Consider the following 269,662-nt stretch of genomic DNA (forward strand, 5'->3'; position numbering starts at 1 on the left):
GAATGAGCAAAGCTGAAATTTCCTCCAAAAAAAACACACCAGGGATGTAGGGGAAAATTGTTTTCCAAACTAGACACAAGAGCTCTGGGGTAAGAAATATCCCACAACAGAGAACAGAGCTCAGATAGGAGACATGTCCTCCAACACTACACAATAAGGAGTCCCAGGAGCAGAAATACTCACCCCCATAGAAACAGTTCAAAGAGTAGCAATAATAAATGACCACCTCCCCACCCCCCACCTTAGACTATATCCCAGGAGAGAGGAGTGGAGAATGACTCCTCACCCCTGCTTTCCCACCTAAATGTCGAGATATTTCCGGTTTGTGGGCTGTCCTTGCATGGTCCAGGGCATTTTCCACTTTTTGAGTTAAAATTCTGTCCAGAAGGCCAGAGAGAAGTCTTCAGGATACTCAGTACAGGCTTGGGATGCATGAGGTCAAGAACGTTCCCTGGCACCACAGGGTCTCCTGATCACAAAGGCTGGAGCAAATAGAGATCCCAACAAACCCCAAACCTCTCAGGTATGTACACAGGCCATGAGGGTCAATGAAGCAGTACGTGGAAGGATCTCAGTGCTTAGAGGAAACACTAATTCAGAGCATCCGATTTTCAAAACGGCACTTGGCTACAACCATCTACCCCTCCTTGTCCGAGGGAAAACGAGGCAACACTCAAACCTTCGGTTCATGGGCTACAGACCAAGCAAAATCTGAGCCGAGAGCTCCCCCTCCTCCAGTGCACTCTTTCTATTCTGGGAAAGGAAGCCCTGAAAAGGATGGAGGCTGGAACAGTCAGCAACTAAGTTCTAGGCACTACCTGGGACAGTTTAGGGGATCATGAATTGGTGGCAGAGGAGAGAGAGGGGAGAGGGCTGAATCAGTCTCCCTGACAGCCACTGTCCTGTTTCCAAGATTGTTTCTACAAATGGATGCATCCCAGCCTGTGTGGGTGTGTGGCATTGGGTGGGGCGGGTCCTGCCAGGGAACGGCTCATGCTTCTTGATGAAGCATGAGCTGTCCTGTGGGGGTCTCACCATGGATCAGAACCTGACATGACATGCCCATGCCATGGGGCCTATTCCGTGTACACCCACTCTGCAGTGCCCACTGGGAAGAGCCCCTACCTTGCCCCCAATGCTTCCTGGGGGCCAGGCCCCTTAGTGGCCATATCATGCCTCAGGAAAAGAACCTCCAAACCTCCAGGTATTTCCCAAACGTCTCAAGGACTGGATGGACTTTCTCTGCCCAGAGCCTCACCCCAGTGTGGAACCCTTCACTGCCCACAGGGTCCCCAGACAGCACAAGCCCACAGTGACCCTGTGCCCCACCATCAGAGATGGATTTGATTCTCAGACCAGCGAAAGTGAGAGGGGGAGATGTCAGAGCTACAGGAGACAGCTGCAGACCACTGGGGCCTGAATGTGCTCAGGGCAGGGAGAACAGGGGCACTCTGGGGTGCCATAGTGGGCACGGGCAATATGAGGGAGTTGGGGTTCCTTTCAGGCTGCAAGACTCGTGAGGGCAGCGTGGCCAGGCTGAGTGGCCCTAGTTGGGAGTGTGTGTATTGAGAGGGATTTCCAGAACAGGCCGGGAGCAACATGAGAGAAGCGTCCAGCATCCCCAAGGCCATGTCTGGTGTCCAGCTCCCAGTAGGATGGACTGACTCTCAGAGAAAGGGGCAGAGCTGGGATAGGGAGGTTCTGTGGGGTCATTAAGAGCCCTCCAGGGCTCAGAAAGGGAAGTCTCTGTGCAACATGGGGAACTGGTCAGGGACTGACTGGGTCTGCGGGCTCAAAAGCCCCACAAAGTGGCTGCTGTGTGTCTGGGAAGAAGCAGAGACAGAACAGAGAAAACGTGGACACCGGATAAGGTGGGAGCAAGAACTCTGCGGGTTTCAGGAGAGGCGAGGGGCAGGGCAGGGGGCAGGGGCTCCAAGGAGAGAAAGGAGAGGGGCCTGGGGAGTGAGGGGCGGTGGGGACAGCCACCAGGACAGCCCCTCTGCCAGGCTCGCTGGGCTCCCACAGCAGCAGCCAGGCCAGACCTAGGGGTGCTCAGGGGCGAATCCTGGCAGCTGCACCCCATCCTGGGCAGATGGGGACGTGGTCTCTGGGAATGAGAACGTCGTGGACTGAGCTACGGGAGACCGAAAAGGTCAGTGCTCCTGGCCCACCGTGGGGCCCACAGAGTTCCAAGCCACCATCCTCGGTAGGGGGCAGTGCCCGTGGGTCCGGCTGGGGGTGGGGAGGCCCGTCAGGCCCACCAGGGCAGAGGCTGGTGCAGCCTTCACTGTGAGGTTACCCCTGGAGCTCTAGATTTCTCCCTGGCCAATGGGGTTGCAGCCCCGAGGCCACGCCCCCTTCCCTGCCTATAAAAAAGCTCGTGGCCCTGACCCTCGGGGCACCATTTCTCAAGGATGCTTGAGGGAGAAGTGGCCCCATCACACCTTTGCCTTTGACCCTTCGAGGGGTCATCTAGGGGTCACCTCCAGATGGTGACCCTTCTACGGGTCATCTATGGGTCACCTCTAGGGGTCATCTCTAGGGGAACGTTGGAAATTGGCAGAGCGCAACGGACGGTAAGAAAAGGCCCTGCGTTGGTCCTACACTGGTCAGTGTATGGCCCCGAGGGCACAGGATCAAGCCCGGGCCCATTTCCAGCAAGTCTTCCGGCAGTTTTGTCCCCAGCAGCCTCTGTCCTCGTCAGGGTCTCCCGGGACTCTGGGATGGGAGTCCCCAGAGAGCCCCTCTCCAGGATCTGTCCGTTCCTGTCCCCAGAATAGGACCTCCTGGGCTCCTGCTGTCCAAAGACCTGAGTGGCTGGACACTGGTCCACCCAGCTCAGGAAACAATGGGGGTGGGAGTTCAGGGCAGCACTGAGGAGCTAGGGAGTCAAAGCAGGGTCCCCGACTCCCAGACCCCTCATCACAGACCCTCCTGGCAGTGGGTCTAACTGTGCGAAAACACCCCTCCCCTCTTGTGTGGGACAGAAAGAGCTGAAAGAACAGAATTTTAAAACATCAAGTGTATCTTATAAAGGCGGAAGATTGCTTGGCAGAGCGTCATCCTATAGGGGAGAGTGATTTGGTCTGGTGCACAGCACCAGGAGCTTGAAGCCTGTGATGTCTGAGGAGGGCAAGGCGGGGAGGAGTGACTTCAAGTGTTGAGGGAGGGGCCCTGTGAATGGGGCACTGTGACAGGGGAGACAGGCTGGGAGCAGGAGCTGGGCGAGTCTCCCCGTCCCTCCGCACCTGTGTCCTGCTCTGCGGGCAGCCAGAGGAGATGGGGTCAGCTGTCCACTCCCCAGAATGATACGACCATGAAAATGCAGAGAGCTCTAGGGCCGGGACATAGAACGCTTGTTTCTAGTTGTCCCTCGTGTCCCTGCCAGCACTGCCAGGAGGGCTCCAGTGGGTCCAAAGCAGGAAAGAATCTACTTAGCAAGGGGCCCGGAGCAGCAGATGGCGGTGAGAAATGAGCAGCCCCCGAGATGAGCAGGAGGAACCAAGAGTCGGGGCTGTGGACCATGAAGTTTGGGTGCGGTTGAAGTTCTGGGGTCCTTGACTGTCTGCGTCCTCTCAGGTTTACCGGCCTCTGGGTGCCCCTGAAACAGCCACATCGTTGACAACATTTCCAAGGACAGGTGGAGGCAGGAGGTTCCAGGAACAACGGGTGAACCCAGAGAACAACTGCGGATGCGAGTGGGGGCTGAGGGGACTGAGCTGGGGTGAGAGAAGCGGGCACAGCGCCGCCTTTAGACTGAGGGCTGTGGGGTGGCCAGCCGGGAGCCCGGCCAGGCTCGAGTTGTGTCTCTGTAACAGTGGAAGGGGTCTGGGTAACATTCCCCAGTCTTGGAGCTGAGCGAGTCTCCTATCATCTCCAATTATCACCTATCATTCCAACTTGTCTTCACTGTGAGCCCACGAAAATTTGCCGAACACGAAGAGTTTTGAGAGAGGGGGCAGGGGTTTGCTGGCCATCAGCTCCCCTCCACCCTGGGGTATTCTTGGGGCATAACAATTCAGTCTTCTGGGTTGTGACTTTCCTGCTCTGTGAAATGGGCTGGTGAGACCCCCTGTGAGGCCAAGAGCCTGCCTTGGGTGATGGCAGGAAGGACAGGTCAGAATGCCCTGAGGGCTGTGGTGGCACTGACTGGCCCACACTACACAGAGGGGTCTGGAGTTGGCAGTTGCCAGGTAGGAGTCAGGGTCCGAGGCAGAGGAAGACCTAACTCCTAGGCTCTGGGACAAAGACCCCATGGGGGCCTGTGGCTGAGGGTCTGAGCCCTGCATCTCCTGGCTGGCAAGTAGTCGTCCCTGCTGCCTGTCCTCACAGACACTGTCCTACCTCCCACAGATGCCGGTGCACGACGAAAAGGTGCAGTGCCAGTGGCTTCCCGGGGGAATTTTCTGCTGGTACCTGGAAATGCACATAGCTGCCGACAAGAGCACCTGGATGCCCGCTGTCACCTGGGCTCCAAGGAGGAGCAGCTGAACCAGCGGATGCTGCGGCAGAAGCAGCCCATAGACCAGCTGCTGCAGGTGCCACCAAGGCAGCAGGCCCTGCTGGAGGCCGCCATCAGGGAGCTGAGGGAGACCAGGTGAGAGAGGGGCCACGGGCTCTGGGGCAGGAAGGCCCTAGACCTGCCTCCTCAGCTAGTGCCTTCACCCCAGGTGCTCTTCTGTGGGACTCAGCAGCAGAAACAGCAGCTGCAGAACCTGGTAAAGTGGAAAGTAGTCCCGGAAAAGGGTCAGTGACAGGGAGAAGCCCCTGTGGGTCAGAGGGCGGGGCTACTGGGGAGGGGAGCCAGGCGGCCCCACCCCCAGCCCCCCACCTCCCCTGCTTGGCTGAGACCCTTATGCTGCCCCACATCCCATCCACTCCAAAGGGATTGGCGTGGAGACGAACAACACACAGGTGCTCCTGGACACAAAACGTGAGGAGCTGGAGGCCACGGAGAAGGAGGACGCGCAGGGGGCCAGGCAGGAGGAGTGCCAGAGTCCAGGAGCTGGAGGAGTCAGTCAAGTCCCAGGGGGCAGGGACCATGGCCTGTGTGAGATCCAGAGACGCTCCTGTTGCTGTCCTTAAGGAAGAGGAGTCCACCCACATCGGACCCACGTCCTGTAACGACCCGCCAAAAATCCAGAAAACGCAGCTCGTCAGCAAGAACTGCACTGGCAGCCTGACACCCAGCTAACACCTCGATTTTACTGCACCGACGCATGCTGCCGCTCTCACCCAATTGATCTAGCCCAGACCCGTCCTTCCCACGCCACCCGAGTTCTGCCTTCCGCCTTGGCCCTTTGCTCTTCTCCCTCCACTAGAACCAGGGATATCCCTCACTGCAAGACCAGGGATCAGGGCAAAGCCACAACTATTCTCCATCTCAAGAAACGGGAGATCAGGGGGACAGTAAAGTCTCCATCCACTAGACCCCGAGATATGGGGTAAGAAATGTCCCCACCCCAAGGCACCCCAGGGATCAGGGGGCACAGTTTCCCCCTCCACTAGACCCCAGGAAATGGGGGTGCCAGAGATGCCCCCCCCACTAGACGCCAGGGAACGGGGGGGCCAGAGATTCCCTCCCCCACTAGAGGGAAAGGATCAAAGGGGGGCCAGAGATGCCCCCCAGCACTAGACGCCAGGGATGGGGGGGGGCAGAGATTCCCCCCCCATTAGAGCGCAAGGATCAAGGGGGGGCCAGAGATGCCCCCCCCACTAGACGCCAGGGATCGGGGGGGCCAGAGATTCCCCCCCCACTAGAAGGCAAGGATCAAGGGGGGGCCAGAGATCCCCCCAAGCACTAGAAGCCAGGGATCGGGTGGGGGGGGCAGAGATTCTGCCCCCACTAGAGGGCAAGGATCAAGGGGGGGCCAGAGATGCCCCCCACCACTAGACGCCAGGGATCGGGGGAGGCCAGAGATTCCCCCCCCCACTAGAGGGCAAGGATCAAGGGGGGGCCAGATATGCCCCCCCACTAGATTCCAGGGATCGGGGGGGGGCCAGAGATTCCACCCCCACTAGAGGGCAAGGATCAAGGGGGGCCCAGAGATGCCCCCCCACCACTAGACTCCAGGGATGGGGGGCAGAGATTTCCCCCCCCCTCTAGAGGGCAAGGATCAAGGGGGGGCCAGAGATGCCCCCCCCACTAGACGCCAGGGATCTGGGGGACCAGAGATTCCCCCCCCACTAGAGGGCAAGGATCAAGGGGGGGCATATATGCCCCCCCATCACTAGACGCCAGGGATCGGGGGAGGCAGAGATTCCCCCCCCCCACTAGAGGGCAAGGATCAAGGGGGGCCAGAGATGCCCCCCCACCACTAGACACCAGGGATCGGGGGGCCAGTGATGCCCCCCCCCACTAGACGCCAGGGATGGGGGGGCCAGTGATGCCTCCCCACCACTAGACACCAGGGATCGTGGGGGCCAGAGTTGCCCCCCATCCACTAGACGCCAGGGGTGGGGGGGCCAGTGATGCCTCCCCACCACTAGACACCAGGGATCGGGGGGTCCAGAGATGCCCCCCCACCACTAGACGCCAGGGATGGGGGGGCAAGTGATGCCTCCCCACCACTAGACGCCAGGGATCGGGGGGGCCAGAGAAGCCTCCCCACCACTAGAGCTATTGATCGAGGGGGGCCAGACATGCCCCCCACCTCTAGACGCCATTGATCAGGGGGGCAGATATGCCCCCCACCACTAGACGCCAGGGATCAGTGGGGCCAGAGATGCTCCCCCAATCACTAGACGCCAGGGATGGGGGAGCAGAGATGCCTCCCCCTACCAGTAGACGCCATTGATCGAGGGGGGGCCAGAGATGCCCCCCACCACAAGACGCCAGGATCGGGGGGTGCCGATGTGTCCCCTTACACTAGACCCCAGGTATTAGAGGGGCCGAGATGTCCCCCTCCACAAGGTCAGAGGGATCAGGATGGCAGTTATATCCCGCCAGCACTAGCAAACAATGATTTGGAGGTCAGAAGTTACAACTCAGCTCTCCCCTCCCCATTGTGGGGTCCTGTTTCTGCGCATGACAGCCCTGAAGCTTGGCCGCTGGTACCATCCAGTGACCGGATTCTACACACTCTTTGGGGCTGTTTGGGGACTTTGTATTGCTGGCTGAGAAGAGGGGAAGGAGGAAGGCGGGCTTTATCCCTGACTGCCACTGTCTGATTTTCACGATTGTTACAATAAATGGATCTATCCCAGGCCTGTGTGGGTGTGTGTGTCACTGGGTGGGGCAGGTCTGGCCAGTAGTTGACAATTGCTTCTAGATTGTGGGAAGCCTTGGCCATGTCACCATGCCAAGACGCTTCACCTGCCTGCCCCTGTGTGAAGCCTGTCAATGACCCCAGGAGAGTCCAGCCCAAGGGTTGAAGGTCTCAATCACGGATGCGTCCCCAGGAGGGAGGGCAGGATGCAGCACCCAGAGCCCTGCCTTCCACTGCAGCACCTCCGTGGCCTCCCCTGCCCCTGGAGCCTGTTTCCCCATTCCCCTCTGCAGTGCACCAGGGACAGACCCCACTTTGCCCCCTAGTGGCCACATCAGGTTTCTCAGGATGAGAACTTGAAAGTGCTCCTGCAGCAGGTGGGTCCAAGGTGCTGTCCCCTCAGCCAGGGTCCCTCTCCATGGCACCTGCCCTGGCAGGAAGACAGTGTGTTATCAGTGGAGCAGGATGGGGCCGTGGATGAAACATGTTTCTAGTGTCCCCGAGTCTGTACAGAGCTGATCCAGGAGAATAGCGCCCCACTTCTGTGTGGACCATCAGGTTCCCTAATACAAGTCCCACTGCCACCATCACAGCACGGTCAGACCCCATGAAATAGAGAACCAGACCCTGACTCCGCTTTGTTCCTGCACGCCTGGACCTGGTGGGACAGCCTTGGCTGAGTGACACTCTACTGGTGACAAGAATTGTGTCCAGATCCATGTGTCAGACCAGATGGCAAAGCCTCAGAAGGAAGAGCCATCCTGTTCCAGTCATTTCCAGGAATTTGGTCAGCCATGCCCCTTCCTGCCAGTCACATTTCTACTGGGAGTCACACTCCTGGTAAGGCAGCCCAGGGCAGGCACAGGCAGCTCCTGGTTTACCCCTCGGTGCCCAGTTCATAGCCCTGCCCCTCTACCTGCACCATGGGCCTGGGGTCGCCCATTCACTCTCACGGTTCTGCACACCTCACACATGTCCTGCACACCCTCTCGCAGCCTCTATGGGGCTCTGGGCTTAGCTCCCCGTGTCCTGCCTCTGGGTCCCTGGGCTCTGGAAACACCAAGTCAGGTTTGCCTTGAGGTTTGGGGAGCTGAGAGACTGTGGGGATCAGAGGCTCTCCCCTATCCACCCTTGCCGGTGGGGAGAGCTGTTCTCCCATTGAACGACTGTCTTCGGAGTTTTTCCTCTTAGAATCTGACAGAGTCTCACCCAGACACAGGTGGCACCCAAGAGTTTGCCAGAAGCATCCCAGTGTATTCCACGTGTGCAGGCTCTATCCAGCTACCCCCAAACGGGCATTAGCAGGTCAGAGCATAATTATGTAGGTTGTTAACAGGCTACCTCGATTCTGCAGTAACAACTTTCATCTAACAAACAGTGGTGCCTACTGCTCTCAGGTGCTCCCACAGTAGTGACTCCAGTTTCTAAGCTCCATTGTTTGAGCGTTCCCGTGAGCCTCTTCCATTCCTGCTCGGGCAAACTGCTCTCACTCTCTTCCTCGGTGAGAGATTTGGGAACCCCGTCCGGGTCATACAGAGGGACAGAGACATATAAATAAAGTTAAGGAAATAGGAGTAGCTTGCTGGGGGCGCTCCCGGGTGGACCCTCCGAACCTCAGGTGAGGCAATGGTACACCCGCCCCCTGGGTTAGATGAAGGGGCCTTTGGAGTTGTCTTGGTCTGCTCCGAGTCATCTCTTCGTGGGTCAATGGTAAGGATCCTGGAATGAAGCTGGTGGCTTCCTGTCACCAGGTGGGCGATACGTCTTGTCTTCCTCACCTGGAACAAGGTGATCTCTGACTCCAGGAATGTTGCTGTCCACTCAGCCGGTTGCCATTTGGTTCTGGTCACCATTTTGTCAGAGCAAACCTCACATTTGATTCTTGTCAAATTCGGTGATTCCTGACTCATCCATCTTCTCCACCTCCTGGAGTGGGTCTCTCAGAGGTCCTGCCTAGTTTTTTGCTTCTGCCTTTTGTTGCCTGCTTGGTTCCCTCCCCTTAGGCTTGGCAGACAGAATCATGGGCTACAGACCAAGCAAAAGTCTGAGCCGAGAGCTCCCCCTCCTCCAGTGCACTTTTTCTATTCTGGGAAAGGAAGTCCTGAAAAGGATGGAGGCTGGAACAGTCAGCAACTAAGTTCTAGGCACTACCTGGGACGGTTTAGGGGATCATGAATTGGTGGCAGAGGAGAGAGAGGGTAGAGGGCTGAATCAGTCTCCCTGACAGCCACTGTCCTGTTTCCAAGATTGTTTCTACAAATGGATGCATCCCAGCCTGTGTGGGTGTGTGGCATTGGGTGGGGCGGGTCCTGCCAGGGAACGGCTCATGCTTCTTGATGAAGCATGAGCTGTCCTGTGGGGGTCTCACCATGGATCAGAACCTGACATGACATGCCCATGGTGCCTGTTGCGTCTACACCCCCGCTGCAGTGTCCACCAGGAAGAGCCCCAACCTTGCCTCCAATGCTTCGTGGGTGCCAGGCCCCCTAGTGGCCAGATCATGCCTCAGGTAAAGGACCTGCAAACCTCCAGGTATTTCCCAAACCTCTCAAGGACTGGATGGAATTTCTCTGCCCAGAGCCTCACCCCAGTGTGGAACCCTTCACTGCCCACAGGCTCCCCAGACAGCACAAGCCCACAGTGACCCTGTGACCCTCCATCAGAGATGGATTTGATTCTCAGCCAGACATACGTGTTCCCGAACCTCCTCTCCCCACAAGGCTGCCCCGTGGTGTCCACCAGTGTCCCTAGCATTCCTGTGCCCCAGCCCCAAGCCTCGCATGAGTCAAACGTGTCTGTGAGGAGACTTGGGGCGTGGGAGGAGGGGATGAGTGGAGGGGACATGAGTTTTTGGTATGCAGGAACGGGCGACGGCCGGAGGGAGCGGCCACCCCAGACAGGTGTTCTCCACACAGGGCTTTTTCCAGGTGGTTCTGGAAGGAGGGCAGGGAGGGTGCCAGGCAGAGGAGGAGAGAGCTGAGTAGAAGCTGGGCAGTGGGGTTGAAGTGGGAGTGGACAGAGGTGAAACCTGCTCAGCCTGAGGATGGCACCGTCTTCCTGTCTTTGGAGCCTGCCTAGGTTTTGGGTAGCAAAACTGTGAACGTTGCTGCCCAGCTTAAATACACAACCTCAGAGCAGGGAGAGAGCTCAGGGTCAGGGGACCTTGTGAAAAGACCCAAGTGCCTCCCTGGACACTGCCTGCCCCCTGGGCACCATCAAGTTTGGCTCTGGAGGATCCCATCCCGACCCAGGGATGGCCCTGAAGCATTGGATCTGAGCCAGGTTCATCATTGGGCCATCTGGCCCTGGAGGCCATGTCAACAGTACGACTTCGTGGGTGACCCAGCCTGCCCTTACCAGAGTGACTTCATGCTTTTTGGGTGTCGTTGTACAACCTTTCTTGGGAGCTACCGAGGCTTCCAGGAGGCTCCAGGGCAAAGCATTTCTAGAAGATGCGACCAAATTCTATGGCAGGTCTCAACCATGACTGACGTTCCCTTCAGAGGTCCTTCGAAGCACCGTGCCAGGCCTGGGATGCCCCGGTGCAGGGTGTTCCCCGTCCCTGAGGCTGTGTTGCTTCTGCAGGTGCAGAGAGCAGAAGTACAATTATGAAAGTCTGCCAACGACGTCCGTGATCATCGCGTTTTATAACGAAGCTTGGTCAACCCTAATTCGCAACGTTTACAGTGTCCTTGAGACGTCCCCAGACATCCTGCTGGAGGAGGTCATCCTGGTGGATGACTACAGCGATAGAGGTGCCCGGCCTCCCCTCTTCCCTCCCCTGGCCTCCCCTCCCCCCACCCGCCCTCCCTTGACCCCCATCCTCCCCTCCCCTGCTCTTGCCTCTGAGCTCTGTCTGATTCTCGCTGTGGACGGGTTCTGATTGAAGGCTGTGCTGGCCTGTTCTCTGCGAGGCTCTAGATAACAGTGATTTACAGGAGATAACAGGGAACGTCTCCGTGCAGTTGGGGTATGGCTGTAGAGGGCAGGTGTGGGAGCAGGTGTGGGGGACAGGTGTGGGGGATAGGTATGGGCTATAGGCATGGGGGAACAGGTGTAGAGGGCAGGTGTTGGGGGGTGGGTGTGAGAGAGAGGTCTTGGGGACAGAGGTGGGGGAGAGGTGTTGGGGGCCAACTGTGAGGGAGGGTGTGAGGGCAGGTGTGGAGGCAGGTGTGGGGGCCAGGGGTGGGGACAGGGGTGAACACTCGCCTTCTTTGGGGTGCTGTGCTCCCTGGGATGCCCCAGCCTTGCCCCTCCCCTCTCTCTCTCACTCCCACCTGTACTGAAGGGTGTCCAGGGGACTTGGGCAGCACCTAGTAGGGGGTCTCACCTCCCACCCTGCAGAAGAACAGTCACCTGGCCACACCTGGCTGCAGGGGACGCTTAGGACTGTAGTCTCGCTTGTTTGTTCTGGGGGCCGCTGGGCGGTTCTCCGGGCTTGCTCCTGGCACTGTGCTCAGGGCTCACTCCTGGTGTGCTCAGAGGACCAGGTGGGGCATTGGGATCACACATCTTAACCTGGGGGACTGATGTCTTTGGGGTGGTGGCCATGTACTCGGCTGGAAATCGTGGAGAGAGTATTCGGGGTCATTCAGCGTTGCCCATGACAGAGTGCAGGGCAGGTGAGCGTGAGGCGATGCCGATAGAGCCAGCTGGGCACCAAGTCCTGACAGTCCTGAGACCTGGGCGTCTGGGTCCAAGGGGGGCACGTGGGAACGTTGCTGGTGGTTCTAGAGTTCTCCATCCCAGCCTTCCCTTGCCCAGGCAGGGCGGGAGTGAGCCGGCTGCCCCATTCTCCTGCCCAGAGCACCTGAAGGAGCGCCTGGAAGCCCACCTGCCCAAGGTGCACCTCATCCGCGCCACCAAGAGGGAGGGCCTGGTGCGCGCCCGGTTACTCAGGGCTTCGGGGGCCAAGGGCGACATCCTCACCTTCCTGGACTGCCACTGCGAGTGCCACGAGGGCTGGCTGGAGCCGCTGCTGCAGAGGTGCGTGGGCGGTGCCCAGTGGGAACACGGGAGACCCAGCTCCGTGGGCCTCGGGCTCGGCCTGGGTGCCCCGTCCCCCAGTCTCAGGCCACGGCTCCATCCCTGGTCACATGATCAGGGACCCTGGTCTGGGAGCCTTCGAGGGCATCAGGCGCTGCTGTACCCACGGCTTACTGGTGCAGGGGAGTTGCTTTTACTGCCGCTGGTCAGGTGCCTGAGTGCTGCCATGGGCAGAGAGGCCAAGAACAGGATGGTGTGGATCTTATCAAATCACAGCCCTAGGCAGCACATTTTGGTCGTCTTTCCTTCATGCTGGGCTGACTTTCCCAGGTCATCCAGTACCTGTGTTGCCTGGGGCTCCTCAAGTCTGAAGGGACCCACAGAAATGGTGATTCACAGTAATTTCTCTTATGTATTTATTTATTATTTATTTTTTGCTTTTTTGGGTCGCACCCGGCAATGCACAGGGAGTCACTCCTGGCTCATGCACTCAGGAATTATTCCTGGTGGTGCTCAGGGTATTATATGGGATTCTTGGAATCAAACCCGGGTCAGCCGCGTGGAAGGCAAATGCCCTACCCACTGTGTTATGGCTCCAGCCCCTGCATTTTATTTTGGGGGGGGGGGATTTGTGTGTGTGAAGGGGCTTACCCGTGAGTGCTCAGGGCTTACTCTTGGCTCTGCTCAGGGATCACTCCTGGTGGTGTTCAGGGGACCACATGGGGTGCCGGGGATTGAACCAGGGCAGCCACCTGTCGGGCAGGCACCTTCCCTGGGGTCCTGTGTCTCTGGCCCCCACCTTCCTTAGCGTCAATAGGAAACCATGAGCAGAATCATGGACAGGAAGCAGATGGCCCTCGCCTGGGTTATTTTTTATCTTCTTACCCCTGTAGTCTTAAACTATGCTTTTAAGTATCATTGTTTGAAAGGGTTTTAAATGCAGGGGGGAGGGGAACCACTCCAGGCTGCCCTTCCCTCAGACCCACCTTACTCCCTCCACTTCCTCCCTCCTGATGCTGCATCACTATTGTCAGCTACCCCCAGATTCCTCCGGGTGGGCTGTGCCCCCATGTGGCGTGGACAAGGATGCGGGGGGAGGGGTTCAGGGTCTGCGCAGCTGGCCTCTGGAGCACACGCACCCACTGTCTCCTCTCCCAGGCGTGGGTGTCCATCATCTGGCCCCCAGCCTCACCCTGCTGCTCTCTGCCCTCCCCATCTCTGTCCTCACCCACTCTGGCTCCCTTCATGGCTTCTTTCTCTTCCCCAGCTTCAAAGAGGGTCCCGGCAGCTGGACTCCCAGGGGCCCAGGCCAGTGCCAGGGGCTGAGAGCAGAGCCATCATCGTGTCTCGCTCTCCCTCTGAATCCCAGGCTGGAGGGTGGCATTGGGGACCGATGCCATGCAGGGTCCAGAAGCAGGGGACCTGAGGGCACACACTGGCCCTGAGTGGAGTGGGATCGAGCACGGCTTGGATGGGGGGGCTGTTCCTGGTCACCCCGGTCCTGGCCACATCTGGGTGGTGTGCGTATGTGTGCGTGTGTGTGCGTGTGTGTGTGTGTGTGTGTGTGTGTGTGTGTGGTCACTGCAGGATCGGGGAGGAGGAGACGGCGGTGGTGTGCCCCGTGATCGACGTTATTGACTGGAACACTTTTGAGTACCTGGGCAACTCCGGAGAGCCTCAGATCGGTGGCTTTGACTGGCGGCTGGTGTTCACGTGGCATGTGGTCCCTGAGCGGGAGCGGAAGCGGATGCGGTCCCCCATCGTTGTCATCAGGTCAGGACTGGCTGGGAGCGTAACACCCCCCCCCCAACAACTGCAGCAGACGCCCGGGGGGAGGGCAGGGATGCTTCGCTGGGGCCCCACCTGGTTTTGTTCTAAAGCATCTGCTGATTATTTTTTTACTCTACACCCACCCCGCTCTAAGTGTGGGGTTCATATTCATTGGCCTATTTTGTTTATTTAAAAACAAAGGTGAGGGGGCTGGAGAGAGAGTTCAGTGGGTAGGGCGCTTGCCTTGCAGGAGTTTGCCCTGGGTTCGATCCCCCAGGCACCCTGTTATGGTTTCCCGAGCACCGCCAGGAGTGATTCCTGAGTGCAGAGCCAGAAGTTGCCCCCGAGCATTGCCGGGTGTGGTCCCAAAGCCAAAGCCAAAACAAGATAAATAAAAATAGGGTGAAGTATGTATCCTAAAATGTACTGCTCTGACCGTTCTTAAATATATAACTTGGGAGACTCAAGCGCGCTTTTCCCTCGACCTCGCAGAATCTCTCCGACCGTCAGGCGGTGTGTGTCAACCCCAGCCCCTAACGGCTCCATGGCCTCTAACACACCCCCACAAAAACTTTCCCCCTTCCAGACGCCTCACGTGAATGAGGCCACCACGCTTTGTCCCTTCGCGTTTGCCTTCTTGCCGGTCCCGAGATGTTTGCCTTGGGAACCCATAATTCTGCCTTGTGTCAACGTGGCCGGTTTTGTTGGCCCCTTCACCTCCGGTGGGTGTGTCCGCCTTCCAGGAGTTGTGTGCCATGCACCCGGGAGGACTGATATCACAGGTGCCCTGCCCCCTGGACTAGTGCCAGTCTCCAGGGCCCGAGGTGGCTGGCTGCCACTTCCGGCTGTCCAAGTGGGCGTGGGGTTCTGGGTCAGGTGGCGACTCCATGGTGACGACTCTGAGCACTTAGTGGCAGGCCTCTGTGGGACTGAAGCCAGTTAGGGGATGGGTGAGGGCGCAGGGTGAGGGCGGCCGAGAGCCAGCGTTGGTCAGTGGGTGAGCCTGGGTCTGAGCCCGGCTGGTCGCGTTCTGTTTCATTTGTTTGGCTTAGTTTTCGGGCCACACTTGCTGAGGCTCGGGGTTACTCCTGGCTCTGCACTCAGGAATTACTCCTGGTGCCTCGTGGTGAGGGAGCTGGTGGGCACAGGATGGGGTGCAGGGACCAGGCATGTGTTAGGAGGCTCTGCAGACTTCCCCGTCAGAAATGCGGGCGCAGGAGAAGACGGAGGCTGAGACTGGGGGGTGGGGGGACCTCAGGGGCGGTGGGGGGATTTGGAGAAGCTGATTGACATCTGGGAAAAAGGACGGATTGAGGGTGGCACCCGGATTGCTGGAGTGGCCACTGGGGGGCCACTGGCATTGCCGCTCACACAGCAGATTTAGAGACTGAGGCAGAGGAGGAGGGATCATGTGTCAGGTCACAGATGCAGCCTGTGATGTCCAGACATACTCCCTCCCCCCCAACTCCCTCCTCCAGTGCACACATATGAAGACATTTGCACAAACCCACACACATGCACACATGCAGCAGCTTCATGGTCAGTTGCCTGCCCCTCCCACAGTCTCATCTCAGTTTTTTTTAAATGTAGGAGTACTGCTATTTATTCAGCCACTGATTAGCTGATTGAATTGTGCATGAACTCCACACATCATCTCAGCTTTCTTGCATGTTTCAGTCACCATGTTCCCTAATCTTATACCCTAAAGCCATGTGAATGTGCTCTCATGCTGGCACCCCTCCCTCCCTCCCTTTTCCCTCCTTCCCTCCCCCACTCCTTCCTTCCTCCCTCCCTCCCTTCCTTCCTTCCCTCCCTCCCTCCCTCACTCCCTCCCTTTCTTCTTTCCCTCCCTCCCTCTTTCCTTCCTTCCTTCCTTCCTTCCTTCCTTCCTTCCTTCCTTCCTTCCTTCCTTCCTCTGTCTCTCTCTCCCTCCCTCTCTCTCTCCCTCCCTCCTTCTCTCCCTCCCTCCTTCTCTCCCTCCCTTTTCTCTCTCTTCTCTCCCTTCCTTGGTCTTCCCTCCCTCCTGTTCTTCCATCCCCCACCAAGGAGTCCCACTGACCTTTCCCGTGTACTCTGAGCCTGCAGTGCTGGGAGGGCCCCCCAGTGCCACCACAGGGACCCGGCTGCCACCAGTTTCCCACACCCACATCTGCACTCTGGGGTGCTTCCCTTCCAACTTTCGACCTGAGCCACCTCTGGGGGCCGGGGAAGATGCCATGCCTGCTCAGTGGGGTTGGGGGAATCGAGGGCTTCAGGGAAATGTGCTAGAATCATCTTTCATGGCCTCCAGCAGACCCTAGCTGCATCTGTGAGTGCCTGGGCTCTGCTGTGAGACCACCACCAACGCCCACCCCGCCACCCTCCCAGCCATGTGCTCTCTCCGCCCTCTCTCCGGGTCCATCTGCAGCTGCCGGGGTCCTCTCATGCTTAGACTTTGCCCATGCTGAGGCCTTCCCAGCACCGTTCATTCCTCTATACTGGACACGCCCCGGGCCTGTACCCTCTCCGCCCTGGAAACAGCTGTCCCTGCCCTTGACCCCTCGAGAGCACATGCATCACACGCAGTTCTGTGATTATTTGGAGGGGTCTGGGAGCTTCCCCAGCTAGGACTCCCAGCAGAGCCCCCCCACCACCAGTGCTCCCAGACTGATGAAGGCAGATCAGGCCTGGGTAAGGGTTCCTGCGGCTGGCACTGAGACGCAGGTGTTGCAACTCTTCCAGGTCCCCGACAATGGCTGGTGGGCTGTTTGCTGTGAGTAAGAAATATTTTCAGTATCTGGGGTCTTATGATACAGGAATGGAAGTTTGGGGCGGAGAAAACCTCGAATTCTCCTTTCGGGTAAGTGTTCTAGTCTCCCCTTGTGCGTGTTTAGCCTCTCCTGTCGCTCTCTTGTGGCTCTGTGTCTGTCTCTGTCTCTTTCTGTAGCCGTGCATGGCTGTCTGTCTGTCTGTCTGTCTGTCTCTCTCTCTCTCTCTCTCTCTCTCTCTCTCTCTCTCTCTCTCTCTCTCTCTCTCTCTCTCCCCATGCCTCTGTCTCTCTGGATTTCATGAAAACCTGTTGGGCTTTCCCCCGCCTTGGCCTTTTGTCCAGTGTCCTGAGAGTGGACACGTGGACAGCCTATATATGTGCTTCTCTCATCTGACCTTCTCACAGAACGTGCTTTTAACTAGAAAAGCAGGAGGCAGGGAAGGAACCTCCTAGGTCCCCTGATTCTTTTCTTTCCCTCTGCTGCCCTTGGTCGAGGTTGGCCCCAGACACAGCATCCTGCCTCCTGGTCCACCTTTGGTCGCCAGGCTTGCTGAGCTCTTTAGGAAGTCGCCTCTGTATGTAGATAGCAGGGTGACATTCAGAGTTTGACACCGAGAAGAATTCTCGGGAGAGCTTGTTAAAGGGGTCAGGTTCAGTGGCTGGACGTGCAGGCCGGAGCAAGAGTCACATTCTAAACGAGTGAACCCCCTGAGGCCGCCCTCTGCCCTCAGAATCCCCGAGTGACAGTTCTGTGAGAACCCCCGCCATTTCCGTGGGATTCCCAATGAACTTGTGTCTGGCATATTACATTTCAAGACCATATGCCATTGGTCGTGCTTTTTGATGATGTTAAAATTTTCTGTTTAATTTTTTTTTTTTTGGCTTTTTGGGTCACACCCTGCGATGTTCAGGAGTTCCTCCTGTCTCTGTGCTCAGAAATTACTCCTGGCAGTGCTTGGGGGACCATATGGGATGCTGGGAATCAAACTTGGGTCAGCCGCGTGCAAGGCAAACGCCCTACCCACTGTGCTATCGCTCCAGCCCCTCTGTTTAATTTTTGTGAGAAATTTTTTCATCTTTTCTGCTTGCTTGTTTTGTTTTGGGGCCACACACAGTGGGGCTCAGGGGATACACCGGGCTCTACCCTCAGAGATGACTCCTGTCTGCTCGAGGGACCCTATGGGATGTCGGGGATTGAACCTGGGTTGGCCCCATGCCAGGCAGTATGCTCTACTCGCTGTACTAGTGTTCTGGCCCCTGGAATTTTTTTTTAAGTAACAGAACATCCCAGCTTTGCATAAAGAGTGAACCAAATAGAAATTTTATCTTCCACGCAGGGCTTTCCTTCTCCCATCGTAAGGTACTGTCCTTTTGGGTCTTATTTTTCAAAAAAAATTTTCTTTTTGAATTTGGTTGAAACCCAAACTCAGGGCTCACTCCTGGCGGTGCTCAGGGGACCGTGGGAGCTGCCAGAAACTGAACCTGGGTCAGGTACATGCAAGGCAGGTGCCCAACCCCATTGTACTGTGTCTCCAGCCCTTCAGCTGCTTTTCTGGATGGTTCATCCTGGGGGCCAGTGGTGGGGTGTGGTGGTTCACACCCCTCTGCCCTTGCATGAGTCTACCTCGTTGGGTTTTGAGGTGTGCTTTTAATGGTCTTTCTGCCTCTCCTCCAGGTGCCAGGCTGCTCTTCCTGTGTCTGGCAGTTCCTCTTTCTCCCTTCCCAACTTCTCTCCTTCCTAGCTGCTTTCCTCTCTTCTCTGGCTAGGAGATCAGGTAATCCGCCCGTGTGGACTGTCACCCACCCACGAGCTCCTGGCCGGGCCAATCTGGGCCCTGTGAGCCCCACGCATGAACAAACAGTGCATGGGCTTGTGGTCTTGGTTCTGGTGGCTAGACCTTGGGCCGCTCCCTTGTTCTTTGGCTGCGCTCTGGAGCCCGTGTGTGCATGGGGGTGGGTGAGGCAGGGATGGGCGGTGGGGTGAGAAGTGGGGTGGAGGGGGCCGCCTGTTTCATGCCCTGGAGGGTGCGGTCTCGGCAGTGTCTCTTTGGGTGATGCTTGGTGCCCGGCCTCTGTACTCAAGGGACAGCCGTGCCGATGGACCCGCTCCCCTCACCCAGCCACTCCTCTGCCCTGAAGATCTGGCAGTGCGGCGGGACCCTGGAAACGCACCCCTGCTCACACGTCGGCCACGTCTTCCCCAAGCAAGCTCCCTACTCACGCAAAAAGGCTCTGGCCAACAGTGTCCGCGCTGCCGAAGTGTGGCTGGATGAGTTCAAGGAGCTCTTCTACCACCGCAACCCCCACGCACGCCTGGTGAGCTCCTCCCACCCGCCCCATCTGCCTTCACCCCTGCAGGCCTCCTCAGAACCAACCCCCCCTTCCTCCTCCATCCTCCCTCTACCCTCCGTGCCCGCACATCCACTTCCGGAGGGAGAAGCTGCGGTGGGCCTTGGTGAGGCCAGTGGGGGACTACTTGATTCCTCCATGGTTGTGATGACCCTCTGCTGATGTCTCTTGATGCCCACCCGGCCTTGAGAATCACAGCCAGCAGCTCATGCTGCCCACCCCAGGTTGGGGTACCCTGAGCTTGTTCCTTCTAGGAAAATCAGGGCTGGGTTTCAGCTACCTCCAGCCACTGCATGTTCTTCAGATCGTGGGTATTTCTGTCGTGGAGGGGAGGTCAGGCCCCATGCCATGGTCGCCAGGGCCTCTTCCTGGCTCTGCACTCAGGGATCATGCCTGGTGATTTTTTTTCTGGGAACCAAATGAGGTAGCAGGGACCAGGGCAGGGTGGCTACCTGCCAGGCAAGCGCCCTGCCCTTTGCACGAGCTCTCTGGTTCCTGTTTACTTATGACCCCCACCTGGAGGTGCTTGGGTTCTACCCTTGACTCAGTGCTGGGGGTTCCCTGCCGTGCCGGGACTCGGACCTGGGCCTCCTGTATGTGCTCTTGACCATTGAGCTATCTCTTCAACACAGAGTATGTATGTGTGTGTGAGTGTGTGTGTGTGTGTGTGTGTGTGTGTGTGTGTGTGGTGCCGGGGATGGGTCATGCATATGTGCGCTATCTCATCTCATCCCAGCCCCGTCTCTTGGCTTTGCATGCGTGTCTACCTCAGCCAGCCTTCCTCAATCTGTCCCATTGAAGAAGTGCTGTGTGTCCAGGGATGCCCACAGGGCTGGGGTTTGGGGCTCCCATCATGTCCTAGGCGCTTCATGACCATCGAGGTGCACTGGGTCTCCCCAGGCTGGAGCTGGGCAACGGGGAACCCTGTGTGTGTGTGTGTGTGTGTGTGTGTGTGTGTGTGTGTGGTACCCAGGCTGCTACAGCTCTCTCCCTGGGCACCCACCCACACCTGCACAGCTGGGGCTTGGGGGCATCATCACATCCCAGGACTGGGGTGGGGTGGGGTGGATTGGGGGGCAGTGGAGGACCTTCAGGCTGACCGCATGGACCCCCCTCAGGAGTCCTTTGGCGACGTGACCGAGAGGCGGCAGCTCCGTGAGAAGCTCAAGTGTAAGGACTTCAGGTGGTTCCTGGAGAACGTGTATCCTGAGCTGCACGTGCCCGAGGACCGGCCCGGCTGCTTCAGGATGGTGAGAGGGCTGCGCCCGGGGGTGCTGCCAGCAGGGTCCCCACGCCCTGCATGGGGCAGGTCCTCGGTGGGGTCCCTTGGGCTCCCCAGCCCCGGCCCTCTCCCCGGCTCTTCCCCTCCCCCGGCTGGCTTTGGCTCTCAGCTCGCTCACGTGGGAGCATGTGAACGAGAGTCAGGTTCTGCCTGTGATTTTGTGCATGAGGAGACTGAGGCTTGCCTGGACTCTCCACACCACCTCTACCCATCACATCACTTCACACCCGAGTCTCAGTGTCTGGGCCAGGTAGTCATTCCCACCGCAGGGGTCCTTGGGGACCAGTGGGGGGGTACAGGAGGATGGGGCAGGAAAAGGAGAGTCACTTCTGTTGTTCACCAAAAGAAAGAGAAAAGAAATCTTTGGGGGGGGGGGCAGAGAGATAGTCCCGGGGTTAAGTTTAAGCTTTGCCCTCTGTGTGGCCAACCCTAGTTTGATCCCCGGTGCCAGACGTGGTCCCCTGAACACCGTCAGGAGTGGCCGTTGAGTACCTCGAAGTATGGCCTAAACACCCGTTCCGCTCCCCCCCAAACCCCTGCACACAAATGGGAAGTATTTGGGCTGTGGGGGTTGGGGTTGGGCTTCACCCGGTGGTGCTCAGTGGTGACTCATGATGGTGCTGGCATCAGACTGGGGCTTGGTTGCCTGCCTGGCAAGTGCCCTCACCCCCCAGACCCTCTCCGGCCCCAGTGCCATTCACTCTGGAGAGAAATCACGCCAAGGTAGAGACTCCCCTCTCCTGGGCTGCACGGCTGGGCGACGCTGCTTCCCCCATTCTGGAAGCCCTTTGGTCAGCACCCAGCGGGCTCTGAACACGTTTGAATCCTTGGCCACTGTGAAGTGTCCAGGTCTCCCGAGGTGCCGAGAGGATCAGGAGGCCGTCGTGGGCTGCCTGCCCCAGGGAGTGTGTCACTCTTGCTCGCCCTGCCTTTGTCTCCTGCATCCCCACCCCACCCCGTCCCACTGCATTTCTCTTTTGTCCAAGCGCAGCCCTGGAGGGGATGATGGGGCATGATGCTCTCCAGGCCTTTGCATGTGACCAAACTGGGCACTATCCCCAGCACCCCATAGGATTCCCCACCAAGCACCACCAGGTGTGATCTCTGAGCACAGAGCCAGAAGTAAGCCCTGAGCATTGCTAGATGTGATACTCCCCTCCTTCAATCCCCCCCAAAAAATCCAAAATGAATAAATTAAGGAAGCTCTTATTTATTTGTTTACTTTTGGTTTGGGGGCCATGCCTGGCGGTGCTCAGGGATTTACTCCTGGCTCTGTGCTCAGGGATCACTCTTGGCGGTGCTCAGGAGGTCCTGTGGGTTGCTGGGGTTTGTCCATGTGCAAGGCCAGCCATCTGACCTTCTGTACTATCGCTCAGGTCCCAGAAGCTCTTACTTTTGGGCCTGGCTCTTGTGCCGGGCCCTCCTCACTCGCTGTTTCTCCTCCCGCAGCATCCTGGGTTGACTCAGTTGTGTGTAAACCTGAACTGGAAACTCCCGTTATGTTTCTTGGTAGCTCCAGAATAAAGGATTGCAAGGACTCTGCTTTGACTATAATCCTCCTGATGAAAACCAGATTGTGGGGCACCAGGTCATTTTGTACACCTGTCATGGCCTGGGCCAGAACCAGGTAGGTGACGCTTCTCTCTGGAAAAAGGCAGCAGGGGCCCCTGGGTTCAAGGTCTTGGGAGCCTCTTAAAGAGGAAAATTGGGGAAGATCTATGTGTGTTGTTGTTTTTTAATTTTAATATTTTTTTTTGTTGAATCACTGTGGTATTCAGTTACAGGGCTTTCATGATTGAGTTTCAGTCATACAATGATCAGACACCCATCCCTCCACCAGTGCTCATTTTCCACCACCAATGTTCCCAGTGTCCCTCCTGCCACCCCCATCCCCTGCCTCTACGGCAGACAATTTCTTTCTTACTCTCCCTCTACTTTTGGGCATTATGGTTTGCAATACAGATACTGAGAGGCCATTATGTTTGGTCCTTTATCTACTTTCAGCACCTCTATGTGTGTTTTTTAAAAAGTGAATATTTGACCTCTTCAATTTATAAAGGTAATAGAGACTCATTGTAAAATATTTGAGAACTAGAAAGTGAAGCAAGTGTGCCCGAGAGGACCTGGAGAAACCGCCTTAGGATGAAGGTGAGTTTCTTGTCCCTCTTTCCTCTATGCACAGACTCTGGATTCTGTGTTTTAACTTAAACACTTAATCACTTAACTTCCCGTTAGTCGTCGATTTGCTCGAGCGGGCGCCAGTAACGTCTCCATTTGTCCCTGTCGCGTGCTAGTGTAGCCCAATGGCATCTGTTCGCTCCGGGAACATGAAGGGCTTCAAACCGATTGTTCATGATCTTGACGAAGAAGTCTGACCATCTGGTAGGTGGGCGGCCACGCGGTCTTTTGACATCCTGTGGAATCCAGTCGGTAACAGCTCTAGTCCAGTGGTCGTCTTTAAACCTCATTACGTGACCAGCCCATCTGATTTTTGACACCTTGGCAAATGAGACAGTGTCCCTGATTCTTGATCGTCGACGGATGTCGGAACTCCGGATTCTTTCTCTCATTTGAGTGAAACGTGATATTCCAAGCATAGCTCTTTCTATTCTTCTTTGGGAGACCTGAATAGAGTTCTCATCCTGTTTGCGTAGGGCCCAGGTCTCTGAGGCATATGTTAATGCAGGAAGAACAGTGGAATCAAAGAGGTGTGCCCGGAGCTGGAGGTTCTTCATCCTCTTAGCTATTTCTTCGACGTTCTTGAAGGCGTTCCAAGCCGCTCTCTTCCTCCTGCGCAGCTCGGGTGCCAGGTCATTTGTCATGTTGATCTCTCGACCTAGGTACACATAGCTGTTGCATTCGGAGATGGTTGTTCCATTGAGAGCGATTAGGGCATCAGGTACGAGGCTGTTTCTCATAAACATTGTCTTCGTAAGATTCAGCTGTAGTCCTACCTTTCCACACTCACGGTCAAAGTCAGCCAGCACTTGTGCTGCTTGGCTGATGTTTGGTGTTACTAAAACAATGTCATCAGCAAAGCGGAGGTGGTGTAGTTGCCGACCATCTATCTTCACTCCCATTCCTTCCCATTCCAGTCGTCGCATGATGTTCTCGAGGGTGGCACTGAAGAGTTTCGGTGAAATGGTATCACCCTGCTGCACCCCTCTCTTGACATCAACGATCACTTCTTTGTAGAATGGTGAGATCCTGGTAGTGAATCCGCAATACAGCTCATGGAGGATCCTGATGTATTGGGCTTGAATGCCCTGATTGGCTAGGGCTTCAATGACTGCTTCCGTCTCAACAGAATCAAAGGTCTTCTTTAAATCAATGAACGTTAAACAAAGCGGCATCTTGAGCTCCCGAGAAACCTCAATGAGCTTGGTTATCGTGTGGATATGGTCGATGGTGCTGAATCCTTTGCGGAACCCGGCTTACTCGCATGGTTGTCCTTCATCTAGTGTTCTGCCAATCCTATTTAGGATGACTCGAGTGAACAACTTGTAGATGACAGACAATAGGCAGATCGGGCGATAGTTGCCAATGTCATGGATGTCTCCCTTCTTGAACAGTAGTACGGTCCTGCTGGTTTTCCATTGGGACGGAACCTTGCATTCAGACAGGTAGCGAGTGAAGAGCCGAGCCAGTGTATTGATGAGTACTGACGGCAGGTTTTTCAGGTGTTCAGGTCTGACCTTGTCTGGGCCAGGTGCTGTTTGTTTCTTTACCGACGAAATGGTGTGTCGGATTTCAGAAGGGAGAACATTGGGAACGACATATCCATCCTGTAGAATTTGGTATGTTGGCAAGTGGACATGGCTGTCGAAGAGATTTGAGTAGAAGTCATAGATAATCTTCTCCATTGCCGTTTTGGAGGATGTGATGGATCCATCAGGACATTGGAGGGCAGTCATCTTGGTCTTGTAGTTGGCGAAGGACAGGCGGGCGTTATGAATACTTTTCCCGGCTTCTGCCGCATCTCCCAGTACTTCTGCTCTTTTCTCTTTGAGGTCTTCCTTGATTGCATCTCTGCACTGCTTTGGGAGCTTGGACGTTAGCTTGCGGTTGCCTGAGGCACGCACCAAACCACGCTGGCGAATTAGCTCAAGAGTTTTTGAAGATAGGTGATTTTTTGTGGCTATCTCTCTCTTGGCGTTCCTCGCACATTCATGGAGGTGCTGAACCAGTCGATCGTATTCCTCGTCAATGTTGTCAACAATGGCATCTTCCCATGTTGCCGCAATAGTACCAAAGAGTTCCCAGTTGGTGGTCATTCTGGGAGTTCTCTTTTTGAACTTTGCAGCCCTTTCTCCCCGCTCTGTGAAGTAGAATTTTGCACGAAGGAGACGGTGGTCCAATCCCGTTCGAAATTTTGGGACAACAGCGACATCAGTCAGGCAAAACCGTCGATTGAATATGATGTGGTCTATTTCGTTGTGGAATCGTCCACCGGGAGACTCCCATGTCCATCGTTTAGATTCTGCCTTCTGGAACTGTGAGTTACCATGAATGGTCTTGGTCGACATGATGAACTCAGACAGTCTCTCACCCTGTTCGTTCCATTCTAGGCCATGGGTCCCAATGTGAAGTTCTTCAGCTGATCTTCTCGGTCCTATCTTGGCATTAAAATCACCCACAATGATCCTGTAGAAGGTGTGGTCTTCTTTATAGAACTTCTCTAGCTCCATGTAGAACTTCTCGATTTCTCTTTCATCATAATGAGATGTTGGTGCATAGACAACAAAGATAGAAACTGCAGGCAGTGAGCCACATCATTCAAATGTAAACGTCCAATTCTGGTTGTTAGGCATTCGAATGAATCAATGCTCTTGGCCAAGTTTGTGTTGACAAGTTAAAATTAGTTTTAACTAATTGTCATCATTGTATGTTTATGGTTTATATTTGATTGTTTCCTCTTGCATGATCCATGCATGCTCAGATGTCTTTTTTGGGAATATTGTGCCTTTTGACCTCTTGGTGGTTCACATCATGTAGTTCTTTTTTTGTTTTTATTTTTGTTTTTGAGTCATACCTGGGGTTACTCAGGGGTTACTCCTGGCTCTGTACTCAGGAATCACTCCTGGCAGTGCTCAGGGGACCATATGGGATGCCAGGGATTGAACTCAGGTCAGCAAGGCTAACACCATCTCCACTGTATTATCCCTCTGGCCCTGCACCATGTAATTCTGGAGGGGTGAGATGAACTGATTCTCTGCCTGCAAAGGTAATACAGACTCATTGTAGCTCACGGTCACGGTCCTCCCGTTGTTCATCGATTTGCTCAAGCGGGCCCAGTAACGTCTCCATTGGAGAATTTATTGTTACTGTGTTTGGCATATGGAATACATCACGGGCAGCTTGCCAGGCTCTCCCGTGCAGGCAAGACATTGTAGAACATCTGGGAAATAGAAAATGAAGCAAGCAGTGCCCGATAGGACTCAGAGAAACCCGTTTGTGCAGTTATGACTAACTGTGCACCAATACCTACAGTTAGAGGAAGAAAAAGGAAAACCCTGCAGATCTGGGTCGGCTCAGGAGGGCACCTACTTGGCCGGAGAAGCTGGATTCCAGCACCCTGTCTCCCTGTGTGACCCATGCCTGCCCTCTCCCTGGCAGTGCAATTCCTGCCTCCAAAGGACATTTTAGTGATTCTACAGCGCCATTGCTTTGGATCAAACTCCCTCAAGTTTGCCGGGAAGAGGCAGAAAAGCCCAGAGAAGAGAAAGGGCAGCTCAGGCCTCAGAGTTGCCCACTCAGCTACTGAGACCGTCCATTTTCTGGCCAGCTCAAGGGTAGGGACAGCGTGGGGTCTCAAACACCCAGGGAAGAAGCAGAGCATGAGAAGGGGGCCTTGGGGAACTCTGGCCATACACTCACAGACCCTCAAGACTGGACACTCAGGCTCTCTGCCTGGCCTCTGTGCTCTGATCCTGCCTGGTGTCCGTCCATTCCTCCATGGCCGACAGTAACCGTTGCCCACGGACGGCTCCTTTGCAGTTCTTCGAGTATACATCCCGGAAGGAGATCCGCTACAACACCCACCAGCCCGAGGGGTGCTTGGCGGTGGAGGCGGGCGGGGAGAGCCTGGTCATGGAGCTCTGCCAGGACCCGGTCCCCAAGAACCACTACTTCCTCCTGCGCTAGGTGAGTGGGCAGTGTCATCTGTGCTGTCAATCTTGGGGCTGAAGTAGACCCCGGGAGTCTCAGGGAGGAGCAGGCCCCAGGCATGCTGTGATAAGGGACATGCTGGGAATGGGGGTGGGGTGGGATGGGGAACTGTTGGCGCCTTTGTCTTGCAGGATCCCTAATGCTTGGCCTTTCTTCTCTTGTTCACTTGGAGTTGCTGGGGGCTGGGCGGGGCTTGGGACCGGCCTGGGGGCTGCTGCTGCTGCTGCTTGAATGTGGTCTCCTTAAAGCAGATGTGAGGGCAGATCCTGCGGGGGGAGGGTTGGGGTGGTGGGGAAACTGTTTTACTTCTGTAAACCTCACCCCCATTTTCCCCAGCTCTGGAATCAGGGGGAGCGGAAGGGGAGATGGTCACAGGGGTCACCAAAGCACACACCCAGCCCTGGATTTATCCCACGTGGCCCCTCCTGAACTTCACCATTTACAGCCCTGGAGGTCCCAAGCATCACTGGGATGGCCCTGGTGGCCCCCAGCACCAGTGAGAACATACGTCTGACTTTTATGTTCGTGTGTAGACGTGAGGATGGCACTGTATGTACATGGTGTGTGTATGCATGTGTATAGATGTGTGGATTGTACTGTATGTGCATGTGTAAAAGTGTGCATTTTTATGTGTGTGCACGTGTATGTAAAAGTGAAGATGGACTATGTGTATGCATGTATGTGTGCACACTTTTGTTCACATATGTGTAGAAATAAGGGTAGTACTTTGTGTGAGCACCAGGCCTGGCTTCTTAAACTGTAGATCAAGACTACACACGGGGTTTGCATAACTTAAAAGATACTTGTTTTACTTTAAATTTATTTATGACGTAGGGGTCTGGAGCGATAGCACAGCAGGTAGGGTGTTTGCCTTTCAGGCGGCCAACCCAGGTTCAATTCCCAGCATCCCATATGGTCCATCGAGCACTGCCAGGAGTAATTCCTAAGTGCAGAGCCAGGAGTAACCCCTGTGCATCGCTGGATGTGACCCAAAAAGAAAGAAAAAATCAAATAAATTTATTTATGATTTATCAAATAAATATTTGTATCCTTATTTTACATACCTCAAAATCAGGGGCCACGGAAAAAATTTCCTAACAAAAAGAGGTTGCTAATGGGAAACTTTAAGAAGCTCATAGAGAGAGAGAGAGAGAGAGAGAGAGAGACAGAGAGACAGAGACAGAGAGACAGAGAGAGAGAGAGAAAGAGTGGGAGAGGAAGAAGGAGGAGAAAGAGAAACTTTATTATACATAATAGAGATTGAATAATAACAGTAAAACCTGAAAAATTGCCAGAAACAAGGACTAATAAGTTACTGTAGCATCAGACAGTAGAAGTCAGAGCAACTGAGTGGTAGGCATGTCTTGGGGAAGTTTAGGAAATCATAAATTGGTGGCAGAGGAGAGAGAGGAGGAGGACTGGGCCACTCTCCCTGACAACCACCATCCTGTTACCACGACTATTTCAATAAGTGGATCCATCATAGTCTGTGTGGGTGTGTGCCATTGGGCGGGGCGGGTCCTCCCAGGAATGGCTCGTGCTTCTGGATGATGAGGAATCCGTGCCATGGGGTCTCACCATGTCCAGAGCCTGTCACTGCCCACCCATGGTGCCTATCCCATCTATACCCCCTCTGCAGTGCCCCCCAGGAAGAGCCCCCCACCTTGCCCCAATGCTATGTGAGTTCCCACCCCTAGTGGCCAGTCGATGTTTCAGGATAAGGACCTACAAACCTCCAGGTATTTTCTAAGCCTCTCAAGGACTGGATGGACCTTTTCTGCCCAGAGCCTCACCCCAGTGTGGAACCTTTCACTGCCCACAAGCTCCCCAGACAGCACAAGCCCACAGTGACCCTGTGCCCCACCATCAGAGATGGATTTGATTTTCAGCCCAGCGAATGTGAGATGTCAGAGCTACAGGAGACAGCCGCAGACCACTGGGGCCTGAATGTGCTCAGGGAAGGGAGGACAGGGGCACTCGGGGGTGCCATAGTGGGCACGGGCGATATGGGGGAGTTGGGGTTCCTTTCAGGCTGCAGGACTCGTGAGGGCAGCGTGGCCAGGCTGAGTGGCCCTAGTTGGGAGTGTGTGTATTGAGAGGGATTTCCAGAACAGGCTGGGAGCAACATGAGAGAAGCGTCCAGCTTCCCCAAGGCCAAGTCTGGTGTCCAGCTCCCAATAGGATGGACTGAGTCTCAGAGAAAGGGGCAGAGCTGGGATGGGGAGATTCTGTGGGGTCATTAAGAGTCCTCCAGGGCTCAGAAAGGGAAGTCTCTGTGCAACACGGGGAACTGGTCAGGGACTGACTGGGTCTGGGGGCTCAAAGGCCCCACAAACTGGCTGTGGCAGTCTGGGAGGAAGCAGAGACAGAAGGACAGAGCGAACGTGGACAACGGATATGGCGGGAGCAAGAACTCTGCGGGCCTGAGGAGAGGAGAGGGGAAGGGCAGGGAGGGCAGGGGCTCCAAAGACAGAAAGGAGAGGGGCCTGGGGAGGGAGGGGCGGTGAGGACAGCAACCAGGACAGCCCCTCTGCCAGGCTCGCTGGGCTCCCACAGCAGCAGCCAGGCCAGACCTAGGGGTGCTCAGGGGCTAATCCTGGCAGCTGCAGCTCAGCTTGGGCACGGGGGGACGTGATCTCTTGGAATGAGAAAGTTGTGGACTGAGCTATGGGAGACCGAAAGGGTCAGTGCTCCTGGCCCACCATGGGGCCCACAGAGTTCCAAGCCACCATCGTCGGTAGGGGGCAGTGCCCGAGGGTCCGGGTGGGGGTGGGGAGGCCCGTCAGGCCCACCAGGGCAGAGGCTGGTGCAGCCTTCATCCTGAGGTTGCCCCGGGAGCTCTAGGTTTCCCCCTGGCCAATGGGGTTGCAGCCCCGAGGCCACGCCCCCATCCCTACCTATAAAAAAAGCTCGTGGCCCCGCCCCTCGGGGCACCCTCTCTCAAGGATGCTTGAGAGGGAAGTGGCCCCAACACACCTTCCCCCTGTTGACCCTTCGAGGGGTCATCTAGGGGGTCACTTCCAGATGGTGACCCTTCTACGGGTCATCTACGGGTCACCTCTAGGGGTCATCTCTAGGGGATCTTTGGAAATTGGCAGAGCACAATGGACGGTAAGAAAAGGCCCTGCGTTGGCCCTGCACTGGTCACTGTATGGCCCCAAGGCCACAGGATCAAGCCCGGGCCCATTTCCAGCAAGTCTTCCGGCAGTTTTGTCCCCAGCAGCCTCTGTCCTCGTCAGGGTCTCCCGGGACTCTGGGATGGGAGTCCCCAGAGAGCCCCTCTCCAGGACCTGTCCGTTCCTGTCCCCAGAATAGCACCTCCTGGGCTTCTGCTGTCCAAAGACCTGGGTGGCTGAACACTGGCTCCCCAGCTCAGGAAACAATGGGGGTGGGAGCTCAGGGGAATGCTGAGGAGCTGCCTCAGTGGCGCTGGGGAGTCAAAGTAGGGTCCCCGGGTGCGCAGACCCCTCACCACAGACCCTCCTGCCAAAAACCTCTTACCATGCGACCACACCCTTCCCGTCTAATTTAGGACAGAAAGAGATGGAAGAACAGAATTTTAAAACATCAGATATATCTTGTAAAGGCGGAGAGTCACATGGCAGCGCCTCATCCGTTAGGGGTGAATGATTTGGGCTGGTGCTTGGCACCAGGAGTTTGAAGCCTGTGATGTCTGAGGAGGGCAAGGCAGGGAGGAATCACTCAGAGTGTCCCGAGGCCACGGCCACATCCCTGTCTATAGAAAAGGCTCCTGGCAGGCCCCTCGTGACACCCTCTCTCAAGGAGGCTTAAGGGAGAAGTGGCCCCAATGCACCTTCCGCATGTTGACCCTTTCCCTAGGGGATCATTGGAAATCGGCAGAGCATGAAAAGATGGTAATAAAAAGTGCTAGGTCGGTGCTAACCCGCAAGCCCAGGGCCATGCGCTGGTTCTGCACTGGTCAGTGTGTGGCCAGGAGGCCCAGGATAAAGCCCCCGGCCATTTCCAGCCAAGTTTTCAGGCATTCTTGTCCTCCAGCAACTTCTGCCCTCGCCAGGGTCTCTCGGGACTCTGGGATGGGAGTCCCCAGAGACCCTCTCTCCAGGCCCAGTTTCCTCCTGCCACCAGAATAGGATCTCCTGGGTTCCCACTGATCAAAGAACTGGGTGGCTGTACACTGGCCCACCCAGCTCAGGAAATGATGGGGGTGGGATCTCAGGGCAGCACTGAGGAACTGGGGAGTCAAAGCAGGGTCCCCGACTCCCAGACCCCTCATCACAGTCCCTCCTACCAGTGGGTCTAACTGTGCGAAAACACCCCTTCCCTCTTGTTTGGGACAGAAAGAGCTGAAAGAACAGAATTTTAAAACATCAAGTGTATCTTATAAAGACGGAGGATTGCTTGGCAGAGCGTCATCCTTTAGGGGAGAGTGATTTGGGCTGGTGCACAGCACCAGGAGCTTGAAGCCTGTGATGTCTGAGGAGGGCAAGGCGGGGAGGAGTGACTTCGAGTGTTGAGGGAGGGGCCCTGTGAATGGGGCACTGTGACAGGGGAGACAGGCTGGGAGCAGGAGCTGGGCGAGTCTCCCCGTCCCTCCGCACCTGTGTCCTGCTCTGCGGGCAGCCAGAGGAAATGGGGTCAGCTGTCCACTCCCCAGAATGTTACGACCATGAAAATGCAGAGAGCTCTAGGGCCGGGACATAGAACGCTTGTTTCTAGTTGTCCCTCGTGTCCCTGCCAGCACTGCCAGGAGGGCTCCAGTGGGTCCAAAGCAGGAAATAATCTACTTAGCAAGGGGTCCGAAGCAGCAGTTGGCGGTGAGAAATGAGCAGCCCCCGAGATGAGCAGGAGGAACCAAGAGTCGGGGCTGTGGACCATGAAGTTTGGGTGGGGTTGAAGGTCTGGGGTCCTTGACTGTCTGCTTCCTCTCAGGTTTACCGGCCTCTGGGTGCCCCCGAAACAGTCACATCGTTGACAACATTTCCAAGGACAGGTGGAGGCAGGAGGTTCCAGGAAGAACGGGTGAACCCGGAGAACAACTGCGGATGTGAGTGGGGGCCGAGGGTGAGAGAAGCGGGCGCAGCACCGCCTGGAGTCTGAGGGCTGAGGGGTGGCCGGCCGGGAGCCCGGCCAGGATTGAGTTGTGTCTCAGCAACAGTGGAAGGGGTCTGGGTAACATTTCCCAGTCTTGGAGCTGGGCGAGTCTCCTATCATCTCCAATTATCACCTATCATTCCAACATGTCTTCACTGCGAGCCGACGAAAAGTTGCTGTACACCAAGAGTTTTGTGAGAGGGTGCAGGATTTGCTGGCCATCAGCTCCCCTCCACCCTAGGGTATTTTTGGGGCATAACACTTCAGCCTTCTGGGCTGTGACTTTCCTGGTCTGTGAAATGGGCTGGTGAGACCCCCTGTGAGGCCAAGAGCCTGCCTTGGGTGATGGGAGGAAGGACAGGTGAGAATGCCCTAACTGAGGGCTGTGGTGGCACTGACTGGCCCACACTACACAGAGGGGTCTGGAGTTGGCAGTTGCCAGGTAGGAATCAGGGTCCGAGGCAGAGGGAGACCCAACTCCTACGCTCTGGGACAAAGCACCCATGGGAGCCTGTGGGTGAGGGTCCGAGCCCTGCATCTCCCGGCTGGGATCTAGTCGGCCCTCCTGCCTGTCCTCACAGACACTGTCCTACCTCCCCCAGATGCCAGGGCAGGACGAATAGGTGCAGTGCCAGTGGCTTCCCTGGGGCCGATCTGCTGGTACCTGGACATGCACATAGCTGCCGACAAGAGCACCTGGATGCCCGCAGTCACCTGGGCTCCAAGGAGGAGCAGCTGTACCAGCGTATGCTGCGGCAGAAGCAGCCCATAGACCAGCTGCTGCAGGTGCCACCAAGGCAGCAGGCCCTGCTGGAGGCCGCCATCAGGGAGCTGAGGGAGACCAGGTGAGAGAGGGGCCACGGGCTCTGGGGCAGGAAGGCCCTAGACCTGCCTCCTCACCTAGTGCCTTCACCCCAGGTGCTCTTCTGTGGGACTCAGCAGCAGAAACAGCAGCTGCAGAACCTGGTGAAAGGGAAAGGAGACCCGGAAAAGGGTGACAGGGAGAAGCCCCTGTGGGTCAGAGGGCGGGGCTACTGGAGAGGGGAGCCAGGCGGCCCCACCCCCAGCCCCCCACCTCCCTTGCTTGGCTGAGACCCTAATGCTGCCCCACATCCCATCCACTCCAAAGGGATTGGCGTGGAGACAAACAACACACAGGTGCTCCTGGACACAAAACGTGAGGAGCTGGAGGCCACAGAGAAGGAGGAGGCGCAGGGGGCCAGGCAGGAGGAGTGCCAGAGTCCAGGAGCTGGAGGAGACAGTCCAGTCCCAGGGGGCAGGGACCATGACCTGTGTGAGATCCAGAGACGCTCCTGTTGCTGTCCTTAAGGAAGAGGAGTCCACCGACATCGGACCCAGGTACCGTAATGACCCGCCTAAAATCCAGAAAACGCAGCTGGTCAGCAAGAGCCCCACTGGCAGCCTGACACCCCGCTGATACCTCGATTTTACTGCACCCTGCCTCTCTCACCCAATTGATCTCGCCCAGCCCTGTCCTCCCCACACCACCCGAGTTCTGCCTTCTTCCTCTGCCCTTTGCTCTTCTCCCTCCACTACAACCAGGGATATCCCTCCCTGCAAGACCAGGGATCAGGGCAAAGGCACAACTATTCTCCATCTCAAGAGACAGGATATCAGGGGGACAGTAAAATCTCCTTCCACTAGACCCAGAGATGTCGGGGAAAAAATATCCCCACCCCTGGGCCCCCCAGGGATCAGGGGGCACAGTTTCCCCTCCACTAGACCCCGGGAGCAGGGGGACAGAAATGTCTCACCCCCTAGACCCCAGGGATCGGGGGCTAGAGATGTCCCCCCCACTAGACGCCAGGGATCAGGGGGGCCAGAGACGCCCCCTCACTAGACACCAGGGATGGGGGGCCAGAGATGTCTCCCCCAAAACTGGACGCCAGGGAACGGGGGGGCCAGAGATGTCCCCCCACCACTGGACGCCAGGGATCGGGGGGGCCAGAGAGGTCCCCCCACCACTGGACGCCAGGGATCGGGGGCGCAGAGAGGCACCCCCAGCACGGGACGCCAGGGATCGGGGTGGGGGCCAGAAAGGCCCCCACCAAACTGGACGCCAGGGATCAGGGGGACCAGAGAGAGAGATCCCCCCCCCCCCACTCTACGCCAGGGATCTGGGGGAGCCAGAGAGAGAGGCCCCCACACTGGACGCCAGGGATCTGGGGGGCCAGAGAGAGAGGCACCCCCACCACTGGACGCCAGGGATCGGGGGGGCAGAGAGAGAGGCACCCCCACCACTGGACGCCAGGGATCGGGGGGGTGCCATTAAGAGAGGCCCCCCACCACTGGATGCCAGGGATTGGGGGACGCCAGAGAGAGGACCCCCCCACCACTGGACGCCAGGGATTGGGAGTATACAGATAGAGACTCCCCCCCAATGGACGCCAGTGATCGGGGGGGCAGAGAGAGGCCCCCCCACCACTGGACGCCAGGGATCGGGGGAGCCAGAGAGAGAGGCACCCCCACCACTGGACGCCAGGGATCGGGGGGAGCCAGAGAGAGAGGCCCCCCCACCACTGGACGCCAGGGATCGGGGGGTGCCATTAAGAGAGGGCCCCCCCACCACTGGACGCCAGAGATCGGGGGACGCCAGAGAGAGGACCCCCCACCACTGGACGCCAGGGATTGGGAGGAGACAGATAGAGACTCCCCCCCACGACCACTGGACGCCAGGGATGGGGGCGCAGAGAGAGAGGCCCCCCCCACTGGACGCCAGGGATCGGGGGAGCAGAGAGAGAGGTCCCCCCACTGGGCGCCAGGGATCGGGGGGCCAGAGAGAGAGGCCCCCCACCACTGGACGCCAGGGATCGGAGGGGCCAGAGAGAGAGGCCCCCCCACCAGTGGACGCCTGAGATCGGGGGGGGGCCACAGAGAGAGGCCCCCCCACGAGTGGACGCCAGGGATTGTGGGGGCCAGAGAGAGAGGCCCCCCCACCACTGGACGCCAGGGATAGGGGGGTGCCATTAAGAGAGCCCCCCCCCACTGGACACCAGGGATCGGGGGAGGCCAGAGAGAGGCCCCCCACCACTGGAAACCAGGGATCGGGGGGGCCGAGATGTCCCCCCCACAAGGCCCCAGGGACTGGAAGGGCCGAGATGTCCCCCTCCAAACTAGGCCCCAGGAAACAGTGGGGAAGAAATGTCCCCCTCCACAAGATCCGAGGGATCAGGATGGCAGATATATCCCCCCAGCACTAGCAAACAATGATTTGGAGGTCAGAAGTCACAACTCAGCTCTCCCCTCCCCATTGTGGGGTCCTGTTTCTGCGCATGACAGCCCTGAAGCTTGGCCGCTGGTACCATACAGTGACCGGATTCTACACACTCTTTGGGGCTGTTTGGGGACTTTGTACTGCTGGCTGAGAAGAGGGGAAGGAGGAAGGCGGGCTTTCTCCCTGACTGCCACTGTCTGATTTTCACGATTGTTGCAATAAATGGATCTATCCCAGGCCTGTGTGGGTGTGTGTGTCACTGGGCGGGGCAGGTCTGGCCAGTAGTTGACAATTGCTTCTAGATTGTGGGAAGCCTCGGCCATGTCACCATGCCAAGACGCTTCACCTGCCTGCCCCTGTGTGAAGCCTGTCAATGACCCCAGGAGAGTCCACCCCAAGGGTTGAAGGTCTCAATCACGGATGCGTCCCCAGGAGGGAGGGCAGGATGCAGCACCCAGAGCCCTGCCTTCCACTGCAGCACCTCCATGGCCTCCCCTGCCCCTGGTGCCTGTTCCCCCATTCCCCTCTGCAGTGGCACCAGGGACAGACCCCACTTTGCCCCCTAGTGGCCACATCAGGTTTCTCAGGATGAGGACTTGAAAGTGCTCCTGCAGCAGGTGGGTCCAAGGTGCTGTCCCCTCAGCCAGGCTCCCCTGGAATGGCACCCACCCCAGCAGGAAGACAGTGTGTTATCAGTGGAGCAGGATGGGGCCGTGAATGGAACATGTTTCTAGTATCCCCGAGTCTGTACGGAGCTGATCCCTGATAATAGGGACCCACTTCTTTGTGGACCATCAGATTCCCTAATACAAGTCCCACTGCCAACATCACAGCACGGTCAGACCCCATGTAATAGAGAACCAGGCCCTGACTCCTCTTTGCTCCTGCACACCTGGACCTGTTGGGACAGCCTTGGCTGAGTGACACTCTACTGGTGACAAGAAGTGTGTCCAGATTCATGTATCAGACCAGATGGCAAAGCCTCAGAAGGCAGAGCCATCCTGTTCCAGTAATTTCCAGGAAATTGGTCAGCCATGCTCTTTCCTGCCTATCACATTCCTATTTGGATGGGAACCAGGGATCGGGGAGGCACCAGGGATCAGCCTGGTAGGGCTGTTCAGGGCAGGCACAGGCAGGTCCCGGTTTACCCCTCGGTGCCCAGTTCATAGCCCTTCCCCTCTAACTGCACCATGGGCCTGGGGCCGCCCGTTCACTCTCATGGATCTTCACACCTCACACATATCCTGCACACCCTCTCGAAGCTTCTACTGGGGCTCTGGGCTTAGTTCTCTGTGTCCTGCCTCTGGGCCCCTGGGCTCTGGAAACACCAAGTCCAGGTTTTCCTAGAGGTTTGGGGAGATGGGAGACTGTGGGGATCAGGGGCTTGAGCCCTCTCACCCCTTGCCAGTGGTGAGAGCTCTTCTCCCATTGAACGACTGTCTTTGGAGTTTTTCCTTTTAGGATCATACAGAGTCTCACCAAGACAGGTGGCACCCAAGAATTTGCTGGAAGCATCCTAGTGTATTCCATGTGTGCAGGCTCTACCCAGCTATCCCCCAAACGGGCAGTAGCAGGTCACAGCATAATTATGTAGGTTGTTTACAGGCTACCTTGATTCTGCGGTAACAACTTTCATCTAACATGCAGTGGTGCCTAGTGCTCTCAGGTGCTCCCACAGTAGTGATTCCCGTTTCTACGCTCAGTGTTCGAGCGTTCCTGTGAGCTCCTTCCATCCCTGCTCGGGTAACCTGCTTTCCCTTAGTCTCTTGCTCGGTGAGAGATTTGGGAACCCCATCCGGGTCAGACAGAAGGACAGAGATATATAAATAAAGTTAAGGAAATAGGAGTAGCTTACTGGGGGCGCTCCCGGGCGGACTCTCCGAACCTCAGGTGAGGCAATGGTACACCCGCGCCCTGGGTTAGACTAAGGGGGCTATGAAGTTGTCTTGGTCTGGTCCTAGTCATCTGTTCGTGGGTCAATGTTAAGGAACATGGAATGAAGCCTGGTGGCTTCCTGTCACCAAGTGGGCATTAAGTCTTGTCTTCCTCACCTGGGAGAAGGTGATCTCTGACTCCAGGAATGTTGCTGTCCACTCAGCCGGTTGCCATTTGGTTCTGGTCACCATTTTGTCAGAGCAAACCTCACATTTGATTCTTGTCAAATTTGGTGATTCCTGACTCATCCATCTTCTCCACCTCCTAGAGCGGGTCTCTCAGAGGTCCTGCCTAGTTTTTCGCTTCTGCCTCTTGTTGCCTCCTTGGTTCCCTCCCCTTAGGCTTGGCAGACAGAATCATTTGCGAGCCCCCCTTAGCTCACCCCGCTGCGGCTGATCCTGACAAACTATCACCTGCAGGTTAATCTTCTGGCGATGCTCAGTGATGAGTTTGTCTGGGATTGTTTCCCATTTCTCTCCTGACTCTGAGAGATGTCCATTCTACAGTGAGGCCCTCAGGAGTGGCCAAACCTGACCACGGCTGGGCCTGACCAGCCTCCAGCTCCCTGGCCCTTCTCGAGTTCATTCTTTCAACTGGCTCAAAGCCCCCTCCCCCTCCTGACTGGTTTGAGTAGAGCAGTGTTCAGTCATTGAAGAAAACACCTTTTCCTCCCTACTGGACACTGAGCAGGCCCAGGGCCCATTGATTGAAAAGACAACTGCAGCCAGGGAGTCAGTTTGGTTCTGGACCCTTACTGCCCATGGCATTCTGGACCTTAAGGAGTTTTTCCACCTGGGTTGCTACTTGAGTTAGAGACCCTCTGCCTGTTCCCAGTCACCACAGCCCCCATCTGGCCTCTGGGGCACACAGAGTAGTGAGGAGACCAGAATCAGCCGTGGGGGTGGGGTGATGTGTTTTCACCTCTGGGCTGCTCAGGTAAATGAGCAAAGCACAGTTAGCAGGTATATCCCCCCTGGTCCCCCCCCCCCCCACCCTCGTCAGGATCCCACCATCCAGGGTATATTCTCAATGACACCATACTCATCAAGGGTCACTGTCAATCAAGATGAAACTAGCGCCCAGGTCAGCACTTCCTGATCACCTTTGTCAGGATTCCTGCCCTGCATCCCGCCACCCACCCAGACTCTGTCTCCTTCCCCTGCCTGGTCTCTGTGGGCACCTGCAGAGTTTGCATCTGCTTTGGCAGCCTCAGGCAATCCATGGTGTTTGCTCAGTGCACCAGAGAGTCGACCCTGCGGGCTCAGCACAACTCCCCATTTCTATTATTGTTAGTATTTGTGACCAAAGAGACCAGGGCTAGTCTAGGTACTGGCAGCAGTGCCGTTGGGGCAGACCCTCAGTGCCCGAGCGTTTCCTGCCCTGCTCACACCCAGCATGCCTCCAGCTCTCCCTGCCAGAAGACCCACGGTTCAACAGTTGGACACGGTAACAAGTTGCCGATGCAGATGTTTCTGTTTCCTCACCTCTTTAAGTTAAACGTTTACAGCAATGGTGAAATTTGCTTCTCATCAATGTTGCCTGTCATCTTGCGTAAGCTCAGTAAGAGAATTACAGATTCCTTTAATCTGTCGCTTCAAATTTAACTCAACGTAAAGTCAGGCATGAAAGGTCAGATCTGTTGGCTTTTCCTGGCCCATGTCATCTGCTCCTACTCCCCAGACTCCAGTCCTGGGGCCAGTTTTATTTTGCCTATCCCAGACCCAAGGGGTCCTTGACCATTCTTTTGGCCAGAGACTGTCCCATGCTGTACTCTGGACCATATCACATGTTGGATCTTCGGCCTTCCCTTGTCCAAATAAGGGTCACCTGGCGCCTGTCCGAGGTCCATCCAAGGCCCTCCACGCGATGCACATTTGAGAATGTTTGAATCATGGACAATCACTGGGAAACTGAAGCTTTAGTAAGACGAATGTCCAGGATGAGATCAGGACCCACCTGTGATTCCTGCATCAAGCATCAAGCAGTGTCCGTGCAAGGGTCTCTTTGCCAGGAGCCCAAGAGCATACCAAGGCCATCAAGGAGAGAAAAACTAACATTTCCCTGATAGTCTGGTCTGGGAAATAACGCCCTTCGTTCTACATAGTTTCACACCAGAAAATTCCCAACATCCTCACTGAGCCGCATGCCGAAAACCAAAGGAAACTTATGGGCTTTACCTGGAATTTGGGAGTCAACATCCTAGACCAAACAATGCCCTCAACCCCACATTAAAAGATCAATTCCAGAGTCAGTTTGGCGGGGACCCCACATTGTAGATGCAAGAGAGAAATTGTCACAGGCTAGGAAACAGCAGAGACCCGAGGAGGCCCGTGTTGGATCCTCACACTCCGCACTACGCTGACAGGCAGCTCCTGGGACACGGCCAGGGCAAGGCTGACTTCTCAGTGGGATACCAAGCAGGTCCCCTCTTCTGCCAACACTCTCTGGGACCCCTGTGTCTTCCTGAGTGTGGTGAGTCTAGGGCATGATACCTGCCGCTGTGAGAGCCGTGGGGTTCAGGGACCTTGCAAAAGGGTCCGTTCCTGGGGCAGGTGAGGGGGCACGTGGAGGGCTTCATCCTTCCAGTCCTCACCCAACACTAGCCCACAGTTGGAAATTTTGTGCCTGAGCCCCGAAGGTCACATGGTATTTCCCCAGGGCTAGGAAATACATGTCATCTTGCACTTCCTGAAAGTCACGGGGTAGGTGGAAGGCTCCTCTTAGGGCAGAAAGGTGGCAGGGTGAGGGGGGTGCTGGACATGTGCCAGCCCTGACGTCCGGCAGCTAAGAAAAAGTAGCGGCCCTTGAGCACAGTTCCGGACCTCCCAAAGAACACCTGACCCCCACTCTGTTCTTCCAAGACTGTGGTGAGCCACCCTGGAGATACACGTATAATACTATGAGTATTTTACCTGTCATGTCATGTCACGGTTACCCAGGCCGGGCTATTGTGAAGATGAGAATCCAGGCCAGTTTAGTGAGCCCAGGTGGCCTGAGGACTTCATCCTCTGTAGGAGTGTCCTGGCAGGCAGGTGTCCATCCCATTCCGATCTGGGGTAGGGAGACCTCCCGGACTTCAGGACTTGTCTGGACACTGAGAGCAGGGCCCAGGGTGTGGTCAGTCATTGCAGATCTGCAGATCCCTGGTTGTCCATAGCAGAGACATTTCCAGTTCTCCCTTGGCCAACGTGCCTGAAACAACAATTTTATTTTTTGGCCAAATTTGAAATCCTTGAATGTTAAAAGTAGGTAAAGGGATATTCCTGATACCCTTTCAGTATCTATATTGTAAACCACAAAAAGGAAGACAGAGAGAGAGACAGAGAGAGAAGGCAGAGACAGAGACAGACAAAGACAGGAACAAACAGAGAGAAAGATAGATAATAAAAACATCTTCCAAAAAGGCTGAACTGAATATCTGGAAAAAACCCAAGTGCCTGAGAACGGATGACTGGTTAAAAAACTTTGGTATATCTACACAATGGAATACAATGCAGCTGTTAGAAAGGATGAATTCATGAAATTTGCATACAAGTGATACTACATGGAAAGTACCATGCTAAGTGAAATGAGTCAGAGGGACAGACATAGAAAGACTGCATTCATCTGTAGAATATCAAGTAACAAAATAGGAGACTAACACCCAAGAATAGTCACGATAAGTACCAGGAGGTTTGCTCCATGGCTTGGAGGCCAGCCACACATGGTGGGGGAAAAGGCAGCTCAGCTAGGGAAGGGAGCACCAAGTAAAGGGTATTGGGAAGATCCTCCCAGGATGGGAGATGCATGCTGGAAATAAACTATAGACCAAACTTGATTGCCACTCAATGCCTCTTTTGCAAACTTCAGCACCCAAAAGGAGAGAGAGAACAAAAGGGAATGCCCTGCCACAGAGGCAGGGTGAGATGAGGGGAAGGGGGTTGGGAAGGATACTGGGATCCGTGGTGGTGGAGAATGGGCACTGGTGGAGGGATGGGTACTCGATCATTGTATAACTGAAATCCAAACACAAAAATTTGTAAGTCTATAACTGTACCTTATGGTGTTTCACTAATAAATTTTTTTTAAAAAAGGCTGGCCTAGGTGGAGAGGTGGAGGTTGTTGGGAGGGAAACTGGAAACATTGGAGGTGGGAAATGTACACTGGTGGAGGGATGGGTGAACAACGATGACTGAAGCCTAATCATGAACAGCTTTGTAAGGGTCTATCTTACATCGATTCAATAAAAAATTTTTAAGAGTAGAATGGATTATATTTGGATTTATAGAATTAGACGTGTAGTACATTTTCTGAGGTAAAATCTAGAGCTCAGCTGAGTCGCTGCGATCATTATAGAATTGGGGAAGTGTGATGCTGAACTTGACTTTAGAGACATTCCATGATGAGTAGATCAGTGGTTCCAATGTGTCCTGCTTTGAGCACCATTCAACATGTCATTACTTAATTTCTTTTTTAAAAATAATTATTTCATTTACTTTAAGGGGAAACTCTATATGGGCACTTATAAATGGCAAACAAATTATATTTGCATTAGATATGGAAGTGGGACTTCAGTCTATCTGACTTCAATCTCTGGCGTCCCATAGAGGCCCTTGAGCATGGCTGGGAATGATCCCTGCTGTGGTTCCAAAACCAAAGAAGCAAACAAACAAGGAAATGTAATATATCAAAAGCTAGAACAGGTGGTGAGGTGTCTGCTTTGCATACTTCTATCCTGGGCTGATTCCTGGCACCTCGTATGGATCCTTGAGCACCATTAGGGGTGATCCCTGAGCACAGGACAGGAGACAGGGTCCCCAGTCAAGGGAGGTCTCATCTCTTAGGCCCCTGGAGCAAGACCATGGGGGCCTGTGCAGGGCACAGATTGCCCAGGCGCTGCCAGCCTTGGGCCTGGGAGTCGGTGCTTGACCTCCACATCCCTGGACCCAGAGCAGGATGCCCTGGCTGCCTGTCCTCACTCCCAGCCTTGTGCCCACAGGTGGGACTGCAGGACAAACAGGTGAGTGTCTGCGGCAGCAACAAGACTGGGATCTCGGCCTCCCGCAGTAGGACGTGGCCTCTGACCAGTGTCGGTCTCTGAGAATAAGCAGGAGGAGGAGCAGGTGCTACTGCAGAGTCAGCTCCGGATCAGCTGCAAGGGGAGTGAATCAGGACAAGGTGGATATGGAGAAATGACAGAAGGTGCCGGGGGAGACCCACTGTGAGGGTAGGAGCCCGCCTGGGTTGGTGGGAGGAAGGACAGGCCAGGACGCCAGCCACTATAATATATCAAAGTCTAGAAAAGGCTAGAGGGGTTGTGGGGGTGTGGATTGGCCCTCACTGAACAGAGAGGGTCCTAGTAGCAGGGAGGCTGCGGGGTCGAGGTATAGGGAGGCCCCCTCTCTTAGGTCTTGGGAGAAAGACCCCCAGCGGAATGTGCAGGGGACAGGTAACCCCATGTGCTGTTTTCCTTGGGCCTGTGTGTGTGTGTCTGGGCCCTGAATGTTGTGGTGGGATCTGGACAGCCTTCGACCCTGTCTCATGACAGAGATGTGCATGCAAGACGAGAAGGTGCAGTGCCTGCAGCCTGGAATGCTTCTGCTGGTACCAAAAGCAGCACACAGCTGCAACCCCACACCTGAATGGCCCACTCACATGGGCTCCAAGGTTGAGCAGGTGCTGAGGCACAAGGAGCTCATGGACCAGCTGCAGCAGGTGCTAACAAGGCAGCAGGCCCTGCTGGAGGCCACCTTCAGGGAGCTGAGGGAAACCCAGGTGAGGGGATGGGCAGGGGCTCAGGGACAGGAAGGCGCATCAGGCCCTAGACCTGCCTACTCACCTGGTGCCTTCATCTTTAGGGGATCCTCAGTCCTGAAATCAGGAGCAACTGAGCCCCAGGCCTTGCTGGAATCCCAAGGGTACCCTGAAGAGGGTGAGTGGTGGGGTCGGTCTCCAGGAGGGAGAAGTGCCTGTTGGGGATCTGGAGGTGGGGCTATAGGGAGGTGGAGCCAGGCGGGACCCCTGAGATGCATCCAACTTCCTTGCTTGGCTGAGACCCTGGAGTGCCCCACAGTCAATCCAGTGTCGAAGAACACGGAGTTGGAGGTGAACATAGTGGAGGTTTGTGAGACCATGACCTCTATGGAACTCGAGGTGATGGTCATGAAGGACAGGCTGGTGGTGTGTGAGAAGACTAAGCATCTGGATGACTAAGGTCTGAGATTAAGGTCTGGGTCCAGTCCCGGGGAGCGGGATCATGGATTGTGTGAAGAACCCAGAGAGGCCCTCCTGTTCCTCTCTGTGAGGAACAGGAGGCCGCAGACCTCAGATCCGGGTCCTGTAATGACCTGCCCCCAAATAACCAGAATCCAGTTCGTCCGCTCGAGTTCAGCTGGCAAGCTTGTTCACCATTAATCCACTTTTTCTACCCTGATGATGTACTCTGTGTTCTTCAATTCCAAGTAATCTAGCCCTGATCCAGTTCTTCCCACCCTCCTCCTTCCTCCCTCCTCCCCACTCTTCCACTTTCCCTCAGCACTAGACCCTAGGGATCAAGGGGGCAGAAAGGTCCCCCAACACTAGACCGCAGGGATCAGTGGGACAAAAATGTCTCCTACCTCTAGGCACCAGGGATGTTGGGAGCAGAAATTTAAACTGGGCCACACTCAAACTTCAGTCATGATAGCTCCAAAAGCCAAACAAGGGCTTGAGGTGGGAGCTCTCCCTCCCCAGTACACAGTCCCGTTTCTCCATATGGCATCCCTGAAGCTAATGGGGGCTGGAAACATCAGGGCAACCAGTTCTAGACACTCTTTGGGGGCTGGTTGGGCACTAATGAATTGAGGAGAAGAGAGAGGAAGGAGGCATGCTGGGTCACTCTCTGACAGTCACTGTCCTATTTCCAAGCTTGTTTCAATAAATGGATCCATCCCAGGCCGTGTGGGTATGTGTCTCGGGCGAGGTGTGTCCTGCCAGCAGTTGGCAGTTGCTTCTAGATTGTGGGTGGCCCTTGCCATGGGATTCACCATGTCTAGAGCCTGTCATCTGCATGCCCCTGAGTACAATGTCAATGACCCCAGGAGAGTACCTCTAAGATTTGGAGTGGTAACATTCAAAATACTGTGGTGGGAAGGTACGATGGTGGTGGAATTGGTGTTTGCATATTAAATGTAATAAATTATTGTAAACAACTTTATAAAAACAAAATAAAAATTTGCAAAAAAGTCAGCAAAATATAAAGCATGAAAAGAGAACAGAAAAATCAAAGATACACCAATGTAAAACTTTTATTTAAAAAAAAAAGCAGTGGCATCTAAGCTACTAAGATAGCCCACAGAATGGGAAAAATTATTTACCCAATACCTAGCTGATGAAAGGCTAATATCCAAGTTATATAGCACATTGGTAGAACTTTACCAAAAAAATATCTCCCAACCCCATCAAACAAATGCAGAGAGGAATAATGAACAGAAACTTCCTCCAAGAAGAAATTCAAGGGCTGGAGCGATAGTACAGTGGTAGGTTGTTGCTTTGCACGTGGCTGATCTGGGTTTGATCCCCGCCATCCTACGGGCTACACCCGCCTTGGAACCCCAAGTGTTCTGTGAGAACCAGAAGGCAGTGTCCTTCCTAAAGACACCCCATGCACACCCCATCCTCCCTTTCACCTAGAGGTGGAAATCACACCCAGATCCAAGACAGACCTGAGCCAACAACCCGTCAAAGACAAATTGTGTTGGCAGAAGATCAGACAGACTGTGATGCCCGTGAGGTAAGGAGGCTGCAGACACCCATCCCAAGGCACAAAGTGACCTGCCTGAAAGTGATGTGTTCCCCCCAAGAGTCAGAAATGGTTCAACAGAATTCTTACTCACCTGTAATTCCGTCTTTTACCTACCCTGTCAAAATCATATTCATTTACCCCAACCTTGTCTTTCTTCCCTCTTCCTTCCCGCCCTTCTCCTCTCCCCCTCCTCCTTCCTGCCCCCTCCCTTCTCCCCTCTTCTGCCCCTTCCCATTGAGGAATGGGGCTATGGGACTATGAGGCTATGCGGCTACACAAAGCAATTGCAGACGTGCCCCCATGGCAGGGATGCTGCGTACTAGGAGTGGCGAGATGACCCAAACAGAACAACATTGAGACTCGTACTCTGCAATTAAAGAAGTGACACAGTCTCCAAGGAAGCTCAGCTAGAGAAGAGGGCACCAAATCAAGGGTGCTGGGAGGATCCTCCCAGGGTGGGAGAAGCATGCTGAAAGTAGACTATAGACCAAACATGACTACCACTCAGTGCCTCTCTTGCAAACCACAGCACCCAAAAGGAGAGAGAGAACAAGGGGGAATCCTCTGCCACAGAGGTAGGGTGGGAAAGGAGGGGGAAGGGAGGTGGGAGGGATGCTGGGACCCGTGGTGGTGGAGGATGGGCGCTGGTGGAGGATGGGTACTTGATCATTGTGTGACTGAAACCCAAGTAAAAAATTTATAAGTCTACAACTGTACCTCATGATGTTTCATTAATAAAAAAAATAATAAAATTCTTGAATAAAAAAATAGTTACACAGCCTCCAACACATCCATATGTGCAGGAACAAACTCAAACATTAAATAAAGAACCAGTAAAAAATCCAAAGAAATTCAATTTTTAATATGAAAATTAAGAGATCATGGGGTCTCACCATGTTTCGCGCTTGTCTCTATCCCTCCCAGAGCGCACCCCTCCCCCCCAGCCTTTCCAGAGGGATTCACGGCTTCTTTATTATGATCTTGACCCAGATGCCACTCAGGTTGGAAACTGTTCCGGAACTGTTCAGTGGTTCTGAGCAAGAGATGTAATCCACTGCTTCTTGCAAGTCAGAGGATGGGGTCCCATCAGATAGGCAGAAAGACTAGGGAATTAATCTAGAGTTGCAAAAGTTAGATGTGGGTTTTCACATCATAATCCCAGGGACTGTGCCATCTGGGCAATTGGTAGACACTGGGGCCCTTTGTTAGTCATCAGTGTCACCCCTGAATGGGGACCTGGAGGTAGGTAGATTGTTTACCTCTGTGGCACAGCGAGAGATCAGAGCCCCCTGCCTCAGCGACAGGTATGCCCAGACCTCTGCCAATGGCCCTAACCTGGGTCAGGGCCCCTAGAACCTGGTGCCCTTTCTCAAGCACTAAGAGGATCAACCTCTGTGCCTCTGGAGTCCTACTGCTGATTTGAAAGGGTTTTTTTGGGTTATTTTTCTTTTTTTCACTTCTGAATGCTCATTCTTCCAGGAGGTCTGGTGCCCAGCCTCAACCAAGAGCTGGAGCAGTGCCTCTGAGGCTCTCTTTCAGTCCTCTTGGGCTTCTGACACTAAGACCTTATCATCTACAGAGTGCAGGATGGTCTATTCCAGGGCTCCAACGAGGATTTTCTTAAGTCCAGAGCCAGGGTCATCCTGAAGAAGGTGGCCGAGTTTTTGAATCCTTGGGCAATGGGTCCACAGTAACTGAGGTTTCCTCCTGTCTCTGGATCCTTTGGCCCAAACGCAAACAGGGTCTGCTTCCTGGAACAATTTGCAAAGGGGGAAACACATCTTTTGAGGTTCAGGCCGGTCAATCATTGGGCACTAGAGGAAAACAGACTCAAAAGAGTGGAAGGGCTGGGTACCACAAGGTGACCAGCAGGAGCGACCACACTGACTCGGCGCAGGTCATGACTTCTCAACTGAGGCCAATGGGTTGCTCCCAGATGAGCTGCATCCCACCACTATTCCTGCCTCCCAGACCTGCGCAGTATCTTTCCCTATCCCTAGCCAACCCTCACGAGTTTCCTGACATTGAGGCTGTCTCTGGAGGCTCACTCCTAGCATGAGTTTACCAGCAGAGGGGCATGATACTGCCATTAGAGGGCGCCTGGAGAGGGTGTTTTCCAAAGGGGGAATACACAGTGTCAAGGTGGACATTTATTTGCTCTTCTAGCTCTGTCGGGAGATCGAACGCCAATAAGATACTAAAGTGGGGAACAGGGAGAGCCTTGTTTTCCATATGGAACCCCCAGCATCTGCTGAGACCATGGATTCTCAGGCCCAGCAAAAGCCGGGAAGGGCTGCACCTCCGATACCTTCATCGAGCTCTGCTTCCTATGTTGCCCTGTCTTGAGGTCATGGGGCGACCGTTTCCACGAGGCTCTTCTTGGGAGTGTAGGTACCAAGTTACCCTGCCTTCCCTGCCTGCCTGGGGACTCCCTGTGACTCTGTCAGACTGTCCTAGTGGTCCTGGTGTCAGTAGACATTTCTGGAAGCTACCCAACATTTAATGTCTGCCACTCCCATTCACAGAGGGTCACAGCTTGTCTGGTGTCATATTGGCACTTTGTTCTCTCCTGCAGCATGTCATGGCCCTCTGGGGCAATGATCTGGGGCCTGCCTTCTGCCCCTCCGCATCCTCCACCCCTGACTCCTGCTCCTGCTCTGGCTCCCCTCTTTCTCCCTGCCCCTTGTCTGCCCTGCCAGTTCTCACCTCCTCTAGACCAAGGGCACACTGGAGGTGCTGGGGTCTGGCCTTAACCACTCCCCTTAGGTAGTGCTGTCTCCACTGGACGAGTGGCAGTGCCACCCAGCTGCCCTGATCTCTGCCAACTCCTCCTGGGCACCAGGTGCCACTGCTTGGGTGTTGCTCTTTTTCCTTTTGGTCTTGTCTTGCTTTCTCCCCTGCTTGGTAGTGAGTTTTGTTGTTTCACAAATGAGAATTGCAGCAGTAATATGACTTTGAGTTTTCAACGACTATGAACTCATACGAACTTTGCCAAAATTTCTGCCTCAAGCTAACTAAAAACCAAGCAGCAGGGACGGGAGTGATAGCACAGTGAGTAGGGTGTTTGCCTTGCACACGGCTGACCTGGATTTGATTCCCAGAATCCCATATGGTTCCCTAAGCACCACCAGGAGTAATTCCTGAGTGCATGAGCCAGGAGTAACCCCTGTGCATCGCTGGGTGTGACCCATAAAGGAAAAAAAGGCACATTTTGGAATGTGGGAGAACATGAGGAGATAATAGTGCTAATGTTATGAACAGCTCCAAAGTCTGAACACCGCACAAGGCAAGAGATCAGTTTTACAGCAGATCTGATGGGCGACGGGGTATTAGCAAGCAGCTGACAGGAGAGTATGGAACAAGAAATGACCAAGGTTTCTTGGTGCAGAGAAGGATCTGGAGCAAATCAATAATGTAGGAAAATTCGGGGGATTTTCCCAGGTTTCTATGTTGAACAGTGTGACAGACCACCGCTGGGCCATCCCGGGTGATTTCAGTGCCTGTCTCATCTCTCCCAGACCCTGTGCCTCATTGCAGATCCTGCTCCCCAGGGTAGCCTGTCTGAAATTATCCTGCGAGAAATGTGGGTAGAGGTGCACTCTCCTCTACAGCAGGGCTCAGGAGATCCTAGTATCAGGACTTGAACAGGGCTGGGCTGCATCAAGGCAAGCACCTTAAACCCTGCAATATCCCTGGGGCCCATTCTTGAAAAGTCTGAAAGTGCTCGGGAGTGGAAGCCTCGGGTTCCACGGGGCTGTCTCCCTGGGCACGGTGCCGTACAGAAGGGGAAGTGAGGCATCTTTAAGGGAGCCCAACTCTACAGGAAGGAGATTTAGGTGGGAAGCAGCTGAAAAAAAAATACCGCTTGGAGCAGGGCATTAGTCCAGCAGATAAAATGATCGTCTTGCACACTGCTGACTTTGGATCAATGGGCCCCCCTAGTTCCACTAGGTATGGTCCCTGAGCTAAGTCAGGGGTAAAGCCTGAGCATGTCTGGGTGTGGTACTAACACCCAAAGAAAAGTGCTGCAAGCAGACAGGGCCGGCCTTTTCCCAGTGCCCTAAGGAAGGATTGCTCAAATTCTTAGAGGCCATAAGAGGGATTTCCCTGTTAGGTGGTAGGGGTGAGGGAGGGGAAGGAGGTGACAGCACTGGGTCTCCAGTCGTGACTCTGCCTGAGCAGTGACAGTCCACTTGGACAGTCCATAGTGGCCTGACTCAGGGCAGCACTTGGCTGCTGCTTTGACAGAAAAGTGTCCTGAAAATGTGTGTCAGGGTCCTCAGGAGGAAGAAGCCCCCAGTGGGGGTCAAGAGGCAGGACACTCTGGGGGCAGAACCAGGCAGACCCTGCTCCCGAGCCCTCCACCTCCCTTGGTTGGCTGAGAGCCTGGGGCTGCCCCGCAGTCTATCCAGTTTCAGTCAATCCAAGGGCACTGAAGTGGAGGCGAACACAGTGGAGATCATAAAGCCTGAGGAGCTGGAGGTGGTAACAGTCAAGAAGGACAAGCTGGCGGTGTGGGGAAGACCATGCATCTGGAGGCAGAAATGTCCCCCAACACTGGGCAATGGGGATGTGGGGGGCAGAAATGTCCCCTAGTAATAGAGACTAGTGGTCTGGGAGGCAAAAACAGGCCCCAAGCAGTAGGCACCAGTGACATGGGGTGCAGAGGTTTCCCCTAACAATAGACAGCAGGGTTCCGAGGACAGAAATGTTCACAATTACTCGACACCAGGAATGAGCAAATCTGAAATTTCCTCCAAAAAAAAACACACCAGGGATGTTGGGGAAAATTGTTTTCCAAACTAGACACAAGAGCTCTGGGGTAAGAAATATCCCACAACAGAGAACAGAGCTCAGATAGGAGACATGTCCTCCAACACTACACAATAAGGAGTCCCAGGAGCAGAAATACTCACCCCCATAGAAATAGTTCAAAGAGTAGCAATAATAAATGACCACCTCCCCACCCCCCACCTTAGACTATATCCCAGGAGAGAGGAGTGGAGAATGCCTCTCACCCCTGCTTTCCCACCTAAATGTTGAGATATTTCCGGTTTGTGGGTTGTCCTTGCATGGTCCAGGGCATTTTCCACTTTTTGAGTAAAAATTCTGTCCAGAAGGGCAGAGAGAAGTCTCAGGAGACTCAGTACAGGCTTGGGATGCATGAGGTCAAGAACGTTCCCTGGCGCGACAGGGTCTCCTGATCACAAAGGCTGGATCAAATAGAGATCCCCACAAACCCCAAACCTCTCAGGTATGTACACAGGGCATGAGGGTCAATGAAGCAGTACTTGGAAGGATCTCAGTGCTTAGAGGAAACACTCATTCAGAGCATCCGATTTTCAAAACGGCACTTGGCTACAACCATTTACCCGTCCTGGCCCAGGGAAAACGAGGCAACACTCAAACCTTCGGTTCATGGGCTACAGACCAAGCAAAAGTCTGAGCCAAGAGCTCCCCCTCCTCCAGTGCACTGTTTCTATTCTGGAAAAGGAAGTCCTGAAAAGGATGGAGGCTGCAACAATCAGCAACTGAGTTCTAGGCACTACCTGGGACAATTTCAGGGATCATGAATTGGTGGCAGAGGAGAGAGAGGGGAGAGGGCTGAATCAGTCTCCCTGACAGCCACTGTCCTGTTTCCAAGATTGTTTCTACAAATGGATGCATCCCAGCCTGTGTGGGTGTGTGGCATTGGGTGGGTGGGACCTGCCAGGGAACGGCTCATGCTTCTTGATGAAGCATGAGCTGTCCTGTGGGGGTCTCCCCATGGATCAGAACCTGACATGATATGCCCATGCCCATGGTGCCTGTTCCGTCTACATCTCCTCTGTAGTGCCCACCGGGAAGAGCCCCCAACTTGCCCCCAATGCTTCGTGGGTGCCAGGCCCCCTAGTGGCCAGATCATGTCTCAGGTAAAGGACCTGCAAACCTCCTGGTATTTCCCAAACCTCTCAAGGACTGGATGGACTTTCTCTGCCCAGAGCCTCACCCCAGTGTGGAACCCTTCACTGCCCACAGGCTCCCCAGACAGCACAAGCCCACAGTGACCCTGTGCCCCACCATCAGAGATAAATTTGATTCTCAGCCCAGCGAAAGTGAGAGGGGGAGATGTCAGAGCTACAGGAGACAGCCGCAGACCACTGGGGCCTGAATGTGCTCAGGGCAGGGAGGACAGGTGCATTCGTGGATGCCATAGTGGGCACGGGCGATATGGGGGATTTGGGGTTGCTTTCAGGCTGCAGTACTCGTGAGGGCAGCGTGGCCAGGCTGAGTGGCCCTAGTTGGGAGTGTGTGTATTGAGAGGGTTTTCCAGAGCAGGCCTGGATCAACACCAGAGAAGCATCAAGGTTCCCCAAGGCCAAGTCTGGTGTCCAGCTCCCAGTAGCATAGACTGAATCTCAGAGAAAGGGGCAGAGCTGGGGTGGAGAGGTTCTATGGGGTCATTAAGAGCCCTCCAGGACTCAGAAAGAGAAGTCCTGAGCAACAGGGGGAATTGGTCAGGGACTGACTGGGTCTGGGGGCTCATGGTCCCAGAAACTGGCTGCTGCCAGTCTGGGAGGAAGCAGTGAGAGGACAGGGAGAACGTGGACACAGGATAAGGTGGGAGCAAGAACTCTTCGGGCTTCAGGAGAGGAGAGGGGCAGGGCAGGGGGCAGGGGCTCCAAGGAGATAAAGGAGAGGGGCTGGAGTGAGGGGCAGTTGGGACAGCGACCAGGACAGCCCCTCTGCCAGGCTCGCTGGGCTCCCACAGCAGCAGCCAGGCCAGACCTAGGGGTGCTCAGGGGCGAATCCTGGCAGCTGCAGCCCAGCCTGGGCATGGGGGGACGTGATCTCTGGGAATGAGAAAGTCGTGGACTGAGCTACGGGAGACCGAAAGGGTCAGTGCTCCTGGCCTACCGTGGGGCCCACAGAGTTCCAAGCCACCATCGTCGGTAGGGGGCAGTGCCCGGGTGGGGGTGGGGAGGCCCGTCAGGCCCACCAGGGCAGAGGCTGGTGCAGCCTTCATTGTGAGGTTAACCCTGGGAGCTCTAGATTTCTCCCTGGCCAATGGGGTTGCAGCCCCGAGGCCACGCCCCCTTCCCTGCCTATAAAAAAAGCTCGTGGCCCCGCCCCTCGGGGACCCTCTCTCAAGGATGCTTGAGGGAGAAGTGGCCCCATCACACCTTCCCCCTGTTGACCCTTCGAGGGGTCATCTAGAGGTCACCTCCAGATGGTGACCCTTCCACGGGTCATCTACGGGTCACCTCTGGTGTCATCTCTAGAAGATCCTTGGAAATTCGCAGAGCGCAACAGACGGTAAGAAAAGGCCCTGCGTTGGCTCTGCACTGGTCAGTGTATGGCTCCGAGGCCACAGGATCAAGCCCGGGCCCATTTCCAGCAAGACTTCCGGCAGTTTTCTCCCCAGCAGCCTCTGTCCTCGTCCGGGTCTCCCGGGACTCTGGGATGGGAGTCCCCAGAGAGCCCCTCTCCAGGACCTGTCCGTTCCTGTCCCCAGAATAGGACCTCCTGGGCTCCTGCTGTCCAAAGACCTGGGTGGCTGGACACTGGCTCCCCAGCTCAGGAAACAATGGGGGTGGGAGCTCAGGGAAATGCTGAGGAGCTGCCTCAGTGGCGCTGGGGAGTCAAAGCAGGGTCCCCGGGTGCGCAGACCCCTCACCGCAGACCCTCCTGCCAAAAACCTCTTACCGTGCCACCACACCCTTCCCGTCTAATTTAAGACAGAAAGAGATGGAAGAACAGAATTTTAAAACATCAGATATATCTTGTAAAGGCGGAGAGTCACATGGCAGCGCGTCATCCGTTAGGGGTGAATGATTTGGGCTGGTGCTTGGCACCAGGAGTTTGAAGCCTGTGATGTCTGAGGAGGGCAAGGCAGGGAGGAATCACCCAGAGTGTCCTGAGGCCACGGCCACATCCCTGCCTATAGAAATGCTCGTGGCCCCATCCCTCGGGATACCCTCTCTCAAGGAGGCTTAAGGGAGAAGTGGCCCCAATGCAACTTCTGCATGTTGACCCTTTCCCTAGGGGATCATTGGAAATTGGCAGAGCATGAAAAGATGGGAAGAAAAAGTGCTAGGTCGGTGCTAACCCGCCAACACTGGGCCATGCGCTGGTTCTGCACTGGTCAGTGTGTGGCCAGGAGGCCCAGGATAAAGCCTCCGCCCATTGAAAGCCACGTTTTCAGGCAGTCTTGTCCTCCAGCAACTTCTGTCCTCGCCAGGGTCTCCCGGGACTCTGGGATGGGAGTCCCCAGAGACCCTCTCTCCAGGCCCTGTTTCCTCCTGCCACCAGAATAGGATCGCCTGGGCTCCCGCTGACCAAAGACCTGGGTGGCTGGACACTGGCCCACCCAACTCAGGAAACAATGTGGGTGGGAGCTCAGGGCATCACTGAGGAACTGGGGAGTCAAAGCAGGGTCCCTGACTCCCAGAAACCTCACCACAGACCCTCCTGGCAGTGGGTTTAACTGTGCAAAAACACGCTTCCCCTCTTGTTTGGGACAGAAAGAGCTGAATGAACAGAATTTTAAAACATCAAGTGTATCTGATAAAGGCAGAAGTTTGCAATTTAGAGCGTCATCCTTAAGGGTTGAGTGATTTGGGCTGGTGCACAGCACCAGGAGCTTGAAGTCTGTGATGTCCGAGGAGGGCAAGTTGGGGAGGACTGACTTCGAGTTTCCAGGGAGGGGTCCTGTGAATGGGGCATTGTGACACGGGAGACCGGCTGGGAGCAGGAGCTGGGCGAGTCTCCCTGTCCCTCCACACCTGTGTCCTGCTCTGCGGGCAGCCAGAGGAAATGGGGTCAGCTGTCCACTCCCCAGAATGTTACGACCCTGAAAATGCAGAGAGCTCTAGGGCCGGGACATACAACGCTTGTTTCTAGTTGTCCCTCGTGTCCCTGCCAGCACTGCCAGGAGGGCTCCAGTGGGTCCAATGCAGGAAAGAATCTACTTAGTAAGGTGCCCGGAGCAGCAGATGGCGGTGAGAAATGAGCAGCCCCCGAGATGAGCAGGAGGAACCAAGAGTCGGGGCTGTGGACCATGAAGTTTGGGTGGGGTTGAAGGTCTGGGGTCCTTGACTGTCTGCTTCCTCTCAGGTTTACCGGCCTCTGGGTGCCCCCGAAACAGCCACATCGTTGAAAACATTTCGAAGGACAGGTGGAGGCAGGAGGTTCCAGGAACAACGGGTGAACCCGGAGAACAACTGCGGATGCGAGTGGGGGCCGATAGGACTGAGCTGGGGTGAGAGAAGCGGGCGCAGCGTCGCCTGGAGTCGGAGGGCTGTAGGGTGGCCGGCCGGGAGCCCGGCCAGGATTGAGTTGTGTCTCAGCAACAGTGGAAGGGGTCTGGGTAACATTTCCCAGTCTTGGAGCTGGGCGAGTCTCCTATCATCTCCAATTATCACCTATCATTCCAACATGTCTTCACTGCGAGCCGACGAAAAGTTGCTGTACACCAAGAGTTTTGTGAGAGGGTGCAGGATTTGCTGGCCATCAGCTCCCCTCCACCCTAGGGTACTTTTGGGGCATAACACTTCAGCCTTCTGGGCTGTGACTTTCCTGGTCTGTGAAATGGGCTGGTGAGACCCCCTGTGAGGCCAAGAGCCTGCTTTGGGTGATGGGAGGAAGGACAGGTCAGAATGCCCTGAGGGCTGTGGTGGCACTGACTGGCCCACACTACACAGAGGGGTCTGGAGTTGACAGTTGCCAGGTAGGAGTCAGGGTCCGAGGCAGAGGGAGACCCAACTCCTAGGCTCTGGGACAAAGACGCCATGGGGGCCTGTGGCTGAGGGTCTGAGCCCTGCATCTCCTGGCTGGGATGTAGTCGGTCCTCCTGCCTGTCGTCACAGACACTGTCCTACCTCCCACAGATGCCAGGGCAGGACGAAAAGGTGCAGTGCCAGTGGCCTCCCTGGGGCCGATCTGCTGGTACCTGGAAATGCACATAGCTGCCGACAAGAGCACCTGGATGCCCGCTGTCACCTGGGCTCCAAGGAGGAGCAGCTGAACCAGCGGATGCTGCGGCAGAAGCAGCCCATAGACCAGCTGCTGCAGGTGCCACCAAGCAGCAGGCCCTGCTGGAGGCCGCCATCAGGGAGCTGAGGGAGACCAGGTGAGAGAGGGGCCACGGGCTCTGGGGCAGGAAGGCCCTAGACCTGCCTCCTCACCTAGTGCCTTCACCCCAGGTGCTCTTCTGTGGGACTCAGCAGCAGAAACAGCAGCTGCAGAACCTGGTAAAGTGAAAAGGAGTCCCGGAAAAGGGTGAGTGACAGGGAGAAGCCCCTGTGGGTCAGAGGGCGGGGCTACTGGGGAGGGGAGCCAGGCGGCCCCACCCCCAGCCCCCCACCTCCCCTGCTTGGCTGAGACCCTTATGCTGCCCCACATCCCATCCACTCCAAAGGGATTGGCGTGGAGACGAACAACACACAGGTGCTCCTGGACACAAAACGTGAGGAGCTGGAGGCCACAGACAAGGAGGAGGCACAGGAGGCCAGGCAGGAGGAGTGCCAGAGTCCAGGAGCTGGAGGAGTCAGTCAAGTCCCAGGGGGCAGGGACCATGGCCTGTGTGAGATCCAGAGACGCTCCTGTTGCTGTCCTTAAGGAAGAGGAGTCCACCGTCATCGGACCCAGGTCCCGTAATGACCCGCCGAAAATCCAGAAAACGCAGCTGGTCAGCAAGAGCTCCACTGGCAGCCTGACACCCAGCTGACACCTCGATTTTACTGCACCGACGCACCCTGCCGCTCTCACCCAATTGATCTAGCCCAGCCCCGTCCTCCCCACGCCACCCGAGTTCTGCCTTCTTCCTCTGCCCTTTGCTCTTCTCCCTCCACTAGAACCATGGATATCCCTCACTGCAAGACCAGGGATCAGGGCAAAGCCACAACTATTCTCCATCTCAAGAAACGGGAAATCAGGGGGACAGTAAAGTCTCCATCCACTAGACCCCGAGATGTGGGGTAAGAAATGTCCCCACCCCTAGACACCCCAGGGATCAGGGGGCACAGTTTCCCCCTCCAATAGACCCCAGGAAATGGGGGTGCCAGAGATGCCCCCCCACTAGACGCCAGGATTCGGGGGGGGCACAGATGCCTCCCCACCACTAGACGCCAGGGATCGGGGGGGGCAGAGATTCCCCCCCACTAGAGGGCAAGGATTAAGGGGGGGCAGAGATGCTCCCCCCACTAGACGCCAGGGATCGGGGGGGCCAGAGATTCCCCCCCCACTAGATGGGAAGGATCAAGGGGGGGCCAGAAATTCCCTCCCACTAGATGGGAAGGATCAAGGGGGGGCCAGAGATTCCCCCCCCACTAGATGGGAAGGATCAAGGGGGGGGCCAGAGATTCCCCCCCCCACTAGAGGGCAAGGATCAAGGGGGGGCCAGAGATTCCCCCCCCACTAGATGGCAAGGATTAAGGGGGGAGAGATGCTCCCCCCACTAGACGCCAGGCATCAAGGGGGGGGCCAGAGATTCCCCCCCCACTAGAGGGCAAGGATTAAGGGGGGGGGTGAGATGCCCCCCCCACTAGATGCCAGGGATCAGGGGGGGCCAGAGATTCCCCCCCACTAGATGCCAGGGATCAAGGGGGGGCCAGAGATTCCCCCCCCACTAGAGGGCAAGGATCAAGGGGGGGCCAGAGATTCCCCCCCCACTAGATGGCAAGGATTAACGGGGGGGCAGAGATTCCCCCCCTCTAGATGGCAAGGGTTAACGGGGGGGCAGAGATGCCCCCCAACCACTACACGCCAGGGATCAGGGGGGGGGGGCCAAAGATTCCCCCCCCACTAGAGGGCAAGGATCAAGGGGGGGCCAGAGATGCCCCCCCACCACTAGACGGCAGGGATTGGGGGGGGCCAGAGATTCCCCCCCCACTAGATGGCAAGGATTAACAGGGGGGCAGAGATGTGCCCCCCACTACACGCCAGGGATCAGGGGGGGCCAGAGATTCCCCCCCACTAGAGGGCACGGATCAAGGGGGGGCCAGAGATGCCCCCCCACTAGACGCCAGGGATTGGGGGGGACCAGTGATTCCCCCCCCACTAGATGGCAAGGATTAACGGGGGGGCAGAGATGCCCCCCCACCACTAGTCGCCAGGGATGGGGGGGCCATATATGCCCCCCCACTAGACGCCAGGGATGGGGGGGCCAGAGATGCCCCCCCAACCTCTAGACGCCAGTTATTGGGGTGGCCAGAGATACCCCCTCACCACGAGACGCCAGGGATCGGGGGGCCAGAGATGCCCCCCCACCAATAGAAGCCATGGATTGGGGGGGCCAGAGATGCCCCCCAATTACTAGACGCCAGGGATGGGGGGGCCAGAAATGCCCCCCCCACCGCTTGACGCGATTGATGGGGAGGCCAGTGATGCCCTCCCCACCACTAGACGCCAGGGATCGGGGTGCCGAGATGTCCCCCTTCGCAAGGTCCGAGGGATCAGAGGGGCCGAGATGTCCCCCTCCACAAGGTCTGAGGGATCGGAGGGAAGAAATGTCCCCCTCCACAAGGTCCAAGGGATCAGGATGGCAGATATATCCCCCCAGCACTAGCAAACAATGATTTGGAGGTCAGAAGTTACAACTCAGCTCTCCCCTCCCCATTGTGGGGTCCTGTTTCTGCGCAGGACAGCCCTGAAGCTTGGCCGCTGGTACCATACAGTCACCGGATTCTACACACTCTTTGGGGCTGTTTGGGGACTTTGTATTGCTGGCTGAGAAGAGGGAAGGAGGAAGGCGGGCTTTCTCCCTGACCGCCACTGTCTGATTTTCACGATTGTTGCAATAAATGGATCTATCCCAGGCCTGTGTGGGTGTGTGTGTCACTGGGCGGGGCAGGTCTGGCCAGTAGTTGACAATTGCTCCTAGATTGTGGGAAGCCTCGGCCATGTCACCATGCCAAGACGCGTCCCCTGCCTGCCCCTGTGTGAAGCCTGTCAATGACCCCAGGAGAGTCCACCCCAAGGGTTGAAGGTCTCAATCACGGATGCGTCCCCAGGAGGGAGGGCAGGATGCAGCACCCAGAGCCCTGCCTTCCACGGCAGCACCTCCATGGCCTCCCCTGCCCCTGGTGCCTGTTTCCCCATTCCCCTCTGCAGTGCACCAGGGACAGACCCCACATTGCCCCCTAGTGGCCACATCAGGTTTCTCAGGATGAGCACTTGAAAGTGCTCCTGCAGCAGGTGGGTCCAAGGTGCTGTCCCCTCAGCCAGGCTCCCCCTGGATGGCACCCACCCTAGCAGGAAGACAGTGTGTTATCAGTGGAGCAGGATGGGGCCGTGGATGGAACATGTTTCTAGTGTCCCCGAGTCTGTACGGAGCTGATCCCTGATAATAGCGCCCCACTTCTTTGTGGACCATCAGATTCCCTAATACAAGTACCACTGCCACCATCACAGCACGGTCAGACCCCATGTAATAGAGAACCAGGCCCCGACTCCTCTTTGCTCCTGCACACCTGGACCTGTTGGGACAGCCTTGGCTGAGTGACACTCTACTGGTGACAAAAAGTGTGTCCAGATTCATGTATCAGACCAGATGGCAAAGCCTCAGAAGGAAGAGCCATCCTGTTCCAGTCATTTCCAGGAATTTGGTCAGCCATGCCCCTTCCTGCCTGTCATATTCCTACTTGGATGGGAACCAGGGATCAGGGAGGCACCAGGGATCAGCCTGGTAGGGCTGTTCAGGGCAGGCACAGGCTGGTCCCGGTTTACCCCTCGGTGCCCAGTTCATAGCCCTTCCCCTCTAACTGCACCATGGGTCTGGGGCCGCCCGTTCACTCTCATGGATCTTCACACCTCACACATATCCTGCACACCCTCTCGAAGCTTCTACTGGGGCTCTGGGCTTAGTTCTCTGTGTCCTGCCTCTGGGCCCCTGGGCTCTGGAAACACCAAGTCCAGGTTTGCCTTGAGGTTTGGGGAGCTGGGAGACTGTGGGAATCAGCGGCTTGAGCCCTCTCACCCCTTGCCGGTGAAGAGAGCTGTTCTCCCATTGAACGACTGTCTTTGGAGTTTTTCCTTTTAGGATCATACAGAGTCTCACCAAGACAGGTGGCACCCAAGAATTTGCTGGAAGCATCCTAGTGTATTCCATGTGTGCAGGCTCTACCCAGCTATCCCCCAAAGGGGCAGTAGCAGGCCACAGCATGATTATGTAGGTTGTTTACAGGCTACCTTGATTCTGCGGTAACAACTTTCATCTAACATGCAGTGGTGCCTAGTGCTCTCAGGTGCTCCCACAGTGGTGACTCCAGTTTCTACGCTCAATGTTCGAGCGTTCCCGTGAGCCCCTTCCATCCTACTCGGGTAACCTGCTCTCCCTTAGTCTCTTGCTCGGTGAGAGATTTGGGAACCCCATCTGGGTCAGACAGAGGGACAGAGGCATATAAATAAAGTTAAGGAAATAGGAGTAGCTTACTGGGGGCTCCCGGGCGGAGTCTCCGAACCTCAGGTGAGGCAATGGTACACCTGCGCCCTGGGTTAGACTCAGGGGGCTTTTAAGTTGTCTTGGTCTGGTCCTAGTCATCTGTTCGTGGGTCAATGGTAAGGAACCTGGAATGAAGCCTGGTGGCTTCCTGTCACCAAGTGGGCATTAAGTCTTGTCTTCCTCACCTGGGACAAGGTGATCTCTGACTCCAGGAATGTTGCTGTCCACTCAGCCGGTTCCCATTTTGTTCTGGTCACCATTTTGTCAGAGCAAACCTCACATTTGATTCTTGTCAAATTCGGTGATTCCTGACTCATCCATCTTCTCCACCTCCTAGAGTGGGTCTCTCAGAGGTCCTGCCTAGTTTTTCGCTTCTGCCTCTTGCTTCCTCCTTGGTTCCCTCCCTTAGGCTTGGCAGACAGAGTCATTTGCGAGTCCCTTAGCTCACCCCGCTGCGGCTGATCCTGACAAACTAGCACCGGCAGTTTAATCTTCTGGCGATGCTTAGTGATGAGTGACTCTATGGGATTGTTTCTCATTTCTGGCCTGACTCTGAGAGATGTCCATTCTACAGTGAGGACCTCAGGAGTGGCCAAACCTGACCACGGCTGGGCCTGACCAGCCTCCAGCTCCCTGGCCTTTCTCGAGTTCATTCTTTCAACTGGCTCAAAGCCCCCTCCCCCTCCTGACTGGTTTGAGTAGAGTAGCGTTCAGTCCTCATTGGAGAAAACACCTTTTCCTCCCTGCTAGGCACTGAGCAGTCCCAGGGCCCATTAATTGAAGAGACAACTGCTGCCAGGGAGTCTGTTTGGTTCTGGACCCTTACTGCCCATGGCATTCTGGACCTGTAAGGTGTTTTTCTACCTGGGTGGCCAGTTGAGTCAGAGACCCTCTTCCTGTTCCCAATCACCACAGCCCCCATCTGGCCTCTGGGGCACACAGAGCAGTGAGGAGACCAGAATCAGCCCTGGGGATGGGGTGATGTTTTTTCACCTCTGGGCTGCTCAGGCAAAGGAGCAGAGCACAGTTAGCAGGCACATCCCACCCCCTGCCCCCTCACCCCTGTCATGATCCTACCATCCAGGGTATATTCTCAATGACTCCATGCTCATCAAGGGTCAACTGTCAATCAAGATGAAACTAGCACCCTGGTCTGCACTTGCTGGTGACCTTTGTCCGGATTCCTGCCCCGCACCCCGCCTCCCCACCCAGACTCTGTCTCCTTCCCCTGTCTGGTCTCTACAGGCACCTGCAGAGTTTGCATCTGCTTTGGCAGCCTCAGGCAATCCATGGTGTTAGCTTAGTGCACCAGAGAGTCGACCCTGGGGGCTCAGCACAACTCCCCATTTCTATTACTGTTAGTATTTGTGACCAAGGAGACCAGGGCTAGTCTAGGTGCTGGCAGCAGTGCCGTTGGGGCAGATCCTCAGTGCCCGAGCGTTTCTTGCCCTGCTCACACCCAGTCTGCCTCCAGCTCTCCCTGCCAGAAGACCCACGGTTCTACACTTGGACACGGTAACAAGTTGCTGATGCAGATGTTTCTGTTTCCTCACCTCTTTAAGTTAAACGTTTACAGCAATGGTGAAATTTGCTTCTCATCAATGTTGCCTGTCATCTTGCATAAGCTCAGTAAGAGAATTACAGATTCCTTCAATCTGCTGCTTCAAATTTAGTTCAATGTAAAGTCAGGCATGAAAGGTCAGATCTGTTGGCTTTTCCTGGCCCATGTCATCTGCTCCTACTCCCCAGACTCCAAATCTGGGGCCAGTTTTATTTTGTCTATCCCAGACTCAAGGGTTCCTTGACAATTCTTTTGGCCAGAGACTGTCCCATGCTGTACTCTGGACCATATCACATGTGGGACCTTAGGCCTTCCCTTGTCCAAATCAGGGTCACCTGGCGCCTGTCTGAGGTCCAACCAAGGCCCTCCACATGATGCACATTTGAGAATGTTTGAATCAAGGACAATCACTGGGAAACTGAAGCTTTAGTAAGATGAATGTCCAGGATGAGATCAAGACCCACCTGTGACTGCATCAAGCATCAAGCAGTGTCTGTGTGGGGGTCTCTTTGCCAGGAGCCCAAGAGAATACCAAGGCCATCAAGGAGAGAAAAACTAACATTTCACTGGTAGTCTGGTCTGGGAAATGACGCCCTTCTGCCTACATAGTTTCACACCAGAAAATTCCCAACATCCTCACTGAACCACATGCCAAATACCAAAGGAAACATATGGGCTTTACCTGGAACTTGGGAGTCCACATCCTAGACCAATCAATGCCCTCAACCCCACATAAAAATTCCAGAGTCATTTTGGCGGGGACCCCACATTGTAGATGCAAGAGAGAAATAGTCACAGGCTAGGAAACAGCAGAGACCCGATGAGGCCCGCATGGGATCCTCACACTCCGCACTGCATTTACAGGCAGCTCCTGGGACACGGCCAGGGCAAGGCTGACTGCTCAGTGGGATACCAAGCAGGTCCCCTCTTCTGCCAACCCTCTCTGGGACCCCTGTGTCTTCCTGAGTGTGGTGAGTCTAGGGCATGATACCTGCCGCTGTGAGAGCCGTGGGGTTCAGGGACCTTGCAAAAGGGTCCGTTCCTGGGGCGGGGAGGGGGCACTTGGAGGGCTTCTTCCTTCCAGTCCTTACCCAACACTAGCCCACAGTTGGAAATTTGGTGCCTGAGCCCACAGCGTCACAAGGTACTTCCCCAGAGACTAGGAAATATATGTCATCTTGCACTTCCTGAAAGTCACGGGGTAAGTGGAAGGCTCCTCTTAGGGCATAAAGGTGGCAGGGTGAGGGGCGTGCTGGACATGTGCCAGCTCTGACCTCCGGCAGCTTAGAAATGTAGTGGCCCTTGAGCGCAGTTCCTCACCTCCCAAAGAACACCAGACCCCCACTCTGTTCTTCCAAGACTGTGGTGAGCCACCCAGGAGACACACATATAATACTATGAGTATTTTACCTGTCATGTCATGTCACGGTTACCCAGGCCTGGCCGTTCTGAAGATGAGAAACCAGACCAGCTTAGTGTTCCCAGGTGGCCTCGGACCTTCATCTTCTGTAGGAGTGTCCTGGCAGGCAGTTGTCCATCCCATCCCTATCTGGGGTTGGGAGACCTCCTGGTCTTCAGGATTTGTCTGGACCCTGAGAGCAGGGGCCAGGCTGTGGTCAGTCATTGCAGATCTGCAGATCCCTGCTTGTCCATAGCAGAGACCATTTCCAGTTCTCCCTTTGGCCAACGTCCTGAAACAACAATTCTATTTTTTGTCCAAATTTGAAATCCTTGAGTGTTAAAAGTAGGTAAAGGGATATTCCTGATACCCTTTCAGTATCTATATTGTAAACCACAAAAAGGGAGACAAAGAGAGAAAGACAGAGACAGAGAAAAAGAGAGAGAGAGAAAAGGCAGAGACAGGGACAGACAGAGACAGAAACAAACAGAGAGAAAGAGAGATAATAAAAACATCTTCCAAAAAGGCTGACCTGAATATCTGGAAAAAACCCAAGTGCCTGAGAACGGATGACTGGTTAAATGTCACGTCCGGCACTGCGGGGCCGAGCCAAGGTGGGCCGTCAGGGTGAAATCAGCACTCGAGTCACACAGGGTTCCGTCTTTCAGGAGATGGCATGAATGCGTGCGTTTATTCAGAGCACAGGTACAGACTTAAGTATGTTTCCACAACCCACCCAAAAGAAAGGAAAGGGGATGGGACGTGGGAAAGTGGATGGGACGATGAATAGAGCCATGCACCGTTGGTCAGTCACAGTGGGCAGAGCCATGCACCGTTGGTCAGCCACCTGGTGACCCTTTCGACCTAACGCTACCGGTCGAAGCGGCCTGCTTTGTTGCAGTTTTGACATATCCATAGAGACTGCTGTTCCTCGTACATCATTTACAAATCATTTACGAGGGTGCATTTTCCCCAAACTGAAACGTCATGTACTGGGAAGCTGCCCAGCTTTGTCCCCCAAACTGAAACCTCCTATACTGGGAAGTTGCCCAGCTTTGAGCAGGACAAAGGGGGAATGAAAAATCAAGCATTCTTTTACTTGGTCAGTAGGCAACATCTCACCCCTTTTTCCAATTATGGCACGCCCGGACCCCTGTCTTAGGTCGTCCGTCGTCCCGCCGTGGTACCCGTCATTGGGGAGAATGCTTTAGCCCCTGTCTTAGGTGTGCGCGGCGGTGACAGAGGTTGCCCGTCATTGGGTATCCTGGGCAAGGGCATACTTCCTTAACCACGAGGAGGCACAGGGGAGGATTGATGATATTTCTACCAAACCAGGCAGGACCCAGTGTGGCTTGACCAGAATGGAGCATGGCTCAGAAAAGAGGGGCAGGGGTAGGGTAGAGGGGTGATGGGGATGTCTTCGTTCAGTGATCGGGGGGGTTCTGTACAGGTCCGGTCCGCACTCCTTCTCCTCCTGCGTTTTCCGGTACCGGCTACGGGATCAGGTCACTGCAACAGATAAAGGAAGAGGCTTCCCAGGCCCATTAGAAATACCTTTCTGAATAGGGCTGCTCTTTGCTAGTTTCTCTCAGTTGCATAAAGTGAATTTGAGTGATTTGCCGATCAACCCTGCCAATCTGGTCTCTGACAAATGAGACAAGTCGACTCAGGATGCAGGGCCCAAATGTAAGCATCAGTAATAGTATGATCAGAGGGCCTGCTATAGTAGATATCAGGGTGGTGAACCAGGGGGATTGATTAAACCATGATTCAAACCACCCTTCCTGAGCCTCTCTCTCCTTCTTACGCCGTTCCAGGTCTTCTCTCAGCTTAGCCATGGAATCTCGACTACCCCCGTGTGGTCGGCGTAAAAGCAGCACTCTTCTCCCAGCGCTGCACACAGCCCTCCATTTTTAAGGAAGAGCAAGTCGAGCCCCCTCCTACTTTGCAAGACTACTTCCGACAGGGAGGTCAAGGACTTTTCAAGATGGCTAATAGATTTTTCTATTCGGTCCAGGTCCTCATCAATAGCTGCTCTTAGAGAAGATAGACCAGAATGTTGGGTTACCAGAGCAGCAATGCCAGTGCCGGCACCTGCCAGGCCTATGCCAGAGTGGCGATGGTTAGTGCGGATATGGGTTCCCTGCGGTTCCTACGCAGGACATCAGGGTAATTGGACCAATAGTCAAGGAGTACCTCAGCAGGGTGGTATATAATTTTTGGGACAACAATAACCATAAGACAAAATTCTTGGGAGGCATTAAATACTGAGCCTGCCAAGTGGGGAGTTAATCCTGAACGTGAACAGGCCCACCAAGCTCCCATTTTTGGTGAGATCCAGGCGGAGTTACTCCATCCCGGGGACTCCACATTCTGTGCACACAACTCCTTCTTGTTTTGAGGGACTGTACCTACACATGTCCCTTGACCGCTAATTTGGGTCATGGTTAGTCCCTGGGGGTGGGCCTTCCACTCTCCTGGGGCTCTGTAATTAACATTGTATGAGGCGTTAATACCCATAGCCTCATAAAACGGTGGCGTGGGGCTTCAGTCAGGTTTGGGGCAGTAGCATTCAGAGTCTGATATGTGGCTTCGATAAGACTCCTGAGGGGGTTAATGATTGGGCCAAAACTGGGTTTTGGGATGGATAGGCCGGCTGTAACAGGAGGTGGTGTCGTCTTAGGGCCAGCCATGGTAGTAATGGTGGGCTTAAGAGGGGGTTTTGGAGCCTCAAGTGCCTGGTTAGGGCCTAGCGGAATCTGCTGCACGGGTTCGATTTTTAAGAGGATCTGCAGGATAACCCCATGCCATGGCCTGCTATACCACATAAGTCCCCAATTCAGGCGGTTGACCCATCGGGTCTCAAACCTTCCCTTATCAGTGAAGGAGATTTTGACCAGAAGCATTTGGGGGTGGTATTGTACAGAATATGAGCCATATCTCAGTGGCACCAGGTCGTGGTCAACCGACCACTTCCAATAGCCATCATTAGAATCTACGCAAGACCAACCAGCTGGCAGAATAGTAAGATTCAGGGCCACCGCAGGTTCTCCTCCATTGGCCTGTCCGGAACCCGGGGCAGGTGAAAAAGCCATTGCGTCTCATTTAGGCTCTGGCCGGGGGCCTTTCAAAACCATCCTGAAAGGGGTAGGCGTCTTCCAGGGAAAAATATAAGTCAGGGAAGCACTGATTAAGGGGTGCTGCCAAACCAGGCAGGACCCAGTGTGGCTTGACCAGAATGGAGCATGGCTCAGAAAAGAGGGGCACTTGTGGTACTCCAAACCTCATAGTCCTCTCCACTCCTTATGACCCAGGTCTGCTTGAATGGTTGGTGTCGATTGGCATGAGTTTTGGTAGGGTCCTTCATTAATAATATAGCGAGGGTCCAGGCCACAAGCGTCGTTGTGGTCATTTTGTTCCTGTGGAAAAAAGAGAAGGAATTTCGTCTCAGGGCTAAGTACCCTGGAGGTGAGTTTCATTATTTTTCCCAGCTGTGGGGGACAAATGATCGGGGGGCTCGTGTATTGGCCTGACCAGGCATTCCGGCACCCAAATGGGTTTTTCTGTATTAGTTGGATATACACAGACTGCGCCTCTGACTCTGGCAAGGATTGCTGCCGTTGGTTGCCAGGTTCCTGAGGACAGATCCTTCCATTTCACCATTGCTTTAAGGGGAGCCGGAGTAGCAAAGTGACGTTGGGCTGCACTGCGGCCTGAATCATCGAGGAGCAAAAAATTTAAAATGAATAAGGTTGCGGATAGGAGCGCTTGTGGCCCTTGACAGCCTTGGTAGATCTCACCCTCTTTTGTTTTAGAAATGTAAGTTTTGAGATGTCAGTGCGCTCGCTCTATGATAGCCTGTCCTTGGGGGTTATAGGGAATGCCTGTTGTATGTGTAATATCCCAGGTTTCACAAAAGGAATGAAAAGCGCGGCTTGTATAGGCCAGTCCATTGTCAGTTTTAATTTGCCTGGGATTTCCCATATATGAGAAAGCAGCAGTAAGGTGATCTATAACATGTTTCGTTTTTTCCCCGGCATGTAGTGAGGCAAAAATCATGCCCGAGTGTGTGTCTATCGAGACATGGAGATAATGCCGGTTACCCAATGAGTTAGTGTGGGTCACATCCATTTGCCAAATATCATTTGCTCTCAGTCCTCTAGGATTGACTCCCAGGGATGGGGAATGTATATAAGGAGCTCAAGCGGGACAGACAGTGCTTATGGAGAGAGCCTCAGCTTTGGAACAACCCAAAACGAAGAGACTGGGAATTAAGGTGGAATTTTTTATGTAGCTGTATGGCCTTATCACATTCTAGGGATGTCATTATTAAGCGGGTAGCTTTATCTGCTCGTTCATTGCCTTCTGCAAGGGGTCCCGGGAGGCCAGAGTGTCCTCTAATATGACCCACAAAGAGGGGGTCCTTTCTGGCCCAAATCAACAGTTGCAATGTTTGTAATTGAGATAAAATTTTCGAGCCCTCACCTATGTGGGGTGCTGTTTCTAATCGGGGGAAGATATTAGCAACATACACACTATCAGTGTAAATATTGAGGGGCTCATTAGGGAATGTCTGCGAGGCCAATAATACAGCAGATACTTCTGCAAATTGTGCCGAGGTCTCAGCAAGCTGTATGGCGTGAACATCCTGCCCATCAACCACTAAGGCTCGACCGCTCTTAGAGCCATCAGTGAAGAGGGTCCGTGCACCCGGAAGGGGGGTGGTCTTTATGATTCGAGGGAAGATAATAGGGCAAATCCTGAAGCTTTGCAGGAGTTTATGTTTGGGATATGCCTGTGTAATTTGGCCTTTAAAGGAGCAGACAAAAAGGCACCAGGAATCATCATATTGCATCAGATTATTAATCATGTCTTTGGAATAGGGAACGACCAATATGTCCATATCCTTAGCAAAGAGTGCACACCCTATGGTTCTAGCCTTCCAGAGTAATTGAGAAACTAAGGTGGGATAGGGAATCACCGTTCAGGTGGGGGAAGCTGAGAGGTGGACCCAGTATAATGGACCAATCTGCCAGAAAACTCCAGTTGGGGCAAACTCTGAAGCAAGCACTATAAATTGTAGTGGTAGATTGTAATCAATATGGTGTATTTGCATTTCTTCTAAGGCATGTTCTGCTTTTCTAAGAGCCAATTGTGCCTCTGGGGTCAATTGACAAGGTGAGGAGGGGTCAGAATCCCCCTTCAATAGTTCAAAAAGAGGTTTGAGCTCTTCCGTGGGCAGGGAGAAGGATGGTCGGAGCCATTGGAGTTCTCCCAAAAACTGTTGCCACTTGTGTAGAGTCTTTAAATGAGACGTGGCAAACTATATTTTTTGAGGCACTATTCCCACCTTGCTAATGGTGTATTCTAAATATCTGTATGGGTGGGAGAGCTGTACCTTGTCCGGGGAGATTACAAGGCCTGCTGATTCCAGGGCGACCCGGACATGATCATAGAGTTGAAGTAACAGGTCTTTGGTGGGGCAGGCGGCTAAGATGCCATCCATATAATGAATCAAAAGTGCACTGGGGAAACGAGCCCGGACTGGCGCTAAAACCGCTGCAACATATACCTGACACATAGTGGGACTATTAGTCATGCCCTGGGGAAGGACTACCCATTGCTAGCGCTGATAGGGCTCCTGAAAATTGGGGGAAGGTAGAGAGAAGGCAAATCTTTGACAATCTTTAGGAGCTAATGGAATATCGAAAAAACAATCTTTAAGATCTATCACTAACAATTACCAGGACTTTGGTATAGCGGAGGGATGGGGGAGCCCTGGCTGCAGGGCCCCCATTGGATGCATGGTGGCATTGACTGCTCTGAGATCTTGCAATAATCTCCACCCGCCTGTCCTTTTCCTTATAACAAAGATTGGGGCATTCCAGGGAGATGTGGATGGGGTAATGTGCCCCTTTTCTAATTGCTCGGGCACTAGGGCATGTGCGGCCTGTAATTTCTCTTTAGGTAGGGGCCACTGCTCCACCCAGACTGGATCATCTGATTTCCAGGTAAATGGGGTGGGAGGCCGCTCGACAGTGGCCCCGATTAAAAAGGGCTAGTTTCTTCCAGTTCCTCAATGGGCATTAAAGTCACGGGATTTTCCTGCCCGGAGGATGGGCAGTCACTAGTGATATGGGCTATGGTCTTAAAGGAGACTGGCGATATCTGCGAATGACTGGGTGATGTAACCAGAACCGTGCCCATAGCTGAGAGTATATCTTGTCCCCAAAGATTGGTGGGGAGGTCTGGGACAATATAAGGCTGGAACTGGCCCTTATGGCCCTCGGCGTCCTCCCAGGTCAATACTTGGGCGCTACGGCTGGGTCGGACTTGGCCAAGTCCTTGCAAAACGGCTGTAGCCATTGTGGCAGGCCAGTTGGCAGGCCAATATTTACTGGATATGACTGAGACATCCGCCCCAGTATCTAATAGCCCAGAGAATTCCTTTGAGTTGATTCTTAGCGCATAGCGTGGTCGGGAAGCCATATGGGCAATCCAAAATATTTGGGCTGGATTATCTGAGCAGTCTCCGTTTGTCTGACCCTGGACCGAGAACGTCGAGTTGGGGCCTTGCCACGTCGGGAGGAGGAGCAGGCGTGCAATCAGCTGTCCCTTTTCTATCGTCACAATGCCACGGGGGGAATCTGCCAAGACATGAATTTGTCCTATGTAGCTCTCTGTGATAGATCCTGGGTATATCTGCAATCCTTGCAGGAGAGCCTTTTCTGACCCTAGAATGAGGCCGGGCGGTAGGGGGCCATAGACCCCCGTCTCCAAACTTTCAATTCCCATAGGTGGTGTTAGTACCGCCCGGACAGAGGCATAAAGGTCTAGACCTGAGCTGGGAATTGAGGAGCCCCTGACAGAGGGAGGGAAGCTATCTGGAGCGGGCTGATACTTTGACCGGATGTCTGATAGGCCTCCTGCCTGAAGGTTTGCAGGGCCCGAGGCAGGCCCCTCCCGCCGTTTCCCTGCGGCAGTGGATTGCCTAAACTATTCGGTCGGGAGCGACACTCAGCTGCCCAGTGATTGCCTCTCTTGCATCTGGGACATAGCCCGGGTGATCCCCCCTTCTTCCTCAAGGGGTTGTTGGGACATTCCTTTTTGAAATGGCCTGGCTGTCCGCATTGATAGCAGCCTTGCTTTTGTTTTTGTGGGGAATCCCTGAAAGCCCGGAAACCTGGGAAGTTGCCCAGCTTTGAGCAGGACAAAGGGGGAATGAAAAATCAAGCATTCTTTTACTTCGTCAGTAGGCAACAGTTAAAGAAACTTTGGTACATCTACACAATGGAATACTAAGCAGCTGTTAGAAAGGATGAATTCATGAAATTTACATACAAGTGGTACTACATGGAAAGTACCATGCTAAGTGAAATGAGTCGGAAAGAGAGGGACAGACATAGAAAGACTGCATTCATCTGTAGAATATAAAGTAACAAAATAGGAGACTAACACCCAAGAATAGTCTCGATAAGTACCAGGAGGTTTGCTCCATGGCTTGGAGGTCAGCCACACATGCTGGGGGAAAAGGCAGCTCAGATAGGGAAGGGTGCACCAAGTAAAGGGTGTTGGGAGGGTCCTGCCTGGATGGGAGAAGCATGCTGAAAGTAGACTATAGACCAAACATGAATGCCACTCAATGCCTCTTTTGCAAATCACAGCACCCAAAAGGAGAGAGAGAACAAAAGGGAATGCCCTGCCACAGAGCCAGAGTGGGATGGGGGGAATGGGGGTTGGGAAGGATACTGGGATCCGTGGTGGTGGAGAAATGGCACTAGTGGAGGGATCGGTCTCGATCATTGTATAACTGAAATCCAAACACAAAAATTTGTAAGTCTATAACTGTACCTTATGGTGTTTCACTAATAAAAATTTTTTAAAAAAGGCTGGCCTGGGTGGAGAGGTGGGTGGGCGGGTGTTGGGAGGGAAACTGGAAACATTGGAGGTGGGAAATGTACACTGGTGGAGGGATGGGTGAACAATGATGACTGAAGCCTAATCATGAACAGCTTTGTAAGGGTCTATCTCAGATCCATTCAATGAAAAAAAAGTTTAATAGGAGAATGGCTTATATTTGGATTTATAGAATTAGATGTGTAGTACATTTTCTGAGGTAAAGTCCAGAGCTCAGCTGAGGCGCAGGGATCGTTATAGAATTGGGGAGATGTGATGCTAGACTTGAGTTTGGAAAGAGTCCATGACAGGTAGATCAGTGGTTCAAATGTGTCCTGCTTTGAGCACCATTCAACATGTCATTACTTAATTTCTTTTTTAAAAATGATTATTTCATTGACTTTAAGGGGAAACTCTGTATGGGCATTTATAAATGGCAAACAAATTTCATTTGCATTAGATATGGAAGTGGGAAAATGCTGCAGGGAACCTGCAGAGGCCTCTCAGGGTACAGAGATTGGGGTGGGGGACAGGTCCAAGGGAACTTCCCTAGTGGCAGTTTGTGATTGAAAGGTACAGGCAGTTACTGGCCATTAGAAGTTAGGGGGAGTGGTCAGCTCTTTCAGCTCACATTCTGTTTTGAACACGTCCTCCCTTCACATCTTACTGTGTAAGTTTCTTTCAAGAAAACTATCTTGCAGGATTGGAAAGGTAGTCCAGAGGGTAGGGCATTTGCCTTGTGGACAGCCAATTCAGATGTGACCCCGGGCACCGCATATGATCCCGAAGCCCCACCAGGAGTCGTCCCTGAGTACAGAGCCAGGAGTGAGGCCTGAGCAACACTGGGTATGTCCCTCCATAAATGTCCAAGTACAGCAAAAAGAGGAGAGGGAAGCGTGGGACGGGCGGTTCTGATTGCAGTGGGACTCACTGGAGCATTTGGGAATTTCACACGCCCCATTGTAAACTGGTATTCCTTTTGGGATGCAATATAGCAAAATCAATGGAAAGTTAAAATTTGTATTTTGACAAAGATCAAAGAGGTTGGGAGATAGTAGAGCGGGAAGGGCACTTGGGCTATCTGACTTCAATCTGTGCATCCCATAGAGTCCTTTGAGCATGGCTGGGACTGATCCCTGCTGTGGTTCCAAAACCAAAGAAGCAAACAAACAAGGAAATGTAATATATCAAAAGCTAGAACAGGTGGTAAGGTGTCTGCTTTGCATAATTCTATCCTGGATTGATTCCTGGCACCTCCTATGGAACCTTGAGCACCATTAGGGGTGATCCCTGAGCATAGGACAGGAGACAGGGTCCCCAGTCAAGGGAGGTCTCATCTCTTAGGCCGCTGGAGCAAGACCATGGGGGCCTGTGCAGGGGACAGATTGCCCAGGCGCTGCCAGCCTTGGGCCTGGGAGTCGGTGCTTGACCTCCACATCCCTCGACCCAGAGCAGGATGCCCTGGCTGCCTGTCCTCACTCCCAGCCTTGTGCCCACAGGTGGGACTGCAGGAAAAACAGGTGAGTGTCTGCGGCAGCAACAGGACTGGGATCTCGGCTTCCTGCAGTAGGACGTGGCCTCTGACCAGTGTCGGTCTCTCAGAATGAGCAGGAGGAGGAGCAGGTGCTACTGCAGAGTCAGCTCCGGATCAGCTGCAAGGGGAGTGAATCAGGACAAGGTGGATATGGAGAAATGACAGAAGGGGCCGGGGGAGACCCACTGTGAGGGTAGGAGCCCGCCTGCGGTGGTGGGAGGAAGGACAGGCCAGGACGACACCCACTATAATATAACAAAATCTAAAACAGGCTAGAGGGGTTGTGGGTGTGTGGACTGGCCCTCACTACACACGGAGGGTCCTAGTAGCGGGGAAGCTGCCGGGTCGAGGTAGGGGTGCCTGCAGCCTAGAATGCTTCTGCTGGTACCAAAAGCAGCACACAGCTGCAACCCCACACCTGAATGGCCCACTCACATGGGCTCCAAGGTTGAGCAGGTGCTGAGGCACAAGGAGCTCATGGACCAGCTGCAGCAGGTGCTAACAAGGCAGCAGGCCCTGCTGGAGGCCACCTTCAGGGAGCTGAGGGAAACCCAGGTGAGGGGATGGGCAGGGGCTCAGCGACAGGAAGGCGCATCAGGCCCTAGACCTGCCTACTCACCTGGTGCCTTCATCTTTAGGGGATCCTCAGTCCTGAAATCAGGAGCAACTGAGCCCCAGGCCTTACTGGAATCCCAAGGGTACCCTGAAGAGGGTGAGTAGTGGGGTCGGTCTCCAGGAGGGAGAAGTGCCTGATGGGGATCTGGAGTTGGGGCTATATGGGAGGTGTAGTCAGGCGGGACCCCTGAGATGCCTCCACTTTCCTTGCTTGGCTGAGACCCTGGAGTGCCCCCTAGTCAATCCAGTGTCGAAGAACACGGAGTTGGAGGTGAACATAGTGGAGGTTTGTGAGACCATGACCTCTATGGAACTCGAGGTGATGGTCACGAAGGACAGGCTGGTGGCATGGGAGAAGTCTAAGTATCTGGATGACTAAGGTTTGAGACTAAGGTCTGGTGTCCAGACCTGGGGAGCGGGATGATGGATTGTGTGAAGAACCCAGAGAGACCCTCCTGTTCCTGTCTGTGAGGAACAGGAGGCCGCAGACCTCAGATCTGGATCCTGTAATGACCTGTCCCCAAATAACCAGAATCCAGCTCTTCCGCTCGATTTCAGCTGGCAAGCTTGTTCACCATTAATCCACATTTTCTACCCTGATGATGTACCCTGTGTTCTTCAATTCCAACTAATCTAGCCCTGATCCAGTTCTTCCCACCCTCCTCCTTCCTCCCTCCTCCCCACTCTTCCACTTTCCCTCAGCACTAGACCCTAGGGATAAAGGGGGCAGAAAGGTCCCCCAACACTAGACCGCAGGGATCAGTGGGACAAAAATGTCTCCTACCTCTAGGCACCAGGGATGTTGGGAGCAGAAATTTAAACTGGGCCACACTCCAATCTCAGTCATGATAGCTCCAAAAGCCAAAGAAGGGCTTGAGGTGGGAGCTCTCCCTCCCCAGTACACAGTCCCGTTTCTCCATATGGCAGCCCTGAAGCTAATGGGGGCTGGAAACATCAGAGCAACCAGTTCTAGACACTCTTTGGGGGCTGGTTGGGCACTAATGAATTGAGGAGAAGAGAGAGGAAGGAGGCATGCTGGGTCACTCTCTGACAGTCACTGTCCTATTTCCAAGCTTGTTTCAATAAATGGATCCAACCCAGGCCATGTGGGTATGTGTCTTGGGCGAGGTGTGTCCTGCCAGCAGTTGGCAGTTGCTTCTAGATTGTGGGTGGCCCTTGCCATGAGATTCACCATGTCTAGAGCCTGTCATCTGCATGCCCCTGAGTACGATGTTAATGACCCCAGGAGAGTACCTCTAAGATTTGGAGTGGTAACATTCAAAATATGGTGGTGGGAAGGTACGATGGTGGTGGAATTGGTGTTTGAATATTAAATGTAATAAATTATTGTAAACAACTTTATAAAAACAAAATAAAAATTTGCAAAAATGTCAGCAAAATTTAAAGCATGAAAAGAGAACAGAAAAATCAAAGATACACCAATCTAATACTTTTTTTTAATAAAAAAAAGCAGTGGCGTCTAAGCTATAAAGATAACCCACAGAATGGGGAAAATTATTTACCCAATACCTAGCTGATAAAATGTTAATATCCAAGTTATATAGCACATTGGTAGAACTTTACAAAAAAAAATATCTCCCAACCCCATCAAACAAATGCAGAGAGGAATAATGAACAGAAACTTCCTCCAAGAAGAAATTCAAGGGCTGGAGCGATACTACAGTGGTAGGTTGTTGCTTTGCACGTGGCTGATATGGGTTTGATCCCCGCCATCCTACGGGCTACACCCGCCTTGGAACCCCAAGTGTTCTGTGAGAACCAGAAGGGAGTGTCCTTCCTAAAGACACCCCATGCACACCCCATCCTCCCTCTCACCTAGAGGTGGAAATCACACCCAGATCCAAGACAGACCTGAGCCAACAACCCGTCAAAGACAAATTGTGTTGGCAGAAGATCAGACAGACTGTGATGCCTGTGAGGTAAGGAGGCTGCAGACACCCAGCCCATGGCACAAAGTGACCTGCCTGAAAGTGATGTGTTCCCCCCAGGAGTCAGAAATGGTTCAACAGAATTTTTACTCACCTGTAATTCTGTCATTTACCTACCCTGTCAAAATCATATTCATCTACCCCAACCTTGTCTTTCTTCCCTCTTCCTTCCCGCCCTGCTCCTCTCCCCCTCCTCCTTCCTGCCCCCTCCCTTCTCCCCTCCTCTGCCCCTTCCCATTGAGGAATGGGCTATGGGGCTATGAGGCTATGGGGCTACACAAAGCAATTGCAGACGTGCCCCCATGGCAGGGATGCTGTGTACTAGGAGTGGCGAGTTGACCCAAACAGAACAACATTGAGACTCACTCTGCATGTAAACAAGTTACACAGTCTCCAAGGAAACTCAGCTAGAGAAGAGGGCAACAAATAAAGGGTGTTGGGTGGATCCTCCCAGGGTGGGAAATGCATGCTGAAAGTAGACTATAGACCAAACATGACTACCACTCAGTGCCTCTCTTGCAAACCAGAGCACCCAAATGGAGAGAGAGAGAGAGAAAATGGGGGAATGCACTGCCAAAGAGGCAGGGTGGGAAGGGGGTTGGGGGGTGGGAGGGATGCTGGGACCCGTGGTGGTCGAGGATGGCTGCTGGTAGAGGAATGGGTACTTGATCATTGTGTGACTGAAACCATGGCACAAAAATCTACAATTGCACCTCATGGTGTTTCACTAATAAAAAAATAAAAAGAAAATTCTTGGATTAAAAAAAAAAAGGTACACAGCCTCCAACACATCCATATGTGCAGGAACAAACTCAAAATATAAAATAAAAACCCAATCAAAAAATATATCCAAAGAAATAAATTTCAATTTTTAATATGAAAATTAAGGGATCATGGGATCTAACCATGTTTCACGCTTGTCCGTATCCCTCTGCGAGCGCACCCCCCTCCAGCCTTTCCAGAGGGATTCAGGGCTTCTTTCTTATGGTCTTTACCTGGATGCCACTCAAGTTGGATACTGCTCCTGAACTGTTCAGTGGTTCTGAGCAAAAGATTTCATCCACTGCTTCTTGCAAGTCAGAGGATGGGGTCCCATCGGATTAGCAAAAAGGCTGGGGTCGCGAAAGTTCGAGTGGGTTTTCACATCAAAATCTAGAGTTGCAAAAGTTAGATGTGGGTTATCACATCATAATCCCAGGGACTGTGCCATCTGGGCAATCGGTAGCCACTGGGGCCCTTTGTTAGTCATCAGTTTCACACCTGAATGGGGACCTAGAGGTAGATAGTTTGTTTACCTCTGTGGCACAGCGAGAGATCAGAGCCCCCTGTCTCAGAGACAGGTATGCCCAGAACTATGCCAATGGCCCTACTCTGGGTCAGGGCACCTAGAACCTGATGCCCTTTCACATGCACAAAGAGGATCAACCTGTTAGCCTCTGGAGCCCTACTGCTGATTTCTTTAGGTTATTTGTTTTTCTTTTTCTCACTTCTAAATGCTCATTCTTCCAGGAGGTCTGGTGCCCAGTCTCAACCAAGAGCTGGAGCAGAGCCTCTGAGGCTCTCTTTCAGTCCTCTTAGGCTTCTGACACAAGGACCTTATCATCTACAGACTGCAGGATGGTCCATTCCAGGGCTCCAACGAGGATTTTCTTAAGTCCAGAGCCAGGGTCTTCCTGAAGAAGGTGGCCGAGTTTTTGAATCCTTGGGCAACGGGTCCACAGTGACTGAGGTTTCCTCCTGTCTCTGGATCCTTTGGCCCAAACGCAAACAGGGTCTGCTTCCTGGAACAATTTGCAAAGGAAGAAACACATCTTTTGAGGTTCAGGCCGGTCAATCATTGGGCACTAGAGCAAAACAGACTCAAGAGAGTGGAAGGGCTGGGTACCACAAGGTGACCAGCAGGAGCGACCACACTGACTCGGCGCAGGTCATGACTTCTCAACTGAGGCCAATGGGTTGCTCCCAGTTGAGCTGCATCCCACCACTATTCCTGCCTCCCAGACCTGCGCAGTATCTTTCCCTATCCCTAGCCACACCTCATGGGCTACCAGATATTGCGGCTGTCTTTGGAGGCTCACTCCTAGCATGAGTTTACCAGGAGACGGTCATGATACTGCCATTAGAGGGCGCCTGGAGAGGGTATTTTCCAAAGGGGGAATCCACAGTGTCAAGGTGGACATTTATTTGCGCTTCTAGCTCTGTCAGGAGATCTAATGCCAATAAGATACTAAAGTTGGGAACAGGGAGAACCTTGTTTCCCATGTGGAACCCCCAGAATCTGCTGAGACCATGGATTCTCGGGCCCAGCAAAAGCAGGGAAGGGCTGCACCTCCGATACCTTCATCGAGATCTGCTTCCTATGTTGCCCTGTCTTGGGGGTCATAGGGCGACCGTTTCCACGAGGCTTTTCTTGGGAGTGTAGGTACAAAGATACCCTGCCTTCCCTGCCTTCCTGGAGACTCCCTGTGACTCTGTCAGACTGTCCAAGTGGTCCTGGTGTCGGTAGACATTTCTGGAAGCTACCCAACTTTGAATGTCTGCCACTCCCATTCACAGAGGGTCACAGCTGGTCTGGTGTCATATTGGCACTTTGTTCTCTCCTGCAGCATGTCATGGCTCTCTGGGGCAATGATCTGGGGCCTGCCCTCTGCCCCTCCTCATCCTCCAACCCTGACCCCTGCTCCTGCTCTGGCTCCTTTCTTTCTGCCTGGCCCTTGTCTTCCCTGCCTGTTCTCGCCTCCTCTAGACCAAGGGCACACTAGAGATACTGGGGTCTGGCCTTAACCACTCCACTGGAGTAGAGCTATCTCCACTGTACGAGTGGCAGTGCCACCCAGCTGCCATGCTCTCTGCCAACTCCTCCTGTACCCCTGGTGCCACTGCTTGAGTGTCGCTCTTTTTACTTTTGGTCTTGTCTTGCTGCTTTCTCCCCTGCTTGGTAGTGAGTTTTGTTGTTTCACAAATGAGAATTGCAGCACTAATATAACTTTGAGTTTTCAACGACTATGAACTCATACGAACTTTGCCAAAATTTCTGCCTAAAGCTAACTAAAAACCAAGCAGCAGGGACGGGAGTGATAGCACAGTGAGTAGGGTGTTTGCCTTGCACACGGCTGACCTGGATTTGATTCCCAGAGTCCCATATGGTTCCCTGAGCACCACCAGGAGTAATTCCTGAGTGCATCAGCCAGGAGTAACTCCTGGGCATCGCTGGGTGTGACCCATAAAGGAAAAAAGGGCACATTTTGGAATGAGGGAGAACATGATGAGATAACAGTGCTAATGGAATGAACAGCTCCAAAGTCTGAACACTGCACAAGGCAAGAGATCAGTTTTACAGCAGATCTGATGGGCGACGGGGTATTAGCAAGCAGCTGACAGGAAGTATGGAACAAGAAATAACCAAGCTTTCTGGGTGCAAAGAAGGATCTGGAGCATATCAATAACGTAGGAAAATTTGGGGGATTTTCCAAGCTTTCTAAGTTGAACAGTGTTACAGACCACCTCTGGGACATCTCAGGTGATTTCCGTGCTGTCTCATCTCTCCCAGACCCTGTGCCTCATGGCAGCTCCTGCTCTCCAGGGTAGTCTGTCTGAAGTTAGCTTGCGGGAAATGTGGGCATAGGTCCCCTCTCCTCTTCAGCAGGGCTCAGGAGATCCTAGTAACAGGACTTGAACAGGGTTGGGCCACATCATGGCAAGCACTTTAACCCCAGCAATATCCCTGGGGCCCATTCTTGAAAAGTCTGAAAGTGCTCGGGAGTGGAAGCCTCGGGTTCCACGGGGCTGTCTCCCTGGGCACTGTGCCGTACAGAAGGGGGAGTGAGGCATCTTTAAGGGAGCCCAACTCTACAGGAAGGAGAGTTAGGTTTGGAAGCAGCTGAAAGAAAAGTACTGCTTTGAGCAGGCATTAGTCAAGCAGATAAAGTGATCTTCTTGCACACTGCTGACGTTGGATCAATGGGCCCCTCTAGTTCCACTAGGTATGGTCCCTGAGCTAAGTCAGGAATAAAGCCTGAGCATGTCTGGCTGTGATGCCAACACCCAAAGAAAAGTACTGCAAGCAGACAGGGCCAGCCTTTTCCCAGTGCCCTAAGGACAGATTGCTCAAGTTCTTAGTGGACATAAGAGGGATTTCCCTGTTAGGTGGAGGGGTGAGGGAGGGGAAGGGGGTGACAGTACTGGCCCTCCACTGGTGACTCTGCCTGAGCAGTGACAGTCCACTTGGACAGTCCACAGTGGCCTGACTCAGGCCAGGACTTGGCTGCTGCTTTGACACAAAGGTGTCCTGAAAATGTGAGTGTCAGGGTCCTTAAGAGGGAGAAGCCCCCAATGCGGGTCAGGAGGCAGGATACCCGGGGGGCAGAACCAGGCGGACTCTGCCCCCGAGCCCTCCACCTCCCTTGGTTGGCTGAGAGCCTGGGGCTGCATTTTCAGTCAATCTAAGGGCACTGAAGTGGAGGCGAACACAGTGGAGATCATAAAGCCCGAGGAACTAGAGGTGGTAACAGTCAAGAAGGACAAGCTGGCGGTGTGGGGAAGACTGTGCATCTGGAGGCAGAAATGTCCCCCAACACTGGGCACCGGGGATGTGGGGGGCAGAAATGTCCCCCAATAATAGACACTAGTGGTCTGGGAGGCAAAAACAGGCCCCAAGCAGTAGGCACCAGTGACATGGGGTGCAGAGGTTTCCCCTAACAATAGACAGCAGAGTTCCGAGGACAGAAATGTTCACAATTACTCGACACCAGGAATGAGCAGAGCTGAAATTTCCTCCAAAAAAAACACACCAGGGATGTTGGGGAAAATTGCTTTCCAATACTAGACACACTAGCTCTGGGGGGAGAAATGTCCCACAACAGAGAACAGAGCTCAGATAGGAGATATGTTCTCCAACACTACACAATAGGGAGTCCCAGGAGCAGAAATACTCACCCCCATAGAAATAGTCCAAAGAGTAGCAATAAGAAATGACCACCTCCCCACCCCCCAACTTAGACTATATCCCAGGAGAGAGGAGTGGAGAATGCCTGCTCACCCCCGCTTTTCTACCTAAATGTTGAGATATTTCCGGTTTGTGGGCTGTCCTTGCACGGTCCAGGGCATTTTCCACTTTTTGAGTTAAAATTCTGTCCAGAAGGCCAGAAAGAAGTCTCAGGAGACTCAGTACAGGCTTGGGATGCATGAGGTCAAGAACGTTCCCTGGCACCACAGGGTCTCCTGATCACAAAGGCTGGAGCAAATAGAGATCTCGACAAGCCCCAAACCTCTCAGGTATGTACACATGCCATGAAGGTCAATGAAGCAGTACTTGGAAGGATCTCAGTGCTTAGAGGAAACACTGATTCAGAGCATCCGATTTTCAAAACGGCACTTGGCTACAACCATCTACCCGTCCTGGCCCAGGGAAAACGAGGCAACACAAAAACCTTCGGTTCATGGGCTACAGACCAAGCAAAAGTCTGAGCCGAGAGCTCCCCCTCCTCCAGTGCACTTTTTCTATTCTGGGAAAGGAAGTCCTGAAAAGGATGGAGGCTGGAACAGTCAGCAACTGAGTTCTAGGCACTGCCTGAGACAGTTTCGGGGATCATGAATTGGTGGCAGAGGAGAGAGAGGGGAGAGGGCTGAATCAGTCTCCCTGACAGCCACTGTCCTGTTTCCAAGATTGTTTCTACAAATGGATGCATCCCAGCCTGTGTGGGTGTGTGGCATTGGGTGGGTGGGTTCTGCCAGGGAATGGCTCATGCTTCTTGATGAAGCATGAGCTGTCCTGTGGGGGTCTCCCCATGGATCAGAACCTGACATGACATGCCCATGCCCATGGTGCCTGTTCCGTCTACACCCCCCTGTAGTGCCCACCGGGAAGAGTCCCCACCTTGCCCTCAATGCTTAGTGGGTGCCAGGCCCGAGGGTCCGGGTGGGGGTGGGGAGGCCCGTCAGGCCCACCCTGACAGAAGGTGCCGGGGGAGACCCACTGTGAGGGTAGGAGCCCGCCTGCGGTGGTGGGAGGAAGGACAGGCCAGGACGCCACCCACTATAATGTATCAAAATCTAGAAGAGGCTAGAGGGGTTGTGGGGGTGCGGACTGGCCCTCACTGCACACAGAGGGTCCTAGTAGCGGGGAGGCTGCCGGGTCGAGGTATGGGGAGGCCCCCTCTCTTAGGTCTTGGGAGAAAGACCCCCAGCGGAATGTGCAGGGGACAGGTTACCCCATGTGCTGTTTTCCTTGGCCCTGTGTGTGAATGTCTGGGCCCTGAATGTTGTGGTGGGATCTGGACAGCCTTCGGCCCTGTCTCATGACAGGGATGTGCATGCAAGACCAGAAGGTGCAGTGCCTGCAGCCTGGAATGCTTCTGCTGGTACCAAAAGCAGCACACAGCTGCAACCCCACACCTGAATGACCCCCTCATGTGGGCTTCAAGGTTGAGCAGGTGCTGAAGCACAAGGAGCTCATGGACCAGCTGCAACAGGTACTAACAAGGCAGCAGGCCCTGCTGGAGGCCACCTTCAGGGAGCTGAGGGAAACCCAGGTGAGGGGGTGGCCAGGGGCTCAGGGACAGGAAGGCGCATCCGGCTCTAGACCTGCCTACTCACATGGTGCCTTCATCTTTAGGGGTCCTCAGTCCTGAAATCAGGAGCAACTGAGCCCCAGACCTTGCTGGAATTCCAAGGGTACCCTGAAGAGGGTGAGTGGTGCGGTGGGTCTCCAGTAGGGAGAAGTTCCTGATGGGGATCTGGAGGTGGGGCTATATGGGAGGTGGAGCCAGGCGGGACCCCTGAGATGCCTCCACTTTCCTTGCTTGGCTGAGACCCTGGAGTGCCCCCTAGTCAATCCAGTGTCGAAGAACACGGAGTTGGAGGTGAACATAGTGGAGGTTTGTGAGACCATGACCTCTATGGAACTCGAGGTGATGGTCATGAAGGACAGGCTGGTGGTGTGTGAGAAGACTAAGCATCTGGATGACTAAGATCTGAGACTAAGGTCTGGGGTCCAGACCCGGGGAGCGGGATCATGGATTGTGTGAATAACCCAGAGAGACCCTCCTGTTCCTGTCTGTGAGGAACAGGAGGCCGCAGACCTCAGATCCGGATCCTGTAATGACCTGCCCCCAAAAAACCAGAATCCAGCTCGTCCGCTTGAGTTCAGCTGGCAAGCTTGTTCACCATTAATCCACTTTTTCTACCCTGAGATGTACCCTGTGTTCTTCAATTCCAACTAATCTAGCCCTGATACAGTTCTTCCCACCCTGCTCCTTCCTCCCTCTTCCCCGCTCTTCCACTTTCCCTCAGCACTAGACCCTAGGGATCAAGGGGAAGAAAGGTCCCCCAACACTAGACCGCAGGGATCAGTGGGACAAAAATGTCTCCTACCTCTAGGCACCAGGGATGTTGGGAGCAGAAATTTAAACTGGGCCACACTCCAACCTCAGTCATGATAGCTCCAAAAGCCAAACAAGGGCTTGAGGTGGGAGCTCTCCCTCCCCAGTACACAGTCCCGTTTCTCCATATGGCAGCCCTGAAGCTAATGGGGGCTAGAAACATCAGAGAAACCAGTTCTAGACACTCTTTGGGGGCTGGTTGGGCACTAATGAATTGAGGAGAAGAGAGAGGAAGGAGGCATGCTGGGTCACTCTCTGACAGTCACTGTCCTATTTCCAAGCTTGTTTCAATAAATGGATCCATCCCAGGCCATGTGGGTATGTGTCTTGGGCGAGGTGTGTCCTGCCAGCAGTTGGCAGTTGCTTCTAGATTGTGGGTGGCCCTTGCCATGGGATTCACCATGTCTAGAGCCTGTCATCTGCATGCCCCTGAGTACGATGTCAATGACCCCAGGAGAGTACCTCTAAGATTTGGAGTGGTAACATTCAAAATATGGTGGTGGGAAGGTACGATGGTGGTGGAATTGGTGTTTGAATATTAAATGTAATAAATTATTGTCAACAACGTTATGAAAACAAAATAAAAATTTGCAAAAAATTCAATAAAATGTGAAGCATGAAAAGAGAACAGAAAAATCAAAGATACACCAATCTAATGCGTTTTTTTCCCTAGACGTGTTTTTTTTTATTTTATTTTTTTTTACAGTTGTAGATTTACAATTTTTTGTGCTTTGGTTTCAATTATAAAATGATCAGATACCCATCCCTCCACCAGTGCCCATTTTCCTCCACCATCGATAATATCCATCCCACCCCCATCCCCCCATCCCCCTGTCTCTGTGGCAGGGCAATCCCCTGTGTTCTCTCTCTCCTTTTGGGTGTTGTGGTCTGCAAAAGAGGCATTGAGTGGCAAACATGTTCAGTCCATAGTCTACTTTCAACATGCATCTCCCCTCCTGGGAGGATCCTCCAAACATCCTTTATTTGGTGCTCCCTTCTCTATCTGAACTGCCGTTTCCTCTAGGATACCCGGCTGGCCTCTACGTTATGGAGTAATCCTCCTGGTGCTGATCTCACCTATTCTTGGGTATTAATCTCATACTTTGTTACTTCATATCCCCCAGATGAATGCAATCTTTCTATGTCTATCCCTCTCTTTCTGACTCATTTCACTTAGCATGATACTTTCCATATTGTACCACTTGTATGTAAATTTCATGACTTCATCTTTTCTAACAGCTACATAGTACTCCATAGTGTAGATGTACCAAAGTTTCTTTAACCAGTCATCTGTTCGTGGGCATTCAGGTTTCTTCCAGTTTCTGGCTATTGTAAAGAGTGCTGCAATGAACAAACAAGTGCAGATGTCATTTCGACGATACATTTTTGCCTCTCTGGGATATATTCTCAGGAGTGGTATTGCTGGGTCAAATGGGAGCTCAATTTCTAATTTTTTGAGAATCATCCATACTGTTTTCCAGAAGGGCTGAACCAGTGGACATTCCCACCAACAGTGAAGGAGTGTCCCTTTCTCGCCACATCCACGCCAGCATCAGTTGCTTTTGTTCTTTTGAATGTGGGCCAGTCTCTGAGGTGTGAGATGGTATCTCATTGTGGTTTTGATCTGCATCTCCCTGATGATTAATGATGTAGAGCATTTTCTCATGTGCTTTTTTGCCATTCGGATTTCTTCTTTGAGAAAGTTTCTGTTCATTTCATTGCCCCATTTTTGGATGGGGTTGAATGTTTTCTTCTTGTGGAGTTTAACCAGTATTTTGTATATCCTGGATATCAACCCCTTGTCAGATGTGTATTCGGTGAATATCCTTTCCCATTCTGTAGACTGTCTTTGTATTTGTTTCTTTGGAGGTGCAGAAGCTTCTTACTTTAAGATAGTCCCATTTATCTATCTCTGTTTTCACTTGCTCGGCCAGTGGCGTGGCATCTTTGAAGATACCATTAGCTTCAATGTCATGGAGGGTTTTGCCAACGTTATCTTCAATGCACCTTATGGTTTCTGGTCTGATGTTGAGGTCTTTAATCCATTTTGATCTTACTTTTGTACATAGTGTTAGGCAGAGTTCTGAGCCTACTTTTTTGCATGTTGCCGTCCAGTGATGCCAACACAATTTATTAAACAGGCTTTCCTTACTCCACTTCACATTACTTGCACCTTTATCAAAGATTAGATGATCATATGATTGAGGGGAGATGTCAGTGTATTCAGCCCTCTTCCATTGGTCTGCAGTTCTGCCTTTGTTCCAGTACCATGCTGTTTTAATTATTACTGCTTTGTAGTACAGTTTGAAGTTCGGGAGGTTGATTCCTCCCATTTTATTTTTCCCAAGAATTGCTTTAGCTATTCGTGGGGGCTTATTGTTCCATATAAATTTCAGGAGTGTTTGCTCCATTTCTTTGAAGAATGTCATGGGTATCCTTATAGAGATTGCATTGAATTTATACAATGCTTTCGGTAGTATTGCCATTTTGACAATGTTAAGTCTCCCGACCCATGAGCAGGGGATATCTTTCCATTTCCTCATGTCCTCTTTTATTTCCTGAAGTAGCGTTTTGTAGTTTTCTTTGTACAGGTCCTTTACTTCCTTAGTTAAGCTGATTCCTAGGTACTTGATTTTCTGGGGCACAATTGTGAACGGGATTGTTTTTTTTCATGTTGCTTTCTTCTCTCTCACTGTTTGCGTATAGGAAAGCCATGGACTTTTGGGTATTGATTTTATAACCTGCAACTTTACTATACAGGTCTATTGTTTCTAGGAGTTTTTTGGTGGAGGTTATTGGGTTCTCTAAGTAGAGTATCATATAATCTGCGAATAGTGAGAGCTTGATTTCTTCCTTTCCTATCTGAATGCCCTTAATATCTTTTTCCTGCCTAATCGCTATTGCAAGTACTTCCAGTACTATATTGAACAGCAGTGGAGAGAGTGGGCATCCCTGTCTCGTCCCTGATCTTAGAGGGAAGGCTCTCAGTTTTTCCCCATTGAGGATGATGCTTGCTGTAGGCTTGTGGTAGATGTCTTTAATTATGTTGAGGAAAGTCCCCTCTATACCCATTTTGGCTAGGGTTTTCATCATAAAGCGGTGCTGGATCTTATCAAATGCTTTCTCTGCATCTATTGATATGATCATATGCTTTTTTTTATCTTTTCTTTTGTTGATATGGTGGATTATGTTGATTGATTTCCGAATGTTAAACCATCCTTGCATCCCTGGGATGAATCCTACTTGGTCATGGTGTATGATCTTTTTGATGAGTAGTTGGATTCTATTTGCTAGTAGTTTGTTGAGGATCTTTGCATCTGTGTTCATCAGGGATATCGGCCTGTAATTCTCTTTCTTTGTGGTATCTCTGTCTGCTTTTGGTATCAGTGTGATATCTGCTTCGTAGAAACTGTTCGGAAGTGTTTTTGATATTCCAATTTCGTAGAAAAGCTTAAAGAGCATTGGGAGTAAGTCCTCTTTAAAGCTTTGGAAGAATTCACTAGTGAATCCATCCGGGCCAGGACTTTTGTGCTTGGAGGAGACTTTTTATTACCATTTCAATTTCCTTGACGGTGATAGGTCTGTTCAGGTATTCCAGGTCTTCTTGGTTCAGCCTTGGGAGTCTGTAGGAGTCTAGGAATTTATCCATTTCCTCGAGGTTTTGATGTTCCGTGGCATAAAGCTTCTCAAAGTACTCCCTGAGGATTCTCTGAATTTCTGTGGTTTCTGTTGTAATGACCCCCTTTTCATTTCTGATTCGATTTATTAGGGTTTTCTCTCTCCCTTTCTTTGTGAGTTTTGCTAGAGGCTTATCGATCTTGTTAATTTTCTCAAAGAACCAGCTTTTGGTTTCATTGATCTTTCGGATTGTTTTTTGTGTTTCCATCTCGTTAATCTCTGCTCTGAGTTTTATTATTTCCTTTCTCCTGTTCGGGTTGTGCTCCTTTATTTGGTCCTTCTCCAAGCTCTTAAGCTGTGAGGTTAGGTTACTTATGTGTGCTCGCTCCTCCTTCCTGAGGAATGCTTGTAGAGCTATAAACTTTCCTCTTAACACAGCCTTTGCTGTGTCCCATAAGTTTTGGTAACTCGTGTTCTCATTTTCATTCGTTTCTAGGAATCTTTTGATTTCCTCTTTGATTTCCTGTCTAATCCACTCGTTGTTCAATAGTGCACTGTTTAATTTCCAGGTGTTTGATTTAGTTTTCTGTTTTTGTGTGTGATTTACTTCTAATTTCAGCGCATTATGGTCTGAGAAGATTGTTGATACAATCTCTACCTTCTTAATTTTATGGAGGCATGTTTTGTGGCTCAGCATGTGGTCTATCTTGGAGAATGTTCCATGTACGCTTGAGAAGAATGTGTATTCAGCTTTTTGTGGATGAAGTGTCCTGTATATATCTACTAAGTCCCTTTCTTCCATTGTTTCCCTCAAATGAAGTATGTCCTTGCTAAGCTTGAGTCTGGTTGATCTATCAAGAGGTGACAAAGCAGTTCTAATGCGTTTTTTTTTTTTAAAAAAAAAGCAATGGCGTCTAAGCTACTAAGATAGCCCACAGAATGGGAAAAATTATTTACCCAATACCTAGCTGATGAAAGGCTAATATCCAAGTTATATAGCACATTGGTAGAACTTTAAAAAAAAATATCTCCCAACCCCATCAAACAAATGCAGAGAGGAATAATGAACAGAAACTTCGTCAAAGAAGAAATTCAAGGGCTGGAGCGATAGTACAGTGGTAGGTTGTTGCTTTGCACGTGGCTGATCTGGGTTTGATCCCCGCCATCCTACGGGCTACACCCGCCTTGGAACCCCAAGTGTTCTGTGAGAACCAGAAGGGAGTGTCCTTCCTAAAGACACCCCATGCACACCCCATCCTCCCTTTCACCTAGAGGTGGAAATCACACCCAGATCCAAGACAGACCTGAGCCAACAACCCGTCAAAGACAAATTGTGTTGGCAGAAGATCAGACAGACTGTGATGCCCGTGAGGTAAGGAGGCTGCAGACACCCATCCCAGGGCACGAAGTGACCTGCCTGAAAGTGATGTGTTCCCCCCAGGAGTCAGAAATGTTTAAACAGAATTCTTACTCACCTGTAATTCCATCTTTTACCTACCCTATCAAAATCATATTCATTTACCCCAACCTTCTCTTCCTTCCCGCCCTTCTCCTCTCCCCCTCCTCCTTCCTGCCCCCTCCCTTCTCCCCTCCTCTGCCCCTTACCATTGAGGAATGGGGCTATGGGACTATGAGGCTCTGCGGCTACACAAAGCAATTGCAGACGTGCCCCCATGACAGGGATGCTGCGCACTAGGAGTGGCGAGATAACCCAAACAGAACAACATTGAGACTCGTACTCTGCAAGTAAAGAAGTTACACAGTCTCCAAGGAAGCTCAGGTAGAGAAGAGGGCACCAAATCAAGGGTGCTGGGAGGATCCTCCCAGGGTGGGAGATGCATGCTGAAAGTAGACTATAGACCAAACATGACTACCACTCAGTGCCTCTATTGCAAAGCACAGCACCCAAATGGGGAGAGAGAGAACAAGGGGGAATGCACTGCCAAAGAGGCAGGGTGGGAAAGGGGGTTGGTGGGGTAGGAGGGATGCTGGAACCCGTGGTGGTGCAGGATGGGTGCTGGTAGAGGAATGGGTACTTGATCATTGTGTGACTGAAACCCAAGCACAAAAATTTATAAGTCTACAATTGTACCTCATGGGGTTTCACTAATAAAAAAATAATAAAAAGAAAATTCTTGGATTAAAAAAAAAGGTACACAGCCTCCAACACATCCATATGTGCAGGAGCAAACTCAAAACATAAAATAATAACCCAATTAAAAAATAAATCCAAATAAATAAATTTCAATTTTTAATATGAACAGATACTACACTTGATCTTAGCCAAAAGGCCGAGAAGCTCAGGGGGATGGAGTGATAGCACAGTGGTAGGGCGTTCGCCTTACAAGCGGCCAACATGGCCGACCCGAGTTCAATTCCTCCGCCCCTCTTGGAGAGCCCGACAAGCTACCGAGAGTATTCGATATGCCAAAAATAGTAACAACAAAGTCTCCAATGGAGACGTTACTGGGCCCGCTTGAGCAAATCGACGATCAACGGGAGTGCCTTTACCTTTTACCTTTACCTTTTAATATGAAAATTAAGAGATCGTGGGGTCTCACCATGTTTCGTGCTTGTCCCTATCCCTCGCCGAGCGCACCCGCCCCTACCCAGTCTTTCCAGAGGGATTCAGGGCTTCATTCTTATGGTGTTTATCCGGATGCCACTCAGGTTGGAAACTGCTCCTGAACTGTTCAGTGGTTCTGAGCAAGAGATTTAGTCCACTGCTTCTTGCAAGTCAGAGGATGGGGTCCCATCCGATAAGCAGAAAGGCTGGGGTCGCGAAAGTTAGAGTGGGTTTTCACATCAAAATCTAGAGTCGCAAAACTTAGATGTAGGTTTTCACATCATAATCCCAGGGACTGTGCCATCTGGGCAATTGGTAGCCACTGGGGCCCTTTGTTAGTCGTCACTGTCACCCCTGAATGGGGACCTGGAGGTAGATAGTTTGTTTACCTCTGTGGCACAGCGAGAGATCAGAGGCCCCTGCCTCAGAGACAGGTATGCCCAGACCTCTGCCAATGGCCCTACCCTGGGTCAGGGCACCTAGAGCCTGGTGCCCTTTCTCAGGCACTAAGAGGATCAACCTCTATGCCTCTGGAGCCCTACTGCTGATTTTTTTAGGTTATTTGTTTTTCTTTTTCTCACTTCTAAATGCTCATTCTTCCAGGAGGTCTGGTGCCCAGCCTCAACCAAGAGCTGGAGCAGAGCCTCTGAGGCTCTCTTTCAGTTCTCTTAGGCTTCTGACACTAGGACCTTATCATCTACAGACTGCAGGATGGTCCATTCAAGGGCTCCAACGAGTATTTTCTTAAGTCCAGAGTCAGGGTCTTCCTGAAGAAGGTGGCCGAGTTTTTGAATCCTTGGGCAACGGGTCCACAGTGACTGAGGTTTCCTCCTATCTCTGGATCCTTTGGCCCAAACGCAAACGGGTCTGCTTCCTGGAACAATTTTCAAGGGGAGAAACACATCTTTTGAGGTTCAGGCCGGTCAATCATTGGTCACTGGAGGAAAACAGACTCAAGAGAATGGAAGGGCTGGGTACCACAAGGTGACCAGCAGGAGCGACCACACTGACTCGGCGCAGATCATGACTTCTCAACTGAGGCCAATGGGTTGCTCCCAGTTGAGCTGCATCTCACCACTATTCCTGCCTCTCAGACCTGCGCAGTATCTTTCCCTATCCCTAACCACACCTCACGGGTTACCTGACATTGTGGCTGTCTCTGGAGGCTCACTCCTAGCATGAGTTTACCAGCAGAGGGGCATGATACTGCCTTTAGAGGGCGCCTGGAGAGGGTATTTTCCAAAGGGGGAATATGCAGTGTCAAGGTGGACATTTATTTGCGCTTCTAGCTCTGTCTGGAGATCGAACGCCAATAAGATACTAAAGTGGGGAACAGGGAGAGCCTTGTTTTCCATATGGAACCCCCAGCATCTGCTGAGACCATGGATTCTCAGGCCCAGCAAAAGCCGGGAAGGGCTGCACCTCCGATACCTTCATTGAGCTCTCTTCCTATGTTGCCCTGTCTTGAGGTCATGGGGCGACCGTTTCCACGAGGCTCTTCTTGGGAGTGTAGGTACCAAGTTACCCTGCCTTCCCTGCCTGTCTGGGGACTCCCTGTGACTCTGTCAGACTGTCCAAGTGGTCCTGGTGTCAGTAGACTTTTCTGGAAGCTACCCAACTTTGAATGTCTGCCACTCCCTTTCACAGAGGGTCACAGCTGGTCTGGTGTCATATTGGCACTTTGTTCTCTCCTGCAGCATGTCATGGCCCTCTGGGGCAATGATCTGGGGCCTGCCTTCTGCCCCTCCGCATCCTCCACCCCTGACTCCTGCTCCTGCTCTGGCTCCCCTCTTTCTCCCTGCTCCTTGTCTGCCCTGCCAGTTCTCGCCGCCTCTAGACCAAGGGCACACTGGAGGTGCTGGCGCCTGCCCTTAACCACACGACTGGTGTCGTGTTGTCTCCGCTGGACGAATGGCAGTGCCACCGAGCTGCCATGCTCTCTGCCAACTCCTCCTGTGCACCAGGTGCCACTGCTGGGTGTTGCTCTTTTACCTTTTGGTCTTGTCTTGCTTTCTCCCCTGCTTGGTAGTGAGTTTTGTTGTTTCACAAATGAGAATTGCAGCACTAATATAACTTTGAGTTTTCAACGACTATGAACTCATAGGAACTTTGCCAAAATTTCTGCCTAAAGCTTACTAAAAACCAAGCATCAGGGACTGGAGTGATAGCACAGTGAGTAGGGTGTTTGCCTTGCACACGGCTGACCTGGATTTGATTCCCAGAGTCTCATATGGTTCCCTGAGCACCACCTGGAGTAATTCCTGAGTGCATGAGCCAGGAGTAATCCCTGGGCATCGCTTGGTGTGACCCATAAAAGGAAAAAAAAGCACATTTTGGAATGTGGGAGAACATGATGAGATAACAGTGCTAATGGAATGAACAGCTCCAAAGACTGAACACCGCACAAGGCGAGAGATCAGTTTTACAGCGGATCTGATGGGCGACGGGGTATTAGCAAGCAGCTGACAGGAAGTATGGAACAAGAAATGACCAAGCTTTCTTGGTGCCAAGAAGGATCGGGAGCATATCAATAATGTAGGAATATTTGGGGGATTTTCCCAGGTTTCTAAGTTGAACAGTGTAACAGACCAACTCTGGGACAACTCGGGTGATTTCCGTGCTGTCTGGTCTCTCCCAGACCCTGTGCCTCATGGCAGCTCCTGCTCTCCAGGGTAGCCAGTCTGAAGTTAGCCTGCGGGAAATGTGGGTAGAGGTCCCCTCTCCTCTTCAGCAGGGCTCAGGAGATCCTAGTATCAGGACTTGAACAGGGCTGGGCTGCATCAGGGCAAGCACCTTCACCCCAGCAATATCCCTGGGGCCCATTCTTGAAAAGTCTGAAAGTGCTTGGATTGGAAGCTTCGGGTTCCACGGGGCTGTCTCCCTGGGCACGGTGCCGTACAGAAGGGGGAGTGAGGCATCTTTAAGGGAGCCCAACTCTACAGGAAGGAGATTTAGGTGGGAAGCAGCTGAAAAAAAATACTGCTTGGAGCAGGGCATTAGTCCAGCAGATAAAGTGATCATCTTGCACACTGCTGACGTTGGATCAATGGGCCCCCCTAGTTCTACTAGGAATGGTCCCTGAGCTAAGTCGGGGTAAAGCCTGAGCATGTCTGGGTGTGGTGCTAACACCCAAAGAAAAGTGCTGCAAGCAGACAGGTCCGGCCTTTTCCCAGTGCCCTAAGGAAGGATTGCTCAAATTCTTAGAGGCCATAAGAGGGATTTCCCTGTTAGGTGGAAGGGGTGAGGGAGGGGAAGGGGGTGACAGAAGTGGCTCTCCAGTTGTGACTCTGCCTGAGCAGTGACAGTCCACTTGGACAGTCCACAGTGGCCTGACTCAGGGCAGGACTTGGCTGCTGCTTTGACACAAAAGTGTCCTGAAAATGTGTGTCAGGGTCCTCAGGAGGAAGAAGCCCCCAGTGGGGGTCAAGAGGCAGGACACCTGGGGGCAGAAATAGGCGGACACTGCCCCCGAGCCCTCCAGCTCCCTTGGTTGGCTGAGAGCCTGGGGCTGCCCCTCAGTCTATCCAGTTTCAGTCAATCTAAGGGCACTGAAGTGGAGGCGAACACAGTGGAGATCATAAAGCCTGAGGAGCTGGAGGTGGTAACAGTCAAGAAGGAAAGCTGGCGGTGTGGGGAAGACCGTGCATCTGGAGGCAGAAATGTCCCCCAACACTGGGCACCGGGGATGTGGGGGGCAGAAATGTCCCCTAGTAATAGACACTAGTGGTCTGGGAGGCAAAAACAGGCCCCAAGAAGTAGGCACCAGTGACATGGGGTGCAGAGGTTTCCCCTAACAATAGACAGCAGGGTTCCGAGGACAGAAATGTTCACAATTATTAGGCACCAGGAATGAGCAGAGCTGAAATTTCCTCCAAAAAAAAAAAACACTAGGGATTTTGGGGAAAATTGTTTTCCAAACTAGACACAAGAGCTCTGGGGCAAGAAATATCCCCCAACAGAGAACAGAGCTCAGATAGGAGACATGTCCTCCGGCATTACACAATAAGGAGTCCCAGGAGCAGAAATACTCACCCCCATAGAAATAGTCCAAAGAGTAGCAATTATAAATGACCACCTCCCCACCCCCCACCTTAGACTATATCCCAGGAGAGAGGAGTGTAGTATGCTCCTCACCCCTGCTTTCCCACCTAAATGTTCAGATATTTCCGGTTTGTGGGCTGTCCTTGCATGGTCCAGGGCATTTTCCACTTTTTGAGTTAAAATTCGGTGCAGAAGGCCAGAAAGAAGTCTCAGGAAACTCAGTACAGGCTTGGGATGCATGAGGCTGCAACAGTCAGCAACTGAGTTCTAGGCACTACCTGGGACAGTTTCGGGGATCATGAATTGGTGGCAGAGGAGAGAGAGGGGAGAGGGCTGAATCAGTCTCCCTGACAGCCACTGTCCTTGTTTCCAAGATTGTTTCTACAAATGGATGCATCCCAGCCTGTGTGGGTGGGTGGCATTGGGTGGGTGGGTCCTGCCAGGGAACGGCTCATGCTTCTTGATGAAGCATGAGCTGTCCTGTGGGGGTCTCCCCATGGATCAGAACCTGACATGACATGCCCATGCCCATGGTGCCTGTTCCGTCTACACCCCCTTTGTAGTGCCCACCGGGAAGAGCCCCCACCTTGCCCCCAATGCTTCCTGGGTGCCAGGCCCCCTAGTGGCCAGATCATGTCTCAGGTAAAGGACCTGCAAACCTCCAGGTATTTCCCAAACCTCTCAAGGACTGGATGGACTTTCTCTGCCCAGAGTCTCACCCCAGTGTGGAACCCTTCACTGCCCACAGGCTCCCCAGACAGCACAAGCCCACAGTGAACCTGTGACCCACCATCAGAGATAAATTTGATTCTCAGCCCAGTGAAAGTGGAGGGGGAGATGTCAGAGCTACAGGAGACAGCCGGAGACCACTGGGGCCTGAATGTGCTCAGGGCAGGGAGGACAGGTGCATTCATGGATGCCATAGTGGGCACGGGCGATATGGGGGAGTTGGGGTTCCTTTCAGGCTGCAGGACTCGTGAGGGCAGCGTGGCCAGGCTTAGTGGCCCTAGTTGGGAGTGTGTGTATTGAGAGGGATTTCCAGAGCAGGCCGGGATCAACAGCAGAGAAGCATCAAGGTTCCCCAAGGCCAAGTCTGGTGTCCAGCTGGCAGTAGGATGGACTGAGTCTCAGAGAAAGGGGCAGAGCTGGGGTGGGGAGGTTCTATGGTGTCATTAAGAGCCCTCCAGGACTCAGAAAGGGAAGTCTCTGAGCAACAGGGGGAATTGGTCAGGGACTGACTGGGTCTGGGGGCTCATGGCCCCACAAACTGGCTGCTGCCAGTCTGGGAGGAAGCAGTGAGATTACAGAGAGAACGTGGACACCGGATAAGGCGGGACCAAGAACTCTGCGGACCTGAGGAGAGGATAGAGGAAGGGCAGGGAGGGTAGGGGCTCCAAGGAGAGAAAGGAGAGGGGCCTGGGGAGTGACGGGCCTTGGGGACAGCGACCAGGACAGCCCCTCTGCCAGGCTCGCTGGGCTCCCACAGCAACAGCCAGGCCAGACCTAGGGGTGCTCAGGGGCTAATCCTGGCAGCTGCAGCCCGGCCTGGGCGTGGGGGGACGTGGTCTCTGGGAATGAGAAAGTCGTGGACTGAGCTACGGGAGACCGAAAGGGTCAGTGCTCCTGGCCCACCGTGGGGCCCACAGAGTTCCAAGCCACCATGGTCGGTAGGGGGCAGTGCCCGAGGGTCCGGGTGGGGGTGCGGAGGCCCGTCAGGCCCACCAGGGCAGAGGTGACGAGATGTACCCCCCACCACTAGACGCCAGGGATAGGGGGGGGGCGAGATGTCCCCCTCCACAACGTCCAAGGGATCAGAGGGGCCGAGATGTCCCCCTCCACATGGTCCGAGGGATCGGCGGGAAGAAATGTCCCCCTCCACAATGTCCCAGAGATCAGGATGGCAGATATATCCCCCCAGCACTAGCAAACAATGATTTGGAGGTCAGAAGTCACAACTCAGCTCTCCCCTCCCCATTGTGGGGTCCTGTTTCTGCGCATGACAGCCCTGAAGCTTGGCCCCTGGTACCATACAGTGACTAGATTCTACACACTCTTTGGGGCTGTTTGGGGACTTTGTATTGCTGGCTGAGAAGAGGGGAAGGAGGAAGGCGGGCTTTGTCCCTGACCGCCACTGTCTGATTTTCACGATTGTTGCAATAAATGGATCTATCCCAGGCCTGTGTGGGTGTGTGTGTCACTGGGCGGGGCAGGTCTGGCCAGTAGTTGACAATTGCTTCTAGATCGTGGGAAGCCTTGTCCATGTCACCATAACAAGACGCGTCACCAGCCTGCCCCTGTGTGAAGCCTGTCAATGACCCCAGGAGAGTCCACCCCAAGGGTTGAAGGTCTCAATCACGGATGCGTCCCCAGGAGGGAGGGCAGGATGCAGCACCCAGAGCCCGTGTGTAATCAGTGGAGCAGGATGGGGTTGTGAATGGAACATGTTTCTAGTGTCCCCGAGTCTGTACGGAGCTGATCCCTGATAATAGCGCCCCACTTCTTTGTGGACCATCAGATTCCCTAATACAAGTCCCACTGCCACCATCACAGCACGGTTAGACCCCATGTAATAGAGAACCAGGCCCGACTCCTCTTTGCTCCTGCACACCTGGACCTGTTGGGACAGCCTTGGCTGAGTGACACTCTACTGGTGACAAGAAGTGTGTCCAGATTCATATATCAGACCAGATGGCAAATCCTCAGAAGGCAGAGCCATCCTGTTCCAGTCATTTCCAGGAATTTGGTCAGCCATGTCCCTTCCTGCCTGTCACATTCCTACTTGGATGGGAGCCAGGGATCGGGGAGGCACCAGGGATCAGCCTGGTAGGGCTGTTCAGGGCAGGCACAGGCAGGTCCCGGTTTACCCCTCGGTGCCCAGTTCATAGCCCTTCCCCTCTAACTGCACCATGGGCCTGGGGCTGCCCGTGCACTCTCATGGATCTTCACACCTCACAGGAGCACACCCTCTCGAAGCTTCTACTGGGACTCTGGGCTTAGTTCTCTGTGTCCTGCCTCTGGGCCCCTGGGCTGTGGAAACACCAAGTCCAGGTTTCCCTAGAGGTTTGGGGAGCTGGGAGACTGTGGGGATCAGGGGCTTGAGCCCTCTCACCCCTTGCCAGTGGTGAGAGCTGTTCTCCCATTGAACGACTGTCTTTGGAGTTTTTCCTTTTAGGATCATACAGAGTATCACCAAGACAGGTGGCACCTAAGAATTTGCTGGAAGCATCCTAGTGTATTCCATGTGTGCAGGCTCTACCCAGCTATCCCCCAAACGGGCAGTAGCAGGTCACAGCCTAATTATGTAGGTTGTTTACAGGCTACCTTGATTCTGTGGTAACAACTTTCATCTAACATGCAGTGGTGCCTAGTGCTCTCAGGTGCTCCCACAGCAGTGATTCCCGTTTCTACGCTCATTGTTCGAGCGTTCCTGTGAGCCCCTTCCATCCTTGCTCGGGTAACCTGCTCTCCCTCAGTCTCTTGCTAGGTGAGAGATTTGGGAACCCCATCCGGTTCAGACAGAAGGACAGAGACATATAAATAAAGTTAAGGAAATAGGAGTAGCTTAATGGGGGCGCTCCCGGGGGACTCTCTGAACCTCAGGTGAGGCAGTGGTACACCCGCGCCCTGGTTAGACTAAGGGGGCTATGAAATTGTCTTGGTCTGGTCCTAGTCATCTGTTCGTGGGTCAATGGTAAGGAACCTGGAATAAAGCCTGGTGGCTTGCTGTCACCGGGTGGGCGATAAGTTTTGTCTTCCTCACCTGGAACAAGGTGGTCTCTGACTCCAGGAATGTTGCTGTCCACTCAGCCGGTTGCCATTTGGTTCTGGTCACCATTTTTTCAGAGCAAACCTCACATTTGATTCTTGTCAAATTTGGTGATTCCTGACTCATTCATCTTCTCCACCTCCTAGAGTGGGTTTCTCAGAGGTCCTGCCTAGTTTTTCGCTTCTGCCCTTTCTTGTCTGCTTGGTTCCCTTGCCTGAGGCTTGGCAGACAGAATCATTTGCCAGCCCCCCTTAGCTCAGCCCATTGCGGCTGATCCTGACTAACTAGCACCTGCAGGTTAATCTTCTGGCGATGCTTAGTGATGAGTGACTCTCTGGGATTTTTTCTCATTTCTGGCCTGACTCTGAGAGATGTCCATTCTACAGTGAGGCCCTCAGGAGTGGCCAAACCTGACCACGGCTGGGCCTGACCAGCCTTCAGCTCCCTGGCCCTTCTCGAGTTCATTCTTTCAACTGGCTCAAAGCCCCCTCCCCCTCCTGACTGGTTTGAGTAGAGCAGCGTTCAGTCTTCATTGGAGAAAACACCTTTTCCTCCCTGCTGGGCACTGAGCAGGCCCAGGGCCCATTAATTGAAGAGACAACTGCAGCCAGGGAGTCTGTTTGGTTCTGGACCCTTACTGCCCATGGCATTCTGGACCTGTAAGGTGTTTTTCTACCTGGGTGGCCAGTTGAGTCAGAGACCCTCTTCCTTTTCCCAATCACCACAGCCCCCATCTGGCCTCTGGGGCACACAGAGCAGTGAGGAGACCAGAATCAGCCCTGGGGATGGGGTGATGTTTTTTCACCTCTGGGCTGCTCAGGCAAAGGAGCAGAGCACAGTTAGCAGGCACATCCTCCCCCTGCCCCCTCACCCCTGTCATGGTCCTACCATCCAGGGTATATTCTCAATGACTCCATGCTCATCAAGGGTCAACTGTCAATCAAGATGAAACTAGCACCCTGGTCTGCACTTGCTGGTGACCTTTCTCAGGATTCCTGCCCGCACACCGCCACCCACCCAGACTCTGTCTCCTTCCCCTGTCTGGTCTCTACAGGTACCAGCAGAGTTTGCATCTGCTTTGGCAGCCTCAGGCAATCCATGGTGTTAGCTCAGTGCACCAGAGAGTCGACCCTGGGGGCTCAGCACAACTCCCCATTTCTATTACTGTTAGTATTTGTGACCAAGGAGACCAGGGCTAGTCTAGGTGCTGGCAGCAGTGCCGTTGGGGCAGACCCTCAGTGCCCGAGCGTTTCTTGCCCTGCTCACACCCAGTCTGCCTCCAGCTCTCCCTGCCAGAAGACCCACGGTTCTACACTTGGACATGGTAACAAGTTGCTGATGCAGATGTTTCTGTTTCCTCGCCTCTTTAAGTTAAACATTTACAACAATGGTGAAATTTGCTTCTCATCAATGTTGCCTGTCATCTTGCATAAGCTCAGTAAGAGAATTACAGATTCCTTTAATCTGCCGCTTCAAATTTAGTTCAATGTAAAATCAGGCATGAATGGTCAGATCTGTTGGCTTTTCCTGGCCCATGTCATCTGCTCCTACTCCCCAGACTCCAAATCTGGGGCCAGTTTTATTTTGTCTATCCCAGACTCAAGGGTTCCTTGACAATTCTTTTGGCCAGAGACTGTCCCATGCTGTACTCTGGACCATATCACATGTGGGACCTTAGGCCTTCCCTTGTCCAAATCAGGGTCACCTGGCGCATGTCTGAGGTCCATCCAAGGCCCTCCACGTGATGCACATTTGAGAATGTTTGAATTAAGGACAATCACTGGGAAACTGAAACTTTAGTAAGACGAATATCCAGGATGAGATCAGGACCCACCTGTGACTGCATCAAGCATCAAGCTGTGTCTGTGTGGGGGTCTCTTTGCCAGGAGCCCAAGAGAATACCAAGGCCATCAAGGAGAGAAAAACTAACATTTCACTGGTATTCTGGTCTGGGAAATGATGCTCTTTTGTCTACATAGTTTCACAGTAGAAAATTCCCAACATCCTCACTGAATCACATGCCAAATACCAAAGGAAACATATGGGCTTTACCTGGAACTTGGCAGTCAACATCCTAGACCAATCAATGCCCTCAACCCCACATAAAAATTCCAGAGTCAGTTTGGCGGGGACCCCACATTGTAGATGCAAGAGAGAAATAGTCACAGGCTAGGAAACAGCAGAGACCCGATGAGGCCCGCATGGGATCCTCACACTCCGCACTGCATTGACAGGCAGCTCCTGGGACACGGCCAGGGCAAGGCTGACTGCTCAGTGTGATACCAAGCAGGTCCCCTCTTCTGACAACACTCTCTGGGACCCCTGAGTCTTCCTGAGTGTGATGAGTCTAGGGCATGATACCTGCCGCTGTGAGAGCCGTGGGGTTCAGGGACCTTGCAAAAGGGTCCGTTCCTGGGGTGGGGAGGGGGCACTTGGAGGGCTTCTTCCTTCCAGTCCTCACCCAACACTACCCCACAGTTGGAAATTTTGTGCCTGAGCCCACAGGGTCACAAGGTACTTCCCCATGGGCTAGGAAATACATGTCATCTTGCACTTCCTGAAAGTCACGGGGTAAGTGGAAGTCTCCTCTTAGGGTACAAAGGTGGCAGGGTGAGGGGAGTGCTGGACATGTGCCAGCTCTGACCTCTGGCAGCTTAGAAAATGTAGCGGCCCTTGAGCACAGTTCCTGACCTCAAAAGAACACCAGACCCCCACTCTGTTCTTCTAAGACTGTGGTGAGCCACCCAGGAGACACACATATAATACTATGAGTATTTTACCTGTCATGTCATGTCGTGGTTACCCAGGCCTGGCCATTGTGAAGATGAGAAACCAGGCCAGCTTAGTGTTCCCAGGTGGCCTCGGACCTTCATCTTCTGTAGGAGTGTCCTGGCAGGCAGTTGTCCATCCCATCCCTATCTGGGGTTTGTGAGACCTCCTGGTCTTCAGGATTTGTCTGGACCTTGAGAGCAGGGGCCAGGCTGTGGTCAGTCATTGCAGATCTGCAGATCCCTGGTTGTCCATAGCAGAGACCATTTCCAGTTCTCCCTTTGGCCAACGTGCCTGAAACAACAATTCTATTTTTTGTCCAAATTTGAAATCCTTGAGTGTTAAAAGTAGGTAAAGGGATATTCCTGATACCCTTTCAGTATCTATATTGTAAACCACAAAAAGGGAGACAAAGAGAGAGAGACAGAGACAGAGAAAAGAGAGAGAGAGAAAAGGCAGAGACAGGGACAGACAGAGACAGAAACAAACAGAGAGAAAGAGAGATAATAAAAACATCTTCCAAAAAGGCTGACCTGAATATCTGGAAAAAACCCAAGTGCCTGAGAACGGATGACTGGTTAAATGTCACGTCCGGCGCTGCGGGGCCGAGCCAGGGTGGGCCGTCAGGGTGAAATCAGCACTCGAGTCACACAGGGTTCCATCTTTCAGGAGATGGCATGAATGCGTGCGTTTATTCAGAGCACAGGTACAGACTTAAGTATGTTTCCAAAAGCCACCCAAAAGAAAGGAAAGGGGATGGGACATGGGAAAGTGGATGGGACGATGAATAGAGCCATGCACCGTTGGTCAGTCACAGTGGGCAGAGCCATGCACCGTTGGTCAGCCACCTGGTGACCCTTTCGACCTAACGCTACCGGTCGGAGCGGCCTGCTTTGTTGCAGTTTTGACATATCCATAGAGACTGCTGTTCCTCGTACATCATTTACAAATCATTTACGAGGGTGCATTTTCCCCAAACTGAAACGTCATGTACTGGGAAGCTGCCCAGCTTTGTCCCCCAAACTGAAACCTCCTATACTGGGAAGTTGCCCAGCTTTGAGCAGGACAAAGGGGGAATGAAAAATCAAGCATTCTTTTACTTGGTCAGTAGGCAACATCTCACCCCTTTTTTCCAATTATGGCACGCCAGGACCCCTGTCTTAGGTCGTCCGTCGCCCCGCCGTGCTACCCGTCATTGGGGAGAATGCTTTAGCCCCTGTCTTAGGTGTGCGCGGCGGTGACAGAAGTTGCCCGTCATTGGGTATCCTGGGCAAGGGCATACTTCCTTAACCACGAGGAGGCACAGGGGAGGATTGATGACATTTCTACCAAACCAGGCAGGACCCAGTGTGGCTTGACCAGAATGGAGCATGGCTCAGAAAAGAGGGCCAGGGGTAGGGTAGAGGAGTGATGGGGATCTCTTCGTTCAGTGATCGGGGGGGTTCTGTACAGGTCCGGTCCGCACTCCTTCTCCTCCTGCGTTTTCCGGTACCGGCCACGGGATCAGGTCACTGCAACAGATAAAGGAAGAGGCTTCCCAGGCCCATTAGAAATACCTTTCTGAATAGGGCTGCTCTTTGCTAGTTTCTCTCAGTTGCATAAAGTGAATTTGAGTGATTTGCCGATCAACCCTGCCAATCTGGTCTCTGACAAATGAGACAAGTCGACTCAGGATGCAGGGCCTGAATGTAAGCATCAGTAATAGTATGATCAGAGGGCCTGCTATAGTGGATATCAGGGTGGTGAACCAGGGGGATTGATTAAACCATGACTCAAACCACCCTTCCTGAGCCTCTCTCTCCTTCTTACGCCGTTCCAGGTCTTCTCTCAGCTTAGCCATGGAATCTCGACTATCCCCGTGTGGTCGGCGTAAAAGCAGCACTCTTCTCCCAGCGCTGCACACAGCCCTCCGTTTTTAAGGAAGAGCAAGTCGAGCCCCCTCCTATTTTGCAAGACTACTTCCGACAGGGAGGTCAAGGACTTTTCAAGATGGCTAATAGATTTTTCTATTCGGTCCAGGTCCTCATCAATAGCTGCTCTTAGAGAAGATAGACCAGAATGTTGGGTTACCAGAGCAGCGATGTCAGTGCTGGCACCTGCCAGGCCTATGCCAAACAGAGTGGAGATGGTTAGTGCGGATATGGGTTCCCTGCGGTTCCTACGCATGACATCAGGGGAATTGGACCAATAGTCAAGGAGTACCTCAGCAGGGTGGTATATAATTTTGGGGACAACAATAACCATAAGACAAAATTCTTGGGAGACATTAAATACTGAGCCTGCCAAGTGGGGAGTTAATCCTGAACATGAACAGGCCCACCAAGCTCCCATTTTTGGTGAGATCCAGGCGGAGTTACTCCATCCCGGGGACTCCACACTCTGTGCACACAACTCCTCCTTGTTTTGAGGGACTGTACCTACACATGTCCCTTGACCGCTAATTTGGGTCATGGTTAGTCCAAGGGGGTGGGCCTTCCACTCTCCAGGGGCTCTGTAATTAACATTGTATGAGGCGTTAATACCCATAGCCTCATAAAACGGTGGCGTGGGGCTATAGCACAGCCAGCAGGCTTCAGTCAGGTTTGGGGCAGTAGCAATCAGAGTCTGATATGTGGCTTCGATAAGACTCCTGAGGGGGTTAATGATTGGGCCAAATCTGGGTTTTGGGATGGATAGGCCGGCTGTAACAGGAGATTGTGTCGTCTTAGGTCCAGCCATGGTAGTAATGGTGGGCTTAAGAGGGGGTTTTGGAGCCTCAAGTGCCTGGTTAGGGCCTAGAGGAACCTGCTGCACGGGTTCGATTTTTAAGAGGATCTGCAGGATAACCCCATGCCATGGCCTGCTATACCATATAAGTCCCCAATTCAGGCGGTTGACCCATCAGGTCTCCGACCTTCCCTTATCAGTGAAGGAGATTTTGACCAGAAGCATTTGGGGGTGGTAATGTACAGAATATGAGCCATATCTCAGTGGCACAGCATAAGAAATATTAACCAGGTCGTGGTCAACCGACCATTTCCAATAGCCATCGTTAGAATCTACGCAAGACCAGCTGGCACAATAGTAAGATTCAGGGCCACCGCAAGTTCTCCTCCATTGGCCTTTCCGGAACCCGGGGCAGGTGAAAAAGTCATTGCGTCTCATAGAGGCTCTGGCCCTGGACCTTTCAAAACCATCCTGAAAGGGGTAGGCGTCTTCCAGGGAAAAATATAAGTCAGGGAAGCACTGATTAAGGGGTGCTGCGTCGCAGCTTGTGGTACTCCAAACCTCATGGTCCTCTCCACTCCTTATGACCCAGGTCTGCTTCAATGGTTGGTGTCGATTGGCATGAGTTCGGTAGGGTCCTTCATTAATAATATAGCGAGGGTCCAGGTGACAAGCATTGTTGTGGTCATTTTGTTCCTGTGGAAAAAAGAGAAGGAAATTCGCCTCAGGGCGAGTCACCCTGGAGGTGACTTTCATTATTTTTCCCAGCTGTGGGGGACAAATGATCGGGGGGCTCGTGTATTGGCCTGACCAGGCGTTCCGGCACCCAAATGGGTTTTTCTGTATTAGTTGGATATACACAGACTGCGCCTCTGACCCTGGCAAGGATTGCTGCCGGTGGTTGCCAGGTTCCTGAGGACAGATCCTTCCATTTCACCATTGCTTTAAGGGGAGCCGGAGTAGCAAAGTGACGTTGGGCTGCATTGCGGCCTGAATCATCGAGGAGCAAAAAATTTAAAATGAATAAGGTTGCGGATAGGAGCGCTTGTGGCCCTTGACAGCCTTGGTAGATCTCACCCTCTTTTGTTTTAGAAATGTAAGTTTTGAGATGTCAGTGCGCTCGCTCTAAGATAGGCGGTCCTTGGGGGTTATAGGGAATGCCTGTTGTATGTGTAATATCCCAGGTTTCACAAGAAGGAATGAAAAGCGCGGCTTGTATAGGCCGGTCCATTGTCAGTTTTAATTTGCCTGGGATTTCCCATATATGAGAAAGCAGCAGTAAGGTGATCTATAACATGTTTTGTTTTTTCCCCGGCATGTAGTGAGGCAAAAATCATGCCCGAATGTGTGTCTATCGAGACATGGAGATAATGCCGGTTACCCAATGAGTTAGTGTGGGTCACATCCATTTGCCAAATATCATTTGCTCTCAGTCCTCTAGGATTGACTCCTAGGGACGGGGAATATATATAAGGAGCGCAAGCGGGACAGACAGTGGTTATGGAGAGAGCCTCAGCTTTGGAACAACCCGTATGAAAACGAAGAGACTGGGCATTAAGGTGGAATTTTTTATGTAGCTGCATGGCCTTATCACATTCTAGGGATGTCATTATTAAGCGGGTAGCTTTATCTGCTCGTTCATTGCCTTCTGCAAGGGGTCCCAGGAGGCCAGAGTGTCCTCTAATATGACCCACAAAGAGGGGGTCCTTTCTGGCCCAAATCAACAGTTGCAATGTTTGTAATTGAGATAAAATTTTCGAGCCCTCACCTATGTGGGGTGCTGTTTCTAATCGGGGGAAGATATTAGCAACATACACACTATCAGTGTAAATATTGAGGGGCTCATTATGGAATGTCTGCAAGGCCAATAATACAGCAGTTACTTCTGCAAATTGCGCCGAGGTCTCAGCAAGCTGTATGGCGTGAACATCCTGCCCATCAACCACTATGGCTCGACCGCTCTTAGAGCCATCAGTAAAGAGGGTCCGTGCACCCAGAAGGGGGGTGGTCTTTATGATTCGAGGGAAGATAATAGGGCAAATCCTGAAGCTTTGCAGGAGTTTATGTTTGGGATATGCCTGTGTAATTTGGCCTTTAAAGGAGCAGACAAAAAGGCACCAGGAATCATCATATTGCATCAGATTATTAATCATGTCTTTGGAATAGGGAACGACCAATATGTCCATATCCTTAGCAAAGAGTGCACACCCTGTGGTTCTGGCCTTCCAGAGTAATTGAGAAACTAAGGTGGGATAGGGAATCACCGTTCGGGTGGGGGAAGCTGAGAGGTGGACCCAATATAATGGACCAATCTGCCAGAAAACTCCAGTTGGGGCAAACTCTGAAGCAAGCACTATAAATTGTAGTGGTAGATTGTAATCAATATGGTGTATTTGCATTTCTTCTAAGGCATGCTCTGCTTTTCTAAGAGCCAATTGTGCCTCTGGGGTCAATTGACAAGGCAAGGAGGGGTCAGAATCCCCCTTCAATAGTTCAAAAAGAGGTTTGAGCTCTCCCGTGGGCAGGGAGAAGGATGGTCGGAGCCATTGGAGTTCTCCCAAAAACTGTTGCCACTGGTGTAGAGTCTTTAAATGAGAGGTGGCAAACTGTATTTTTTGAGGCACTATTCCCACCTTGTTTATGGTGTATCCTAAATATCTGTATGGGTGGGAGAGCTGTACCTTGTCCGGGGAGATTACAAGGCCTGCTGATTCCAGGGCGACCCGGACATGATCATAGAGTTGAAGTAACAGGTCTTTGGTGGGGCAGGCGGCTAAGATGTCATCCATATAATGGATCAAAAGTGCATTGGGGAAACGAGCCCGGACTGGCGCTAAAACCGCTGCAACATATATCTGACACATAGTGGGACTATTAGTCATGCCCTGGGGAAGGACTACCCATTGGTAGCGCTGATAGGGTTCCTGAAAATTGGGGGAAGGTAGAGAGAAGGCAAATCTTTGACAATCTTTAGGAGCTAATGGAATATTGAAAAAACAATCTTTAAGATCTATCACTAACAATTGCCAGGATTTTGGTATAGCGGAGGGATGGGGGAGCCCTGGCTGCAGGGCCCCCATTGGATGCATGGTGGCATTGACTGCTCTGAGATCTTGCAATAATCTCCACCCGCCTGTCCTTTTCCTTATAACAAAGATTGGGGTATTCCAGGGAGATGTGGATGGGGTAATGTGCCCCTTTTCTAATTGCTCAGACACTAGGGCATGTGCGGCCTGTAATTTCTCTTTAGGTAGGGGCCACTGCTCCACCCAGACTGGATCATCTGATTTCCAGGTATTTGGGGTGGGAGGCCGCTCGACAGTGGCCCCGATTAAAAAGGGCTAGTTTCTTCCAGCTCCTCAATGGGCATTAAAGTCACGGGATTTTCCTGCCCGGAGGATGGGCAGTCACTAGTGATATGGGCTATGGTCTTAAAGGAGACTGGCATGTCTGCGAGCGACTGGGTGATGTAACCAGAACCGCGCCCATAGCTGAGAGTATATCTCGTCCCCAAAGATTGGTGGGGAGGTCTGGGACAATATAAGGCTGGAACTGGCCCTTATGGCCCTCGGCGTCCTCCCAGATCAATACTTCGGCGCTACTTGGCCAAGTCCTAGCAAAACAGCTGTAGCCATTGTGGCAGGCCAGTTGGCAGGCCAATATTTACTGGATATGACTGAGACATCCGCCCCAGTACCTAATAGACCAGAGAATTCCTTTGAGTTGATTCTTAGCTCATAGCGTGGTCGGGAAGCCATATGGGCAATCCAAAATATTTGGGCTGGATTATCTGAGCAGTCTAAGTTTGTGTGACCCTGGAACGAGAGCGTCGAGGTGGGGCCTTGCCACGTCGGGAGGAGGAGCAGGCGTGCAATCAGCTGTCCCTTTTCTATCGTCACAATGCCACGGGGGGAATCTGCCAAGACATGAATTTGTCCTATGTAGCTCTCTGTGATAGATCCTGGGTATATCTGCAATCCTTGCAGGAGAGCCTTTTCTGACCCTAGAATGAGGCCGGGCGGTAGGGGGCCATAGACCCCCGTCTCCAAACTTTCAATTCCCATAGGTGGTGTTAGTACCGCCCGGACAGAGGCATAAAGGTCTAGACCTGAGCTGGGAATTGAGGAGCCCCTGACAGAGGGAGGGAAGCTCTCGGGAGCGGGCTGATACTTTGACCCGATGTCTGATCGGCCTCCTGCCTGAAGGCTTGCAGGGTCCGAGGCAGGCCCCTCCCGCCGTTTTCCTGCGGCAGTGGATTGCCTAAGTTATCCAGTTGGGAGCGACACTAGGCTGCCCAGTGATTGCCTCTCTTGCATCTGGGACATAGCCCGGGTGATCCCCCCTTCTTCCGCAAGGGGTTGTTGAGACATTCCTTTTTGAAATGGCCTGGCTGTCCGCATTGATAGCAGCCTTGCTTGGGTTTTTGTGGGGAATCCCTGAAAGCCTGGAAACCTGGGAAGTTGCCCAGCTTTGAGCAGGACAAAGGGGGAATGAAAAATCAAGCATTCTTTTACTTGGTCAGTAGGCAACAGTTAAAGAAACTTTGGTACATCTACACAATGGAATACAATGCAGCTGTTAGAAAGGATGAATTCATGAAATTAACATACAAGTGGTACTACATGGAAAGTACCATGCTAAGTGAAATGAGTCGGAAAGAGAGGGACAGACATAGAAAGACTGCATTCATCTGTAGAATATAAAGTAACAAAATAGGAGACTAACACCCAAGAATAGTCGCCATAAGTACCAGGAGGTTTGCTCCATGGCTTGGAGGTCAGCCATACATGCTGGAGGAAAAGGCAGCTCAGATAGGGAAGGGAGCACCAAGTAAAGGATGTTGGAAGGGTCCTGCCTGGATGGGAGAAGCATGCTGAAAGTAGACTATAGACCAAATATGAATGCCACTCAATGCCTCTTTTGCAAACCACAGCACCCAAAAGGAGAGAGAGAACAAAAGGGAATGCCATGCCACAGAGCCAGAGTGGGATGGGGGGAGTGGGTGGTGGGAGGGATATTGGGATCTGTGGTGGTGGAGAATGGACACTGGTGGAGGGATGGGTCTCGATCATTGTATAACTGAAATCCAAACACAAAAATTTGTAAGTCTATAACTGTACCTTATGGTGTTTCACTAATAAAAATTTTTTTAAAAAGGCTGGCCTGGGTGGAGAGGTGGGTGGGCGGGTGATGGGAGGGAAACTGGAAACATTGGAGGTGGGAAATGTACACTGGTGGAGGGATGGGTGAACAATGATGACTGAAGCCTAATCATGAACAGCTTTGTAAGGGTCTATCTCACATCCATTCAATGAAAAAAAAAGTTGAATAGGAGAATGGCTTATATTTGGATTTATAGATTAGATGAGATAAATTTCTGAGGTGAAATCCAGAGCTCAGCTGAGGCACTGGGATCTTTATAGAATTGTGGAAATGTGATGCTGGACTTGAGTTTGGAGACAGTGCATGATAAGTAGATCAGTGGTTCAAATGTGTTCTGCTTTGAGCACCATTCAACATGTCATTATTTAATCTCTTTTGTAAAAATGATTATTTTATTGACTTTAAGGGGAAACTCTGTATGGGCATTTATAAATTGCAAACAAATTTCATTTGCATTAGATGTGGAAGTGGGAAAATGCTGCAGGGGACCTGCAGAGGCCTCTCGGGGTACAGAGATGGGGGTGGGGGACAGGTCCAAGGGACCTTCCCGAGTGGCAGTTTGTGATTGACAGGTACAGGCAGTTACTGGCCTTTAGAAGTTAGGGTGAGTGGTCAGCTCTTTCAGCCCACATGCTCTTTTGAACACGTCCTCCCTTCACATCTTACTGAGTAAGTTTTTTTCAAGAAAACTATCTTGCAGGATTGGAGGGGTGGTCCAGAGGGAAGGGCATTTGCCTTGTGGACCAGACAATTCAGATGTGACCCCGGGCACCGTATATGATCCCTGAAACCCCACCAGGAGTCGTCCCTGAGTACAGAGCCAGGAGTAAGGCCTGGGCAACACTGGGTATGTCCCTCCAAAAACGTCCAAGTATAGCAAAAAGAGAGCGGGGGAGAGTTAGAGGGGTGGTTCTGATTGCAGTGGGACTCGCTGGAGCATTTGGGAATTTCACACGCACCATTGTAAACTGGTATTCCTTTCGGGATGCAGTGTAGAAAAATCAACGGAAACTTAAAATTTTTATTTTGAAAAAGATAAAAGAGGCCGGGAGATAGTAGAGCAGGAAGGGCACTTGGGCTATCTGACTTCAATCTCTGGCGTCCCATAGAGGCCCTTGAGCATGACTGGGAATGATCCCTGCTGTGGTTCCAAAACCAAAGAAGCAAACAAACAAGGAAATGTAATATATCAAAAGCTAGAACAGGTGGTGAGGTGTCTGCTTTGCATACTTCTATCCTGGGCTGATTCCTGGCACCTCGTATGGATCCTTGAGCAGCATTAGGGGTCATCCCTTAGCACAGGATAGGAGACAGGGTCCCCAGTCAAGGGAGGTCTCATCCCTTAGGCCCCTGGAGCAAGACCATGGGGGCCAGTGCAGGGCACAGATTGCCCAGGCGCTGCCAGCCTTGGGCCTGGGAGTCGGTGCTTGACCTCCACATTCCTGGACCCAGAGCAGGATGCCCTGGCTGCCTGTCCTCACTCCCAGCTTTGTGCCCACAGGTGGGACTGCAGGACAAACAGGTGAGTGTCTGCGGCAGCAACAAGACTGGGATCTCGGCCTCCCGCAGTAGGACGTGGCCTCTGACCAGTGTCGGTCTCTGAGAATAAGCAGGAGGAGGAGCAGGTGCTACTGCAGAGTCAGCTCCTGATCAGCTGCAAGGGGAGTGAATCAGGACAAGGTGGATATGGAGAAATGACAGAAGGTGCCGGGGGAGACCCACTATGAGGGTAGGAGCCCGCCTGGGTTAGTGGGAGGAAGGACAGGCCAGGACGCCACACACTATAATATATCAAAATCTAGAAAAGGCTAGAGGGGTTGTGGGCGTGTGGATTGGCCCTCACTGAACAGAGAGGGTCCTAGTAGCAGGGAGGCTGCGGGGTCGAGGTATAGGGAGGCCCCCTCTCTTAGGTCTTGGGAGAAAGACCCCCAGCGGAATGTGCAGGGGACAGGTAACCCCATGTACTGTTTTCCTTGGGCCTGTGTGTGTGTGTCTGGGCCCTGAATGTTGTGGTGGGATCTGGACAGCCTTCGACCCTGTCTCATGACAGAGATGTGCATGCAAGACGAGAAGGTGCAGTGCCTGCAGCCTGGAATGCTTCTGCTGGTACCAAAAGCAGCACACAGCTGCAACCCCACACCTGAATGGCCCACTCACATGGGCTCCAAGGTTGAGCAGGTGCTGAGGCACAAGGAGCTCATGGACCAGCTGCAGCAGGTGCTAACAAGGCAGCAGGCCCTGCTGGAGGCCACCTTCAGGGAGCTGAGGGAAACCCAGGTGAGGGGATGGGCAGGGGCTCAGGGACAGGAAGGCGCATCAGGCCCTAGACCTGCCTACTCACCTGGTGCCTTCATCTTTAGGGGATCCTCAGTCCTGAAATCAGGAGCAACTGAGCCCTAGGCCTTGCTGGAATTCCAAGGGTACCCTGAAGAGGGTGAGCGGTGCGGTGGGTCTCCAGGAGGGAGAAGTTCCTGATGGGGATCTGGAGGTGGGGCTATATGGGAGGTGGAGCCATGCGGGACCCCTGAGATGCCTCCACCTTCCTTGCTTGGCTGAGACCCTGGAGTGCCCCATAGTCAATCCAGTGTCGAAGAACACGGAGTTGGAGGTGAACATAGTGGAGGTTTGTGAGACCATGGTGGACTTCTATGGAAGTCGAGGTGATGGTCATGAAGGACAGGCTGGTGGCGTGTGAGAAGACTAAGGATCTGGATGACTAAGGTCTGAGACTAAGGTCTGGTGTCCAGACCTGGGGAGCGGGATGATGGATTGTGTCAAGAACCCAGAGAGACCCTCCTGTTCCTGTCTGTGAGGAACAGGAGGCCGCAGACCTCAGATCCGGATCCTGTAATGACCTGCCCACAAATAACCAGAATCCAGCTCGTCCGCTTGAGTTCAGCTGGCAAGCTTGTTCACCATTAATCCACTTTTTCTACCCTGATGATGTACTCTGTGTTCTTCAATTCCAACTAATCTAGCCCTGATCCAGTTCTTCCCACCCTCCTCCTTCCTCCCTCCTCCCCACTCTTCCACTTTCCCTCAGCACTAGACCCTAGGGATCAAGGGGCAGAAAGGTCCCCCAACACTAGACCGCAGGGATCAGTGGGACAAAAATGTCTCCTACCTCTAGGCACCAGGGATGTTGGGAGCAGAAATTTAAACTGGGCCACACTCAAACTTCAGTCATGATAGCTCCAAAAGCCAAACAAGGGCTTGAGGTGGGAGCTCTCCCTCCCCAGTACACAGTCCCGTTTCTCCATATGGCAGCCCTGAAGCTAATGGGGGCTGGAAACATCAGAGCAACCAGTTCTAGACACTCTTTGGGGGCTGGTTGGGCACTGATGAATTGAGGAGAAGAGAGAGGAAGGAGGCATGCTGGGTCACTCTCTGACAGTCACTGTCCTATTTCCAAGCTTGTTTCAATAAATGGATCCATCCCAGGCCGTGTGGGTATGTGTCTCGGGCGAGGTGTGTCCTGCCAGCAGTTGGCAGTTGCTTCTAGATTGTGGGTGGCCCTTGCCATGGGATTCACCATGTCTAGAGCCTGTCATCTGCATGCCCCTGAGTACAATGTCAATGACCCCAGGAGAGTACCTCTAAGATTTGGAGTGGTAACATTCAAAATACTGTGGTGGGAAGGTACGATGTTGGTGGAATTGGTGTTTGCATATTAAATGTAATAAATTATTGTAAACAACTTTATAAAAACAAAATAAAAATTTGCAAAAAAGTCAGCAAAATATAAAGCATGAAAAGAGAACAGAAAAATCAAAGATACACCAAAGTAAAACTTTTATTTAAAAAAAAAAAAGCAATGGCATCTAAGCTCCTAAGATAGCCCACAGAATGGGAAAAATTATTTACCCAATACCTAGCTGATGAAAGGCTAATATCCAAGTTATATAGCACATTGGTAGAACTTTACCAAAAAAATATCTCCCAACCCCATCAAACAAATGCAGAGAGGAATAATGAACAGAAACTTCCTCCAAGAAGAAATTCAAGGGCTGGAGCGATAGTACAGTGGTAGGTTGTTGCTTTGCACGTGGCTGATCTGGGTTTGATCCCCGCCATCCTACGGGCTACACCCGCCTTGGAACCCCAAGTGTTCTGTGAGAACCAGAAGGCAGTGTCCTTCCTAAAGACACCCCATGCACACCCCACCCTCCCTTTCACCTAGAGGTGGAAATCACACCCAGATCCAAGAGAGACCTAAGCCAACAACCCGTCAAAGACAAATTGTGTTGGCAGAAGATCAGACAGACTGTGATGCCCGTGAGGTAAGGAGGCTGCAGACACCCATCCCAGGGCACAAAGTGACCTGCCTGAAAGTGTTGTGTTCCCCCCAAGAGTCAGAAATGGTTCAACAGAATTCTTACTCACCTGTAATTCCGTCTTTTACCTACCCTGTCAAAATCATATTCATTTACCCCAACCTTGTCTTTCTTCCCTCTTCCTTCCCGCCCTTCTCCTCTCCCCCTCCTCCTTCCTGCCCCCTCCCTTCTCCCCTCCTCTGCCCCTTCCCATTGAGGAATGGGACTATGGGGCTATGAGGCTATGGGGCTACACAAAGCAATTGCAGACGTGCCCCCATGGCAGGGATGCTGCGTACTAGGAGTGGCGAGATGACCCAAACAGAACAACATTGAGACTCGTACTCTGCAATTAAAGAAGTTACACAGTCTCCAAGGAAGCTCAGCTAGAGAAGAGGGCACCAAATCAAGGGTGCTGGGAGGATCCTCCCAGGGTGGGAGAAGCATGCTGAAAGTAGACTGTAGACCAAACATGACTACCACTCAGTTCCTCTCTTGCAAACCACAGCACCCAAAAGGAGAGAGAGAACAAGGGGGAATCCCCTGCCACAGAGGTAGGTTGGGAAAGGAGGGGGAAGGGAGGTGGGAGGGATGCTGGGACCCGTGGTGGTGGAGGATGGGTACTTGATCATTGTGTGACTGAAACCCAAGCAAAAAATTTATGTCTACAACTGTACCTCATGGTGTTTCACTAATAAAAAAATAATAAAAAAAATTCTTGAATAAAAAAATAGTTACACAGCCTCCAACACATCCATATGTGCAGGAACAAACTCAAACATAAAATAAAGAACCAGTAAAAAATCCAAAGAAATAAATTTCAATTTTTAATATGAAAATTAAGAGATCATGGGGTCTCACCATGTTTCGCGCTTGTCCCTATCCCTCTCGGAGCGCACCCCTCCCCCCCAGCCTTTCCAGAGGGATTCAGGGCTTCTTTATTATGGTCTTTACCCAGATGCCACTCAGGTTGGAAACTGTTCCTGAACTGTTCAGTGGTTCTGAGCAAGAGATGTAATCCACTGCTTCTTGCAAGTCAGAGGATGGGGTCCCATCCGGTAGGCAGAAAGGCTAGGGGATTAATCTAGAGTTGCAAAAGTTAGATGTGGGTTTTCACATCATAATCCCAGGGACTGTGCCATCTGGGCAATTGGTAGCCACTGGGGCCCTTTGTTAGTCATGAGTGTCACCCCTGAATGGGGACCTGGAGGTAGATAGTTTGTTTACCTCTGTGGCACAGCGAGACATCAGAGCCCCCTGCCTCAGAGACAGGTATTCCCAGACCTCTGCCAATGGCCCTACCCTGGGTCAGGGCACCTAGAACCTGGTGCCCTTTCTCAGGCACTAAGAGGATCAACCTCTTTGCCTCTGGGCCCTACTGCTGATTAGAAAGGGTTTTTTGGGGTTATTTTTCTTTTTTTCACTTCTAAATGCTCATTCTTCCAGGAGGTCTGGTGCCCAGCCTCAACCAAGAGCTGGAGCAGTGCCTCTGAGGCTCTCTTTCAGTCCTCTTGGGCTTCTGACACTAAGACCTTATCATCTACAGATTGCAGGATGGTCCATTCCAGGGCCCCAACGAGGATTTTCTTAAGTCCAGAGCTAGGGTCTTCCTGAAGAAGGTGGTCGAGTTTTTGAATCCTTGGGCAATGGGTCCACAGTAACTGAGGTTTCCTCCTGTCTCTGGATCCTTTGGCCCAAACGCAAACAGGGGTCTGCTTCCTGGAACAATTTGCAAAGGGGGAAACACATCTTTTGAGGTTCAGGCCGGTCAATCATTGGGCACTAGAGGAAAACAGACTCATGAGAGTGGAAGGGCTGGGTACCACAAGGTGACCAGCAGGAGCGAACACACTGACTCGGCGCTGGTCATGACTTCTCAACTGAGGCCAATGGGTTGCTCCCAGTTGAGCTGCATCCCACCACTATTCCTGCCTCCCAGACCTGCGCAGTATCTTTCCCTATCCCTAGCCACAACTCATGGGCTACCAGATATTGCGGCTGTCTTTGGAGGCTCACTCCTAGCATGAGTTTACCAGCAGAGGGGCATGATACTGCAATTAGAGAGCGCCTGGAGAGGGTATTTTCCAAAGGGGGAATCCACAGTGTCAAGGTGGACATTTATTTGCTCTTCTAGCTCTGTCGGGAGATCGAACGCCAATAAGATACTAAAGTGGGGAACAGGGAGAGCCTTGTTTTCCATATGGAACCCCCAGCATCTCCTGAGACCGTGGATTCTCAGGCCCAGCAAAAGCCGGGAAGGGCTGCACCTCCGATACCTTCATCGAGCTCTGCTTCCTATGTTGCCCTGTCTTGAGGTCATGGGGCGACCGTTTCCACGAGGCTCTTCTTGGGAGTGTAGGTACCAAGTTACTCTGCCTTCCCTGCCTGCCTGGGGACTTCCTGTGACACTGTCAGACTGTCCTAGTGGTCCTGGTGTCAGTAGACATTTCTGGAAGCTACCCAAAATTTAATGACTGCCACTCCCATTCACAGAGGGGCACAGTTTGTCTGGTGTCATATTGGCACTTTGTTCTCTCCTGCAGCATGTCATGGCCCTCTGGGGCAATGATCTGGGGCCTGCCTTCTGCCCCTCCGCATCCTCCACCCCTGACTCCTGCTCCTGCTCTGTCTCCCCTCTTTCTCCCTGCCCCTTGTCTGCCCTGCCAGTTCTCACCTCCTCTAGACCAAGGGCACACTGGAGGTGCTGGGGTCTGGCCTTAACCACTTCACTGGGGTAGTGCTGTCTCCACTGGACGAGTGGCAGTGCCACCCAGCTGCCCTGATCTCTGCCAACTCCTCCTGGGCACCAGGTGCCACTGCTTGGGTGTTGCTCTTTTTCCTTTTGGTCTTGTCTTGCTTTCTCCCCTGCTTGGTAGTGAGTTTTGTTGTTTCACAAATGAGAATTGTAGCACTAATATAACTTTGAATTTTCAACGACTATGAACTCATACGAACTTTGCCAAAATTTCTGCCTGAAGCTAACTAAAAACCAAGCAGCAGGGACTGGAGTGATAGCACAGTGAGTAGGGTGTTTGCCTTGCACACGGCTGACCTGGATTTGATTCCCAGAATCCTATATAGTTCCCTGAGTACCACCAGGAGTAATTCCTGAGTGCATGAGCCAGGAGTAACCCCTGTGCATCGCTGGGTGTGACCCATAAAGGAAAAAAAAGCACATTTTGGAATGTGGGAGAACATGATGAGATAATAGTGGTAATGGAATGAACAGCTCCAAAGTCTGAACACCGCACAAGGCGAGGGATCAGTTTTACAGCAGATCTGATGGGCGACGGGGTATTAGCAAGCAGCTGACAGGAGAGTATGGAACAGGAAATGACCAAGCTTTCTTGGTGCAGAGAAGGATCTGGAGCATATCAATAACGTAGGAAAATTCGGGGGATTTTCCCAGGTTTCTACGTTGAACAGTGTGACAGACCACCTCTGGGCCATCCCGGGTGATTTCAGTGCCTGTCTCGTCTCTCCCAGACCCTGTGCCTCATTGCAGATCCTGCTCCCCAGGGTAGCCTGTCTGAAATTAGCCTGCGAGAAATGTGGGTAGAGGTGCACTCTCCTCTACAGCAGGGCTCAGGAGATCCTAGTATCAGGACTTGAACAGGGCTGGGCCGCATCAAGGCAAGCACCTTAAACCCTGCAATATCCCTGGGGCCCATTCTTGAAAAGTCTGAAAGTGCTCGGGAGTGGAAGCCTCGGGTTCCACGGGGCTGTCTCCCTGGGCACGGTGCCGTACAGAAGGGGGAGTGAGCGATCTTTAAGGGAGCCCAACTCTACAGGAAGGAGATTTAGGTGGGAAGCAGCTGAAAAAAAAATACCTCTTGGAGCAGGGCATTAGTCCAGCAGATAAAGTGATCGTCTTGCACACTGCTGACGTTGGATCAATGGGCCCCCCTAGTTCCACTAGGTATGGTCCCTGAGCTAAGTCAGGGGTAAAGCCTGAGCATGTCTGGGTGTGATGCCAACACCCAAAGAAAAGTACTGCAAGCAGACAGGGCCGGCCTTTTCCCAGTGCCCTAAGGAAGGATTGCTCAAATTCTTAGAGGCCATAAGAGGGATTTCCCTGTTAGGTGGTAGGGGTGAGGGAGGGGAAGGAGGTGACAGCACTGGGTCTCCAGTCATGACTCTGCCTGAGCAGTGACAGTCCACTTGGACAGTCCACAGTGGCCTGACTCAGGGCAGGACTTGGCTGCTGCTTTGACACAAAAGTGTCCTGAAAATGTGTGTCAGAGTCCTCAGGAGGAAGAAGCCCACAGTGGGGGTCAAGAGGCAGGACACAGGGGGGAGCAGAACCAGGCGGACCCTGCTCCCGAGCCCTCCACCTCCCTTGGTTGGCTGAGAGCCTGGGGCTGCCCCGCAGTCTATCCAGTTTCAGTCAATCCAAGGGCACTGAAGTGGAGGCGAACATAGTGGAGATCATAAAGCCCGAGGAGCTAGAGGTGGTAACAGTCAAGAAGGACAAGCTGGCGGTGTGGGGAAGAGTGTGCATCTGGAGGCAGAAATGTCCCCCAACACTGGGCACCGGGGATGTGGGGGGCAGAAATATCCCCCAATAATAGACACTAGTGGTCTGGGAGGTAAAAAAGGCCCCAAGCAGTAGGCACCAGTGACATGGAGTGCAGAGGTTACCCCTCACAATAGACAGCAGGGTTCCGAGGACAGAAATGTTCACAATTACTCGGCACCAGGGATGAGCAGAGCTGAAATTTCCTGCAGAAAAAAACACTAGGGATGTTGGGGAAAATTGTTTTCCAAACTAGAAACAAGAGCTCTGAGGGGAGAAATGTCCCACAACAGAGAACAGAGCTCAGATAGGAGACATGTCCTCCAACACTACACAATAAGGAGTCCCAGGAGCAGAAATACTCACCCCCATAGAAATAGTCCAAAGAGTAGCAATAAGAAATGACCACCTCCCCACCCTCCACCTTAGACTATACCCCCGGAGAGAGGAGTGGAGAATGCCTCCTCACCCCTGCTTTCCCACCTAAATGTTGAGATATTTCCGGTTTGTGGGCTGTCCTTGCATGGTCCATGGCATTTTCCACTTTTTGAGTTAAAATTCTGTCCAGAAGGCCAGAGAGAAGTCTCAGGAGACTCAGTACAGGCTTGGGATGCTAGAGGTCAAGAATGTTCCCTGGCACTGCAGGGTCTCCTGATCACAAAGGCTGGAGCAAATAGAGATCCCCACAAACCCCAAACCTCTCAGGTATGTACACAGGCCATGAGGGTCAATGAAGCAGTACGTGGAAGGATCTCAGTGCTTAGAGGAAACACTCATTCAGAGCATCCGATTTTCAAAACGGCACTTGGCTACAACCATCTACCCCTCCTTGGCCAAGGGAAAATGAGGCAACACTCAAACCTTCGGTTCATGGGCTACAGACCAAGCAAAAGTCTGAGCCGAGAGCTCCCCCTCCTCCAGTGCACGTTTTCTATTCTGGGAAAGGAAGCCCTGAAAAGGATAGAGGCTGGAACAGTCAGCAACTGAGTTCTAGGCACTACCTGGGACAGTTTCGGGGATCATGAATTGGTGGCAGAGGAGAGAGAGGGGAGAGGGCTGAATCAGTCTCCCTGACAGCCACTGTCCTGTTTCCAAGATTGTTTCTACAAATGGATGCATCCCAGCCTGTGTGGGTGTGTGGCATTGGGTGGGTGGGTCCTGCCAGGGAACGGCTCATGCTTCTTGATGAAGCATGAGCTGTCCTGTGGGGGTCTCCCCATGGATCAGAACCTGACATGACATGCCCATGCCCATGGTGCCTGTTCCGTCTACACCCCCTCTGCAGTGCCCACCGGGAAGAGCCCCCACCTTGCCCCCAATGCTTCCTGGGTGCCAGGCCCCCTAGTGGCCAGATCATGCCTCTGGTAAAGGACCTGCAAACCTCCAGGTATTTCCCAAACCTCTCAAGGACTGGATGGACTTTCTCTGCCCAGAGCCTCACCCCAGTGTGGAACCCTTCACTTCCCACAGGCTCCCCAGACAGCACAAGCCCACAGTGACCCAGTGACACACCATCAGAGATAAATTTGATTCTCAGCCCAGTGAAAGTGAGAGGGGGAGATGTCAGAGCTACAGGACACAGCCGGAGACCACTGGGGCCTGAATGTGGTCAGGGCAGGGAGGACAGGTGCATTCGTGGATGACATAGTGGGCACGGGCGATATGGGGGAGTTGGGGTTGCTTTCAGGCTGCAGGACTCGTGAGGGCAGCGTGGCCAGACGTAGTGGCCCTAGTTGGGAGTGTGTGTATTGAGAGGGATTTCCAGAGCAGGCCGGGATCAACAGCAGAGAAGCATCAAGGTTCCCCAAGGCCAAGTCTGGTGTCCAGCTCCCAGTAGGATGGACTGAGTCTCAGAGAAAGGGGCAGAGCTGGGGTGGGGAGGTTCTATGGGGTCATTAAGAGTCCTCCAGGACTCAGAAAGGGAAGTCTCTGAGCAACAGGGTGAATTGGTCAGGGACTGACTGGGTCTGGGGGCTCAAAGGCCCCACAAACTCGCTGCTGCCAGTCTGGGAGGAAGCAGAGACAGAAGGACAGAGAGAACGTGGACACCGGATAAGGCGGGAGCAAGAACTCTGCGGGCTTCAGGAGAGGAGAGGGGCAGGGCAGGGGGGCAGGGGCTCCAAGGAGTCAAAGGAGAGGGGCAGAGAGTGAGGGGCAGTTGGGACAGCAACCAGGACAGCCCCTCTGCCAGGCTAACTGGGCTCCCACAGCAGCAGCCAGGCCAGACCTAGGGTTGCTCAGGGGCTAATCCTGGCAGCTGCACCCCAGCCTGGGCATGGGGGGACGTGATCTCTGGGAATGAGAAAGTCGTGGACTGAGCTACGGGAGACCGAAAGGGTCAGTGCTCCTGGTCCACCGTGGGGCCCACAGAGTTCCAAGCCACCATCGTCGGTAGAGGGCAGTGCCCGAGGGTCCGGGTGGGGGTGGGGAGGCCCGTCAGGCCCACCAGGGCAGAGGCTGGTGCAGCCTTCATTGTGAGGTTGCCCCTGGGAGCTCTAGATTTCTCCCTGGCCAATGGGGTTGCAGCCCCGAGGCCACGCCCCTTCCCTGCCTATAAAAAAGCTCGTGACCCCGCCCCTCGGGCACCCTCTCTCAAGGATGCTTGAGAGGGGAGTGGCCCCATCAAACCTTCCCCCTGTTGACCCTTCGAGGGGTCATCTAGGGTTCACCTCCAGATGTTGACCCTTCCACGGGTCATCTACGGGTCACCTCTAGGTGTCATCTCTAGGAGATCGTTGGAAATTCGCAGAGCGCAACGGACGGTAAGAAAAGGCCCTGCGTTGGCCCTGCACTGGTCAGCGTATGGCCCCGAGGCCACAGGATCAAGCCCGGGCCCATTTCCAGCAAGTCTTCCGGCAGTTTTGTCCCCAGCAGCCTCTGTCCTGGTCAGGGTCTCCCGGGACTCTGGGATGGGAGTCCCCAGAGAGCCCCTCTCCAGGACCTGTCCGTTCCTGTCCCCAGAATAGGACCTCCTGGGCTCCTGCTGTCCAAAGACCTGGGTGGCTGGACACTGGCTCCCCAGCTCAGGAAACAATGGCGGTGGGAGCTCAGGGAAATGCTGAGGAGCTGCCTCAGTGGCGCTGGGGAGTCAAAGCAGGGTCACCGGGTACACAGACCCCTCACCACAGACCCTCCTGCCAAAAACCTCTTACCGTGCGACCACACCCTTCCCGTCTAATTTAGGACAGAAAGAGATGGAAGAACAGAATTTTAAAACATCAGATATATCTTGTAAAGGCGGAGAGTCACATGGCAGTGCCTCATCCGTTAGGGTGAATGATTTGGGCTGGTGCTTGGCACAAGGAGTTTGAAGCCTGTGATGTCTGAGGAGGGCAAGGCAGGGAGGAATCACCCAGAGTGTCCTGAGGCCACGGCCACATCCCTGCCTATAGAAATGCTCGTGGCCCCGCCCCTCGGGACACCCTCTCTCAAGGAGGCTTAAGGGAGAAGTGGCCCCAATGCACCTTCTGCATGTTGACCCTTTCCCTAGGGGATCATTGGAAATTGGCAGAGCATGAAAAGATGGTAAGAAAAAGTGCTAGGTCGGTGCTAACCCGCCAGCCCTGGGCCATGCGCTGGTTCTGCACTGGTCAGTGTGTGGCCAGGAGGCCCAGGATAAAGCCTCCGCCCATTGACAGCCACGTTTTCAGGCAGTCTTGTCCTCCAGCAACTTCTGTCCTCGCCAGGGTCTCCCGGGACTCTGGGATGGGAGTCCCCAGAGACCCTCTCTCCAGGCCCTGTTTCCTCCTGCCACCAGAATAGGATCTCCTGGGCTCCCGCTAACCAAAGACCTGGGTGGCTGGACGCTGGCCCACCCAGCTCAGGAAACAATGGGGGTGGGAGCTCAGGGCATCACTGAGGAGCTGGGGAGTCAAAGCAGGGTCCCGACTCCCAGAAACCTCACCACAGACCCTCCTGGCAGTGGGTTTAACTGTGCAAAAACACCCTTCCCCTATTGTTTGGGACAGAAAGAGCTGAAGGAACAGAATTTTAAAACATCAAGTGTATCTGATAAAGGCAGAAGTTTGCAATGCAGAGCGTCATCCTTAAGGGTTGAATGATTTGGGCTGGTGCACAGCACCAGGAGCTTGAAATCTGTGATGTCCGAGGAGGGCAAGTCGGGGAGGACTGACTTCGAGATTCCAGGGAGGGGTCCTGTGAATGGGGCATTGTGACACGGGAGACCGGCTGGGAGCAGGAGCTGGGCGAGTCTCTCTGTCCCTTCACACCTGTGTCCTGCTCTGCGGGCAGCCAGAGGAAATGGGGTCAGCTGTCCACTCCCCAGAATGTTACAACCCTGAAAATGCAGAGAGCTCTAGGGCCGGGACATAGAACGCTTGTTTCTAGTTGTCCCTCGTGTCCCTGCCAGCACTGCCAGGAGGGCTCCAGTGGGTCCAAAGCAGGAAAGAATCTACTTAGTAAGGTGCCCGGAGCAGCAGATGGCGGTGAGAAATGAGCAGCCCCCGAGATGAGCAGGAGGAACCAAGAGTCGGGGCTGTGGACCATGAAGTTTGGGTGGGGTTGAAGGTCTGGGGTCCTTGACTGTCTGCTTCCTCTCAGGTTTACCGGCCTCTCGGTGCCCCCGAAACAGCCACATCGTTGAAAACATTTCGAAGGACAGGTGGAGGCAGGAGGTTCCAGGAACAACGGGTGAACCCGGAGAACAACTGCGGATGCGAGTGGGGGCCGAGGGGACTGAGCTGGGGTGAGAGCAGCGGGCGCAGCGCCGCCTGGAGTCTGAGGGCTGTGGGGTGGCCGGCCGGGAGCCCAGCCAGGCTCGAGTTGTGTCTCTGTAACAGTGGAAGGGGTCTGGGTAACATTCCGCAGTCTTGGAGCTGAACGAGTCTCCTATCATCTCCAATTATCACCTATCATTCCAACATGTCTTCACTGCGAGCCCACGAAAAGTTGCCGTACTCGAAGAGTTTTGAGAGAGGGGGCAGGGGTTTGCTGGCCATCAGCTCCCCTCCACCCTGGGGTATTCTTGGGGCATAACCATTCAGTCTTCTGGGCTGTGACTTTCCTGGTCTGTGAAATGGGCTGGTGAGACCACCAGTGAGGCCAAGAGCCTGCCTTGGGTGATGGCAGGAAGGACAGGTCAGAATTCCCTGAGGGCTGTGGTGGCACTGACTGGCCCACACTACACAGAGGGGTCTGGAGTTGGCAGTTGCCAGGTAGGAGTCAGGGTCCGAGGCAGAGGGAGACCCAACTCCTAGGCTCTAGGACAAAGACGCCATGGGGGCCTGTGGCTGAGGGTCTGAGCCCTGCATCTCCTGGCTGGGATGTAGTCGGTCCTCCTGCCTGTCCTCACAGACACTGTCCTACCTCCCACAGATGCCAGGGCAGGACGAAAAGGTGCAGTGCCAGTGGCCTCCCTGGGGCCGATTCTGCTGGTACCTGGAAATGCACAATAGCTGCCGACAAGAGCACCTGGATGCCCGCTGTCACCTGGGCTCCAAGGAGGAGCAGCTGAACCAGCGGATGCTGCGGCAGAAGCAGCCCATAGACCAGCTGCTGCAGGTGCCACCAAGGCAGCAGGCCCTGCTGGAGGCCGCCATCAGGGAGCTGAGGGAGACCAGGTGAGGGAGGGGCCATGGGCTCTGGGGCAGGAGGGCCCTAGACCTGCCTCCTCAGCTAGTGCCTTCACCCCAGGTGCTCTTCTGTGGGACTCAGCAGCAGAAACAGCAGCTGCAGAACCTGGTAAAGTGGAGAGGAGTCCCGGAAAAGGGTGAGTGACAGGGAGAAGCCCCTGTGGGTCAGAGGGCGGGGCTACTGGGGAGGGGAGCCAGGCGGCCCCACCCCCAGCCCCCCACCTCCCTTCCTTGGTTGAGACCCTTATGCTGCCCCACATCCCATCCACTCCAAAGGGATTGGCATGGAGACGAACAACACACAGGTGCTCCTGGACACAAAACGTGAGGAGCTGGAGGCCACAGAGAAGGAGGAGGCACAGGAGGCCAGGCAGGAGGAGTGCCAGAGTCCAGGAGCTGGAGGAGTCAGTCAAGTCCCAGGGGGCAGGGACCATGGCCTGTGTGAGATCCAGAGACGCTCCTGTTGCTGTCCTTAAGGAAGAGGAGTCCACCGTCATCGGACCCAGGTCCTGTAATGACCCGCCGAAAATCCAAAAAACGCAGCTGGTCAGCAAGAGCTCCACTGGCAGCCTGACACCCCGCTGACACCTCGATTTTACTGCACCGACGCACCCTGCCGCTCTCACCCAATTGATCTAGCCCAGCCCCGTCCTCCCCACGCCACCCGAGTTCTGCCTTCTTCCTCTGCCCTTTGCTCTTCTCCCTCCACTAGAACCAGGGATATCCCTCACTGCAAGACCAGGGATCAGGGCAAAGCCACAACTATTCTCCATCTCAAGAAACGGGAGATCAGGGGGACAGTAAAGTCTCCATCCACTAGACCCCGAGATGTGGGGTAAGAAATGTCCCCACCCCTAGACACCCCAGGGATCAGGGGGCACAGTTTCCCCCTCCAATAGACCCCAGGAAATGGGGGTGCCAGAGATGCCCCCCCACTAGACGCCAGGATTCGGGGTGGGCAGAGATGCCTCCCCACCACTAGACGCCAGGGATCGGGGGGGGCAGAGATTCCCCCCCACTAGAGGGCAAGGATTAAGGGGGGGCAGAGATGCTCCCCCCACTAGACGCCAGGGATCGGGGGGGGCCAGAGATTCCCCCCCCACTAGAGGGCAAGTATTAAGGGGGGGCAGAGATGCCCCCCACCACTAGACGCCAGGGATCAGGGGGGGCCAGAGATTCCCCCCCACTAGAGGGCAAGGATCAAGGGGGGGCCAGAGATTCCCCCCCCACTAGATGGGAAGGATCAAGGGGGGGCCAGAGATTCCCCCCCCACTAGAGGGCAAGGATCAAGGGGGGGCCAGAGATTCCTCCCCACTAGATGGCAAGGATTAACGGGGGGGCAGAGATGCCCCCCCACCACTAAACTCCAGGGATCGGGGGGGGGGGCCAGAGATTTCCCCCCCAGTAGAGGGCAAGGATCAAGGGGGGGCCAGAGATTCCCCCCCTCTAGATGGCAAGGGTTAATGGGGGGGCAGAGATGCCCCCCCACCACTACACGCCAGGGATCGGGGGGGCCAAAGATTCCCCCCCCACTAGATGGCAAGGATTAACGGGGGGGCAGAGATGCCCCCCCACCACTAAACTCCAGGGATCGGGGGGGGCCAGAGATTTCCCCCCCCCAGTAGAGGGCAAGGATCAAGGGGGGGCCAGAGATGCCCCCCCACCACTAGACGGCAGGGATTGGGGGGGGCAGAGATTCCCCCCCCACTAGATGGCAAGGATTAACAGGGGGGCAGAGATGCTCCCCCCACTACACGCCAGGGATCGGGGGGGCAGAGATTCCCCCCCACTAGAGGGCAAGGATCAAGGGGGGGGCAGAGATGCCCCCCCACTAGACGCCAGGGATTGGGGGGGCCAGAGATTCCCCCCCCACTAGATGGCAAGGATTAACGGGGGGGCAGAGATGCCCCCCCACCACTAGACGAAAGGGATGGGGGGCCATATATGCCCCCCCACTAGACACCAGGGATGGGGGGGCCAGAGATGCCCCCCCAACCACTAGACGCCAGTTATTGGGATGGCCAGAGATACCCCCCAACCACTAGACGCCAGGGATCGGGGGCGGCCAGAGATGCCCCCCCCACCAATAGAAGCCATGGATTGGGGGGGCCAGAGATGCCCCCCAATTACTAGACGCCAGGGATGGGGGGGGCCAGAAATGCCCCCCCCACCACTTGACACGATTGATCGGGGAAGCCAGAGATGCCCCCCCACCACTAGACGCCAGGGATCGGGGTGCCGAGATGTCCCCCTCCGCAAGGTCCGAGGGATCAGAGGGGCCGAGATGTCCCCCTCCACAAGGTCCGAGGGATCGGAGGGAAGAAATGTCCCCCTCCACAAGGTCCAAGGGATCAGGATGGCAGATATATCCCCCCAGCACTAGCAAACAATGATTTGGAGGTCAGAAGTCACAACTCAGCTCTCCCCTCCCCATGGTGGGGTCCTGTTTCTGCGCATGACAGCCCTGAAGCTTGGCCGCTGGTACCATACAGTGACCGGATTCTACACACTCTTTGGGGCTGTTTGGGGACTTTGTATTGCTGGCTGAGAAGAGGGAAGGAGGAAGGTGGGCTTTCTCCCTGACTGCCACTGTCTGATTTTCACGATTGTTGCAATAAATGGATCTATCCCAGGCCTGTGTGGGTGTGTGTGTCACTGGGCGGGGCAGGTCTGGCCAGTAGTTGACAATTGCTTCTAGATTGTGGGAAGCCTCGGCCATGTCACCATGCCAAGACGCGTCACCTGCCTGCCCCTGTGTGAAGCCTGTCAATGACCCCAGGAGAGTCCACCCCAAGGGTTGAAGGTCTCAATCACGGATGCGTCCCCAGGAGGGAGGGCAGGATGCAGCACCCAGAGCCCTGCCTTCCACTGCAGCACCTCCATGGCCTCCCCTGCCCCTGGTGCCTGTTTCCCCATTCCCCTCTGCAGTGCACCAGGGACAGACCCCACTTTACCTCCTAGTGGCCACATCAGGTTTCTCAGGATGAGCACTTGAAAGTGCTCATGCAGCAGGTGGGTCCAAGGTGCTGTCCCCTCAGCCATGCTCCCCCTGGATGGCACCCACCCCAGCAGGAAGACAGTGTGTTATCAGTGGAGCAGGATGGGGCCGTGGATGGAACATGTTTCTAGTGTCCCCGAGTCTGTACAGAGCTGATCCCTGATAATAGCGCCCCACTTCTTTGTGGACCATCAGATTCCCTAATACAAGTACCACTGCCACCATCACAGCACGGTCAGACCCCATGTAATAGAGAACCAGGCCCCGACTCCTCTTTGCTCCTGCACACCTGGACCTGTTGGGACAGCCTTGGCTGAGTGACACTCTACTGGTGACAAGAAGTGTGTCCAGATTCATGTATCAGACCAGATGGTAAAGCCTCAGAAGGCAGAGCCATCCTGTTCCAGTAATTTCCAGGAATTTGGTCAGCCATGCCCCTTCCTGCCTGTCACATTCCTACTTGGATTGGAACCCTGGAACCCTGGTTCGGGGAGGCACCAGGGATCAGCCTGGTAGGGCTATTCAGGGCAGGCACAGGCTGGTCCCGGTTTACCCCTCGGTGCCCAGTTCATAGCCCTTCCCCTCTAACTGCACCATGGGCCTGGGGCCGCCTGTTCACTCTAATGGATCTTCACACCTCACACATATCCTGCACACCCTCTCGAAGCTTCTACTGGGGCTCTGGGCTTAGTTCTCTTTGTCCTGCCTCTGGGCCCCTGGGCTCTGGAAACACCAAGTCCAGGTTTGCCTTGAGGTTTGGGGAGCTGGGAGACTGTGGGAATCAGCGGCTTGAGCCCTCTCACCCCTTGCCGGTGGAGAGAGCTGTTCTCCCATTGAACGACTGTCTTTGGAGTTTTTCCTTTTAGGATCATACAGAGTCTCACCAAGACAGGTGGCACCTAAGAATTTGCTGGAAGCATCCTAGTGTATTCCATGTGTGCAGGCTCTACCCAGCTATCCCCCAAAGGGGCAGTAGCAGGCCACAGCATGATTATGTAGGTTGTTTACAGGCTACCTTGATTCTGCGGTAACAACTTTCATCTAACATGCAGTGGTGCCTACTGCTCTCTGGTGCTCCCACAGTGGTGACTCCAGTTTCTACGCTCAATGTTCGAGCGTTGCCGTGAGCCCCTTCCATCCTACTCGGGTAACCTGCTCTCCCTTAGTCTCTTGCTCGGTGAGAGATTTGGGAACCCCATCTGGGTCAGACAGAGGGACAGAGACATATAAATAAAGTTAAGGAAATAGGAGTAGCTTACTGGGGGGCTCCCGGGCGGACTCTCCGAACCTCAGGTGAGGCAATGGTACACCCGCGCCCTGGGTTAGACTCAGGGGGCTTTTAAGTTGTCTTGGTCTGGTCCTAGTCATCTGTTCGTGGGTCAATGGTAAGGAACATGGAATGAAGCCTGGTGGCTTCCTGTCACCAAGTGGGCATTAAGTCTTGTCTTCCTCACCTGGGACAAGGTGATCTCTGACACCAGGAATGTTGCTGTCCACTCAGCCGGTTGCCATTTGGTTCTGGTCACCATTTTGTCAGAGCAAACCTCACATTTGATTCTTGTCAAATTCGGTGATTCCTGACTCATCCATCTTCTCCACCTCCTAGAGTGGGTCTCTCAGAGGTCCTGCCTAGTTTTTCGCTTCTGCCTCTTGCTTCCTGCTTGGGTCCCTCCCTTAGGCTTGGCAGACAGAATCATTTGCGAGTCCCTTAGCTCACCCCGCTGCGGCTGATCCTGACAAACTAGCACCTGCCGGTTAATCTTCTGGCGATGCTTAGTGATGAGTGACTCTCTGGGATTGTTTCTCATTAATGGCCTGACTCTGAGAGATGTCCATTCTACAGTGAGGCCCTCAGCAGTGGCCAAACCTGACCACGGCTGGGCCTGACCAGCCTCCAGCTCCCTGGCCCTTCTCGAGTTCATTCTTTCAACTGGCTCAAAGCCCCCTCCCCCTCCTGACTGGTTTGAGTAGAGCAGCGTTCATTCCTCATTGGAGAAAACAGCTTTTCCTCCCTGCTGGGCACTGAGCAGGCCCAGGGCCCATTGATTGAAAAGGCAACTGCAGCCAGGGAGTCATTTTAGTTCTGGACCCTTAATGCCCATTGCATTCTGGACCTGTAAGGCGTTTTTCTACCTGGGTGGCCAGTTGATTCAGAGACCCTCTTCCTGTTCTCAATCACCACAGCCCCCATCTGGCCTCTGGGGCACACAGAGCAGTGAGGAGACCAGAATCAGCCCTGGGGATGGGGTGATGTTTCTTCACCTCTGGGCTGCTCAGGCAAAGGAGCAGAGCACAGTTAGCAGGCACATCCTCCCCCTGCCCCCCCCCCCCCCGCCATGATCCTACCATCCAGGGTATATTCTCAATGACTCCATGCTCATCAAGGGTCAACTGTCAATCAAGATGAAACTAGCACCCAGGTCTGCTCTTGCTGGTGACCTTTGTCAGGATTCCTGCCCCGCGCCCCGCCTCCCCAACCAGACTCTGTCTCCTTCCCCTGTCTGGTCTCTACAGGTACCAGCAGAGTTTGCATCTGCTTTGGCAGCCTCAGGCAATGCATGGTCTTAGCTCAGTGCACCAGAGAGTCGACCCTGGGGGCTCAGCACAACTCCCCATTTCTATTACTGTTAGTATTTGTGACCAAGGAGACCAAGGCTAGTCTAGGTGCTGGCAACAGTGCCGTTGGGGCAGACCCTCAGTACCCGAGCGTTTCTTGCCCTGCTCACACCCAGCATGCCTCCAGCTCTCCCTGCCAGAAGACCCACGGTTCTACATTTGGACACGGTTAGAAGTTGCTGATGCAGATGTTTCTGTTTCCTCACCTCTTTAAGTTAAACGTTTACAGCAATGGTGAAATTTTCTTCTCATCAATGTTGCCTGTCGTCTTGCATAAGCTCAGTAAGAGAATTACAGATTCCTTTAATCTGCCCCTTCAAATTTAGTTCAATGTAAAGTCAGGCATGTAAGGTCAGATCTGTTGGCTTTTCCTGGCCCATGTCATCTGCTCCTACTCCCCAGACTCCAAACCTGGGGCCAGTTTTATTTTGTCTATCCCAAACTCAAGGGGTCTGTGACCATTCTTTTGGCCAGAGACTGTCCCATGATGTACTCTGGACCATATCTCATGTGGGACCTTAGGCCTTCCCTTGTCCAAATCAGGGTCACCTGGCGCCTGTCCGAGGTCCAACCAAGGCCCTCCACGTGATGCACATTTGAGAATGTTTGAATCAAGGACAATCACTGGGAAACTGAAGCTTTAGTAAGACGAATGTCCAGGATGAGATCAGGACCCACCTGTGACTGCATCAAGCATCAAGCAGTGTCTGTGTGGGGGTCTCTTTGCCAGGAGCCCAAGAGAATACCAAGGCCATCAAGGAGAGAAAAACTAACATTTCACTGGTAGTCTGGTCTGGGAAATGATGCCCTTCTGTCTACATAGTTTCACAGTAGAAAATTCCCAACATCCTCACTGAACCACATGCCAAATACCAAAGGAAACATATGGGCTTTACCTGGAACTTGGGAGTCAACATCCTAGACCAATCAATGCCCTCAACCCCACATTAAAAGATCAATTCCAGAGTCAGTTTGGCGGGGACCCCACATTGTAGATGCAAGAGAGAAATACTCACAGGCTAGGAAACAGCAGAGACCCAATGAGGCCCCCATGGGATCCTCACACTCCGCACTACGCTGACAGGCAGCTCCTGGGACACGGCCAGGGCAAGGCTGACTGCTCAGTGGGATACCAAGCAGGTCCCCTCTTTTGCCAACACTCTCTGGGTCCCCTGTGTCTTCCTGAGTGTGGTGAGTCTAGGGCATGACACCTGCCGCTGTGAGAGCCATGGGATTCAGGTACCTTGCAAAAGGGTCTGTTCCTGGGGCAGGGGAGGGAGCACGTGGAGGGCTTCTTCCTTCTAGTCCTCACCCAACACTAGCCCACAGTTGGAAATTTGGTGCCTGAGCCCCCAGGGTCACAAGGTACTTCCCCAGGGGCTAGGAAATACATGTCATCTTGTAATTCCTGAAAGTCACGGGGTAGGTGGAAGACTCCTCTTAGGGCATAAAGGTGGCAGGGTGAGGGGAGTGCTGGACATGTGCCAGCTCTGACCTCCGGCAGCTTAGAAAAAGTAGCGGCCCTTGAGCACAGTTCCTGACCTCCCAAAGAACACCAGACCCCCACTCTGTTCTTCCAAGACTGTGGTGAGCCACCCAGGAGACACACATATAATACTATGAGTATTTTACCTGTCATGTCATGTCACGGTTACCCAGGCCTGGCCATTGTGAAGATGAGAAACCAGGCCAGCTTAGTGACCCCAGGTGGCCTCGGACCTTCACCTTCCGTAGGAGTGTCCTGGCAGGCAGGTGTCCATCCCATCCCTATCTGGGGTTGGGAGACCTCCCGATCTTCAGGACTTGTCTGGACCCTGAGAGCAGGGCCTAGGCTGTGGTCAGTCATTGCAGTTCTGCAGTTCCCTGGTTATCCATAGCAGAGACCATTTCCAGTTCTCCCCCTGGCCAACGTGCCTGAAACAACAATTCTGTTTTTTGTCCAAATTTGAAATCCTTGAGTGTTAAAATTAGGTAAAGGGATATTCCTGATACCCTTTCAGTATCTATATTGTAAACCACAAAAAGGGAGACAAAGAGAGAGAGACAGAGAGAGAGAGAGAGAGAGAGAGAGAGAGAGAGAGAGAAGGCAGAAATAGAGACAGACAAAGACAGGAACAAACAGAGAGAAAGATAGATAATAAAAACCTCTTCCAAAAAGGCTGACCTGAATATCTGGAAAAAACCCAAGTGCCTGAGAACGGATGACTGGTTAAATGTCGCGTCCGGCGCTGCGGGGCCGAGCCAGGGTGGGCCATCAGGGTGAAATCAGCACTCGAGTCACACAGGGTTCCGTCTTTCAGGAGATGGCATGAATGCGTGCGTTTATTCAGAGCACAGGTACAGACTTAAGTATGTTTCCACAAGCCACCCAAAAGAAAGGAAAGGGGATGGGACGTGGGAAAGTGGATGGGACGATGAATAGAGCCATGCACCGTTGGTCAGTCACAGTGGGCAGAGCCATGCACCGTTGGTCAGCCACCTGGTGACCCTTTCGACCTAACGCTACCGGTCGGAGCGGCCTGCTTTGTTGCAGTTTTGACATGTCCATAGAGACTGCTGTTCCTCGTACATCATTTACAAATCATTTACGAGGGTGCATTTTCCCCAAACTGAAACGTCATGTACTGGGAAGCTGCCCAGCTTTGTCCCCCAAACTGAAACCTCCTATACTGGGAAGTTGCCCAGCTTTGAGCAGGACAAAGGGGGAATGAAAAATCAAGCATTCTTTTACTTGGTCAGTAGGCAACATCTCACCCCTTTTTTCCAATTATGGCACGCCAGGACCCCTGTCTTAGGTCGTCCGTCGCCCCGCCGTGGTACCCGTCATTGGGGAGAATGCTTTAGCCCCTGTCTTAGGTGTGCGCGGCGGTGACAGAAGTTGCCCGTCATTGGGTATCCTGGGCAAGGGCATCCTTCCTTAACCACGAGGAGGCACAGGGGAGGATTGATGACATTTCTGCCAAACCAGGCAGGACCCAGTGTGGCTTGACCAGAATGGAGCATGGCTCAGAAAAGAGGGGCAGGGGTAGGGTAGAGGGGTGATGGGGATGTCTTCGTTCAGTGATCGGGGGGTTCTGTACAGGTCCGGTCCGCACTCCTTCTCCTCCTGCGTTTTCCGGTACCGGCCACGGGATCAGGTCACTGCAACAGATAAAGGAAGAGGCTTCCCAGGCCCATTAGAAATACCTTTCTGAATAGGGCTGCTCTTTGCTAGTTTCTCTCAGTTGCATAAAGTGAATTTGAGTGATTTGCCGATCAACCCTGCCAATCTGGTCTCTGACAAATGAGACAAGTCGACTCAGGATGCAGGGCCCGAATGTAAGCATCAGTAATAGTATGATCAGAGGGCCTGCTATAGTAGATATCAGGGTGGTGAACCAGGGGTATTGATTAAACCATGACTCAAACCACCCTTCCTGAGCCTCTCTCTCCTTCTTACGCCATTCCAGGTCTTCTCTCAGCTTAGCCATGGAATCTCGACTACCCCCGTGTGGTCGGCGTAAAAGCAGCACTCTTCTCCCAGCACACGGGTTCGATTTTTAAGAGGATCTGCAGGATAACCCCATGCCATGGCCTGCTATACCACATAAGTCTCCAATTCAGGCGGTTGACCCATCGGGTCTCCGACCTTCCCTTATCAGTGAAGGAGATTTTGACCAGAAGCATTTGGGGGTGGTATTGTACAGAATATGAGCCATATCTCAGTGGCACAGCATAAGAAATATTAACTAGGTCGTGGTCAACCGACCATTTCCAATAGCCATCGTTAGAATCTACGCAAGACCAGCTGGCACAATAGTAAGATTCAGGTCCACCGCAGGTTCTCCTCCCTTGGCCTGTCCGGAACCCGGGGCAGGTGAAAAAGCCATTGCGTCTCATAGAGGCTCTGGCCCCGGACCTTTCAAAACCATCCTGAAAGGGGTAGGCGTCTTCCAGGGAAAAATATAAGTCAGGGAAGCACTGATTAAGGGGTGCTGCCAAACCAGGCAGGACCCAGTGTGGCTTGACCAGAATGGGGCATGGCTCAGAAAAGAGGGGCACTTGTGGTACTCCAAACCTCATAGTCCTCTCCACTCCTTATGACCCAGGTCTGCCTGAATGGTTGTTGTCGACTGCCATGAGTTTCGGTAGGGTCCTTCATTAATAATATAGCGAGGGTCCAGGCGACAAGCGTCATTGTGGTCATTTTGTTCCTGTGGAAAAAAGAGAAGGAAATTCGTCTCAGGGCTAAGTACCCTGGAGGTGAGTTTCATTATTTTTCCCAGCTGTGGGGGACAAATGATCGGGGGGCTCATGTATTGGCCTGACCAGGCGTTCCGGCACCCAAATGGGTTTTTCTGTATTAGTTGGATATACACAGACTGCGCCTCTGACTCTGGCAAGGATTGCTGCCGGTGGTTGCCAGGTTCCTGAGGACAGATCCTTCCATTTCACCATTGCTTTAAGGGGAGCCGGAGTAGCAAAGTGACGTTGGGCTGCACTGCGGCCTGAATCATCGAGGAGCAAAAAATTTAAAATGAATAAGGTTGCGGATAGGAGCGCTTGTGGCCCTTGACAGCCTTGGTAGATCTCACCCTCTTTTGTTTTAGAAATGTAAGTTTTGAGATGTCAGTGCGCTCGCTCTATGATAGCCTGTCCTTGGGGGTTATAGGGAATGCCTGTTGTATGTGTAATATCCCAGGTTTCACAAAAGGAATGAAAAGCGCGGCTTGTATAGGCCGGTCCATTGTCAGTTTTAATTTGCCTGGGATTTCCCATATATGAGAAAGCAGCAGTAAGGTGATCTATAACATGTTTCGTTTTTTCCCCGGCATGTAGTGAGGCAAAAATCATGCCCGAGTGTGTGTCTATCGAGACATGGAGATAATGCCGGTTACCCAATGAGTTAGTGTGGGTCACATCCATTTGCCAAATATCATTTGCTCTCAGTCCTCTAGGATTGACTCCCAGGAATGGGGAATGTATATAAGGAGCGCAAGCGGGACAGACAGTGGTTATGGAGAGAGCCTCAGCTTTGGAACAACCCGTATGAAAACGAAGAGACTGGGCATTAAGGTGGAATTTTTTATGTAGCTGCATGGCCTTATCACATTCTAGGGATGTCATTATAAAGCGGGTAGCTTTATCTGCTCGTTCATTGCCTTCTGCAAGGGGTCCCGGGAGGCCAGAGTGTCCTCTAATATGACCCACAAAGAGGGGGTCCTTTCTGGCCCAAATCAACAGTTGCAATGTTTGTAATTGAGATAAAATTTTCGAGCCCTCACCTATGTGGGGTGCTGTTTCTAATCGGGGGAAGATATTAGCAACATACACACTATCAGTGTAAATATTGAGGGGCTCATTATGGAATGTCTGCAAGGCCAATAATACAGCAGTTACTTCTGCAAATCGCGCCGAGGTCTCAGCAAGCTGTATGGCGTGAACATCCTGCCCATCAACCACTACGGCTCGACCGCTCTTAGAGCCATCAGTGAAGAGGGTCCGTGCACCCGGAAGGGGGGTGGTCTTTATGATTCGAGGGAAGATAATAGGGCAAATCCTGAAGCTTTGCAGGAGTTTATGTTTGGGATATGCCTGTGTAATTTGGCCTTTAAAGGAGCAGACAAAAAGGCACCAGGAATCATCATATTGCATCAGATTATTAATCATGTCTTTGGAATAGGGAACGACCAATATGTCCATATCCTTAGCAAAGAGTGCACACCCTATGGTTCTGGCCTTCCAGAGTAATTGAGAAACTAAGGTGGGATAGGGAATCACCGTTCGGGTGGGGGAAGCTGAGAGGTGGACCCAATATAATGGACCAATCTGCCAGAAAACTCCAGTTGGGGCAAACTCTGAAGCAAGCACTATAAATTGTAGTGGTAGATTGTAATCAATATGGTGTATTTGCATTTCTTCTAAGGCAAGCTCTGCTTTTCTAAGAGCCAATTGTGCCTCTGGGGTCAATTGACAAGGTGAGGAGGGTTCAGAATCCCCCTTCAATAGTTCAAAAAGAGGTTTGAGCTCTCCCGTGGGCAGGGAGAAGGATGGTCGGAGCCATTGGAGTTCTCCCAAAAACTGTTGCCATTGGTGTAGAGTCTTTAAATGGGAGGTGGCAAACTGTATTTTTTGACGCACTATTCCCACCTTGTTAATGGTGTATCCTAAATATCTGTATGGGTGGGAGAGCTGTACCTTGTCCGGGGAGATTACAAGGCCTGCTGATTCCAGGGCGACCCGGACATGATCATAGAGTTGAAGTAACAGGTCTTTGGTGGGGCAGGCGGCTAAGATGCCATCCATATAATGGATCAAAAGTGCGTTGGGGAAACGATCCCGGACTGGCGCTAAAACCGCTGCAACATATACCTGACACATAGTGGGACTATTAGTCATGCCCTGGGGAAGGACTACCCATTGGTAGCGCTGATAGGGTTCCTGAAAATTGGGGGAAGGTAGAGAGAAGGCAAATCTTTGACAATCTTTAGGAGCTAATGGAATATTGAAAAAACAATCTTTAAGATCTATCACTAACAATTGCCAGGACTTTGGTATAGTGGAGGGATGGGGGAGCCTTGGCTGCAGGGCCCCCATTGGATGCATGGTGGCATTGACTGCTCTGAGATCTTGCAATAATCCCCACCCGCCTGTCCTTTTCCTTATAACAAAGATTGGGGTATTCCAGGGAGATGTGGATGGGGTAATGTGCCCCTTTTCTAATTGCTCAGACACTAGGGCATGTGCGGCCTGTAATTTCTCTTTAGGTAGGGGCCACTGCTCCACCCAGACTGGATCATCTGATTTCCAGGTAATTGGGGTGGGAGGCCGCTTGACAGTGGCCCCGATTAAAAAGGGATAGTTTCTTCCAGCTCCTCAATGGGCATTAAAGTCACGGGATTTTCCTGCCCGGAGGATGGGCAGTCACTAGTGATATGGGCTATGGTCTTAAAGGAGACTGGCGATGTCTGCGAGCGACTGGGTGATGTAACCAGAACCGCGCCCATAGCTGAGAGTATATCTTGTCCCCAAAGATTGGTGGGGAGGTCTGGGACAATATAAGGCTGGAACTGGCCCTTATGGCCCTCGGCGTCCTCCCAGGTCAATACTTGGGAGCTACGGCTGGGTCGGACTTGGCCAAGTCCTTGCAAAACGGCTGTAGCCATTGTGGCAGGCCAGTTGGCAGGCCAATATTTACTGGATATCACTGAGACATCTGCCCCAGTATCTAATCACTTAATCACTTAACTTCCCGTTAGTCCTCGATTTGCTCGAGCGGGCGCCAGTAACGTCTCCATTTGTCCCTGTCGCGTGCTAGTGTAGCCCAATGGCATCTGTTCGCTCCGGGAACATGAAGGGCCTCAAACCAATCGTTCATGATCTTGACGAAGAAGTCTGACCATCTGGTAGGTGAGCGGCCACGCGGTCTCTTGACATCCCGTGGAATCCAATCAGTAACAGCTCTAGTCCAACGGTCGTCTTTAAATCTCATTACGTGACCGGCCCATCTGATTTTCGACACCTTGGCAAATGAGACAGCGTCCCTGATCCTTGATCCTCGATGAATGTCAGAACTCCGGATTGGTTCTCTCATTTGAGTGAAACGTGATATTCCAAGCATAGCTCTTTCTATTCTTCTTTGGGAGACCTGAATAGCGTTCTCATCTTGTTTGCGTAGGGCCCAGGTCTCTGAGGCATATGTTAATGCAGGAAGAACAATGTTTATGAGAAACAGCCTTGTTCCTGACGCCCCATTCGCTCTCAATGGAACGACCATCTCCGAATGCAACAGCTATGTGTACCTAGGTCGAGAGGTCAACATGACAAATGACCTGGCACCCGATCTGCGCAGGAGGAAGAAAGCGGCTTGGAACGCCTTCAAGAACGTCGAAGAAATAGTTAAGAGGACGAAGAACCTCCAGCTCCAGGCACATCTCTTTGATTCCAGTATCTAATAGCCCAGAGAATTCCTTTGAGTTGATTCTTAGCACATAGCGTGGTCGGGAAGCCATATGGGCAATCCAAAATATTTGGGCTGGATTATCTGAGCAGTCTCCGTTTGTCTGACCCTGGAACGAGAGCGTCGAGGTGGGGCCTTGCCACGTCGGTGGGAGGAGCAGGCGTGCAATCAGCTGTCCCTTTTCTATCGTCACAATGCCACGGGGGGAATCTGCCAAGACATGAATTTGTCCTATGTAGCTCTCTGTGATAGATCCTGGGTATATCTGCAATCCTTGCAGGAGAGCCTTTTCTGACCCTAGAATGAGGCCAGTGGTTCCGGGCGGTAGGGGGCCATAGACCCCCGTCTCCAAACTTTCAATTCCCATAGATGGTGTTAGTACCGCCCGGACAGAGGCATAAAGGTCTAGACCTGAGCTGGGAATTGAGGAACCCCTGAGAGAGGGAGGGAAGCTATCGGGAGCGGGCTGATACTTTGACCCGATGTCTGATCGGCCTCCTGCCTGAAGGCTTGCAGGGTCCGAGGCAGGCCCCTCCCGCCGTTTCCCTGCAGCAGTGGATTGCCTAAGTTATCCGGTCTGGAGCGACACTCGGCTGCCCAGTGATTGCCTCTCTTGCATCTGGGACATAGCCCGGGTGATCCCCCCTTCTTCCTCAAGGGGTTGTTGGGACATTCCTTTTTGAAATGGCCTGGCTGTCCGCATTGATAGCAGCCTTGCTTGGGTTTTTGTGGGGAATCCCTGAAAGCCCGGAAACCTGGGAAGTTGCCCAGCTTTGAGCAGGACAAAGGGGGAATGAAAAATCAAGCATTCTTTTACTTGGTCAGTAGGCAACAGTTAAAGAAACTTTGGTACATCTACACAATGGAATACTAAGCAGCTGTTAGAAAGGATGAATTCATGAAATGTACATACAAGTGGTACTACATGGAAAGTACCATGCTAAGTGAAATGAGTCGGAAAGAGAGGGACAGACATAGAAAGACTGCATTCATCTGTAGAATATAAAGTAACAAAATAGGAGACTAACAACCAAGAATAGTCGCGATAAGTACCAGGAGGTTTGCTCCATGGCTTGGAGGCCAGCCACACATGCTGGGGGAAAAGGCAGCTCAGATAGGGAAGGGAGCACCAAGTAAAGGGTGTTGGGAGGGTCCTGCCTGGATGGGAGAAGCATGCTGAAAGTAGACTATAGACCAAACATGAATGCCACTCAATGCCTCTCTTGCAAACCACAGCACCCAAAAGGAGAGAGAGAACAAAAGGGAATGCCCTGCCACAGAGCCAGAGTGGGATGGAGGGAATGGGGGTGGGAGGGATACTGGGATCCGTGGTGGTGGAAAATGGACACTGGTGGAGGGATGGGTCTCGATCACTGTATAACTGAAATCCAAACACAAAAATTTGTAAGTCTATAACTGTACCTTATGGTGTTTCACTAATAAAAATTTTAAAAAAAGGCTGGCCTGGGTGCAGAGGTGGGTGGGCGGTGATGGGAGGGAAACTGAAAACATTGGAGGTGGGAAATGTACACTGGTGGAGGGATGGGTGAACAACGATGACTGAATCCTAATCATGAACAGGTTTGTAAGGGTCTATCTCACATCGATTCAATGAAAATAGAATTTAATAGGAGAATGGCTTATATTTGGATTTATAGAATTAGATGTGTAGAACATTTTCTGAGGTGAAATCCAGAGCTCAGCTGAGGCACTGGGATCTTTATAGAATTGTGGAAATGTGATGCTGGACTTGAGTTTGGAGACAGTGCATGATGAGTAGATCAGTGGTTCAAATGTGTCCTGCTTTGAGCACCATTCAACATGTCATTACTTAATCTCTTTTTTAAAAATGATTATTTCATTTACTTTAAGAGGAAACTCTGTATGGGCATTTATGAATGGCAAACAAATTTCATTTGCATTAGATATGGAAGTGGGAAAATGCTGCAGGGGACCTTCAGAGGCCTCTCGGGGTACAGAGATGGGGGTGGGGGACAGGCCCAAGGGACCTTCCCGAGTGGCAGTTTGTGATTGACAGGTACAGGCAGTTACTGGCCTTTAGAAGTTAAGGTGAGTGGTCAGCTCTTTCAGCCCACATGCTCTTTTGAACACGTCCTCCCTTCACATCTTACTGAGTAGTTTTTTTTTCAAGAAAACTATCTTGCAGGATTGGAGGGGTGGTCCAGAGGGAAGGGCATTTGCCTTGTGGACCATCCAATTCAGATGTGACCCCGGGCACCGCATTTGATCCCCGAAACCCCACCAGGAGTCGTCCCTGAGTACAGAGCCAGGAGTGAGGCCTGAGCAACACTGGGTATGTCCCTCCAAAAATGTCCAAGTATAGCAAAAAGAGAGCGGGGGAGAGTTAGAGGGGTGGTTCTGATTGCAGTGGGACTCACTGGAGCATTTGGGAATTTCACACGCACCATTGTAAACTGGTATTCCTTTCAGGATGCAGTGTAGAAAAATCAACGGAAAGTTAAAATTTTTATTTTGAAAAAGATAAAAGAGGCCGGGAGATAGTAGAGCAGGAAGGGCACTTGGGTTATCTGACTTCAATCTCTGGCGTCCCATAGAGTCCCTTGAGCATGGCTGGGACTAATCCCTGCTGTGGTTCCAAAACCAAAAAGGAAACAAGGAAATGTAATATATTAAAAGCTAGAACAGGTGGTGAGGTGTCTGATTTGCATACTTCTATCCTGGGCTGATGATTCCTGGCACCTCCTATGGATCCTTGAGCACCATTAGGGGTGATCCCTGAGCACAGGACAGGTGACAGGGTCCCCAGTCAAGGGAGGTCTCATCTCTTAGGCCCCTGGAGCAAGACCATGGGGGCCTGTGCAGGGGACAGATTGCCCAGGCGCTGCCAGCCTTGGGCCTGGGAGTCGGTGCTTGACCTCCACATCCCTGGACCCAGAGCAGGATACCCTGGCTGCCTGTCCTCACTCCCAGCCTTGCGCCCACAGGTGGGACTGCAGGACAAACAGGTGAGTGTCTGCAGCAGCAAAAGGAGTAGGTTCTTGGCCTCCCGCAGTAGGACGTGGCCTCTGACCAGTGTCGGTCTCTGAGAATGAGCAGGAGGAGGAGCAGGTGCTACTGCAGAGCCACCTCCGGATCGGCTGCAAGGGGAGTGAATCAGGACAAGGTGGATATGGAGAAATGACAGAAGGTGCCGGGGGAGACCCACTGTGAGGGTAGGAGCCCGCCTGGGGTGGTGGGAGGAAGGACAGGCCAGGACGCCACCCACTATAATGTATCAAAATCTAGAAGAGGCTAGAGGGATTTTGGGGGTGTGGATTGGCCCTCACTGCACAGAGAGGGTACTAGTAGCGGGGAGGCTGCTGGGTCGAGGTAGGGGGAGGCCCCATCTCTTAGGCCTTTGGAGAAAGACCCCCAGGGGAATGTGCAGGGGACAGGTTACCCCATGTGCTGTTTTCCTTGGGCCTGTGTGTGAGTGTCTGGGCCCTGAATGTTGTGGTGGGATCTGGACAGCTTTCGGCCCTGTCTCATGACAGAGATGTGCATGCAAGACTAGAAGGTGCAGTGCCTGCAGCCTGGAATGCTCCTAATGGTATCAAAAGCAGCACACAGCTGCAACCCCATACCTGGATATCCCACTCACCTGGGCTCCAAGGTCGAGCAGGTTCTGAGGCACCAGCCGCTCATGGACCAGCTGCAGAAGGTGCTAACCAAGCAGCAGGCCCTGCTGGAGGCCACCTTCAGGGAGCTGAGGGAAACCAAGGTGAGGGGGTGGGCAGGGGCTCAGGGACAGGGGGCGCATCCGGCCCTAGACCTGCATACTCACCTGGTGCCTTCATCTTTAGGGAATCCTCAGTCCTGAAATCAGGAGCAACTGAGCCCCAGGCCTTGCTGGAATTCCAAGGGTACCCTGAAGAGGGTGAGAGTGTGGTGGGTCTCCAGGAGGGAGAAGTGCCTGATGGGGATCTGGAGGTGGGGCTATATGGGAGGTGGAGCCAGGCGGGACCCCTGAGATGCCTCCACCTTCCTTGCTCGGCTGAGACCCTGGAGTGCGCCATAGTCAATCCAGTGTCGAAGAACACGGAGTTGGAGGTGAACATAGTGGAGTTTGTGAGACCATGACCTCTATGGAACTCGAGATGATGTTCATGAAAGACAGGCTGGTGGCATGTGAGAAGACTAAGGATCTGGATGACTAAGGTCTGAGACTAAGGTCTGGTGTCCAGACCTGGGGAGCGGGATGATGGATTGTGTGAAGAACCCAGAGGGACCCTCCTGTTCCTGTCTGTGAGGAACAGGAGGCTGCAGACCTCAGATCCGGATCCTGTAATGACCTGCCCCCAAATAACCAGAATCCAGCTCGTCCGCTTCAGTTCAGCTGGCAAGCTTGTTCACCATTAATCCACTTTTTCTACCCTGATGATGTACCCTGTGTTCTTCAATTCCAACTAATCTAGCCCTGATCCAGTTCTTCCCACCCTCCTCCTTCCTCCCTCCTTCGCGCTCTTCCACTTTCCCTCAGCACTAGATCCTAGGGATCAAGGGGACAGAAAGGTCCCCCAACACTAGACCGCAGGGATCAGTGGGACAAAAATGTCTCCTACCTCTAGGCACCAGGCATGTTGGGAGCAGAAATTTAAACTGGGCCACACTCCAACCTCAGTCATGATAGCTCCAAAATCCAAACAAGGGCTTGAGGTGAGAGCTCTCCCTCCCCAGTACACAGTCCCGTTTCTCCATATGGCAGCCCTGAAGCTAATGGGGGCTGGAAACATCAGAGCAACCAGTTCTAGACACTCTTTGGGGGCTGGTTGGGCACTGATGATTTGAGGAGAAGAGAGAGGAAGGAGGCATGCTGGGTCACTCTCTGACAGTCACTGTCCTATTTCCAAGCTTGTTTCAATGAATGGATCCATCCCAGGCCGTGTGGGTATGTGTCTTGGGCGAGGTGTGTCCTGCCAGCAGTTGGCAGTTGCTTCTAGATTGTGGGTGGCCCTTTCCATGGGATTCACCATGTCTAGAGCCTGTCATCTGCATGCCCCTGAGTACGATGTTAATGACCCCAGGAGAGTACCTCTAAGATTTGGAGTGGTAACATTCAAAATATGGTGGTGGGAAGGTACGATTCTGGTGGAATTGGTGTTTGAATATTAAATGTAATAAATTATTGTAAACAACTTTATAAAAACAAAATAAAAATTTTGAAAAAAATCAGCAAAACATCAAGCATGAAAAGAGAACAGAAAAATCAAAGATACACCAATCTAATGCTTTTTTTAAAAAAAAATAAAAGGCAATGGCGTCTAAGCTACAAAGATAGCTCACAGAATGGGAAAAATTATTTACCCAATACCTAGCTGAGAAAAGGCTAATATCCAAGTTATATAGCACATTGGTAGAACTTTACAAAAAAAATATCTCCCAACCCCATCAAACAAATGCAGAGAGGAATAATGAACAGAAACTTCCTCCAAGAAGAAATTCAAGGGCTTGAGCGATAGTACAGTGGTAGGTTGTTGCTTTGCACGTGGCTGATCTGGGTTTGATCCCCGCCATCCTATGGGCTACACCCACCTTGGAACCCCAAGTGTTCTGTGAGAACCAGAAGGCAGTGTCCTTCCTAAAGACACACTATGCACACCCCATCCTCCCTCTCACCTAGAGGTGGAAATCACACCCAGATCCAAGACAGACCTGAGCCAACAACCCGTCAAAGACAAATTGTGTTGGCAGAAGATCAGACAGACTGTGATGCCCGTGAGGTAAGGAGGCTGCAGACACCCATCCCAGGGCACGAAGTGACCTGCCTGAAAGTGATGTGTTCCCCCCAAGAGTCAGAAATGGTTCAACAGAATTCTTACTCACCTGTAATTCCGTCTTTTACCTACCCTGTCAAAATCATATTCATTTACCCCAACCTTGTCTTTCTTCCCTCTTCCTTCCCGCCCTTCTCCTCTCCCCCTCCTCCTTCCTGCCCCCTCCCTTCTCCCCTCCTCTGCCCCTTCCCATTGAGGAATGGGGCTATGGGACTATGAGGCTCTGCGGCTACACAAAGCAATTGCAGACGTGCCCCCATGGCAGGGATGCTGCGCACTAGGAGTGGCGAGATGACCCAAACAGAACAACATTGAGACTCGTACTCTGCAAGTAAAGAAGTTACACAGTCTCCAAGGAAGCTCAGGTAGAGAAGAGGGCACCAAATCAAGGGTGCTGGGAGGATCCTCCCAGGGTGGGAGATGCATGCTGAAAGTAGACTATAGACCAAACATGACTACCACTCAGTGCCTCTATTGCAAACCACAGCACCCAAATGGGGAGAGAGAGAACAAGGGGGAATGCACTGCCAAAGAGGCAGGGTGGGAAAGGGGGTTGGGGGGGTAGGAGGGATGCTGGGACCCGTGGTTGTGCAGGATGGGTGCTGGTACAGGAATGGGTACTTGATCATTGTGTGACTGAAACCCAAGCACAAAAATTTATAAGTCTGCAATTGTACCTCATGGAGGTTCACTAATAAAAAATAATAAAAAGAAAATTCTTGGATTAAAAAAAAAGGTACACAGCCTCCAGCACATCCATATGTGCAGGAGCAAACTCAAACCATAAAATAATAACCCAATTAAAAAATAAATCCAAATAAATAAATTTCAATTTTTAATATGAACAGATACTACACTTGATCTTAGCCAAAATGCCGAGAAGCTCCGGGGGATGGAGTGATAGCACAGTGGTAGGGCGGTCGCCTTACAAGCGGCCAACATGACCGACCCAAGTTCGATTCCTCCACCCCTCTGGGAGAGCCCGGCAAGCTACCGAGAGTGACTTGCCCGCAAGGCAGAGCCTGGCAAGCTCCCCGTGACGTATTCGATATGCCAGACACAGTAACAACAAAGTCTCCAATGGAGAGGTTACTGGGCCCGCTTGAGCAAATCAACGATCAACGGGAGTGCCTTTACCTTTTACCTTTACCTTTTAATATGAAAATTAAGAGATCGTGGGGTCTCACCATGTTTCGTGCTTGTCCCTATCCTTCCCGGAGCGCATCCGCCCCTACCCAGTCTTTCCAGAGGGATTCAGGGCTTCATTCTTATGGTCTTTATCCGGATGCCACTCAGGTTGGAAACTGCTCCTGAATTGTTCGGTGGTTCTGAGCAAGAGATTTAGTCCACTGCTTCTTGCAAGTCAGAGGATGGGGTCCCATCTAATAAGCAGAAAGGCTAGGGGATTAATCTAGAGATGCAAAAGTTAGATGTGGGTTTTCACATCATATTCCCAGGGACTGTGCCATCTAGGAAATTGCTAGCCACTGGGACCCTTTGTTAGTCATCAGTGTCACTCCTGAATGGGGACCTGGAGGTAGATAGTTTGTTTACCTCTGTGGCACAGCGAGAGATCAGAGCCCCCTGCCTCAGAGACAGGTATGCCCAGACCTCTGCCAATGGCCCTACCCTGGGTCAGGGCACCTAGAGCCTGGTGCCCTTTCTCAGGCACTAAGAGGATCAAACTCTATGCCTCTGGAGCCCTACTGCTGATTTTTTAGGTTATTTGTTTTTCTTTTTTTCACTTCTAAATGCTCATTCTTCTGTCCCACTGTCACCTGTCAGCAGTCCGGCCATACTGCATGTAAGAAAGCATCAGGCCCTGACTCCTCTTTGCTCCTGCACACCTGGACCTGTTGGGACAGCCTTGGCTGAGTGACACTCTACTGGTGACAAGAAGTGTGTCCAGATTCATGTATCAGACCAGATGGCAAAGCCTCAGAAGGCAGAGCCATCCTGTTCCAGTAATTTCCAGGAATTTGGTCAGCCATGCTCCTTCCTGCTTGTCACATTCCTACTTGGATGGGAACCAGGGATCGGGGAGGCACCAGGGATCAGCCTGGTAGGGCTGTTCAGGGCAGGCACAGGCAGGTCCCGGTTTACCCCTCGGTGCCCAGTTCATAGCCCTTCCCCTCTAACTGCACCATGGGCCTGGGGCCGCCCGTTCACTCTCATGGATCTTCACACCTCACAAATATCCTGCACACCCTCTCGAAGCTTCTACTGGGGCTCTGGGCTTAGTTCTCTGTGTCCTGCCTCTGGGCCCCTGGGCTCTGGAAACACCAAGTCCAGGTTTTCCTAGAGGTTTGGGGAGCTGGGAGACTGTGGGGATCAGCGGCTTGAGCCCTCTCACCCCTTGCCGGTGGTGAGAGCTGTTCTCCCATTGAATGACTGTCTTTGGAATTTTTCCTTTTAGGATCATACAGAGTCTCACCAAGACAGATGGCACCCAAAAATTTGCTGGAAGCATCCTAGTGTATTCCATGTGTGCAGGCTCTACCCAGCTATCCCCCAAAGGGGCAGTAGCAGGTCACAGCCTAATTATGTAGGTTGTTTACAGGGTACCTCGATTCTGCCGTAACAACTTTCATCTAACATACAGTGGTGCCTAGTGCTCTCAGGTGCTCCCACAGTGGTGATTCCCGTTTCTACGCTCAGTGTTCGAGCGTTCCTGGAGCCCCTTCCATCCCTGCTCGGGTAACCTGCTCTCCCTTAGTCTCTTGCTCGGTGAGAGATTTGGGAACCCCATACGGGTCAGACAGAAGGACAGAGACATATAAATAAAGTTAAGGAAATAGGAATAGCTTACTGGGGCACTCCCGGGCGGACTCTCTGAACCTCAGGTGAGGCAATGCTACACCCGCGCCCTGGGTTAAACTCAGGGGGCTTTTAAGTTGTCTTGGTCTTTTCCTAGTCATCTCTTCGTGGGTCAATGGTAAGGAACCTGGAATGAAGCCTGGTGGCTTCCTGTCACCAAGTGGGCATTAACTCTTGTCTTCCTCACCTGGAACAAGGTGATCTCTGACTCCAGGAATGTTGCTGTCCACTCAGCCGGTTGCCATTTGGTTCTGGTCACCATTTTGTCAGAGCAAACCTCACAATTGATTCTTGTCAAATTTGGTGATTCCTGACCCATCCATCTTGTCCACGTCCTAGAGTGGGTCTCTCAGAGGTCCTGCCTAGTTTTTCGCTTCTGCCTCTTGTGGCCTCCTTGGTTCCCTCCCCTTAGGCTTGGCAGACAGAATCATTTGCGAGCCCCCCTTAGCTCACCCCGCTGCGGCTGATCCTGACAAACTAGCACCTGCAGGTTAATCTCCTGGCGATGCTTAGGGATGAGTGACTCTCTGGGATTGTTTCTCATTTCTGGCCTGACTCTGAGAGATGTCCATTCTACTGTGAGGCCCTCAGGAGTGGCCAAACCTGACCACGGCTGGGCCTGACCAGCCTCCAGCTCCCTGGCCCTTCTGGAGTTCATTCTTTCAACTGGCTCAAAGCCCCCTCCCCTCCTGACTGGTTTGAGTAGAGCAGCGTTCTGTCCTCATTGAAGAAAACACCTTTTCCTCCCTGCTGGGCACTGAGCAGGCCCAGGGCCCATTGATTGAAGAGACAACTGCAGCCAGGGAGTCAGTTTGGTTCTGGACCCTTACTGCCCATGGCATTCTGGACCTGTAAGGTGTTTTTCTACCTGGGTGGCCAGTTGAGTCAGAGACCCATTTCCTGTTCCCAATCACCACAGCCCCCATCTGGCCTCTGGGGCACACAGAGCAGTGAGGAGACCAGAATCAGCCCTGGGGATGGGGTGATGTTTTTTCACCTCTCGGCTGCTCAGGCAAAGGAGCAGAGCACAGTTAGCAGGCACATCCTCCCCCTGCCCCCCCCCCCCCCCCCCGTCATGATCCTACCATCCAGGGTATATTCTCAATGACTCCATGCTCATCAAGGGTGAACTGTCAATCAAGATGAAACTAGCACCCTGGTCTGCACTTGCTGGTGACCTTTGTCAGGATTCCTGCCCCGCACCCCACCTCCCCACCCAGACTCTGTCTCCTTCCCCTGTCTGGTCTCTACAGGTACCTGCAGAGTTTGCATCTGCTTTGGCAGCCTCAGGGAATCCATGGTGTTAGCTCAGTGCACCAGAGAGTCGACCCTGGGGGCTCAGCACTACTCCCCATTTCTATTACTGTTAGTATTTGTGACCAAGGAGACCAGGGCTAGTCTAGGTGCTGGCAGCAGTGCCGTTGGGGCAGACCCTCAGTGCCCAAGCGTTCCTTGCCCTGCTCACACCCAGCATGCCTCCAGCTCTCCCTGCCAGAAGACCCACGGTTCTACACTTGGACACCTTTAGAAGTTGCTGATGCAAATGTTTCTGTTTCCTCACCTCTTTAAGTTAAACGTTTATAGCATTGGTGAAATTTGCTTCTCGTCAATGTTGCCTGTCATCTTGCATAAGCTCAGTAAGAGAATTACAGATTCCTTTAATCTGCCACTTCAAATTTAGTTCAATGTAAAGTCAGGCATGAAAGGTCAGATCTGTTGGCTTTTCCTGGCCCATGTCATCTGCTCCTACTCCCCAGACTCCAAACCTGGGGCCAGTTTTATTTTGTCTATCCCAGACCCAAGGGTTCCTTGACAATTCTTTTGTCCAGAGACTGTCCCATGCTGTACTCTGGACCATATCATATGTGGGACCTTAGGCCTTCCCTTGTCCAAATCAGGGTCACCTGGCACCTGTCCGAGGTCCATCCAAGGACCTCCACGTGAAGCACATTTGAGAATGTTTGAATCAAGGACAATCACTGGGAAACTGAAGCTTTAGTAAGATGAATGTCCAGGATGAGATCAAGACCCACCTGTGACTGCATCAAGCATCAAGCAGTGTCCGTGTCGGGGTCTCTTTGCCAGGAGCCCAAGAGAATACCAAGGTCATCAAGGAGAGAAAAACTAACATTTCACTGGTAGTCTGGTCTGGGAAATGATGCCCTTCTGTCTACATAGTTTCACAGTAGAAAATTCCCAACATCCTCACTGAACCACATGCCAAATACCAAAGGAAACATATGGGCTTTACCTGGAACTTGGGAGTCAACATCCTAGACCAATCAATGCCCTCAACCCCACATAAAGATTCCAGAGTCATTTTGGCGGGGACCCCACATTGTAGATGCAAGAGAGAAATAGTCACAGGCTAGGAAACAGCAGAGACCCGAGGAGGCCCGCATGGGATCCTCACACTCCGCACTGCGCTGACAGGCAGCTCCTGGGACATGGCCAGGGCAAGGCTGACTGCTCAGTGGGATACCAAGCAGGTCCCCTCTTCTGCCAACACTCTCTGGGACCCCTGTGTCTTCCTGAGTGTGGTGAGTCTAGGGCATGACACCTGCCGCTGTGAGAGCCATGGGATTCAGGGACCTTGCAAAAGGGTCTGTTCCTGGGGCAGGGGAGGGAGCACGTGGAGGGCTTCTTCCTTCTAGTCCTCACCCAACACTAGCCAACAGTTGGAAATTTGGTGCCTGAGCCCCCAGGGTCACAAGTTACTTCCCCAGGGGCTAGGAAATACATGTCATCTTGTACTTCCTGAAAGTCACGGGGCAGGTGGAAGACTTCTCTTAGGGTATAAAGGTGGCCGTGTAAGGGGAGTGCTGGACATGTGCCAGCTCTGACCTCCGGCAGCTTAGAAAATGTAGCGGCCCTTGAGCACAGTTCCTGACCTCCCAAAGAACACCAGACCCCCACTCTGTTCTTCCAAAACTGTGGTGAGCCACCCAGGAGACACACATATAATACTATGAGTATTTTACCTGTCATGTCATGGCAAGGTTACCCAGGCCTGGCCATTGTGAAGATGAGAAACCAGGCCAGCTTAGTGTTCCCAGGTGGCCTCGGACCTTCATCTTCTGTAGGAGTGTCCTGGCAGGCAGGTGTCCCCCAAACTGAAACCTCCTATACTGGGAAGTTGCCCAGCTTTGAGCAGGACAAAGGGGGAATGAAAAATCAAGCATTCTTTTACTTGGTCAGTAGGCAACATCTCACCCCCTTTTTCCAATTATGGCACGCCAGGACCCCTGTCTTAGGTCGTCCGTCGCCCCGCCGTGGTACCCGTCATTGGGGAGAATGCTTTAGCCCCTGTCTTAGGTGTGCGCGGCGGTGACAGAAGTTGCCCGTCATTGGGTATCCTGGGCAAGGGAATACTTCCTTAACCACGAGGAGGCACAGGGGAGGATTGATGACATTTCTGCCAAACCAGGCAGGACCCAGTGTGGCTTGACCAGAATGGAGCATGGCTCAGAAAAGAGGGGCAGAGGTAGGGTAGAGGGGTGATGGGGATCTCTTCGTTCAGTGATCGGAGGGGTTCTGTACAGGTCCGGTCTGCACTCCTCCTCCCGCATTTTCCGGTACCGGCCACGGGATTAAGTCACTGCAACAGATAAAGGAAGAGGCTTCCCAGGCCCATTAGAAATACCTTTCTGAATAGGGCTGCTCTTTGCTAGTTTCTCTCAGTTGCATAAAGTGAATTTGAGTGATTTGCCGATCAACCCTGCCAATCTGGTCTCTGACAAATGAGACAAGTCGACTCAGGATGCAGGGCCCGAATGTAAGCATCAGTAATAGTATGATCAGAGGGCCTGCTATAGTAGATATCAGGGTGGTGAACCAGGGGGATTGATTAAACCATGACTTAAACCACCCTTCCTGAGCCTCTCTCTCCTTCTTACGCCATTCCAGGTCTTCACACAGCTTAGCCATGGAATCTCGACTACCCCCGTGTGGTCGGCGTAAAAGCAGCACTCTTCTCCCAGCACTGCACACAGCCCTCCATTTTTAAGGAAGAGCAAGTCGAGCCCCCTCCTATTTTGCAAGACTACTTCCGACAGGGAGGTCAAGGAGTTTTCAAGATGGCTAATAGATTTTTCTATTCGGTCCAGGTCCTCATCAATAGCTGCTCTTAGAGAAGATAGACCAGAATGTTGGGTTACCAGAGCAGCGATGCCAGTGCCGGCACCTGCCAGGCCTATGCCACACAGAGTGGCGATGGTTAGTGCGGATATGGGTTCCCTGCGGTTCCTACGCAGGACATCAGGGGAATTGGACCAATTGTCAAGGAGTACCTCAGCAGGGTGGTATATAATTTTTGGGACAACAATAACCATAAGACAAAATTCTTGGGAGGCATTAAATACTGAGCCTGCCAAGTGGGGAGTTAATCCTGAACATGAACAGGCCCACCAAGCTCCCATTTTTGGTGAGATCCAGGCGGAGTTACTCCATCCCTGGGACTCCGCATTCTGTGCACACAACTCCTTCTTGTTTTGAGGGACTGTACCTACACATGTCCCTTGACCGCTAATTTGGGTCATGGTTAGTCCCTGGGGGTGGGCCTTCCACTCTCCTGGGGCTCTGTAATTAACATTGTATGAGGCGTTAATACCCATAGCCTCATAAAACGGTGGCGTGGGGCTTCAGTCAGGTTTGGGGCAGTAGCATTCAGAGTCTGATATGTGGCTTCGATAAGACTCCTGAGGGGGTTAATGATTGGGCCAAAACTGGGTTTTGGGATGGATAGGCCGGCTGTAACAGGAGGTGGTGTCGTCTTAGGGCCAGCCATGGTAGTAATGGTGAGCTTAAGAGGGGGTTTTGGAGCCTCAAGTGCCTGGTTAGGGCCTAGAGGAACCTGCTGCACGGGTTCGATTTTTAAGAGGATCTGCAGGATAACCCAATGCCATGGCCTGCTATACCACATAAGTCCCCAATTCAGGCGGTTGACCCATCAGGTCTCCGACCTTCCCTTATCAGTGAAGGAGATTTTGACCAGAAGCATTTGGGGGTGGTAATGTACAGAATATGAGCCATATCTCAGTGGCACAGCATAAGAAATATTAACCAGGTCGTGGTCAACCGACCATTTCCAATAGCCATCGTTAGAATCTACGCAAGACCAGCTGGCACAATAGTAAGATTCAGGGCCACCGCAAGTTCTCCTCCATTGGCCTGTCCGGAACCCGGGGCAGGTGAAAAAGCCATTGCGTCTCATAGAGGCTCTGGCCCCGGACCTTTCAAAACCATCCTGAAAGGGGTAGGCGTCTTCCAGGGAAAAATATAAGTCATGGAAGCACTGATTAAGGGGTGCTGCCAAACCAGGCAGTACCCAGTGTGGCTTGACCAGAATGGAGCATTGCTCAGAAAAGAGGGGCACCTGTGGTACTCCAAACCTCATAGTCCTCTCCACTCCTTATGACCCAGGTCTGCTTGAATGGTTGGTGTCGATTGGCATGAGTTTCGGTAGGGTCCTTCATTAATAATATAGCGAGGGTCCAGGTGACAAGCGTCGTTGTGGTCATTTTGTTCCTGTGGAAAAAAAGAGAAGGAAATTCGTCTCAGGGCTAAGTACCCTGGAGGTGAGTTTCATTATTTTTCCCAGCTGTGGGGGACAAATGATCGGGGGGCTCATGTATTGGCCTGACCAGGCGTTCCGGCACCCAAATGGGTTTTTCTGTATTAGTTGGATATACACAGACTGCGCCTCTGACTCTGGCAAGGATTGCTGCCGGTGGTTGCCAGGTTCCTGAGGACAGATCCTTCCTTTTCACCATTGCTTTAAGGGGAGCCGGAGTAGCAAAGTGACGTTGGGCTGCATTGCGGCCTGAATCATCGAGGAGCAAAAAATTTAAAATGAATAAGGTTGCGGATAGGAGCGCTTGTGGCCCTTGACAGCCTTGGTAGATCTCACCCTCTTTTGTTTTAGAAATGTAAGTTTTGAGATGTCAGTGCGCTCGCTCTATGATAGCCTGTCCTTGGGGGTTATAGGGAATGCCTGTTGTATGTGTAATATCCCAGGTTTCACAAAAGGAATGAAAAGCGCGGCTTGTATAGGCCGGTCCATTGTCAGTTTTAATTTGCCTGGGATTTCCCATATATGAGAAAGCAGCAGTAAGGTGATCTATAACATGTTTCGTTTTTTCCCCGGCATGCAGTGAGGCAAAAATCATGCCCGAGTGTGTGTCTATCGAGACATGGAGATAATGCCGGTTACCCAATGAGTTAGTGTGGGTCACATCCATTTGCCAAATATCATTTGCTCTCAGTCCTCTAGGATTGACTCCCAGGGATGGGGAATGTATATAAGGAGCGCAAGCGGGACAGACAGTGCTTATGGAGAGAGCCTCAGCTTTGGAACAACCCGTATGAAAACGAAGAGACTGGGCATTAAGGTGGAATTTTTTATGTAGCTGCATGGCCTTATCATATTCTAGGGATGTCATTATTAAGCGGGTAGCTTTATCTGCTCGTTCATTGCCTTCTGCAAGGGGTCCCGGGAGGCCAGAGTGTCCTCTAATATGACCCACAAAGAGGGGGTCCTTTCTGGCCCAAATCAACAGTTGCAATGTTTGTAATTGAGATAAAATTTTCAAGCCCTCACCTATGTGGGGTGCTGTTTCTAATCAGGGGAAGATATTAGCAACATACACACTATCAGTGTAAATATTGAGGGGCTCATTATGGAATGTCTGCAAGGCCAATAATACAGCAGTTACTTCTGCAAATTGCGCCGAGGTCTCAGCAAGCTGTATGGCTTGAACATCCTGCCCATCAACCACTACGGCTCGACTGCTCTTAGAGCCATCAGTAAAGAGGGTCCGTGCACCTGGAAGGGGGATGGTCTTTATGATTCGAGGGAAGATAATAGGGCAAATCCTGAAGCTTTGCAGGAGTTTATGTCTGGGATATGCCTGTGTAATTTGACCTTTAAAGGAGCAGACAAAAAGGCACCAGGAATCATCATATTGCATCAGATTATTAATAATGTCTTTGGAATAGGGAACGACCAATATGTCCATATCCTTAGCAAAGAGTGCACACCCTATGGTTCTGGCCTTCCAGAGTAATTGAGAAACTAAGGTGGGATAGGGAATCACCGTTCGGGTGGGGGAAGCTGAGAGGTGGACCCAATATAATGGACCAATCTGCCAGAAAACTCCAGCTGGGGCAAACTCTGAAGCAAGCACTATAAATTGTAGTGGTAGATTGTAATCAATATGGTGTATTTGCATTTCTTCTAAGGCATGCTCTGCTTTTCTAAGAGCCAATTGTGCCTCTGGGGTCAATTGACAAGGTGAGGAGGGTTCAGAATCCCCCTTCAATAGTTCAAAAAGAGGTTTGAGCTCTCCCGTGGGCAGGGAGAAGGATGGTCGGAGCCATTGGAGTTCTCCCAAAAACTGTTGCCACTGGTGTAGAGTCTTTAAATGAGAGGTGGCAAACTGTATTTTTTGAGGCACTATTCCCACCTTGTTTATGGTGTATCCTAAATATCTGTATGGGTGGGAGAGCTGTACCTTGTCCGGGGAGATTACAAGGCCTGCTGATTCCAGGGCGACCCGGACATGATCATAGAGTTGAAGTAAAAGGTCTTTGGTGGGGCAGGCGGCTAAGATGTCATCCATATAATGAATCAAAAGTGCATTGGGGAAACGATCCCAGACTGGCGCTAAAACCGCTGCAACATATATCTGACACATAGTGGGACTATTAGTCATGCCCTGGGGAAGGACTACCCATTGGTAGCGCTGATAGGTCTCCTGAAAATTGGGGGAAGGTAGAGAGAAGGCAAATCTTTGACAATCTTTAGGAGCTAATGGAATATTGAAAAAACAATCTTTAAGATCTATCACTAACAATTGCCAGGACTTTGGTATAGCGGAGGGATGGGGGAGCCCTGGCTGCAGGGCCCCCATTGGATGCATGGTGGCATTGACTGCTCTGAGATCTTGCAATAATCTCCACCCGCCTGTCCTTTTCCTTATAACAAAGATTGGGGTATTCTAGGGAGATGTGGATGGGGTAATGTGCCCCTTTTCTAATTGCTCAGACACTAGGGCATGTGCGGCCTGTAATTTCTCTTTAGGTAGGGGCCACTGCTCCACCCAGACTGGATCATCTGATTTCCAGGTAATTGGGGTGGGAGGCCGCTCTACAGTGGCCCCGATTAAAAAGGGCTAGTTTCTTCCAGTTCCTCAATGGGCATTAAAGTCACGGGATTTTCCTGCCTGGAGGATGGGCAGTCACTAGTGATATGGGCTAAGGTCTTAAAGGAGACTGGCGATGTCTGCGAGTGACTGGGTGATGTAACCAGAACCGCGCCAATAGCTGAGAGTATATCTCGTCCCCAAAGATTGGTGGGGAGGTCTGGGACAATATAAGGCTAGAACTGGCCCTTATGGCCCTCGGCGTCCTCCCGGGTCAATACTTGGGTGCTACGGCTGGGTCGGAATTGGCCAAGTCCTTGCAAAACGGCTGTAGCCATTGTGGCAGGCCAGTTGGCAGGCCAATATTTACTGGATATCACTGAGACATCCGCCCCAGTATCTAATAGCCCAGAGAATTCCTTTGAGTTGATTCTTAGCGCATAGCGTGGTCGGGAAGCCATATGGGCAATCCAAAATATTTGGGCTGGATTATCTGAGCAGTCTCCGTTTGTCTGACCCTGGACCGAGAACGTCGAGGTGGGGCCTTGCCACGTCGGGAGGAGGAGCAGGTGTGCAATCAGCTGTCCCTTTTCTATTGTCACAATGCCACGGGGGGAATCTGCCAAGACATGAATTTGTCCTATGTAGCTCTCTGTGATAGATCCTGGGTATATCTGCAATCCTTGCAGGAGAGCCTTTTCTGACCCTAGAATGAGGCCAGTGGTTCCGGGTGGTAGGGGGCCATAGACCCCCGTCTCCAAACTTTCAATTCCCATAGGTGGTGTTAATACCGCCGGGACAGAGGCATAAAGGTCTAGACCTGAGCTGGGAATTGAGGAGCCCCTGAGAGAGGGAGGGAAGCTATCTGGAGCGGGCTGATACTTTGACCCGTTGTCTGATAGGCCTACTGCCTGAAGGCTTGCAGGGCCCGAGGCAGGCCCCTCCCGCCGTTTCCCTGAGGCAGTGGATTGCCTAAGTTATCCGGTGGGGAGCGACACTCGGCTGCCCAGTGATTGCCTCTCCTGCATCTGGGACATAGCCCAGGTGATCCCCCCTTCTTCCGCAAGGGGTTGTTGGGACATTCCTTTTTGAAATGGCCTGGCTGTCCGCATTGGTAGCAGCCTTGCTTGGGTTTTTGTGGGGAATCCCTGAAAGCCTGGAAACCTGGGAAGTTGCCCAGCTTTGAGCAGGACAAAGGGGGAATGAAAAATCAAGCATTCTTTTACTTGGTCAGTAGGCAACAGTTAAAGAAACTTTGGTACATCTACACAATGGAATACTAAGCAGCTGTTAGAAAGGATGAATTCATGAAATTTACATACAAGAGGTACTACATGGAAAGTACCATGCTAAGTGAAATGAGTCAGAAAGAGAGGGACAGACATAGAAAGACTGCATTCATCTGTAGAATATAAAGTAACAAAATAGGAGACTAACACCCAAGAATAGTCTCGATAAGTACCAGGAGGTTTGCTCCATGGCTTGGAGGTCAGCTACACATGCTGGAGGAAAAGGCAGCTCAGATAGGGAAGGGAGCACCAAGTAAAGGGTGTTGGGAGGGTCCTGCCTGGATGGGAGAAGCATGCTGAAAGTAGACTATAGACCAAACATGAATGCCACTCAATGCCTCTTTTGCAAACCACAGCACCCAAAAGGAGAGAGAGAACAAAAGGGAATGCCCTGCCACAGAGCCAGAGTGGGATGGAGGGAATGGGGGGTGGGAGGGATACTGGGATCCGTGGTGGTGGAGAATGGACACTGGTGGAGGGATGGGTCTCGATCACTGTATAACTGAAATCCAAACATAAAAATTTGTAAGTCTATAACTGTACCTTATGGTGTTTCACTAATAAAAATTTTTTTAAAAAGGCTGGCCTGGGTGGAGAGGTGGGTGGGCGGGTGATGGGAGGGAAACTGGAAACTTTGGAGGTGGGAAATGTACACTGGTGGAGGGATGGGTGAACAATGATGACTGAAGCCTAATCATGAACAGGTTTGTAATGGTCTATCTCACATCGATTCAATGAAAATAGAATTTAATAGGAGAATGGCTTATATTTGGATTTATAGAATTAGATGTGTAGTACATTTTCTGAGGTGAAATCCAGAGCTCAGCTGAGGCACTGGGATCTTTATAGAATTGTGGAAATGTGATGTTGGACTTGAGTTTGGAGACAGTGCATGATGAGTAGATCAGTGGTTCAAATCTGTCCTGCTTTGAGCACCATTCTACATGTCATTACTTAATCTCTTTTGTAAAAATGATTATTTCATTGACTTTAAGGGGACACTCTGTATGGGCATTTATAAATGGCAAACAAATTTCATTTGCATTAGATATGGAAGTGGGAAAATGCTGCAGGGGACCTGCAGAGGCCTCTCGGGGTACAGAGATGGGGGTGAGGGACAGGCCCAAGGGACCTTCCTGACTGGCAGTTTATGATTGACAGGTACAGGCAGTTACTGGCCTTTAAAAGTTAGGGGGAGTGGTCAACTCTTTCAGCCCACATGCTCTTTTGAACACGTCCTCCCTTCACATCTTACTGAGTAAGTTTTTTTCAAGAAAACTATCTTGCAGGATTGGAGGGGTGATCCAGAGAGAAGGGCATTTGCCTTGTGGACCAGCCAATTCAGATGTGAACCCGGGCACCCCATATGATCCCTGAAACCCCACCAGGAGTCGTCCCTGAGTACAGAGCCAGGAGTGAGGCCTGAGCAACACTGGGTATGTCCCTCCAAAAATGTCCAAGTATAGCAAAAAGAGAGCGGGGGAGAGTTAGAGGGGTGGTTCTGATTGCAGTGGGACTCACTGGAGCATTTGGGAATTTCACACGCACCATTGTAAACTGGTATTCCTTTCGGGATGCAGTGTAGAAAAATCAACGGAAAGTTAAAATTTTTATTTTGAAAAAGATAAAAGAGGCCCGGAGATAGTAGAGCAGGAAGGGCACTTGGGTTATCTGACTTCAATCTCTGGCGTCCCATAGAGTCCCTTGAGCATGGCTGGGACTAATCCCTCCTGTGGTTCCAAAACCAAAGAAGCAAAAAAACAAGGAACTATAATATATCAAAAGCTAGAACAGGTGGTGAGGTGTCTGCTTGCATACTTCTATCATGGGCTGATTCCTGGCACCTCGTATGGATCCTTGAGCACCATTAGGGGTGATCTCTGAGCACAGGACAGGAGACAGGGTCCCCAGTCAAGGGAGGTCTCATCTCTTAGGCCCCTGGAGCAAGACCATGGGGGCCTGTGCAGGGGACAGATTGCCCAGGCGCTGCCAGCCTTGGACCTGGGAGTCGATGCTTGAACTCCACATCCCTGGACCAAGAGCAGGATGCCCTGGCTGCCTGTCCTCACTCCCAGCCTTGCGCCCACAGGTGGGACTGCAGGACAAACAGGTGAGTGTCCGCGGCAGCAATAGGACTAGGATCTCGGCCTCCCGCAGTAGGATGTGGCCTCTGACCAGTGTCGTCTTTGAGAATGAGCAGGAGGAGGAGCAGGTGCTACTGCAGAGCCAGCTCCGGATCGGCTGCAAGGGGAGTGAATCAGGACAAGGTGGATATGGAGAAATGACAGAAGGTGCCAGGGGAGACCCACTGTGAGGGTAGGAGCCTGCCAGGGGTGGTGGGAGGAAGGACAAGCCAGGATGCCACCCACTATAATATATCAAAATCTAGAAGAGGCTAGAGGGGTTTTGGGGGTGTGGATTGGCCCTCACTGCACAGAGAGGGTCCTAGTAGCGGGGAGGCTGCTGGGTCGAGGTAGGGGTAGGCCCCATCTCTTAGGCCTTTGGAGAAAGACCCCCAGGGAATGTACAGGGGACAGGTTACCCCATGTGCTTTTTTCCTTGGGCCTGTGTGTGTGTGTCTGGGCTCTGAATGTTGTGGTGGGATCTGGACAGCCTTCGGCCCTGTCTCATGACAGAGATGTGCATGCAAGACCAGAAGGTGCAGTGCCTGCAGCCTGGAATTCTTCTGCTGGTATCAAAAGCAGCACACAGCTGCAACCCCACACCTGGATGTCCCACTCACCTGGACTCCAAGGTCGAGAAGGTCCTGAGGCACAAGCCGCTCATGGACCACCTGCAGCAGGTGCTAACCAAGCAGCAGGCCCTGCTGGAGGCCACCTTCAGGGAGCTGAGGGAAACCCAGGTGAGGGGGTGGGCAGGGGCTCAGGGACAGGAAGGCGCATCAGGCCCTAGACCTGCCTACTCACCTGGTGCCTTCATCTTTAGGGGATTCTCAGTCCTGAAATCAGGAGCAACGGAGCCCCAGGCCTTGCTGGAATTCCAAGGGTACCCTGAAGAGGGTGAGTGGTGCGGTGGGTCTCCAGGAGGGAGAAGTGCCTGATGGGGATCTGGAGGTGGGGCTATATGGGAGGTGGAGCCAGGCGGGACCCCTGAGATGCCTCCACCTTCCTTGCTCGGCTGAGACCCTGGAGTGCGCCATAGTCAATCCAGTGTCGAAGAACACGGAGTTGGAGGTGAACATAGTGGAGGTTTGTGAGACCATGACCTCTATGGAACTCGAGATGATGGTCATGAAGGACAGGCTGGTGCCGTGTAAGAAGACTAAGGATATGGATGACTAAGGCCTGAGACTAAGGTCTGGTGTCCAGCCTCCAGCTCTCCCTGCCAGAAGACCCACGGTTCTACAGTTGGACACCGTGACAAGTTGCTAATGCAGATGTTTCTGTTTCCTCACCTCCTTTATGTTAAACATTTACAGCAATGGTGAAATTTGCTTCTCATCAATGTGGCCTGTCATCTTGCATACGCTCAGCAAGAGAATCACAGATTCCTTTAATCTGTCACTTCAAATTGAGTTCAATGGCTCCTGTAAAGTCAGGCATTGGTCAGATCTGTTGGCTTTTCCTGGGCACATGTCATCTCCTCCTACCCCAGACCCCAATCCTGGGTCAGTTTCATTTTGCTCACCAACCCCAACGGGTCCTTGACCATTGTTTTGGTCAAAGTCTGTCCCATGCTGTGCTCTGTACCACATTACATGTGGGCCCTTAGGCCTTCCCTTGTCCAACTCAGGGTTGCCTGGCACCTGTCCCAGGTCCATCCAAAGCCCTCCACATGATGCACGTTTGGGGTTGTTAGGAATCAAGGGGGCTGGAGCCATAGCACAGCGGTAGGGCGTTTGCCTTGCACGCAGCCAACATGGCCGACCTGATTTCGATTCCTCCGCCCCTCTCGGAGAGGCCGGCCAGCTCCCGAGAGTATCTCGCCCACATAGCAAAGCCTGGCAAGCTACCCGTGATGTATTCAACATGCCAAATACAGTAACAATAAGTCTCACGATGGAGACGTTACTGGGCCCGCTCGAGCAAATCGATGAACAACGGGAGGACTGTGACTGTGAGGAATCAAGGACAATCATTGGGAAACTGAAGCTTAAGTTAGTAAGATGAATGTCCAGGATGAGATCAGGACCGAACCATGACACCAGCATCGAGCAGTGTCTGTGTAGGGGTCTCAACAAACAAGACATTGCCATGAGCCAAAAGCATACCAAGGCCATAAAGGAGAGAAAAACTAGCATTTCACTGGCAGTCTGGTCTGGACCCTCATGTCCACACAGCTTCACACCCCAAAATTCCCAATGTCCTCACTGAGCCACATGTCAAAAGCCAAAGTAAACATATGGGCCTTACCTGGAACTTGGGAGTCAATATCCTAGACCTATCAATACCCTCGACTCTACATACGGAGATCAATTCCAGAGTCTGTCTGGCAGGGACCCCACACTGTAGGTGTGACAGAGAACTAGTCCCAGGCTAGGAAACAGCAGAGACCCAGTGAGGCCCGTGTGGGATCTTCATACTCCTGCCCTGTGTTGATAGGCAGCTCCTGGGACACGGCCAAAGCAAAGCTGACTGTTCAGCGGGATACCAAGCACGTCTGCCAACACTCCCCAGAGCCCCTGTTCCTTCTTCACATAAGTGTGGTGAGTCTTAACATAAGTCGCATGACACCCGCGACTGTAAGAGCCGTGAGGGTGCAGGAACCTCAGTCCATTCCTGAGGCAGGGGAGGGGGTGCGTGAAGGGCTTCTTTCTTCCAGTCCTGACTCAACACTAGCCCACTTTTGGAAATTTTGTGCCTGAGCCTCCACAGTCACAGGAGACTGCCCATGGACAGTCATAGATGTCATCCTGCACTTCCTGAAAGACACGGTGGGAGGGGGTGCGGACTCTTCTCAGGGCAGAAAGGTGGCAGCGTGCATGATCTGTCCAGCTGCAAAAGTTTGATGGGGTTTTATATAACAGTCCACGATATTGCGCCATCCAGGCATTTGGTAGCCGCTCATGCCCACTGAAACTCATTGCTGTCACCGCTGAATGGGGAAGCTTGGGGTGAATTGTTTTCAGCCTGACCAGCAGGACAGCAGCAGCTGGAGGTCAGAGGCACAATGACCATTCACAGGCCTCAGAGAGAGATCTTTGTCCCCAGTCTGTGCCAGGAGCCCAAGCGTCTCTGTCAGGATTCCTGGAGCCTGGGGCCCTGTCTCAGGAACAAAGAGGTTCAACTCCTTCCTCTTCCCCGGAGTCCAATTTTGTTTTTTGTTTTTTTTTTTTTTGGTTGTTGTTGTGGAATTAATTTTTTTTAATTTTTATTAGTGAAACACCATGAGGTACAGTTGTAGACTTACACATTTTTGTGCTTGGGTTTCAGTTATACAACGATCGAGTACCCATCCCTCCACCAGTGCCCATTCTCCACCACCACTGATCCCAGTATCCCTCCCACCCCCCATCTCCCCCATCCCACCCTGCCTCTGTGGCAGGGCATTCCCTCTTGGTCTCTCTCTCCTTTTGGGTGCTGTGGTTTGCAAAAGAGGCATTGAGTGGCAATCATGTTCTGTCTATAGTCTACTTTCAGCATGCATCTCCCATCCTGGGAGGATCCTCCCAACACCCTTTATTTGGTGCTCCCTTCTCTATCTGAGCTGCCTTTTCCCCTAACGTGTGTGGCTGGTACCTAAACCTCCTGGTACCTATCTCAGCTATTCTTGGGTGTTAGTCTCCTATTCTGTTACTTTATGTTCCCCAGATGAGTGCAATCTTTCTATGTCTGTCCCTTTCTTTCTGTGGAGTCCATTTTTGAGGCTGAATTCAGTGCTGTTTGGTTGTTGTGGGAAGAGGGGGATTTTTGGGGGGTACACTGGTGAGTCCTTATTTCTAAATGTGCTTTCTTCCAAGAGTAGGAGTAGAGACGTGCATCAGGCCCTTGGGTTTCTGCTGCCAGGACTGCATCCTCAATGCACTGCAGGACAGGACACTATAGGGCTGCCCAGGGAATCTTTCTGAGTCCATAGCCAGGACCTCCCTGAACAAGGGAGCTGAATTCTTGCACCTGGAAAGAAAACGGTCCACAGTGACCAATCTTCCCTGCCTGTCTCTAGATCTGCCCATTTCAAGGCAAACAGGGCTTGGTTCCTTCCTGGTGCAGTTTACAAACAGAAAAACACATCTTTGGGGTCCAGGCAGGTAAAGCGTTGGGCAGGAGGAGGGTAGCAGACCCAGTGAGTGGAAGGCCTGGAGAGCACATGGGGCCAGCGGTCATGGCCACACTGACCACTGCAAGAACGAGAAGGTTCTCGGTTTAGCCTCAGCTCCCAGCCCTTAGCTCTGCCCTGCCACCTGTGCCTTGCTCAAGGGGCTGCCTGTTCACTCTTCCTCCTGTGCACGCCTCACACACCTGATGCTCACACTCCCAATGCACCCTGACACCTCAACTAGTCTCCTGAGCCCTCCAAGGGAGATAGATCCCTGAGTTCAGAGGCAGGAGCAACCACTGAGCACTGCTGAGTGTGCCCCAGAAATTTAAAAAAAATTAACAGCAACAAAATAAATCATTCATTTGGAGACAACAACAACAACAACAAAATCATTCATTCTGAAGAAGAGCAACATGGAGGAAAAAAAAGAAAGACAGTAGGGTGCCCTGAGGCCATGCTGCCAACATAGCCCCCATCTGGGGGGGCGGTCCTTTGGAAAAAGGGTTGGTAGAGAATGTGAAGGGGAACCCTGGAAGCCTCTTCTGAGCGGGAAGGAACCCTGGGGCATGCTCTCCCCGAGACACTCCTCCTCGATACCTCCACACTGGTCACCTCTCTTCCTCTGAAGGGAGGGCTTGGTCGAGTTAGTGAATGTCAGAGCCCACTTTTTGCTTGCCAGCTGGGGTTGAGGCTCAGGAATTCTCTGAACTGAACGTCCTCCCCAGCCCTCCCAAACCCCTTCGGTGGGGTTTTTTATCCCAAGCCTGAAGGGTCCGGTGGAGAAACGTGGAGAAAAAGCAAAACTGGCAGATCTGCGACTGCGGGGGGGGGGGGGGGGGGGGGGGTAGGGCTGAATTCCAAGGGTAAAGCCGTTCCACCCCTCTAAGGCTGGATTTTCCAGCCTGCCGGGGAAATGGGCTGGTGAGGCCGGTGGAAGGTCCCATGTGAGCCTGTGAGCCCTATTTGGACAATGGGAGGTGGGGGGGAGGGGTTGGGGAGGGAGGCACGGAGGCTGCCCAGTGAGGGGCTGGGGGTGCTTGCTGGCCCCTCTGCGGAACAGCGCATACAATGCAGACATTGATGTGTTCCAGTGAGCTGGGCACATCCAGAGAGCCCTGGCCTCGAGAGCATGGGGCAGTGCATGAAAACTCGGAAGAAATGCAGCAGGAGCTGCAGCTGGGTGGGGGGGGGCACCTTCCTGGGTGGGGGAGGTGCTGCTGGGGGCGGGGCCAGAGAAGAAGCAAGACAGGCCCCGCCCAGGGGCAGGGGGCCATGAGGCCAGGGTCTCTGTGACACGGAGGGCCCGGAGGTCATGGGTAAGGTGTAGGGAAGAGCGTCAGATGGGCTGGGGAAGGGCCCTGGGATGAGACCTGGGTCTGGCTCACCTGAACCCCTCCGAGTTTTAAATTTTTCCTTCACTGACTTCAGGGTCGGCTTTTCCCCTCCTTCACCATCGCCTCCAGCTGCAGTCTTCGTGGTCTCACACACCTCCAGCATTTCCCTCTCCACCCCAGTGTGTTTTCCCTCTTGATGGGTTGTCAGGCGGCCGCTGGGTCTCAGCCAACCGCGGAGGGTGCAGTGACCAGGGGTGGGGCCCGCCTGGCCCCGCCTCCCAGGCAGCCCCACCCCCTGACTCCCAAACCTGGTTTCTCCCTCCTAGGAACCCCAACCCTCACGGTTTTCCAGGGCTCCTGTGTGAATTCAGCAGGGCCTGAGACAGGAAGTCCCGGACCTAGGGCCCCTGTAGGTGAAGGTACTAGGGGAGGAGGCAGGGAGGCTGCGGGACTCCCTGTTCCGGTGCCCCTCTTACCCCTGGGTCTCCCCGCCCTCTCCACTGACTGCCTCTACCTGGGCCTGCTCCGTTGACAGGTGCTGCAGCAGCTGGACCAGGAGCAGCTTCTCCTGCAGAACCGCCTGGTGCAGCTGCTCAGCCTTGGAACCCAGGTGGCGGTGGGCATGCACATCCTGTTGGATTGCAGTTGTCTACTGCATTGTATCGTCCTGGGGGCAGGACATTGGCAGTGAGGACAGGCGCGAGGACCGTCCAGATCCCAGCCAGGAGATGCAGGGCTCAGTTACTTACTCCCGGGTCCAATGCCTAGACAGCACCTGCCTAGACATGGGATCTCTCCCTGCCTCCATCCCTTATCCTACCCCACAGCCTCCCACCTCCAGGACCCCTCTCTGTGCAGTGTGGGCCAGTCCGCACCCCCACAACCCTTCAGTGGCTGGCATCCTGGCCTGTCCTACCTCCCAAGAACTCAACGCGGGCTCTTGACCTTACCAGCCCATTTCACAGACCAGGAAAGTCACAGCCCAGAAGGCTGCAATGTCATGCCCCAAGAAGAGCCTTGTGTGGAGGGGAGCTGATGGCCAGCAGACCCCTGTACCCTCTCACAAAACTCTTGGCGTTCGGCAGCTGTTCGTGGGCTCGCAGTGAAGATGCGGGAAATATTGCCCACTGTTGCTGAGACACAGATCGAGCCTCGCCCGACTCAGGCCACGCTTCAGTCCTCATCCTGCAGGAGGCGCTGCCCCCAGCTCCTGTCGCCCCAGCTCAGTCCCCTCAGTCCCCACTCGCATCTGCAGTTCTTCCCTACCCGTTGTTCCTGGAACCTCTTGGCCCCCAAATGGACTTGGGGGCTTGTCATAAGCAGGACCTCAGGTGGCTGAGTTGTGGGTGCCCCAGGGTCGGTGCACCTGAGAGGGAGCAGACAGTCAAGGACCCCAGACCCTCAGCCCCACCCAAACTTCATGGTCCACAGCCCCGACTCTTGGTTCCTCCTGCTCTTCTCGGGGTCAGCTCATTCCTCACCGCCCTCTGCTGCTCCGGGCCCCTTACAAAGTGGATTCTTTCCTGGTTTGGACCCATTGGAGCTCTCCTGGCAGTGCTGGAAGGGATACTAGGGACAACTAGAAACAAGCGTTCTATGTCCTGCCCCTAGAGCTCTCTGCATTTCTGTGCTCATAACATTCTGGGGAGTGGACAGCCGACCCCGATCTCTCCAGCTGCCCCACATAGGGGGACCCTGAGGTGCAGAGGGTGGGTGAGGTTCTCTCAGCTGCTGCTCCCGGCCTGTCTCTTCATATTTCCCCATGCCTCATTCACAGGGCGCTTCCCTGGATACTCTAAGCCACCCCTTTCTGCCTTGCCCCTCCCCATATCTATCAGACTTGAATCCATGATCCCATGACCCCAACCCCCAAACTCACTAACCCAAACAAGTATGAGGCTCTCCCGTGCAGCATTCTGTTTCTTTGTTTTGTTTTGTTTTTTTCTTTTTGGGTCACACCCGGTTGAGGCACAGGGATTACTCCTGGCTCATGCACTCAGAAATTATTCCTGGCAGTGCTCAGGGGACCATATGGGATGCTGGGAATCGAACCCGGGTCGGCCACATGCAAGGCATATGTCCTACCCGCTGTGCTATCGCTCCAGCCCCACATTCTGATTTTTTAAAAATATATGGGTCTGGAGTGATAGCACAGGAGGGAGGGTGTTTGCCTTGCACGCAGCCAACCCGGGTTCGATCCCCAGCATCCCATATGGTACCCCGAGCACCACCAGGAGTAATTCCTGAGGGCATGAGCCAAGAATTAGCCCTGTGCACTGCCGGGTGTGACCCAAAAAGCAAAATATATATATATTATGTTTTAAAATATATATATGTATGTTTGTAAAATTCTTCTCTTTCAGCTTGTTGGTCTGTCCCAAACATGGAGCAGGGCATGGTGTGAATGGTAGGACAGCTGGGGCGGGTTCTGAGACCCGAGGGTCCTGCTTTGAATCCCCAGCTGCACAGACGGAGTTCCGAGCAGGGTCAGGCCTCACTCCTGAGCACAGAGCCAGGAAAAGCACCTGAGTACTGCTGCCTATGGCCCAGCGCCGTACCCAGCTACCAATAATAGAACACCACGGGAGTGGACACGTGGAGGCAGTCATGGCCAGGGCACCACCTGCACTTCCTGCACCCACCGCTGTCTCTGCTGGCACAGCACATTTGTGGGGGGCACGTGCCCCACAGGTCAAAATTCACCTCCTGGCAGGCGTGACTTGCTCTTCATTTCCATATATCAGTTTGAGGTCCACCTGCTTCTTTTTCGTTGTTCTCACAACTTTAAGTTTTTCCATTTCCATATTTAAAGCAAGTGATATTAGTTTGTGATTTATGATACCCCTACAAAGTTCCTCTTTAACCTAAAGGCAATATCATCTAAAAACAGAAATTAGGTAATGACATGTTGAATGATCCTCAAAGCAGGACACATTTGAACCACTGCTCTGCTCACCGTGGACTGTCTCTAAACTCAAATCTGGCTCCCAATGTCCCTGCTCCTGTAATGATCCCAAAGCCTCAGCTAAGCTCCGGATTTTACCGCAGATAATGTACTACACATGTCCTTTGAAAACTTCAAATATAAGCCATTCATTTTTTAAAAATGTATTTTCATAAAATCACTGTGGCTAGACCTTTACAAAGCTGTTCATAATTAGATTTCATTCATCCTTTTTTCCAACACCCATCCCTCCACCAGTGCACATTTCGCAGCACCAGTGTCCTCAGTTTCCCTCCCTTCAACACCCTCCCCCACCCAGCAAACCCAGGCCCTCGTCTATGGTAAGACACTTTTCTTCTCTCTATCTGTCTCCCTTTTTGCAGTTTACAATACAGATACTGAAAGGGTATCAGGAATATCCCTTTATCTACTTTTAACACTCAAGGATTTCAACTTCGGACAGAAATAGAATTGTTATTTCAGGCAGTTTTGCTGACAGAAGAACTGGGAATGGTCTCTGCTATGGACAACCAGGGATCTGCAGATATGGAGTGACTGACCACAGCCTGGGCCCTGGTCTGAGTGTCCAGGCAGGTCCTGAAGATCGGGAGGTCTTCCAACCCTAAATAGGGATGGGATTAACTCCTGCCTGCCAGGACACTCCTACAGAAGAAGAAGGCCCGAGGCCACTTGGGTTCACTAAACTGGCCTGGTTTCACATCTTCACAATGGCCAGGCCTGGGTAACCATGACATGACAGGTAAAATATCCATAGTGTTATAAGTGTGTCACCACAACCTTTGAAAAACAGGGTGGAGGTCTGGTGGGATTTGGGGGATTGGAAACTGTCCTGAGATGCCAATACTTCTCCTGAGCTGCCGCCAGTCAGGGCTGGCACCTGCCCAGCACTCCCCTCCCCATGCCCCTCCAGCCTCCCAGAGACTCCCTGATCCAGAGTAGGTGAGAGACAGGCAAAGCCTAAGGTGGCAAAATGGGCTGCTTCCTACCTGGCAAAGCTGCCGGGCGTTCTGCCGGGACCAGGCGGCTGGGTATGAAAAAAGATCCGCCCAACCGCAGGTGAAAGAGGCTCACATGGCAGTGGCAGGCAGAGCGCTGAGGTACCAGCCAGCTTCTCATGGCATAGAAATGGGGATAGGAGACAGACCGAAGGAACTACTGGCAAGTTGTGACTGACAAGTATAGGCAGTTAGAGGCCATTACAAGTTAGGGTTTGCGGTCAGTTCTTTCAGCCCACGTTCTCTTTCGAACATGTCCTCCCTTCACATCTTACCAAGTAACTTTCTTTCAGGAAAAACTATCTTGCAGGATTGGACAGGTAGCCCAGAGGGTAGGGCATTTGCCTTGTACACAGACGACCCGGATGTGACCCGGAGTCCCAGGCAACTCAAATGTTCCCCTTAACCCCACCAGGAGTCATACAAATACAGAGCCAGGAGTGAGGCCCGAGCACCACTGGGTGTGTCCCTTCAAAATAGTCCAAGAATAACAAAAAGAGGAGGGGAAGTGGGAGGTGGGGTTGGTGCTAATTGACACGTGACTTCTTGGTACTCGCCAGAATGTTTGTGAATTTTATACGCACCATTGTAAACCGTGTATTCCTTTTGGGATGCAGTACAGAAAAACAACAGTCAGTTAAAAATTTAATTTTGAAAAAGATAAGAGCGGCCCAGAGATAGTACAGTGGGAAGGGCATTTGCGCTATCTGGGTTCGATATCTGGCATCCCATAGAATGCCCCTTGAGCATGGCCAGGGCTGATCCCTGAGTCAGAAACAGGAGTGAACCCTGAGCACCGCTGGATGTGGCCCCCAAACCAAATAGACAAGCAAGCAAGGAAATGTAATACATCAAAATCTAGCATACAGGTGGTAAGGTGTCTGCTTTGTGTTATTCTAATCTGGGGTGATTCGTGGTACCTCATATGAACCCTTGAGCACCACCAGGGGTGATCCCTGAGCACAGAGCTTCAAAACTAACATAGAAGCTGGGAAATGGTATAGTGCTAAGAGTGCACGCCTAGCATGGCTAGTGGTTCAGTTATTTGGGTTTTGTGTTTGATTTTGATTTTTGCTTTGATTTGCTTTGGTTTGGAGGCCACAGCCAGTTGTGCTCACGGCTTACTCCTAGCTCTGCACCCATGGCTCTGCAGACATGGAGGGCTCAGGGGACACCAGGGCATGCCAGGGGTCCAACCCAGGTCACCACGTTGCGTGATATGGCAGGGTGAATTGGACCCTTTCGGCTGTTGAGACCACCCAGTGTTTCCCGCCCCTCACACTCTGCTCCTAGTCTGTCTCTCAGAGAAGCAGATAGAGAGTTCTGCTGGCATGTTAGATCATGGCCAATTACTATAAAGTCAAGGCAGTGGACATGACCATTTTCAACATCCCTGGTCTGAGGTAGACAATTCCCATTCGCTTCTCAGCCTATGGGGCTTCTGGCTGGCGTCCCTTCAGCAGGCCTGAGAGAGAGATGGAACTGATGGCTTAGCCTGGCTTAACCTCCTCTCCTTCTGGCAGGGAGCAGGACCCAGGTGGAGAGGCCCCTGGTGAGTGTGAGAGCAGGGAGGGGGCCAGAAAACTCCCCTTTTTCAGGCCCCAGCCATGCCAATACCTCTGGCAGGTTAGAATCATCAGGCACTTTGTCTAAAAATAACTTGATAGAGGAAAATTCATCAATAGTGAGTTCTGGGTGTTCATCCGCCCCTTTTTAAGGAGACCAAGTCTAATGGGTTGAAATCTTTGAAATTTGAGAATCAGAGGGAGGAGTCATTTAAGCTCAAGAGCACTTAAGTGTTAGTCATTTAGAGTGTAGATGTAAGGCTCTGAGGTGTGAGAAACTTCTCAGTTTTTATTTTAGTTTCCTCTTCCTTAAAGGCTCATACAGAACTCATGGCATTCACTAATGCCCACTGTTTCAGAACCTTGTATATATTGTCCTTTGCCCTCTTAATCAAGGGTGTTAGCTTTGTATTCATTTTGTTTCATTTTCCCACTTACCATGTTAATGTGGGGGCTTCCCTGATCATTAGCTCTTAACACCATTCAGGTCCCTATTCAGGTGCCACTTTGTCACCATCCCATGGTGACACAGTACCTGGGAGGGATGGACTATTCGAACATGGTCTAAGGCTGATAGTTCATAGACACGGACGCGGACTATTGACGGGAAAGCAATGGATCAGGCGAATGACTGGTGGTTCATCGACAAGTTTATTCAGGACAATCAGTGAATAAAGGCAAAAGCAGGAATGTGATAAAGGTAGATGGAATGGAAAAAGGTTTGGCAGTAACAAATAGATTCAGGTGGACACAGACTCTGCATCTCCAATCTCCCCCAAACAGAAACAAAGCTTAATCTCCTTCAAGGTTTCTAAAGGCAGCCATGAAGGTTTCAGTCACTCCTGATAGAGCTCAGGGGACCATGTGGTTTTGGGGATCCAGGTGGAGTTAGACACTTGCAAGGCCTGTACTACCTCTCTGGCCCCATTTATTTTATTATTATTTTTTAGTTCTATTAACACTAGTACTGGAACTCAGTCTGGGTTTATTTGTTTGAGCGGCCCTCCTCCCATGGTGCTGGGGTGATCACGCAGTGCAGAAGATTGAATATAATCTCCAACCCATGCCTCCCTCCCCCACAGTGTGTGACCCAGTTTAGAGTGGAACAATCTTTGTGAACACCCACAATCAGAAGATGTGGTCCACACCTCTGCCTGGTGTGGACTCTTTAAGATGAACAGAAAATGTAGTTTATAGGAATCACTTAATCACTTAACTTCCCGTTAGTCGTCGATTTGCTCGAGCGGGCGCCAGTAACGTCTCCATTTGTCCCTGTCGCGTGCTAGTGTAGCCCAATGGCATCTCTTCGCTCCGGGAACATGGAGGGCCTCAAACCGATCGTTCATGACCTTGACAAAGAAGTCTGACCATCTGGTAGGTGGGCGGCCACGCGGTCTCTTGACATCCCTGGAATCCAATCAGTAACAGCTCTAGTCCAACGGTCGTCTTTAAATCTCATTACGTGACCAGCCCATCTGATTTTCGACACCTTGGCAAATGAGACAGCGTCCCTGATCCTTGATCGTCGACGGATGTCAGAACTCCGGATTCGTTCTCTCATTTGAGTGAAACGTGATATTCCAAGCATAGCTCTTTCTATTTTTCTTTGGGAGACCTGAATGGCGTTCTCATCTTGTTTGCATAGGGCCCAGGTCTCTGAGGCATATGTTAATGCAGGAAGAACAGTGGAATCAAAGAGATGTGCCCGGAGCCGGAGGTTCTTCGTCCTCTTAGCTATTTCTTCGACGTTCTTGAAGGCGTTCCAAGCCGCTCTCTTCCTCCTGCGCAGCTCGGGTGCCAGGTCATTTGTCATGTTGACCTCTCGACCTAGGTACACATAGCTGTTGCATTCGGAGATGGTCGTTCCATTGAGAGCGAATGGGGCGTCAGGAACAAGGCTGTTTCTCATAAACATTGTCTTCGTAAGATTCAGCTGTAGTCCTACCTTTCCACACTCACAGTCAAAGTCGGCCAGCATTTGTGCCGCTTGGCTGATGTTTGGTGTTATTAAAACAATGTCATCAGCAAAGCGGAGGTGGTGTAGTTGCCGAACATCTATCTTCACTCCCATTCCTTCCCATTCCAGTCGTCGCATGATGTTCTCGAGGGTGGCACTGAAGAGTTTTGGTGAAATGGTATCACCCTGCCGCACCCCTCTCTTGACATCTATAGGAACAGAGAAGACGATAAGAGCAAAGTGCTTGGATGGGGCTCCCTGGCCATCGCAAGGCCCTGCCAATGGGCCACCATGGACAGAGTGTTGTCCAGAAGCTGCAGAATGAACTCTAGACCCCACTTCTAGGTCCAAGATTCCTGGTTCTCCAGGATGGGGACACCCAGGGGCTTCCGCTTAGGCCCCGGGAGCAAGACCCTGGGTGCTTGTGCAGAGGACAGATTGCCCAGGTGCTGCCAGCCTTGGACCTGGGAGTCAGTGCTGACCTCCACATCCCTGGGCCCAGAGCAGGACGCCCCGGCTGCCTGTCCTCACTTTCACCATTGTGCCCACAGGTGAGATTGCAGGACAAACAGGTGAGTGTTAGCGGGAGCAACGGGACAACTATCCCCTATTTCCTGCAATGGCAGGTGGCCTCTGACCAGTATCAGTCTCTGAGAATGAGCGACTTGACCAGCAGGTGCTACTGCAAAATCAGCTCCTGGATCAACTGCAGCGAGAATGAATCAGGACAAGGTGAATAAGGAGAAATGATAGGAGGAGCTGTGAAAGACCCACTGTGAGGCCAAGAGCCCACCTTGGGTGAGGGGAGGAAGGACAGGGCAGGGCGCCACCCACTGCGGGGTGGGAGGGGGTGTGAACTGGCCCTTACTGTACAGAGAGGGTCCTCGTAGAGGGGAGCCTGCCAGGTAGGATTAAGGGCTCAAGGCAGAGGGAGGCCCTATCTCTTAGGCCCTGGGAGAAAGACCCCATGGGGGTCTGTGGGGGGGGGGGTTGTCGGATTCCTGCATCTTCTGGCTGGGATCTTGTCGGCCCTCCTGCCTGTCCTCACAGCCAAGGTCCTACCCACAGATGCAGGTGCAGGACGAGACGGTGCAATGCCCGCTGCCTTATTGCTTAGCTTCTGCTGCTACCTAGAACATCACAAACTGCAATCCAAGAGCACCTGGATGCCAGCAATCACCTGTGTTCCAAGGTGGAGCAGCTGCACAAGCTGGTGCTTTAGCAGAAGCAGTTCTTGAACGAGCTGCAGCAGGTGCTAACAAGGCAGCAGGCCCTGCTGGAGGCAGCCTTCAGGAGGCCGAGGGAGATCCAAGTGAGATAGGGGTCACAGGCTCCCAGACAAAAAGGGGGCAGCTGGCTCCCACCCTGCCGGCTCACCTAGTACCTTCACCTTCAAGGGTTCCTCAGTCAGACATAACAGGAGAAAAGCAGCTCCAGGCCCTCTGGAATCATAAGGATACCCCGAGAAAAGTGAGTGACAGGTTCCTTAGGTGGGAGACCACCCCCCGCCATGGAGGTCAGGAAGCGGGGCTGCAGTCAGGCCTGTTGACCTCCCTTGGCTGTCTGAGACTTTGGACACATGCTTCCAAAATACGTCCTGTGCCAGAAGCATGGAGGAGGAGCCCTTTGGCCTTCGAACATAGTGGAGGTTTGTGAGACCCTGAAGTCTGTTTAGCTGGAGGCTACGTATGAGGAGACCGGCTGGAGGAGTGTGAGAAGACTTTGGAGCTGGAGGCTGCGGTCCATATCTAGGCTTGCCGGACAGTAGAGTGTGTGAGGATCCCAAGAGACTCTATTTCTGTCTGAGGAACAGGAGGCCACAGACCCCTGACCCGAGACCCAGAGTGACCCGACTACCAGCAAAATCAAACAAATCCAGCTCGTAATCACAAGTTCAGCTGACAACCTTATTCACCATTAATCCCCTTATTTTGCTGCACACATGAACTCTACCCTCTCCGAATCCAACTAATTCAGCCCCATCCGTCCTTCCCGACCTGCTCCTTCCCACCCTTTTCCCTCCTCCCTTCTCCTTCCACCCCCCCCCCCCACTGCACTCAGTACTAGACACCAGGGTGTGGGCGGTGCAGACCCCCTAAAGACACAAGGTATTATTAGGTGGGCAGAAATGACCCCCACCTAAAGACACAAGAGATCAGGGAGGTAGAAACTCCCCCATCACTAGACCCCATGGATTAGGGGGACAGAATTATCCCACACCACTAGACTTGAGTTGTGGGGGACAGAAATGTCCCCCACCACTAGAACCCAGGGATCAGTGGAACAGAGGTGTCCCCCACTACTGGATCCCAAGGATTAGGGGGACAAATATCTTCCACTACTAGAAACCTGGAATGTGTGGAGAGGGGATGCAGAAATGAAAACTGGGCCAACTCAAATCCCAGTCCTAATGATTTCTAATGATTCAGTCCTAATAACTTTTTTGGGGGGGTAGGGGGGAACTCCCTGTGGCCTGACTCTACCTTCCTCCATGTAACAGCCTCCTCTCCTACCCTCTAGTTCACAGACCCAACAGGGCAACATGGCAGCGACCCCCAGGCTGCTGAAAAGCTGCGTGCAAAAGAAGAATTGAGAAACATGAGGTGTGGGAGAGGGAGAGATGGGGATACCAGAAGCACTCCTGTGGGAAGTGAGGGATGCGAGAGACCCAATTCTCTGAGCTCAACAATAGTCGAGACAGGCGCAGGCTGAGACAGACAATTCTAAGAAGCAGGTGGATGTTCAAACTGATAGGTGGAAGGAAAGAGTGAGGTATTCCTTCCAGGAGGTTCCTTGGGGGAACCTGTCCCCCCCACCCCCGAATGTGCCCCACCTCCAGATTCAGGGATTGTGCAGGGGGCATGGTGCCATGGCCATGCCCACCCAACGTTTCCAATCCCATGGTGTTCTTTTATTGGGGGGCAGGGCGTTGAGCCAGAGCTCCTGTGCTCAGGAGCTTTTCCTGGCTCTGTACTCAGGAGTGAGGCCCGGCAAGTGCTCAGGGCTTCCCTTGTGGTGCTGGGAAATCAAAGCAGGGTCCCTGAATGCCTAAACCACTCTCCAGCTGTCCTACCATTTCAACAGGCCAGTCTCAGAGAAACAAGCTGGAGACAGGAATTGAAACAACATAAAACCTATTTTTAAAAATATGGAAGCCCACATTGCAGAGCTTCATGTATGATTGGATGAGTGAGTGTGGGGGCTGGAGTCACGGGATCAGAGCTTTCAAGTCTGTGACGTAGAGGGCGGGCAAGGCAGAGGGGTGGCTTAGAGTGTCCAGGGAGAGGCCCTGTGAACGGGGCATTGTGAATGGGGAGACAGGCTGGGAGCAGGAGCTGGGCGAGTCTCCCTGACCCTCTGCACCTCGGTGTCCCCCTGCGTGGGGCAGCAGGTGGGGATCCACTCCTCCAGAATGTCATGAGCATGAACGTGAAGAGAAAAGTAGGGCCCGGGTCTGGAACCCTCCTTTCTGCCCTGTCCTGGTGCCCCCTTCCAGCAGTGCCAGGCGGGCACAAATGGTTCCAAACAAGAAAAGAATTGATTTTGTGATGAACCCAAAGCAGCAGAAGGCTGTGAGAGATGAGCAGCCCCCCAAGGTGAGCAGGAGGAACCCCAAGTCCGAGGATGGGGGCCCAGGAAGTTGGTGGTGGGGTGAAGGCTCTGGGGGCCTTGACTGTCTACCCTCTCTCAGGTGCATTAGCCCCGTGGTGCCCCCAACTCTTCCGTCTGGGCTACGGAATATGAAAGAACAGCTACAATGGAGGTCAGGAAGTTTCCACCAGATCCAGGCAAGATGCAGGTTCGTCTGAGGTACGAGGACGCTGCCCTGAGTCTACAGGAGCAGGGGCAGCATCCCCGGAGGGGGCTGTGGTGTGGGGTGAGCAGGGCTAGGTTCAGAGCTGCATCTTAGACGGAATGGAACATGAGTCGGGAACCGTTCCCACGCCCTTTGCCCACCCCATGAGCCCTCCAGCAGCTGGCTGAGCTCTGGGGCAGATTGTTGAGACTGGGGCACGGCCCTTCTGGAAAGCCTGCTACCCTCCGCCCGAAGCCTTTCTTGGCGTGAGAGGCTTCTGATGTTTGGGTCTGGACTTTCCTGTCCAGAAGTTCCCCTGGGAGGACAAGAGACCTACTTGGATTATGGGGGAGAGGGGAAGGACAGGGCAGGAGGCCTCCCAGTGATGTTGACTGGCCCATCCTGCTCCAAATGGTTCTGAGGATGTGGGTGGCAGCAGGGAAAGAGACAAGGGCTAGTTGCCCGGGGAGGCCCCATGTCTTAGGCCCCGGGAGCAAGAACATCAGGGCTGGTTGCACCAGGTGCTGCCTGCCTGGGCCTGGGAGTCTGAGCCTGCCTCTCCTGGCAGGGATTGGGCGACAGGCACTCCCAGGGTTGTCACAGGTGCAGGCGCAGTGCACCTGCAGCGACAGCTCCTTCCTGCAGCACTGGGCCACCGCCCAACAGCACCTGGGCTCTGGGAAGGAGCAGCTGCCTCACAAGAAAGATGAAGAAAAGGAAGATTTAGAGACAACAAGGCGTGGGCTGATGGGGACGCGGGTGAGAAGGGCCGTGGGCTCTGGGCAGGAAGGCGGCAGCCGGCTCCTCCTGCTCCTCACCTACTCTCTTCACCTTCAGGGGTTGCTCAGTCAGCCCTGCAGGAGAACTGGAAGCGGCAGTTCTCCACCCCTGAAATGGCAGAGACCCTGAAAAGGGTGAGTAGCAGGGTCCCAGGAGGGAGAAGCCACCTACGGGGGTCAGGAGGCAGGGCTACGGGGGAGGTGGAGCCAGGTGGGCCCTGCCCCATGCCACTTCACCTCCCCTTGGTTGGCTAAGACCACAGGGCTGCTCCACAGCCCAACAGAACCAGGATGTCAATCATGGGAAATAGACCATGAAGACTGAGGAAGATCAATCAGATTGTGCTGCCCATGAGATAAGGAGGCTGGTGCAATGGTGAAGGAAGAGAAAGGGAGCACCGAGTCAAAGGAACAAAAAGTAAAAACCCTGAGTCTGGCATGCAAACAGATCACCCAAGAGGCCATGGTAAGCATGACACCTGCTCGGAGACCCCTGTGACTGCCCCTCCTAACGCTTGGTCTCCCTCCTCAGCGTTCTCTCAACCCCCAACATCCTGCTCGGGAACCAACGGACAGCCACACCTTCCTTGGAACCCCAAGTGTCCTGTGACAGTCAGAAGGGACTTCCTAAAGACACCCTCATGCACACCCCATCCTCCCTGTTACCCAGAGATGGAAATCACACCTAGATCAAAGGGCAATGTGAGCCAATACAAAGAAAACCTGTGTAGGCAGAAGATCAATCAGACTGTGATGCCCATGAGATAAGGAGCCCACAGAAACCCGGCCCAGGGCCCCAAGTGACCTGCCAGGAAATCATGTTGTCCACTAGCATCAGCAATGGTTAACCTGGGATTCTTTTTTTTTTTAAATTTTTTTTTATTAGTGAAACACCATGAGGTACAGTTGTAGATTTACAATTTTTTGTGCTTGGGTTAGATTATACAATGATCAGATACCCATCCCTCCACCAGTGCCAATTTTCCACCAACATGGATAATATCCCCCCCACCCCCATCCCCCATGCCCCCCTGCCTCTGTGGAAGGGCAATCCCCTGTGTTCTCTCTCTCCTTTTGGGTGTTGTGGTCTGCAAAAGAGGCATTGAGTGGCAAACATGTTCAGTCCATAGTCCACTTTCGACATGCATCTCCCCTCCTGGGAGGGTCCTCCAAACACCCTTTATTTGGTGTTCCCTTCTCTGTCTGAGCTGCCCTTTCCTCTAGAATGCCCGACTGGCCACTAAGCTATGGAGTAATCCTCCTGGTGCTGATCTCAGCTATTCTTGGGTATTAATCTCATATTTTGTTACTTTATATCCCCCAGATGAATGCAATCTTTCTATGTCTATCCCTCTCTTTCTGACTCATTTCGCTTAGCATGATACTTTCTATGTTGTACCACTTGTACGTAAATTTCATGACTTCATCTTTTCTAACAGCTACATAGTACTCCATTGTGTAGATGTACCAAAGTTTCTTTAACCAGTCATCTGTTCGTGGGCATTCAGGTTTCTTCCAGTTTCTGGCTATTGTAAAGAGTGCTGCAATGAACAAACAAGTGCAGATGTCACTTCAACGATACATTTTTGCCTCTCTGGGATATATTCCCAGGAGTGATATTGCTGGGTCAAATGGGAGCTCAATTTCTAATTTTTTGAGAATCATCCATACTGTTTTCCAGAAGGGCTGAACCAGTGGACATTCCCACCAACAGTGAAGGAGTGTCCCTTTCTCGCCACATCCACGCCGGCATCGGTTGCTTTTGTTCTTTTGAATGTGGGCCAGTCTCTGAGGTGTGAGATGGTATCTCATTGTGGTTTTGATCTGCATCTCCCTGATGATTAATGATGTAGAGCATTTTCTCATGTGCTTTTTTGCCATTCCGATTTCTTCTTTGAGAAAGTTTCTGTTCATTTCATTGCCCCATTTTTGGATGGGGTTGGATGTTTTCTTCTTGTGGAGTTTAACCAGTATTTTGTATATCCTGGATATCAACCCCTTGTCAGATGTGTATTCGGCGAATATCCTTTCCCATTCTGTAGACTCTCTTTGTATTTTGGTCACTGTTTCTTTGGAGGTGCAGAAGCTTCTTAGTTTAAGATAGTCCCATTTATCTATCTCTGTTTTCACTTGCTCGGCCAGTGGCGTGGCATCTTTGAAGATACCATTAGCTTCAATGTCATGGAGGGTTTTGCCAACTTTATCATCAATGCACCTTATGGTTTCTGGTCTGATGTTGAGGTCTTTAATCCATTTTGATCTTACTTTTGTAGATGGTGTTAGGCAGAGTTCTGAGCCTATTTTTTTGCATGTAGCCGTCCAGTGATGCCAACACAATTTATTAAACAGGCTTTCCTTACTCCACTTCACATTACTTGCACCTTTATCAAAGATTAGATGATCATATGATTGAGGGGAGATGTCAGTGTATTCAACCCTGTTCCATTGGTCTGCAGTTCTGCCTTTGTTCCAGTACCATGCTGTTTTAATTATTACTGCTTTGTAGTAGAGTTTGAAGTTCGGGAGGTTGATTCCTCCCATTTTCTTTTTCCCAAGAATTGCTTTAGCTATTCGTGGGGGCTTATTGTTCCATATAAATTTCAGGAGTGTTTGCTCCATTTCTTTGAAGAATGTCATGGGTATCATTATAGGGATTGCATTGAATTTATACAATGCTTTCGGTAGTATTGCCATTTTGACAATGTTAAGTCTCCCGACCCATGAGCAGGGGATATCTTTCCATTTCCTCATGTCCTCTTTTATTTCCTGAAATAGCGTTTTGTAGTTTTCTTTATACAGGTCCTTCACTTCCTTAGTTAAGTTGATTCCTAGGTACTTGATTTTCTGGGGCACAATTGTGAACGGGATTGTTTTTTTCATGTTGCTTTCTTCTCTCTCACTGTTTGCGTATAGGAAAGCCATGGACTTTTGGGTATTGATTTTATAACCTGCAACTTTACTATACAAGTCTATTGTTTCTAGGAGTTTTTTGGTGGAGGTTATTGGGTTCTCTAAGTAGAGTATCATATCATCTGCGAATAGTGAGAGCTTGATTTCTTCCTTTCCTACCTGAATGCCCTTAATATCTTTTTCCTGCCTAATCGCTATTGCAAGTACTTCCAGTACTATATTGAACAGCAGTGGAGAGAGTGGGCATCCCTGTCTCGTCCCTGATCTTAGAGGGAAGGCTCTCAGTTTTTCCCCATTGAGGATGATGCTTGTTGTAGGCTTGTGGTAGATGGCTTTAATTATGTTGAGGAAGGTCCCCTCTATACCCATTTTGGCTAGGGTTTTCATCATAAAGGGGTGCTGGATCTTATCAAATGTTTTCTCTGCATCTATTGATATGATCATATGCTTTTTATCTTTTCTTTTGTTGATATGGTGGATTATGTTGATTGATTTTCGAATGTTAAACCATCCTTGCATCCCTGGGATGAATCCTACTTGGTCATGGTGTATGATCTTTTTGATGAGTAGTTGGATTCTATTTGCTAGTAGTTTGTTGAGGATCTTTGCATCTGTGTTCATCAGGGATATCGGCCTGTAATTCTCTTTGTTTGTGGTATCTCTGCCTGCTTTTTCTATCAGTGTGATATTTGCTTCGTAGAAACTGTTTGGAAGTGTTTTTGATATTTCAATATCGTGGAAAAGCTTAAAGAGGATTGGGAGTAAGTCCTCTTTAAAGATTTGGAAGAATTCACTAGTGAATCCATCCGGGCCAGGACTTTTGTGCTTGGGGAGACTTTTTATTACCATTTCAATTTCCTTGATGGTGATAGGTCTGTTCAGGTATTCCAGGTCTGCTTGGTTCAGCCTTGGGAGTCTGTAGGAGTCTAGGAATTTATCCATTTCCTCGAGGTTTTGATGTTCCGTGGCATAAAGCTTCTCAAAGTACTCCCTGAGGATCCTCTGAATTTCTGTGGTTTCTGTTGTAATGACCCCCTTTTCATTTCTGATTCGGTTTATTAGGGTTTTCTCTCTCCCTTTCTTTGTGAGTTTTGCTAGAGGCTTATCGATCTTGTTAATTTTCTCAAAGAACCAGCTTTTGGTTTCATTGATCTTTCAGATTGTTTTTTGTGTTTCCATCTCGTTAATCTCTGCTCTGAGTTTTATTATTTCCTTTCTCCTGTTCAGGTTGTGCTCCTTTTTTTTGTCCTTCTCCAAGCTCTTAAGCTGTGAGGTTAGGTTACTTATGTGTGCTCGCTCCTCCTTCCTGAGGAATGCTTGTAGAGCTATAAACTTTCCTCTTAACACAGCCTTTGCTGTGTCCCATAAGTTTTGGTAACTCGTGTTCTCATTTTCATTCGTTTCTAGGAATCTTTTGATTTCCTCTTTGATTTCCTGTCTAATCCACTCGTTGTTCAATAGTGCATTGTTTAATTTCCAGGTGTTTGATTTAGTTTTCTGTTTTTGTGTGTGATTTACTTCTAATTTCAGCGCATTATGGTCTGAGAAGATTGTTGATACAATCTCTACCTTCTTAATTTTATGGAGGCATGTTTTGTGGCTCAGCATGTGGTCTATCTTGGAGAATGTTCCATGTACGCTTGAGAAGAATGTGTATTCAGCTTTTCGTGGATGAAGTGTCCTGTATATATCTACTAAGTCCCTTTCTTACATTGTTTCCCTCAAATGAAGTATGTCCTTGCTAAGCTTGAGTCTGGTTGATCTATCAAGAGGTGACAAAGCAGTTCTAATGCGTTTTTAATAAAAAAAAAGCAATGGCATCTAAGCTACTAAGATAGCCCACAGAATGGGAAAAATTATTTACCCAATACCTAGCTGATGAAAGGCTAATATCCAAGTTATATAGCACATTGGTAGAACTTTACAAAAAAAAATATCTCCCAACCCCATCAAACAAATGCAGAGAGGAATAATGAACAGAAATTTCGTCAAAGAAGAAATTCAAGGGCTGGAGTGATAGTACAGTGGTAGGTTGTTGCTTTGCACGTGGCTGATCTGGGTTTGATCCCCGCCATCCTACGGGCTACACCCGCCTTGGAACCCCAAGTGTTCTGTGAGAACCAGAAGGCAGTGTCCTTCCTAAAGACACCCCATGCACACCCCATCCTCCCTTTCACCTAGAGGTGGAAATCACACCCAGATCCAAGACAGACCTGAGCCAACAACCCGTCAAAGACAAATTGTGTTGGCAGAAGATCAGACAGACTGTGATGCCCGTGAGGTAAGGAGGCTGCAGACACCCATCCCAGGGCACGAAGTGACCTGCCTGAAAGTGATGTGTTCCCCCCAAGAGTCAGAAATGGTTAAACAGAATTCTTACTCACCTGTAATTCCGTCTTTTACCTACCCTGTCAAAATCATATTCATTTACCCCAACCTTGTCTTTCTTCCCTCTTCCTTCCCGCCCTTCCCCTCTTCCCCCCTCCTCCTTCCTGCCCCCTCCCTTCTCCCCTCCTCTGCCCCTTCCCATTGAGGAATGGGCTATAGGGCTATGAGGCTATGGGGCTACACAAAGCAATTGCAGACGTGCCCCCATGGCAGGGATGCTGCGTACTAGGAGTGACGAGATGACCCAAACAGAACAACATTGAGACTCGTACTCTGCAAGTAAAGAAGTTACACAGTCTCCAAGGAAGCTCAGCTAGAGAAGAGGGCACCAAATCAAGGGTGCTGGGAGGATCCTCCCAGGGTGGGAGATGCATGCTGAAAGTAGACTATAGACCAAACATGACTACCACTCAGTGCCTCTATTGCAAACCACAGCACCCAAATGGGGAGATAGAGAACAAGGGGGAATGCACTGCCAAAGAGGCAGGGTGGGAAAGGGGGTTGGGGGGGTAGGAGGGATGCTGGGACCCGTGGTGTTGCAGGATGGGTGCTGGTACAGGAATGGGTACTTGATCATTGTGTGACTGAAACCCAAGCACAAAAAATTATAAGTCTACAATTGTACCTCATGGGGTTTCACTAATAAAAAAATAATAAAAAGAAAATTTTTGGATTAAAAAAAAAGGTACACAGCCTCCAGCACATCCATATGTGCAGGAGCAAACTCAAAACATAAAATAATAACCCAATTAAAAAATAAATCCGAATAAATAAATTTCAATTTTTAATATGTACAGATACTACACTTGATCTTAGCCAAAAGGCCGAGAAACTCCGGGGGATGGAGTGATAGCACAGTCATAGGGCGGTCGCCTTACAAGCGGCCAACATGGCCGACCTGAGTTCGATTCCTCCACCCCTCTGGGAGAGCCCGGCAAGCTACCGAGAGTGACTCGCCCGCACGGCAGAGCCTGGCAAGCTCCCCGTGACGTATTTGATATGCCAGACACAGTAACAACAAAGTCTCCAATAGAGACGTTACTGGACCCGCTTGAGCAAATCGACGATCAACGGGAGTGCCTTTACCTTTTACCTTTACCTTTTAATATGAAAATTAAGAGATCCTGGGGTCTCACCATGTTTCGTGCTTGTCCCTATCCCTCCCCGAGCGCACCCGCCCCTACCCAGTCTTTCCAGAGGGATTCAGGGCTTCATTCTTATGGTCTTTATCCGGATGCCACTCAGGTTGGAAACTGCTCCTGAACTGTTCAGTGGTTCTGAGCAAGAGATTTAGTCCACTGCTTCTTGCAAGTCAGAGGATGGGGTCCCATCTGATAAGCAGAAAGGCTGGGGTTGCGAAAGTTAGAGTGGGTTTTCACATCAAAATCTAGAGTCGCAAAAGTTAGATGTGGGTTTTCACATCATAATCCCAGGGACTGTGCCATCTGGGCAATTGGTAGCCACTGGGGCCCTTTGTTAGTCATCAGTGTCACCCCTGAATGGGGACCTGGAGGTAGATAGTTTGTTTACCTCTGTGGCACAGCGAGAGATCAGAGCCCCCTGCCTCAGAGACAGGTATGCCCAGACCTCTGCCAATGGCCCTACCCTGGGTCAGGGCACCTAGAGCCTGGTGCACTTTCTCAGGCACTAAGAGGATCAACCTCTATGCCTCCGGAGCCCTACTGCTGATTTTTTTAGGTTATTTGTTTTTCGTTTTTTCACTTCTAAATGCTCATTCTTCCAGGAGGTCTGGTGCCCAGCCTCAACCAAGAGCTGGAGCAGAGTCTCTGAGGCACTCTTTCAGTCCTTTTAGGCTTCTGACACTAGGAACTTATCATCTACAGACTGCAGCATGGTCCATTCCAGGGCTACAACGAGGATTTTCTTAAGTCCAGAGCCAGGGTCTTCCTGAAGAAGGTGGCCGAGTTTTTGAATCCTTGGGCAACGGGTACACAGTGACTGAGGTTTCCTCCTGTCTCTGGATCCTTTGGCCCAAAGGCAAAAGGGTCTGCTTCCTGGAACAATTTGTAAAGGGGGAAGCATATCTTTTGAGGTTCAGGCCAGTCAATCATTGGGCACTAGAGGAAAACAGACTCAAGAGAGTGGAAGGGCTGGGTACCACAAGGTGACCAGCAGGAGCGACCACACTGACTCGGCGCAGGTCATGACTTCTCAACTGAGGCCAATGGGTTGCTCCCAGTTGAGCTGCATCCCACCACTATTCCTTCCTCCCAGACCTGCGCAGTATCTTTCCCTATCCCTAGCCACACCTCACGAGTTACCTGACATTGAGGCTGTCTCTGGAGGCTCACTCCTAGCATGAGTTTACCAGCAGAGGGGCATGATACTGCCATTAGAGAGCGCCTGGAGAGGGTATTTTCCAAAGTGGGAATACACAGTGTCAAAGTGGACATTTATTTGCGCTTCTAGCTCTGTCTGGAGATCTAATGCCAATAAGATACTAAAGTGAGGAACAGAGAGAACCTTGTTTTCCATATGGAACCCCCAGCATCTGCTGAGATCATGGATTCTCGTGTCCAGCAAAAGCAGGGAAGGGCTGCACCTCCGGTACCTTCAACGAGCTCTGCTTCCTATGTTGCCCTGTCTTGGGGGTCATGGGGCCCACTGTTTCCACGAGGCTTTTCTTGGGAGTGTAGGTACAAAGGTACCCTGCCTTCCCTGCCTGCCTGGGGACTCCCTGTGTACCCAACTTTGAATGTCTGCCACTCCCATTCATAGAGGGTCACAACTTGCCTGGTGTCATATTGGCACTTTGTTCTCTCCTGCAGCATGTCATGGCCCTCTGGGGCAATGATCTGGGGCCTGCCTTCTGCCCCTCCGCATCCTCCACCCCTGACCCCTGCTCCTGCTCTGACTCCCCTCTTATTCCCCGCCCCTTGTCTGCCCTGCCAGTTCGCACCTCCTCTAGACCAAGGGCACACTGGCGGTGCTGGGGTCTGGCCTTAACCACTCCACTGGGGTAGTGCTGTCTCCACTGGAGGTGCTGGGGCCTGGCCTTAACCACTCCACTGGGGTAGTGCTGTCTCCACTGGAGGTGCTGGGGCCTGGCCTTAACCACTCCACTGGGGTAGTGCTGTCTCCACTGGAGGTGCTGGGGCCTGGCCTTAACCACTCCACTGGGGTAGTGCTGTCTCTACTGGATGAGTGGCAGTGCCATCCAGCTGCCATGCTCTCTGCCAACTCCTCCAGTGCACCAGGTGCCACTGCTTGGGTGTTGCTCTTTTTCCTTTTGGTCTTGTCTTGCTTTATCCCCTGCTTGGTAGTGAGTTTTATTGTTTCACAAATGAGAATTGCAGCACTAATATAACTTTGAGTTTTGAACGACTATGAACACATAAGTACTTTGCCAAAATTTCTGCCTAAAGCTAACTAAAAACCAAGAAGCTGGGACTGGAGTGATAGCACAGTGAGTAGGGTGTTTACCTTGCATACGACTGACCTGGATTTGATTCCCAGAATCCCATATGGTTTCCTGAGTACCACCAGGAGTAATTCCTGAGTGCATGAGCCAGGAGTAACACCTGTGTATCGCTGGGTGTGACCCATAAAGGAAAAAAAGGCACATTTTGGCAAGTGGGAGAACATGATGAGATAATAGTGCTATTGGAATGAATAGTTCCAAAGTCTGAACACCGCACAGGCGAGAGATCAGTTTTACAGCAGATCTGATGGGCGTCGGGGTATTAGCAAGCAGCTGACAGGAGAGTATGGAACAAGAAATGACCAAGGTTTCTTGGTGCAGAGAAGGATCTGGAGCATATCAATAACGTAGGAAAATTTGGGAGATTTTCCCTGGTTTCTACGTTGAACAGAGTGACAGATCACCTCTGGGCCATCCCGGGTGACTTCCGTGCCTGTCTTCGTCTTTCCCAGACCCTGTGCCTCATGGCAGCTCCTGCTCTCCAGGGTAGCCTGTCTGAAGTTAGCTTGCGGGAAATGTGGGCATAGGTCCCCTCTCCTCTTCCGCAGGGCTATGGAGATCCTAGTATCAGGACTTGAACAGGGCTGGGCCCATCAAGGCAAGCACCTTCACCCCAGCAATATCCCTGGGGCCCATTCTTGAAAAGTCTGAAAGTGCTCGGGAGTGGAAGCCTCGGGTTCCACGGGGCTGTCTCCCTGGGCACTGTGCCGTACAGAAGGCGGAGTGAGGCATCTTTAAGGGAGCCCAACTCTACAGGAAGGAGAGTTAGGTGGGAAGCAGCTGAAAGAAAAGTACTGCTTGCAGCAGGTCATTAGTCCAGCAGATAAAGTGATCTTCTTGCACACTGCTGACGTTGGATCAATGGGCACCCCTAGTTCCACTAGGTATGGTCCCTGAGCTAAGTCAGGAGTAAAGCCTGAGCATGTCTGGGTGTGGGGCCAACACCCAAAGAAAAGTGCTGCAAGCAGACAGGGCCGACCTTTTCCCAGTGCCCTAAGAAGAATTCCTCAAATTCTTACAGGGCATAAGAGAGATTTCCCTGTTAGGTGGAAGGGGTGAGGGAGGGGAAGGGGGTGACCGTACTGGCCCTCCACTTGTGACTCTGCCTGAGCAGTGACAGTCCACTTGGACAGTCCACAGTGGCCTGACTCAGGCCAGAATTTGGCTGCTGCTTTGACACAAGGTGTCCTGAAATTGTGAATGTCAGTGTCCTTAGGAGGGAGAAGCCCCCAATGAGGGTCAGGAGGCAGGATACCCGGGGCGGGGGGCAAAACCAGGCTGACTCTGCCCCTGAGCCCTCCACCTCCCTTGGTTGGCTGAGAGCCTGGGGCTGCCCCTCAGTCTATCCAGTTTTAGTCAATCTAAGGGCACTGAAGTGGAGGCAAACACAGTGGAGATCATAAAGCCCGAGGAGCTGGAGGTGGTAACAGTCAAGAAGGACAAGCTGGTGGTGTGGGGAAGACTGTGCATCTGGAGGCAGAAATTTCCCCCTACATTGGGTACCGGGGATGTGGGGGGCAGAAATGTCCCCTACTAATAGACCCTAGTGGTCTGGGAGGCAAATAAAGGCCCTAAGCAGTAGGCACCAGTAACATGGGGTGCAGAGGTTTCCCGTAATAATAGACAGCAGGGATCCAGGGACAGAAATGTTCACAATAACTTGGCACCAGGTATGAGCAAAGCTGAAATTTCCTCCAGAAAAAAACACTAGGGATTTTGGGGAAAATTGTTTTCCAATACTAGACACAAGAGCTCTGGGGGGAGAAATGTCCCACAACAGAGAACAGAGCTCAGATAGGAGACATGTCCTCCAACACTACACAATAAGGAGTCCCAGGAGCAGAAATACTCACGCCCATAGAAATAGTCCAAAGAGTAGCAATAAAAAATGACCACCTCCCCACCCTCCACCTTAGACTATACCCCAGGAGAGAGGAGTGGAGAATGACTGCTCACCCCCGCTTTCCTACCTAAATGTGGAGATATTTCCGGTTTGTGGGCTGTCCTTGCACGGTCCAGGGCATTTTCCACTTTTTGAGTAAAAATTCTGTCCAGAAGGCCAGAGAGAAGTCTCAGGAGACTCAGTAAAGGCTTGGGATGCAATAGGTCAAGAACATTCCCTGGCAACACAGGGTCTCCTGATCACAAAGCCTGGAGCAAATAGAGATCCCCACAAACCCCAAACCTCTCAGGTATGTACACAGGCCATGAGGGTCAATGAAGCAGTACTTGGAAGGATCTCAGTGCTTAGAGGAAACACTCATTCAGGGCATCCGATTTTCAAAATGGCACTTGGGTACAACCATCTACCCGTCCTGGCCCAGGGAAAACGAGGCAACACTCAAACCTTCGGTTCATGGGCTACAGGCCAAGCAAAAGTCTGAGCCGAGAGCTCCCCTTCCTCCAGTGCACTTTTTCTATTCTGGGAAAGGAAGTCCTGAAAAGGATGGAGGCGGGAACAGTCAGCAACTGAGTTCTAGGCACTACCTGGGACAGTTTAGGGGATCATGAATTGGTGGCAGAGGAGAGAGAGGGGAGAGGGCTGAATCACTCTCCCTGACAGCCACTGTCCTGTTTCCAAGATTGTTTCTACAAATGGATGCATCCCAGCCTGTGTGGGTGTGTGGCATTGGGTGGGTGGGTCCTGCCAGGGAACGGCTCATGCTTCTTGATGAAGCATGAGCTGTCCTGTGGGGGTCTCCCCATGGATCAGAACCTGACATGACATGCCCATGCCCATGGTGCCTGTTCCGTCTACACCTCCTCTGTAGTGCCCACCGGGAAGAGCCCCCACCTTGCCCCCAATGCTTCCTGGGTGCCATGCCCCCTAGTGGCCAGATCATGTCTCATGTAAAGGACCTGCAAACCTCCTGGTATTTCCCAAACCTCTCAAGGACTGGATGGACTTTCTCTGCCCAGAGCCTCACCCCAGTGTGGAACCCTTCACTGCCCACAGGCTCCCCAGACAGCACAAGCCCACAGTGACCCTGTGCCCCACCATCAGAGATAAATTTGATTCTCAGCACAGCGAAAGTGAGAGGGGGGAGATGTCAGAGCTACAGGAGACAGACGGAGACCACTGGGGCCTGAATGTGCTCAGGGCAGGGAGGACAGGTGCATTCGTGGATGCCATAATGGGCACAGGCGATATGGGGGAGTTGGGGTTGCTTTCAGGCTGCAGGACTCGTGAGGGCAGCGTGGCCAGGCTGAGTGGCCCTAGCTGGGAGTGTGTGTATTGAGAGGGATTTCCAGAGCAGGCCGGGATCAACACCAGAGAAGCATCAAGGTTCCCCAAGGCCAAGTCTGGTGTCCAGCTCCCAGTAGGATGGACTGAGTCTCAGAGAAAGGGGCAGAGCTGGGTGGGGAGGTTCTATGGGGTCATTAAGAGCCCTCCAGGACTCAGAAAGGGAAGTCTCTGAGCAACAGGGGGAATTGGTCAGGGACTGACTGGGTCTGGGGGCTCAAAGGCCCCACAAACTGGCTGCTGCCAGTCTGGGAGGAAGCAGAGACAGAAGGACAGAGAGAATGTGGACACCGTATAAGGCGGGAGCAAGAATTCTGCGGGCTTCAGGAAAGGAGAGGGGCAGGGCAGGGGGACAGGGGCTCCAAGGAGACAAAGGAGAGGGGCAGGGAGTGAGGGGCGGTGGGGACAGCGTCCAGGACAGCCCCTCTGCCAGGCTCGCTGGGCTCCCTCAGCAGCAGCCAGGCCAGACATAGGGGTGCTCAGGGGCTAATCCTGGCATCTGCACCCCAGCCTGGGCATGGGGGGACATGATCTCTGGGAATGAGAAAGTCGTGGACTGAGCTACGGGAGACCGAAAGGGTCAGTGCTCCTGGCCCACCGTGGGGCCCACAGAGTTCCAAGCCACCATCGTCGGTAGGGGGCAGTGCCCGAGGGTCCGGGTGGGGGTGGGGAGGCCCGTCAGGCCCACCAGGTCAGAGGCTGGTGCAGCCTTCATTGTGAGGTTACCCCTGGGAGCTCTAGATTTCTCCCTGGCCAATGGGGTTGCAGCCCCGAGGCCACGCCCCCTTCCCTGCCTATAAAAAAAGCTCGTGGCCCCGCCCCTCGGGGACCCTCTCTCAAGGATGCTTGAGGGAGAAGTGGCCCCATCACACCTTCCCCCTGTTGACCCTTCGAGGGGTCATCTAGGGGTCACCTCCAGATGGTGACCCTTCCACGGGTCATCTACGGGTCACCTCTAGGTGTCATCTCTAGCAGATCGTTCGAAATTGGAAGAGCGCAATGGACGGTAAGAAAAGGCCCTGCGTTGGTCCTGCACTGGTCAGTGTATGGCCCCGAGGGCACAGGATCAAGCCCGGGCCCATTTCCAGCAAGACTTCCGGCAGTTTTGTCCCCAGCAGCCTCTGTCCTCGTCAGGGTCTCCCGGGACTCTGGGATGGGAGTCCCCAGAGAGCCCCTCTCCAGGACCTGTCCGTTCCTGTCCCCAGAAGAGGACCTCCTGGGCTCCTGCTGCCTAAGACCTGGGTGGCTGGACACTGGCTCCCCAGCTCAGGAAACAATGGGGTTGGGAGCTCAGGGCAATGCTGAGGAGCTGCCTCAGTGGTGCTGCGGAATCAAAGCAGGGTCCCTGGGTACACAGACCCCTCACCACAGACCCTCCTGCCAAAAACCTCCTACTGTACGACCACACCCTTCCCGTCTAATTTAGGACAGAAAGAGATGGAAGAACAGAATTTTAAAACATCAGATATATCTTGTAAAGGCGGAGAGTCACATGGCAGCGCCTCCTCCGTTAGGGGTGAATGATTTGGGCTGGTGCTTGGCACCAGGAGTTTGAAGCCTGTGATGTCTGAGGAGGGCAAGGCAGGGAGGAATCACTCAGAGTGTCCTGAGGCCACGGCCACATCCCTGCCAATAGAAATGCTCGTGGCCCCGCCCCTCGGGACACCCTCTCTCAAGGAGGCTTAAGGGAGAAGTGGCCCCATTGCACCTTCTGCATGTTGACCCTTTCCCTAAGGGATCATTGGAAATTGGCAGAGCATGAAAAGATGGGAAGAAAAAGTGCTAGGTCGGTGCTAACCCGCCAACCCTGGGCCATGCGCTGGTTCTGCACTGGTCAGTGTGTGGCCAGGAGGCCCAGGATAAAGCCTCCGCCCATTGACAGCCACGTTTTCAGGCAGTCTTGTCCTCCAGCAACTTCTGTCCTCGCCAGGGTCTCCCGGGACTCTGGGATGGGAGTCCCCAGAGACCCTCTCTCCAGGCCCTGTTTCCTCCTGCCACCAGAATAGGATCTCCTGGGCTCGCACTGACCAAAGAGCTGGGTGGCTGGACACTGGCCCACCCAGCTCAGGAAACAATGGGGGTGGGAGCTCAGGGCATCACTGAGGAGCTGGGGAGTCAAAGCAGGGTCCCGACTCCCAGAAACCTCACCACAGACCCTCCTGGCAGTGGGTTTAACTGTGCAAAAACACCTTTCCCCTATTGTTTGGGACAGAAAGAGCGAGCTGAAGGAACAGAATTTTAAAACATCAAGTGTATCTGATAAAGGCAGAAGTTTGCAATTTAGAGCGTCATCCTTAAGAGTTGAGTGATTTGGGCTGGTGCACAGCACCAGGAGCTTGAAGTCTGTGATGTCTGAGGAGGGCAAGTCGGGGAGGACTGACTTCGAGTTTCCAGGGAGGGGCCCTGTGAATGGGGCATTGTGACACGGGAGACAGGCTGGGAGCAGGAGCTGGGCGAGTCTCCCTGTCACTCCACACCTGTGTCCTGCTCTGCGGGCAGCCAGAGGAAATGGGGTCAGCTGTCCACTCCCCGGAATGTTACGACCCTGAAAATGCAGAGAGCTCTAGGGCCGGGACATAGAACGCTTGTTTCTCGTTGTCCCTCGTGTCCCTGCCAGCACTGCCAGGAGGGCTCCAGTGGGTCCAAAGCAGGAAAGAATCCACTTTTTAAGGGGCCCGGAGCAGCAGATGGCGGTGAGAAATGAGCAGCCCCCGAGATGAGCAGGAGGAACCAAGAGTCCGGGCTGTGGACCATGAAATTTGGGTGGGGTTGAAGGTCTGGGGTCCTTGACTGTCTGCTTCCTCTCAGGTTTACCGGCCTCTGGGTGCCCCTGAAACAGCCACATCGTTGAAAACATTTCGAAGGACAGGTGGAGGCAGGAGGTTCCAGGAACAACGGGCGAACCCGGAGAACAACTGCGGATGCGAGTGTGGGCCGAGGGGACTGAGCTGGGGTGAGAGAAGCGGGCGCAGTGACGCCTGGAGTCTGAGGGCTGTGGGGTGGCCGGGCGGGAGCCCGGCCAGGCTCGAGTTGTGTCTCTGTAACAGTGGAAGGGTTCTGGGTAACATTCCCCAGTCTTGGAGCTGAACGAGTCTCCTATCATCTCCAATTATCACCTATCATTCCAACATGTCTTCACTGCAAGCCCACGAAAAGTTGCTGTACACCAAGAAATTTGTGAGAGGGTACAGGGTTTGCCGGCCATCAGCTCCCCTCCACCCTGGGGTATTCTTGGGGCATAACAATTCAGTCTTCTGGGCTGTGACTTTCCTAGTCTGTGAAATGGGCCGTTGAGACCCCCTGTGAGGCCAAGAGCCTGCCTTGTGTGATGGCAGGAAGGACAGGTCAGAATGCCCTGAGTGCTGTGGTGGCACTGACTGGCCCACACTACACAGAGGGGTCTGGAGTTGGCAGTTGCCAGGTAGGAGTCAGGGTCCGAGGCAGAGGGAGACCCAACTCCTAGGCTCTGGGACAAAGACGCCATGGGGGCCTGTGGCTGAGAGTCTGATCCCTGCATCTCCTGGCTGGGATGTAGTCGGTCCTCCTGCCTGTCCTCACAGACACTGTCCTACCTCCCACAGATGCCAGGGCAGGACTAAAAGGTGCCGTGCTAGTGGCCTCCTTGGGGCCGATTCTGCTGGTACCTGGAAATGCACATAGCTGCCGACAAGAGCACCTGGACGCCCGCAGTCACCTGGGCTCCAAGGAGGAGCAGCTGTACCAGCGGATGCTGCGGCAGAAGCAGCCCATAGACCAGCTGCAGCAGGTGCCACCAAGGCAGCAGGCCCTGCTGGAGGCCGCCATCAGGGAGCTGAGGGAGACCAGGTGAGAGAGGGGCCACGGGCTCTGGGGCAGGAAGGCCCTAGACCTGCCTCCTCACCTAGTGCCTTCACCCCAGGTGCTCTTCTGTGGGACTCAGCAGCAGAAACAGCAGCTGCAGAACCTGGTAAAGTGGAAAGGAGTCCCGGAAAAGGGTGAGTGACAGGGAGAAGCCCCTGTGGGTCAGAGGGCGGGGCTACTGGGGAGGGGAGCCTGGCGGCCCCACCCCCAGCCCCCCACCTCCCCTGCTTGGCTGAGACCCTAATGCTGCCCCACATCCCATCCACTCCAAAGGGATTGGCGTGGAGACGAACAACACACAGGTGCTCCTGGACACAAAACGTGAGGAGCTGGAGGCCACAGAGAAGGAGGAGGCACAAGAGGCCAGGCAGGAGGAGTGCCAGAGTCCAGGAGCTGGAGGAGTCAGTCAAGTCCCAGGGGGCAGGGACCATGGCCTGTGTGAGATCCAGAGACGCTCCTGTTGCTGTCCTTAAGGAAGAGGAGTCCACCCACATCGGACCCAGGTCCCGTAATGACCCGCCGAAAATCCAGAAAACGCAGCTGGTCAGCAAGAGCTCCACTGGCAGCCTGACACCCAGCTGACACCTCGATTTTACGGCACCTACGCACCCTGCTGCTCTCACCCAATTGATCTAGCCCAGCCCCGTCCTCCCCATGCCACCCGAGTTCTGCCTTCCGCCTTGGCCCTTTGCTCTTCTTCCTCTACTAGAACCAGGGAGATCCCTCACTGCAAGACCAGGGATCAGGGCAAAGCCACAACTATTCTCCATCTCAATACACAGGATATCAGGGGGACAGTAAAGTCTCCTTCCACTAGACCCAGAGATGTGGGGGAAGAAATGTCCCCACCCCTGGACCCCTCAGGTATCAGGGGGCACAGTTTCCCCCTGCACTAGACCGTGGGATCAGGGGGGCAGAAATGTCTACCCCACTAGACCCCACGGATCGGGGGGGGCAAAGATGCCCCCCCACCACTAGACGCCAGGGATGGGGGGGCCAGAGATGCCCCCCCATCACTAGAAACCAGGGATCAGGGGGGCAGAGATTCCCCCCCACAAGACGGCAAGGATCAAGGGGGGCAGAGATGCCCCCCACCACTAGACACCAGGGATCGGGGGGGCCATAGATCCCCCCCACCACTAGACGCCAGGGATGGGGGGGCCAGAGATGCCCCCCCACTAGACGCCAGGGATCGGGGGGGCAGAGATTCCCCCCCACAATACGGCAAGGATCAAGGGGGGGCAGAGATGCCCCCCACCACTAGACACCAGGGATCGGGGGGGTCAGAGATGCCCCCCCACCACTAGACGCCAGGGATCATGGGGGCCAGTGATGCCTCCCCACCACTAGACGCCAGGGATCGGGGGGGCCAGAGTTGCCGCCCCACCACTAGACGCCATTTATCGACGGGGGGCCAGAAATGCCCCCCCAACACTAGACGCCAGGGATCGGGGGGGGGCAGAGATTCCCCCCCCACAAGACGGCAAGCATCAAGGGGGGGCAGAGATGCCCCCTACCACTAGACACCAGGGATCGGGGGGGTCAGAGATGCTCCCCCACCACTAGACGCCAGGGATCGGGGGGGCCAGTGATGCCTCCCCACCACTAGACGCCAGGGATCGGGGGGGCCAGAGATGCCCCCCCAACCACGAGATGCCAGGGATGGGGGGGCCAGAGATGCCCCGCAACCACTAGACACCAGGGATTGGGGGGGCCAGAGTTGCCCCCCCCACTAGACGCCATTTATCGAGGGGGGGCCAGAAATGCCCCCCCACCACTAGACGCCATTGATCGGGGGGGGCAGCGATGCCCCCCACCACTAGCCGCCAGGGATCGGTGGGGCCAGAGATGCTCCCCCAACCACTAGATGCCAGGGATGGGGGGGCCAGAGATGCCCCCCAACACTTGACGCGATTGATCGGGGGGGCCAGAGATGCCCCCCCACCACTAGATGCCAGGATTGGGGGGTGACGAGATGTCCCCCCCACCACTAGACGCCAGGGATCGGGGGGGCCGAGATGTCCCCCTCCACAAGGTCCGAGGGATCAGAAGGGCCGAGATGTTACCCCCCCCCCACACACACACTAGTCCCCAGGAAACAGTGGGGAAGAAATGTCCCCCTCCACAAGATCCGAGGGATCAGGATGGCAGATATATCCCCCCAGCATTAGCAAACAATGATTTGGAGGTCAGAAGTCACAACTCAGCTCTCCGCTCCCCATTGTGGGGTCCTGTTTCTGCGCATGACAGCCCTGAAGCTTGGCCGCTGGTACCATACAGTGGCCGGATTCTACACACTCTTTGGGGCTGTTTGGGGACTTTGTATTGCTGGCTGAGAAGAGGGGAAGGAGGAAGGCGGGCTTTGTCCCTGACTGCCACTGTCTGATTTTCACGATTGTTGCAATAAATGGATCTATCCCAGGCCTGTGTGGGTGTGTGTGTCACTGGGCGGGGCAGGTCTGGCCAGTAGTTGACAATTGCTTCTAGATTGTGGGAAGCCTTGGCCATGTCACCATGCCAAGACGCTTCACCTGCCTGCCCCTGTGTGAAGCCTGTCAATGACCCCAGGAGAGTCCACCCCAAGGGTTGAAGGTCTCAATCACAGATGCGTCCCCAGGACGGAGGGCAGGATGCAGCACCCAGAGCCCTGCCTTCCACTGCAGCACCTCCATATCCTCCCCTCACCCCTGGTGCCTGTTTCCCCATTCCACTCTGCAGTGGCACCAGGGACAGACCCCACTTTGCCCCCTAGTGGCCACATCAGGTTTCTCATGATGAGGACTTGAAAGTGTTCCTACAGCAGGTGGGTCCAAGGTGCTGTCCCCTTAGCCAGGGTCCCTCTCCATGGCACCCGTCCCGGCAGGAAGACAGTGTGTTATCAGTGGAGCAGGATGGGGCCGTGGATGGAACATGTTTCTAGTGTCCCCGAGTCTGTATGGAGCTGATCCCTGATAATAGCGCCCCACTTCTTTGTGGACCATCAGATTCCCTAATACAAGTCCCACTGTCACCTGTCAGCAGTCCGGCCAGACCCCATGTAAGAAAGCATCAGGCCCTGACTCCTCTTTGCTCCTGCACACCCAGACCTGTTGTACAGCCTTGGCTGAATGACACTCTACTGGTGAGAAGAAGTGTGTCCAGATCTATGGGTCAGAGCAGATGGCAGCGCCTCAGAAGGAAGAACCATCCTGTTCCAGTAAGTTCCAGGAATTTGGTCAGCCATGCCCCTTCCTGCCTGTCACATTCCTACTGAGACTCACACTCCTGGTAAGGCTGCCCAGGGCAGGCAAGGGCAGCTCCTGGTTTACCCTTCGGTGCCCAGTTCATAGCCCTGCCCCTCTACCTGCACCATGGGCCTGGGGTCGCCAGTTCACTCACACGGTTCTACACACCTCACACATGTCCTTCATACCCTCTCGCAGCCTCTACTGGGGCTCTAGGCTTAGCTCCCCGTGTCCTGCCTCTGGGTTCCTGGGATCGGGAAACACCAAGTCCAGGTTTGGGGAGCTGAGAGACTGTGGGGATCAGAGGCTCTCCCCTATTCACCCTTGCCGGTGGGGAGAGCTGTTCTCCCTGGACATTGAAAGACTGTCTTGGGAGTTTTTCCTCTTAGGATCTTGCAGAGTCTCGCCAAGACACAGGTGGCACCCAAGAGTTTGCCGGAAGCATCCCAGTGTATTCCATGTGTGCCGGCTCTACCCAGCTATCCCCCAGAGGCATTAGCAGGTCACAGCATGATTATGTAGGTTGTTTACAGGACTTGGCTGCTGCTTTGACACAAAGGTGTCCGGAAATTGTGAATGTCAGTGTCCTTAGGAGGGAGAAGCCCCCAATGAGGGTCAGGAGGCAGGATACCCGGGGTGGGGGAGGACAGAATCAGGCTGACTCTGCCCCCGAGCCCTCCACCTCCCTTGGTTGGCTGAGAGCCTGGGGCTGCCCCTCAGTCTATCCAGTTTCAGTCAATCTAAGGGCACTGAAGTGGAGGCAAACACAGTGGAGATCATAAAGCCCGAGGAGCTGGAGGTGGTAACAGTCAAGAAGGACAAGCTGGCGGTGTGGGGAGGACTGTGCATCTGGAGGCAGAAATGTCCCCCAACACTGGGCACCGGGGATGTGGGGGGCAGATATGTCCCCTACTAATAGACACTAGTGGTCTGGGAGGCAAATAAAGGCCCTAAGCAGTAGGCACCAGTAACATGGGGTGCAGAGGTTTCCCGTAACAATAGACAGCAGGGTTCCAGGGACAGAAATGTTCACAATAACTTGGCACCAGGTATGAGCAGAGCTGAAATTTCCTCCAGAAAAAAAAAACTAGGGATTTTGGGGAAATTGTTTTCCAATACTAGACACAAGAGCTCTGGGGGGTGAAATGTCCCACAACAGAGAACAGAGATCAGGTAGGAGACATGTCCTCCAACACTTCACAATTAGAAGTCCCCAGAGCAGAAATACTGACCCCCATAGAAATAGTCCAAAGAGTAGCAATAAGAAATGACCACCTCCCCACACCCCACCTTAGACGATACCCCAGGAGAGAGGAGTGGAGAATGCATCTCACCCCTGCTTTAGTACCTAAATGTTGAGATATTTCCGGTTTGTGGACTGTCCTTGCATGGTCCAGGGCATTTTCCACTTTTTGAGTTAAAATTCGGTCCAGAAGGCCAGAAAGAAGTCTCAAGAGACTCAGTACAGGCTTGGGATGCTTGAGGTCAAGAACGTTCCCTGGCACCACAGGGTCTGCTGATCACAAAGGCTGGAGCAAATAGAGATCCCCACAAACCCCAAACCTCTCAGGTATGTACACAGGCCATGAGGGTCAATGAAGCAGTACTTGGAAGGATCTCAGTGCTTAGAGGAAACACTCATTTAGAGCATCCGATTTTCAAACGGCACTTGGGTACAACCATCTACCCCTCCTTGGCCCAGGGAAAACGAGGCAACACTCAAACCTTCGGTTCATGGGCTACAGACCAAGCAAAAGTCTGAGCCGAGAGCTCCCCCTCCTCCAGTGCACTGTTTCTATTCTGGGAAAGGAAGTCCTGAAAAGGATGGAGGCTGGAACAGTCAGCAACTGAGTTCTAGGCACTACCTGGGACAGTTTCGGGGATCATGAATTGGTGGCAGAGGAGAGAGAGGGGAGAGGGCTGAATCAGTCTCCCTGACAGCCACTGTCCTGTTTCCAAGATTGTTTCTACAAATGGATGCATCCCAGCCTGTGTGGGTGTGTGGCATTGGGTGGGTGGGTCCTGCCAGGGAACGGCTCATGGTTCTTGATGAAGAATGAGCCGTCCTGTGGGGGTCTCCCCATGGATCAGAACCTGACATGACATGCCCATACCCATGGTGCCTGTTGCATCTACACCCCCTCTGCAGTGCCCACCGGGAAGAGCCCCCACCTTGCCCCCAATGCTTCATGGGTGCCAGGCCCCCTAGTGGCCAGATCATGCCTCTGGTAAAGGACCTGCAAACCTCCAGGTATTTCCCAAACCTCTCAAGGACTGGATGGACTTTCTCTGCCCAGAGCCTCACCCCAGTGTGGAACCCTTCACTGCTCACAGGCTCCCCAGACAGCACAAGCCCACAGTGACCCTGTGCCCCACCATCAGAGATGGATTTGATTCTCAGCCCAGCGAAAGTGAGAGGGGGAGATGTCAGAGCTACAGTAGACAGCCGGAGAACACTGGGGCCTGAATGTGCTCAGGGCAGGTAGGACAGGTGCATTCATGGATGCCATAGTGGGCACGGGCGATATGGGGGAGTTGGGGTTCCTTTCAGGCTGCAGGACTCGTGAGGGCAGCGTGGCCAGGCTGAGTGGCCCAAGTTGGGAGTGTGTGTATTGAGAGGGATTTCCAGAACAGGCTGGGAGCAACACCAGAGAAGTGTCCAGCTTCCCCAAGGCCAAGACTGGTGTCCAGCTCCCAGTAGGATGGACTGAGCCTCAGAGAAAGGGGCAGAGCTGGGGTTGGGAGGTTCTATGGGGTCATTAAGAGCCCTCCAGGACTTAAAAAGGGAAGTCTCTGAGCAACAGGGGTTATTGGTCAGGGACTGACTGGGTCTGGGGGCTCATGGCCCCACAAACTGGCTGCTGCCAGTCTGGGAGGAAGCAGTGAGAGGACAGAGAGAACGTGGACACCGGATAAGGCGGGAGCAAGAACTCTGCGGACCTGAGGAGAGGATAGAGGAAGGGCAGGAGGGCAGGGTCTCCAAGGAGAGAAAGGAGAGGGGCCTGGGGAGTGACGGGCGGTGGGGACAGCGACCAGGACAGCCCCTCTGCCAGGCTCGCTGGGCTCCCACAGCAGCAGCCAGGCCAGACCTAGGGGTGCTCAGGGGCTAATCCTGGCAGCTGCAGCCCAGCCTGGGCATGGGGGGACGTGATCTCTGGGAATGAGAACGTCGTGGACTGAGCTACGGGAGACCGAAAGGGTCAGTGCTCCTGGCCCACCGTGGGGCCCACAGAGTTCCAAGCCACCATCGTCGGTAGGGGGCAGTGCCCGAGGGTCCGGGTGGGGGCGGGGAGGCCCGTCAGGCCCACCAGGGCAGAGGCTGGTGCAGCCTTCATAGTGAGGTTACCCCTGGGAGCTCTAGATTTCTCCCTGGCCAATGGGGTTGCAGCCCCGAGGCCACACCCCCTTCCCTGCCTATAAAAAAGCTCGTGGCCCCGACCCTCGGGGCACCCTTTCTCAAGGATGCTTGAGGGAGAAGTGGCCCCAACACACCTTCCCCCTGTTGACCCTTCGAGGGGTCATCTAGGGCTCACGTCCGGATGTTGACCCTTCTACGGGTCATCTACGGGTCACCTCTAGGGGTCATTTCTAGGGGAACGTTGGAAATTGGCAGAGCGCAACGGACGGTAAGAAAAGGCCCTGCGTTGGTCCTGCACTGGTCAGTGTATGGCCCCGAGGGCACAGGATCAAGCCCGGGCCCATTTCCAGCAAGTCTTCCGGCAGTTTTGTCCCCAGCAGTCTCTGTCCTCGTCAGGGTCTCCCGGGACTCTGGGATGGGAGTCCCCAGAGAGCCCCTCTCCAGGACCTGTCCGTTCCTGTCCCCAGAATAGGACCTCCTGGGCTCCTGCTGTCCAAAGACCTGAGTGGCTGGACACTGGTCCACCCAGCTCAGGAAACAATGGGGGTGGGAGCTCAGGGCAGCACTGAGGAGCTGGGGAGTCAAAGCAGGGTCCCCGACTCCCAGACCCCTCATCACAGACCCTCCTGGCAGTGGGTCGAACTGTGCGAAAACACCCCTCCCCTCTTGTTTGGGACAGAAAGAGCTGAAAGAACAGAATTTTAAAACATCAAGTGTATCTTATAAAGGCGGAAGATTGCTTGGCAGAGCGTCATCCTTTAGGGGAGAGTGATTTGGGATGGTGCACAGCACCAGGAGCTTGAAGCATGTGATGTCTGAGGAGGGCAAGGCGGGGAGGAGTGACTTCGAGTGTTGAGGGAGGGGCCCTGTGAATGGGGCACTGTTACAGGGGAGACAGGCTGGGAGCAGGAGCTGGGTGAGTCTCCCTGTTCCTCCGCACCTGTGTCCTGCTCTGCGGGCAGCCAGAGGAGAAGGGGTCTGCTGTCCACTCCCCAGAATGTTACGACCATAAAAATGCAGAGAGCTCTAGGGCCGGGACATAGAACGCTTGTTTCTCGTTGTCCCTCGTGTCCCTGCCAGCACTGCCAGGAGGGCTCCAGTGGGTCCAAAGCAGGAAAGAATCTACTTAGCAAGGGGCCCGGAGCAGCAGACGGGGGTGAGAAATGAGCAGCCCCCGAGATGAGCAGGATGAACCAAGAGTCGGGGCTGTGGACCATGAAGTTTGGGTGCGGTTGAAGTTCTGGGGTCCTTGACTGTCTGCTTCCTCTCAGGTTTACTAGCCTCTGGGTGCCCCCAAAACAGCCACATCGTTGACAACATTTCCAAGGACAGGTGGAGGCAGGAGGTTCCAGGAACAACGGGTGAACCCGTAGAACAACTGCGGATGCGAGTGGGGGCTGAGGGGACTGAGCTGGGGTGAGAGAAGCGGGCACAGTGCCGCCTGGAGTCTGAGGGCTGTGGGGTGGCCGGGCGGGAGCCCGGCCAGGCTCGAGTTGTGTCTCTGTAACAGTGGAAGGGGTCTGGGTAACATTCCCCAGTCTTGGAGCTGAGCGAGTCTCCTATCATCTCCAATTATTACCTAGCATTCCAACATGTCTTCACTGCGAGCCCAGGAAAAGTTGCCGAACACGAAGAGTTTTGAGAGAGGGTGCAGGGGTTTGCTGGCCATCAGCTCCCCTCCACCCTGGGGTATTCTTGGGGCATAACAATTCAATATTCTGGGCTGTGATTTTCCTGTTCTGTGAAATGGGCTGGTGAGACCCCCTGTGAGGCCAAGAGCCTGCCTTGGGTGATGGCAGGAAGGACAGGTCAGAATGCCCTGAGGGCTGTGGTGGCACTGACTGGCCCACACTACACAGAGGGTTCTGGAGTTGGCAGTTGCCAGGTAGGAGTCAGGGTCCGAGTCAGAGGGAGACCCAACTCCTAGGCTCTGGGACAAAGACGCCATGGGGTCCTGTGGCTGAGGGTCTGAGCCCTGCATCTCCTGGCTGGGAAGTAGTCGGCCCTGCTGCCTGTCCTCACAGACATTGTCCTACCTCCCACAGATGCCGGTGCACGACGAAAAGGTGCAGTGCCAGTGGCTTCCGGGGGGAATTTTCTGCTGGTACCTGGAAATGCACATAGCTGCCGACAAGAGCACCTGGATGCCCGCAGTCACCTGGGCTCCAAGGAGGAACAGCTGTACCAGCGGATGCTGCGGCAGAAGCAGCCCATAGACCAGCTGCTGCAGGTGCCACCAAGGCAGCAGGCCCTGAGGAGGCCGCCATCAGGGAGCTGAGGGAGACCAGGTGAGAGAGGGGCCACGGGCTCTGGGGCAGGAAGGCCCTAGACCTGCCTCCTCACCTAGTGCCTTCACCCCAGGTGCTCTTCTGTGGGACTCAGCAGCAGAAACAGCAGCTGCAGAACCTGGTAAAGTGGAAAGGAGACCCGGAAAAGGGTGAGTGACAGGGAGAAGCCCCTTTGGGTCAGAGGGTGGGGCTACTGGGGAGGGGAGACAGGCGGCCCCACCCCCAGCCCCCCACCTCCCCTGCTTGGCTGAGACCCTTATGCTGCCCCACATCCCATCCACTCCAAAGGGATTGGCGTGGAGACGAACAACACACAGGTGCTCCTGGACACAAAACGTGAGGAGCTGGAGGCCACAGACAAGGAGGAGGCACAGGAGGCCAGGCAGGAGGAGTGCCAGAGTCCAGGAGCTGGAGGAGTCAGTCAAGTCCCAGGGGGCAGGGACCATGGCCTGTGTGAGATCCAGAGACGCTCCTGTTGCTGTCCTTAAGGAAGAGGAGTCCACCCACATCGGACCCAGGTCCCGTAATGACCCGCCGAAAATCCAGAAAACGCAGCTGGTCAGCAAGAACTGCACTGGCAGCCTGACACCCCGCTGACACCTCGATTTTACTGCACCGACGCACGCTGCTGCTCTCACCCAATTGATCTAGCCCAGCCCCGTCCTCCCCACGCCACCCGAGTTCTGCCTTCTGCCTTGGCCCTTTGCTCTTCTCCCTCCACTAGAACCACGGATATCCCTCACTGCAAGACCAGGGATCAGGGCAAAGGCACAACTATTACCCATCTCAAGAAACGGGAGATCAGGGGGACAGTAAAGTCTCCATCCACTAGACCACGAGATGTGGGGTAAGAAATGTCCCCACCCCAAGGCACCCCAGGGATCAAGGGGCACAGTTTCCCCCTCCACTAGACCCCAGGAAATGGGGGTGCCAGAGATGCCCCCCCACTAGACGCCAGGGAACGGGGGGGGCCAGAGATTCCCCCCCACTAGAGGGAAAGGATCAAAGGGGGGCCAGAGATGCCCCCCCACCACTAGACGCCAGGGACCGGGGGGCCAGAGATTCCCCCCCCACTAGAGGGCAAGGATCAAGGGGGGGCCAGAGATGCCCCCCCCCACTAGACGCCAGGGATCGGGGGGGGCCACAGATTCCCCTCCCCACTAGAGGGCAAGGATCAAGGGGGGGCCAGAGATGCCCCCCCACCACTAGACGCCAGGGATTGGGGGGGCCAGAGATTCCGCCCCCCACTAGAGGGCAAGGATCAAGGGGGGGCCAGAGATCCCCCCCAGCACTAGACGCCAGGGATCGGGTGGGGGGGCAGAGATTCCGCCCCCACTAGAGAGCAAGGATCAAGGGGGGGCCAGAGATGCCCCCCCACCACTAGACGCCAGGGATCGGGCGGGGCCAGAGATTTCCCCCCCCACTAGAGGGCAAGGATCAAGGGGGGGCCAGAGATGCCCCCCCCACTAGACTCCAGGGATTGGGGGGGCCAGAGATTTCCCCCCCCACTAGAGGGCAAGGATCAAGGGGGGGCCAGAGATGCCCCCCCATCACTAGACGCCAGGGATCAGGGGAGGCAGAGATTCCCCCCCCACTAGAAGGCAAGGATCAAGGGGGAGCCAGAGATGCCCCCCCCCCACTAGACACCAGGGATCGGGGGGCCAGTGATGCCCCCCCACCACTAGACACCAGGGATCGGGGGGGCCAGAAATGCCCCCCCATCACTAGACGCCAGGGATGGGGGGGCCAGTGATGCCCCCCCACCACTAGACACCAGGGATCGGGGGGGCCACAAATGCCCCCCACCACTAGATGCCAGGGATGGGGGGGCCAGTGATGCCTCCCCACCACTAGACGCCAGGGATCGGGGGGGCCAGAGATGCCCCCCCACCACTAGACAACAGGGATCGGGGGGGCCAGTGATGCCTCCCCACCACTAGACACCAGGGATCGGGGGTCCAGAGATGCCCCCCCACCACTAGACGCCAGGGATGGGGGGGCCAGTGATGCCTCCCCACCACTAGACGCCAGGGATCGGGGGGCCAGAGATGCCCCCCCACCACTAGACAACAGGGATCGGGGGGGCCAGTGATGCCTCCACACCACTAGATGCCAGGGATGGGGGGTCAGAGATGCCCCCCCACCACTAGACACGAGGGATTGGGGGGGCCAGAGTTGCCCCCCCAACCACTAGACGCCAGGGATCGGGGGGGCCAGAGATGCCTCCCCCCACCACTAGACGCCATTGATCGAGGGGGGGCCAGACATGCCCCCCCACCACTAGACGCCATTGATCAGGGGGGCAGATATGGCCCCCACCACTAGACGCCAGGGATCGGTGGGGCCAGAGATGCCCCCCCAATCACTAGACGCCAAGGATGGGGGAGCAGAGATGCCTCCCCCTACCAGTAGACGCCATTGATCGAGGGGGGCCAGAGATGCCCCCCACCACTAGATGCCAGGATCGGGGGGTGCCGATGTGTCCCCTCACACTAGACCCCAGGTATTGGAGGGGCCGAGATGTCCCCCTCCACAAGGTCAGAGGGATCAGGATGGCAGTTATATCGCGCCAGCACTAGCAAACAATGATTTGGAGGTCAGAAGTTACAACTCAGCTCTCCCCTCCCCATTGTGGGGTCCTGTTTCTGCGCATGACAGCCCTGAAGCTCGGCCGCTGGTACCATACAGTGACCGGATTCTACACACTCTTTGGGGCTGTTTGGGGACTTTGTATTGCTGGCTGAGAAGAGGGGAAGGAGGAAGGCGGGCTTTGTCCCTGACTGCCACTGTCTGATTTTCACGATTGTTGCAATAAATGGATCTATCCCAGGCCTGTGTGGGTGTGGGTGTCACTGGGCGGGGCAGGTCTGGCCAGTAGTTGACAGTTGCTTCTAGATTGTGGGAAGCCTCGGCCATGTCACCATGCCAAGACGCTTCACCTGCCTGCCCCTGTGTGAAGCCTGTCAATGACCCCAGGAGAGTCCACCCCAAGGGTTGAAGGTCTCAATCACGGATGCGTCCCCAGGAGGGAGGGCAGGATGCAGCACCCAGAGCCCTGCCTTCCACTGCAGCACCTCCATGGCCTCCCCTGCCCCTGGAGCCTGTTTCCCCATTCCCCTCTGCAGTGCACCAGGGACAGACCCCACTTTGCCCCCTAGTGGCCACATCAGGTTTCTCAGGATGAGAACTTGAAAGTGCTCCTGCAGCAGGTGGGTCCAAGGTGCTGTCCCCTCAGCCAGGGCCCCTCTCCATGGCACCTGCCCTGGCAGGAAGACATTGTGTTATCAGTGGAGCAGGATGGGGCCGTGGATGGAACATGTTTCTAGTGTCCCCGAGTCTGTACAGAGCTGATCCCTGAGAATAGCGCCCCACTTCTGTGTGGACCATCGGGTTCCCTAATACAAGTCCCACCGCCACCATCACAGCACGGTCAGACCCCATGAAATAGAGAACCAGGCCCTGACTCCTCTTTGTTCCTGCACGCCTGGACCTGATGGGACAGCCTTGGCTGAGTGACACTCTACTGGTGACAAGAATTGTGTCCAGATCCATGTGTCAGACCAGATGGAAAAGCCTCAGAAAGAAGAGCCATCCTGTTCCAGTCATTTCCAGGAATTTGGTCAGCCATGCCCCTTCCTGCCAGTCACATTTCTACTGGGAGTCACACTCCTGGTAAGGCAGCCCAGGGCAGTCACAGGCAGCTCCTGGTTTACCCCTCGGTGCCCAGTTCATAGCCCTGCCCCTCTACCTGCACCATGGGCCTGGGGTCGCCCATTCACTCTCACGGTTCTGCACAACTCACCCTGTCCTGCACACCCTCTCGCAGCCTCTACGGGGCTCTGGGCTTAGCTCCCCGTGTCTGGCCTCTGGGTCCCTGGGCTCTGGAAACACCAAGTCCAGGTTTGCCTTGAGGTTTGGGGAGCTGGGAGACTGTGGGGATCAGCAGCTTGACCCCTCTCACCCCTTGCCGGTGGGGAGAGCTGTTCTCCCATTGAACGACTGTCTTTGGAGTTTTTCCTTTTAGGATCATACAGAGTCTCACCAAGACACATGTGGCACCCAAGAGTTTGCCGGAAGCATCCCAGTGTATTCCACGTGTGCAGGCTCTATCCAGCTACCCCCAAACGGGCATTAGCAGGTCAGAGCATAATTATGTAAGTTGTTTACAGGCTACCTCGATTCTGCGGTAACAACTTTCATCTAACAAACAGTGGTGCCTACTGCTCTCAGGTGCTCCCACAGTAGTGACTCCAGTTTCTAAGCTCCATTGTTTGAGCGTTCCCGTGAGCCTCTTCCATTCCTGCTCGGGCAAACTGCTCTCACTCTCTTCCTCGGTGAGAGAGTTGGGAACGCTGTCCGGGTCATACAGAGGGACAGAGACATAGAAATAAAGTTAAGGAAATAGGAGTATCTTACTGGGGGCGCTCCCGGGTGGACTCTCCGAACCTCAGGTGAGGCAACGGTACACCCGCGCCCTGGGTTAGATGAAGGGGCCTTTGGGGTTGTCTTGGTCTGCTCCTAGTCATCTGTTCGTGGGTCAATGGTAAGGAACCTGGAATGAAGCCTGGTGGCTTCCTGTCACCAGGTGGGCGATAAGTCTTGTCTTCCTCACCTGGGACAAGGTGATCTCTGACTCCAGGAATGTTGCTGTCCACTCAGCCGGTTGCCATTTGGTTTTGCTCAGCATTTTGTCAGAGCAAACCTCACATTTGATTCTTGTCAAATTTGGTGATTACTGACCCATCCATCTTGGCCTCCTCCTAGAGTGGGTCTCTCAGAGGTCCTGCCTAGTTTTTCGCTTCTGCCTCTTGTTGCCTGCTTGGTTCCCTCCCCTTAGGCTTGGCAGACAGAATCATAGGCTACAGACCAAGCAAAAGTCTGAGCCGAGAGCTCCCCCTCCTCCAGTGCACTTTTTCTATTCTGGGAAAGGACGTCCTGAAAAGGATGGAGGCTGGAACAGTCAGCAACTGAGTTCTAGGCACTACCTGGGACAGTTTAGGGGATCATGAATTGGTGGCAGAGGAGAGAGAGGGGAGAGGGCTGAATCACTCTCCCTGACAGCCACTGTCCTGTTTCCAAGATTGTTTCTCCAAATGGATGCATCCCAGCCTGTGTGGGCGTGTGGCATTGGGTGGGGCGGGTCCTGCCAGGGAACGGCTCATGCTTCTTGATGAAGCATGAGCTGTCCTGTGGGGGTCTCACCATGGATCAGAACCTGACATGACATGCCCATGGTGCCTGTTGTGTCTACACCCCCGCTGCAGTGCCCACCAGGAAGAGCCCCCACCTTGCCCCCAATTCTTCCTGGGTGCCAGGCCCCCTAGTGGCCAGATCATGCCTCAGGTAAAGACCCTGCAAACCTCCAGGTATTTCCCAAACCTCTCAAGGACTGGATGGAATTTCTCTGCCCAGAGCCTCACCCCAGTGTGGAACCCTTCACTGCCCACAGGCTCCCCAGACAGCACAAGCCCACAGTGACCCTGTGCCGCACCATCAGAGATGGATTTGATTCTCGGCCAGATATACGTGTTCCCGAACCTCCTCTCCCCACAAGGCTGCCCCGTGGTGTCCACCAGAGTCCCTAGCATTCCTGTGCCCCAGCCCCAAGCCTCACATGAGTCAAACATGTCTGTGAGGAGACTTGGGGCATGGGAGGAGGGGATGAGTGGAGGGTACATGAGTTTGTGGTATGCAGGAACGGGCGACGGCCGGAGGGAGCGGCCACCCCACACAGGTGTTCTCCACACAGGGCTTTTTCCAGGTGGTTCTGGAAGGAGGGCAGTGAGGGTGCCAGGCAGAGGAGGAGAGAGCTGAGTAGAAGCTGGGCAGTGGGGTTGAAGTGGGAGTGGACAGAGGTGAAACCTGCACAGCCTGAGGATGGAACCGTTTTCCTGTCTTTGGAGCCTGCCTAGGTTTTGGGTGGCACAACTGTGAGCGTTGCTGCCCAGCTTAAATACACAACCTCAGAGCAGGGAGAGAGCTCAGGGTCAGGGGACCGTGTGAAAAGACCCAAGTGCCTCCTTGGACACTGCCTGCCTCCTGGGCACCATCACGTTTGGCTCTGGGGGATCCCATCCCGCCCAGGGATGGCCCTGTAGCATTGGATCTGAGCCAGGTTCATCATTGGGCAATCTGGCCCTGGAGGCCATGTCAACAGTACGACTTATAGGGAGACCCAGCCTGCCCTTACCAGAGTGACTTCAGGCTTTTTGGGTGTCATTGTACAACCTTTCTTGGGAGCTACCGAGGCTTCCAGGAGGCTCCAAGGCAAAGCATTTCTAGAAGATGCGGCCAAATTCTATGGCAGGTCTCAACCATGATTGACGTTCCCTTCAGAGGTCCTTCGAAGCACCGTGCCAGGCCTGGGATGCCCCGGTGCAGGGTGTTCCCCGTCCCTGAGGCTGTGTTGCTTCTGCAGGTGCAGAGAGCAGAAGTACGATTATGAAAGTCTGCCAACGACGTCCGTGATCATCGTGTTTTATAACGAAGCTTGGTCAACCCTCTTTCGCACCGTTTACAGTGTCCTCGAGACGTCCCCAGACATCCTGCTGGAGGAGGTCATCCTGGTGGATGATTACAGCGATAGAGGTGCCCGGCCTCCCCTCTACCCTGCCCTGGCCTCCGCTCCCCCCACCCCGCCCTCCCTTGACGCCCATCCTCCCCTCCCCTGCTCTTGCCTCTGAGCTCTGTCTGGTTCTCACTGTAGACGGGTTCTAATTGAAAGCTGTGCTGGGCTGTTCTCTGGGAGGCTCTAGATAACAGTGATTTACAGGAGATAACAGGGAACGTCTCCGTGCAGTTGGGGTATGGCTGTAGAGGGCAGGTGTGGGAGCAGGTGTGGGGGACAGGTGTTGGGGATAGGTATGGGCTATAGGCATGGGGGAACAGGTGTAGAGGGCAGGTGTTGGGGGGTGGGTGTGAGAGAGAGGTCTTGGGGACAGAGGTGGGGGAGAGGTGTTGGGGGCCAACTGTGAGGGAGGGTGTGAGGGCAGGTGTGGAGGCAGGTGTGGGGGCCAGGGGTGGGGACAGGGGTGAACACTCGCCTTCTTTGGGGTGCTGTGCTCCCTGGGATGCCCCAGCCTTGCCCCTCCCCTCTCTCTCTCACTCCCACCTGTACTGAAGGGTGTCCAGGGGACTTGGGCAGCACCTAGTAGGGGGTCTCACCTCCCACCCTGCAGAAGAACAGTCACCTGGCCACACCTGGCTGCAGGGGACGCTCAGGACTGTAGTCTCGCTTGTTTGTTCTGGGGCCCGCTGGGCCGTTCTCCGGGCTTGCTCCTGGCACTGTGCTCAGGGCTCACTCCTGGTGTGCTCAGAGGACCAGGTGGGGCGTTGGGGATCACACATCTTAACCTGGGTGACTGATGTCTTTGGGGTGGTGGCCATGTGCTCGGCTGGAAATCGTGGGAAGAGTATTCGGGGTCATTTAGCGTTGCCCATGACAGCGTTGCCCATGACAGAGTGCAGGGCAGGTGAGCGTGAGGCGATGCCGATAGAACCAGCTGGGCACCAAGTCCTGACAGTCCTGAGACCTGGGAGTCTGGGTCCAAGGGGGGCACGTGGGAACGTTGCTGGTGGTTCTAGAGTTCTCCATCCCAGCCTTCCCTTGCCCGGGCAGGGCGGGAGTGAGCCGGATGCCCCATTCTCCTCCCCAGAGCACCTGAAGGAGCGCCTGGAAGCCGAGCTGGCCCACCTGCCCAAGGTGCGCCTCATCCGTGCCACCAAGAGGGAGGGCCTGGTGCGCGCCCGGTTGCTCGGGGCTTCGGGGGCCAAGGCCGATGTCCTCACCTTCCTGGACTGCCACTGCGAGTGCCACGAGGGCTGGCTGGAGCCGCTGCTGCAGAGGTGCGTGGACGGTGCCCAGTGGGAACACGGGAGACCCAGGTCCGTGGGCCTCGGGTTCGGCCTGGCTGCCCCGTCCCCCAGTCTCAGTCCACGGCTCCATCCCTGGTCACATGATCAGGGACCCTGGTCTGGGAGCCTTCGAGGGCATCAGGAGCTGCTGTACCCACGGCTTGCTGGTACAGGGGAGTTGCTTTTACTGCCGCTGGTCAGGTGCCTGAATCGAAAAGTGCTGCCGTGGGCAGAGAGGCCAAGAACAGGATGGTGTGGATCTTATCAGATCACAGCCCTAGGCAGCACATTTTGGTCGTCTTTCCTTCATGCTGGGCTGACTTTCCCAGGTCATCCAGTACCTGTGTTGCCTGGGGCTCGTCAAGTCTGAAGGGACCCACAGAAATGGTGATTCACAGTAATTTCTCTTATGTATTTATTTAATATTTATTTTTTGCTTTTATGGGTCGCACCCGGCAATGCACAGGGGTCACTCCTGGCTCATGTACTCAGGAATTATTCCTGGTGGTGTTCAGGGGATTCTATGGGATGCTGGGAATCAAACCCGGGTCAGCCGCGTGGAAGGCAAAAGCCCTACCCACTGTGTTATGGCTCCAGCCCCTGTATTTTTTTTGGGGGGGAGTTGTGTGTGTGAAGGGGCTTACCCGTGAGTGCTCAGGGCTTACTCTTGGCTCTGCTCAGGGATCACTCCTGGTGGTGTTCAGGGGACCACATGGGGTGCCGGGGATTGAACCAGGGCAGCCACCTGTCGGGCAGGCACCTTCCCTGGGGTCCTGTGTCTCTGGCCCCCACCTTCCTTAGCGTCACTAGGAAACCATGAGCAGAATCATGGACAGGAAGCAGATGGCCCTCGCCTGGGTTATTTTTTATCTTCTTACCCCTGTAGTCTTCAACTACGCTTTTAAGTATCATTCTTTGAAAGGGTTTTAAATGCAGGGGGGAGGGGAACCACTCCAGGCTGCCCTTCCCCCAGACCCACCTTACTCCCTCCACTTCCTCCCTCCTGATGCTGCATCACTGTTGTCGGCCACCCCCAGACTTCTCCAGGTGGGCTGTGCCCCCATGTGGCGTGGACAAGGATGCGGGGGGGTTCAGGGTCTGCGCAGCTGGCCTCTGGAAGCACACACACCCACTGTCTCCTCTCCCAGGTGTGGGTGTCCATCATCCGGCCCCCAGCCTCACCCTGCTGCTCTCTGCCCTCCCCATCCCTGTCCTCACCCACTCTGGCTCCCTTCATGGCTTCTTTCTCTTCCCCAGCTTCAAAGAGGGTCCCAGCAGCTGGACTCCCAGGGGCCGAAGCCAGTGCCAGGGGCTGAGAGCAGAGCCATCGTCGTGTCTCGCTCTCCCTCTGAATCCCAGGCTGGAGGGTGGCATTGGGGACCGATGCCATGCAGGGTCCAGAAGCAGGGGACCTGAGGGCACACACTGGGCCTCAGTGGGAGCGAGCATGGCTTGGAAGGGGCGCGGGCGTTCCCGGTCACTCCGGTCCTGGCCATATCTGGGTGGTGTGTGAGTGTGTGTGTGTGTGTTTGTGTGTGTGTGTGTGTGTGTGTGTGTGGTCACTGCAGGATCGGGGAGGAGGAGACGGCGGTGGTGTGCCCCGTGATCGACATGATTGACTGGAACACTTTTGAGTACCTGGGCAACTCCGGAGAGCCTCAGATCGGTGGCTTTCACTGGTGCCTGGTGTTCACGTGGCACGTGGTCCCTGAGCGGGAGCGGAAGCGGATGCAGTCCCCCATCGATGTCATCAGGTCAGGACTGGCTGGGAGCGTAACACCCACCCCCCCAACTGCAGCAGACACCCCGCGGGAGGGCAGGGATGCTTTGCTGGGGCCCCACCTGGTTTTGTTCTAAAGCATCTGCTGATTATTTTTTTACTCTACACCCACCCCGCTCTAAGTGTGGGGTTCATATTCATTGGCCTATTTTGTTTATTTAAAAACAAAGGTGAGGGGGCTGGAGAGAGAGTTCAGTGGGTAGGGCGCTTGCCTTGCAGGAGTTTGCCCTGGGTTCGATCCCCCAGGCACCCTGTTATGGTTTCCCGAGCACCGCCAGGAGTGATTCCTGAGTGCAGAGCCAGAAGTTGCCCCCGAGCATTGCCGGGTGTGATCCCAAAGCCAAAGCCAAAACAAGATAAATAAAAATAGGGTGAAGTATGTATCCTAAAATGTACTGCTCTGACCGTTCTTAAATATATAACTTGGGAGACTCAAGCGCGCTTTTCCCTCGACCTCGCAGAATCTCTCCAACCGTCAGGCGGTGTGTGTCAACCCCAGCCCCTAATGGCCTCTAACACACCCCCACAAAAACTTTCCCCCTTCCAGACGCCTCACGCGAATGAGGCCACCACACTTTGTCCCTTCGCGTTTGCCTTCTTGCCGGTCCCGAGATGTTTGCCTTGGGAACCCATAATTCTGCCTTGTGTCAACGTGGCCGGTTTTGTTGGCCCCTTCACCTCCGGTGGGTGTGTCCGCCGTCCAGGAGTTGTGTGCCATGCCCCGGGGAGGACTGATATCACAGGTGCCCTGCCCCCTGGACTGGTGCCAGTCTCCAGGGCCCGAGGTGGCTGGCTGCCACTTCCGGCTGTCCAAGTGGGCGTGGGGTTCTGGGTCAGGTGGCGACTCCATGGTGACGACTCTGAGCACTTAGTGGCAGGCCTCTGTGGGACTGAAGCCAGTTAGGGGATGGGTGAGGGCGCAGGGTGAGGGCGGCCGAGAGCCAGCGTTGGTCAGTGGGTGAGCCTGGGTCTGAGCCCGGCTGCTCGCGTTCTGTTTCATTTGTTTGGCTTAGTTTTCGGGCCACACTTGGTGACGCTCGGGGTTACTCCTGGCTCTGCACTCAGGAATTACTCCTGGTGCCTCGTGGTGAGGGAGCTGGTGGGCACAGGATGGGGTGCAGGGACCAGGCATGTGTTAGGAGGCTCTGCAGACTTCCCCATCAGAAATGCGGGCGCAGGAGAAGACGGAGGCTGAGACTGGGGGGTGGGGGGACCTCCGGGGCTGTGGGGGGATTTGGAGAAGCTGATTGACATCTGGGAAAAAGGACGGATTGAGGGTGACACCCGGATTGCTGGAGTGGCCACTGGGGGTCCGTTGGCATTGCTCCTCACACAGCAGATTTAGAGACTGAGGCAGAGGAGGAGGGATCATGTGTCAGGTCACAGATGCAGCCTGTGATGTGGAGACATACTCCCTCCCCCCCCAACCCCCTCCCCCAGTGCACACATATGAAGACATGTGCACAAACCCACACACATGGACAAATGCAGCAGCTTCATGGTCAGTTGCCTGCCCCTCCCACAGTCTCATCTCAGTTTTTTTTAATGTAGGAGTACTGCTATTTATTCAGCCACTGATTAGCTGATTGAATTGTGCATGAACTCCACACATCATCTCAGCTTTCTTGCGTGTTTCAGTCACCCTGTTCCCTAGACTTATACCCTAAAGCCATGTGAAATTGCTCTCATGCTGGCACCCCTCCCTCCCTCCCTCCCTCCCTCCCTCCCTCCCTCCCTCCCTTTTCCCTCCTTCCCTCCCCCATTCCTTCCTTTCTTCCTTCCTTCCTTCCTTCCTTCCTTCCTTCCTTCCTTCCTTCCCTCCCTCCCTCACTCCCTCCCTTTTTTCTTTGCCTCCCTCCCTCCCTCCCTCCTTCCTTCCTTCCTTCCTTCCTTCCTTCCTTCCTTCCTTCCTTCTTTCCCTCCCTCCTTCTGTCCCTCCCTCCTTCCTTCCTTCCTTCCTTCCTTCCTTCCTTCCTTCCTTCCTTCCTCCGTCTCTCTCTCCCTCCCTCCTTCTCTCCCTCCCTCCTTCTCTCCCTCCCTTTTCCCTCTCTTCTCTCCCTTCCTTGGTCTTCCCTCCCTCCTGTTCTTCCATCCCCCACCAAGGAGTCCCACTGGCCTTTTCCCGTGTACTCTGAGCCAGCAGTGCTGGGAGGACCCCCCAGTGACACCACAGGGACCCGGCTGCCACCAGTTTCCCACACCCACATCTGCACTCTGGGGTGCTTCCCTTCCAGCTTTCGACCTGAGCCACCTCTGGGGGCCGGGGAAGATGCCATGCCTGCTCAGTGGGGTTGAGGGAATCGAGGGCTTCAGGAAAATGTGCTAGAATCATCTTTCATGGCCTCCAGCAGCCCCCAGCTGCATCTGTGAGTGCCTGGGCTCTGCTGTGAGACCACCACCACCGCCCACCCCGCCACCCTCCCAGCCATGTGCTGTCTCCGCCCTCTCTCCGGGTCCATCTGCAGCTGCCGGGGTCCTCTCATGCTTAGACTTTGCCCATGCTGAGGCCTTCCCAGCACCGTTCATTCCTCTGTACTGGACACGCCCCGGGCCTGTACCCTCTCCGCCCTGGAACAGCTGTCCCTGCCCTTGACCCCTCGTGATCACATGCATCACACGCAGTTCTGTGATTATTTGGAGGGGTCTGGGAGCTTCCCCAGCTAGGACTCCCAGCAGAGCCCCCCCACCACCAGTGCTCCCAGACTGATGAAGGCAGATCAGGCCTGGGTAAGGGTTCCTGCGGCCGGCACTGAGACGCAGGTGTTGCAACTCTTCCAGGTCCCCGACAATGGCTGGTGGGCTGTTTGCTGTGAGTAAGAAATATTTTCAGTATCTGGGGTCTTATGATACAGGAATGGAAGTTTGGGGCGGAGAAAACCTCGAATTCTCCTTTCGGGTCTGTCTCTCTTTCTGTAGCCGTGCTTGTCTGTCTCTCTCTCTCTCTCTCTCTCTCTCTCTCTCTCTCTCTCTCTCTCTCTCTCTCTCTCTCCCCATGCCTCTGTCTCTCTGGATTTCATGAAAACCTGTTGGGCTTTCCCCCGCCTTGGCCTTTTGTCCAGTGTCCTGAGAGTGGACACGTGGACAGCCTATATATGTGCTTCTCTCATCTGACCTTCTCACAGAACGTGCTTTTAAGTAGAAAAGCAGGAGGCAGGGAAGGAACCTCCTAGGTCCCCTGATTCTTTTCTTTCCCTCTGCTGCCCTGGGCCGAGGTTGGCCCCAGACACAGCATCCTGCCTCCTGGTCCACCTTTGGTCGCCAGAATTGCTGAGCTCTTTAGGAAGTCGCCTCTGTATGTATGTAGCAGGGTGACTTTCAGAGTCTGACACCGAGAAGGATTCTCGGGAGAGCTTGTTAAAGGGGTCAGGTTCAGTGGCTGGACGTGCAGGCCGGAGCAAGAGTCACATTCTAAACGAGTGACCCCCTGAGTCCGCCCTCTGCCCTCAGAATCCCCGAGTGACAGTTCTGTGAGAACCCCCGCCATTTCCGTGGGATTCCCAATGAACTTGTGTCTGGCATATTACATTTCAAGACCATATGCCATTGGTCGTGCTTTTTGATGATGTTAAAAATTTCTGTTTAATTTTTTTTTTTGGCTTTTTGGGTCACACCCTGCGATGCTCAGGAGTTCCTCCTGTCTCTGTGCTCAGAAATTACTCCTGGCGGTGCTTGGGGGACCATATGGGATGCTGGGAATCAAACTTGGGTCAGCCGCGTGCAAGGCAAACGCCCTACCCACTGTGCTATCGCTCCAGCCCCTCTGTTTAATTTTTGTGAGAAATTTTTTCATCTTTTCTGCTTGCTTGTTTTGTTTTGGGGCCACACACAGTGGTGCTCAGGGGTTACACCGGGCTCTACCCTCAGAGATGACTCTTATCTGTGCTCGGGGGACCATATGGGATGCCGCGGATTGAACCTGGGTTGGCCCCATGCCAGGCAGTGTGCTCTACTCGCTGTACTAGTGTTCTGGCCCCTGGAATTTGGAGCGATAGCACAGCGGGTAGGGCGTTCGCCTTACACGCGGCCAACATGGCCGACCCGAGTTCGATTCCTCCGCCCCTCTCGGAGAGCCCGGCAAGCTACCGAGAGTATTCGATATGCCAGACACAGTAACAACAAAGTCTCCAATGGAGACGTTACTGGGCCCGCTCGAGCAAATCGACGATCAACGGGAGGGAAAAGTAACAGAACATCCCAGCTTTGCATAAAGAGTGAACCAAATAGAAATTTTATCTTCCACGCAGGGCTTTCCTTCTCCCATCGTAAGGTACTGTCCTTTTGGGTCTTATTTTTCAAAAAAAATTTTCTTTTTGAATTTGGTTGAAACCCAAACTCAGGGCTCACTCCTGGCGGTGCTCAGGGGATGGTCGGAGCTGCCAGAAACTGAACCTGGGTCAGGTACATGCAAGGCAGGTGCCCAACCCCATTGTACTCTGTCTCCAGCGCTTCAGCTGCTTTTCTGGATGGTTCATCCTGGGGGCCAGTGGTGGGGTGTGGTGGTTCACACCCCTCTGCCCTTGCATGAGTCTACCTCGTTGGGTTTTGAGGTGCGCTTTTAATGGTCTTTCTGCCTCTCCTCCAGGTGCCAGGCTGCTCTTCCTGTGTCTGGCAGTTCCTCTTTCCCCCTTCCCAACTTCTCTCCTTCCTAGCTGCTTTCCTCTCTTCTCTGGCTAGGAGATCAAGTAATCCGCCCGTGTGGACTGTCACCCACCCACGGGCTCCTGGCCGGGCCCACTCTGGGCCCTGTGAGCCCCGCGCATGAGCAAGCAGTGCATGGGCTTGTGGTCTTGGTTCTGGTGGCTAGACCTTGGGGCCGCTCCCTTGTTCTTTGGCTGCGTTCTGGAGCCCGCGTGTGCATGGGGGTGGGTGAGGCGGGGATGGGCGGTGAGGTGAGGAGTGGGGTGGGGGGGGGTCGCCTGTTTCATGCCCTGGAGGGTGCACTCTCAGCAGTGTCTCTTTGGGTGATGCTTGGTGCCCGGCCTCTGTCCTCAAGGGACAGCCGTGCCGATGGACCCGCTCCCCTCACCCAGCCACTCCGCTGCCCTGCAGATCTGGCAGTGCGGTGGGACCCTGGAGACACACCCCTGCTCACACGTCGGCCACGTCTTCCCCAAGCAAGCTCCCTACTCACGCAAAAAGGCTCTGGCCAACAGTGTCCGCGCTGCCGAAGTGTGGCTGGATGAGTTCAAGGAGCTCTTCTACCACTGCAACCCCCACGCACGCCTGGTGAGCTCCTCCCACCCGCCCCGTCTGCCTTCACCCCTGCAGGCCTCCTCAGAACCAACCCCCCCCTTCCTCCTCCCTCCTCCCTCCACCCTCCATGCCCGCACATCCACTTCCGGAGGCAGAAGCTGCGGTGGGCCTTGGTGAGGCCAGTGGGGGACTGCTTGATTCCTCCATGGTTGTGATGACCCTCTGCTGATGTCTCTTGATGCCCACCCGGCCTTGAGAATCACACCCAGCAGCTCATGCTGCCCACCCCAGGTTGGGGGACCCTGAGCTTGTTGCTTCTAGGAAAATCAGGGCTGGGTTTCGGCTACCTCCAGCCACTGCATGTTCTTCAGATCGTGGGTATTTCTGTCGTGGAGGGGAGGTCAGGCCCCATGCCATGGTCGCCAGGGCCTCTTCCAGGCTCTGCACTCAGGGATCATGCCTGGTGATTTTTTTTCTGGGAACCAAATGAGGTGGCAGGGACCAGGGCAGGGTGGCCACCTGCCAGGCAAGCGCCCTGCCCTTTGCATGAGCTCTCTGGTTCCTTTTTACTTTTGACCCCCACCTGGAGGTGCTTGGCGTCTACCCTTGACTCAGTGCTGGGGGTTCCCTGCCGTGCCGGGACTCGGACCTGGGCCTCCTGTATATGCTCTTGACCATTGATCTATCTCTTCAACACAGAGTATGTATGTGTGTGTGTGTGTGTGTGTGTGTGTGTGTGTGTGTGTGGTGCCGGGGATGGGTCATGCATATGTGCGCTATCTCATCTCATCCCAGCCCCGTCTCTTGGCTTTGCATGCGTGTCTACCTCAGCCAGCTTTCCTCAATCTGTCCCATTGAAGAAGTGCTGTGTGTCCAGGGATGCCCACAGGGCTGGGGTTTGGGGCTCCCATCATGTCCTAGGTGCTTCATGACCATCGAGGTGCACTGGGTCTCCCCAGGCTGGAGCTGGGCAACGGGGAACCCTGTGTGTGTGTGCGCGCGCATGTGTGTGTGTGTGTGGGGGGTGGTACCCCGGCTGCCACAGCTCTCTCCCTAGGCACCCACCCACACCTGCACAGCTAGGGCTTGGGGGCATCATCACGCCCCAGGACTGGGGTGGGGTGGAGTGGGACTGTGGAGGAACTTCAGGCTGACCGCATGGACCCCCCTTAGGAGTCCTTTGGAGATGTGACCGAGAGGCAGCAGCTCCGTGAGAAGCTCAAGTGTATGGACTTCAAGTGGTTCCTGGAGAACGTGTATCCTGAGCTGCACGTGCCCGAGGACCGGCCCGGCTGCTTCGGGATGGTGAGAGGGCTGCGCCCGGGGGGGCTGCCGGCAGGGTCCCCACGCCCTGCATGAGGCAGGTCCTCGATGGGGTCCCTTGGGCTCCCCAGCCCCGGCCCTCTCCCCGGCTCTTCCCCTCCCCCGGCTGGGTTTGGCTCTCAGCTCGCTCACGTGGGAGCATGTGAACGAGAGTCAGGTTCTGCCTGTGATTTTGTGCATGAGGAGACTGAGGCTTGCCTGGACTCTCCACACCACCTCTACCCATCACATCACTTCACACCCGAGTCTCAGTGTCTGGGCCAGTTAGTCATTCCCACCGCAGGGGTCCTTGGGGACCAGTGGGGGGGTACAGGAGGATGGGGCAGGAAAAGGAGAGTCACTTCTGTTGTTCACCAAAAGAAAGAGAAAAGAATTCTTTGGGGGGGGCAGAGAGATAGTCCCGGGGTTAAGGTTAAGCTTTGCCCTCTGTATGGCCAACCCTAGTTTGATCCCCTTTACCAGACGTGGTCCCCTGAACACCGTCAGGAGTGGCCCTTGAGTACCTCGAAGTATGGCCTAAACACCCGTTCCGCCCCACCTCCAAACCCTTGCACACAAATGGGAAGTATTTGGGCTGTGGGGGTTGGGGTTGGGCTTCACCCGGTGGTGCTCAGGGGTCACTCATGATGTTGTTGGTGCCAGACTGAGGCTTGGTTGCCTGCCTGGCAAGTGCCCTCACCCCCCAGACCCTCTCGGGCCCCAGTGCGCCATTCACTCTTGAGAGAAATCACGCCAAGGTAGAGACTCCCCTCTCCTGGGCTGCACGGCTTGGCGACGCTGCTTCCCCCATTCTGGAAGCCCTTTGTCAGCGCCCAGCGGGCTCTGAATACGTTCAAATCCTTGGCCACTGTGAAGTGTCCAGGTCTCCCGAGGTGCTGAGAGCATCAGGAGGCCGCCGTGGGCTGCCTGCCCCAGGGAGTGTGTCACTCTTGCTCACCCTGCCTCTGTCTCCTGCATCCCCACCCCACCCCGTCCCACTGCATTTCTCTTTTGTCCAAGCGCAGCCCTGGAGGGGATCATGGGACATGATGCTCTTCAGGCCTTTGCACGTGACCAAACTGGGCACTATCCCCAGCACCCCATAGGATTCCCCACCAAGCACCACCAGGTGTGATCTCTGAGCACAGAGCCAGAAGTAAGCCCTGAGCATTGCTAGATGTGATGGTCCCCTCCTTCCCCCCCCAAAAAAAAATCCAAAATGAATAAATTAATAATAGGTAAAAATATCAGAAGCTCTTATTTATTTGTTTATTTTTGGTTTGGGGGCCATGCCTGGCAGTGCTCAGGGATTTACTCCAGGCTCTGCGCTCAGGGATCACTCTTGGCGGTGCTCAGGAGGTCTTGTGGGGTGCCGGTGTTTGTCCATGTGCAAGGTCAGCCATCTGACCTTCTGTACTATCGCTCAGGTCCCAGAAGCTCTTACTTTTGGGCCTAGTTCTTGTCCCGGGCCCTCCTCACTTGCTGTTTCTCCTCCCGCAGCATCCTGGGTTGACTCAGTTGTGTGTAAACCTGAACTGGAAACTCCCCTTATGTTTCTTGGTAGCTCCACAATAAAGGACTGCAAGGACTTTGCTTTGACTATAATCCTCCTGATGAAAACCAGATTGTAGGGCACCAGGTTATTCCGTACACCTATCACGGCCTGGGCCAGAACCAGGTAGGTGACGCTTCTCTCTGGAAAAAGGAAGCAGGGGGCCCTGGATTCAAGGTCTTGGGAGCCTCTTAAAGAGGGAAATTGGGGAAAATCTATGTGTGTTGTTGTTTTTTAATTTTTTTTATTGAATCACTGTGGTATACAGTTACAGGGCTTTCATGATTGAGTTTCAGTCATACAATGATCAAACACCCATCCCTCCACCAGTGCTCATTTTCCACCACCAATGTTCCCAGTGTCCCTCCTGCCACCCCCATCCCCTGCCTCTATGGCAGACAATTTCCTTCTTACTCTCTCTCTGCTCTTGGGCATTATGGTTTGCAGTACAGATACTGAGAGGCCATTATGTTTGGTCCTTTATCTACTTTCAGCACATCTATGTGTTTTTTAAAAAGTGAATATTTGACCTCTTCAATTTATATAGGTAATAGAGACTCATTGTAAAATATTTGAGAAATAGAAAGTGAAGCAAATATGCCCGAGAGGAACTGGAGAAACCGCCTTCGGATGAAGATGAGTTTCTTGTCCCTCTTTCTCCTATGCACAGACTCTGGCTTCTGTGTTTTAACTAATTGTCATCATTGAATGTTTATGGTTTATACTTGATGATTTCCTCTTGCATGATCCATGCATGCTCAGATGTCTTTTTTGGGAATATTGTGCCTTTTGGCCTCTTGGTGGTTCACATCATGTAGTTCTTTGTTTGTTTTTGAGTCACACCTGGGGTTACTCAGGGGTTACTAACGGCTCTGCACTCAGGAATCACTCCTGGCAGTGCTCAGGGGACCATATGGGATGCCAGGGATTGAACTCAGGTCAGCAAGGCTAACACCCTCTCCACTGTATTATCCCTCTGGCCCTGCACCATGTAATTCTGGAGCAGTGAGATGAACTGATTCTCTGCCTGCAAAGGTAATACAACTCATTGTAGAACATCTAGGAAATAGAAAACGAAGCAAGCAGTGCCCGATAGGACCCAGAGAAACCCGTTTGTGCAGTTATGACTAACCGTGCACCAATACCTACAGTTAGAGGAAGAAAAAGGAAAACCCTGCAGATCTGGGTCGGCTCAGGAGGGCACCTACTTGGCCGGAGATGCTCGATTCCAGCACCCTGTCTCCCTGTGTGACCCTGGCCTGCCCTCTCCCTGGCAGTGCAGTTCCTGCCTGCACAGGACATTTTAGTGATTCCACGGTGCCATTGCCTTGGATCAAACTCCCTCAAGTTTGCCGGGAAGAGGCAGAAAAGCCCAGAGAAGAGAAAGGGCAGCTCAGGCCTCAGAGTTGCCCACTCGGCTACTGAAACCGTCCATTTTCTGGCCAGCTCAAGGGTAGGGACAGCGTGGGGTCTCAAACACCCAGGGAAGAAGCAGAGCATGAGAAGGGGGCCTTGGGGAACTCTGGCCAGGCACTCCCAGACCCTCAAGACTGGACACTCAGGCTCTCTGCCTGGCCCCTGCGCTCTGATCCCGCCTGGTGTCCGTCCATTTCTCCATGGCCGACAGTAACCGTTGCCCACAAACGGCTCCTTTGCAGTTCTTCGAGTATACATCCCGGAAGGAGATCTGCTACAACACCCACCAGCCCGAGGGGTGCTTGGCGGTGGAGGCGGGCGGGGAGAGCCTGATCATGGAGCTCTGCCAGGACCCGGTCCCCGAGAACCACTACTTCCTCCTGCACCCGGTGAGTGGGCAGTGTCATCTGTGCTGTCAGTCTTGGGGCTGTAGTAGACCCTGGAAGTCTCAGGGAGGAGCGGGCACCAGGCATGCTGGGATAAGGGACACCTGGGAATGGGGGTGGGGTGGGATGGGGAACTGTTGGCGCCTTTGTCTTGCAGGATCCCTAATGCTTTGCCTGTCTTCTCTTGTTCACTTGAAGTTGCTGGGGGCTGGGCGGGGCTTGAGACCAGCCTGGGGGCTGCTGCTGCTGTTGCTGGAATGGGGTCTCCTTAAAGCAGATGTGAGGGCAGATCCTGCAGGGGGAGGGTTGGGGTGGTGGGGAAACTGTTCTACTTCTGTAAACCTCACCCCCATTTTCCCCAGCTCTGGAATCAGGGGGAGCGGAAGGGGAGATGGTTACAGGGGTCACCAAAGCACACACCTAGCCCTGGATTTATCCCACGTGGCCCCTCCTGAGCTTCACCATTTGCAGCCCTGGAGGTCCTGAGCATCACTGGGATGGCCCTGGTGGCCCCCAGCACTGCAGGACCTAAGCATCACCTCCTCAGTTCTTAGCATTCAAGCAGATGGCCTGCTTGGCCCAAATCTCCACTGTTTTCTATCCCAAGAGTGGTCTGGAGGACCCCCTCCAGTAAATAAATAACTTAAGAGGTGAACCAAATAAAACGAGGGCAGTACCCATAGCTTTGGCCAACTCTAGGAAGGACTCGGTGGATAGCCGGCAGCTTCCTTGGAAGCTGTCAAGCCCAGGCAGGGGCGCTAAGTTGTCACTTGTAGCACAGGGCCAGGCAGGGATTTCCTAAGGTGCTTGTCCTGTGGGCAGCCATCCCTGGTTCAATCCCTGGCACCACCTCTGGTACCCAGGCTCCTCTAGAAGTGACCCCTGAGGACCCTAGTATCCCACCCCCCACAGAAATGTTCCTTGCAGTGTACACTACCCCCGCTGGGGTCTGTTCTCCATCACTGTGGATTTGGAGCGGGCAGTGGATGCAGGCCCAAGAGGCACTAGGTCCCTCAGGCTGTGACCCCCTCTGCTGTGGACTCTTGAGGTGATTTGTAATTCGGCTGTACCTTTGGCTCATTCAAGCACGGTTTGAGCACTGTAGAGGAGACAAATAATAAGAATGAAAAAGGAAAAATAACCAAAAAAAAACCCCAAAAAACCTGTCCTCTTTCCTTGGATTCGTTCTCAGCCTGGCCCCAGGGATGGGAAGATTCTTCTGTCATACTTACAAAGGGTTCATTCTATGTATGAGAAGAAAGTAGAGGACACTTTCTGGTAGAAAAATGTTACAGTTAGGAATGAGAAGTGGAGTCTGGAAGGGTGATGATTCTTGGGTCAGAGGGAGGCTGTATGACAGGCTGTACCTCTGTGCCCCAGACCTTCTGGGTTTCTTCACCCAGTGCAGACATTTCTATATATATATATTTCTGAAAGGACAAAAAAAAAAGATCCACAGGCTTAGGAAAACATTTTAAAAAAAATTATTTTCTAATTTTATTTTTTTGGTTTGGGGGCCACACCTGGCGATGCTCAGTGGTTACTCCTGGCTCTGCAATCAGGAACGACTCCTGGCAGTGCTTGGGGGACCATCGGGGATGCCAGGGATCGAACCCGGTTCAGCCATGTGCAAGGCAAATGCTCTCCCTGCTGTACTATTGCTCCGGCCCTGCAAGAACACATTTTCAGGAAAAATCCTGTGAGCAATCACTTGTCATTCTCTGAAATTGCCTGTGATCTTTCCTAGGATGGTTCTTTGTTTCACGAACAGTCGAAGAAATGTGTTCAGGCCGAGAAGGAATCCAACGACAAGTTTGTCCCACTCTTACGGGACTGCACCCTCTCAAGCCGTCAGCAGTGGTTCTTCCAGGAACAGATGCTATGACAGGCGGGAGCACACTGGAAGTGAGGGCCCTAGCTCCTGGGCCCAGCAGAGAGGGGCCGGGCTCCCCGACAGAGCGCCCACTCAGCTGCCTGCCTCCGATGCCGTAGGTTAAGGTGGGGTGGGATTCGGTGCATACTGTGAATGCACTTGGTACTGGTTTGGAAACACTTGCCACGGTTCCCAAATACCCCCGTTTTCAGTAACCATCAAATGTTCACTCGTGGTTTTCAGGGAATTAAAATTTTCAAATATTTTTCTATTATTTTTTCCTATTGTGTTGTTTTATTTCCTCTAGAAAAGAGGTATATAATTCAAGTTGGTATTTGCAGTAGTTCCCAGGGCATGTCTGCATGAGTTCCCAGGAAATCAGACTCACGGCATGTACTTTGCATCCCTTGGTACTACCTCACACGCTGGGTTGGGTGTTTCCTCCCTGTAGATAGGTAAAATCTGGCATTGGTTCCTTCTGGGCATTGAGAGATTACTGACGTATTTACGTATTTAATAAAAAGGTGATTTAGTGGGGCTGAAGCGATAGCACAGAGGGTAGGGCGTTTGCCTTGAACGCGGCCAACCCGGGTTCGATTCCCAGCATCCCATATGGTCTCCTGAGCACCGCCAGGGGTAATTCCTGAGTGCAGAGCCAGTAGTAACCCCTGTGCATTGCCAGGTGTGACCCGAAAAGAAAAAAAAATGCTATTTCGTTATTTATTTTGGTGGAGGCCACACCCACTTCTTTGTCAGTCTCGTGGAGAAGAGAAAGTTTTCTGTGGATTTCATAGCCGTGTTTTTCAGGGGTTCCCATAATATGCTTTCTGAACTTATCACACTCTTTTCAACTTCTTCCTGTTATTTCCAGTAAAAGACAGCACATTTGCATCAGTAGAATTGTAACCCTCCCACCCCCACTGTGATATCATGGAATATTTTTTTTTTATTTTGCTTACTTTTTTGTTGTTGTTTTGGGGCCACTTCCCGCAGTTCTTAGGACTTACTCCTGACTCTGTACTCAGGAATCACTCCTGGCAGTGCTCAGGGGACCATATGGGGTGCCAGGGATTGAACCCAGGTTGGCTACATGCAAGGCAAATGCTCTACCTACCATGCTATCACTCCAGCCCCACATTCTCTTATATTACCCATATATGTGCCATTTGCCTATATGTAGCGAGTCATTTTTCTCTTGCTGCTTTAAGATTTTTCTGTGTGTGTGTGTGTTTTAACAGTTTAGTATGTCTCTTGGTGTAAACATAGAGTGATAGCACAGCGGGAAGGGCACTGCCTTTCACACAGTCGACCTGGGTTCATCTTCTGAAATCGTAGATGGTCCCCCAAGCCCCACCGAGAGTGATTGATTCCTAAGTGCAGAACCAGAAATAACCCCTGAGCGTCTCTTGATGTGGCCCCAAAACAACAAAACAAAAAAGAATAGATGTCTAGGTGTAGTGGATTTGTGTTTATCATCCTTGGGATTCACTGAGATTTTGAGAAAAAGAGCTTTAAAAAGTCAATATGGGATGGTCTTCGTCTTAGCTTTTGCTGCTCCTTTCTCTGTTCTTTAAGTTAGATAATGTCTAATGAGTAATCTTTTCATTTCACATCTTCTGCCATCTCAAACCTGTTGATATCATGAAGCTTTTTTTTTTTCTTTTTGTGTCACACCTGGCAATGCACAGGAGTTACTCCTGGCTCTGCACTCAGGAATTACTCCTGGCCGTGCTCAGGGGACCATATGGGATGCTGGGAATCGAACCCGTGTCAGCCAAGTGCAGGGCAAACGCCCTACCAGCTGTGCTATCTCTCCAGCCCCAACATCATGAAGCTTTGTGAGTTTTTTTGGTCTTAAATTTCAGTTACAGTACTTTCAACTCCAAATATCTCTCTGGTTCTTCAAACATCTGATGATGTCTGTTTCTCTGCTGAGATCCCCAATATATTGATTTAATGTTAACACATGTTCCATTAATCCTTTGAACAGATTTCATTAGTTCTCAGAATATATTAATAACAGCTTTGAAAGATTTTATGATTCAGCAACTTAAAACAACTCTAAAAGGCCATTGGTAGTTTTTAACCCCTCTCCATTAGCATGAGTTTGCTGCTGATTCAGCCAGTAGGAGAGGGTGTGTTGCTAAATGATATTATTTCTTTTTAGGGTTCACTGAATTAAATCAGGTCTACCCAGTATAATTTCCTTTGTTGAAAAAGATTTAAGTTTTAAGTTAAAAGTTAAATTGAGACTTAAGTTCAGAGTCAGCTGATGAGGTTAAAAAGTCAACTTCATTTGACATTAAAAAACTTAAAAGTTAAATGATTAGCGGCCTTAATGCCATCCTACAAAATTTGTTTTTTTAAAATGTTATCCCACTATCTTCCAGGTTCTGCTCACTCTCGAGGGGAAGGAACTGTGGGGGCCAGGACACAAGAATTCTGCAGATTGGCCTGGAATTTTGCTTTCCCTGGTCCAGTGGGTTATTTGACTAATATTGTAGATGATGCAGGTGCATTTGGAACTGGCTTCAGAGGTGCCCCTCTTTCTGGAAGATGCCTGCTTACAGGTGAAAAGATTCCCTTTTAAAAACCTGTAAGAATTCCCGGGGCCGGAGTGATAGCACAGTGGGTAGGACGTTTGCCTTGCACGTGGCTGACCCGGGTTCGATCCCCAGCATCCCATATGGTCCCCCAAGCACCGCCAGGAATAATTTCTGAGTGCAAAGCCAGGAGTAACCCCTGAGCATTGCTGGGTGTGACCCAAAAAGAAAAAAAAACTCTATCAATTCCCAAGAACATTTTCGGGGACTGAGGGTAGGGAACCATTCCCGGTAGTGCTTGGGGGTTACTCCCATCTCTGTATTGAGGGGTTGCTCCCAGGGATGTTGGGACCAACCTTCATGCAAAGCAGGTGCTCAGTCTCCCAGGAAACTGAACCTTTGTTGCTGGACAAGCCCCTTTTTGTCAGCTAGGCAGGATTCATTTTATTTAAACGGGCTACTTGCATGTTTCTTGATGGTCAAATATGGATGAAACATAACATTCCCAATTCATTGGCGTCCTTTTTCTCCTTCGGCAAAGCAGTTATTTTCAGGCTTCTTACGATGTGCACAGACTTACCTGTACCTTGAGAAGAGGCAGGACCCGGCCCAGGAGGGGAGATGCTGCCACCTCAGAAGCTCCAGGTGGTGCCAATCTCATGGACCAGGGATGGTGTTTGAGGAACAGCATATTCCTGTGGGACTAAGGGAGAGGCATCAACCCTGGGTCTGACCAGTCCCTACTGTATTACTCTGACGTGCCCACGAGATGGTGCTGTCCACCTAGGAAACCTAATCCCCTTCGCCATCAAATCTGTAGCACTGTAGCACTGTCCTCCCATTGTTCATTGATTTGCTGGAGTGGGCACCAGTAACGTCTCCATTGTGAGACTTGCTGTTACTGTTTTTGGCATATTGAATATGCCATGGTAGCTTGCCAGGCTCTGCCGTGCGGGCGGGATACTCTCGGTAGCTTGCCCTACCAGGCTCTCCGAGAGGGACAGAGGAATTGAACCCGGGTCGACCACTTGCAAGGCAAACACCCTACCCGCTGTGCTAATGCTCTGGCCCCTCAAACCTATTGGCAGAAAATCCCTCCAAATCGTAGGCCCAGGGATTCAGATCTGGAAGGCACCAGAAACCTGTGCTGGTGTAGCCGGCAGGATCAGCGGGAGGCCAGCGAGGGAAGAGAGTTGGCCTGAAATATCATAGCAAGGTTGAGACAGCTTCCTCCTAGTTAGCATCCTCCACATGGGTTAGGGACCTGGATTCTAAAATAGCCAGCGTGTTCTCTACTTAAAGTGTGCCGTCAGCTGTCTCCATGGGAAATCCCCCTTTCCTCTATGGCACTGGACTAGACTTTAAAGTCAAGCTACTCACCTCAGGGCCAGAGAGACAGTCCAGTGGGTAAGGTTTTTGCCTTGCATGCGGTTGATGAGTGTTTGATCTCCATACCCCATTTGATCCCTGGAGCCACCAGGAGAGAACCCTTGAGTGCAGAGTCAGCTGTGAGTCCTCAGCACCCCCTGGTGAAACAAAAGGAGAAACAAGTAGAGTAAATGACCCCTCTTGAGAAAAAGCCTCTAAAGGCTTTGCCACTTGCCTTGTTGTGTCTGAGTCACAGTGTATACTGGGCCCAGGGCTGGACACTGCCCTGCTCCAGTCTGCTGAGGAGTGAGTTCTCATGCAGCATTCTGTGTAAACTCAAAAAGGGCACAGCTTCATCTATTAACGGAAAGGTTAGTGGTTCAGGCCCACCCAGGGATGCCAGATGTGTAAACTCAAAAAGGGCACAGCTGCGGTGGCGACTCTGTCTCTCCCGCCACCCGCGTGTGATAGTCTCACCCTGCTTCCCCCACCCAGGGGAGGTAAGGAAGGAAACGAGGGCCAGGCTGGTTGGTCTTAGTTGCAGTTTATTCCAATCCTCTCTCCATTCACTCCGGTCTCTCTCCTCTGCCTCCCCTTGCCCATTCTACAGTCTCATTATATCTCCCAGGATGAAGGATTGTGGTAACAATTACAGGTGTGGTCACAATCAATAGGGGTAGAATTCTTTCCCTCAGGGAAAGCTGCTCCTAGGACAGATCCTCTCTGAGCAGGACGACCCACCCTAGAGCGGTATCCCATGAGTGTGTTTCTCCTCTCCTTGTCCAACAAGCATATTAGCATAAAAGGTAAAGGCCCTCCCGTTGATCGTCGATTTGCTCGAGCGGGCCCAGTAACGTCTCCATTGGAGACTTTGTTGTTACTGTGTCTGGCATATCGAATACTCTCGGTAGCTTGCCGGGCTCTCCGAGAGGGGTGGAGGAATCGAACTCGGGTCGGCCATGTTGGCCGCTTGTAAGGCGAACGCCCTACCCGCTGTGCTATCGCTCCAGCCCTAGCACAGAGGGTAGGGCATATTAGCATATATAATATAAATCATTTTGTCCCACAAGCATATTAGCATATATAACATACATCATTTTGTATGGATACAGTAAGAAATACCTTAAACTTATAGAATTGCCCTCCTAGGGCCATCTCGATCTCAGACTACAGTGCTCAGGCCAGATAGTCTTTCCCTCCCCTACCAGGATCCTAGTCTCGTTGTTTACTTTTGGATCATGACAGCATTTGTCTATGATCAAACTCTTAACTTATAGTTAAGAATCGTGGCACTTTGGCCTGGCCCATTTCGATACCAGGGTAGCTCACCGCTTCCCCTGGGTTGATTCAGTTCCTCATCGGGGCCCTGCTTTTGGGGTATTAGGAACTAAGGGCAACTGAGTCTTAAGTCGAGAAAGCAGATGCCTGGCAGTAAATAATATTCAAAGCCAATTAAATCCTAAGTTACAAAGCATAATGTTAACAGTCTTCCTGTATCTATACAAGAAGGGCATTGCTTTAAAGTAAACTATTCATAAGGCATAAGGAGAGGAGAAAGGCAATATTAATTTACAATACAATTTCAGTGTTTAGAAGGATCTGACCTTACAAAGGAACAGATACTAATTAGGAGGGAAAAGCTGATTGACTGGTTGGAGAGGAGAGCATAGGGAAGAATTTATAGATAAACACAACGGAAAGTAAGTGCCTTACGAGCACTGTAATAAACCGGAGTTCCTCGTGGCAAAGGGGAAAGAGCAAACCAATGTTAAGCCTAAAATATTTGGAGCTATATTCCACCAGCATTCTATCAAACTTGCAATTTTCCCTTCAGTACGGGGGATCGAATCTAGGGTGTCACACCTGGAAGGCAACGGCCCCATCCCTGACCTCCGTTTCCTGCCCGAAGTCTCACTCTTACGTTCGTGTGTAGACGTGAGGATGGCACTGTATGTACATGGTGTGTGTATGCATGTGTATAGATGTGTGGATTGTACTGTATGTGCATGTGTAAAAGTGTGCATGTTTATGTGTGTGCACTTGTATGTAAAAGTGAAGATGGACTATGTGTATGCATGTATGTGTGCACACTTTTGTTCACATATGTGTAGAAATAAGGGTAGCAGGTTATGTGTGCACCAGGCCTGGCTTCTTAAACTGTAGATCAAGACTACACACGGGGTTTGCATAACTTAAAAGAAACTTGTTTTACTTTAAATTTATTTATGATGTAGGGGTCTGGAGTGATAGCACAGCAGGTAGGGTGTTTGCCTTGCAGGCGGCCAACCCAGGTTCAATTCCCAGCTTCCCATATGGTCCCCCGAACACTGCCAGGAGTAATTCCTAAGTGCAGAGCCAGGAGTAACCCCTGTGCATCGCTGGATGTGACCCAAAAAGAAAGAAAAAATCAAATAAATTTATTTATGATTTATCAAATAATTATTTGTATCCTTATTTTACATACCTCAAAATCAGGGGCCACGGAAAAATTTTCCTAACAAAAAGGGGTTGCTAATGGAAAACTTTAAGAAGCTCAGAGAGAGAGAGAGAGAGAGAGAGAGAAAGAGAGAGAGACAAAGAGAGGGAGAGGAAGAAGGAGGAGAAAGAGAAACTTTATGATACATAATAGAGATTGAATAATAACAGTAAAACCTGAAAAATTGCCAGAAACAAGGACTAATAAGTTACTGTAGCAGCAGACAGTAGAAGTCAGAGCAACTGAGTGGTAGGCATGTCTCGGGGCAGTTTAGGAAATCATAAATTGATGGCAGAGGAGAGAGAGGAGGAGGACTGGGCCACTTTCCCTGACAACCACCATCCTGTTACCACGACTATTTCAATAAGTGGATCCATCCTAGGCTGTGTGGGTGTGTGGCATTGGGCGGGGCAGGTCCTGCCAGGAAATGGCTCCTGCTTCTGGATGATGAGGAATCCGTGCCGTGGGGTCTCACCATGTCTAGAGCCTGTCACTGCCCACCCATGGTGCCTATCCCGTCTATCCCCCCTCTGCAGTGCCCCCCAGGGAGAGCCCCCCACCTTGCCCCAATGCTACGTGGGTTCCCACCCCTAGTAGCCAGGCCATGTCTCAGGATAAGGACCTACAAACCTCCAGGTATTTTCTAAGCCTCTCAAGGACTGGATGGAATTTTTCTGCCCAGAGCCTCACCCCAGTGTAGAACCCTTCACTGCCCACAAGCTCCCCAGACAGCACAAGCCCACAGTGTCCCTGTGCCCCATCATCAGTGATGGATTTGATTCTCAGCCCAGCGAAAGTGAGAGGGGGAGATGTCAGAGCTACAGGAGGCAGCCGCAGACCACTGGGGGCCTGAATGTGCTCAGGGCAGGGAGGACAGGGGCACTCGGGGTGCCATAGTGGGCACAGGCGATATGGGGGGGTTGGGGTCACTTTCAGGCCGCAGGACACCTGAAGGCAGCGTGGCCAGGCTGAGCGGCCCTAGGTGGGAGTGTGTGTATTGAGAGAGATTTCCAGAACAGGCCCGGAGCAACACCAGAGAAGTGTCCAGCTTCCCCAAGGCCAAGTCTGGTGTCCAGCTCCCAGTAGGATAGACTGAGCCTCAGAGAAAGGGGCAGAGCTGGGGTGGGGAGTTGCTGTGGGGTCATTAAGAGCCCTCCAGGACTCAGAAAAGGAAGTCTCTGTGCAACACGGGGAACTGGTCAGGGACTGACTGGGTCTGGGGGCTCAAAGGCCCCACAAACTGGCTGCTGCCAGTCTGGGAGGAAGCAGAGATAGAAGGACAGAGAGAACGTGGACACCGGATAAGGCGGGAGCAAGAACTCTGCGGGCCTGATGAGAGGAGAGGGGAAGGGCAGGGAGGGCAGGGGCTCCAAGGAGAGAAGGGAGAGGGGCCTGGGGAGGGAGGGGCGGTGGGGACAGCGATCAGGACAGCCCCTCTGCCAGGCTCGCTGGGCTCCCACAGCAGCAGCCAGGCCAGACCTTGGGGTGCTCAGGGGCTAATCCTGGCAGCTGCAGCCCAGCCTGGGCATGGGGGGACGTGATCTCTGGGAATGAGAAAGTCGTGGACTGAGCTACGGGAGACCGAAAGGGTCAGTGCTCCTGGCCCTCCGTGGGGCCCACAGAGTTCCAAGCCACCATCGTCGGTAGGGGGCAGTGCCCGAGGGTCCGGGTGGGGGTGCGGAGGCCCGTCAGGCCCACCAGGGCAGAGGCTGGTGCAGCCTTCATCCTGAGGTTGCCCCTGGAGCTCTAGGTTTCCCCCTGGCCAATGGGGTTGCAGCCCTGCGGCCACGCCCCCATCCCTGCCTATAAAAAAAGCTCGTGGCCCCGACCCTCGGGGCACCCTCTCTCATGGATGCTTGAGGGAGAAGTGGCCCCAACACACCTTCCCCCTGTTGACCCTTCGAGTGGTCATCTAGGGGTCACCTCCAGATGGTGACCCTTCTACGGGTCATCTACAGGTCACCTCTAGGGGTCATCTCTAGGGGATCTTTGGAAATTGGCAGAGTGCAACGGACGGTAAGAAAAGGCCCTGTGTTGGACCTGCACTGGTCACTGTATGGCCCCGAGGGCACAGGATCAAGCCCTGGCCCATTTCCAGCAAGTCTTCCGGCAGTTTTGTCCCCAGCAACCTCTGTCCTCGTCAGCGTCTCCCGGGACTCTGGGATGGGAGTCCCCAGAGAGCCCCTCTCCAGGACCTGTCCGTTCCTGTCCCCAGAATAGGACCTCCTGGGCTCCTGCTGTCTAAGACCTGGGTGGCTGGACACTGGCCCACCCAGCTCAGGAAACAATGGGGGTGGGAGCTCAGGGAAATGCTGAGGAGCTGCCCCAGTGGCGCTGGGGAGTCAAAGCAGGGTCACCGGGTGCGCAGACCCCTCCCCACAGACCCTCCTGCCAAAAACCTCTTACCGTGCGACCACACCCTTCCCTTCTAATTTAGGACAGAAAGAGATGGAAGAACAGAATTTTAAAACATCAGATATATCTTGAAAAGGCTGAGAGTCACATGACACCGCGTCATCTGTTAGGGGTGAATGATTTGGGCTGGTGCTTGGCACCAGGAGTTTGAAGCCTGTAATGTCTGAGGAGGGCAAGGCAGGGAGGAATCACTCAGAGTGTCATGAGGCCACACCCACATCCCTACCTATAGAAAAGGCTCGTGGCCCCACCCCTCGGGACACCCTCTCTCAAGGAGGCTTAAGGGAGAAGTGGCCCAATGTACCTTCCGCATGTTGACCCTTTCCCTAGGGGATCATTGGAAATCGGCAGAGCATGAAAAGATGGGAAGAAAAAGTGCTAGGTCGGTGCTAACCCGCAAGCCCAGGGCCATGCACTGGTTCTGCACTGGTCAGTGTGTGGCCAGGAGGCCCAGGATAAAGCCTCTGGCCATTTCCAGCCACGTTTTCAGGCAGTCTTGTCTTCCAGCAACTTCTGTCCTCTCCAGGGTCTCCCGGGACTCTGGGATGGGAGTCCCCAGAGACCCTCTCTCCAGGCCCTGTTTCCTCCTACCACCAGAATACGATCTCCTGAGCTCCCGCTGACCAAAGACCTGGGTGGCTGGACACTGGCCCACCCAGCTCAGGAAACAATGGGGGTGGGAGCTCAGGGCAGCACTGAGGAGCTGGGGAGTCAAAGCAGGGTTCCCGACTCCCAGACCCCTCATCACAGACCCTCCTGGCAGTGGGTCGAACTGTGCGAAAACACCCCTCCCCTCTTGTTTGGGACAGAAAGAGCTGAAAGAACAGAATTTTAAAACATCAAGTGTATCTTATAAAGGCGGAAGATTGCTTGGCAGAGCGTCATCCTTTAGGGGGTGAATGATTTGGGCTGGTGCACAGCACCAGGAGCTTGAAGCCTGTGATGTCTGATGAGGGCAAGGCGGGGAGGAGTGACTTCGAGTGTCCAGGAGGGGCCCTGTGAATGGGGCACTGTGACACGGGAGACCGGCTGGGAGCAGGAGCTGGGCGAGTCTCCCCGTCCCTCCGCACCTGTGTCCTGCTCTGCGGGCAGCCAGAGGAAATGGGGTCAGCTTTCCAGTCCCCAGAATGTTACGACCATGAAAATGCAGAGAGCTCTAGGGCCGGGACATACAACGCTTGTTTCTAGTTGTCCCTCGTGTCCCTGCCAGCACTGCCAGGAGGGCTCCAGTGGGTCCAAAGCAGGAAAGAATCCACTTTGTAAGGGGCCCGGAGCAGCAGACGGGGGTGAGAAATAAGCAGCCCCCGAGATGAGCAGGAGGAACCAAGAGTCGGGGCTGTGGACCATGAAGTTTGGGTGGGGTTGAAGGTCTGGGGTCCTTGACTGTCTGCTTCCTCACAGGTTTACCGGCCTCTGGGTGCCCCCGAAACAGCCACATCGTTGACAACATTTCCAAGGATAGGTGGAGGCAGGAGGTTCCAGGAACAACAGGTGAACCCAGAGAACAACTGCGGATGCGAGTGGGGGCCGAGGGGACTGAGCTGGGGTGAGAGAAGCGGGCGCAGCTCCGCCTGGAGTCTGAGGGCTGAGGGGTGGCCAGCCGGGAGCCCAGCCAGGATTGAGTTGTGTCTCAGCAACAGTGGAAGGGGTCTGGGTAACATTCCCCAGTCTTGGAGCTGGGCGAGTCTCCTATCATCTCCAATTGTCACCTATCATTCCTACATGTCTTCACTGCGGGCCCACAAAAAGTTGCTGTACACCAAGAGTTTTGTGAGAGGGTGCAGGGTTTGCTGGCCATCAGCTCCCCTCCACCCTGGGGTATTCTTTGGGCATAACACTTGAGCCTTCTGGGCTGTGACTTTCCTAGTCTGTGAAATGGGCTGGTGAGACCCCCTGTGAGGCCAAGAGTCTGCCTTGGGTGATGGCAGGAAGGACAGGTGAGAATGCCCTAAATGAGGGCTGTGGTGGCACTGACTGGCCCACACTACACAGAGGGGTCTGGAGTTGGCAATTGCCAGGTAGGAGTCAGGGTCCGAGGCAGAGGGAGACCCAACTCCTAGGCTCTGGGACAAAGACGCCATGGGGGCCTGTGGCTGAGGGTCTGAGCCCTGCATCTCCTGGCTGGGATGTAGTCGGTCCTCCTGCCTGTCCTCATAGACACTGTCCTACCTCCCCCAGATGCCAGGGCAGGACGAAACAGTGCAGTGCCAGTGGCTTCCCTGGGGCCGATCTGCTGGTACCTGGAAATGCACATAGCTGCTGACAAGAGCACCTGGATGCCTGCAGTCACCTGGGCTCCAAGGAGGAGCAGCTGTACCAGCGGATGCTGCGGCAGAAGCAGCCCATAGACCAGCTGCTGCAGGTGCCACCAAGGAAGCAGGCCCTGCTGGAGGCCGCCGTCAGGGAGCTGAGGGAGACCAGGTGAGAGAGGGGCCACGGGCTCTGGGGCAGGAAGGCCCTAGACCTGCCTCCTCACCTAGGGCCTTCACCCCAGGTGCTCCTCTGTGGGACTCAGCAGCAGAAACAGCAGCTGCAGAACCTGGTGAAATGAAAAGGAGACCCGGAAAAGAGTGAGTGACAGGGAGAAGCCCCTGTGGGTCAGAGGGCGGGGCTACTGGGGAGGGGAGCCAGGCGGCCCCACCCCAGCCCCCCACCTCCCTTGCTTGGCTGAGACCCTTATGCTGCCCCACATCCCATCCACTCCAAAGGGATTGGCGTGGAGACGAACAACACACAGGTGCTCCTGGACACAAAACGTGAGGAGCTGGAGGCCACAGAGAAGGAGGAGGCACAGGAGGCCAGGCAGGAGGAGTGCCAGAGTCCAGGAGCTGGAGGAGACAGTCCAGTCCCAGGGGGCAGGGACCATGACCTGTGTGAGATCCAGAGACGCTCCTGTTGCTGTCCTTAAGGAAGAGGAGTCCACCGTCATCGGACCCAGGTCCTGTAATGACCCGCCGAAAATCCAGAAAACGCAGCTGGTCAGCAAGAGCTCCACTGGCAGCCTGACACCCAGCTGACACCTCGATTTTACTGCACCGACGCACCCTGCCTCTCTCACCCAGTTGATCTAGCCCAGACCCGTCCTCCCCACACCACCCGAGTTCTGCCTTCTTCCTCCGCCCTTTGCTCTTCTCCCTCCACTAGAACCATGGATATCCCTCACTGCAAGACCAGGGATCGGGGCAAAGGCACAACTATTCTCCATCTCAAGACACAGGATATCAGGGGGACAGTAAAATCTCCTTCCACTAGACCCAGAGATGTGCGGGAAGAAATGTCCCCACCCCCGGGTCCCCCAGGGATCAGGGGGCACAGTTTCCCCCTCCACTAGACCCCGGGATCAGGGGGGCAGAAATGTCTCCCCCCCTAGACCCCAGGGATCAGGGGGGCCAGAGATGTCCCCCCAACTACACTCCAGGGATGGGGGGCCAGAGATGTCCCCCCCAAAACTGGACGCCAGGGATCGGGGGGGCCAGAGATGTTCCCCCACCACTGGACGCCAGGGATCAGGGGGGGCAGAGAGGCCCCCTCCACCACGGGACACCAGGGATTGGGGGGCCAGAGAGGCCCCCTCACCACTGGACGCCAGGGATTGGGTTGCCAGAGAGAGAGGCCCCTCACCACTGTACGCCAGTGATCTGGGGGGCCAGAGAGAGAGGCCCCCGCACCAATGGACGCCAGGGATCGGGGGGGGCCAGAGAGAGAGGCCCCCCCACTGTTCGCCAGGGATCGGGGGGGCCAGAGAGAGGCCCCCCCCCACTGGACGCCAGGGATCGGGGGGCCAGAGAGAGAGGGCCCCCCACCACTGGACGCCAGAGATCGGGGGGCCAGAGGAGAGGCCCCCCCCACTGGACGCCAGGGATCGGGGGGGCAGAGAGAGAGGCCCCCCACCACTGGAGGCCAGGGATCGGGGGGGCAGAGAGAGAGACCCCCCACCACTGGACGCCAGAGATCGGGGGGCCAGAGGAGAGGCCCCCCCCACTGGACGCCAGGGATCGGGGGGGCAGAGAGAGAGGCCCCCCCCACTGGATGCCAGGGATCGGGGGGGCAGAGAGAGAGACCCCCCACCACTGGACGCCAGGGATTGGGGGGGCCAGAGAGAGAGGCCCCCCCACTGGACGCCAGGGGTCGGGGGGCCAGAGAGAGAGGCCCCCCCACACTGGACGCCAGGGACCGGGGGGGCCAGAGAGAGAGGCCCGCCCACCACTGGACGCCAGGGATCGGGGGGCCAGAGGAGAGGCCCACCCCACCACTGGACGCCAGGGATCGGGGGGGGCAGAGAGAGAGGCCCCCCCAACACTGGACGCCAGGGATCGGGGGGGCCAGAGAGAGAGGCCCCCCCCACTGGACGCCAGGGATCGGGGTGGGCCAGAGAGAGAGGCCCGCCCCCACGAATGGACGCCAGGGATCGGGAGGGGCCAGAGAGAGAGGCCCCCCACCACTGGACGCCAGGAATCGGGGGTGGCTAGAGAGAGGTCTCCCCCCACTGGACGCCAGGGATCGGGGGGGGCCAGAGAGAGGCTCCCCCCACTGGACGCCAGGAATCGGGGGGGGCCGAGATGTCCCCCCCACTAGGCCCCAGGGATCTGAAGGGCCAAGATTTTCCCCCCGCCCACTAGGCCCCAGGAAACAGTGGGGAAGAAATGTCCCTCTCCACAAGATCGGAGGGATCAGGATGGCACATATATCCCCCAGCACTAGCAAACAATGATTTGGAGGTCAGAAGTTACAACTCCGCTCTCATCTCCCCATTGTGGGGTCCTGTTTCTTCGCATGACAACCCTGAAGCTTGGCCGCTGGTACCATACAGTGACCGGATTCTACACACTCTTTGGGGCTGTTTGGGGACTTTGTATTGCTGGCTGAGAAGAGGGGAAGGAGGAGGCGGGCTTTCTCCCTGACTGCCACTGTCTGATTTTCACGATTGTTGCAATAAATGGATCTATCCCAGGCCTGTGTGGGTGTGTGTGTCACTGGGCGGGGCAGGTCTGGCCAGTAGTTGACAATTGCTTCTAGATTGTGGGAAGCCTTGGCCATGTCACCATGCCAAGACGCTTCACCTGCCTGCCCCTGTGTGAAGCCTGTCAATGACCCCAGGAGAGTCCACCCCAAGGGTTGAAGGTCTCAATCACGGATGCGTCCCCAGGAGGGAGGGCAGGATGCAGCACCCAGAGCCCTGCCTTCCACTGCAGCACCTCCATGGCCTTCCCTGCCCCTGGTGCCTGTTTCCCCATTCCCCTCTGCAGTGGCACCAGGTACAGACCCCACTTTGCCCCCTGAGGTTTCTCAGGATGAGGACTTGAAAGTGCTCCTGCAGCAGGTGGGTCCAAGGTGCTGTTCCCTCAGCCAGGGTCCCTCTCCATGGCACCTGCCCTGGCAGGAAGACAGTGTGTTATCAGTGGAGCAGGATGGGGCTGTGAGATGGAACATGTTACTAGTGTCCCCGAGCTGTACAGAGCTGATCCCTGATAATAGCGCCCCACTTCTGTGTGGACCATCAGGTTCCCTAATAAAAGTCCCAGTGCCACCATCACAGCACAGTTAGACCCCATGTAATAGAGAACCAGGCCCTGACTCTTCTTTGCTCCTGCACGCCTGGACCTGTTGGGACAGCCTTGGCTGAGTGACACTCTACTGGTGACAAGAAGTGTGTCCAGATCCATGTGTCAGATCAGATGGCAAAGCCTCAGAAGGAAGAGCCATCCTGTTCCAGTCATTTCCAGGAATTTGGTCAGCCATGCCCCTTCCTGCCAGTCACACTGCTACTGGGAGTCACACTCCTGGTAAGGCTGGCCAGGGCAGGCACAGGCAGCTCCTGGTTTACCCCTCGGTGCCCAGTTCATAGCCCTGCCCCTCTACCTGCACCATGGGCCTGGGGCCGCCCATTCACTCTCACGGTTCTGCACAGCTCACACATGTCCTGCACACCCTCTCGCAGCCTCTACTGGGGCTCTGGGCTTAGCTCCCCGTGTCCTGCCTCTGGGTCCCTGGGCTCTGGAAACACCAAGTCCAGGTTTGCCTTGAGGTTTGGGGAGCTGAGAGACTGTGGGGATCAGCGGCTCACCCCTATCCACCCTTGCCGGTGGGGAGAGCTGTTCTCCCTGGACATTGAAAGACTGTCTTGGGAGTTTTTCCTCTTAGGATCTTACAGAGTTTCACCAAGACATAGGTGGCACCCAAGAGTTTGCCAGAAGCACCCCAGTGTATTCCATGTGTGCAGGCTCTATCCAGCTACCCCCAAACGGGCATTAGCAGGTCACAGCATAATTATGTAGGTTGTTTTCAGGCTACCTCGATTCTGTGGTAACAACTTTCATCTAACATACAGTGGTGCCTAGTGCTCTCAGGTGCTCCCACAGTGGTGACTCCAGTTTCTAGCTCCATTGTTTGAGCGTTCCCGTGAGCCTCTTCCATCACTGCTCGGGCAAACTGCTCTCACTCTCTTACTCGGTGAGAGATTTAGGAACCCCATCCGGGTCAGACAGAGGGACAGAGACATAGAAATAAAGTTAAGGAAATAGGAGTAACTTACTGGGGGCGCTCCCGGGCGGACTTTCCGAACCTCAGGTGAGGCAATGGTACACCAGCGCCCTGGGTTAGACTAAGGGGGCTTTGAAGTTGTCTTGGTCTAGTCCTAGTCATCTGTTCGTGGGTCAATGATAAGGAACCTGGAATGAAGCCTGGTGGCTTCCTGTCACCACATGGGTGATAAGTCTTGTCTTCCTCACCTGGGACAAGGTGATCTCTGACTCCAGGAATGTTGCTGTCCACTCAGCCGGTTGCCATTTGGTTTTGGTCACCATTTTCTCAGAGCAAACTTCATATTTGATTCTTGTCAAATTTGGTGATTCCTGACCCATCCATCTTGTCCACCTCCTAGAGTGGGTCTCTCAGAGGTCCTGCCTAGTTTTTCGTTTCTGCCTCTTGTTGCCTGCTTGGTTCCCTCCCCTTAAGCTTGCAGACAGAATCATTTGCCAGCCCCCCTTAGCTCACCCCGCTGCGGCTGATCCTGACAAACTAGCACCTGCAGGTTAATCTTCTGGCGATGCTCAGTGATGAGTGACTCTCTGGGATTGTTTCTCATTTCTGACCTGACTCTGAGAGATGTCCATTCTACAGTGAGGCCCTCAGGAGTGGCCAAATCTGACCAAAGTTGGGCCTGACCAGCCTCCAGCTCCCTCCACCATCTTGAATTCATTCTTTCAACTGGCTCAACCCCCACTCCCCCCATGACTGATTGGAGTAGAGCAGCGTTCAGTCCTCATTGGAGAAAACACCTTTTCCTCCCTGCTGGGCACTGAGCAGGCCCAGGGCCCATAGATTTGGAAGACAACTAAGGCCAGGGAGTCAGTTTGGTTCTGGACCCTTAGTGCCCATGGCATTCTGGACCTTAAGGAGTTTCTCTACCTGGGTGGCCAGTTGAGTTAGAGACCCTCTGCCTGTTCCCAGTCACCACAGCCCCCATCTGGCCTCTGGGGCACACAGAGCAGCGAGGAGACCAGAATCAGCCCTGGGGGTGGGGTGATGTGTTTTCACCTCTGGGCTGCTCAGGCAAATGAGCAAAGCACAGTTAGCAGGCACATCCCCCCCTACCCCCCACCCCCACTTCAGAATCCCACCGTCCAGGATATATTCTCAATGACACCATGCTCATCAAGGGTCACTGTCAATCAAGATGAAAACTAGTGCCCGGCTCTGCAGTTGCTGGGGACCGTTGTCAGGATTCCTGCCCCGCACCCCGCCTCCCCACCCAGACTCTGTCTTCTTCCCCTGCCTGGTCTCTACAGGCACCAGCAGAGTTTGCATCTGCTTTGGCCATCAAGGAGAGAAAAACTAACATTTCACTGGTAGTCTGGTCTGGGAAATGATGCTCTTTTGTCTACATAGTTTCACACCAGAAAATTCCCAACATCCTCGCTGAGCCACATGCCAAAAACCAAAGGAAACATATGGGCTTTACCTGGAACTTGGGAGTCAACGTCCTAGACCAATCAATGCCTCAAACCCACATCAAAAGATCAATTCCAGAGTCAGTTTAGCGGGGACCCCACATTGTAAATGCAAGAGAGAAATAGTCACAGGCTAGGAAACAGCAGAGACCCGATGAGGCCCGCGTGGGATCCTCACGCTCCCGCACTGCACTGACAGGCAGCTCCTGGGACACGGCCAGGGCGAGGCTGACTGCTCAGTGGGATACCAAACAGGTCCCCTCTTCTGCCAACACTCTCTGGGACCCCTGTGTCTTCCTGAGTGTGGTGAGTCTAGGGCATGATACCTGCTGCTGTGAGAGCTGTGGGGTTTAGGGACCTTGCAAAAGGGTCCGTTCCTGGGGCGGGGAGGGGGCACTTGGAGGGCTTCTTCCTTCCAGTCCTCACCCAACACTAGACCACAGTTGAAAATTTTGTGCCTGAGCCTCCATAGTCACAGGAGACTGCCCATGGACAGTCATAGATGTCATCCTGCACTTCCTGAAAGACACGGTGGGAGGGGGTGCGAACTCTTCTCAGGGCAGAAAGGTGGCCGCGTGCATGATCTGTCCAGCTGCAAAAGTTTGATGGGGTTTTATATAACAGTCCACGATATTGTGCCATCCAGGCATTTGGTAGCCACTCATGCCTAATGAAACTCATTGCTGTCACCGCTGAATGGGGAAGCTTGGGGTGAATTGTTTTCAGCCTGACCAGCAGGACAGCAGCAGCTGGAGGTCAGAGGCACAGTGACCATTCACAGGCCTCAGAGAGAGATCTTTGTCCCCAGTCTGTGCCACGAGCCCAAGTGTCTCTTTCAGGACTCCTGGAGCCTGGGGCCCTTTCTCAGGAACAAAGAGGTTCAACTCCTTCCTCTTCCCCAGAGTCCAATTTTTTTTTTGGTTGTTGTTGTGGAATTAATTTTTTTTTAATTTTTATTAGTGAAACACCATGAGGTACATTTGTAGAGTTACAAATTTTTGTGCTGGGTTTCAGTTATACATTGAGCGAACACCCATCCCTCCACCAGTGCCCATTCTCCACCACCACTGATCCCAGTATCCCTCCCAACCCCCATCTCCCCCATCCCACCCTGCCTCTGTGGCAGGGCATTCCATTTTGGTCTCTCTCTCCTTTTGGGTGCTGTGGTTTGCAAAAGAGGCATTGAGTGGCAATCATGTTCGGTCTATAGTCTACTTTCAGCATGCATCTCCCATCCTGGGAGGATCCTCCCAACACCCTTTATTTGGTGCTCCCTTCTCTATCTGAGCTGCCTTTTCCCCTAACGTGTGTGGCTGGTACCTAAACCTCCTGGTACCTATCTCAGCTATTCTTGGGTGTTAGTCTCCTATTTTGTTACTTTGTGTTCCCCAGATGAATGCAATCTTTCTATGTCTGTCCCTTTCTTTCTGTGGAGTCCAATTTTGAGGCTGAATTCAGTGCTGTTTGGTTGTTGTGGGAAGAGGGGATTTTTGGGGGGTACACTGGTGAGTCCTTATTTCTAAATGTGCTTTCTTCCAAGAGTAGGAGTAGAGACGTGCATCAGGCCCTTGGGTTTCTGCTGCCAGGACTGCATCCTCAATGCACTGCAGGACAGGACACTATAGGGCTGCCCAGGGCATAGCCAGGACCTCCCTGAACAAGGGAGCTGCATTCTTGCACCTGAAGAAAATGGTCCACAGTGACCAAGCTTCCCTGCCTGTCTCTAGATCTGCCCATTTCAAGGCAAACAGGGCTTGGTTCCTTCCTGGTGCAGTTTGCAAACAGAAAAACACATCTTTGGGGTCCAGGCAGGTAAAGCATTGGGCAGGAGGAGGGTAGCAGACCCAGTGAGTGGAAGGCCTGGGGAGCACATGGGGCCAGCGGTCATGGCCATGCTGACCACTGCAAGAACGAGAAGGTTCTCGGTTTAGCCTCAGCTCCCAGCCCTTAGCTCTGCCCTGCCACCTGTGCCTTGTTCAAGGGGCTGCCTGTTCACTCTTCCTCCTGCGCACGTCTCACACACCTGATGCTCACACTCCCAATGCACCCTGACACCTCAACTAGTCTCCTGAGCCCTCCAAGAGAGATAGATCCCTGAGTTCAGAGGCAGGAGTAACCACTGAGCACTGCTGAGTGTGCCCCAGAAATTAAAAAAAAATTAACAGCAACAAAAATAATCATTCATTTGGAGACAACAACAACAACAACAAAATAATTCATTCTGGAGAAGAGCAACATGGAAGAAAAAAAAAAGAGACAGTAGGGTGCCCTGAGTCCATGCTGCCAAGACAGCCCCCATCTGGGTGGGGTGTCCTTTGGAAAAGGGGTTGGTAGAGAATGTGAAGGGGAACCCTCGAAGCCTCTTCTGTGCGGGAAGGAACCCGGGGGCATGCTGTCCCCCACACATGCCACTTCCATGCCTCCGCACTGGTCACCTCTCTTCCTCTGAAGGGAGGGCTTGGTCGAGTTAGTGAATGTCAGAGCCCACTTTTTGCTTGCCAGCTGGGGTTGAGGCTCAGGAATTCTCTGAACTGAGCGTCCTCCCCAGCCCTCCCAAACCCCTTCGGTGGGGTTTTTTTATCCCAAGCCTGAAGGGTCTGTGGAGAAATGTGGAGAAAAAGCAAAACTGGCAGATCTGCGACTGCGAGGGGGGGGGGGCGGGGGGGGGTAGGGCTGAATTCCAAGGGTAAATGCCGGGGAAATGGGCTGGTGAGGCCGGTGGAAGGTCCCATGTGAGCCTGTGAGCCCTATTTGGACAATGGGAGGTGGGGGGGAGGGGTTGGGGAGGGAGGCACGGAGGCTGCCCAGTGAGGGGCTGGGGGTGCTTGCTGGCCCCTCTGCGGAACAGCGCATACAATGCAGACATTGATGTGTTCCAGTGAGCTGGGCACATCCAGAGACCCCTGGCCTCGAGAGCATGGGGCAGTGCATGAAAACTCGGAAGAAATGCAGCAGGAGCTGCAGCTGGGGGGGGGGGGGGGGTTGCACCTTCCTGGGTGGGGGAGGTGCTGCTGGGGGCGGGGCCAGAGAAGAAGCAAGACAGGCCCCGCCCAGGGGCAGGGGGCCATGAGGCCAGGGTCTCTGTGACACGGAGGGCCCGGAGGTCATGGGTAAGGCCAAGGGTGTAGGGAAGAGCGTCAGATGGGCTGGGGAAGGGCCCTGGGATGAGACCTGGGTCTGGCTCACCTGAACCCCTCCGAGTTTTAAATTTTTCCTTCACTGACTTCAGGGTCGGCTTTTCCCCTCCTTCTCCATCGCCTCCAGCTGCAGTCTTCGTGGTCTCACACACCTCCAGCATCTCCCTCTCCACCCCAGTGTGTTTTTCCTCTTGATGGGTTGTCAGGCGGCCGCTGGGTCTCAGCCAACCGCGGAGGGTGAGTGACCAGGGGTGGGGCCCGCCTGGCCCTGCCTCCCAGGCAGCCCCACCCCCTGACTCCCAAACCTGGTTTCTCCCTCCTAGGAACCCCAACCCTCACGGTTTTCCAGGGCTCCTGTGTGAATTCAGCAGGGCCTGAGACAGGAAGTCCCGGACCTAGGGCCCCTGTAGGTGAAGGTACTAGGGGAGGAGGCAGGGAGGCTGCGGGACTCCCTGTTCCGGTGCCCCTCTTACCCCTGGGCCTCCCCGCCCTCTCCACTGTCTGCCTCTACCTGGGCCTGCTCCGTTGACAGGTGCTGCAGCAGCTGGACCAGGAGCAGCTTCTCCTGCAGAACCGCCTGGTGCAGCTGCTCAGCCTTGGAACCCAGGTGGCGGTGGGCATGCACATCCTGTTGGATTGCAGTTGTCTGCTGCATTGTATCGTCCTGGGGGCAGGACATTGGCAGTGAGGACAGGCGCGAGGACCGTCCAGATCCCATCCAGGAGATGCAGGGCTCAGTTTCTTTCTCCCGGGTCCAATGCCTAGACCGCACCTGCCTAGACATGGGATCTCTCCCTGCCTCCATCCCTTATCCTACCCCACAGCCTCCCACCTCCAGGACCCCTCTCTGTGCAGTGTGGGCCAGTCCGCACCCCCACAACCCTTCAGTGGCTGGCATCCTGGCCTGTTCTACCTCCCAAGAACTCAACGCGGGCTCTTGACCTTACCAGCCCATTTCACAGGCCAGGAAAGTCACAGCCCAGAAGGCTGCAATGTCATGCCCCAAGAATAGCCTTGGGTGGAGGGGAGCTGATGGCCGGCAGACCCCTGTACCCTCTCACAAAACTCTTGGTGTTCGGCAGCTGTTCGTGGGCTCGCGGTGAAGATGCGGGAAATATTGCCCAGACCCCTTCCACTGTTGCTGAGACACAGATCGAGCCTCGCCCTACTCAGGCCACCCTTCAGTCCTCAGCCTGCAGGAGGCGCTGCCCCCGGCTCCTGTCACCCCAGCTCAGTCCCCTCAGTCCCCACTCGCATCTGCAGTTCTTCTCTAAGCTCACCTTTTGTTCCTGGACCTCTTGGCCCCCAAATGGACTTGATGTTTCATAAGCAGGACCTCAGGTGGCTGAGTTGTGGGTGCCCCAGGGTGGGTGCACCTGAGAGGGAGCAGACAGTCAAGGACCCCAGACCCTCAGCCCCACCCAAACTTCATGGTCCACAGCCCCGACTCTTGGTTCCTCCTGCTCATCTCGGGGGCTGCTCATTTCTCACCGCCATCTGCTGCTCCGTGCCCCTTACAAAGTGGATTCTTTCCTGGTTTGGACCCATTGGAGCCCTCCTGGCAGTGCTGGAAGGGATACTAGGGACAACTAGAAACAAGCGTTCTATGTCCTGCCCCTAGAGCTCTCTGCATTTCTGTGCTCATAACATTCTGGGGAGTGGACAGCAGACCCCGATCCCTCCAGCTGCCCCACATAGGGGGACCCTGAGGTGCAGAGGGTGGGTGAGGTTCTCTCAGCTGCTGCTCCCGGCCTGTCTCTTCATATTTCCCCATGCCTCATTCGCAGGGCGCTTCCCTGGATACTCTAAGCCACCCCTTTCTGCCTTGCCCCTCCCCATATATATCAGACTTGAAACCAAGATCCCATGACCCCAACCCCCAAACTCACTAACCCAAACAAGTATGAGGCTCTCCCGTGCAGCATTCTGTTTTTTTTTTTTCTTTTTGGGTCACACCCGGTTGAGGCACAGGGATTACTCCTGGCTCATGCACTCAGAAATTATTCCTGGCAGTGCTCAGGGGACCATATGGGATGTTGGGAATCAAATCTGGGTCGGCCACATGCAAGGCATATGCCCTACCCGCTGTGCTATCGCTCCAGCCCCACATTCTGAATTTTTAAAAATATATGGGGCTGAAGTGATAGCACAGCAGGGAGGGTGTTTGCCTTGCACGCAGCCAACCCGGGTTCGATTCCCAGCATTCCATATGGTACTGCGAGCACCACCAGGAGTAATTCCTGAGGGCATGAGCCAGGAGTAACCCCTGTGCACTGCCGGGTGTGACCCAAAAAGCAAAATATGTATATATATATGATGTTTTAAAATATATATATATATATGTATGTTTGTAAAATTCTTCTCTTTCAGCTTGTTGGTCTGTCCCAAACATGGGGCAGGGCGTGATGTGAATGGTAGTACAGCTGGGGCAGGGTCTGAGACCCCAGGGTCTTGCTTTGAATCCCCAGCTGCACAGAGTTCCGAGCAGGGTCAGGCCTCACACCTGAGCACAGAGCCAGGAAAAGCACCTGAGTACTGCTGCCTGTGGCCCAGCGCCATGCCCAGCTACCAATAATAGAATACCACGGGAGTGGACACGTGGAGGCAGTCATGGCCAGGGCACCACCTGCACTTCCTGCACCAACCGCTGTCTCTGCTGGCACAGCACATTTGTGGGGGGCACGTGCCCCACAGGTCAAAATTCACCTCCTGGCAGGCGTGACTTGCTCTTCATTTCCATATATCAGTTTGAGGTCCACCTGCTTCTTTTTCGTTGTTCTCACAACTTCAAGTTTTTCCATTTCCATATTTAAAGCAAGTGATATTAGTTTGTGATTTATGATACCCCTACAAAGTTCCTCTTTAACCTAAAGGCAATATCATCTAAAAACAGAAATTAGGTAATGACATGTTGAATGACCCTCAAAGCAGGACACGTTTGAACCACTGCTCTGCTCACCATGGACTGTCTCTAAACTCAAATCTGGCTCCCAATGTCCCTGCTCCTGTAATGATCCCAAAGCCTCAGCTAAGCTCCGGATTTTACCGCAGATAATGTACTACACATGTCCTTTGAAAACTTCAAATATAAGCCATTCATTTCTTTAAAATTGTATTTTCATAAAATCACTGTGGCTAGACCTTTACAGAGCTGTTCATAATTAGATTTCAGTCATCCTTTGTTCCAACACCCATCCCTCCACCAGTGCACATTTCGCAGCACCAGTGTCCTCAGTTTCCCTCCCTTCAACATCCTTCCTCACCCAGCCAACCCAGGCCCTCCTCTATGATAAGACACTTTTCTTCTCTCTCTCTCTGTCCCCCTTTTTGCAGTTTACAATACAGATACTGAAAGGGTATCAGGAATATCTCTTTGTCTACTTTTAACACTCAAGGATTTCAATTTCGGACAAAAATAGAATTGTTATTTCAGGCAGTTTTGCTGACAGAAGAACTGGGAATGGTCTCTGCTATGGACAACCCGGGATCTGCAGATCTGCAGTGACTGACCACAGCCTGGGCCCTGGTCTGAGTGTCCAGGCAGGTCCTGAAGATCGGGAGGTCTTCCAACCCTGAATAGGGATGGGATTAACTCCTGCCTGCCAGGACACTCCTACAGAAGATGAAGGCCCGAGGCCACCTGGGTTCACTAAACTGGCCTGGTTTCACATCTTCACAATGGCCAGGCCTGGGTAACCATGACATGACAGGTAAAATATCCATAGTGTTATAAGTGTGTCACCACAAACTTTGAAAAACAGGGTGGAGGTCTGGTGGGATTTGGGGGATTGGAAACTGTCCTGAGATGCCAATACTTCTCCTGAGCTGCCGCCAGTCAGGGCTGGCACCTGCCCAGCACTCCCCTCCCCATGCCCCTCCAGCCTCCCATAGACTCCCTGATCCCAAGTAGGTGAGAGACAGGCAAAGCATAAGGTGGCAAAATGGGCTGCTTCCTACCTGGCAAAGCTGCCTGGCGTTCTGCTGGGACCAGGCGGCTGGGTATGAAAAAAGACCCGCCCAACCGCAGGTGAAAGAGGCTCACATGGCAGTGGCAGGCAGAGCGCTGAGGTACCAGCCAGCTTCTCATGGCATAGAAATGGGGATAGGAGACAGACCGAAGGAACTTCCCTACTGGCAAGTTGTGACTGACAAGTATAGGCAGTTAGAGGCCATTACAAGTTAGGGTTTGCGGTCAGTTCTTTCAGCCCACGTTCTCTTTTGAACATGTCCTCCCTTCACATCTTACCAAGTAACTTTCTTTCAGGAAAAACTCTCTTGCAGGATTGGACAGGTAGCCCAGAGGGTAGGGCATTTGCCTTGTACACAGACGACCCAGATGTGACCCAGAGTCCCGGGCAACACAACTGTTCCCCTAAACCCCACCAGGAGTCATACAAATACAGAGCCAGGAGTGAGGCCTGAGCACCACTGGGTGTGTCCCTTCAAAAAAGTCCAAGAATAACAAAAAGAGTAGGGGAAGTGGGAGGTGGGGTTGGTGCTAATTGATACATGACTTCTTGGTACTCGCTGGAATGTTTGTGAATTTTACATGCACCATTGTAAACGTGCATTCCTTTTGGGATGCAGTACAGAAAAACAACAGTCAGTTAAAAATTTAATTTTGAAAAAGATAAGAGCGGCCGAGAGATAGTACAGTGGGAAGGGCATTTGCGCTATCTGGGTTCGATCTCTGGCATCCCATAGAATGCCCCTTGAGCATGGCCAGGGCTGATCCCTGAGTCAGAAACAGGAGTGAACCCTGAGCACCGCTGGATGTGGCCCCCAAACCAAATAGACAAGCAAGCAAGGAAATGTAATATATCAAAATCTAGCATACAGGTGGTAAGGTGTCTGCTTTGTGTTATTCTAATCTGGGGTGATTCATGGTACCTCATATGAACCCTTGAGCACCACTAGGGGTGATCCCTGAGCACAGAGCTTCAAAACTAACATAGAAGCTGGGAAATAGTATAGTGCTAAGAGTGCACACCTAGCATGGCTAGTGGTTCAGTTATTTGGGTTTTGTGTTTGATTTTGATTTTTGCTTTGATTTGCTTTGGTTTGGAGGCCACAGCCAGTTGTGCTCACGGCTTACTCCTAGCTCTGCACCCATGGCTCTGCAGACATGGAGGGCTCAGGGGACACCAGGGCATGCCAGGGGTCCAACCCAGGTCACCACGTTGTGTGATATGGCAGGGTGAATTGGACCCTTTCGGCTGTTGAGACCACCCAGTGTTTCCCGCCCCTCACACTCTGCTCCTAGTCTGTCTCTCAGAGAAGCAGATAGAGAGTTCTGCTGGCATGTTAGATCATGGCCAATTACTATAAAGTCAAGGCAGTGGACATGACCATTTTCAACATCCCTGGTCTGAGGTAGACAATTCCCATTCTCTTCTCAGCCTGTGGGGCTTCTGGCTGGCGTCCCTTCAGCAGGCCTGAGAGAGAGATGGAACTGATGGCTTAGCCTGGCTTAACCTCCTCTCCTTCTGGCAGGGAGCAGGACCCAGGTGGACAGGCCCCTGGTGAGTGTGAGAGCATGGAGGGGGTCAGAACACTCCCCCTTTTCAGGCCCCAGCCATGCCAATACCTCTGGCAGGTTAGAATCATCAGGCACTTTGTCTAAAAATAACTTGATAGAGGAAACTTCATCAATAGTGAGTTCTGGGTGTTCATCCTCCCCTTTTTTATGGAGACCAAGGTCTAATGGGTTGAAATCTTTGAAATTTGAGAAACAGAGGGAGGAGTCATTTAAGTGCAAGAGCACTTAAGTGCTAGTCATTTAGAGTGCAGATGTAAGCCTGTGAGGTATGAGAAACTTCTCAGTTTTTATTTTAGTTTCCTCTTCCATAAAGGTTCATACAGAACTCTAATCATGGCATTCACTAATGCCCACTGTTTCAGAACCTTGTATACATTGTCCTTTGCCCTCTTAATCAAGGGTGTTAGCTTTGTATTCATTTTGTTTCATTTTCCCACTTACCAAGTTAATGTGGGGGCTTCCCTGATCATTAGCTCTTAACACCATTCAGGTCCCTATTCAGGTGCCACTTTGTCACCATCCCATGGTGACACAGTACCTGGGAGGGATGGACTATTCGAACATGGTCTAAGGCTGATAGTTCATAGACACGGACGCGGACTATTGACGGGAAAGGAATGGATCAGGCGAATGACTGGTGGTTCATCGACAAGTTTATTCAGGACAATCAGTGAATAAAGGCAAAAGCAGGAATGTGATAAAGGTAGATGGAATGGAAAAAGGTTTGGCAGTAACAAATAGATTCAGGTGGACACAGACTCTGCATCTCCAATCTCCCCCAAAGAGAAACAAAGCTTAATCTCCTTCAAGGTTTCTAAAGGCAGCCATGAAGGTTTCAGGCAAGACACATCCCTGAGTCCAGCCAAAGGGGAATTACTAATCTGAACCATTCCAAGAGGAGCTATAGGACCACTGGTGACAGTCAGCTGCCATTGTCTGGACTTTGAATCTGAAACCATTGCTATTGTCTGGACTTAGTTCCAGCAGCCATTGCCTCTAGGAACCCTGGAGTGATCACACGGGTTACTCAGTTCAGGGATGTGCCCCACGACTGCAATAAGTGGGGATAAAGCATTTTTTTTACTGTGGTTGAAATTGGTGTTTCCCTACTGATGAGTAGTGTTGAGCCTCTTTACATGCTTCTAATAGCCATTTGTCTATCTTCTTTGACTAAATTTCTACTTAAATATTTTCCCCATTGTGGGGGGCCATATTCAGTGGATCATGGGCTCTACTCTGGGCTCCGTGCTTGTGGTCAGTCCTGGGGTGCACGAGGGCTCACTACTGGTGACCTTGAGTCCTAGGAGTCACTCCTGATAGAGCTCAGGGGACCACGTGGTTTTGGGGATCCAGGTGGAGTTAGACACGTGCAAGGCCTGTACTACCTCTCTGGCCCCATTTATTTTATTATTATTTTTTAGTTCTATAAAGACTAGTACTGGAACTCAGTCTGCGTTTATTTGTTTGAGCGGCCCTCCTCCCGTGGTGCTGGGGTGATCACGCAGTGCAGAAGATTGAATATAAGCTCCAACCCATGCCTCCCTCCCCCACAGTGACCCAGTTTACTGTGGAACAATCTTTGTGAACACCCACAATCACAAGATGTGGTCCACACCTCTGCCTGGTGTGGACTCTTTAAGATGAACAGAAATTGTAGTTTGTAGGAATAGAGAAGACGATAAGAGCAAAGTGCTTGGATGGGGCTCCCTGGCCATCCCAAGGCCCTTCAAATGGGCCACCATGGACAGAGTGTTGTCCAGAAGCTGCAAGATGAACTTCAGACCCCACTTCTAGGTCCAAGATTCCTGGTTCTCCAGGATGGGGACACCCAGGGGCTTCCGATTAGGCCCCGGGGGAAAGACCCTGGGTGCTTGTGCAGGGGACAGATTGCCCAGGTGCTGCCAGCCTTGGACCTGGGAGTCAGTGCTGACCTCCACATCCCTGGGCCCAGAGCAGGACGCCCCGGCTGCCTGTCCTCACTTTCACCATTGTGCCCACAGGTGAGATTGCAGGACAAACAGGTGAGTGTTAGCGGGAGCAACGGGACAACTATCCCCTATTTCCTGCAATGGTAGGTGGCCTCTGACCAGTATCAGTCTCTGAGAATGAGCGACTTGACCAGCAGGTGCTACTGCAAAATCAGCTCCTGGATCAACTGCAGCGAGAATGAATCAGGACAAGGTGAATAAGGAGAAATGACAGGAGGAGCTGTGAAAGACCCTCTGTGAGGCCAAGAGCCCGCCTTGGGTGAGGGGAGGAAGGACAGGACAGGACGCCACCCACTGCAGGGTGGGAGGGGGTGTAAACTGGCCCTAACTGTACAGAGAGGGTCCTCGTAGAGGGGAGGCTGCCAGGTAGGATTAAGGGCTCAAGGCAGAGGGAGGCCCTATCTCTTAGGCCCTGGGAGAAAGACCCCATGGGAGTCTGTGTGTGTGGGGGGGGGGGGTGTCGGATTCCTGCATCTTCTGGCTGGGATCTGGTCGGCCCTCCTGCCTGTCCTCACAGCCAAGGTCCTACCCACAGATGCAGGTTCAGGATGAGACGGTGCAATGCCCGCGGCCTTATTGCTTAGCTTCTGCTGCTACCTAGAGCATCACAAACTGCAATCCAAGAGCACCTGGATGCCAGCAATCACCTGTGTTCCAAGGTGGAGCAGCTGCACAAGCTGGTGCTTTAGCAGAAGCAGTTCATGAACCAGCTGCAGCAGGTGCTAACAAGGCAGAAGGCTCTGCTGGAGGCAGCCTTCAGGGGGCCGAGGGAGACCCAAGTGAGATAGGGGTCACAGGCTCCCAGACACAAAGGGGGCAGCCGGCTCCCACCCTGCTGGTTCACCTAGTACCTTCACCTTCAAGGGTTCCTCAGTCAGACATAACAGGAGAAAAGCAGCTCCAGGCCCTCTGGAATCATAAGGATACCCCGAGAAAAGTGAGTGACAGGTTTCTCACGTGGGAGACAACCCCCAACCCCCATGGAGCTCAGGAGGCAGGGATGCAGAGGAAGCAGAGCTTCCTCTTGGTGAGGCCTGTTGACCTCCCTTGGCTGTCTGAGACCTTGGACACATGCTTCCAAAGTACGTCCTGTGCCAGAAGCATGGAGGAGGAGCCCTTTGGCCTTCGAACATAGTGGAGGTTTTTGAGACCCTGAAGTCTGTTTAGCTGGAGGCTACGTACAAGGAGACCGGCTGGAGGAGTGTGAGAAGACTTTGGAGCTGGAGACTGCGGTCCATATCTAGGCTTGCCGGACAGTAGAGTGTGTGAGGATCCCAAGAGACTCTATTTCTGTCTGAGGAACAGGAGGCCACAGACCCCTGACCCGGGACCCAGAGTGACCCGACTACAAATCACACAAATCCAGCTCGTAAGCACAAGTTCAGCTGACAACCTTACTCACCATTAATCCCCTTATTTTACTGCACACATGAACTCTACCCTTTCCGAATCCGACTAATTCAGCCCCATCCGTCCTTCCCGACCTGCTCCTTCCCACCCTCTTCCCTCCTCCCTTCTCCTTCCACCCCCCCACTTCACTCAGTACTAGACACCAGGGTGTGGGGGGGGCAGACCCCCTAAAGACACAAGGTATTATTAGGTGGGCAGAAATGACCGCCACCTAAAGACACAAGAGATCAGGGAGGCAGAAACTCCCCCATCACCAGACCCCATGGATTAGGGGGACAGAATTATCCCACACCACTAGACTTGAGTTGTGGGGGACAGAAATGTCCCCCACCACTAGAACCCAGGGATCAGTGGAACAGAGGTGTCCCCCACTACTGGATCCCAAGGATTAGGGGGACAAATATCTTCCACTACTAGAAACCTGGAATGTGTGGAGAGGGGATGCAGAAATGAAAACTGGGCCAACTCAAATCCCAGTCCTAATGATTTCTAATGATTCAGTCCTAATAACTTTTTTGGGGGGTAGGGGGGAACTCCCTGTGGCCTGACTCTGCCTTCCCCATGTAACGGCCTCCTCTCCTACCCTCTAGTTCACAGACCCAACAGGGCAACAGGGCAGCGACCCCCAGGCTGCTGAAAAGCTGCGTGCAAAAGAAGAATTGAGAAACATGAGGTGTGGGAGAGGGAGAGATGGGGATACCAGATGCACCCCTGTGGGAAGTGAGGGATTCGAGAGACCCAATTCTCTGAGCTCAACAATAGTCGAGACAGGCGCAGGCTGAGACAGACAATTCTAAGAAGCAGGTGGATGTTCAAACTGATAGATGGAAGGAAAGAGTGAGGTATTCCTTCCAGGAGGTTCTTGCGGGAACACGTCCCCCCACCTTCAGATTCAGGGATTGTGCAGGGGGCATGGTGCCATGGCCATGCCCACGCAACGTGTCCAATCCCATGGTGTTCTTTTATTGGGGGGCAGGGCGTTGAGCCAGAGCTCCTGTGCTCAGGAGCTTTTCCTGGCTCCGTACTCAGGAGTGAGGCCCGGCAAGTGCTCAGGGCTTCCCTTGTGGTGCTGGGAAATCAAAGCAGGGTCCCTGAATGCCTAAACCACTCTCCAGCTGTCCTACCATTTCAACAGGCCAGTCTCAGAGAAACAAGCTGGAGACAGGAATTAAAACAACATAAAACCTATTTTTAAAAAAATGAAAGCCCACATTGCAGAGCTTCATGTATGATTGGATGAGTGAGTGTGGGGGCTGGAGTCACGAGATCAGAGCTTTCAAGTCTGTGACGTAGAGGGCGGGCAAGGCAGAGGGGTGGCTTAGAGTGTCCAGGGAGAGGCCCTGTGAACGGGGCATTGTGAATGGGGAGACAGGCTGGGAGCAGGAGCTGGGCGAGTCTCCCTGACCCTCTGCACCTCGGTGTCCCCCTGCGTGGGGCAGCAGGTGGGGATCCACTCCTCCAGAATGTCGTGAGCATGAACGTGAAGAGAAAAGTAGGGCCCGGGTCTGGAACCCTCCTTTCTGCCCTGTCCTGGTGCCCCCTTCCAGCAGTGCCAGGCGGGCACAAATGGTTCCAAACAAGAAAAGAATTGATTTTGTGAGGAACCCAAAGCAGCAGAAGGCTGTGAGAGATGAGCAGCCCCCCAAGATGAGCAGGAGGAACCCCAAGTCCGAGGATGGGGGCCCAGGAAGTTGGTGGTGGGGTGAAGGCTCTGGGGGCCTTGACTGTCTACCCTCTCTCAGGTGCATTAGCCCCGTGGTGCCCCCAGCTCTTCCATCTGGGCTACGGAATATGAAAGAACAGCTACAATGGAGGTCAGGAAGTTTCCACCAGATCCAGGCAAGATGCAGGTTCGTCTGAGGTACGAGGACACTGACCTGAGTCTACAGGAGCAGGGGCAGCATCCCCGGAGGGGGCTGTGGTGTGGGGTGAGCAGGGCTAGGTTCAGAGCTGCATCTTAGACGGAATGGAACATGAGTCGGGAACCGTTCCCACGCCCTTTGCCCACCCCATGAGCCCTCCAGCAGCTGGCTGAGCTCTGGGGCAGATTGTTGAGACTGGGGCACGGCCCTTCTGGAAAGCCTGCTACCCTCCGCCCGAAGCCTTTCTTGGCGTGAGAGGCTTCTGATGTTTGGGTCTGGACTTTCCTGTCCAGAAGTTCCCCTGGGAGGACAAGAGACCTACTTGGATTATGGGGGAGAGGGGAAGGACAGGGCAGGAGGCCTCCCAGTGATGTTGACTGACTCATCCTGCTCCAAATGGTTCTGAGGATGTGGGTGGCAGCAGGGAAAGAGACAAGGGCTAGTTGCCCGGGGAGGCCCCATGTCTTAGGCCCCGGGAGCAAGAACATCAGGGCTGGTTGCACCAGGTGCTGCCTGCCTGGGCCTGGGAGTCTGAGCCTGCCTCTCCTGGCAGGAATTGGGCGACAGGCACTCCCAGGGTTGTCACAGGTGCAGGCGCAGTGCAGCTGCAGCGACAGCTCTTTCCAGCAGCACTGGGCCACCGCCCAACAGCACCTGGGCTCTGGGAAGGAGCAGCTGCCTCACAAGAAAGATGAAGAAAAGGAAGATTTAGAGACAACAAGGCGTGGGCTGGTGGGGACGCGGGTGAGAAGGGCCGTGGGCTCTGGGCAGGAAGGCGGCAGCCGGCTCCTCCTGCTCCTCACCTACTCTCTTCACCTTCAGGGGTTGCTCAGTCAGCCCTGCAGGAGAACTGGAAGCGGCAGTTCTCCACCCCTGAAATGGCAGAGACCCTGAAAAGGGTGAGTAGCAGGGTCCCAGGAGGGAGAAGCCACCTACGGGGGTCAGGAGGCAGGGCTATGGGGGAGGTGGAGCCAGGTGGGCCCTGCCCCATGCCACTTCACCTCCCCTTGTTGGCTAAGACCACAGGGCTGCTCCACAGCCCAACAGAACCAGGATGTCAATCATGGGAAATAGACCATGAAGACTGAGGAAGATCAATCAGACTGTGATGCCCTTGAGATAAGGAGGCTGGTGCAATGGTGAAGGAAGAGAAAGGGAGCACCGAGTCAAAGGAACAAAAAGTAAAAACCCTGAGTCTGGCATGCAAGAGGCCATGGTAAGCATGACACCTGCTCGGAGACCCCTGTGACTGTCCCTCCTAATGCTTGGTCTCCCTCCTCAGCATTCTCTCAACCCCCAACATCCTGCTCGGGAACCAACGGACAGCCACACCTTCCTTGGAACCCCAAGTGTCCTGTGACAGTCAGAAGGGACTTCCTAAAGACACCTTCATGCACACCCCATCCTCCCTGTTACCCAGAGATGGAAATCACACCTAGATCAAAGGGCAATGTGAGCCAATACAAAGAAAATCTGTGTCCGCAGAAGATCAATCGACTGTGATGCCCATGAGATAAGGAACCCACAGAAACCCGGCCCAGGGCCCCAAGTGACCTGCCAGGAAATCATGTTGTCCCCTAGCATCAGCAATGGGTAAACTGGGATTCTTACTGACCTGGAATTCCATTTTTCATCAACCCTGTCAAAATCTTATTCAGCTACCCCAACCCTGTCCTTACTCCCTCTTCCTTCCCGCCCTTCTTCTCTCCACCCTCCTCCTTCCCGCCCCCTCCCTTCTCCCCTCCTTTGTCCCTCCCCAGTGAGGAAGGACACATATTATGATAAGGGGCTAAACAAAGCAGTTGCAGACTCGCCCCCATGGTAGGGATGCTGCGTGCTAGGAGTAGCTAGATGACCCAAACAGAATAACATTGAGCCTCAGACCCTGCATGTAAACAAGGCAGACATCCTCCAACACATCCATATGTGCAGGAAGAAACTGAAACCATAAATTGTAATAATAATAGTAGTAAATCCAAAGAAAAGAATTTAAACATCCAAAATTTCTCCAAAATTGGGACTCAAAAGTCTCCCTGAAGTTAGTCAAACCCCCACCACACTTGGCAGCAGGGGAGTACTTTTGCCGAAGAAAAAAGAGGGAAGTGAGAGAGGAACACCAATGGGCACCGTAGAGCATGGCAATGCTCTTGCCCACAAACACAAATGGTTCTATCAAATGCCCATCATCAGCTTAGGAAGAAGGAACATGTGTGCCACCATGGACACATGATCACTGGAAGGGGCAGGAATGAGCCTCCCATAATACCCCAGGCATTTGGGAGATACTGTCACCTACAACAGACTCTGTGGCGTTTCAGGGGGCTAGAATGTCGCCAACCTAGGCACTTTGTTTTGGGGGACAGACACACCCCCATTGGAGGCATCTCCAACAAGTGACAGACATAGCCCCCATTGTAGGCACCTGCCCTGGGGGACAGAGCTGTCCCCTAGTGTAGGCAACGTGTTCTGAGGGACAGAGATGTCCCTAGTGTAGCACCTCAATCTGGAGTACATACACGAACCTCAATGTATGTACTTGGTTCAGGGATCACGCCTGGTGATTTTTTCTGGGAACCAAATGAGGTGCCAGGGACCAGGGCAGGGTGGCCACCTGCCAGGCAAGCACCCTGCCCTCTGCACGAGCTCTCTGTTTCCTGTTTACTTTTGACCCCCACCTGGAGGTGCTTGGGGTCTACCCCTGACTCAGTGCTGGGGGTTCCCTGACGTGCTGGGACTCAGACCTGGGCCTCCTGTATGTGCTCTTGACCATTGAGGTATCTCTTCAACCCAGAGTATGTCTGTGTGTGTGAGTGTGTGTGTGTGTGTGTGTGTGTATGTGTGTGGTGCCAGAAATGGGTCATGGATGATGCATGTGTGTGTTATCTCATCTCATCCCAGCCCCGTCTCTTGGCTTTGCGTGCGTGTCTACCTTAGCCAGCCTTCCTCAATCTGTCCCATTGAAGAAGTGCTGCGTGTCCAGGGATGCCCACAGGGCCGGGGGTTTGGGGCTCCTGTCATGTCCTAGGTGCTTCATGACCATCGAGGTGCACTGGGTCTCCCCAGGCTGGAGCTGGGCAACGGGGAACCCTGTGTGTGAGTGTGTGTGTGTGTGTGTGTGTGTGTGTGTGTGTGTGTGTGTGTGGTACCCAGGCTGCTACAGCTCCCTCCCTGGGCACCCACCCGCACCTGCACAGCTGGGGCTTGGGGGCATCATCACATCCCAGGACTGGGGTGGGGTGGGGTGGATTGGGGGGCAGTGGAGGACCTTCAGGCTGACCGCATGGACCCCCCTCAGGAGTCCTTTGGCGACGTGACCGAGAGGCGGCAGCTCCGTGAGAAGCTCAAGTGTAAGGACTTCAGGTGGTTCCTGGAGAACGTGTATCCTGAGCTGCACGTGCCCGAGGACCGGCCCGGCTGCTTCGGGATGGTGAGAGGGATGCGCCCGGGGGGGCTGCCGCAGGGTCCCCACCCCCTGCATGGGGCAGGTCCTCGGTGGGGTCCCTTGGGCTCCCCAGCCCCGGCCCTCCCCTGTTGTATCCCCTGGCTCTTCCCCTCCCCCGGCTGGCTTTGGCTCTCAGCTCGCTCACGTGGGAGCATGTGAACGAGAGTCAGGTTCTGCCTGTGATTTTGTGCATGAGGAGACTGAGGCTTGCCTGGACTCTCCACACCACCTCTACCCATCACATCACTTCACACCCGAGTCTCAGTGTCTGGGCCAGTCAGTCATTCCCACCGCAGGGGTCCTTGGGGACCAGTGGGGGGGTACAGGAGGATGGGGCAGGAAAAGGAGAGTCACTTCTGTTGTTCACCAAAAGAAAGAGAAAAGGAATGTTTGGAGGGGTCCCAGAGAGATAGTCCCTGGGTTAAGGTTAAGCTTTGACCTCTGTGTGGCCAACCCTAGTTTGATCCCCGGTGCCAGACGTGGTCCCCTGAACACCATCAGGAGTGGCCCTTGAGTACCTCCAAGTATGGCCTAAACACCCGTCCCCCCCGTCCCCACCCCTGCACACAAATGGGAAATATTTGGGCTGTGGGGGTTGGGGCTGGGCTTCAACCGACAGTGCTCAGGGGTCACTCATGATGGTGTTGGCGTCAGACTGGGGCTTGGTTGCCTGCCTGGAAAGTGCTCTCACCGCCCGCCTCCCCAGACTGTCTCTCTGGCCCCAGTGCGCCATTCACTCTGGAGAGAAATCACGCCAAGGTAGAGACTCCCCTCTCCTGGGCTGCACGGCTGGGCGACGCTGCTTCCCCCATTCTGGAAGCCCTTTGGTCAGCGCTCACCGGGCTCTGAATACGTTCAAATCCTTGGCCACTGTGAAGTGTCCAGGTCTCCCGAGGTGCCGAGAGGATCAGGAGGCCATCGTGGGCTGCCTGCCCCAGGGAGTGTGTCACTCTTGCTCGCCCTGCCTCTGTCTCCTGCGTCCCCAACCCACCCCGTCCCACTGCATTTCTCTTTTGTCCAAGCGCAGCCCTGGAGGGGATGATGGGGCATGATGCTCTTCAGGCCTTTGCACGTGACCAAACTGGGCACTATCCCCAGCACCCCATAGGATTCCCCACCAAGCACCACCAGGTGTGATCTCTGAGCACAGAGCCAGAAGTAAGCCCTGAGCATTGCTAGCTGTGATGCTCCCCTCCTCCCCCCCAAAAAAAAATCCAAAATGAATAAATTAATAATAGGTAAAAATATCAGAAGCTCTTATTTATTTGTTTATTTTTGGTTTGGGGGCCATGCCTGGCGGTGCTCAGGGATTTACTCCTGGCTCTGCGCTCAGTGATCACTCTTGGCGGTGCTCAGGAGGTCCTGTGGGTTGCTGGGGTTTGTCCATGTGCAAGGTCAGCCATCTGACCTTCTGTACTATCGCTCAGGTCCCAGAAGCTCTTACTTTTGGGCCTAGTTCTTGTGCCAGGCCCTCCTCACTTGCTGTTTCTCCTCCCGCAGCATCCTGGGTTGACTCAGTTGTGTGTAAACCTGAACTGGAAACTCCCCTTATGTTTCTTGGTAGCTCCACAATAAAGGACTGCAAGGACTCTGCTTTGACTATAATCCTCCTGATGAAAACCAGATTGTGGGGCACCAGGTTATTCTGTACACCTGTCACGGCCTGGGCCAGAACCAGCTAGGTGACACTTCTCTCTGGAAAAAGGAAGCAGGGGGCCCTGGATTCAAGGTCTTGGGAGCCTCTTAAAGAGGGAAATTGGGGAAAATCTATGTGTGTTGTTGTTTTTTAATTTTTTTTATTGAATCACTGTGGTATACAGTTACAGGGCTTTCATGATTGAGTTTCAGTCATACAATGATCAAACACCCATCCCTCCGCGAGTGTTCATTTTCCACCACCAATGTTCCCAGTGTCCCTCCTGCCACCCCCATCCCCTGCCTCTATGGCAGACAATTTCTTACTCTGTCTCTGCTTTTGGGCATTATGGTTTGCAATACAGATACTGAGAGTCCATTATGTTTGGTCCTTTATCTACTTTCAGCACATCTATGTGTGTTTTTTAAAAAGTGAATATTTGACCTCTTCAATTTATAAAGGTAATAGAGACTCATTGTAAAATATTTGAGAAATAGAAAGTGAAGCAAGTGTGCCCGAGAGGAACTGGAGAAACGCCTTTGGATGAAGATGAGTTTCTTGTCCCTCTTTCTCCTATGCACAGACTCTGGCTTCTGTGTTTTAACTAGTTGTCATCATTGAATGTTTATGGTTTATATTTGATGATTTCCTCTTGCATGATCCATGCATGCTCAGATGTCTTTTTTGGGAATATTGTGCCTTTTGGCCTCTTGGTGGTTCACATCATGTAGTTCTTTGTTTGTTTTTGAGTCACACCTGGGGTTACTCAGGGGTTACTAACGGCTCTGCACTCAGAAATCACTCCTGGCAGTGCTCAGGGGACCATATGGGATGCCAGGGATTGAACTCAGGTCAGCAAGGCTAACACCCTCTCCACTGTATTATCCCTCTGGCCCTGCACCATGTAACTCTGGAGCGGTGAGATGAACTGATTCTCTGCCTGCAAAGGTAATACAGACTCATTGTAGAACATCTGGGAAATAGAAAACGGATCAAGCAGTGCCTGATAGAACCCAGAGAAACCCGTTTGTGCAGTTATGACTAACCGTGCACCAATACCTACAGTTAGAGGAAGAAAAAGGAAAACCCTGCAGATCTGGATCGGCTCAGGAGGTAGTGCTCAGGAGGGCACCTACTTGGCCGGAGAGGCTCGATTCCAGCACCCTGTCTCCCTGTGTGACCCAGGCCTGCCCTCTCCCTGGCAGTGCAGTTCCTGCCTGCACAGGACATTTTAGTGATTCCACGGTGCCATTGCCTTGGATCAAACTCCCTCGAGTTTTCCGAGAAGAGGCAGAAAAGCCCAGAGAAGAGAAAGGGCAGCTCAGGCCTCAGAGTTGCCCACTCGGCTACTGAGACCGTCCATTTTCTGGCCAGCTCAAGGGTAGGGACAGCGTGGGGTCTCAAACACCCAGGGAAGAAGCAGAGCATGAGAAGGGGGCCTTGGGGAACTCTGGCCAGGCACTCACAGACCCTCAAGACTGGACACTCAGGCTCTCTGCCTGGCCCCTGCGCTCTGATCCCGCCTGGTGTCCGTCCATTTCTCCATGGCCGACAGTAACCGTTGCCCACGGACGGCTCCTTTGCAGTTCTTCGAGTATACATCCCGGAAGGAGATCCACTACAACACCCACCAGCCCGAGGGGTGCTTGGCGGTGGAGGCGGGCGGGGAGAGCCTGGTCATAGAGCTCTGCCAGGACCCGGTCCCCGAGAACCACTACTTCCTCCTGCGCTTGGTGAGTGGGCAGTGTCATCTGTGCTGTCAGTCTTGGGGCTGTAGTAGACCCCGGGAGTCTCAGGGAGGAGCCGGCCCCAGGCATGCTGGGATAAGGGACACCTGGGAATGGGGGTGGGGTGGGATGGGGAACTGTTGGGGCCTTCATCTTGCAGGATCCCTAATGCTTGGCCTGTTCTTCTCTTGTTCACTTGGAGTTGCTGGGGGCTGGGCGGGGCTTGGGACTGACCTGGGGGCTGCTGCTGCTGCTGGAATGGGGTCTCCTTAAAGCAGATGTGAGGGCAGTTACCCCCAAACGGGCATTACCAGGTCAGAGCATAATTATGTAGGCTGTTTACAGGCTACCTCGATTCTGCGGTAACAACTTTCATCTTAACATACAGTGGTACCTAGTGCTCTCAGGCGCTCCCACAGGGATGACTCCAGTTTCTAAGCTCCATTGTTTGAGCGTTCCCGTGAGCCTCTTCCATCCCTGCTCAGACAAACTGCTCTCACTCTCTTGCTTGGTGAGAGATTTGGGAAGCCCATCCGGGTCAGACAGAGGGACAGAGACATATAAATAAAGTTAAGGAAATAGGAGTAACTTACTGGGGGCGCTCCCGGGCAGACTCTCCGAACCTCAGGTGAGGCAATGGTACACCAGCGCCCTGGGATAGCCGAAGGGGGCTTTGAAGTTGTCTTGGTCTGGTCCTACTCATCTGTTCGTGGGTCAATGGTAAGGAACCTGGAATGAAGCCTGGTGGCTTCCTGTCACCAGGTGGGTGATAAGTCTTGTCTTTCTCACCTGGGACAAGGTGATCTCTGACTCCAGGAATGTTGCTGTCCACTCAGCCGGTTGCCATTTGGTTTTGGTCACCATTTTGTCAGAGCAAACCTCACATTTGATTCTTGTCAAATTTGGTGATTCCTGACCCATCCATCTTGTCCACCTCCTAGAGCGGGTCTCTCAGAGGTCCTGCCTAGTTTTTCGCTTCTGCCTCTTATTGGCTGCTTGGTTCCCTCCCCTTAGGCTTGGCAGACAGAATCATTTGCGAGCCCCTCCCCGCTGCGGCTGATCCTGATAAACTAGCACCTGCAGGTTAATCTTCTGGCGATGCTCAGTGATGAGTGACTCTCTGGGATTGTTTCTCAATTCTGGCCTGACTCTGAGAGAATATATAATATAATCCAAACACAAAATTTTGTAAGTCTATATCTGTACCTTATGGTGTTTCACTAATAAACATTTTTTTTTTTTAAAAATGCAGGTCTGTGTGGAGAGGTGGGGGTTGATGGGAAGGAAACTGGAAACATTGGAGGTGGGAAATGTACATTGGTGGAGGGATGGGTGAACAACGATGACTGAAGCCTGAGCATGAACAGCTTTATAAGGGTCTATCTCACATCAATTCAATAAAAAAGTTTTTAACAGGAGAATGGCTTATATTTGGATGTATAGAATTAGATGTGTAGTACAATTTCTGAGGTAAAATCCAGAGCTGAGCTGAGTCGCTGAGATCATCATAGAATTGGAGAAGTGTGATTCTAGACTTGAGTTTGGAGACAGTCCATGATGAGTGGTTCAAATGGGTCCTGCTTTGTGCACCATTCAACATGTCATTACTTAATCTCTTTTTAAAAAATGATTATTTCATTTATTTAAGGGGAAACTCTGTATGGGCATTTATGAATGGCAAACAAATTTCATTTGCATTAGATATGGAAGTGGGAAAATGCTGCAGGGGACCTGCAGAGGCCTCTCGGGGTCCAGAGATGGGGGTGGGGGACAGGCCCAAGGGACCTTCCCTAGTGGCAGTTTGTGATTGACAGGTACAGGCAGTTACTGGCCGTTAGAAGTTAGGGTGAGTAGTCAGCTTTTTCAGCCCACTTTCTCTTTTGAACACGTCCTCCCTTCACAACTTACTGAGTAAGTTTTTTTCAAGAAAACTATCTTGCAGGATTGGAGGGGTGGTCCAGAGGGAAGGGCATTTGCCTTGTGGACCAGCCAATCCAGATGTGACCCCGGGCACCCGATATGATCCCCGAAACCCCACCAGGAGTCGTCCCTGGGTACAAAGCCAGGAGTGAGGCCTGAGCAACACTGGGTATGTCCCTCCAAAATTGTCCAAGTATAGCAAAAAGAGAAGGGGGAAGAGTGGGAGGGGTGGTTCTGATTGCAGTGGGACTCGCTGGAGCATTTGGGAATTTCACACGCACCATTGTAAACTGGTATTCCTTTCGGGATGCAGTGTAGAAAAATCAACGGTAAGTTAAAATTTTATTTTGAAAAAGATCAAAGAGGCCGGGAGATAGTAGAGCGGGAAGGGCACTCGGGCTATCTGATTACAATCTCTGGCGTCCCATGGAGTCCCTTGAGCATGGCTGGGACTGATCCCTGCTGTGGTTCCAAAACCAAATAAGGAAACAAACAAGGAAATGTAATATATCAAAAGCTAGAACAGGTGGTGAGGTGTCTGCTTTGCATACTTCTATCCTGGGTTGATTCCTGGCACCTCCTAAGGATCCTTGAGCACCATTAGGGGTGATCCCTGAGCACAGGACAGGAGACAGGGTCCCCAGTCAAGGGAGGTCTTATCTCTTAGGCCCCTGGAGCAAGACCATGGGGGCCTGTGCAGGGCACAGATTGCCCAGGCGCTGCCAGCCTTGGGCCTGGGAGTCGGTGCTTGACCTCCACATCCCTGGACCCAGAGCAGGATGCCCTGGCTGCCTGTCCTCACTCCCAGTCTTGTGCCCACAGGTGGGACTGCAGGACAAACAGGTGAGTGTCTGCGGCAGCAACAGGAGTAGGTACTCGGCCTCCCACAGTAGGACGTGGCCTCTGACCAGTGTTGGTCTCTGAGAATGAGCAGGAGGAAGAGCAGGTGCTACTGCAGAGCCAGCTCCGGATCGGCTGCAAGGGGAGTGAATCAGGACAAGGTGGATATGGAGAAATGACAGAAGGTGCCGGGGGAGACCCACTGTGAGGGTAGGAGCCTGCCAGGGGTGGTGGGAGGAAGGACAGGCCAGGACGCCACCCACTATAATATATCAAAATCTAGAAGAGGCTAGAGGGGTTGTGGGGGTGCGGATTGGCCCTCACTGCGCAGAGAGGGTCCTAGTAGCGGGGAGGCTGCTGGGTCGAGGTAGGTGTAGGCCCCATCTCTTAGGCCTTTGGAGAAAGACCCCCAGGGGAATGTGCAGGGGACAGGTTACCCCATGTGCTGTTTTCCTTGGGCCTGTGTGTGTGTGTCTGGGCCCTGAATGTTGTGGCTGGGATTTGGACAGCCTTCGGCCCTTTTTCATGACATGCAAGATGTGCATGCAAGACCAGAAGGTGCAGTGCCTGCAGCCTGGAATGCTTCTGCTGGTGCAAAAAGCAGCACACAGCTGCAACCCCACACCTGGATGTCCCACTCACCTGGGCTCCGAGGTCGAGCAGGTGCTGAGGCACAAGGAGCTCATGGACCAGCTGCAGCAGGTGCTAACAAGGCAGCAGGCCCTGCTGGAGGCCAGCTTCAGGGAGCTGAGGGAAACCCAGGTGAGGGGGTGGGCAGAGGCTCAGGGACAGGAAGGCGCATCTGGCCCTAGACCTGCCTACTCACCTGGTGCCTTCATCTTTAGGGGAACCTCAGTCCTGAAATCAGGAGCAACTGAGCCCCAGGCCTTACTGGAATCCCAAGGGTACCCTGAAGAGGGTTTGTGGTGGGAATCCCAAGGATACCCTGAAGAGGGTGAGTGGTAGGTTGGTGTCCAGGAGGGAGAAGTGCCTGATGGGGATTTGGAGGTGGGGCTATATGGGAGGTGGAGCCAGGCGGGACCCCTGAGATGCCTCCACCTTCCTTGCTTGGCTGAGACCCTGGAGTGCCCCACAATCAATTCAGTGTCGAAGCACACGGAGTTGGAGGTGAACATAGTGGAGGTTTGTGAGACCATGATGTCTATGGAACTCGAGGTGATGGTCATGAAGGACAGGCTGGTGGCGTGTGAGAAGACTAAGCATCTGGATGACTAAGGTCTGAGACTAAGGTCTGGCGTCCAGACCCGGGGAGCGGGATCATGGATTGTGTGAAGAACCCAGAGAGACCCTCCTGTTCCTGTCTGTGAGGAACAGGAGGCCGCAGACCTCAGATCCGGGTCCTGTAATGACCTGCCCCCAAATAACCAGAATCCAGCTCGTCCACTCGAGTTCTGCTGGACAGCTTGTTCACCATTAATCCACTTTTTCTACCCTGATGATGTACCCTGTGTTCTTCAATTCCAACTAATCTAGCCCTGATCCAGTTCTTCCCACCCTCCTCCTTCCTCCCTTCTCCCCGCACTAGACCGCAGGGATCAATGGGACAAAAATGTCTCCTACCTCTAGGCACCAGGGATGTTGGGAGCAGAAATTTAAACTGGGCCACACTCCAACCTCAGTCATGATAGCTTCAAAAGCCAAACAAGGGCTTGAGGTGGGAGCTCTCCCTCCCTAGTACACAGTCCCGTTTCTCCATATGGCAGCCCTGAAGCTAATGGGAGCTGGAAACATCGAGAAACCAGTTCTAGACACTCTTTGGGGGCTGTTTGGGCACTAATGCCTCTCTTGCAAACCACAGCACCCAAAAGGAGAGAGAGAGAGAAGAAGGGGAGAATGCCCTTCCACAGAGGCAGGGTGGGAAGAGGGGGCTGGGGAGTGGGAGGGATGCTGGGACCCGTGGTGGTGGAGGATAGGCGCTGGTGGAGGGATGGTTACTTGATCATTCTGTGACTGAATCCCAAGCAGAAAAATTTGTAAGTCTATAACTGTACCTCATGGTGTTTCACTAAGAAAAAAATTTTAAAAAATACTTGGATAAAAAAAACGTTACACAGCCTCCAACACATCCATATATGCAGAAACAAACTCAAAACATAAAATAAAAACCCAATCAAAAATAAATCCAAAGAAATAAATTTCAATTTTTAATATGAAAATGAAGAGATCGTGGGGTCTCACCATGTTTCACGCTTGTCCCTATCCCTCCCTGAGCGCGCCCCCCTCAGCCTTTCCAGAGGGATTCAGGGTTTCTTTCTTATGGTCTTTATCCGGATGCCACTCAGCTTGGAAACTGCTCCCGAACTGTTCAGTGGTTCTGAGCAAGAGATTTAATCCACTGCTTCTTGCAAGTCAGAGGATGGGGTCCCATCTGATAGGCAGAAAGGCTGCGGTCGCGAAAGTTAGAGTGGGTTTTCACATCAAAATCGAGAGTCGCAAAAGTTAGATGTGGGTTTCCATATAATCCCAGGGACTGTGCCATCTGGGCAATTGGTAGCCACTGGGGCCCTTTGTTAGTCATGAGTGTCACACCTGAATGGGGACCTGGAGGTAGGTAGATTGTTTACCTCTGTGGCACAGCGAGAGATCAGAGCCCCCTGCCTCAGAGACAGGTATGCCCAGACCTCTGCCAATGGCCCTACCCTGGGTCAGGGCACCTAGAACCTGGTGCCCTTCCTCATGCACTAAGAGGATCAACCTCTTTGCCTCTGGAGCCCTACTGCTGCTTTGAGAGGGTTTTTTTTAGGTTATTTGTTTTTCGTTTTTTTCACTTCTAAATGCTCATTCTTCCAGGAGGTCTGGTGCCCAGCCTCAACCAAGAGCTGGAGCAGAGCCTCCAACATGGATTCTCTTAAGTCCAGAGCCAGGGTCTTCCTGAAGAAGGTGGCCGAGTTTTTGAATCCTTGGGCAACGGGTCCACAGTGACTGAGGTTTCCTCCTGTCTCTGGATCCTATGGCCCAAAGGGAAACAGGGGTCTGCTTACTGGAACAATTTGCAAAGGGAGAAACACATCTTTTGAGGTTCAGGCCTGTCAATCATTGGGCACTAGAGGAAAACAGACTCAAGAGAGTGGAAGGGCTGGGTACCACAAGGTGACCAGCAGGAGCGACCACACTGACTCGGCGTAGGTCATGACTTCTCAACTGAGGCCAATGGTTGCTCCCAGTTGAGCTGCATCCCACCACTATTCCTGCCTCCCGGACCTGCGCAGTATCTTTCCCTATCCCTAGCCACACCTCATGGGCTACCAGACATTGCAGCTGTCTCTGGAGGTTCACTCCTAGCATGAGTTTATCAGCAGAGGGGCATGATACTGCCATTAGAGGGCGCATGGAGAGGGTATTTTCCAAAGTGGGAATACACAGTGTGAAGGTGGACATTTATTTGCGCTTCTAGCTCTGTAGGGAGCTCTAACGCCAATAAGATACTAAAGGGGGGAACAGGGAGAACCTTGTTTTCCATATGGAACCCCCAGCATCTGCTGAGACCATGGATTCTCGGGCCCAGCCAAAGCAGGGAAGGGCTGCACCTCCGATACCTTCATCGAGCTCTGCTTCCTATGTTGCCCTGTTTGGAGGTCATGGGGCGACCGTTTCCACGAGGCTTTTATTGGGAGAGTAGGTACCAAGTTATCCTGCCTTCCCTGCCTGCCTGGGGACTCCCTGTGACTCTGTCAGACTGTCCAAGTGGTCCTGGTGTCAGTAGACATTTCTGGAAGCTGCCCAACTTTGATTGTCTGCCACTCCCATTCAAAGAGGGTCACAGCTTGTCTGGTGTCATATTGGCACTTTGTTCTCTCCTGCAGTATGGCATGGCCCTCTGGGCCAATGATCTGGGGCCTGCCTTCTGCCCCTCCCCATCCTCCACCCCTGACTCCTGCTCCTGCTCTGGCTCCCCTCTTTCTCCCTGCCCCTTGTCTGCCCTGCCAGTTCTCGCCTCCTCTAGACCAAGGGTACACTGGAGGTGCTAGGGCCTGGCCTTAACCACTCCACTGGGGTAGTGCTGTCTGCACTGGACAAGTGGCAGTGGCACCCAGTTGCCATGCTCTCTGCCAACTCCTCCTGTGCACCAGATGCCACTGCTTGGGTGTTGCTCTTTTTCCTTTTGGTCTTGTCTTGCTTTCTCCCCTGCTTGGTAGTGAGTTTTGTTGTTTCACAAATGAGAATTGCAGCACTAATATAACTTTGAGTTTTCAACGGGTATGAACACATACGTACTTTGCCAAAATTTCTCCCTAAAGCTAACTAAAAACCAAGCAGCAGGGACTGGAGTGATAGCACAGTGAGTAGGGTGTTTGCCTTGCACGCGGCTGACCTGGATTTGATTCCCAGAATCCCATATGGTTCCCTGAGTAACACCAGGAGTAATTCCTGAGTGCATGAGTCAGGAGTAACCCCTGTGCATTGCTGGGTGTGACCCATAAAGGAAAAAAAAAAAGCACATGTTGGCAAGTGGGAGAATATGATGAGATAATAGTGGTAATGGAATGAACAGCTCCAAAGTCTGAACACCGCACAAGGCAAGAGATTAGTTTTACAGCAGATCTGATGGGCGACGGGGTATTAGCAAGCAGCTGACAGGAGAGTATGGAACAAGAAATGACCAAGCTTTCTTGGTGCAGAGAAGATCTGGAGCATATCAATAACGTAGGAAAATTTGGGGGATTTTCCCAGGTTTCTAAGTTGAACAGTGTGACAGACCACCTCTGGGCCATCCCGGGTGATTTCCGGGGCTGTCTCGGCTCTCCCAGACCCTATGCCTCATGGCAGCTCCTGCTCTCCAGGGTAGCCTGTCTGAAGTTAGCCTGCGGGAAATGTGGGCAGAGGTCCCCTCTCCTCTTCAGCAGGGCTCAGGAGATCCTAGTATCAGGACTTGAACAGGGGCTGGGCCGCATCAAGGCAAGCACCTTAAACCCTGCAATATCCCTGGGGCCCATTCTTGAAAAGTCTGAAAGTGCTCGGGAGTGGAAGCCTCGGGTTCCACGGGGCTGTCTCCCTGGGCACGGTGCCGTACAGAAGGGGGAGTGAGGCATCTTTAAGGGAGCCCAACTCTACAGGAAGGAGATTTAGGTGGGAAGCAGCTGAAAGAAAAGTACTGCTTGGAGCAGGGCATTAGTCCAGCAGATAAAGTGATCGTCTTGCACACTGCTGACGTTGGATCAATGGGCCCCCCTAGTTCCACTAGGTATGGTCCCTGAGCTAAGTCAGGGGTAAAGCCTGAGCATGTCTGGGTGTGGTGCTAACACCCAAAGAAAAGTGCTGCAAGCAGACAGGGCCGGCCTTTTCCCAGTGCCCTAAGGAAGGATTGCTCAAATTCTTAGAGGCCATAAGAGGGATTTCCCTGCTAGTTGGAAGGGGTGAGTGAGGGGAAGGGGGTGACAGCACTGGCTCTCCACTTGTGACTCTGCCTGAGCAGTGACAGTCCACTTGGACAGTCCACAGTGGACTGACTCAGGGCAGGACTTGACTGCTGCTTTGACACAAAAGTGTCCTGAAAATGTGTGTCAGGGTCCTCAGGAGGGAGAAGCCCCCAATGGGGGTCAGGAGGCAGGACACCCGAGGGGTCGGAACCAGGCGGACTCTGCCCCCGAGCCCTCCACCTCCCTTGGTTGGCTGAGAGCCTGGGGCTGCCCCGCAGTCTATCCAGTTTCAGTCAATCTAAGGGCACTGAAGTGGAGGCGAACACAGTGGAGATCATTAAGCCTGAGGAGCTGGAGGTGGTAACAGTCAAGAAGGACAAGCTGGTGGTGTGGGCAAGACTGTGCATCTGGAGGCAGAAATCTGCCCCAACACTGGGCACCGGGGATGTGGGGGGCAGAAATGTCCCCCAATAATAGACACTAGTGGTCTGGGAGGCAAAATAAGGCCCCAAGCAGTAGGCACCAGTAACATGGGGTGCAGAGGTTTCCCCTAACAATAGACAGCAGGGTTCCGGAGACAGAAATGTTCACAATTACTCGGCACCAGGGATGAGCAGAGCTGAAATTTCCTCCAGAAAAAAACACTAGCGATGTTGGGGAAAATTGTTTTCCAATACTAGACACAAGAGCTCTGGGGGGAGAAATATCCCACAACAGAGAACAGAGCTCAGATAGGAGACATGTCCTCCAACACTACACAATTAGAAGTCCCCAGAGCAGAAATACTTATCCCCGTAGAAATAGTCCAAAGTGTAGCAATAAGAAATGAACACCTCCCCACCCCCCACCGTAGACGATACCCCAGGAGAGAGGAGTGGAGAATGCCTCTCACCCCTGCTTTCCCACCTAAATGGTTTGTGGGCTGTCCTTGCATGGTCCAGGGCATTTTCCACTTTTTGAGTTAAAATTCGGTCCAGAAGGCCAGAGAGAAGTCTCAGGAGACTCAGTATAGGCTTGGGATTCATGAGGTCAAGTAAGTTCCCTGGCACCACAGGGTCTCCTGATCACAAAGCCTGGAGCAAATAGAGGTCCCCACAAACCCCAAACCTCTCAGGTATGTACACAGGCCATGAGGGTCAATGAAGCAGTACTTGGAAGGATCTCAGTGCTTAGAGGAAACACTCATTCAGAGCATCCGATTTTCAAAACGGCACTTGGGTACAATCATCTACCCCTCCTTAACCCAGGGAAAACGAGGCCACACTCAAACCTTTGGTTCATGGGCTACAGACCAAGCAAAAGTCTGAGTCGAGAGCTCCCCGTCCTCCAGTGCACTTTTTCTATTCTGGGAAAGGAAGTCCTGAAAAGGATGGAGGCTGGAACAGTCAGCAACTGAGTTCTAGGCACTACCTGGGACAGTTTAGGGGATCATGAATTGGTGGCAGAGGAGAGAGAGGGGAGAGGGCTGAATCACTCTCCCTGACAGCCACTGTCCTGTCTCCAAGATTGTTTCTACAAATGGATGCATCCCAGCCTGTGTGGGTGTGTGGCATTGGGTGGGTGGGTCCTGCCAGGGAACGGCTCATGCTTCTTGATGAAGCATGAGCTGTCCTGTGGGGGTCTCCCCATGGATCAGAACCTGACATGACATGCCCATGCCCATGGTGCCTGTTCCGTCTACACCTCCTCTGTAGTGCCCACCGGGAAGAGCCCCCACCTTGCCCCCAATGCTTCGTGGGTGCCAGGCCCCCTAGTGGCCAGATCATGTCTCAGGTAAAGGACCTGCAAACCTCCAGGTATTTCCCAAACCTCTCAAGGACTGGATGGAATTTCTCTGCCCAGAGCCTCACCCCAGTGTGGAACCCTTCACTGCCCACAGGGTCCCCAGACAGCACAAGCCCACAGTGACCCTATGCCCCACCATCAGAGATAGATTTGATTCTCAGCCCATTGAAAGTGAGAGGGGGAGATGTCAGAGCTACAGGAGGCAGCCGCAGACCACTGGGGCCTGAATGTGCTCAGGGCAGGGAGGACAGGGGCACTCTGGGGTGCCATAGTGGGCACGGGCGATATGGGGGAGTTGGGGTTCCTTTCACGCTGCAGGACTCATGAGGGCAGCGTGGCCAGGCTGAATGGCCCTAGTTGGGAGTGTGTGTATTGAGAGGGATTTCCAGAACAGGCCGGGAGCAACATGATAGAAGCATCCAGCTTCCCCAAGGCCAAGTCTGGTGTCCAGCTCCCAATAGGATGGACTGAGTCTCAGAGAAAGGGGCAGAGCTGGGATAGGGAGGTTCTGTGGGGTCATTAAGAGCCCTCCAGGGCTCAGAAAGGGAAGTCTCTGTGCAACATGGGGAACTGGTCAGGGACTGACTGGGTCTGCCGGCTCAAAAGCCCCACAAAGTGGCTGCTGCGAGTCTGGGAAGAAGCAGAGACAGAACAGAGAGAACGTGGACACCGCATAAGGCGGGAGCAAGAACTCTGCGGCCCTGAGGAGAGGAGAGAGGAAGGACAGGGAGGGCAGGGGCTCCAAGGAGAGAAAGGAGAGGGGCCTGGGGAGTGAGGGGCGGTGGGGACAGCCACCAGGACAGCCCCTCTGCCAGGCTCGCTGGGCTCCCACAGCAGCAGCCAGGCCAGACCTAGGGGTGCTCAGTGGCTAATCCTGGCAGCTGCAGCCCCGCCTGGGCATGGGGGGACGTGATCTCTGAGAAAGAGAAAGTCGTGGACTGAGCTATGGGAGACCTAAAGGGTCAGTGCTCCTGGCCCACCCTGGGGCCCACAGAGTTCCAAGCCACCATCGTCGGTAGGGGGCAGTGCCCAAGGGTCCGGGTGGGGTTGGGGAGGCCCGTCAGGTCTACCAGGGCAGAGGCTGGTGCAGCCTTCATAGTGAGGTTATCCCTGGGAGCTCTAGATTTCTCCCTGGCCAATGGGTTTGCAGCCCCGAGGCCACGCCCCCATCCCTGCCTATAAAAAAAGCTCCTGGCCCCGCCCCTCGGGGAACCCTCTCTCAAGGATGCTTGAGGGAGAAGTGGCCCCATAACACCTTCCCCCTGTTGACTCTTCGAGGGGTCATGTAGGGGTCACCTCCAGATGGTGACCCTTCTACTGGTCATCTACTGGTCACCTCTAGGGGTCATCTCTAGGGGATCTTTGGAAATTGGCAGAGCGCAATGGACGGTAAGAAAAGGCCCTGCGTTGGCCCTGCACTGGTCAGTGTATGTCCCCGAGGCCACAGGATCAAGCCCGGGCCCATTTCCAGCAAGTCGTCCGGCAGTTTTGTCCCCAGCAGCCTCTGTCCTCGTCCGGGTTTCCTGGGACTCTGGGATGGGAGTCCCCAGAGAGCCCCTCCTGAAAGAACATAATTTTAAAACATCAAGTGTATCTTATAAAGGCGCAAGATTGCTTGGCAGAGCGTCATCTTTTAGTGGAGAGTGATTTGGGCTGGTGCACAGCACCAGGAGCTTGAAGCCTGTGATGTCTGAGGAGGGCAAGGCGGGGAGGAGTGACTTCGAGTGTTCAGGGAGGGGCCCTGTGAATGGGTCACTGTGACAGGGGAGACAGGCTGGGAGCAGGAGCTGGGCGAGTCTCCACGTCCCTCCGCACCTGTGTCCTGCTCTGCGGGCAGCCAGAGGAAATGGGGTCAGCTGTCCACTCCCCAGAATGTTACGACCCTGAAAATGCAGAGAGCTCTAGGGCCGGGACATAGAACGCTTGTTTCTAGTTGTCCCTCGTGTCCCTGCCAGCACTGCCAGGAGGGCTCCAGTGGGTCCAAAGCAGGAAAGAATCTACTTAGTAAGGTGCCCGGAGCAGCAGATGGCGGTGAGAAATGAGCAGCCCCCGAGATGAGCAGGAGGAACCAAGAGTCGGGGCTGTGGACCATGAAGTTTGGGTGGGGTTGAAGGTCTGGGGTCCTTGACTGTCTGCTTCCTCTCAGGTTTACCGGCCTCTGTGTGCCCCGAAACAGCCACATCGTTGACAACATTTGCAAGGACAGGTGGAGGCAGGAGATTCCAGGAACAACGGGTGAACCCAGAGAACAACTGCGGATGCGAGTGGGGGCCGAGGGGACTGAGCTGGGGTGAGAGAAGTGGGCGCAGCGCTGCCTGGAGTCTGTGGGCTGAGGGGTGGCCAGCTGGGAGCCCGGCCAGGATTGAGTTGTGTCTCAGCAACAGTGGAAGGGGTCTGGGTAACATTCCCCAGTCTTGGAGCTGGGCGAGTCTCCTATCATCTCCAATTATCACCTATCATTCCAACATGTCTTCACTGCGAGCCCACGAAAAGTTGCTGTACACCAAGAGTTTTGTGAGAGGGTGCAGGGTTTGCCGGTCATCAGCTCCCCTCCATCCTGGGGTATTTTTGGGGCATAACACTTCAGACTTCTGGGCTGTGACTTTCCTAGTCTGTGAAATTGGTTGGTGAGACCCCCTGTGAGGCCAAGAGCCTGCCTTGGGTGATGGGAGGAAGGACAGGTGAGAATGCCCTAACTGAGGGCTGTGTTGGCACTGACTGGCCCACACTACACAGAGGGGTCTGGAGTTGGCAGTTGCCAGGTAGGAGTCAGGATCCGAGGCAGAGGGAGACCCATTCCTAGGCTCTGGGACAAAGACCCCATGGGGGCCTGTGGGTGAGTGTGTGAGCCCTGCATCCCCTGGCTGGGATCTAGTCGGCCCTCCTGCCTGTCCTCACAGACACTGTCCTACCTCCCACAGATGCCAGGGCAGGACGAAACAGTGCAGTGCCAGTGGCTTCCCTGGGGCCGATCTCCTGGTACCTGGAAATGCACATAGCTGCCGACAAGAACACCTGGATGCCCGCAGTCACCTGGGCTCCAAGGAGGAGCAGCTGTCCCAGCAGATGCTGCGGCAGAAGCAGCCCATAGACCAGCTGCTTCAGGTGCCACCAAGGCAGCAGGCCCTGCTGGAGGCCGCCATCAGGGAGCTGAGGGAGACCAGGTGAGAAAGGGGCCAGGAGCTCTGGGGCCGGGAGAAGCCCCTGTGGGTCAGAGGGCTGGGTTACTGGGGAGGGGAGCCAGGCGGCCTCACCCCCAGCCCCCCACCTCCCTTGCTTAGCTGAGACCCTAATGCTGCCCCACATCCCATCCAGTCCAAAGGGATTGGCATGGAGACGAACAACACACAGGTGCTCCAGGACACAAAATATGAGGAGCTGGAGGCCACGGAGAAGGAGGAGGCACAGGGGGCCAGGCAGGAGGAGTGCCAGTGTCCAGGAGCTGGAGGAAACAGTCCAGTCCCAGGGGGCTGGGACCATGACCTGTGTGAGATCCGGAGACGCTCCTGTTGCTGTCCTTAAGGAAGAGGAGTCCACCGTCATCGGACCCAGGTCCTGTAATGACCCGCCGAAAATCCAGAAAACGCAGCTGGTCAGCAAGAGCTCCACTGGCAGCCTGACACCCAGCTGATACCTCGATTTTACTGCACTGATGCACCCTGCCTCTCTCACCCAATTGATCTAGCCCAGCCCCGTCCTCCCCACACCACCCGAGTTCTGCCTTCTGCCTCTGCCCTTTGGTCTTCTCCCTCCACTAGAACCAGGGATATCCCTCACTGCAAGACCAGGGATCGGGGCAAAGGCACAACTAATCTCCATCTCTATACACAGGATATCAGGGGGACAGTAAAGTCTCCTTCTACTAGACCCAGAGATGTGCGGGAAGAAATGTCCCCACCCCTGGGTCCCCCAGGGATCAGGGGGCACAGTTTCCCCCTCTACTAGACCTCGGGATCTGGGGACAGAGATTTCCCCCCCCCACTAGACACCAGGGATGGGGGGGACAGAGATGCATCCCCTCACCACTAGATGCCAGGGATCGGGGGCAGCAGAGAGGCCCCCCCAACGCTGGACGCCAGGGATCGGGGGGCCAGAAAGAGAGGCCCCCCCACCACTGGACGCCAGGGATCGGGGAGGGCCATAGAGACAGGCCCCCCGCACCGCTGGACGCCAGGGATCGGGGTGGCCAGAGAGAGAGGCCCCCCCACCACTGGACGCCAGGGATCGGGGAGGGCCATAGAGACAGGCCCCCCGCACCGCTGGACGCCAGGGATCGGGGGGGCCAGAGACAGAGGCCCCCCCACCACAGGACGCCAGGGATCGGGGGGCCCAGAGAGAGAGAGAGGCCCCCACCACTGGACGCCAGGGATTAGGGGGGGCAGATAGAGGCCCCCCCACTGGATGCCAGGTATCGGGTGGGGCCAGAGAGAGGCCCCCCCCACCACTGTACGCCAGGGATCGTGGGGGCCAGAGAGAGGCCCCCCACCACTGGACGCCAGGGATCGGGGGGGCCAGAGAGAGAGGCCCCCCACCACTGGACGCCAGGGATCGGGGGGGCCAGAGAGAGAAGCCCCCCCCACCACTGGACGCCAGGTATCGGTGGGGCCAGAGAGAGAGAGAGAGAGCCCCCCCCACTGGACGCCAGGGATTGGGGGGAGCCAGATAGAGGCC

At 53.4% G+C, this 269,662-nt stretch overlaps 2 protein-coding genes and 3 pseudogenes across 2 annotated transcripts; 2 read left to right on the forward strand and 3 right to left on the reverse strand.

Moving 5' to 3' along the window:
- Positions 1-10,522: 10,522 nt before the first annotated feature.
- Positions 10,523-160,575, forward strand: LOC130026606 (polypeptide N-acetylgalactosaminyltransferase 12-like). The gene is made up of 12 exons (XM_056117445.1): positions 10,523-10,545; positions 10,794-10,963; positions 12,014-12,194; positions 13,782-13,967; positions 16,686-16,803; positions 18,853-19,029; positions 20,181-20,312; positions 21,858-21,971; positions 26,342-26,481; positions 27,046-27,061; positions 160,005-160,085; positions 160,555-160,575. The coding sequence occupies exons 1-12, from the start codon at positions 10,523-10,525 to the stop codon at positions 160,573-160,575; spliced, it is 1,359 nt and encodes a 452-aa protein (XP_055973420.1).
- On the reverse strand, positions 87,113-87,193 carry LOC130026778 (uncharacterized; annotated as a pseudogene).
- On the reverse strand, positions 140,476-140,556 carry LOC130026671 (uncharacterized; annotated as a pseudogene).
- Positions 160,576-164,770: 4,195 nt separating the features above from the next.
- On the forward strand, positions 164,771-217,588 carry LOC130026607 (polypeptide N-acetylgalactosaminyltransferase 12-like). Its single transcript, XM_056117446.1, has 15 exons — positions 164,771-164,825; positions 164,953-164,981; positions 167,503-167,683; positions 171,316-171,486; positions 171,585-171,661; positions 195,978-196,036; positions 202,639-202,808; positions 203,876-204,065; positions 205,643-205,828; positions 208,633-208,750; positions 210,904-211,080; positions 212,221-212,352; positions 213,914-214,027; positions 215,560-215,706; positions 217,451-217,588. The coding sequence occupies exons 1-15, from the start codon at positions 164,771-164,773 to the stop codon at positions 217,586-217,588; spliced, it is 1,944 nt and encodes a 647-aa protein (XP_055973421.1).
- LOC130026667 (uncharacterized) lies at positions 177,580-177,660 on the reverse strand (annotated as a pseudogene).
- Positions 217,589-269,662: the final 52,074 nt, after the last annotated feature.

Source organism: Sorex fumeus, unplaced genomic scaffold, assembly GCF_029834395.1.
Source record: "Sorex fumeus unplaced genomic scaffold, SorFum_2.1 ptg000034l, whole genome shotgun sequence".
NCBI lineage: Eukaryota > Metazoa > Chordata > Mammalia > Eulipotyphla > Soricidae > Sorex > Sorex fumeus.

Coding starts and splice junctions, on each gene's coding strand:
- LOC130026606 (XM_056117445.1), top strand. CDS start 10,523: ATGTCAACAGTACGACTTCGTGG. Junction 13,968..16,685: donor TCCCCCATCGTTGTCATCAG/GTCAGGACTGGC, acceptor CAACTCTTCCAG/GTCCCCGACAATGGCTGGTG. Junction 16,804..18,852: donor ACCTCGAATTCTCCTTTCGG/GTAAGTGTTCTA, acceptor TCTGCCCTGAAG/ATCTGGCAGTGCGGCGGGAC.
- LOC130026607 (XM_056117446.1), top strand. CDS start 164,771: ATGGCCAATTACTATAAAGTCAAGGCAGTGGACATGACCATTTTCAAC. Junction 196,037..202,638: donor CCGGGGGGAATTTTCTGCTG/GTACCTGGAAAT, acceptor TTGCTTCTGCAG/GTGCAGAGAGCAGAAGTACG. Junction 204,066..205,642: donor CTGGAGCCGCTGCTGCAGAG/GTGCGTGGACGG, acceptor TGGTCACTGCAG/GATCGGGGAGGAGGAGACGG.